A 288,358-nucleotide genomic window follows, 5' to 3' on the forward strand; every position below is an offset into this window, starting at 1 on the left:
CATAGCCTCCCAAAACATTATTGATGTTGTTTGCATTGGTGTTGGCATTTGCAACCGATTGGGTTTTTGTATGAGGGGGTTGAAAAACCTTCCCAAACAACAACCTGCAATTCTTGTCTGGGTGAATCACAAAAAGTCAATAGATTAACCTGTGCTTAACCTTCTGGTAACTTGGCACAAAAGCAGTCAGACTTAACTTAGAGGCAATCTGTAAAGTATTTATGCAGCACACAAACAGAAATAAAGTGAAAACACAACACATCTCTCCGTAGTCTCTCTCTGACGTACATTTCATTTTTATATAGTGCTACTCAAAGTTCAGTCACACTCGGTTCTGTGATCTGCATGGTACATATTGTTCGCAGAAGGCCCATTAACCATCCGTCCTACTTTACGATGAGCTAAAACTGCCACTAGACAAAATTTGGAACTCTCGCTAGTAGGAACAATAATCATCAGATTTATCTTGACATTTGTATTGCTTGCTGAAAACTGTCTGATGCACAAGGAAGTTCATGGGCTTTTAAACCCAAATTTTTTTTTAAACACAGCGCCCCCAATAGTCAACACCCGGTGCGACTGCACCGGTCGTACCACCATAAAGCCAGTCCTGCTTCCAGTTATGGGAAGGACAAGAATTTCCAGAGATGGGGTCAGAGCTAACCTCATAGCCATTATATGAGGAAAAGATCTATGTAAGTGGTGGGGTGTGATACTTCCCCCAAATTCCACAAGCAAAACAATTTAACAGATTTCTTGTAGATGATTTAAGGGAAAGTCAACTTCTTCGTTGAGAATTTTTGGGGATCACATTTCTAAAACTCTGCAGACCCTTATAGGGCATTCATGAAATATTCCAGTACTTTCATGGTGCATCAGAAAAGCCTGGCATTTACAAAGAAGTAGATCTCATTTGTTTCAAATGTCTTAAGTCAGAAATTACTTCCACTTTACCAAGATCATCATTTTTTCATGTTTGAGTCCCTTATGTCAAGGAGAACATTCAATATGACAGTGCCAGAAATTTACCATGTCATGGGTACCTCTAAAAATTCCCCCGCAGTATACAAAGGTCAGCATTTTGCCATTGTCACCTCTTAAAAAATGAGTACAGGAAATCTTCTGACAAGTGTTACCTCAAATATCAATTCCTTCATTTTGCTATGGATCTACCCCATATGCTAAGAATTATGTACATCATGTCAGGGCCTTCGGCCAAGTCTAGTGGCACATGTTCTGTGTCCTTGACACTGGGTATGACTGGGTAAGCAGCTTTATTAGTTAGACAGTTTGAGTCTCCACAGCCAATGATGGTGTCTTCATAGAAATATGTCAGGGCCTGCAGTTTGAGATAGGTAGCACCTCCCATCCATATGCTATTACTGCCCCTGTCAATAAGGCAAGAATAACCTCCAATATGCCAGAGCAGTAGCACACTTGCATGCATAACACACATATACTCACACACATTCTCACTATATTTCTTGCACTCTTTAGTACCTTTGTTCTCTGTCACACTCACTCACACTGTCACTTACACTTCCATTAGTCAATCTGCTTTTATTGTGTTAGAAAAGCTTGCCATGCTGCTTCTGCTATACCTGCCTTGCCTTTTAGTGACGCTTAGTGAAAACATATTCTCTATACACTATTTAAAAATAATAATATATTGCCTTGTCAATGTTTGTTGTGTGAATGAAAAGTGCACTTCCTTAAAATAGCTCTATGGGGCTTATATTTGGTTTCACATGTGGATCAAGCCGTTACAGTATTGGAAACAAACTAATCCATGGTCTAACATGTAATATCACTGCATCCAACTGATTTTATTAAATGCCTGACTTCTTCGGCAACCATAGATTTCATCCAGTAACACTTGGCATTTTAGGGTGTTTGAGGCCCAACTTACAATGTAAAAAAAGACAATGTGTTCCGGAATAAAGCATTGTGGTGAATGGAAAGTCAGGAATGGCTGAAGGTGTCAAACAATCCTCGATGCAGAACTACAACCCTCAGCCTCAGTCCTAGTCTCCCTCCTTGTGCCATCCCATATTCTCAGTCCCCTCTCCCCTCTTGCACCAGCCCCATTGTTGAAGATGGAATTAAGTAGGCATCTAGTACCACGGAAAGAGCAGGTTTTCTGTGGGTGCTTTTGTAGAAATATGTGTATATTTGTGAGATTTGCATCTGTGCAGTGCAAGAGGTGTGCTTATGTAAGTGCCGAGTGATGGTGAATAGTGTGAGTGAGTGCAGCGTGAGTGGTGTGAGTGTGGGTGAAAAATGTGCTGAGGTGTCAGGTGAGCTGCATGAATGCAATGTGAGAGGAGGGCCCATGTGAGTGTCTGACCAACACACAAGGTAGTGGTGGATATTGTGTCGCACAATCACATAAACAATTAAATCAGATGATAAGGCATTTCGATATAGTACATACACTTAGTTATGGAACAAATATTTTATAGGTGCCAACTCGAGGTCAGATATCCCACTACCAAGGATATCAGTCAAACAGGTCATACATGGCCCGTAGCACAAACACACAAAGAAACCCCGGCACTCTAATCAAGTATAACCAAACACAATTGTGGAAATTAATCTCATGAACTGCAAGCACCAAGTAATGTAGAGAGATACCTCTTGATATAGAAAATGTTACGAAACGTACAAGTGTATGCGGTATACACAGATTTAATAATTGTTAGACACAAAGCGATTTAACTAACATGTTACATCCCATGTCAAAAGATGTTAATATACACATTTCATTTTGTGCAATTCTTGTAGACACAGATCTTGACACGTAGAATATCGTATCAGAAACAGCCAACGCGCGTTTCGTCACCACCGTGACTTCCTCAAGGCTTTAATTCTGGTGCTCAGAAGATGTTAGGGAAGGCTAAGATATGCCTGGTCCCCTGAGTCCTCCGAAGTCCTAAGAATTCTTTTAGGGAATCCGGATATCCAATTTCACATGAATTGTTAGGGAAGTATATCAAAGCTTATTCAGCGGTATTCGGATGGTAGAAAGGGCTATGGTATGCTGGATCACCTAAATCCTCCAAAATCCTGGAGAGTTATAGAGTCCAGTAATTAAATTCATACATGGTTGAACGAGTAGCGAAAAAGAAATCCTGCTTGCGAGAAATGCTGATTCTCTGCAGTCTCAAATCCAAAGGTAATGGATATCCATACATGTATACCCCAAAGAATAAAAGTATATATGACAATTTCTGCACGCTCATAGGCTCCGCTATCGTCAAATATCCAATCTGTTCGGAATTTCAAGGAACCATGATAAGATCCTCCGATCCGCAATACGTAACGTCCCGAGATTCCTGCCGTCCGTGGGCTTCCTACATGGAGTGTCGGTGAGAGGAGTGCATGCAGTGTGAGAGGAGGGAGTGCAGGGTGGTGTGAGCAATGAAAATGTAGGGTGAGTGGTGTGCCTGTGTCTGGCACTGGATAAGTGGCAAGAGTGACTGGTGAATGCATGATGAGAGGCGTTAGTGCAGAATGAGTGGTGAGTCCCGATGAGTTCTAGCAGACTATTGTCCCTGTGTGCAGCCAGGATGAACAGAGTGCCTGTATGAATTCAGGCTGAGAGGTTGTCTGTATGAGTCCAGGGTGAGAGGAAGAAGTGCAGGGTGAGTGATGTGACTACAGGGTGAATGTTGTGCTTGTTTGCGTAGTGTGAGTACAGAGTGAATGCTGTGCCCATAAGTGTGATCACTGTGAGTGCAGGGTGAGCGGTGTGCTCATGTGACCGCATGGTAAGTGGAGGGAGAACGGCAAGACTTCATGGTGAGGGGCATGAGTGCAGTGTGATCACTGTGAGTGCAAGGTGAGCTGTATGCTCGTTTGAGTGCAGGGTAAGAGGAGGATACACAGTGGTAATGTAGGGTAACAGCATGAGTGCAGTGTGATCACTATGAGTGTAGGACGAGTAGTGAAAGTGAAATGTGAGTGGGGTATTCTGTGTGCGGGGTGAGCGGTATGCTCATGTGAGTGCAGGGTAGGAGGAGGGTGAATGGCATGAGGGCATAGGGAGTGCAGTGTGATCACTGTGATTGCAGGGTGAGCATGAAAGTGAAGGGTGAGTAATGAGATTGAGGCGTGAGTTGTCTGACGTCAGGATGTATACCAAGACACCTGGAATAACTCAGCATTGTATTGATAGCCTAGGGTTTCAAATATGTTAAACTATTGCTATTAGGGCAACAATCAGGGATGGAAGGTGGAGGAAATAGATAATGTGGTGATCTTGCAACATACTTTCAGTCTCCTGATTACGGTTGCCAGGTGATCGGATTCCTAACAGCATCACTTGTATTTTGATGTCCCTGCCAGTACCCTAATAAGCAAAATCACCTACAGCTGACATTTTTAGCACTTACTGTGCATACTTCAAACAGCAAATACAAATAGAAAGCACTTTTAAATGTGTTCTCGGGCTGCATTAATGATCCAGGACTAATAATAACAGTTTAAGTTTAATTAAACAGAAGGAAACAAAGACAGAAAAGTCATGTTACAAATTAATACATACTATTTTATATAGAGTCCTATTTAGTTTCAAGAGAAGCCTTTGCAAATTCTTTAAACAACAACATATGGGCGGTGTTTTTATTTTGGAAAGGTGGCAACCCTACTAGTGAAATGCATTTTTTTTACAACATGCATTCTCCCACTGTGGCAGTAAAATAAAATACAGAGGTAAGGAATGGTCAATAGGCATAGCGGGAACCCAGGGGGTGCTGGAACCAGTAAAAAAAACGAACAAACCCTTGTTAACCAGTTCTAAAGTGGTGTGGCAGAGATAAAACTCCAGTCCAGACACTGCCCAGCCGAGCCCATAGCAGCTGAGATACACGACGTGCGATTGGGGGGGAAGGTCCTAATGGCGTTGCGCGCCTGCTATGTGCATAAGAAATTGCGAATTTCCCTACTTCTAAACCACCGGCATGGCTTCTGTGGTTACCCACAGCACTGAGCCACTTCTATGGTCATCCGGAGATTTCGTTGTTAGCACTCTAGTTGTACAACAGTACAATGCGTAACCAAGTTATTGGAAGCTGGAAACCCGTTTGCTCGCCTGTAGCCCCTTTTCAGTTTTTATTGCTATCCAATCTGCTTCCGTGTCTACGTGAGCGCGGCCCACCTCCCCATCCATTATGCGTCGCTTGACCAGCAGTCCTGGAGTTCTGCTGTCAGTTGTGGCAGGCAGCAGTAGCCGATTGCAGAGCTTGTGTCTCAGCGGTAGGCATTGCAGGACGAAGAGGCAGCTCTGACCGAAGCTTCAAAAGTCTCCGCCCGCCCGTAGCTCCCAACTCGCCGCTGCTATGTCAGGGCCTCAGTGCCCGGCGGGGCCCGCCTGCGCTGCAGGGGGCGCCGCCGCCTCGGGACCCGGGGTGTCAATGTTCCGCTGGCTGGAGGTTTTGGAGAAGGAGTTCGATAAGGCCTTCGTGGACGTGGACCTGCTATTGGGCGAGATTGACCCTGACCAGGCGGACATCACGTACGAGGGTCGACAAAAAATGACCAGCCTTAGCTCCTGCTTCGCGCAGCTTTGCCACAAGGCGCAGACCGTCTTCCAGATCAACCACAAGCTAGAGGTGAGGGGCAGCCTGACAGATCAAGAAAAGGGTGCCAGGTCACCAGCACAGGCTTCACGGCCAGAAGCTGGGACGAGGGGCGCGATAGTGAAGACGAACTCTTAACTATAAGTTGGAGGTGTTTAGGTTGAGGAGTGTTGTCTGGGAGGGGGGGGGGGGTTAACTCTGGCGGTGGGTAACAATGACTGCTGTAGATCCAGTGGGTGTGTACTGTGTGAGTCACAATGGTATTATAGGTAAAGAGTTTAGATATTTGTGGGTGTCGCTCAGTGTAATAGTGTGGATGGACCACGGGTAGATGAAACGGCTTTTGACACAATTGTCGGAGAAGGTGGTGGTGAAGAAAATATCCGACTTCAGAAAAGACGGGTTCAACAAGAGAGCATTAAGTAGTGTAGGGCTCAGTTTGGAGTGGCTAGTTAGTTCGTGTGTAGGCAGAAAGGGATTGGCCCGAAGAAAGAAAATGGTTGACTGTGAGTAGATAGGGGAGTGAAAAGGGAAGAATGTGGATGGAGGAGATTGTTTCTCACCATGAAGAGAATTGTAGGGTGTGTGTGTGAGAAGCCAGAGGTGGGTGGTATGGTACATTAAATCATTGTGTTAATAAAAATGGAGTTTATTCATTAATGCTTTTATAAAGTCGGTAATGCCCACGGTGCTAAAAATGCGGCTTTTCCCACGTCTTATCTGCTTGAAAATCATATGAATTGCTCCTGTATTGATGTTCGGTGTCAGTTGCAAGTCTTTAACACAGTACTGTTGCGGTTTTGTATTTGCGGTCGTGTTGTGCCAAAACCTACATGCCTAGGGGGCAGTATCATCAAGTTTCGTAGACCATTTTTTTATTTACTGTGCTTATGTGTTTTAAATTAGGTTTTGTTTTATGCTTTGGGTTTTTAGAAATCAATATTGATTTTCTAGGCAAATTGCCAATCTGAATTAGGGTGTTTGTTTTGCATTGCATTAATTAAAGCCAAAATAGAAGTTTAGAATCTTCCGTTTGGAGATGGTTAACGTGCGGCTGTTATACATGCCATAACGGCCAGACGATTTTATTAGCAACACTTATTAGACAAATATTGCCTAAACAAAATCCACTGATTGATAAAATTATCTGCAAATGACATCTTGCATCTCAGGCTGTTTAATCCAACGAGTGATATGCATCCTTCTCGGCATATGAAAAATAATCCTATACAGAAGAGGTCAGAGCTGTGTCACTGACAGCTAGCTATCAAAGGGTCTAGGCCTGCCAAAATTAAAAAAGATCAAAGAGACCATATCCATGACAAATTAATTTATTCACCACTTGAAGCGACTAAAGCGACCAAACCAAGTTGACATTTAATGAATTTTCTCAACGTTGCATGAAGTCACTGCCTAATTTTGAGGTCTGAAGGCCTACGGTACACTGGATCGGGTATCATGAGAGAGATGGCGAGACAGAAACTCTTGCTCAGACCTCCTAGCATGAAGGTGGTCCCAACCACGTGGTGTTGTACTTGTTTGTGATAACTCTTAGATTCAATAGTTGCCTTTAAGTGAGTATGATTTGGTTAGTATTTGAGAGTGACATTGCAGTTTTAGATTTCAAGAACACAGCATCTATATTTAAAGACAAAAGCCTAATGGTGGCAAATAAAGCAAGTTGGGTGTGTACAGCTTCAAAAGTTATGGGTCTGCACCCAAAACAAGCATTCTGAACACGTCACTGAATATTTATTATACTATGACCAGTTCCATATATAAGGATCCTTCAGCCATTGTGTGCAGGGGAAGCTCTTCAGAGCAGAATATATTAATCTTTGGTATCCATCTCTTTCTATGAAAAAACAAGGGTAATCTAAACAGTTCTGTTTTTAAGACGTGTTTGAGATTTACCAGAGTTGGGTTGTTATTGTGTGACACTGTGTTCATACCAAGGAATGAGGTGTGGGTACACCGCACAGCCGAAAAGGAAGCCTGAAAGCAGACCAAATAAGCATTGGCAATAGGGCTTGCCTTTAAGACCTTCTAAGCCTTTAGCCATGCAGCACATTATCCTGGGTGCTGTACCACCAGGGATTGAAGAGCTATACAAATACTACACACTGGGTCATGCAGTGGGATTCAGGAATACATGCTTGGTTCAGGAGACATTTTATGGACACATGAAGCAGCCAGGGCTAATGCACTTTTTATTTAAGTGCATTAGCGCTGTATGCATCAGAATCCTTTTTCTGATTATTATTAGTTTTAGCCATGTTGCTATCAGTATGGCTATAAATCATTGCCAAAGTTGCCAATGCAATATTGTACAGCATGAACAAAAGGCAATGTCAGAGCCAATAATCTCTAAGACGAGACCTATTGGCTTTGCCCATACTTGTTAATTCACAGCAGCCCTGTGAGTATGAGCAAATCAGTTAATCTCGCCATGCGTGAAAAGTACAAAAATGATATTTTGCAAAAAATGCTATCACATATAGAAAGCAATTATACCTGTCTTAGTGGAAAGACATTTGGAAATAGATAACATCTGTTTTCACAGTAAACATATGTTTCAAAGGAGAAAATGACTTCTTTGAAAAGTGTGTCATAGTTAAACATAGCAACAAATGGCAAGAGATTCAACAAGGACAACAAGAAAAAAATAAAAGTAATGTCTCCAAGATAGTGCATTAAGCGAAAGAACTGCAATCAAGTTGAAGCAATCAGTACTTGGTCTCTGCTACAGCCGAAAGAAGAGGAAATGAAGCTAGCACGTGCTGGCCTATTTGAAGGCAGCAAATAAGAGCCACAGTGAAACCAGCAAATGTTAAGCAGTGGGTAGGCTGCAAGCCCTATGTTGTAACAATATCTTTTACAAGCAATAGCACATGCAGCGTATTCACTGTCACAGGCAAGACCTAAAAAAGTAATGTAAAAGCTGCCATGATGCAATGTCACGTGGGGCATCTTCCCTCGGGCATTGCTTTTTCAAGAGCACTTTGCGTGCACAGATTGTTAAATTTATAACTAAAATGATAAAAGCGAAACTACAATTGTCAGAAATCAAAGTGCTGTTGGTTTAAGAAACACAGAGCTGACTGAAGGTGTCACTTGACTGTTTTGGATGTTCATCCCTCTGTCAAGACAAACCTCATGAGCACAGGTCAAATTCAGAGGACCTGCTCATTTATATTTACAGGATTAGATAAATACAACCAAGTTCTAGCATAATTGTGCTAACAGCACTAAACACCCAAACATGCTTATGTTTGCCTTGTAAACTGCTCGATTGTAAAAGCCGTTTTAGAAATATCTACTGCAAATGAACAAGCATATCCGCTTCAGGCCATCGGACAGTCTTGGTGTAGGAACCAAACCATATCAGCCTCACAATAGAAAGCATTACCTATGAAATACAATTATTTTTCCCATTCCTCTACTATATCTGTCTCGGTTTGTTTGTTTCTAGTACACCAAATGCATGATGTCTAATTTCAACTCATTAGGTAGATTTATTTCCGAAGAAAAAGTCACAGCAGAGATTAAGTACATCAGGCGCAATGACCAGTAAGAAGTAATTTATATAAAAATGAATAAATAAATAAGTGCAGGGTCCCACATTTTTTCATGGGAACTGACACAGAGTCTGGTGCATGGCAGGGTTACCAGTAGAGGCGGCCGAAATTCCAGTGTGGTAAGTGAAACATGATAATTTTGCCCACAGAGTGGAAATTAGTCTGAGTCGCTGCTCTGTGGGCGGGAAAAAAACCCTCCAAAAAGCACGGTTGCTTTTTTAAGCATTATGAAGGAAAGGGCTATATGTTTACCTTAATGCAAACCGCATTAAAATAAATACATTGCTGGGTCCCTCACAGTTCCCTCAGAGCAACTTCCCTTGCAAGGAAGTCTAAGGTGTCACGCCTGCATGCCGGGTCCCCATGGCAGGCGGGAACCATTTACAAGCCCCCCCGCTGAGAAAATTTCTTTGAAGATCACCTTCAGGGCCGGCCATTGTAATTAATTTACTATTATTACAAGTAAGTTAATTACAGTAACCAGACCCTGACAGTGCTGGGCAGTACAACTATTCCTCATTCTGTGCATTTCCAATGCAGGGAACGAGGAATTCTTGTTTTGCAAGGCATTTCGCCCATTTTTCTCTAATCCAAAGCAGGCGAATGCTGAAGCAAATCTGTTCACCACGGACTGAAAAAAATTGAGTTTGACCATTGCTTGTTGCTGATGCCAGGGCCACCTCGTTTCAGATGCCACCTCATGCAACTTTCTTCCAACACAACTGATAAAGAAAAGAATTCTGTATTTTCCTGCAAGAGGGCAAGACCAATGGCAAAAGTGTAGTGCCTTCAGCTGCTGCCTGGATCCCAGCCACCCTCTTCCCCCTGCAGTGGACGAAGAGTGCTGTGCAAAGGCAGGCAAGTTATCGTTTGAGGCCTGTGCTGACCCAGACTAGAACTGGTAGGTGTGCGGGGTTACGGCATTGCTGACGGGAGCCCCTGTGTATGCCCTTTGCCTGGCACAGAGCTCTGCAGTGCAGGGTTTCCTACCCCAGCAAATAGCACGAGAATAAACAACCGGCAGTGTTCACCGGTGAAGATTTCCTTCCTCCTCCTCTCTGCTTAGCAGCAGCAGCAGCAGCGAGGCAGTCCCCGCTGCTTTAAGTCCAACTTGTACTTCACCACTTACCTCAGAAAGAAATACATTGTACTTAACAAATATATTATTTGCTTTACCTTTTTGGTTGCCTATATAATTATATTTAGGAAGTTGTTTGCCAAAGAGACAAATATATTGAGAAGTCAGAACATCCCCCCTTTGCTGCTAGGCCTCCCCCCCCCCCGTGCCCCCCCCCCCCCCCCCCCCCCCCTGCTAAGCCTGTTTTTTTGCTAATTGGGGTAGTTCGCACTTAGGCCCCTGTAACCTTTTGACCACATGGGGTATCCTCGCCAAATTTGCATAATTTTTTCCAACATCATGGGGTTTCTAAAGGTACCCATGGTTTGTGGATTCCCCTGGAGGGGACCCAGAAATTAGCCAAAATACAGGTACATTTTGTGTTCTTTTTGAAAAATGGGAAAAAAGGGCTACAGATGAAAACATCTGTTTTTTCCCCTGCAAATGGTATCAAAAAAGGGGTTGCGGTGCTGAAATCACCATCTTCCCAGCTTTCAGGGACAAGCAGACGTTTGTCAGAAAACCAAAATCTTTTACACAGTTTTGGCATTTTTCTGGGACATAGCCTATTTTTGCTATTTTTGTGCTTTCAACCTCTTTCCAGTTAATGGTAGAAATGGGTATGAAAGCAATAATGGATCCTGGAAAGCTATACATTTTAGAAAAGTAGACACAATTCTGAATTCAGCAAGGGGTAATTTGTGTAGATCCTTCAAGGTTTCTTTATAGAAACTACCCGTTGAATATAGGAAACATTGAAAATCAGTTGAAAAAAACAGCCATTTGTGTCAACGTTTTCACCTGTAACTTCTTCTAATTATGACAGCTATTTGAAAGCAATATACCGTTGCATCCGCTGGACCTTTCTGGTTGTGGGAAAATATAAGACTTGTAGGTTCACCGACGAACCCAGAGCCTATAACTGAGCAGCATCTTGCAATGGTCTTTTATTATGTACCGGGTATATAGCAATTAATTTGGGAAAAATATATACATAGAAAAATTGGTATGAAAGACACCTATGTATTTCTGAAATTGGAACAAAATATAGTGTTTGGAAACAGTAGATATTTGCACATTTTCGAAATTGTGAGTACCTATACCAGCATGAGAATTATAGGTCATTTTTCAAAATGACTTCTTTTTTATTCATTGTCTTTCATTTAGAAGGCAGAAATGCATCGAAATTCAATAGGTAATAACAGTTGCTCTACAATTCTGTGTTACCCGAAGTCTCCCGATAAAAATAGTACCTCACTTGTGTGGGTAGGCCTAGTGGCCGCAACAGGAAACGGCTCAAAACGCAACACGGACACACTTTATTTTTACAGTCGAAAACCGACCCTTTTTAGCTGTAGATTTTGGACCCTAGCTCTGCCGGCACCTAGGGAAACCTATAAAACCTGTACAGATCAAATAGACCACCTCATCTAGTGTATGACTGGATGTTTCTTTTAATTTTTTCGGGACTCTTGCTTAAGTTAAGCATTTCTTCTGATTCAATTACGTTTTTCCACGCTTGGGGGGCACACGATTGCTTTTCTTACCGAACTCATTATTTGCCCTTGACTGCTAAAATAATGAACCCGTTGTTTTTTGAAGTTGGTGATTTAAGGTGTTTTCCCAATTTCAAGGTTCTGATTCCTGTTTTTTATTGGTCAATTTTTTTATCCCTTCTTTTAATTTTAGTTCTGTCAATCTCAGAAATGTTTCAATGATACCCACGAGGTAGGAAACAATTTATACATTCTAGGTCAGTGTTTGGAGTGATATAGTGCACCATATATTTTTCGGTAACATTCAGTATTTTTTATCCGCAAATGTTGTCAAGTGTTGTTGGTAACCAGCCTCGTCCATCTCTCTTGTTTGGACATAAAGTAATTGGCCATAATTCTGCCAATTTTGTTTAGTCCGACAAATCAGTGGGCCCTTTCTTTCCTAGTAACTTAGACACTCTTTCTGTTCTGTTCAAGACAATTTTGTAATTTTAAATGGACTTTTCTAAAACAAAATCATTATGGGGCGATATACACAGACATACTAACTTTATGATTTGTTTCTAAACAGGTCACTTTCATAATTGGCAGCATCACTGGAATGTGTCGATTTTAAAAAAAGGGTGATCACAAGTATTTGTGTGGGAAATTGTGGAATGATCATTTTCCTTATACAACCACTTAATGATATATTCGATTATGGAATTATTTGAACAGGAGAAAAGAATTTCAGTCAACATCTGGCTTGTGTCCGAGTTGGCACTTTTTGGGCGATCTCCTCCACCACTTGTAACACCCTTCTCCTGCCCCCGGTATGACATCAAAATCAGTGGTTACCATACCTTACCTGTGTTCCACTTCTGTCCATGGAGAGAGTGGTGTGGTAATGGTGTAGACATGGGGCAAGTTTGGAAGTGCAGGAGGTGGGTTTGCTCAAGTCCTTTTCCCTGAGGTTGTATAACTACCCATTACATCTTTTTCCAAATTAGTGAGGTAAGTATTGTGTGGTTGTCAAGTTTCCATGATAAATTTAGTAGGCTCACAATCTCCTCATTACCAGGGACACGCAAGTCAAAAGTGGTTACTTTACTGGTGTAATATAGAAGGGTGATTTGATGGGTGTTGATGCTAAGGGGCAATTGCTCAGATGTATTTACAACATATTTCTGATAGTCATTATAAGCGGTGCTTTGAGTGCAGGAAGTTAATCACCCCACTTCCCCAAAACCCTATTTGAGAAAACTGGATAATAAGCATACAAATCTATACAACACGCTAACTCAGGTATATAAATTAAGATAATCAAATCATGCACATTGGACAAAGGTGGTGCCCTTTATTCTGGTGTGATCTCTTTCTTTATTCTTTTCGTCACAAACGGATTCTCCGTAACCTAACAAAACACAGATCATATGTGTGCTCCAATAAACAGACCAGAGACGCCAAATTAACTCCCTGCTTTCGGGCTTATTGTTATCGTTCCTATCCAAGGCGTGTGCTCGCGCTGCCGACTAATACAAGTGTAGGGATTTCCCAGATTTAAACGGTTTGGGCACACGCCTTGGATGACTATAGGAGGCGCCCACCCTGTACAGTCCATGCAGCAAGTAGCCCTTGAACACTAGGTAAAGAACACTCAATGGGATTGCGCATCTTCTACTTGTGCATGCGTGCAGTGAATGAATGGTTTTTATGTCATTGTGTCACGTTTATTAATGTTTATACAAAGTTGTTCTAAATGTGAAAGATTGTCATGCAATTCCATATAATGTAACAATGGTGAAAATTATTCCATTGTGGTTTTAGGTCTCGCCTAGGCAGCGCTTGCGCTGTCTCTTCGAGACATGCTTTATCTAGGATATCTTTTTCATTGGTTCCTGTTGCTGTCCTTTAAAAATGCTGGTTTTTCATTGGTAAATACACTTAGTAGGCCCTTCTATGGAATTTTGATTCCTCCCATGAGGACTGCCTCTCTTACATGTGTTCTTACTGTTCAGGTTATTTGTACTTGGAGAGAACTCTTTTTTAGGTCTCGGCTAGCGAAGGCTGCGCTTGCGCAGTCTCGCTCGCGAGAATTAATGACTTCGGGTGTTTTGGAGAAGAGGGGCTTGAACCCGCCCCTCTTCTCTCCTCTTCTCCATTGGCTGGCCTCTTAAATGCTGGCCACCCATTGGAGAAGAGGCTTGTCGCGCAAAACAGGCCCGTCCTTTTCGGATTGGGGGGCGTGTTTTTTCGTTGCTTTTCGCAGGGCGTGTTTTATTCTCCTCCAGCCAATGGCAAGAGGAGAGAAAAAGAAACACGCCCCCGACTCCGAAACCGAGGCTGCGTTTCTCCGAGGCAGTTCTTCTCTGCCTCGGAGAAAGGCGGTGGTGTCCCGGCGTTGCTCCCTCACCTGATCTCCTTAACAGCAAGCCAGCATATTTTCTGATAACACTTATTGGAGTGCCCGCCTCTAACACAGCATTGCAGCCACACACCTTTCATTTTTTCGGCATGTCAACCATAGCTCCGTACACTTATGTCATTTAAGGTCTCTGCAAAGGCTTTAAAGTCATCGCCCCAACCCATCCCCAGCAAACAGAGCGGGCTTCCGAAAATACCAATTAGCTCAAGCAAGCAGAGCCGAGGAAGTTCGAGCAGACCATAGAGACGGAATCTACCTCAGCTCACCAGCTGCTGCAGACAAAATGATTTGGTGGCCATGCTCAAATTTATTTTTTCCAGTTCCAGAAGCTACCAAATATAATGCAAAATGAAACGTTTAAAATTTTTTTTTTAAAAATAAAAATGTATAAAGGGCTACGTTTGTAAATATATAACAAATTAAAATAAGTGAACCGTACAAAATTAGTTAAATAGATTTAGAATAAGGATTAAAAGATCCTCTGTGTTAGTAAATACTTGTATATTAAATTAATGGTTAACCTCATTTCTCTGTCAGCAAGCTCCCGTGTAACATGGCCTCGTAAGTTCCACTGCTTGTCTCTCTTCTATGTCTACAGCTCTGCCTAGGCTGAAAACAGGAGTTTTCTCCTCTCTTCTCGGACACAGCTTCTTCCGGAGCTTTAATGGTAAGAGTTGGGAAGTATATGTTACCTTGGGGAGCAATATTGCCCGAGTGATGGACTGATAGGCCGGCGTGTGGGGGGTGAAAGCCTTGACAAGAGGTGCCCTCACACACTGTAAACAAACTTCCTTCAGCCCTGTGGTGGGATCGGATCCTGGAGTGTACCTTGGGCAAGGAGCATTACCAACTTGATCTAGCTTGGACACTGGTTCAGTGGCTCCACACTGAGGCCACTGGAAGTTTCACTTCCCCTTTTGGTTCTAATTACTTTTAGCATCGACCTCGTCTCCACTTGGCTTCGGGGAGCAGGGGAGAGAAGAAGGAAAGAAAACCCTGGAAGAATAAACAAAATATATTGCGCTCCCACGAAAACCGAATCGCTGGCACACTGCTATCAACGCGTGCCCTTTTCCCCCTGTTCTTACATCCCACGTCCCAGAGACGCGAAGGATTTCTATTTATCACATTTTTTCCTTCTATAACATATTGCATTTTATGGGGCAGTTTGGGGTTTTCGGCGTTGTTTCAAAGAAAGGTTTTCAGGGAAAAAAAGGATTTCGCCGCCGGACGGAGGAAATAATAAAATAATACCAAACAAAAGGACTAGACGGAGGAAGGGAAGTTGACACTGAAACGCCCAAAGTCGCTCCGACGGGTTTCAAGGCGCTACAAATATGCAGACGGCGTTGCGTATTCTGCTCTGCATGGCCTTTTTGGCGCTGTCTTTGAGCGAGACCAACACCGCCAACTTCAGCCCGCAGGTAAGATAATTAAACAAATCAGAGTTTTTCCTTGGATGCTTTTGTGTATTTGAGTTTGACATCGCAGTCCTGCCGTGACCCCTCTCACTTGGGACAACTTTAGGTCACCTTATGTAGATTGCAGCCCTCGCACTTCTGTATGGATGGGGGTTATAATATAGTTTTGTTAATTCTGCTTAATTTAGGTTTTGCCCAGCACTCTCGGCCTTTGGCGCAAGTTATCCATCCTCATTAAAAGATGCATAAATCTTCTAATTTCTTGCTGATTTGGATTTGCTGACAATGTGTTATTGTCATTTAATCCTAAAAACGGTTTCTTTCCTTATTGAAGCAGAGTAATGGCTCTCTTCCAGCCTCCCCCGGGGGACACGAGTTCACTCGCACACGAGATCTGCTGACAGGGTTTAGGAGAGTAGCCTGGGATGGGCCAAGCCTGGACCTTCCCTCCACTTCCCCTCCCTCCCTGTCAGACTTCTCTCTGTGTTTTTTTCCCTTTATTTTCTTTGTTGTCTGTTTTTGTTGGAAGGACTTCTGCACAAAGTAACGAAACCAAATAATACCAGATACGTAGAAACTGGACCTCTCCCCCTCACATTTAGGCAGCACGCACATATTTTGTATTTCATGTATAGATTTAGTACGTGTGCGTTTTTAGGCACCCCGAACGGAAATGTTGTTCAAAGGTCACATGTAGCGGTGCAGAGGCCGTGGATTGGATGGGAAGCAAGAATGAGTGTGCGCGCTTTGGGGGAATCGTGATCTAACGTGACTTGACGATCTGTTGGAGTACAACGGGGTCTCCTGGCGAGGGCACAGGGAAGGGGCGGTGGAAGACTGGCTCTGTGGTGTCACGGAGGTGAAGTGCTGCTTGTGGGGGCTGGTACCGGATGCGTAAACTGGGCCTCTCAGTCTCCCATCGGCACGCAGCCCAGCAGTTCGTTCTTCTGATGTCTAAAATGGGTGCTATTGATTTGGGTAATCACTCGATTCATCGATCGAACGTGTACATGCATAGGAGTGTGGGAGGGGCGGGTGTATGTGCGAATACGAAAGGCAGGAAGCGGTGCTCTGAATGTTTGGCTCGGGTGCATTGGGGGAAGCCATTTGTTTGCAATTGTGCATTTTCGCCCTGCTCAGCAGAACCGTGGCCTTTAACGGAATACACTAAAGTGCAGCTCCGGCGGCATTCACCCCACCCCCACTTGCGCATTCTGCTGAGCTTGTATTTTTTTTTACACACTTATCTAATGAAGTCTTATGTCTTCGTGGGCGAATGCATCCACCGGGAATTGAAATCCTGACGGGGCCTCTCAGCCGCCCATCCTTCCGGGCTCTGGGTAGCAATGAAGTTCTATAGCGCCGTGAGGTCCCAGCGCTCTTTATATGGTTTACACATACACCAATTGGGTAGTAAGTAGCGGCGTGGAAAAATTTTATTACGTGTATGTGAAGTTGCATTTCGGAAGAGTTGACTGTGGCCCTTTTTAGGTCTCGGCTAGCGTAGGTGGCTTTGTGTGGGTGGCTCTGTGTGTGTGGGTGGCTTTGTGTGTGGCTCTGTGTGTGAGTGCAAATGCAATAGGTCTTGCCTTTGAGAGAGATTAAGTTATTGACATTGTAAATAACAATGCCGTTTCTTTAAATGTTTTAAAAACAAAAACATAAACAAAAATAATGTCATAAGCAATGCCAATAGCTCTAACTTTAACAATGCCGAGACCATTGCATTGTAAATGCTTGTTTTAGTAGGCTGCCTGTTTGCTTGTTAACTGTTCTATTTACTTGTGCAGTGAAACTTCGGTTGCATCATTTGCTTGCTATCGCTTTATCTCCCAGCGCCTCCCCTCACCCCTCCCACAACACTGCTCGCAGGCCCCCACACCTCTCCGAGGCCACTGATGTTTTGCTAGTTTTTTAGTTTTATGTTTACTTTATGCATAATTTGCAATGCAAACGCCTCGTTTAATATCTCTTTGCTGTGTACCCCCTCCCCCTGCATGACATTGCTTGCCCGCCCCGAGATCGCTACATTGAATTCTTATGTTATTTTACAATAAACGCTTTTATTTATATAGCGCACCTAGCCATGGGCCCGGGAAAATGAAACAATCCGCCCATTTCACAGAATGTTGAGCCGACGGCAAACTTGAACACAGTTCCCTAACTCACCAGTCGGCAGCTCTCACCGCTGTACCATATCCTTTGCCTAGCAATGTTGCAGGGTGCGGTAGCATGTGTGGCGAAAAAAGATCCCAAGGGACACCTAGTGACAGCCTGTAGTACTACACCCTCTCAAACTGCTTGTTTTAATGTGAAGTCGGAACTGCCATTTTCACTCCCAGCGCTGTGGCACTATTGCAGGTGTATTACATTAATAAAAAAACCAAAGAAGCAGCTAGCAGAGCTGCCTAGAGGACTAAGAATGAGGGATTGCCACTGGTAACAGAGATAGAGCTGCAGCACTGCCTAGAGGACTTAGAATGTGGAATTACCAACAGAACCAGAGTAGCAGCTAGCAGCACTGCCTAGAGGACTTAGAATGAGGATTTACCAGTGGGGTGAGAGAAACAGCTAGCAGCACTGAATGAGGAATTACCACTGTGACCAGAGACACAGCTGCAGCACTGCCTAGATGACTTAGAATGAGGAATTACTGACCGGAACAGAGTAGCAGCTATCTATCAGGACTGCCTAGAGGACTTAGAATGAGGAATTACCAACGGAATCAGAGAAGCAGCTTGCAGCAATGCCTAGATGACCAGGATAGATGAATTACGACTGGAACCAGAGAAGCAGCTATCAGCACTGGCTAGAGGACCAAGAAGGAGGAATTACCACTAATAACGGACGCTGCTGCAGCACTTACTAGAGGACTAAGAATGTGGAATTACGAATGGGAACAGAGACAGTCGCAGCACTGCCTAGAGGACTAACAATGAGGAATTACCAACGGGACCAGAGTAGCAGCTTACAAAACTGCCTAGAGGGCTTAGAATGAGAAATTACCTACAGGACCAGAGAAGCAGCTAGCAGCACGGTCTAAAGGGCTTAGAATGAGAAATTACCGACGGGACCTGAGAAGCAGTTAGCAGCTTGCCTAGAGGACTAAGAGTGAAGAATTACCACTGCGATCAAAAACACAGCTGCAGCACTGCCTAGATGACTTAGATTGAGGAATTACTGATGGGCCATAGTAGAAGCTAGTAGCATTGCCTAGAGGACTTATAAATGAGGAATTACCATTGGGACCAAGTAAGCAGCTGCGGGCTTTGCTAGAGGACTTAGAATGAGTAATTACCACTGGGACCAGAGGAGCAGCTAGCAGCATTGATTAGATGACTAAGAATAAGTAATTATCACTGGGAACAGAGACACAGCTGCAAAACTGCCTAGATGGTTTAGAATGGGGAATTACCACTTGGAACAGAGACACAGCTGCAGCACTGTCTAGAGGACTTAGAATGGAGTAATTTCTGACAGGACCAAGGAAGCAACTGCAGAACTGTGTAGAAGACTTAGAAGGAGGAATTACCACCGGAAACGGAGACACAGCTGCAACACTGCCTAGATGACAACTTTATAATCATGTCCTACAGTAGTTTTATTGTCACACGAATAGATTTCTACAAAAATGTATACTGATGTTTCTAAATATTTACTTTTGTACTTTAATTTGACTTTTTTACTGCTTGATGCAAAAATGATTGCCAATAATGCAGAACTTGTGTTAAAAGGAGCTTTTAGCTCTGAAAAGGCTCAAGATACTTATCTGTACAATATATGTTTGTTCTTTCTTTCGTAGCACATTGACTTGTGTTTTTCAGTTTAAAAAATAAAAAATGAATTCATGAATGGTTCTCACTCGTGTGAACTGCTCTTCTCTTGTTACAAGAGGAAACAAAATACTGTGAACGCTCTGGCATTTTTAAGCGCCCACGCATGCCATTAATATAGAAGTGCTGATGGCATTTTTTTTATTTATTATGTTTATACATCACTGTCATACAAAGCCTGAAGCAACTAGTTGGAGGAAAACACCTGCAAAAGCAGAGTGAGCTGGCAGTTATTGCAAAAGGTATTTTGGAAAGAGGAACACAAAGTAGAAAAACCAAGAATCAATGAGCAGTGTGAAATGAGAGAACGAAGCACAACAGGGTTGTGGAGCTTTCTTGTTACTAGTGTGTAACAGAGGAGGGAGCAGTTTCTCCCAGCCTGAAAAACTAATCTGAATGGTGCTGCTTCCGTGTTTACTAATCCAGACGAGACCGCTCCCAGGCTTCTGTGGCAGCCTCCCTTTGGAAGCTTAGCTGGGGAGACATAGTCCTATTTTATTGCTCCTTTGCAATTGTGAGAACTCTGAAAAAGACGTTGCGTAAAAAAACACTAGTATTGTACTTGCAGGCTGCCACTCCGAGTTTCAAGCATGGCTGGAGATGAGAAACTCTGGCTCTCACTGGTGAGCTCCGATACTTTGGGACGATATTGTAAATGTTTTAATGTCTAAAAAACACATAAATTAAAAATGTGTTAACATGGATTAGAGGGCGCAGCATCTCCGGTTGTGTGGACGCATTGTGGGGAGAAGTAAAAGCAGGTGTCCTGGAGGGCTTTAAGTGGGGTGAAAAAAAACTGGAAGGGTCTCTCTAAAGGGCGTGGCCAATGTAATTAAAATGTTGGCTTAAAACATGTAAACTGAAAATCTGTGCGTAGCATAGTGTGCCGCCAGACTGGTATTTTGTTGCTCCTGTCACTGCATCCAGATATTTAATACAACATGTAACAGTACACCTACAACAAGCTAGGGCTATTGGCTTTGTCAAAGGTTCTCTGATGTTCTAAGGGACAGTTTTGCTGATCGGGCTGCACACAGGCTGGCAGACCGGACCTGGCAACTACTATGTGCTCCTAATAACCAGCGGTGATGAGGTGGCCAGCTGTGGGGAATCTCGCGCTGGTCTGGCAAGTTTGCTGATGTCCAGGGTAGCGTGGATCCAGTATAGTGACACAAGCTAGTGGTGCCGAGGCTTGTAGCGGTGATGCCTCCTGCTGACGTGCAGACTGGGTTTGCAGGTCATAAGGTGACCTGAGGCGGCACCGGTATGTAGACAGTGATGGTGTCACGCATGGGATTGTCATGACTATGAAGGGCACTCAGGCAGAAGGGCTGTGGCACCCTAAACCATTGAGGACTGCAGGGGGTGCTGCAGTCTTATCACTGCTCCATGCAGTGGTAGAATGCGGCCGGTCAGGGTTCCATACCCGCGTCGATGCTGCTTGTTGAGGCTGTATGATTGGTGTAACCGGTCAAGGTTCTGTGAGGGTGGTGGAGCCGGCAGGAGAAAGATGCTGGCTACGCTCCAAATCGGCGTCTATCTAACTCCATTTGTAAGTAATTGGCAATCATTGCATTCCAATCATGTCAATTAAGCTGGGGTTGTGAGCAGAGGGAGAGGGAAGCGGCCAAGCGCAGAGGGTGCGAGACGGCAGCGGGACACGTCTAGGGAGGCAGCGCAAAGAAGGGAGACAAGAGATGCTCAATTGACATCCAAATAATATCGCTGGCATAGTACGTGGAAGACACGGGTAGATTAAGTGATTTGCCCAGAATCACAGAAAGTTGAGCAAACGCCGAGACACGAGACGGAGAGGGCAGAGCGAGTGAGTGGCCGGGACGTGTGGGCGAGGAGAGAGGCACGCGCTTGGGAGAGCAGTCTGCTCTTTTTGGAAGCACATACTCGTGCTTGTGGCGCGCCCCTGCAAGGTGGATGCCGCCACAAGCAATAGTATGTGCTTCCAAAAAGAGCAGAGCGACGGCTAAATGTCCTCCTATACAGCGCATGCGCGAGACCTAAAAAATATCTAGGGTGGATTAAGGAGTCCCTACCAGGCTGTCAACAGGGTAATGGCTGCTCTTTGAAGCAAGCAACAATTGGTCTCTAATGTTGGACCGTAATCCCTTTTGTTCGACAGTGCAAGTCGCTGCCTCAAAAGGAATAGAAGAGTTGGATGAAGAGTACAGAGCTGCATCCCATCAGCATGGCCCTTCTCGTCAAGATCTTGCTTTTTTACATTCTTTGTGATGCCTTGATGGTGCCCCTGCTATGAAACTTTGGATGGCCATCAGCCTTATCATACATACCAATAGGAGTCTTGTGCAGGGCACAGCAAGTGTAATTCCCCTATTTCACCAAGCCTTTCTAAAAAGGATTCAGGGTTTAAGTGTGCTACGAGGGAAGACAAACTGCCTGTATCGAATCACATTTTTCCAATTGGTCATTCACCTTGTAGATGACTCTCACAGTGAGCTATACTTTGAAGCTTGGTTAGCTATTCCTTGCAAGTAGGGATGGTAGTTATCCATAAATAGCTGAAAATGTCAATTTTGGCTGCCATAGGAGAGATTGCAGGCAGTCTAAGAGTATTCACATTCAGTTGTGGTATAGCCAAAATCTCCTGTATGACAGCAAAATGTGCAGTTGGAGGCAGTGTAGTAGTAATAATTGTTGAGTATAGTTTAGCCCAACAGCAGTCAAAATATCTGCAAGACATGATAGTTACTTAGAATATGAAATATTTTACATGGATCTTCAGGGCATCTATAGCACTTGGCATGATGTAGTAATTAGGCTTCAGTGGTATTTTCAATTTGAAATGGTTCAAGAGTGGCGGACAGAAACATGTGACTGTTACATTATTTTGAATTTAGTGAGTGATAAGAGTTTGGGACTGAGTTGCAGTTAGTTTGGGTTTGTATCCTCCGCAGGCCATCATAGGTTTTCAGTGTGAATACCTTTAAAGGATTTCACTCTCAGCATTTAAAGAATGCACTTTTTATTTGGACTATGTGCAACACCGCATCTTTCTGAACAGATCCGCTGATTCCAACTCAAAAACAAGGTGCTTTTGGATCCACCCCCTTCAACCGCTGTTTTCTCTCTATTTAACAGCCTCTTTTAGCCATTGGTTTGAGACTTAGTCAATCACATATTGCAACAACCAATAGGAATATTTCTCTTTCACCTAATGCTATTTGGGTCTGTCCTTACACCACAAATGGATTGCATGCAAGGCAATCCTCTCCCTCTGTTGGCTACTTTTTGCTAAAGAGTACTCATATGTGCATACCTTCATTTATGTCTTAGAACACTAAAACCTAAACCTAACTTCTTTTCCTGTGTTTGCTTTTTTGACCAGTAAAAGAGGAAGAATCCCTGGAGAAATATCATTCATTTATCACTCTACAAACAATCACTCAATCGGTTCTATATAAAAAGCTTTTCAAAATTTTGGCACACAAATTGAAGCCCAAACAGAGATGTAATCCTATTAATATTTTTTTTTAAATAGTTTTACTTTCTCCTTTGTCTATGTTAAAAGAAACCACTAAAGTCCATGTTATGGACACAAGCAATAAATATACAGATACAATTTCACAATTCATACAATACAGTATCATGTATCAACATACTAAATCATTAAAAAACATTAAAAAGCATGGACCCAAAAAATAACAGGAACAATCAGAAATGTCTGTTTACAAATGATCCAAATACAATACGCAGTGTATGAGGGGTCTTTAGTGAAAGGATGTCATTCTTATCTAAAGTATTCCCTGTTTGTTTGGATTCTTGATTAACACGGGCGTCAACGCGTTTCGGTGGTATGTATGGCTTTATACGCAGAAACCACCTTCAGAACAGAAAACTGATAACTGGTCACTTTTTTCCACAGTTTAAAAGTTATATTATCTATATATAAGAAAAAACAAATGTCAACCACTGCTGTCTTTGCGCAGCCTTACAAAATCTAAAACATACAATTCTTTATCTTTTTATTAACATTTTTTTTTTAAACTGCTTTAGAGTCCAACATACAATGTGGTACTATAGCTATCTAAAAATCCTTCATTCTAAGTACATTTAATTGTTATTTATTTCAAGTTACGTTTGTGTGCAAATACCTTGAGGTACCAATAACCCTTACAAACCCTTCATTGGATAAAACCAAATTTTTTAAGGAAAAATCAATCAATCTCACACACCACATGTATTCATATATCATTTCATAGTATAGTGTTAAAACTGACCATAAAGTATGTAAGGTCATGTATTTCGACTGGAATTCTGATTATATGATCACAGATTCCTCCCCCCCCCCCCCCCCTGATTGTTGGATCTAATTCAGGAAATAAGGAAAATCTATTAGTCACATCATTATTGCATTTTTAAATAGCTTCTTGTTTGTAAAAACTTATTTCTAATTATTACCTCCGAACTTATTATTAGTTTAATTAATCCTCCTTTATTTTATTCCATGTGTTAGGCCATATACACTTCTTTATTCGGACGATTCTCTAGATCAATGGTATATGTTTAGCCACATCTAGCAACTGTAACGAAAAATTGTCACATAACCAATTAGACACTATAGTATCTATTAGGATTCAAATGATAATCTCCCCTATCGTTTTTCTTCTAGGGGCTTACCTTTAATACGATGATTATTTGTTGAGCAGTGGGAGTTTTATTCTACCCATATCTTATTTCAAATCCCAGTAGGCTTTGATGTATCTTATCTGGGTAATCCACAGATTCAGCAATCTAAGAACAACATAGATAATAATGTATATGTTTCTATCCCTAATTGTTCATATATTGTCTTTCTACTATTTCACAACTGTTTTTTAAATCTTCTGTTGTATCGTCTTGCTCGCAGGTATTCCTCTAAATCTAAGAGAGTCTGTTATGCTATTTCCCCGTGTGCGGCTAGATCCATTTCTATTATATTTCATCTCGCCCATACATCCTCATCGCTTTATCCCTTTTTAGCTACCTTAACTTTAGTCTATATTTTACGGCAGGCACCATCCTTATTGTTGTTACGTTCTGTTTAACATTATATTGTCCCCCATTTCATATTGTCCGCTTTACTTCCATATCTTTTTTTATCTGATGTCCCGACTACATCCTGACTGTGGGGGTTTCATTAGAGTCCATTGTGGTACGTTAAGGGATACAGATTTTAATTAAATGACCTTACACATGCGGGCAAAGGTTTACTTATTCCCCCTAAAGAATGGGTATATTATTTAGATAACTTTGCTACGGTTTTTCTACCTATTCGCAGGGACCTTACCTCAGCGTGGATGCGTTGCGGTGTCCGATCTTCCCCTGTTTGGCATCCGATGTTTTATCCTGTTACCTTCTATTTATCCGGTCAACAGATTTCAGAAACACGTTTCTTTTCTTACGAGACGTCCGTGTTAACGCGATATGTTAGTTCAATCGGAGATATTTCCTAGCTCTATTGCGCATGTACGGCGGATATCTTTGAGTGGTAAAGAGATGTTTTCTTTCAAAACATCGTATTCTCCATAAATGTTGATCTAATATTGTGGTCCGCCAGACATAAAATTACACCGCAGCGGTTGTATGAGGGTTTTGTTATATTATACGTATAGACTACAGATCTTCTGTTTATGATTTACCCAGATCTCTATCGCCATATGTTACAGGTCTACCCCGGGGCATATAGTGTACTTCAAATCATTAATTGTGTCCGTATTACTCGCCAACACATATCTTCACACTATCTCGTTTAGGTTCCATCATTATGCTCGGCTTCTGTTTTGTGTGTAAACTCGTTTCTTGAGGACATTGGGAACAGTGTTTATACATCGATCCAAACCAGTGACAGATGCATTCGTATGTAATTAGCAGACGGAAAAGGGCTATGCCTTCCCTCATTTCTCAATGATAATTAGGCTGGATGCTCAAATTCGGCGGCAGCAAGCGGAGGTGGTGGTAATCACTCCCCTGTGGGTGTCTCAAGCATGGTTTTCAGTTCTGATTAAACTTTCTTGAGCTGTTCCAATCCGTCTCTCCTCCAAGATCCTTCTGGCAACCCCCACATCTAGTCCTGGAGGGTTCTCTGCGGTCGTGGCATGGGGGATTACTGGGGTAGATGGCATTTCCAGGACCTTTCGCTCCAAGCTGCAGACCTCTTCTCCAAATCCTGGGAAAACATACCACTAAAAGATATAGATAATCTTGGTCCAGATGGTTGTGTTGGTGCCGTGAACTGCACTTGGATCCCGTGGGAAACCTCCATTGTGCATGTCCTAAACGTTTTGGCTTCTCTTCCTTCGGAAAGCTTGGCCTACAGAACAGTCAACACCTTCCATTCCACAATTTCGACAGGCCACACTCCCATGAACCCCTGTGACACAAAAACTCCTTAGTGGAATACGCCTTTCTAATTCCCCCAGTACCAAAATATTCAGGCCTTTGGGATGTAAATGTGCTTCTCAATCTATTCCTCTCTTGGCCTAGGAACAAATACTTGTTTAGGAAGCAACTGTCTGCCAAACCCAGTCCCTCCTTTGTACAGTGAGGGTTGGAGGGTATACTCCTCCTTGATTGATACATTATTTAAATCTCTCGGGTAATTTCCTTTTAGGTTCTGAAGTTTTTTTTTGAAAAAGGCAATTGTCTTATGTTATCTTGAAAAAGATTATTTATTGGTTACATCCTTGTTTTTCCAAAGTTATATTATTTTGTATTGTGAGGGTGCAACAGCCGACGCGTGTTTCGCCCTAGGTGGTCAATAAGACCAGGGCTTTCTCAAGGCTTATAAATTAATCAGAGAATCAAAGAACTATTTCCTTTTGATACGTACGATACATCGGTTTTCAAGCAAAATATAATAAAAGCTGACATTTTTTATTTGGAGCAGAGCAGCTATCCTGGGTCAATCCCTCGCTGCTCTGCTCCAAATAAAAAAAAATCCTAGCTTTCATAAAGGAAGGTTTAAATTCTGTCAAGGACATGGAGGCGAGGATTATTCCTCCCCTCCCCCAATTCTATATGTTTGCAAATGCCCCAATGACGTTGTTTATCAATTCTTTGTACCGCTTTTAGATAATTCATGCAATGAGAAATTACGATCAATGCTTTTGTCACTATTATAGGAAATGATTTAGGCAAGCAGGAGTAAAGTTTAATTCTGGCTTTTCGTTGCTGAAAGAAAGAGGAAGAAATTACACTGTTGTTGGACCAACAAAAAAACATCAAGGCCCACACTGCTGACGCTTATTTTTCGACTGTTGTGGGACAGTGGTGTCCTAGTGATGCTCTGATTGGTTGACCCCTATTGAACTCCAATGAACGTGATCTCTAATGCTCATGGGATTTGTGTTTTTTTTTCCTAAGGATTTACATGGCTGCTTTTTATTAAAGCGGAGAGAAAAAAGCATAATCCTCGCTTCAGTGTCCTTCATAGAATTGAAACTTTCCTTTACAAAAGCTGGGAAATGTTATATTTGTTGGAGCTTGGAGGAACTGCATTAAAGTGGAAGAAATTATCAATGCAAACAAAGATATGGATAAGAGATTACAACAAAACGGTTATAAGAACTGCAACTGGGATTGATCAAGCAATAGGGGTATATAGGTTCCGCCATTAGACCGCTGAAAATTAAAAAGGCAGGAGCACTTGGGAGCCTTACAAAAGCAGACAAAATCTACCCGATGTCTGTACATTTTGATCAGAACAAAACCATATTAATAGAATGAGACACAGGTGAGGTAGCAACAGAGATTCTAAACTTTGGAAATATGAATATTTTGAATAAGTAAACCCCAAACAGTTGTAAAGGGTCTTTATAAGGAAAATAAAGTTCACATTTTTCTTAAAGATGTATAAAGGTAGCATTAATATGACTACTGAATAGAATCTATTAAGTCAACTGTAGTTGATATGACAGTTGTATTAGTATTGGACTTCCTGTGAATTAAAACTTAATATATGAAAGAATAACTCAATTAATATACCTGTTGAAGATAAACATGCACCCTGAAGTAGACTTCCATGTGCTAAAATTGAATGTATGAGAGAATAATTCATCCAACATTTAACATTTTTTGTAGATCAAAAGAAGCAGGAATTAATCTTTAGAAGCAGATATATCAAATTATACTGTAGGCAAATAATATTTTCTGAAGGTCAAAATGAATCTGGAAATGGACACATGAATGAATCTCTTGAAGCAGGCAAAACATTCACACAAGAATTGTGTTATACAGTACAAATGTATCTTCCAGATATAATACCATGAAAGAAAACTTGAAAGTTGATTGGTAGTATGTCTCACAGGAGTGTAGATTTAAGATAGATGGCTGACTTCACTATGGGACTGAATTCACAGTGTGAAATTAAAGACTGCTACAAAAATTATTCAAGAGATTTTAGTCTTCACATCATCCTTGCCAGATCAAGATTGACAGCACTAGTATGAAGCACTTTGAGATGCGGTTAACATGGTTCACAGGTTCATGTTTGAAAGAGAGAGATGGTTTCTGAACATTGCAAAGAATTAAAAACACAATTTTTTTAGAGATGTTGTTCAATAATTCTTTAGTGGGGATCGTTATTGGGAAAGGATCACATGTAAAATGTCAAAAAATAAATGTTGGCTATAAATATTAAATAAAATACAGCACCTAGAATTGAATAGAATAGCAGATACAAATGAGTCTTAGCGTACGGACTAGTAGATTTGAGGTTACAATGCAAGATTTCCCAAATATGGGTTGATGACCATGTTGGTTGACAGTAGAGTAGTGCAAAGGGAAATACTTGTAAACAACCATAGAGTAGAGCCCATTGAGGTGTAGAATTTAGCATGAATATCTTATAAATGGATGTGAAATAATTAATTTGGAATTAAGTGTACTGTTGTGACATTTAAAAAGAAAGAATGAACACTGGTTGTTATTGATTATTGAATAAATGCATTTGATATTTAGGAGAAATACATGTAAACTAGAACTTTTATAGGAAAAGGAACTATGAGTTTGCACCATTGGTTTATATATCGGATCGGTGATATCAAGTTGTGTATGAGAATTTTATTTGTGTTCACTTTAAAGAAACATTGATTTGGTTAGATGTAAATATTAATACTACTCTCCTGTGGATAAAAGTTATTCTAGTTCTATGAGAATTTGGGCATAATGATGGAACTAAAAAAGATATGTTTTGACGAGACACAATGATATGAACTATCCACGAGAAATTTCAAAATGCTTTGGAAACTATGTAAAGCAGGTTGAATAACATGTAAATATGAAGTGCTGTGAATCAGATGAAATTTGAAAATAAACTTTGTTTATTCTAAAAATCCTAATGAAACCCTGCTCCTGATTATTATGATGTTTGTTGGATGCCCAAATCAAGTGTTGACAATAACCTGAAAGTGGTGTGGAATATGGCACCACTCAACAACAGATAATGATTATGTAGCAGATCTAAAGAAGGCTTCTGTAGTTGGAATTACCAGCAGGCCACATGAATTATAAAGCTCCACACAAATTCAGGTTCCTATATCTGTAGTGGTTGGATAAACTCATACATGTTTTTACAGACATTGCAGGTTTATCAGAGCTTTTGGGAATGTTAATATTGTGCTGCACATTAAAGTTCCAGCAGGCTTTGACTCCCTATGTTCTGTGAGCCATTGTATCGCCATTTTCTGAGTTCACCAAGGATGTGGAAAATTCAACAAAAACCTTGCATACTGGGTAATCTTCGTCTTCGCTGTGTATGAAGGATATACCCACATATTTGTAGAAACCTTTGTTTATTTACAAAACATCTCACTTTGCAATTTCGAAAACTGTGCTTTGAAGGAATGTTTCAAATAAAATCAATGTCACTCCACCAACATGCCAAGTTTTGAATGCCTTGTGTGGCACATTGAGTGCCACAAATGGATGCCATATATTTATTAAATGGCAGTGTAATGACTGTGATAACTGATGCATACAATACAAGCCTCGTGGTGCTTCCGAATTTGTTTAGCTAGCTGAGTGAAATGGAGAGCTCAATTCAAACCCCTGCCATGGATCAAGTTAGTTGCATAATTTAAAGTCTTTTTGAAAGTCAGACTACCGTTATTGGACTCCTGTTCAAATGGATGGCTGCAAGCTCAACATTCAAGGACCCCAATGTGTGCTTGCTTGAAGCACAATATGCTGAAAAACCTTGAAACTGATAGTGAGGAACTGGATGAGATGGGGAATTAGATGTTAAGTAAGGCAGGATAAGTCCAACAGAAAAGGTTTAGCGTGCTGTTTAGATGGCTTAAAACTGTAGAGCTTGGACACGAGAATCCAGTGAAGATTCTCAGCGAAGGTGTAGTTTATTTCGGCAGCAAACGTGGAGTAGCAGTCTAGCACTATTCTGTAGTCTTCGAAATTCGAACAGAGCACAGTCTGCCAACCCAGATAAAGGGACTCAGTGTTTTCTAACCTAGTTGAGGAAAATGGTTCTAATGACACCTCTAATAAAGTTAGAGGAATCTGTTTTAGACTCCTCATATGGAACAAAACATTTGGAGCAGTTTACTCCTCTGTGGAAGCAATGGCAACTTGGTCTATGATCCCTGATTCTTTACTTGTTAGAAATCATGTGATCAACATAATGATGGGAGTGAATGCCACCAACTTTCTTTCAAAGAGAAATTAATCAATCCTGGCCAGAGTCAGACCACTAATGTCATTTTCAAAGATATTCTTTAAGAGCGTTTTGTCATTATTGATGTTGAGTGTTGCCAAATAAGTGTAGTTTAACACTCTGCACCACTGCTCTCCATGTTTACATACCATAACCATGATATGATGTAAAACCTGCTTGCTATCTATCTAGGATTTTGAGTTTGTTGCCATCTCTATAATTGTGTGGTTACAACTCTTCCAATAACATTGCTGAATGGTGGAGATTAATGCTGTTTGGGGAATTTTGCAGACCTCTAGGACTAACAGAATCCTTCTGTGGTAGTGTTGTTTATAGCTGGATGTGATCCCAGTGAGAACCTAGTATCTTAGAGATGGACATTGTTCAAGAGAAGGATTAAAAAACAAATTGCAAAAGTTAGTCTGTGAACCCTGGCAGAGGTAATTTTTTATATCAAGAGGATGTGTTTGATGGTTCCTGGTTAGTTTTCCAATCAGTCACTGGGGGAATAGTAGGACAAAGATCATAGAAAAGGCTGCAATAAGAGTTTGTGCGGTAAAGGGAAAATTGAAGAAGAACCATGTGGTGCATTGGATGATGATTTTTGTGTTGGAGGTTTAGATAACAGTAGAAGAGATGATTTTAAGAAGGGTATTAGTTTTTGACCAAAAAACCAACTGGTCTGCTCATCTAGTTAAAGATTATGAATCGTGATTAAGATTATTGCACAGTTCACCTTGTTTTTGTGTACCTTTTCAGTTCTGGGCAGTTATAAGCCAACTTTTGGTATTATAGAACTTATGATATCAGACCCTTATTACAAGTGAATCTGATGTTTGGTAACTTCTGTTACCGCTCACATTACAATTAAGGCTTTTGTGATTTAATACCGGCAGGTCAAACCTGACTATATTTATCGGGGATAAAATGCCCGGTTTTTACCAGGACAGGCAGGTTTTGGTACAGTAACCACTAAAACAGGCATGCTATTCCTCAGAAAGTTGTAGTTTGGTGGTATTTATCACACCCAATAAATTCTGACTAGACTCAATCAGATTTTATTGGGTGCAATAAATATCACACTGTTTATTGGGCCACTCGTAATGAGGGCTAGAGTGTTATTTTCTTGAGTCATTCTTTTGTTGTGAATGTTTTATAAGGAAAGGGAATGTGTATAGTAGGCGAGGCATATTTATTCCACTTTCTATTTCTTTCCACCTTATGTGACATTCAGTGTTGTGAAGTATCCGAACACCACCAAAGCTCCAACAAGGGTTGTAAGGGGGTTAAAGGTTATTGATTGGGATTGTTGAAACAATCATTGGTGGGTACTGGATGTGCAGGGTATAAAGAGCTTTCAACACTTTATTTGTGGTGTTGTTACTACAGCTATACCTTTGCTTGTGAAATCTCTAGGTCAGTAGAATTGCCAATTGTGATTGAAAGTATGCCTCATGACTGCTTTTGTCATTCTCTCTTGAGTCATTAACCCTCATGGTATGGCTGCTGCAATGCCAGGCCCATGGCCTGATCTTTGTCGGTATTAATCTTGTCATGACCTGCTTGCTTGAACAACTTTTTCTCTTCAGCTAGTGTCTCAGAATTAGGTTAAGTAATCGCATTGCTGTGCCCTTCATTAGGGCAAGTGAGGATACTTTTCAGCCCTGCAACTAACAATCAGAAGTCTAGCTTTTTGTGACCTTCAGTCATGCACACGTCCTGTTCTTTTATATATGGTTTTTAATTAGCTAGTCGATAGTGCTCTGCCTACGGAAGGCTTCCTCTTTTTGTGGTCTTAGATTTATTGGCTGTGTTTTTAATCCCGTTTCATGCCAACTCTGCATGATAAATGTTTATTAAGCATTTTCTGATTGCAAGGCACATAATCTGGAACCAAGTGCAACATTTGTTTTACATGTATTATTTAGGATACAGCTGTTGGTCATAGTGCACGGAGTGGCATGATTCTTGTGGTTGATAAATGGAAACCATAGGTACCATCATTTATGACCAGTGCTAACCAGGAGCCTTCTGTTATTTGGCATCCTTGTATTAATTCAGCCTGTTTTACCTTGTATTGTTTAAACTCCCTTTCACACAGTACAGCGCCTACTTGAATAAATCCCACTGGTTTATACTTTTGTAGGCAGGCATGTTTTTTGATGTTCTTTCACACATCCCATTAGTGAACCATTTGTAAGGACTCAAATGAGACAGCCCATGCGCTGTAGCTTGCTAGACACTTTGTTTACTTACTACTTTTCAGGGGGCTTAGAGCCCACCCGCTGCTTACTATTGGTTGGCTCACTGTCACGCTACTTTGCTGGCTTCTCCTTAGTCAGCATGTACGGGCTTCTCTTCTTCTTTGTGTGTTTGACCCTCCCTTGGAGCATGGCCAGAGTACTGCTTCCAATGTCCAGTGTATATCCCCCCACTAATCGCGCTTATGGAGAGACAGTTTTTATTCGTTTAATTTTACAGCATTCCCTAAGAGTGCATGTGTCTGCTTGCCTTGACCTTGTTGCTTGCCTCTCCGTCTTCATTGCTTGCCACCCCATGTTGCTTGCACGTCCTTGTTGCTTGCTGCCCGATCCTTGTTTCTTGCCACCCGCCCCTCCTGCTTTATTGCTTGCCCGGCCTCTCCCGTCAGCAACAAATTCTTAAATTTTAGCTATGCTATTCAGCAGCCATGCTGCTGTGCAATATGGCTTAACACATTGACAAAGTCAGTAACTCTATCATACGTGAGACCTATTGGCTTTCCCAAAGTTTCTTTAAAGTGTGCTTGCCATTTTTTGAAATTCAGTTAGGGAAAATTTCTGTATTCAGTACTTGTTAGTTTTCAGCCATTTGACATTCAGTACAAAATTAAAACGTGGTATTTTTTACACCACTGTCCTAATAATAGACCTGCAAAGTAACTCGGGAAGTAACATTTCGAATGCAACAAACTAGCTCTTAAGTCTTGGCCTTGTAAATGTGGCAGTGAGCCAAGTGTGAAGCTGACCCACTGACGTTTATTTATTTATATAAGTTTAACACCAACCTTAAGTTCCAGCTGTTTCCAGCTTAACATGTGTTATTTGCCAAAAATGCAGAGTTCAAGGTTAATAACCTTACTGTTCCACCCTGTGGTCTCATGATGGTGCCTTGTTTTCGCATATGTACTGCTATTTGTAGCTGTATCACTGTGGTGGTCAGAAATCCATGTATTTTTCTACCTAGACGACTAGCTTGTAAAAGTGGGATCTTTGGCATTGGTCAAGGAGCATCTTTCGCCCACTCTGGCCTCCCTTCACAACTTTGAATGTATGGTCTCTAATCATAATTTAAATTTTTCCCACAGACAAGTTGACCTTCATGGGGCAATCCTGTATGCTATGTCAATGAGATGCATTTCTTTGAGTCAGTTCATTTGAATCTGAAGTGGGGATGTATCCCTGCAACCTTTTTCTAGATAATTCTTTCACCTTCTTTATGCACAGAGTACTGTAGTCGGGACGCCTTTTTGCTGGGACCATCTGGGTGACCTGAGTCTTTGGTCAGCATCAAAGCAGTGCCTGCAAATAAACATGCTGGAGCTTCAGGCCTTTCTCCCTTCATTCTCAAGGAGTGCCATTCAGATCCTGATCGACAACACCATCACATGCACTAGTACGATACGGTAGAGGACCATGGTAGAGGGCCAAGTAGACTAGTCACTTGTGGCTGTCGGCGCACCAGTGGGTGCTTGTTTCAGGGTCTGCACACTTTTCAGGGTTCCTCGCCATGAGAGTGAATTCACTGAGCCATCTCTTCTTGAAGGACCATGGTTGGGAACATTAACCCAAAGTAAATGGCATGGGGGTGTCCATATGTGGATTTATTAGCTAGAGCCAGAGCAGTAATTTTGTGAATTACAGTTCCCTTTGAATGGTACTTTAAGGCATGCCTTCTGGTTCATATAGTCACAGGCTTGCTAGATGCATTACTACAGATTCCCCTTCTGCCTTTTGAAGGTCCTGAACAAAATGTATGATGTAAAAGCACAGTTGATTCTGATCACCGCTGATTAAGTGAAGAGGATGCGGTACTTTGATCTGTTGGTGCTCCGTATTACACCTACCCTCCCTCAGTGTGGACCTGCTCTCACCGCTAGATGGTCAGGTCCTCCACCCCACCCCCTGACATGTTCGCTGCATGTGTGGAAATTGAGCATTGTCAGCTTTATTCTTTTTACCTTCCACCTCAAGTTGTGTGTCTTATCTTAGCATCCAGAGAGCCTGCTACAAAATCTATCTATAGGTGATGTTAGTTTGGTGGTGTGAGTTGGAAGGCTTGAAAACATTTTCGTTAAATCTTCCTGATATTCTACGATTTGCACTGCCTCGTGCCCCAGCATGGCCTTGCTGTAGATTCTGTCAAAAGGTATTTGGCTGCTATATCCACTTTCGTTTACCTTCTCATTAAAAGCACAGCTAGTGGCATGTTTTCTTGATGGTTTGCTTTATTTATGTCCTCCCAATCCATTTATTGTTCCTCAGTGGGATCTGAATCTTGTTTTGACTTTTCTAATAGGGTTCCTATTCAAACAATGCATAGTTACCCGGTTCGACTTGTTAGTGCCAATAACATTCCCTAGATCCACGCATTAAACAATCACTATCCCACTTGTCAACATGGTGGTCTCCTTCTGGCCATCAAAACACATTCATTATTCAGAGGTAATTCTTTATTGGCATTTTCCCTGAAATATACATCTGCATTTGCCAACATTATACCATTAGTACAAAGACTGGGACAGTTCCATCAAACCAAAACTAACAGTGCGCCATCCGGACAGCACAATGAAACTGAAAAAAGAACCAGAAAAGAGCCAGGCTTAGAGTAGAAATGCAGTGGTCCATCCGGAAACCCACATTGCCTTGTGACTGTGGTAGGGACTAGATACAGGTGAGGAATGTGCGTTGTCAGGGGGAGAGGGGTTTGCAGAGAACTAGCACTGGCCCAGGAGCCCAAGCGGCCTATGATACACACCACTGTGTTATTGATATAGTGAAGTCCTGAGGCCAGTAAAAACCCACTGCCCCAAATAGCAATCACCCCATTGGACCCTCTGTTACGTCGACTGGTCCGATCTGGGGAATAGAATAAGCAACTCTGTCTCACTAGGAACAGTGGGGATCTGGGAGTTGGGCTTGACTACAGAGGTTTAGGGTAAAGAGGCCTGTACATACCACTCTGGGATTCACGGATAGTGGGCTACAATGGATCAGTTTGGGGTGGAACTTCATGTAGTGATATGATCAGGGGCATAGCAGATTGTCCCAAACTGCCTCAAATGTGTCCAGTTGATCATCAAGTCTGTAAATTACCCATTCACATTCCACAAACCTAGCCTGTTACTACTGCCATTAAGATGGGATGTGGGCTGAGGGTTGCCACCCATGTCTCAAAATGTAAACTCTAGCGGCTGCTAAAGCTGTCACCACCCATTGTTGGGTATGTTTAGTGGGCATTATGCAATCAGTCAGGTCATTTAAAGGCCAAATGCACTGAGGCGCGTAGTTGTGAACCTCGAGCACTGAAAGTCCCCCACACAGCCATCTAGTATAGCTGGAGCACCTGACAATGCCAGAGAACATATGGATGGTGGCAGCCACCAAGGCTCTTCTCCAGCATGGATTGTGACCGTGAGGTAGTAGCCCCTCCCTGTACAGTCTCTGAGGTGTCCAATGCCAGTTATGCAGTACCTTTTAAGTAGTGACATTTCAGTGTGACCTCCCGCAGAAAGGTATCGTGTGGAAAGGACAGCGAACCAGTCCTCAGCCTTATAGTTGCGGTTTAAGATAGGCTGCCAATGCAGCCAAAGAGCTTCTTCAAGCGGAGCCTAAAAAGAAGTTTCAATGAGGTGCTTATACAGGCCCAACACAGCTCCCAAGTCTCCAGATATTTTCGGACAGGGGACAGGCAGAGCAAAATGGCACCACCCAAGTACCCCTTAATACAGTGTATCAATTGAATATGGGACCAGTTCTGGGATAGAGAGAAGCCAAACTCTGAACGGAGGTCAGAAGGATTTAAAAGAGGCGCCATCAAGCAATTGGTCAATGCATGCGAGTCCTGTGGCTTTCCAGGAGAGCCAGGAAATAGGATGACCCCCAATGCAAATGCCACAGTTGCCTCAAAGAGGGGTAGTGGCATGGAGTCATGAATTTTGCTTTAGTGAACCATGCACCTTTTTCCAAAGCACCAGTGTGGCAGTGATTGCCGGGTTAGAAATCAGTGGAGAATGTGCCTTATATTTGTAGAGACTTCTGTACTCTGACCCTATTGTAATGATGACAATAATGCACGCATGGGCACTACTGAATTGTGACTAAACCTATACCGTTTGTTTAACGTACAAATGCCTGAGTCTTTAAGTCCGTATTGTCTGACTTTTCATTTGTTTTCTTCTCCCACCCAATTGATTAATGTCATTGCAAATAATTGATTTACACTTGTCCACCGGACAAAATATATATAGATATAATTTTATCCTTATGTTTACGAGGAGGGATCCTTGTTCCTTATGAATACTACATCCTCCTGGTCACTCCTTATCCATGGGTTGCCCTTGTTCTTTTTAAACACACACATATGTTTAGAGGACATTAAGGGACTTGTTGCTCTTAAGTATGGCTGCTTCACTGGCTATCTAGGTAGGCAGGTCAGAGGTACGGGCCATCCAGTGAACCAGTTGAAAAAGATAGTGGACCATGTTGTATGAGGCCATGTGTAGGAGGTGCAAGCCACCTGCTTTGGTGTGGGCATAGAGCTTGTTTAATTTGAGGCACAGATCCACACCACCCCAGATTAGACTTATCATTGCGTCAATTTGGGATAGCAGTGCCTTGGGGATCAATATCAGGAGCATGCCCAAGAGGTAATTAAAGTGCAGGGTGACCATATTTTTACAGCTTGCGCCTTGCCCCAGAGCAAGAAATTGAGTACAGACCACCTGGTAAAGTGACCTTGGATCTTGGGGAGAAAGAGAGGTTAGGTTGTCTTCTTCCATGTGGGGGGATATACCTTTGTTAAGAAGGACTTCTAGCTATCTCATACCTTTTGGCACCAGCCGGACGTTTTAGCCCTCTATGCAGGCTCTAGTAGCGATTCTGGACATTACTTCACACTAATCCCAATTCACCTTGTACCTGGAGAACTTCGAGAAAGCATCCCAAAGATTAGTAAGGGTGAGGAGGGTGTCAGTTCGCTGTGTCTCAGTCATGAGGATGTCGTCCACATAGAGAAGGGCCTTTAACGAGGCGTTATTCACTGTGATACCATGCATCCTTATGCAAGGTTCTTATTGCCAAGGCCATGTGTACTGGTTTCAGTCAGAACAAAAGCAGGGAGAGTGGACAGCCCTGCCATGTTTCACGATTAATCAAAAAGCTGTGTGATAGGAAAACACCACAGCTCAGCTGAGCCATTGGTGCCTTAAAAATCCACACAACCTTCTTGATGAATCAAACCCACAGGTCAAACTTGCGGAGGACTTGAACAAGTATGACTATTCTACCCAATCAAATACCTTCTCTGTGTCGAGAGAGATGGCAAGAGTATCTTTGTCTGAGGTGGTGGAGACCCATGATAGATGCACCAGCGTCCATAGTTGATATCTAGAAGAGTGCCCCGCATAAACCTGACCTGAGAAGTATGGGTAAAGTGATACCATCCCTTATCTAATCTGTTCACCAGGATTTGGGCTATGATTTTGATATCCACATTTATAAGGGATATAGGCTGGTAGCGCCCACAATCTAAACGGCCGTTGCCATCTTTCAGTAAAAGGGTGACCATGGCTTATTTGGGAATGGTACAGAGGGAGATGGATGTCCCAGCCACCATAAAGGCCTCATGAGGCATCAGGATCAATAGTGGCTTACAGGTTTTTTTTTTTTTCCTCTGTGAGACAATCCTCCATGGCGATTTTGAACAGGGAGGGCAAGTAAAGAGCATCCAATAAGCGGTCTTCCTCGACATGATCAATCGAGGTAGAGGCAGAGTAAAGGGATTCATTAAACTGTGCCAATGTTTCTGAAATGTCCTCCGGGTTGGTAAGATGTGAACTGCCCGAGTCACAGGTGGCAAGGATTGCCAGCTGGGCTTTCCTATGCTGTAGTTGTAGGGCGAGCAGCTTACCAGCTCCCCCGCCTCGTAATGCCTTTGCCTGAGTTTCATCAGGGCCTTCTCCGCATCCGATGTGTAGTATTGATTATGGGTTAGTGTTTCCGCTTCGAGGTTTTGCGATTCCGTAACGAGGGGTCTCTGTTACAAGTTGCAGTGGAATTCGCAACAGCCTTTTCCAGGGCATGTTGTATTTTAAGTGCAGCAAACCCCTTGCAGAGGCCCCACCAGGTGGCCTTCCCTGTAGTCCAAAGTGTCTGTGGGGAGGACTTTGGGTAGACATTCTCAGAATGATCAAACCGGACATGAGAAATCAAAAGGGCCTTATTGTCTTTGGTTTTGTAATGGGCGGTACTCATCCTCCACACCATGACCGGGGGACGTCCTATGTCCCAGGTAGATGTCCAGCAGACAGGGCAGTTATCAGGGAGCCCTCCAGGGATCATGTAGGCATGGAATGGGAGATAAAGAAGATGGCCGCGAACGAGTGAGTAGTCAATCCTCGAAGAAGAGTTGTGAATACTCCACAAGTAGGAGTAGTCCCTCCCTGTAGAAAGTGAGAAGCACCAGGCTTCTATGAGGCCTGAATATTAAATCACATCCAATAGTATGGCCCTGCCTGAAGCATTTTACGGGTTTGAGGGTTCAGTCCTGTCTAGGAGGGGGTCAACTGTGAGTTTCCAGTCCCCCCCATGACTACCCTCGTGGAGCCGAATTCCGTGAGTAGGCGAGATATGCGGGAGAAAAAGTGTGCTTTGCCCAAGTTAGGAGCAGAGACTTATCCCAGTATGAGGGTGTGCCCCATGTTTTTATTTTGGCAAAAACGTATCTGCCTTCTAGATCATCCCAGGTGTATAGCAGAGTATGAGGAAAGGACTTACTGAGAAGTATTGCAAACTTGCACTTTTTGGAAGTGGCAGCAAAAGAGAAAGCTCTGAAGGTTCCGGGTCAGTACAGCAACTGTGCACCATCTTACCCACCCAGTCTCTCTATAGTTTGTCCGCTTCAGTCTGGGATAAATGTGTCTCCTGTACCAAGGCGAAATATGTGTGTTTGTTGAAATAATTCAGAGTCTTTTCTCACTTCACATAACTATTAAGGCTATTGATGCTAGGGGGGGAAGATGTGTACCGGGATGTGGAGTCAAGAGGGTGTGGTCATCGGCACTCTAATTGAACTCTGGGTGGACTAGACATAGCAAGAAGCATGGTAGGGGAGTGGATTAGAGTACAATCAGACCGAGGTGCAGCACTAGTTGCTATTGTTGCAGGGCATGTCTGCAAGCTCCTCGGGAGAGGAAGGGCGGGGGAAATCGCAGGGGAGTGTAGGAGAACAAAACGAGAACAAGTCAATGCAGGCCCACTTCAAAAACTCTGCAAAAAGTACTAGTTTCTCACTAAAACGCCTTATGAAATTGAAACCTTTTCTTCCCCATGATGACCTTTAAGACAGTAGTTCAATCCCTAGTTCTCTCTAAAATAGGCTACGGGAACGCCATCCTAACAGGGACTCCAAAAGCTCACCTAGCCCCACCAAGGGCAGTGCTGAACTTAGCCACTCGACTCATAAATGGTGTAAAAAGATTTGAACACATCACTCCAGCTCTCAACTCCCTCAACTGGTTTCCCATGGAAGGGAGGTGTATATACAAGCTGGCATACACGACACACAAAACCCTTCACTCTCCGGCCCCCAATTACCTGAACAACAAACTGGTAAGAGCAGGTCAATCCAGAACGCTGAGAAGCTCCAACTCACTCTTTCTTATCCCCCGAAACTAAAAATGAAAACCACCCAATACCGGTCGTTTTCTGGCACCGCTGCCAGGATGTGGAACGCTCTCCCTAGAGTCCTCAGACGCAACCCCTCCTTCTCCTGTTTCCAAAGGGACCTGAAACTCCATCTTCCTGACCAACGTCAACTAACCTAGACTTCAGTATCCGAGTTGACTCCTCTCTCCCGTGACATTCAAAGATAGTTGGTGATCGGACTGTGTTAACCACCTAAGTTTGTTTTCTCTCCCTCCGCTGCACTGTTTACCTATTTTTCATGTTGTATTTCTTTGTCTCTGTTTTGCTTCCTTACTGCCTTCCTACTATGTAATGCAATTTCCTTCTGTTTTTTACAGTGTGTATGTAAATCGCTCTGATACCTACGGGTCGAGCTAGCGCTATATAAAACTTTTTAAATAAAAAAAATTTCAAAAGTGGTGGCGGAAGGAGAGGGAAAAAATGGGGAGGAGCTGAAGTAAACCTTTTGCCTGCGAGCCCTACTCCACTGTCTGATCCCCACGAGGACCTTAGGTGGGGAAGTAACTGCCATAGGCCGGGTAAGGAAGAAGCGGTGGGGCACAGCATAAAATCAGATGTTTGCACGGGGCTTGCTATGAGCAGGCCCCAGGGCTCCAGCCGCAGGAGATCCATATAGTGGTACCAAAGCAGATGCTGTGAAGGCTGCAGTAGGTGTGGCCTCTAGCAGGGACTGCTTACATAGAAAGTACAAATAGGCAACCAATAAGCAACAATCCGAGGGGGGGCTACAGGGTTTGACACCCCCGCCCAGTGCTGTCTTACAGCACTTGCGCACTGTCTAGTGTCCCAGTCAACAATTCAATTGGGTTCGGGAACTTTAATGCCAAAGTCAGAGTCCGACCCACCCCAGGAGCCATGGAATGTGGGTCTCTGGGGGTGGTGGGTTGTTTTGCTTGCACCCTTGCCTCTTAGGGGCGAGCGTGACTTGTCTCTGTCATGCGCAACGGTTTCAATCACTCTGTTAAGACCCACTCTATCGGACTTTCTTTGGAAGGAGGTGTGGGATCGGGATCGAGAGCCCGACCAGTCAGGCTATTGTTCACTCTTGTTAATTTGCTGATTCGTCTCCACCGGCATCAATCCATGCTGCTCTGTGTCTATCTTTGTAATGCTCTCTCCTCCGGGAAGTCTGCTAATGTGCCTGGGTCATGAAATTCAAGCGACCAGCCTGTGTGTGTGATGAGCATCACCACGGGGTTGAGGAGTCTGTAGGTAATATTATGGTGACTAAGTTGGGGCCGTAACGCTAAAAACTTCCTATGTTTAATCTCTGTTTTTTTTAGCAAAGTCCGCAGTAATATTTATACGTTGTTCCTCTTATTATCAAGGGGCTCTCAATTTTCGTCCCTTACAAAAGCACTTGTGATGTGAGAATGAATATATCAGGAAGTCTGCTAAATTCGGGGCGGGCTGCGGATTATATTTTATGTTTTTTTCCACAGACGCAAGCATTAGCAACGACAGTGCTTTTGTAAGGGACAAAAATTGTATATTATACACGTCCCTCCGATTTGGTGGGAGCTGGTATGTGGGCCCATAGCTCCCATTAGGTAAATATTGTATGATGAAATCATAGGATTAATGATGAGTTCTTTTCTAAGGAATTGAATTCTAATTATACTGAAGAGAGCCTGTGTGTGGACATTTCCTTTCTGAACTAAACTTCCTTGTTTTCTTTGTGTCTGTCAGTCTCTTCTTGATGTTGTTTGTCCAGGGAGGTGATTGTTGACCTCGTTAGCCCTGATGAATTTGCCACAAATAAATTGGCAATGAAACATGTTGGCCGTCATTAAAATGGTATACAACATGCTGTGTTTTTAAACGTGGGATAGACTCCCAATCTGGAATGAAGGAGGATAGTACCTGCGAGTCTATACCTTTTTACTTTGTATTTTTTGATTTTGAGACCTCTTGGGTCTTTGTTTTTCACGGGGGACACAAGTTTTCTTTTTTTAACTTTACTTTCTTCTTCACTAGACACATCACTCTGTTGTGAGAAAGTTATCAATGATGAAACAAACGTGGGCAAGCTGGTGAGAACCTGCCAGTAGCTCCTCTGGTGGTGCGCATGTGAGATACTTTCTCTTTTTCTACACATTTTTTACACATATACATTGAAAGTTGGTGGTATGTGTACAGTAAATTAGGCAAACGTTCTTGAAGTACTGACTGTTCACTCTTTGATTCTATCTGTTTTCTTGATTTTTTTTTTTAGAGTATGAGGCACGCTGGAGTGGGTTACACCAAGATATTACATAGGTGATGGAGGTTCTTTGATAAAATTATCTTTCCTCTTCCCAATCCTGACCAAAGTGAAGGGTGCCTATGTGTGCCAGTTCTTTGTTGTTAAAATAACGCCTTTGTATCAGACAAAGAATCAGCAGGGACAGCTATCTAGGATGGACCTGTGGCTGCCACCCCGGCCTACTGGCAGCATAGTGCTGCGGCTGCCAAGCAGCAGCCATAGGAGCATATCTATTTGAGAATTTTATATAGAGCTAGCTACTAGGCTGCACTGCTGTGCTGGGCCCTCGGTCCCACTCACGACTTGTCCAGCGGCTGGCATGTGTTGGGCTGCTCATTGCACCCCTGCAGCCTCACTGCTTGTGAGAAGTTGGCCTGGTATATGCTGTTCACTAGTTAAAGTGACCACCTTGTACCATGCCAAGCAACCCTTATGGTGTGGTTGTAAGTCAACCTTTTCGGACTAGCTGCCCTAGTGGTAGCGTAGGCTAAGCAGTCTTTGAGGCTAAACTCGTTAAAGCGTGTTAAGCAAGCTGTTTTACCATATGTAACCCCCCTTTATACCAATGAAAGGACACCACACAGATATATATTCAAAATATATATGTATTTATTACTCAAAGTATCCCCTAGACTCTTTATGAGCACAGGAGCACAAATCGTTAAACAAGACAATTTTATAATATACAGAAGTTGCACTTTATATGGATGGGCCCTGGTGGCCACTCAAACCATATACTAAAATAGTGGTATAAGTACCACGAACAGGAAAGGGAAAAGGCCTAGGGCCTCTAGAATCGCTGGGCCTACAAGGAGCTAACTTCAGTTAGTGACCAGGAGGTCCACGGGTCGCGTGTGCAGTGAGGAAAGTTACACGCGGGCTCCCATAGGTTTTCAATGGGTGCGTAAAAGTTACAAAGTTACTGCAAAAAGGGTCTTCTGGATGGACTACGATCTCAAGATTCAAAACACAGACACTAGAGATGTTTCTCTACACTTGGGCACCGGAGTGCCAGCTTTACCTCACCCACAGGAAGCGGGTGCATAGGTCTCGAAGTGCGTCGGGTTTCTTCTATCGATTCAATGGAGCCTGATGACAAAGATGCTGCAGGCGGTCGGTCCAGAAGAGCTGCGTTGGATCCAAGGGTGGATCGGAGTTGTAGAAGACCTGAAAGCTGAGGGGACAGTGTTCACAGTCACTAGCCAGTGACCGGCGTGGCACCAGGTAGGTACCAGGCGATGTCAGGTGCAAACAGGTGGTTAGGTGTAGCTTGTCTCCGCAGCCACGTGGTCCCTGAAGGTCGACGACGTCCAGGAGTCGAGTCACGAGCTGTCCCACGCAGGCTCTCGCTGTCGGCGGTGTCGGTGACTCGAAAGAAGCAAACAAGCCTCGGCAAAGGCAGGAGTCGTGGAAGTTCAAGAAAGCTGATTGTTCTGACCAGCAAGGTCAGAGGGGCTGCTCTTTTGGAGAGCAGCTAGGGCCAGTCTGGAGCAACCAGGCCAGCGTCGTTGATTTCAATTTAGGTCGCCAAAATGGCCACTAGCCAACGGGCCAGGGACCGGGCAGGCGCGTCGAGATGCAAAGTGCAGAGGGGCCCCACGCAGATCGTGGAGAGGCTGGAGGGCTCCCCTTTGGTGCAGATGCTGCTCGGTGGTTGGGCTTCTCAGGACCCAAAGCACAACTTGGAGGGAGCCTCTGTCGTTGCGCTTGCAGCTTGTCGTCGGTCTTCCAGGATGGCTGGCTCCACGTGTCTCTGTGCCTCCACGGGTTCCTTCTTTTCAGGGACTGTGGATCGGGCGGTGAGAGGTCTGGAGGTCCAGGTCTTGTCGGGCTCTGGGCTCGGGCTCCGGCTGGAGGCGGCAGCAAAGCAGATGTTCAATAGCTGGTTGGTGCTTGCGTTAGCAAGATGGTCACTCCCTGACCATAGGGGAGATTTCCTTCAGTCCTCTGTGCAGCAGAGCGTCGAAGTTCCCGTCTTCTTCTTGTGGTTAAGTTGATTCCAGGATGTCTGAAGTCTTAGGACACAGCTCCTACCTTTAAGCCGATTCTTGGGGCCGGACTACCTGCTAGGTCCCTCCCTAAGGGTGGGACCAGGAAGGGGGGTGGTTACACCCCCAATCCTTTGTCCAGCTCGCCCCAGGTCCGGGGCTGGTGTGCCCCAGGACCGGTTTGAACTGGCATATGCACCGAGGCTCCTTGTGAGCCTCAGGCATGTCTGGTTTCTTTCAAGCCCTACCTGACCAATACACAAAATCCTGTCTGGGGTGGTGCTCGCACCTCCCCTGGCAGGAAAGCCTTTGTCCACACCTCCCAAGCTGGAAGGACTCCCAGCAGCAGGAGGGCAGACTTGTGTCTGTGGTGGCAGCATCCATTTTGTGGAGCTGAGGCTATGTCTGATTTTACCCGGGTTTCAGGTACTGTACATGTCGTGTCCCTCTAGAAGGGTGGAATGCTAACCCCGTCGCCAGAATTGGCGAGGGGTTAGTATTCCAATTCGTATGACACCTTACTCGACATGTTTTGATAAAGCCAAACCAAAGATAGCATTTAACCGCGAGGTTCATAATGCACTTAAGAGTATATGGTATGACGATATCTGGAAACGTTAGAAGGAAGTTGTTCCGACCACTGCAGACAGGCTCAGCTCATGCCAGAGCACCATCTCACATGGAACCAAGCACTCTGCCTTCAGGATTGTTAAGGACTGCCATAGGAGTGACTTATAGGTTAACATGTGTCCCATTTAGGTATAGGTATACTACACCTAAGTAAGAGGTGGTTACACCAACTTACTTCAGCTGAGTGATCAGCCAGTTGTGTCAAATGTGTTAGGCCAGGCCAGGGGTGGCACAATACATGCTTCAGCCCCTGGTAGGCCTTAGATACACCAATGCCCTGGGTACCTAGTGTACACTGGTACAGGGGCTCACAGGGTGATCCACTTCCAATTGGTTATGCACCTAGGGTGCATAGTGTCAATTTAGTTAGAGAGAACAGCAGGCTGGGGGTCTGATTAGCAGGCCCACAGCCTCAATATGTCAAAAACCAGTGAAGCAAAAAGCAAAAAATTTGGGGTGACCATGGGATAGCAGACCCTACTCTCCTACACTGCTCAACTGTAGAATTTCGCCGACAGGCAGCAGCCCCTCTGGTGGTGCCCCAGGAGCTTGTTTACTGAGGTACCATCTTTTCACGGCTGGCTCTGCCCTCTCAGAACACATTTCTTAACGATCAATCCCTTAATGCCAGGTTTGCCTCCATATATATTGTGGGTATTATCTGATCGAGACATCTAGCCACAGATTTCTTACCTTATAATATCCCAGGTGTCTGGCTGGATCTGGAAACTTTAGCTTGAGCAATATTGTTGCGCACCAGTAGGTGGCATTGGTTGTCTCAGCCTGCCTTTGTTGGCGTCAGAAGTGACATCCACTTTACCTATATAGAAGCCACCTTGGCCTGCTGACTTCAGTTCTTTTCTTCCCACGCCAGCTAGCACAGATCCATGAAGAGAGCTACTCTGCCACTTTTTGACAGGCGTTTTTTTCTAGTTTTGTCGCCGATTTTTTTGCTGTGTAGGTTTTCCTTCAATGTCAAAGAAGCATTCTGGATTCAATCCATGCGCCGCTTGCCACCATGCCATGTCGGTGACGGAATTACATTTAATTTGTCTCTTGCGCCTGGAGAAAGACCATGACTCGACGCTGTGCTCTGACAGCCGGTTAATGGCTTTGAAGGCTTTGACAGAGCGGTGACTAGATCTGCTTGTGGCCCAGCGTTCGTCTCCATGTCGCTCGCTCCAAAGGTCTTGTTCGCAGTGCCTTTCGAGAGAAAAAGTTCCAGGCGCTGCTCCTGGAGTCATAAAGCCTCGTCCCCCCTCTCTAAGTCGTCTAGTCGATCAGGTAAGAGGCATAAGAAACACAAGAAGTCTAAGCGTGCTTCCTCTCCTCCCCATTCGTTGACCGATGTGACCAAAGAGCCTGAACATTCTAGGCCTCATTCTGCTGAACCTGCGCCAGGGTTGGCTCTGTGCATTTCCAGAAGCCGGAGTGACCTCCGCTCAACTTATAGAATTCCATGATGCCATATGCCTCATATTTGGGTTACCTGACCCTCCTGGCGCGCCTTCTGGCCCTTGTGACTCAGGAGGGGCTCCATTGGGTTCCACCCCAGCGCTCATGATCCCACCCAATGGATTCATGGTGGATCTGGACTGGCGCTGGTCGTACCCCTGTGACCTTCCCCAGCCCCCACACTGAGACTACTGACGCAACCGGCGCCCGTCCCGTCCTTCTCCCCGACAACCCAGAGCGGATCTGTGCCTTTTTCGCGCCGATGACACCCTCGGCTCCTAGGTCGATTCCTCAGCCTTATTTTGAGACGTTGGAAATAGAGGAAAATTGGGATGAGTTGCTGGACCCTTTACAAGACCAACCTGAGCACAACATGGACTGGTATGAGGAACTGGGCAAGGCGAATGGCCTGGATACCTCCCCGGATTCCAGCCTGCTCTCTTCGACTACCGTGGCTACATAGGAGGGAGCTTTATCACTAAGGTGGTAAGGGCAGCAGAGGTCTTAGACCTTCAGTTCCCTTTGGTGGACATCAAGACTAACATCTTGACGGAGGTTCTGCAGCCGGGTGTTTCCTCCTCTGAACCCCTGCTGACTTTCAACAAGGCCTTAACTGATGTCCTTCTGGGAACCTGGTCCAAGCCCAGCACAGGGGCTCCTGTGAAAAGGATTGTCGCCTGCCAATATCTCCCTGTACCGAGCGACCCAAAATTTCTCACTACTCGCCCTACCCAGAGAGCTTGGTGGTCCAGGCCTCCACCTCACAAGGCACGTTCCCTTCCCACCCCTGAACAGGGAATCTAGGAGGCTGGATAGTTGGGCCAAAAAGATTTTTTCCCTCCCGCCAGCCTTGCATTGTGGTCCGTTAACACACTAGTGCCTTTTGGGCTGTTACATCCACTCTTTAAGGGAAACTGTTGCACAGGTGCTGCCACTGGTTCTGGAGGAGACCCAGGCTTTTGTCTCCCAAGCAGAATCGGACGGGCAAGATGCTGCCAAGGTCACCATTCTTTGTGTGCTTGACCCTACTGACTCGCTAGGCAGAGCAGTGTCATCGAAGGTAGCTATTCTAGGCCATGCCTGGCTGTGGACTTTTCTGGGGATATCAAGACTTCCCTTAAGGACATGCCCTTTGATGGCGCCCATCGGAGACCAGGCAGACATGGCCCTGGAACGCTTTAAGGACTCACGGGCTATGACCGAGTCCTTGGGTCACTCGATACCACCTGTCCCAGTCTGCTTTTCGTCCCTTTTGTGGCCACAGAAGAGGCTTTCTGCTGTGCCAGCCATATCCCAGCCACAAGACCCCGCAAGTTCAGCAACCTGTGTGCGACCAGAGGTCCAATCAGTCCACCCCCAGCCTCTAAACTTTCATAGTCTGGCCCTTCTGTATCATGGGTGGCCGGTTGGTGGCAGGATCAGCCCTGACCTCCACACCTGGCACATCATCACATCTGACAAGTGGGTTCTTCAGATACACCGGAAGGACTTCTCCCTATCTTTCGAGACTGCCCCTCACTCCATGCCTCCAACTTATGACCTGCTGATGGAGGACCACCTGATTTTGCTTCAAGAGGAAGTCAGGGCTCTCTTGGCCAAGGGAGCCATAGAGAGGGTCCTCGCACCAGATGTAGACTGTGGCTGCTATTCCCGCTACTTCCTGGTCCTGAAAAAGGACATGGTCCTTCGCCCTATCCTAGATCGACGGGCCTTCAATTACTTGCTCAAAAAGGAAAAATTCAAGATGATCACTCTGGCTCAGGTATTTTCTGCCCTAGACTAGATGGTAGCGTTGGACTTTCAGGGCGTCTTTTTTCACATTCCTGTACTGCCTGCTCATCGTCTTTACCTCCTGTTGGCGGTAGGCCATGAGCACTTTCAGTTCACAATGCTCCCCTTTGGCCGTACCAGCACCCCTCGGGTGTTCACCAAGGTGATGGTGGTGGTCGCGGCTCATCTATGAAGATCTTAGGTGCCAGTCTTCCCCCTTCTTGATGACTGACTGTTAAAGGCAAGCTTGCCCCAGGCTTTTTCGTTTCCCACCTCCAGACTACAGCGATCCTCCTACTTTCCCTTGGGTTAACTATCAACATGCCGAAGTCACATATGACTCTGTCTCAGACGCTCCCTTTCATCTGCGCTGTTCTGGACTCATTGCAGTTTCGGGCCTATCCTCCCGAACGACGAGTCTAGGATATTCAGAGTATGATACCGATGTTTCCGCCGCTACCCTGGATTTCAGTGAGACTGACTCTGAGACTGCTGGACCTCATGGCCTCCTGCTAGTGACGCATGCCAGATGGCATATGTGGGCTGTGCAGAGGGACCTGAAGTTCCAGTGGGTGCAGCATCAAGGGAATCTCTCTTACGTGGTCCAGATCTCGGAGAGAACTAACTGCACAGGACCTGCAGTAGTGGCTGACCAACCGCGATTGAGTCTCAGAGGTCTCTGGTCTCTGGCAGAATATGGCTCCACATCAACTTGCTCGAACTCAGAGCGTCTCACTTGGCATTGAAAGCTTTCTTCCTTCCATCAAGTAAAAGCTGGTTCAGGTGTTCATGGACAACACTACCACCATGCGACACTGCAACTAACAGGGTGGTGTGGGGCCATGGACCCTTTGTCACGAGGCCCTGCGTCTTTGGACATGGCTGGAATAGCAAGGCATATCCCTGGTGGTTCAACACCTGGCAGGTTCCCTGAATGCAAGGGCAGACAAACTCAGCCATCAATGCCTAGCGGATCACGAATGGTGTCTCCATCCAGAGGTGGTGCAAAGTCTCATTCAGAAGTGGGGAGAGCCTTGGTTAGATCGGTTTGCCTCTACTGAAAACGTGCAATGTCAGCAGTTTTGCGCACTGACGTTTCCAAGGCAGCACACGCTCTGCAATGCTTTTTGTCTTGAGTGGGGCTCGAGCCTCTGTGTGCCTTTCCGCCAACTTCATTCCTGTCCAGAGTGCTCAAGAAGGTCAGGCGCAACCGGGCCCAAGTCATTGTTGTGTCTCCGGACTAGGTACAAAGAGTCTGGTATCCCGAGCTTCTCCAATTGAGCATTGGTCCTCCGATCAGGCTGCCCCTTCGGAAGGATTTTCTGTTGCAGCAACAGGGAGGATCCTCCACCCAAACCTGTCAACTCTACGCCTTCTTGTGTTGAGATTGTGCAGGTGCAGTTGATAGCATTCAACCTTCCTCCTGCAGTTTGCAATTTTTATTTTGGCTCCTCCACCAAGACAGTGTATGCCTGCCGGTGGAACAAATTTGGAAAATATTGTTCAGAAAGATCTATTGATCCTCTTTCTGCTTCCTTCTCTCAGGTTTTACTCTTTATCCTGACACTTGTCTAGCAGGGTTCTGCTCTTGGCACTCTCAAAGGGTACCGTTCGGCCCTGTCTGCCTTTTTAAGGTTGCCGGGCCAACCCTTTTAATTTAAATCCCCTATTGTAAATAGATTTCTCAAGGGGCTTGTACATTTGTTTCCACCTTCCCCTTTCATCATGCCTCAGTGGGACCTTAATTTGGGTCCCACCTTTCTGATGTGTGCTCCGTTCGAAACCTCTCACAACTGCCCTCTCCGGCTACTTCACGTCTCTCAGGAGGGTAAGCAAATTGCAGGCTCTGTCATCAAAGCTGACCATCTTTCCTGACAAGTTGATGCTTCGCAGTAGGGCCTCTTTCTTACCTAAAATGGTTACACCATTCCACGTTGGACAATCTGTCACCCTGCCCACTTTGTATGCTCCTCCACTTTCCTGTAAAGAAGAGGAGTGACTCCACCATCAGGACCCAAAAAGAGCGTTGCCGTTGACCGCACTAAAGAGTTCCGCGTGGACAAACAAATGCTTTTTTTTGGTGAAAGCGGCCCATACTGCACTTTCACTTTAATAGCGATCGCGGATCTTTCTTTAGACACGGCTCATCTAAAGAAAGAGGCGTGGCCTCTATTAACATGAAAGTGCGGCATGGGGCGCTTGTAAACAAAATAGTTGCAATGTAATAGGACTCGCATTTGTGAGAATTTAAGCTATGCCAATAGCTCAAACTCTCGTAAATGCGAGACTTATTGCATTGCAAATGCTTGTTGTAATCTTAATACCAGACAGCTTTTGGAGGATTTTGGTTTCACCTTCTTTAGGGCACTCTCTCTCTCTCGCTCTCGGCTCCCTTTCAGTTGTTCACGAGACAGATCAGCAGAGCTGCCACAACTTTTCTTTCTGTACGGAGAATGACTGGGCCGAACACAGCTAATGTACAGTGTTGCTAAACCACAGTGTTAAAGGCAATAACTCTTTTGAACAACTTTTATTGTTTTTGTTTTATTACCTACAAAAGTCCATTTGGTGCACTTTTACTATTGTTTAACACCAAAACAATCCACTTCCTGTGCGCATATTTAAACCGGCCTGGCTGCTCCAGGGCTCACCTTCTATTTTTGTAGACCAAACGTTACTTTGCATTCTCGTGTGATCAGATGTTCCTGCCTAACTTCAGATGCGGTATTATCCTTTTGAGCACTGAGGCATAAGACTGCCTCTGGAGTTTGCCCCTCATTGTAGGAAATCGTACCACCTCTTCCACTTGGAACTTTCTCTCCATCCTGCTCATTCCTTGAGTAAAAGGTTTTTTATCTGTCACGAAGACATCAAACTGATGATCATGTTTTACCCCCATATTATGCTTTGCTTCATTCGTGAGGCCTCTGATTTAGAAGGGGGGTCGCTTGTCTGCACCTCCTGTTGCATGGATGCTTTCTATTATCTCCACAAGTTTGGAGAAGGGGGGACTTGATGTACAAGTTGTTCACCATTGTCACCTCTTGCATTGATTACCTTTAGTTCCTTTCACTCTAGTCGACTAGCCTAGATGCTACACTTAAGGTAGGGTGAACTCCGGGCCTTCCTCTGAGAGGGAATCGGGAATGAGGATCTAAGTCAGTAGCATACTTGACTGGAGAAAAATTGAATAAAAGCTACCTGTGCAAGACTCTTCCTGTTGTGAAACTTGCGTTTATTTTGTCACTGGATTAATTTTAATTACAAAGTTTTTTTTATAAATGTCCCATTAAAGTCCACTAAGGAGGTAAATTTAAAGACAAGGCTCACAAAAATTGCAGCACATTATTGGTTTTTCAGTGCAGACCATACATTGCCTACCCTGCGTGAAAAACATTAGAAAAGAAATGAAATGTTAAGTGGCTTCTTCTTATTCTAAAACACCAGTCATGCAAAACTAACAGTATTAAGCCAGCCCCATGTTAATACGTCCGCATAGATACAGTTGTATGGAACTGCATAATGACCAGTGAAAGGCCATATTTTCAGTTTGTGTGTATTGGCATGCATGGGAAGTTTGGATGACGGCAAAGGCCCTTATCTGAACCAAACCGGTTATAACAGCTTAACACTGCACCCTCAACATTTTCTTTCTTTGTTCCACATTCTTATCTGATGACAGACTTGTACACCAATTGTATAGTAGCTACTCAAACCACAGTTGTGCTTTTTACGCTTAAGCATGAGGATATATTCATCATATAGGAGCTGCTAGTTTTTGTATGGTGTGCTATTCAAGTGTGGTCACTTAGTCGCCCAGCCATGTTGCTGTGAAGAGAAGTGCACTTACGTTTTGCTTTTTGTACGATTAATGTGTTTGTATATGCTTACTTGAGGAACAGACTTGTGAGATATTCACACAGTTCTCTCTCCCCCACTACGATGTTACTTGTCTGTTGTAATATTTTTGTTAATTGTAACAGTTGTTTTTTCTGGGTGGAGTATATTTGGGGCCTGCTATTTGCCTTACCTTTTATTTGTTTTGTAGAATATTACCACATCTTTAATACACTCTCTAAAACCTGGCATGTTCTTCATATCTTTCAGTTGACTCCGAATACCTTAAATGTATATGTTGATAGTATATTACCTCAAAATCCAATTAAGAGTTTATTATGTTATAACGTTCTGTTCTATTCTTTTCTATTCTGTGCATTTATAGAGTGTACTTTCACCCAGAAGGGTATCTTGGTGCTTGAGGACCAGCAGGGAGTGAAAAAAATATCTTGAAAGACCAGCAATAACGCTAAAACAGAAAGGTTTTGAGTGATTTACAGAAAGCTAAATGGTCATCTAGTGACCTGATCTATTGAGGCACGGCCATTGATTCAATGTGGGCCGATTTTAGACCGAGAAAGTAGCCGCTGAGAAGAATACCATACAGTGTGGAGGGCAATAGACTGAGAATTTATATGGAAGATGGGTGGGACTGGCCAATGGATGGTACAGTCCACCAGAGTGACTTGAAGATTATCTGTTCAGGCATAGGACGTAAGCGGAAAGATGATTTTAGGGATTAGTATGGAAATGATAAAGTATCTGGAAGATGAAACTAACTGCAGAGTTCTGGATCCTAGTCGGATGATATGTGAAGGGCTACAATAGAAAAAGTTATGGTAATCCAGATGTGAGAGAACTGTGGTCTGGCTAACTGTTTAACCTACTTTTTGTAACAAGAAAGGAGTGATCGTTTAGAGAAGATGAAGTTGTAAAAAGCAGGAACAATCAATGCTACAGGTCTGGCGAGGACAGTAACAAAGCTTAGTCAAAGTTGTAGGTGGCAGCAGCGGGGAGGGAAGTGGGCCCAAATCTGTAGCATTCCAAATGTAGGAACTAAAGTCATCAACATAGTAGCAAGAACAGAGAGGGGGAAAAGTCCCAAACCTTGTGTGCAGTTGTACCATCTTTACCGTTTTTCCTTGTGCCCAGTGGCATCCTGTATTTTTCCCATTTGAGAACATCTTATGTGGCCTCTTGATCCTCTGAGACTGGTCAAACTCAAGATCTTCTCGAGACACCTAGTTTTGGAGAGGCCATCTATTAGTCACCTGCCCTCCTGGACAAGCATTCTTTGGATCCATTTGCATGTGTACATGCCCTTGCTGATAGCATTATAGTAGAGTGGGTGATGCCTTCTTGCCTACCGTTTTAAATTGGTCCAGCAGCCTAGGACAAATAGGGTCATGAATTTTTACTTTTTTATTTATTTTGCAAATTTATGAGAGGATATTAATGGGCATTACGTGCATGGTGTGCATGGTTCCTGTAATAATGATGGACATTATTGAATGCATGCACATGGAACATACTTTGTAATCACCTTTGGTGCAACTGTCAATGGGATTACCCATGGCCGGTTATGGACATTTGTTTGTATGAAGCATTGTACTTTGGAGGATGGCTGATGCTCAGGGGACTCCAAGAGGTATAGCCAATCCACCACTTATTTTGTCTCCTATAATCTGTCTGAAGAGACCACCACACAGGGTATCCTGCCACAGCAGGACTCCGAAGGCAGTGCTTGGTCAACTACACATAGGATCTGGCCACCAAAGTGCAGTTTGGGAACATGTCAAGGGTTGTCCTTCCCAGAAACTGGTAGAATACAGGTGGATACTTTGGCTGCTTCCCAACTGCTAATATCCTGAAGTAAGTGGTCGCTCCAAACCACTCTGAGCTATAGTACTATATTTGTGCAGATTCATTGGCGGTTATATCGGCAGCTTTTCTTTTTTAGGTCGAGCCAAGGCAGCGAACGCTCTGCTCTGCGAGAAATGCTTTATTCGAGTATGGACTTGAAGCTCCTCCCACTCTCCACCCATATTTTGCATTGGCTTGTGTCATCCTTTGTAAATGCTGGCTTCTGATTCGTTAATGGGCTTATTAGTCCCTCCTTAGTACTGCCTTGTCTTTATTTGTAATCTTCCATGAGGACTGGCCCTTATACTTCAGTTGTTACACTGTATGTCTTATTTAGTCTGTAAGCACTATTTTCTTTAACGAGTTTCTCCTACTGCAGGCACAAAATGCTTTCTTGCAACATTCAGAGCGCAAGACAACCGGGGGCAATGGCGGCTGCGTCTTTGAAATGCGATAGGTCTCGCATTTACAAGAGTTTGAGCTATTGGCATTGTAAATGACAATGCCTTTTATTTATGTGTTACTTATCAAAACAGATAAATAAAAGGCATTGTGATTTACAATGCCAATAGCTTAAACTCTCGCAAATGCGAGACCTATTGCATTCCAAATGCATGTCTTTATTTGATTCAGAGGCTTTAGAAAAGCAGGAAACAAAGTGCGATTCTTTCCGTTGTCTAAGGCTCTGCTGTTTATGCGTTTTAATTTCACAGTGTCCTTTGATAAGTTAGTTGCAGATGATGACACCCCCCCCCCCCCTCTACTCCCGCTTTTTCACCGCTAGGTGCAAACCGAACACTTACCAGTTGGTTCCAGTTTTGATATTAGAATTGTTGCTTCATTCGATGTCTGGTTTTTTTTTTTGTTTTTTTTTTCCCCCCCATTCGAGCTTCCTCTGCACATTTTTTTTATATTATTTCCTTATTGCATGGATAAGATTAAAGACCCTTGCGTGGCTAAAAACCTTAACTTAACAAAATATTCACTTGGATAACTCAAATAAGGTATTTGTCATCGTTGTTTTAGTGCACCAGTTCTTGACCTAAAATAGTTATAATAAAGTATTATTCCTGTTATGGAGTCGTTTTGTGTCCTAATACTCGAGGAAGAGTTAACAAAAGTTGCTCCTTGAACATTACACGTTTTTGAATTGTTATAAATGTGCCGAAATTCAGCTCCTAAGCATAAATATCATGATTGGAAGTCGCTAAATATGTTGTCGTTGCCGCAGGATGGTTCCAACCAGTGTCTCTTCACAAGGCAGGCATATCAACATTCTTTTTCCGTTGCTCAGGAATCTGGGTTAGCCTGTTGTGAAAGCTTGGAACCTAGAGAAAGGGCTATAATGTAATAAGATAGTATTTCCGGGTCCACTTGAAAAGCCGTTTGGAGAGGTGGGGCAAATAAAGTTGCCTTTGAAACGCCCACTCCAAACCTGCCTGTGCAATGACTCCTAATGCATCTCATGGTTACAGTGGCTTTTCATCAGGGATGAGTGATCTAAACAAAAGAAAATTGCATCAACCTCATAACATGGTTGTTACTTTATAGCAGCAGTTAACCTGTGCGTTTAAAGTGAGTATGGTGTGCAAAGGGCAGCCATTTTGTACTTGTTGGGGGACGGGGAAGGTAGCTCATGCCTGGCTGACGGAGACTGTGGGTACAGCCTTATGTATTGTTTTCTTACGGTTTGACTTCGCTTGTGCTGTGTGTTTTTGCTCACTGTTCCTTGTATTGCCGTAAAAAGTAGCAGTAAAGTTATTTACAAGAAATGCCAATATCGTCTTACGGGGGGGCTTAGGTACCCCATCTCAAAATGCTTTACAAATCGCTGAATATTCTCTGACCTTTGTGGCCGAATGTGAGGAAAGGGGGTGCCACTATACTTGATCTGTTTCATGAGCAAACTTCTATGGGGTCTTGGATTCAGCTGTCAGAGGAGTCACCAGTCCACATATCCTAGACCCTGAAAATTATTGCAAATCCTGCATCAGATCACTAATGCTTCCCTACAGCGCTGTCTCACTGTAACTTCTTTTTTTTTTTTTACACCCAATGGACTTGTTAGCTGTCAGATTAACTTTGTATGTACCAGGTTGCCCATACTGGTCCAGTAAATCACTTTTTACCTTCTTCTATGATGATGTGACACTTTGAAAGTATCACCTTTAAACCTTGATTGTGTTCTCTCAGAACCTCAGTTGGCTTAAGTGTCTAGTATTTTTGAGAAATGGTCCGCATTTATTTTAGCCTGGCTTATTCTTCCTCCAGAGTTAAACAAATCCGGTCTCCTTTGGTCTGATTTTTAGGTCTCGCCTGACCCAGCGCATGCGCTGGTCTGGCGAGACTTATTGAGAGGGCTCCAAAAAGTGCTACCAGGCCAGCCTAGAGCTTCAGTGCAATGTGCGCGGGCGCGCGCGCCGCACTTTACCGCGATTACTTACACTTTCACGGCCGCTTTGATGTTTGATGTGATCGCGATCACCTTCACTTTCGCGGCCGCACGGCAGCTTTGATGTTTGATGTGATCGCGATCACTTTCACTTTCGCGGCCGCATGGCAGCTTTGCATAGCCAATAGGTCTCGCTTTTGGGACCTTATAAGTATTTAGTTATGCAACTGTTGCATGGCTAAACACTTATAAGGTCCCAAAGGCGAGACCTATTGGCTATGCCAATGCTTGTTAAATTATGTACTGTTCATTCAAAATAATGTGTGGAGGTGGAGCTAACATCGAATTTTGGCAAGACTCCTTTCTATTGGGGTGCGGGACAATAATTTGGCTTCCTGCACTGCCCAAGGATCGTGCTCCGGTCCCACTGTCACATGGCTTTGCAGCAGAGCTGGATAGGTCACCGAGTTTCATCTTGGGAGTGCTCACAAATGTATAGACTGAGGAGACCTAATCCTCTAAATGGAAAAACTGAACTCTTGTGATGGCGGATGCAACTGACCTTCTGGCGCTGAGGCTCAGTTTTGTCAAAGGGCTGGTCCTCTTGGCCACACTGGAGGATACCTTTTATTTAGAAGATCAGGGCTTCAGCTTCTGGGGTCAATCCATTCAGAAAGATTGAACAGTAGGAACGATTAACCCAAATGGATTTTAAACCAAAAAGGGAAAAAACTTTGCAGTACACTTTCCGGATGGATTCCTCTTAAGCAGTCAACAAGCTTGCATTTAATAGAAAAAAACCTTAACCTTGATGTATAAGAAAAGAGATAGTAAGTCGAACAATCTACCATTTTGAATTGGTTATTTTGTTCAGTTCCCAAGTAAATAACCAAGTGATCCCAACTGAAAAATCCTTGCATGGCATAGGTGTTGCAAATGGAGCTGGAAGGAATCTGGAACGTGGCCATGCAGCATGTGTAACAAGCATTGGCATAGCCAATAGGTCTCGCCTTTGGGACCTTATAAGTGTTTAGCCGTGCAACAGTTGCATAACTAAATACTTATAAGGTCCCAAAAGCGGGACCTATTGGCTATGCAAAGCGGCCGTGCGGCCGCGAAAGTGAAAGTAATTGCGGTAAAGCGCGGCGCGCACGCTCGCACACATGCACTGTAGCTCCAGGCTGGCCTGGTAGCACTTTTTGTAGCTCTCTCAATAAGTCTCGCCACCCAGCGCATGCGCTGGGTCAGGCGAGTCCTAAAAATAGCATGCTCCACAAGATGATGCAGGAGGCTCAAGATGGCTGCCAACATCGAGAAGCCCAAAGATTTTGAAGAAAGAACAGCGATTTAGGGAAGAATCAGCCAGCTCCCGCAACAAGAGCAATGCTTAACATGAACGCCACATCTAAGCATGCCAGTAGGAAAAAAAAACAGCTTTTCTGGTTGCCAGTAGTATTGATTAATGAAAGCTTTCTCATTTAAGGTAGTTAGGCTGTTCCTCTTTCACAGAGCGAGATTTAAAAGTGAAGGGTGGTGTATAGAGAGTACATACAAAGTGCCACAGGTAACTTCATCTGGATTTGCAACATCCTGGTCCAGAGGTGATGTGACAAAGAAGGTGTATGGGGACCGATCAATAAGGGCATCCCGTTAACCAATAATGAGTAGCTTTAGAAATCACTAAAAGGCTTTTTTAAGCAACAGCATTAATGTCCTCCCACCCCATTTTCCCACACCAACTGACAAACTTGGAATGCGTTGTTGAGTAGTAGAAGTAACATCACATAGAACATAAACAGCATTCCACATAGCTTGTACTGGGGAACGAGTAAAAGTAAAAAATAAGTAAAGCATAACAAAACACCAAAAAGGGCCGTCTGTCAGTGAGACCTTTCGTGGTGCATAGAAGGCATTATTGTCCTGCAGAATGACACTGTAAGATCAAGTTTAGAGGAAAGTGAATTTTGACTGAGAAATAGTGGTACGCTATTTTATTCCTACGATGAACTGTGAGACTATTATTGAAAAGAAGTTAGCCATTTTTTAGCAGTCAGCCACTGTTCCTCTGGTTAGAGGGGCTCTTTACTAGTGAGGTAGATCATTACTAAGTATAAACACTTCGATGCACCTCACTGACATCCAAATACAGAGCCTCTGAGCTTACCACAAAAGTGACATTTTATTCTGATCTTTGGTATATTATTAAAAACTGGAATATTTTCCATGAAACTACTGAGGCAGAGGTACCGGCAGACCCTTGAAGGGATAAACACCGAAGGGCAATTTAAATACCATGTGGGTTGCTTGTAGCACATCTGATTCCTCCTTGTAAAGAGGTAATTCTAATTGCTATGGAGAGTAAAGCAGATGAGTTACAAATAGCAAGACAATGAACACCTGATGTCTTTAAACAAGATGCTAAATACAAAGAAAGAGTTGCTGAAAAACATAAATGGGATGCAATGTGGAGCTGTGACGAACTCGGGAGGAATACTGGTAAAAAAAAAAGAGTTGAATTAATATAAATGTATGAAAGGCACTCAATACGATAAAAAAATTCCGTGTAATTTTTTAGGGGTGCTTCCGTGAAGGGGCTGACTGTCTCAACAGACCCTAAGATAAATGTGAGATAATGCAAGTAAAGGACTCCTGCTACGGAGCAACCTTCCCTGGGTGCAAATGCTAATTTTAAATCAGTTTACCCTGATATATTCAATCTTTTTTGTTGTAACTAATAATTTTCAAAAACAGTTTCATTTCACAAACAATGTTTTTACCAACAGGATAAGTTTTTCAAAAAAACATTTAATTATTGTTCATATCACAATAATACTTTGTTTGTTACAGTTTATACATGGGTCAAAACTTTGATTATATTCATGCTCGCCCAATGCATTTCGGGCCGTATGGTGGCCCTTCTTCAGGGGCAAATCTAAAAACAAGATAAAATTTAAACAATAAATCCAATCATTTCAACTTCATAAGTGCAGACAACAGCTACAACATATCAAAAAAAACATGCTAGATACAACAGTCCATGACATCTCTTCGTAATTTCGAATTAAAACTGATTTTGCAAATAAATGATTAAAGTCAGAACAAACTGATTCGGAAAGAATACCCTTATAGAACCCAGTCACCCAAAGTGATAGAATAATACACACGAACGTGTGTGTGTGTGAGAAAAACCTTAGACTAGGCGTACCTGATGACCATGTATTAAACGCACTCTGTGAGCAGGAGAGAAAAAAACATACCATTCCTTATATCAAAAAAACGACTCTATAGATTCTAAACAAACCGAACTTTAAATGAACAAAACTTCTTGTGCACTGACCTTGGTTCCTGACAACCTTTTGAAACAAATACCCCCACTTGGTCAATCGAGCTCAAACGGGATTTCTAAAAGAAAGATCCAGTAAACCCATTACCATCCACGGACTAAACCTATCTACTTCAGCTAAGACTCGTGAAGTAGATAGGTTTAGTCCCCTTTCGCTGTTAGTGATTGCAGTCCCATATATGGTAGACGCGGATGTTAAGAACTGTATCGGTAGATGAGCAGGGTTTCCGTTTGGTTATCGGTAACGTCTACGTTGGAGAAGTTTTGAAAAGGTGAGCGGACGCTCTTTTTGTCATTTGGAGAAAGCATAGCGGTATTGATGTGTAATCCGTGGATGGTAATGGGTTTACTGGATCTTTCTTTTAGAAATCCCGTTTGAGCTCGATTGACCAAGTGGGGGTATTTGTTTCAAAAGGTTGTCAGGAACCAAGGTCAGTGCACAAGAAGTTTTGTTCATTTAAAGTTCGGTTTGTTTAGAATCTATAGAGTCGTTTTTTTGATATAAGGATTGGTATGTTTTTTCTCTCCTGCTCACAGAGTGCGTTTAATACATGGTCATCAGGTACGCCTAGTCTAAGGTTTTTCTCACACACACACACACGTTCGTGTGTATTATTCTATCACTTTGGGTGACTGGGTTCTATAAGGGTATTCTTTCCGAATCAGTTCGTTCTGACTTTAATCATTTATTTGCAAAATCAGTTTTAATTCGAAATTACGAAGAGATGTCATGGACTGTTGTATCTAGCATGTTTTTTTTGATATGTTGTAGCTGTTGTCTGCACTTATGAAGTTGAAATGATTGGATTTATTGTTTAAATTTTATCTTGTTTTTAGATTTTCTCCTGAAGAAGGGCCACCATACGGCCCGAAATGCATTGGGCGAGCATGAATATAATCAAAGTTTTGACCCATGTATAAACTGTAACAAACAAAGTATTATTGTGATATGAACAATAATTAAATGTTTTTTTGAAAAACTTATCCTGTTGCTAAAAACATTGTTTGTGAAATGAAACTGTTTTTGAAAATTATTAGTTACAACAAAAAAGATTGAATATATCAGGGTAAACTGATTTAAAATTAGCATTTGCACCCAGGGAAGGTTGCTCCGTAGCAAGAGTCCTTTACTTGCATTATCTCACAAAAAAATAAGAGTAACACAAAGTCTGTGGTGTGCTGCAAACCCTTGATTATGGATCTAGAGCTTTTCCACTGCCTACTTGAAAGGTGTTTGGTGTGGATGGTTTGTGGTGATGGATAATACTGATAAAGTACATTGTATGTGCTACCCCTCGTCCAACCCCTTTTCGTTCCCATTGGGTTTTGGGTTTAGAGGAAAGATTGCCTTCGTGCATATCCATGGCAGGCCAAGTTGAAGTTTTATATAATAAAAAAGGGTTTATGTAGATGTTCTTCACTCACAGGTGACCCCCAAACACTCCTACATAGCCTCTAGTAGTTCTAACTTGGTAAGTTTAGAAACACAGAAAAAAATGAAATAATTTTGTGAGAGCAAAATTGAGATCTGACCAGATTTGTCCACTGTGGCTTGAAGATCAGCCATAGTTTGTGCTAGAGCTGCTCGCGTGCCCTCTCAAGTCCTAAATCCGGTAAAATGATTACTGTTAACTAGTGAAGGTAATATTGTATACTTGCCCCCATGTTTGATGGCAAAAGAGTAGAGCTACCATTTCATTAATTTGAAATGGTACTGTTAACAGTAAATCTAAAAGAAACAGTTAGTTATAGATTTCTTACCTTAGCATTACCCCCAGGCGTCAGACTGGATCCAGAAAGTTTTTCGACAGCAGTACCCCTGTGCGTCGAAAGGTGAGGTGGGTCAGCTCCGCGTTCGTCGTTGGCGTCGTGGTCGCCGGGATGGCGTTGCGGTAGCTACTTAGATGCCGCCCTCACGCACTGACAACAGTTCTTTCTTTCCACGCCAGCCAGCGCAGATCCGGAGAGAGCGGTACCTCCAGTCACTTTTTGACGACTTTTGTCAACATCGTTTTTGAGTCCTCGACTCCTGGTGCACGTCAGGGATGCCCGGTTTCAAGGCTTGCGGTTCCTGTAGCCGGCTGATATCGGTGACGGATCCGCACCGCGTGTACCTGTTTTGCCTGCAGCACGATCCCAAGTCGTGCTCCCACTGCTGGACCATGAATCTGAAGTCTTTGCGGGAGCGGTCCCGAAAGCTTCTCGAGGACCGGCAGTCGGCTCAGCGCTGTTCGAGGTCCCGGTTGTGTGGGGGTCGAGGGACCGGTCGCAGAGCCACCACCACCTGTCTCCTTCAAAGTATTTGCACTCCTCAGGTAAGTCGAAGCACCAAAGAAGTCTAAGAAGCATAGTCGCTCTTCGACTTCTCCTCGTCAGTCAGCCGACGTGACGAGGGATGCGGGTGGTGCCTCTCCCGCGGCCCCGCGTGCAGAGCCCGAAGGGTCGTCTCCGAGTTTCCCTCCCTTCCTGGGAACCGGAGCGACCTCTGCCCAGCTTCGCACCTTTTACGAAGCGATGCATGCCATCTTTGGGCAGCCCAACTCCTCCGGCGTGCCTTCGGGCCCCATAGATTTGGTTGGGGGCCCTGGGCCTTTGACGCCGGCGGCTCTGGCCCCAGCACCGCAGGGTCCCCTTGGATCCAGGCCTGGATCCGGATCGGTGCCGGTCGACTTGATTAAACCTCCCCTGGCGCCGATTCCACCGGCACCACGTCCACAGCGGACGCCGGTTGTGTCCCCAGCCGGTATCGACCCTGGCCTCCACCCTAGATTGGACACAGAGCCAGACCGGCGTTGACCGACGCCAGATACGGCGCCAACAGGTACCTTTTGTGCCCTTGTTCTACCCTGGTGCTCCAATCAGGCCAGATTGGCAACCAGAAAAGGGTGAGGAGGACTGGGAGGGGTCTGGTGACCCTTTACCAGACCAGTTAGAGTATGACCCAGACTGGAGAGAGAAACTGGGCGAAGCCAGTGGTCTGGATACTTCCCCAGACCTTGGCATGCTGCCTCCTCCTACTGTGGCTACGGAGGAGGGAGCTTCTTACGCAGTGGTGTTTGGTAGGGCGGGCGAGGCTCTCAACCTTGAGCTACCTACGGTGGCAGTCAGGACTAACCTCCTGACAGAGGGGCTTCAACCGGCAGTGAGCTCTTCGGTGCCCCTGCTGCCGTTTAGTGATCCCTTACCGACATCCTTTTGGGCAACTGGTCCAGGCCCAACACAGGGGCTCCTGTGGGTAGGATGATTACCCAACGCCACTGCCTGGCCCCGGGTGACCTCACTTTCCTCTCCCAACATCCCACCCTTGAGAGCTTGGTGGTCCAAGCCTCCACATCCAAAGGCGCATTCCCTAACACACCACCTGATAGGGAATCCAAAAAGCTGGACCATCTTGGGAAGATGTTTTCTTCCGCCAGATTGGGACTGCGGTCAGTAAACACTGCATGTCTGTTGGGCCGTTCTACCCACTCTGTGTGGGATACAGTGGCGCAGGTGCTGCCCCAGTACCCGGAGGAGGCCCGGGCCGTACTCTCCTGTGCAGTTGCCGAGGAAAGAGACGCAGCAAAGTTTACCATACGCTGTTAACTGGACACCGCCGAATCGCTAGGTAGGACTATTTCAACGTCGGTAGCCCTTAAACGCTACGCCTGGCTGAGATAGACTGGCTTTTCTGGGGATGTCCAAGCTACCCTTATGGACATGCCCTTTGATGGCCGTCGCCTGTTCGCCCCTTTCGTGGCTACGAAAGGGGTGCCCCACCACATCCAACCCAGAACAACAGGCCGGTGCAAGCTGTCCAGCCCCTGCGCGGCCGGGGACGTGGGAACCACCGTCGTGGTTCTGGGGACCAGCGAGCGGGCCATTCCACCACCTCCCCCTCTACAGCTGCCTCCAAACCCTCCTAGTCCGACCTTTCAGGGCCACCATTTGCCAGTGGGTGGCAGGATTCGCCATCACCTCCCCCACTGGCGCACCATCACGACGGACAGGTGGGTTTTGCAAATAGTCCAAAGGGGCTACTCCCTCCCCTTCAAGATTACCCCCCAGCCATGCCACCTCATTACCATCGCATGTCTGAGGATCATCTGGCCCTTCTCCAACAGGAAGTTATGTCTCTCTTGGCCAAATGAGCCATCGAGCGAGTTCCTGCCCCACAGGTAGGTCGTGGTTGCTACTCTTACTATTTTCTGGTGCCCAAGAAGGACAAAGGCCTGCGTCCTATCTTGGATCTCAGGAACGTTAACCGCTTCCTCTGGGGGGAGAAGTTCAAAATGTTGACACGAGCTCAGTTCCTGTCTGCTCAGGAGACTGGATGGTAGCGTTGGACTTGCAGGACGCCTATTTTCACATCCCCGTCCTGCCGGCCCACCGGCACTATTTGCGGTTCACTGTAGGCCACGAGCATTTTCAGTTTACCATGCTCCCCTTTGGCCTTTCCAGCGCCCCTCGGGGGTTCATGAAAGTGATTGCGGTGGTCGCAGCTCATCTGTGCAAATCAGGGGTTCCAATCTTCCCCTATCTCCACGACTGGCTGTTGAAGCTCGCCCCAGGCTGTCATCTCCCACCTCCAGACTACGGCCGACCTCCTGCATTCGCTGGGGTTCTCCATCAACGTGCTGAAGTCGCACCTGACTCCCTCTCAGAAGCTCCTATTTATCGGAGCGGTACTGGACACGGCGCAGTTTCGGGTCTATCCTCCCAAACAGCGAGTCTGGGATATTCGGGCTATGATTCCGATCTTTCAGCCTCTATCCCAGGTATCGGTCAGGATGACCCTCCGGCTACTGGGCCTGATGGCCTCCTGCATCCTGCTGGTGGACCATGCCAGATGGCATATGCGGGCTCTGCAGTGGGACCTAAAGCTCCAGTGGGCACAACATCAGGAGAACCTGTCTGATTGCGTCCAGATCTCGGAGGGCACTGCATACCAATTGCAGTGGTGGCTAACGAACCAGGATTGGGTCAACGGCAGATCCCTCTCCCTTCCCCAGCCAGAGTTCACAGTGGTGACCGATGCATCACTTCTCGGATGGGTTGGCCACATGGGGGAGGCGGAGATCAGGGACCTCTGGTCTCTGGCGGAGTCCGGGCTCCATATCAACCTTCTGGAGCTTCGAGCGATTCGTCTGGCACTCAAAGCATTCCTTCCCTCTGTTCCGGGAAGAGTAGTGCAGGTGTTCACGGACAACACCACCGCCATGTGGTAATGCAACAAACAGGGTGGGGTCGTGAACCCTATGTCAGAAGGCTCTCCGTCTCTGGAGATGGCTGGAACATCAGGGCATATCCCTGGTGGTTGAACACCTGGCAGGTTCTCTGAACACCATTGTGGACGAACTCAGCCGCAGGTGCATGATGGATCACAAATGGAGTCTTCACTCGGAGGTGGTGCAAGGTCTCTTTCAACAGTGGGGAGAGCCTTGTTTAGATCGATTTGCCACCGAATAGAACGTGCAATTTTGCGTGTTGGAATTTCCAAGGGGCACTCGCTCGGCAACGCTTTTCGTTGCGAGTGGAGTTGCGGCCTTTCCGCCTATACCACTTCTGCCCAGAGTGCTGAAGAAGATCAGGCGTGACCGGGCCCAAGTCCTTCTTGTGGCTCCAGATTGGGCACGAAGAGTCTGGTATCCCGAGCTATTACACATGGCCATCGATCCTCCAATCCAACTGCCTCTTCGGGAGGATCTTCTGTCGCAGCAGCAGGGGACGGTCCTCCACCCGAAACTTTCCAGCCTCCACCTCCTTGCGTGGAGATTGAGCGGCAACATTTGACAGCTTTCGACCTTCCTCCCGAAGTCTGTGATGTTATCTTGGCAGCCAGGCGTCCCTCCACTAAGAATGTATACGCCTGTAGATGGAACAAATTTGTGGCATGGTGCACAGCGAAGGCTGTGGATCCCCTTTCTGCCCCTATTTCTGAGGTTCTCTAGTTCCTCCCTTCTTCGGCCCAACAGGTCTCTGCTCTGGGCACTCTAAAGGGCTACCTCTCGGCCTGATCTGCCTTCTCTTTTCAAGTTCCCTGTTGTAAATCGCTTCCTTAAGGGCATTACTCAACTTTTTTCTCCTGTTCCCATCGTAATGCCTCAGTGAGACTTGAACTTGGTTCTTACATATCTTATGTGTGCTCCCTTTGAGCCGCTTCATAGCTGTCCTCTCAGGCTTCTGACCTTAAAAACTACATTTCTGGTTGCCATCACCTCTGCGCGCAGGGTGAGTGAGCTCCAAGCACTTTCTTGTAAGCCTCCTTTTCTGACAGTTCATCTGGACAAGGTTGTCCTTAGAACTCGTCCTTCCTTCCTTCTCAAAGTGGTTACTCCTTTCCATATTGGAAAGGCCATCACTTTGCCCACTTTCTTTCCGCCTCTGCATCCTTCCAAAGAAGAAGAGAGGCTCCACCGTCTGGATCCAAAGCGTGTGCTTTCCTTTTACTTGGATCGCACAAAACAATTCCGGGTGGATGACCAGCTCTTTGTTGGCTACGTGGGTGCCAAAAAAGGTTGGGCCGTGTACAAACGGACCATTTCTAGAAGGGTCGTTTTGTGCATCAAAGCTTGTTGTTCCTTGGCAAAGAAGGAGCCTCCAGTGGGGTTGTGCGCCCATTCCACCAGGGCGACGGCACCTACCACTGCTTTGGGACGTGTGGTCCCCCTTAATGACATCTGTTAGGATGCTATGTGAGCATCGCTGCACATGTTCACAAGACACAACTGCCTGGACAGCCAAGGCCAGATTGCTTCTTTGGCTGTACCGTTCTCCAGGACTTCCTGGTGTGAACTTAGTTTGCAGACCCACCTCTGGGGTTGGTATTGCTGGGTTATCTATTCTAAGGTAAGGAAGCTATAACTAACTGTTTCTTTCAGATGAACAAGTTACTTACCTTTAGGAACGATATATATCTGTAAGAAACATTGGTTAGTTATAGATTCCTTACCGCCCCACCCATCCTCCCCGTTCTGCCAATTGACTTCTTGGGTTAAGGACTTCCTTTCAGGGCCCTAGTCTTGTGCACCAGTGGTCAGTGTCTTGCATGGCTCTGCGCTTCTGGCGTGGAAAGTCGTGTACAGAACTGACGTCCGCACGCGTGGGCGGCTTCTTAGTAGCAACCGCGACATCATCCCGGCGACCACGACGCCAACGTCGAACGCGGAGCCGACCGACGCCACCTTTCGACGCGCAGGGGTACTGCTGACGAAAAACTTTCCGGATCAAGGTAAGGAATCTATAACTAATCTATGTCTCGTACAGATATATTGTTACCGAAGGTAAGTAACTTGTTCTGTACAGGTGAACTCGTAGAAAAAGATCACAATTTCAGCAGGCAATCGGATTGATCAGGACATTGATATCCTGATTTTTTTTATTTTTTTATTTTTTTATTTTTTTTAATTAAAACTTGTTGGAATCCTAAAATTCTAAACTTATTGCCGAATATTTCTTGTTAGATAATTTTGGAAGCTGCTTTTGCAGATGAATCAGTAAGATGTTTGTTTATCCAAAAATTGCCTCATCATACATTTCGACCAGTTTAAGCAATATTTTGTCTCCATTGTTCTAGTGTTCATAGCATCTGTCCTCGGGTCTCACAGTTGACTTTAAAATCTTTCATTATTGAGGGAAGTGAATGAATTGAGGCTTCCTTTGACTGTCATTAACCTTGCCATGCTCTAGTGCTGAGCTAGCCTTTCTACAGCGTCCTTGTCCTGCTCTTACCGGAAGATGTCAGCCACGTTAGCCAGAAAGAGCAGCCCGTCAAGATTAATTGATGCACAATGAACGCGCTGACAGGGATGAGCTGAGAAATAGCAACGCTGTTTTGGTATTTATGGTGGTCAATATTTAATGATGTTGATGCTGCGCTTGTAATTGTGGGGGGAATAGAAGCCCTCTGACTAAGCGGCTAATAAACCGGTTCCTGTGAGGAGTGTTTTCAGCACAGGTTCTTCCAGTTATTTATTTTAAGACACCGGTCTGCCCCTGCCACGTTGTACAGAAAGTTAAATAAAGGCACCAGGTATGCTAGGCTCTTGTGATTCAAGGTGTTTTATTGTTATGCTTCCGCCTCTTGTAAGGCTAACCTGTCAGTGACACAGAAAGGAAAGTTCCGGCTTCATGCGGGTGCCCTGACCCTCGAGGGCGTGGCGCAGCCTGAGTGAAAATTGTTGAGTTAAAGCAAACAGTATTTTACTACTGGTCTCTAGGAGCTTCGCTAGGTCAGCATGACGCGCTTTTTACTCCCCCATGAGACCTGTCGCAAGTGCTCTGAGCTCGCGATGGCCTGCCAGTGCTGAATCCTGGCAAAGAAAGCAAGCATTGGCAAAGCCAATGTACCTGGCTTCAATGTTCTTAAGTGTTGTTTTACATGTTAACGCCGAACCTATTGGCTTTGCCAGTTCTGGAGAAAAGTAGCTAGATAAAATATTTCTGTATAGAACGCATCCACAACATAAAATATTGAATGTGCTTTACAAATGTAAAATAGTCGCTCTCTCTCCCCAATGAAAGCACTTCCTGGAAGTCGGAATGATGCTCAAATGCACAGTAGCCTGAGGTGACAGAGGATACTTCTCTGGATGGAGCCAAAGGCCACTCTGTGTATATTTCAAATAATTGGTAACAAGACATCTGAAAGGTCAAGCCAGAACTAATAAATGGACATGGAAACAAGGTAGAATGTGTGGACCTCTATTTCTGTCCTTCCCTTCTGAAGCCTCATTCTGTCCTTCGCCCCCTGAAGGCAAAAAAACTGCACAGTCCTAGGAAATTGTCACTCTGTTGGCGGACCTGATTACATTTTATCATCAATATATTTTTGGTAAAGCCAGGTCTAGATTTCAAGTGTGCTGGCCCACAGCTATTGCTGGAGGTGGTGGTTTGCGTCGGCCAAACCAGTCCGTTCCTTACCTTGTTTACAAGCCATTCATGATTGTTCTTGGAACTCTTAGTACCTTAACGGAGCCTATTTCAATGGACTATTAGTGTTTACAGATAAGGCATTCAGGGCAGACTGACATTATGAGTCCTTTTCTCCTTGGTCATGTGGTAATAGGCGGTAACTAGACAGTGTTTTGATGAATACTTGTGTTTACCATTGGTGATTGAGGTGTTTGTTCACAATTGAATTACCAAGGTATTTCTTTGTACACTTGACTTTCCAATGGTACTACTAGATCACATGCCAACTTTAAAATCTGCCCTGTCAAATGTTTATTGCATATGGCTTAGGATAATGGATCTATAAACACATAAATGTCTTGTTGCCTTTTGATTTCAGGTATTCTTTATTAGTAAAACTGTTAATGAAAAGCTCAGGGTTGTAGTTCACCTGTTTTACTCAGTATACTTAATACGCAGACTAGTGTATGGTGGTCTTCACTTTGACCGTCAGGGTGGCAGAGGACATTACGCCCGACACCCTGCCGAACAGAAGACTGCCAGACCACCAGCTGTGACCTCTGTGCACTCCTAGGAGCAGCTGCCATTGCAGCTCTTGTGTAGGCAATAAACGCTGGTGTGCGGCCTTTAGGTGTGTCACACACTAAACTTTTTTGTTTTTCAGAAGCAAACAAAAAAACTTACTGGCCCCCACACGCTGGGAGTCTTCTCCCAGTGGGTGTGGGTCATTAATTTTTCCCCGTTCAGGATGGAGAGAAAAACAGGCCATCACACCATCCACTCCAAATAGGGTGGGTGGACTGATTCAGTTAGTCCTTTGAGCCCCTATTCCTTCGGGCCATCAGAGTTAGTTTTCCCACGGCAGTCAGCAGGGGCACTGACATCAGAAAACTAGCAGTCTGCCCCATCTCAAAACAGAGTGGGCGGGCTGAGGGTTTTTGTCAGGAGGGGTAATCCTTCACTTTTGTGACAGAGTATCCTTTCCACCAAACTCTAAATGATGCCTAAGTGCCTTAATACCTTTATACCACACCCCTTTTAGAGCCTCCCTCCCCCACCTTTTACATTACACTTAAAGCACAGCATAGAATGCTGGAAAATACTGCTTTCTAAATGAAAATTGCATTCCCACTGGCTTTTAAAAAAGGTAAAAAGATTTGGATCCTCAGTAGGCAACTCTCTTATTAGCTAATGGGACTCTTACTGGCCAGTTCATTACTTATGTTGATTGATTATGATCCTCCTAGAGTAGCTGTGCCTTAAATTTTCACTTGTCGATGTCCCATCATCTCAGCCATGAGAATTTGAATGCATATGGACTTTCCAGCCCCCACTGATACAAGTAAGCTCTATGGGAATCAGCAGAACTCTAAATGCTTTCCTCTTTGAGAAAAATGTCTGTGTTCTTTTGAGGGCCTTTTTCTGAATTAAACGGGAAGGCTATATATATTGTTTGACCCTTTTCAGAAAAAACAAATTCAAAAAATTTATCACCAGTGGTCACTATATTTTGTGGGGAAAACATTTTGTTTTTGGACTGTGGGATGGGCATAGGGCAGATCCTGCATCTTCTACAGTGAAAATTCATTCCAAAAATAAGAATGAAATCTCATTCTAGCTTTTGCTTGATGATCTCGGGCTCCTATACCCTGTAAGTCTGGCATATCGCTTCCCAAACTCGTCGCAGAATAATTGATCAGACAGGAAAAAAGCATCGCGCAGGTCAAGAAACAAGTAGTTTGCTTGTTGTGGTTTGGTTTTAGCCTAACAAAAATGCACTTGCCATTTACCATATTAAAGGAGGTTCGTTTTTTAAACCACCATCAGGTTCAAATTGATATCCATGTTAATTCTTAATAAGGTTATTTGGCTGTAATTAGATCCCAATAAAACTCCACACATGAGCCTTTTTAGGTCTCGCTGAGACAGCGAAAGCTGTCTCTTTGAGACCTTTTGTAAGTGGGCTTTCAAAAGTGCTACCCACATGGTTTTGCTGGCCTAGGGCTTGAGTGCACGATGGCGTGCACGTGCACAGCTGCTCCTCTGCTCCTTGCATTCCCCCCTCCCTTCTCACCCAGCCCTTTGATGCTCTGCTCGATTACTTTCACTTTCGCCGCTTTGATGTTTGATATCAAACGCGATCACTTCCGCTTGGCATAGCCTGTACTTGTTCTCTTTGTCCTCACATATGCTCTTCCCTCTATGTTTTTCTCTCTGGTCTCACATGTGCTATTCCCTCTGTATTTTCACTCTGCCCTCACATGTGCTTTTCCCTCTCCATTTTTCTCTCTTTCCTCACACATGCTATTCCCTCTGTGATTTGTCTCTTTCCCCTCACATGTACTCTTCCCTCTGCATTTTTTCTCTATGCTCTCACATGTGCTCTTCGCTCTGTATTTTTTTTCTCTGCCCTCGCATGTGTTCTTCTCTCTATATTTTTCTCTCTGCTCTCACATGCTCTCTTCCCTCTATGTTTTTATCTCTGGTCTAACATGCGCCCTACCCTCTGTATTTTTCGCTTTGCTCGCACATGAGCTCTTCCCTTTCTATTTTTCTCTCCTCCCTCACATGGACTCTTCCCCCTGTATTTTTCTCTCTGCCCTCACGTGCTTTTCCCTCTATTTTTCTCTCTGCCCTCACATACTCTTCCCTGTATGTTTTCCTCTTTGTCCTCAAGTGCACTCTTCCCTCTGATCACATGCATACACAACTATGCACACATACAAACACACACATGCATTTACACACACATATGAACATATACAAACACACTCAGACATGCATAAACATATGCATATACATGCACACCAACACACCAACCCCACATACACATATAAACAAGCACGCACACCAACATACTCAAACACATATACATACACACAAACATGCATACACAGACATAGGTATACACACAAACCTATGTGTACACATCCATGAAGACAAATGAACACTATGACACACCCATACTTGCACACCAACACACACATGCATACACAAACATATACACATACAAACACACACACATGCATACACACACAGATATATACATATAGACACACACACTATGCACACACACGCATCTCCCGTACTGTCTCAGGGGAAGAGTCGGTGTCAGCTGTCTCCTAGAGGGAGATCTCGCATGAGACAGTAAGACTCAGAGACATGTGGCGGTGGGGAGAGACAGACATGCCTCCCTTTAATTGTGTTGTTGCAAGATGGTGACTATCTTCTGCCACTGGTGCATTCAGATAAGCGGCAGGAAGTTCGTCGGACACATGCACTGGTTTCAATTTCGAGAAAGTGGGGTGAACGTTTCACAGATCGGGAGTGTGTGTCTACACGTGTTTCTCCTTCACGGCAAGGCCAATCAGTACGTTTTGTTTAACCGTGTGGTCATGAATCCTTTAATTGCATAAGTGAGCGGGTATGGATGTAAACAAAAATGTAACACTAATACCACATTTTCTGTCACTCTTGTGAACAGGTTTGCTGTGAATGTATGAATGAGAATGGCGTTTTAGAATACGTTGCATGGAAAAGGGTCAACATGGTGTATACGTGTTTTTGGGTGTTTTTTTATAAAAAAAAAATTTATTGCATGGTTAACGTCATGATATACCGGATTCGGATGCTTCATTGCAGATCAGTTGGTTGGCCCGTGGTTATTTACGAGTTTGGAAAATACGTTTGTATTGTTTTGATTCTTTTTGTCTCTGCCCTATCTCTTGGCTGCGTCCTTACTCTCTCCCATCTTCTCTCTCCACCTCTTTGCTACATGTTCTCTCGTAATGTTTTCATTTTCCCCAACTCTCCTCTTTACTCTCTCTAATTCTTTTTTTGCTCCTTTTCTGTCTCTGTCCCTTCTCTCCTCTTTCTCTCCCCACCTGTCCCTTCTCTAACCCCACTCCTCTTCCTGCCCCCCCCCATCCCTCTCTCTCGCAGTACTGCAGCATAGGCAGCACCAGGTCTCTGATGCTTTCTCAGTGTTGGCCCTGGGGGTGGAGGAGGTAAGTCAGCCCCCAAGTGAATCCCATTATCAACAGATAGTGAACCTCTATTTACCAACAAGTACGGAGCGGTCTCGGGTGACGGCTGATGCGAACAGTGATCTGCTCTCGGCCCCGGCAGGGCCTGTGGGGTGGGGGCGTTACCTTACACTAGGAGAGGAAGTAAAAGTGATATCCTCCCCTCCCCCCCCCCCACTCCACCACTGTCTCTCCTCACCCTCCACCTCTCTCGCTCCTCCACTTCTGATTCCCTTTCACCTCGGTCTCTCCTTACCCTCCACCTCGGTCTCTCCTTACCCTCCACCTCGGTCTCTCCTTACCCTCCACCTCGGTCTCTCCTCACCCTCCACCTCCGTCTCTCCTCCCCCTCCACCTCCGTCTCTCCTCACCCTCCACCTCCGTCTCTCCTCACTCTCCACCTCGGTCTCTCCTCACCCTCCACCTCGGTCTCTCCTCACCCTCCACCTCGGTCTCTCCTCACCCTCCACCTCGGTCTCTCCTCACCCTCCACCTCGGTCTCTCCTCACCCTCCACCTCGGTCTCTCCTCACCCTCCACCTCGGTCTCTCCTCACCCTCCACCTCGGTCTCTCCTCACCCTCCACCTCGGTCTCTCCTCACCCTCCACCTCGGTCTCTCCTCACCCTCCACCTCGGTCTCTCCTCACCCTCCACCTCGGTCTCTCCTCACCCTCCACCTCACCCTCCACGTGTCTCTCCTCACCCTCCACACGTGTCTCTCCTCACCCTCCACACGTGTCTCTGCTCACCCTCCACACGTGTCTCTGCTCACCCTCCACACGTGTCTCTGCTGCACGCCTCACACTGCTGCACGCCGCACACTGCTGCACGCCGCACACTGCTGCACGCCGCACACTGCTGCACGTCGCACACTGCTGCACGCCACACACTGCTACACGAAACATTGCTGCACGAAACATTGCTGCACGCCACACACTGCTGCATGGCACACACTGATGCAACCGGCACACTGCTGCACGCCACACGATTTAATTGCTTTATTCGAGATAAAAAACTCATAAAAGCATGAAACATTTATAACCTATTTACAATCTCTTATAAAATCTTTAAAATGATAAAACATCATGGCATCAATAATATAATTCATCAATGAAAACTATTATTTAGCCAGTATAAACACAAAGAGACTAGGTTCTCATTGACTGGTGGAACGGGCAATGGGCTAATGTTCATTTCACCTAGCCTACTATTAGGCAAGAGATTTCCTTCTAATGGTCCAAGCCCAACCCAGAAATTTAGCAACTGCCACAGCAATGAATGTTGAAGGACTAGTGCGAATGATCCTAAGAGCGATGCCGCTCTCTCTCGTGCCTAGCTGTTTGCACATAGCCCTCAGCCAGACACGTCGGGGGACTGAATAAGCCCCACACACAGAGTAAGTGGGCAGTGGTATCGGTACTTGTTTTACAGACTGGGCAGGCTTGGGAACTACCCTCTGCCCATCTTCCAGTTAGTGATCTAATTGGGAGAGACCCCACTCTAAGCTGGAAATATAGCTTCCTATCCAGGGGTTTGGTTATAGTATCCCAATAGGGCTCAAGGAAAGGGGAAGCTTTTACTTCAAGAAATAGTCCCTCCATGGTAGAAGAATCGGCTTCATTCCAATCCCGATGTTCTACCATTTCCCAATACTTTGTTTTTATAACTGCTTTGGTCGGGAACAAGGCCTCCGCTGGATTCTTCCATAGCTCATTCATGCCTAGAATCCCCAGCATTCTGCGCAAATACCCCAACCAACCGATTTTGTGGAACTTATCACAATTAATTAAATCCAGGAAGCCCCTTGCGTAGTGAGCAAGTTCAGGAGTGACCCAAATGCGCCGCCAGTATAAAATGGGTCTTAGTCTAGCCATATCTGAAATGGCTTTCCTGCCTAACTCGCAACGCAGAGGCCTCATGGGTGTACTTTTGGGAAGGCCGATGAGGTTTCGAAGAAATTTGTTCTCGGCCAGCGTTAATGGTGCTAGATTGCCATTGCCCCAAAGCTCTGAGCCATAGAGCGCCGAGCTAATGGCTTTGGCCTCATATACTTGAAGTGCTGGCGCAATAGGTTTGGTCAAAGACCTTTTGTGTTCAGCACTTATAACACCAGTGTTTTGGCGAAATTTAAGAGCCGCCACTTCTGTGTGTTTCCCCCACTTTGCGCCCTTGGCTATGTGGATGCCCAGATAAACAAAATCCGAAACCATTTCTACCTTTTGGCCATCCATGAAGAAGTTCCTTCTAAAGCTGGAATGGGGATTGAATGTCATGAGCTTTGTTTTGGCTACATTTACTTCTAGGCCTCGATCAATACAAAAGCCCTCGAAGATATTGAGGGCACGCTGCAGGCCGCTGGGAGTTTTGGATAGAATGAGCGTGTCGTCTGCAAATAATAGGATTGGCGTTTTCGCTCCATCCAATGTTGGAGCATCTACAGAAGCAGACAACATACGCTCCACTACTCCGTTAATAAAGGGAGAAGAGCATCGGGGCCATGGCACAGCCTTGGCGTACCCCCCGTTCTGCCGGGAACTCATCAGATATTTGCCCATGTCTCCCCCACTGGATCCTTGCAGAGTTTGACTCGTGCAATCGCATCACTAGCGATAGAATTTCAAGTGGCATACCCATCTCAGCTAAGACTTTCCATAACAGGGAGCGAGGGACTAGGTCGAAAGCTGCACGTAAGTCTATAAAGGCAGCATAAAGACTGCCCTTCACCAGCTCTACTGTCTTCCAGTGCAGTAGCATGAACCGGAAGATCTGGTCTATCGTGCACGCCACACACTGCTGCACACTGCTGCATGCTGCACGACACTGCTGCACGCCGCACACTGCTGCACGCCGCACACTGCTGCACGCCGCTGCACGTCACAGTGCTGCACGCCGCACACTGCTGCACGCCGCACACTGCTGCACGCCGCACACTGCTTTTATACAAGATTATGCTACTGACATTGTAAATGACAATGCCTTTTATTTGTTTTAAAACCAAAACATAAATAAAAGGCATTGTAATTTTACAATGCCAATAGCTCAAACTCTTATAAATGCGAGACCTATTGCATTGCAAATGCTTGTTATTTGCATTGTTGAGCAGCCAACTATGCATGCTTCTCCCACGATAGAGCTTTTGTTCCAATGTCATTTAAATCTAAATAATATAATTGAAATATCTTAGCTGTGTTGGTCAGCCCTGCTTAAAACTAGGGTGCCTTGCTGTATTAAGCTGGAAACTGCCTTTTGTCGAGTAATCTTAGACCAGGTCCTGGCAGTAAGGTGCACTGCACAGACTCATGGCATCTTGGAAGGACACACTGAATGATGACAAGGTGCTACGTTGGATCCACTCCTCCGTGATTACCAACATCATTTAAAGAATATTCAGCCTAAGGTCCTGGATTTCCGGTTGGCTCCACATCTCTGTGTCACATGATGCATGTTAATATGAATATAAGAAGTGCTTGAAAATGTTAAGTCGATGGCACAAAGGCCTGATGTTTTTATCTGAGGCTCAGGGCTATGTACACAGGGAATACTCCTGCAAGACACACTCAGTCGTTGATTGTCTACTGCATAAGGCTTCGTATTCATTCAGTGCTCCTTTCTGCTGGAAGAAATTATTGCAAAACCTTTCTTAAAGCTAAGACCGCTTTTGTTGCTTTCCAGTGGCATGCACTCTGTAACGTCATCGGCAAGACAGCCTCTTTGGCCAGCTACATGTGCTTAATGCAGGCACTACTCCCAGGATGTGCAGCTCTACAGCATCTTTGCTTGAGATATACTTTCCATCACTGTTATAATTTTGTTTAATGTCCTGCCTTTTAACATCGCCATATTGAGACTAACGTGTAAAGGATATGATTGTAGCAAAATGATATTTACTGGTAGTATGGACTTCTTTGCTGTAAGTAGTTAAATTCTTCTATTTGCCACAGACCTCTGTCCAGCTCAGATACATTCTAATTCTCAGTTGTTATTAAAGAATTGAGGGACCATACCTCTATCATTTCGGGCCATTTCTGTTTTGGTGGTAGCTGGATGGCCATGGGGTTTGTGTTGATAAGTTAACCGTGAGTTTCTACAATCCCACTTGCATTTGCCAGTGCTCTTTGGTGCTTACAAGCCTGTATTGTTATAAACGTGTTTTACTAGCAGCTCTTTCCTGCCAACAACTATGCTGTTTCCTTCAAGTTTCTTTCTCTGTGCCCCATATGTTTTTGACTCAGTCAGCAGCATCTCCGGTTGCTGTTTCTAGGTCATCCTGTCAGGGACCAACAGGAATAAGTTGTCACTTTTTATTGTGAAGTGGTCAGGGAGATGCTCTGCTGATTGTAATAACTTTGGCCTGAGAATCAAAGTTTTTTCATGAACATTGAGAATACTCGGTCCACTTTTGGTCCGGATTCACCTGCAACTTTTTGTATAGCCATATGCAGTATCTTAGGCTTGCAATGTTAAATATCCTACACCGAGTACCACAGCCAGCTTCTTCAGATTACCCTAGAAAAGCTTTTCTGGGATAGAAGAACCTTACAGTTTGAATTTTGGGTGCTCTTCTATCCACATTTATGGTGAGCACATTGCCTTTTTAAATCGAGCGAAAAATATGAATGGCTTGAGAGCAGCTCCAATGTCATGCCTATTGATTGGCTCAATTCAAATGCAGTAATCGCAGAATAAATCCTTTTAAAATATTAAAAGAGCTGAGGGTTTATTTACAGGATTCTCAATATGCCATTCTGAATGCCTATCCCTATATTGATTCGATAGGGTACCAATTCATAAAGTCTACGGAAAATACTGATGAAGCTGTGAGGAAGAGTTGTTGATCCCAACAGATTTTACCTTCACTTACGTGCAGGGCCATTAAGATAGTTGGTGTTGCTGATAAAGTTGTTATGCCATTTTATTAAGTAGGATGGTTTAGTATGGTACTTTTTGTTAGTCCTCGGAGGACTGGGGAAAAAAAGCCTTTGTCTGATCTATCTTTCTTAAGAGTACTTTCTGTGAATGTAAACAAAACCACAAAAAAAACATAGATGAACCAACCATAGTTTCAAGGAATCTTATCATCGGTCTTCACTTTTTCCCTTCAGCCTAGGTAAAGACAACGTTTTTGCACTCCTCGATCCCTTATCCTTGATAAGGAATACAAGGCATTGAAGGAACAAGACAAGAAAATGTCATATTTTGCACATTATCGAAGACAATTCTCCTACATTTGAGAAACTTTTTTAGGTCTCGCGCCTAGCGATGCAGTGCATAGCACTGCTCGCGCAGCGAGAGTCCTTTAGTGGAGGGTTCCAAAACGGAGCCTGGAATTGCACACGCTTGTGCGATTCCTTTTGGTCTATGGTATTGGCGTTTGTGGTCGTCTTTTTTAGAAAGACAGCACGCAATAGGCCAAAGGCGGTCGCATTGCTCTGCCCATGGCCTATTGGTGTCTGTTACCCGCACGCCGACATCTGTTTCAATTATGTCCAGACACGGGCGCGATAATTGAAAACAAATCGCTCGTTGTGGCGCGCGTGCGCGCACCACTCACGGGCTTGTTTTTGTATAGCAACAGGCAGCCAGAGAGGTCGCTTGTGACTTGGCGGAGGGGGTCACAGAACTTGGGAAAGGGGATCATTCACTGGGCTGAAGGTAGACATGGCCATGCGTCATTCCGGGTAATATGAATGCAGTCAGTGCTAAAGATCTGTTCTGTTTTTGATCCCATTATCTGCCCTAAAAAAGAACTGAATTCTAACAGTGATTGGTTCTTGTTTGAAGTACATAGTTGTGCGCTCGTCTAATAGGAAGGAAGCGCTCGTATAATGTCCATTTTCTTCGTCACAAGAAGAACACGTTTTCGATTATGATTGTTGCCTGCCCTCCTCTTTTGTGTAGTTTTGTTTTTGTTGCAGAAATACCTTTGTTCTTTAAAAGATGTTGGCGCTTACTCCATTTGTCGGGGTCACGCAGGTAGATAGGTTATTTTTCCGTATTTTTCAGGTTACCTAATGGGGTCTACAGCTCCCTTGTCCCAGCCTGGCTTACGCCCCCCCGGCTCCTGGCATTCATCCCAGTGTTTCTGTGGTCCAGTTTCCCGCATGAAGGAACCGCGGGGTTTCCCGGCCACCGCAAGTATTTTGTGTGTAGAAATGGAATGAACCGGAAACCAATGCATCCAGCGCCTAGAGTCTGGAACCAAGCTCTCCATTTGAAAGTCTTCACTTTGCGATCGTTTTTATAGCTTCATAATTACAATTCTAATGCGGTATTTTGAATAATTATATCTTTTTCATCATCTCTTGAATGTTCTAGAAGGTGATTTCGATTAAAAATTCTTGAGTACGTCTGCACACAAAGCTGCCGTGACCCCCTCTCCGCTCCCTCCCCCACCCCCCAACTTTCCTTTTACGCTACAAGCCAGGCTTGGCATGCGGCGCCTTTTAAACAAATTCGTATAACAATGAACGCAAAACAATGACTCTCAGAATTAAAAGTGATAGTACATATTTCCTAAAACAAAAACTAAAAGTTGACTGACCTATGGGGGATCACCAGTGACACTGGTTCAGTTGGCAGTAACGCGTACATTGCATCACGGACACATTTCAACCCATATTCCCCCCGCAGCGCACCTCAGCTGAGCTAAATCGCTGATTCAAAACTTTCCTTTGGTGGTTGAGTAGAAGGCTGGACAGCAAGATAGGGGCAGATTGGACATGGACACTGAAAAGGGAGTTTGTCTAGACAATTATGGCACGTGTTGGGCTGGGCGGAGCCCCCTCCCAATTTTAGACATCGCATGAGATTTGCAAACCCTCAGTATTTTTAACATGACCTCAGTGTGCTTTTAAAATGGTGTTAGCATTCTCTTTATTTGTGAGACGGGCCGGGGGGGGGGGATCTCCTCTGCTGCTTAACGAGCTGCAAGTACAAAGCGTTTGTTCTGTGAAACTGGAGAAAGAACCGTGCGAGCGTTAACAGCAAGTAACACTGTCCAAAACAATCACCAAGCACATTTTGTTTACTCTCTAAAAGCAGTTTAAAATGTAATACAAAATTCTATAATTCTGTTTCAGAATATTGTCAATTTCAGCTATTTCTGAACACAGTTAAACTTTAATGCGTGCAAAAAACATAAATATATATATATCCAAAACAAAGAGTGTCCTCTTGAAGGAAGCCACACACAGGGGGGTGATTTTCACGCTTTTAATGGAGAGAGCTGCAGCAAGGAAAACAAGACACTTCCCCAAAAATCTTGTCGCCCGACGTGTTTCGTGCTCTCACACTTAATCATGGGCTAAAATGTCAATTTCAGTCGCTTCACTCCCAGCACCTGAAATACATCCTGGGACCCGCCCCAGTGGGCGTCGGCAGTCGCACTGCCTGCTGGTTCCTGTAGTGCTGGTTATCTTCCTCATGTGAGTAGTGTAAGCGCTGCTACATACTGACTGTTCATATCCCCAGTGGGTTGGTAAATGTAACGTTTCTCCCAGCAACACCAGTCGGTGTGCAGCTATGCAAAGGACAGGAGGGACGCGGCGAGAGTCAGATGGTGTTGCTGGGAGAAACGTTACATTTACCAACCCACTGGGGATATGAACAGTCAGTATGTAGCAGCGCCCGCAATCCACTGCTCATGACGTCACATATTACATCACTCATGACATGGTCAGTGGCATCACTCATGACATCACTGATGACATCATCCTTGTGATAGAGTGGCGGTCGTGCGAGTTATAGTTATCTGAACGAACTATAACGGGGGAATTTCATTGGTTTTTTACGAGTGAAATATCCACCTAACTATAACATGTGTGAAACCTATGGTTTTTTCAGTGAATTTGTACGGTTTTTTAAATGCTAATTTATTTATGTATTATTATTTTTTTTATATATTAATTTTACAATAAACTACGTATTAAAAATGGTTTTTTTTTTGTTTTTGACCATGCGCGCACCCCCGCGATTTTTAAAAAAAAAATATATATATTTTTTTCTGCCTTCGGGGTCCTTCAGGGACCCCCTGACAAAGGCTAGGGGGTCAGGAACTCTCTACCCTGCCCCCTTTTCACGTTCGCCACCTTCCTTTTTCACTCTCGCACTGAAAACAAACAAAATAGCGGCCGACACTTCCTGATTTCGACCGATTCGAACGTTGACTAACATGTAACCACCAATCAGAATTACGCTCGCGCACGTTAGGGTGCGCGCACGGTGCGCGCACGGTGCGTGCTTATAGATATTTATATGCTTTTAAATGCTATTTTCTCAGGAACTACTGAACAGATTGACACCAGACCTGCAAAAGGCACTTCCCTGACCTGAGGATTACCTCTCTGCCAAATTTCAAGTAATTCTGTTCAGCCGTTCGGGGTGTACCTTCGACTAAAGGTCCTATGGAAAAATGCATGGGGAAAACGCGTTTTGGGACCCCCTTTTTTTTCTCGGCCCCCGCTTGACGAATCACCCCGAGACTTTCAGGGTAGGAGCTGAACGGAGCGCCCCATTAGTGTTGAAAATTTCGCGAGGATTTGTCAACCGGCGCCAAAGATATTCCAAATAGAATTTTCAGATTTCCTATGGAAACTCGGTCCTAACTATAACTATCTACTGGCGACCGCCAGTAGATAAAATATATATATATATATATATATTTAAAAAATTCACATTTCTTGGTGGCTATTCATTTTATTTATTTCTTCGGTATAGCCAGTAGGTTCACCTATGAGAGACCAATTGGCGTTGTCAGTGTGTTTCTTTTCGATTATTTTTAGAGCAGCGCTAGCTGATTTGTAACCTACCTTGACGTAAACAAAAAGTGCTGCTTTTTTTGTTTACTTTGAGGCATGTGGCAGAGCATCGCACGCGTGCAACATGTCAAAAAAAATATTTCAACGCCAGTTGGTCTCACATAGTCGAAACCTATTGGCAGTGTAATGCTTGTGTTATTTCAATGCGGCCACACTTAACATTGGTGAAGGAGTCCATTTAGAAACCCGACTAAGGTGCTACAGTTCATTGTTGTGGTTTTGATTTTATACTTGAACACTTGTCTTTTTTCAGTTGTGCATTTCTAGATGTCTCTTGTTTCTCAAGTGGTTGGTAATTCCGATTAATCTCATCTCAACTGACCTCAGACAACTGACATCTGTTTGTCAAATTTGTAAAGAATGCCCCGAACTAAAGATTTTATTTAATGCATTTGATGCTTATTTCTGTTGCGATAACGGTTACATAATCATGCTAATTGTATTTTTCATAGGTCAGTGTACATTAATAATCATGTTACAGTTTCCTCACTGTTAAGTTAATATATTTCCTCAGGATGGGAAGATCTTATTTAAAGAGGCACTTCAGCTATATTGTGATTGACAGTGTCACAAGCTTTTTCTGGGTAAAACGGGAAACAAAACACTGGGAAAGGTTGTACATGAAAAAGTTAAAGTGCGTATAGGGTAGGTGCTTTCCCTGCTTTTTCATTATAGTTGTGCATCTTACACTACTGCGCTTCACTTCTGAAATCTACATTCCAGGGCTTGGCCTTGCCTGCTGTGAGCGCGGGAAACGGCACACATCCGAAATCAATTAACTGAATTAGCGCCGACACCTGATGGCAGTCTACCACCTTAGAACGATTCACGTGTTGTGCAAAGGGCTGTGGTGGAAGTTGACGGTTAAAAGAATACTCACAATGTGACGAGCTACGTAGTTTTATGGGACACCCTTCTTGCATCCTCTCTCCTGCGTTCTCCTCCTTCCCACTGTCTCCCTCTCCCACTGCCTTTATTGTACTTGTAGTGACCAGGGTGATCTGTTTTCTTCTCGTTCCTCTGCCTCTCTCCTCTCTTTTCAGTCCCCCCGTTTCTTGCCCTTTGTTTCCCTGCTACTCTCTCTCATACCCACATTTAGTCTGTTTTCTCTGTCTTTTGCTCCCCTCTTCTCTCTAACACCCACTGCATCACCTTCACTCTTTTTCCTTCTCTTCTTCCTCTCACCACTATATTGACTCCTTTCCCTCCTCTCCTTCTCCCACACCCACACTCACACACCGATTTGCTGTCTCGCGCTTTCTTTCTCGTCTTCTTTCTCCCCTCACTCCCAGTCTTCCTTTCTTCTTCCCCTCTTCACACCCATTCTTCCCTGTCCCTACTTAGGCGCTATTGTGCACGATCTCTCATGGTAAGGGGCTTCCCACCCCAGTTGCCAGGGGTTTTCACTCGGGATCTGAGGATGCTGCACATGGTCGTTATACGGGAGCCAGGTTGATTGACTACAAGTGCAGTCATGTGTTCTCACATCTAAAGTTTATATTTATTCCGTCGCTCAATGTAGTGTCGGTATGCACATATGTATGTAACGTGTGTGTAGTGCACACATGCCAACAAAGACGTCCTCAGGGCACTTGATCAGTTTGCAGTTTTATATTGCTCTTATTTATTATGAACGCCACCCAAAGATGTACACGAGCACCAGTTAGTGTTATCTTCGCTCCTTCCTTCCACCTAGGCTTCCCAAGAAGTGTCAGACCTCATGGAGAACAAGCATTTACAATGCAATGGTCTCGGCATTGTTAAAGTCAGAGCTATTGGCATTGCTCATGACATTATTTTTGTTTTTGTTTTTCAAACATTTAAAGAAACGGCATTGTTATTTACAATGTCAATAGCTTAATCCCTCTCAAATGCGAGACCTATTGCATTTGCACCCACACACAGAGCCACACACACAAAGCCACCCACACACACACAGAGCCACCCACACAGAGTCACTCACATAGAGCAACCCACACACAAATAGAGCCAGCCACAGAGCCACCTACACACACACACAGTTACCCACACACAGACAGAGCCACCACGCATATAGCCACCTACAAAAAAAGCCACCCACAGAGCCACAGACACACAGAGCCAGACACACACACAGAGCCTCCCACACACACACACAGAGCCTCCCACACACACACACAGAGCCAGCCACACACACACACACACACACACACAGCCAGCCACACACACACAGAGCCACCCGCACACAGCCACCCACACACACACACTTCAATGAAAGACAGCTACGATTTCTAATACAGCATTATTTAAATAATTATTATTGGCTCCGTTACGGAGCTCTCAACACAAACTAAATTGTTGCTGATAAAGATCAGAAATTTAGTTGCTGACTCACCTGGGCATCCTCCAAAATAAATTGACGCCGGGACCCCGAGGGTCTCACTTAACCCAGACAGCAGCGTAGGGTGCGGGGGGGGGGGGGGAGGAAGAGTCCAGGAGAAGGGAGGGGCTGAGAGTTGATCTTTTAGCACAGCCCACCGGACACAGCCTGATTACCCCATAGTAATCAGAAACGGGGCAGTAAAGTATGTATATACACGCGTTTGCCTGGGAATCATTCGAAGAGTTTTTAGGACGATGGGTCAACATAAGTGAAAAACAACAAATACCAACATGAATGGGGATTGGAAGTTTGATAAGATAATAAACTTGTAATCGAAAGTAATCAAATGCAGGAGCTCCAAGTTACGGCATACAAACGTACACACATATTCCGGCATGCACACGCGCCCCTCGATCTAACCCTTCCGGTGTGAGCATTTCACAGAGTCCCGGCTCGCGCTGTGGAGTTCAGTCTACCCGCCGTCATGGGGTTCAGGTGCGAAAGGTGATACGTCACAATGAGAAGTGGGTTTGGGTGAGGCGATGGCTCGTGGCCCGGCCCGCTCTGGGAATGTCTGCAGCTGCACGAGCGCTGTAAGAGCCAGGGCCGGAGCGGGGCATGTGAGGGGTGGGCACTGCGGGCCGAGCTCGTCCCTTGGCAGCAGCCTCACCCCCTGCCCAGCGCTTGGCCTTTAGTGCCGCCACATTTCGTGTATCGAGGATGCCAGTGTTCTAGTAAACTTCCCCAGTCAATTAAATTCAGCATTAAGCGCGGGGGGTGGGGCTGGTTAAATGCGTCCCGGTCAGTGCTTTAAATGGTACTGAGCACCGGCCGCTTTTTATTTTGATTGTGAGAGTACTGGCAGTTGTCAAGAGTTTGGACAAACAAACACCTCACCAGGGTTGGACCGTAACTCGGAAGAGCTGTGCAGTGCGGGAAGGAGGTGTGAAATCCACTCATGCAGGCAAGGGCTGGCCTTTCGCACAGGCGGGGGGGGGATCATGCCCATGGCGCCCGATCTGCGAAGCTTCCCCTCATCTTGTTGGTGCCGGAATACAGGGTGTAGTCGAGTGACGCGGAGATGTTATTTGTGGCACCAGCGTCTATCTATTGAACTCTTCCTCCTAAAGCACGTCCTCACCTTGAAGCCATGTGTGCTGTGCAGTTTTTTTACGAACATTTCTCTCCAAGATTAAGTGGCGTAATGTACAATGAGTTAGATGGCTGCAAGTCCCGTCAATCAATTTAAGGTGAGGGAGCAACGCCGGGACACCACCGCCTTTCTCCGAGGCAGAGAAGAACTGCCTCGGAGAAACGCAGCCTCGGTTTCGGATTCGGGGGCGTGTTTCTTTTTCTCTCCTCTTGCCATTGGCTGGAGGAGAGAAAAACACGCCCTGCGAAAAGCAACGAAAAAACACGCCCCCCGATCCGAAAAGGACGGGCCTTCAACGGAGTGACTGGACCTCTTCTCCAGTGGCTGGCCAGCATTTAAGAGGCCAGCCAATGGAAAACAGGAGAGAAGAGGGGCGGGTGCAAGCCCCTCTTCTCAAAGTCACTCAAAGTCATTAAATCTCGGAGCGAGACTGCGCAAGCGCAGCCTTCGCAGCCGAGACCTAAAAATTGCCTTAGAACAGGCTGAATATGTTATAATTAAAATTTAAATCAATTTATAAGCGCAAAGCCTCAAGCACACGTGGTTGAACAATTGTCCAGCGCAACTACCACTGTTAAACGAAATATAACTGGTTGCTCTGTCTTCTTTCTGATGTTTGTAAACTCGCAGCTTGTGTGCTGCATGGCTAACCACTCATATGGTCCCAGAGGCGAGACCTATTGGCTATGCCAATGCTTGTTTCTTTCAGCTAATGAATTTGTAGAATTTAACATTTAGCAGCTTCTTGGGCTGAAGACTAAATGCCCTACAGACAGGTGAGAGCTGAAGAGATTTCACCTGTGGATATTTACCTGCCGAGATACTACAATACTTGAATGTATTGAACTCAGGACCTTTACAATGTAATTTAATTCCTTTCACGCTTTCTCAAATCTTGTTGGCAATGTATGTTGGGGATTCAATATGTTCAGGTGATATCCAGGAAGCATATTTCCATTCTGCGGTTCCAAAAAATACCTCACATTTGTGATACCACTTTTCATTCTGAAGTCCTATTGAATTAACAAAGTTTAATTTGAAAAAACTGAACCCACCTGTTGTTTTATTGTTAGCGTGTGGGTGACTGGATACTTAAAGCTTCAGTTGTCTCCAGACAGTGTTCTTATCCTTGCCAGTCTGGATTTCTCAATAAACCAACCCAGGTCTGACCTCTTTTCCATCCATCTACCACGCTCTGGAATCATATTCCAGAGATTTTGCAAGGCCAATCTTAATTTACAGCTCATCAGGAAGCAGCTGAAAACCTGGCTCTTTTTCCTCTTCCGTTTTAGTTCTCACTGTTGTAAATGACCTAACAGTAGACGTCTAGCGCCAAGACTCCTTTGGGCATACGCGCGCTTTACTAAAATCAAATCAAGTCTGACCTCTTTTCCATCTTAGAAATTACTTTTTTGCAGTGGTTTGGAAGCCACATTGTCTAAAGACTATTTTCTTTCTGAAAGGAATTGCTAACAAAAGTCTGCCGTGTTTAAGCTTCATGCAGGGATGGTAGGTGTGAGTGAGGAATTTGTGAATTAATGTGCACTTTCCTTTTTAATAGATGACATCATAAGGAAGAATTTGAATATGCTAATGAAAAATCCTATTCACTCAATTGCTGTGGGCCTTTTCTTCTGGGTGCAGGACTCGGATTGTTCATTTCAGATTTTAATATCTTGTTCCACCTGAAACTATTCTGATCTTTTGAAGAATAAAATGGCCCGCTTTTATAGTAAGAATAAATACTTTTCTTTTGTTACATTATTTCTCCACCCAAAGGGACTATACAGTAGACTCAATTTGAATGGAGATCACTACAAATGCTCAGTAGTTAACAGTCCTGTTGTGTTCAACTCAGTAGAACAGTCCTCTCTAGGGTTGGCTTATACAAGGTGTCCCTCCACAGAACACTTAACTCCTCAAAATAAATTTGAGGTGCTCATTAAAACAAAATTTGAAATCTGGTCAGACCTAGAAAGCATGTTTGCTATCAAGATAGTATAGCTGAGCATAATTTATGGTAGTTCAATCCTTTCTCCCACCTTTTCAAGTGTAAATCGTGTAAATATATGCACTATAGTTATGTTCTTCCTCAAACTGGCACAAAGACACGTGCAATTAATTTGTTAGCTTTCAACTTGGCTGTAGGAAACGGCCATCGTCTACATTCTCCTCTTCAGTTATTCTTCAGGGAGTAGCCCATTGTGGAAAGTGAGAAGCACACCATATGAATTTGAACTTCTTTCACCTGTCTCCCAATCGATAATCAACATTTGAGGAATTCTTAGATCGACCTCTGTGCCTTCAGAGTCAATTCAGGATGTAATCTAGTATTGATAGTGGCTGGGAATCTTTCTATAGACTTTCGTTATGGAATTTGTGAAACTATTCACTCTGTTGGCGGATGAAAGAAAAGACAAAACAACTTCTGCTGGCAATATATTACAAAGTTTAATATAAGCACATGCGGAAGGTCAGTCAGCTCTGGGGAGCTAGAATCTGAGCGCCAACTTACAATAGGCGGCTAGTTTATTGTATATAGTTAGCTCAAAGTGTAAATACGTCACACATTTTGCATATTTGATAACGCATCTGCTCGTGCACAACACTATATAGTAAAAGTATTTTCTATAAAAACAGCAGTTCACGTGTTTAAGGAATGTGATTAATGTATACGTGTTAGCTAGCTGCGCATCTACCCTATTGTTTGTTCTACCGGTTGTCCTTGACTTGTCTCTTTGAAATCTAGCAGTGCTCTACTCCCTATATGACTACCGCTCTGCAAGGCCTAATCTGCCACCTATTCTATGCCTCTCCGCAGCCTTATCTACATATTTTGGTAAAGGCGTGTTCTCACAAAGCGAGCTTGTAACTTTCTATCCCTCCTGTGTCTAATTATATATCTCTATTCTACTGAAGCTCGCATCTACTTCCCTGGCCCCGGGACCGGACTCCATTTTGTGTTGCTCTTCTATTCCACTATGGCAGACAGCTTAGGCCTGAATTGCTCCTTTAATACATGGCTTTCAGCTGATGCCTGCACTGGCATGTATGGGCCTTCTTCGTTTTCTACATTTATTATTACAACTCCTCCATTCTTCCCTCATCCTAGTAAACTCTCAATTGTAGTATATGACGTGTAACGTATTGCAAATGGGCCAGATAGGGAAAATAAAATTAAGACGAAGGTAGAAGTGAAGGGATATGCTATATTCCTTTTTTGAAAAATGACAGGGAGTATATTGAATTGGATAAATCAATTATTTGATCTGCTTATAAAACCTACATCTTTTTTTAGTTAATTTCCTTGAGATGTTTTGCTGCCTTAAGCACGCCTTTGCTGTGTTTCCCCAGAAAAACTTAACTGTAGGGGGTCAAGTGGCTCTGAAGCCCATGCAGTACTGGACTATTTAATGACTGCCCTGTCAGAGCACATTAAAGACCTATGGGCTTCAGCCATTTTCTTTTAAAACGTCTCCTCTGAAAAGGCTTCACGTGGACCCATTTCCCTTTTAAAACTGGGCAGAGTGCCCCTCCCCCACTTGCAGGGAGGGTCATGCTCTGTGCAGTTCAGACAAGGTTTTCATACCCAATGTATTTGAGAGCTCACAAGCTATAAATAGCTCAATTGTCTCCCTGCCTTAAAGCATGCAGTGCATACAGTATTGTATAGTTTACCTTAATATTGGTGAACAGCTTTACAAGCTGTACATATACAGAATATCATGTAAACTAATGTACTCTGAACAGAGCCTGCTAAGGACAGTGCATACATGCCAAACAACCCTACCGATGTAGTCGTTGGGCTTCTGCTTGTAGGCAGGCTCGCAGATTTTTACACTCCCATCTAGTTTCCTGTGAACCATTGCACCCGACAGTCATTTAAAATATAAGGTTTCACCGAGGATGAAACTCTCATGTTGCCCCTAGACCTTAAAGCGGGTCTATCAGCGGAACTGTCTGCCTCAGCCTGGGAACAGTGGGGTGAAGAATCAAGGCAGCATTTTACCTCGCTCAACAGCTGGCATTGCCAGGTGGACAGGGGACAGGTACTGCCAACTTTTATTATTTTCCCAGCTGCTGGAATTTTTATTGTCCTGACGAGGATTTGCTGATTTGTCTATGCAAGTTGAAAGCTCGACATTAAAGAAGTGGCTTATTGTATCATAATTGGATTCATGTGTAATTACACGTTAAATCCTCTGTCCAATACACTATTTTGCCAACTGTGTATATTTAAATTTATTCTGGGCTATAATATAATTTCAATACGTATCACATAGGGTGTTCTGCTATTGTTTTTCATGTGCACTCTGCCATCCACACTCCTTTTCATCACATTATTTGTAGGCTATATAATACTTAATGTATAAATTGTTTGTCTCCGTTATATGGTTTTGATGGAGCATAAATCTTGATCATATTTTTCATTGAATATATGAAATAAAAACACGAATTTGGAAATTACACGTTGCAAACATTAGATAGAAAACAACATAAAATGTAGTTTAGAGTATCAGAAGCACCTTAAAGAGTATTTTTCTTAAGGGATAAGTATACATGCAAATTTATACCTTTATTTATAATACGTGAAAATAGAAAACTATGGCCTGGTGTCATAATGGAGTGCTATGGGAAAATAACCTAGAAAAGAAAATATGGTGAACTCAGTACTAAATTACATGCTAGAATCTTGGAATTTTAGAGAATGATATTAGAAGTGGTATAGATTTTATGAAACAGTTGAAAAGAATTTTAGATTGTAAAATTAGAAAAACGTGAGATTTCATAGAAATAGTTAAATTTGCAGTAATTAAGCTTACCTAGGCATAAATAATGTTATGATATTACATTTATACTAATATTGATTTATGAGAGTTATTCTGAATTGATATCATTTTCAGAAATACTTTTGGAAATGCAAGCATGTCCTCTCTCAAACTAATCGAATATTTCCTTCTAAGGCGGATCCACTTGTTAACTCTTTTCCTCCCTTGTGCTGGTACTCTGCAGTACTTTTCCCAGCCCATCCCAGGTCATCACTGCTTGAGCAGTGACTGAGGAGAAACTAGAGAGGGGGAGATGCAGAGTAGCAGCAGTGGAAGGAGCTCTTGCATTAATGGAGCTCCTTTATTTATTCTGGCGCCCTTCTCCCATAGATCTTCTGCAGCCATTCGCTCCTGCCGTGGGGGTCCTTCTAGCATCACAGGTGAGGGCCCTCAGCTGACAAGATGGGGCGCATTCGGAGCCTCCACAGGTCCCTGCATCCCACACCAGGACCCACAGCGGAGCGGGACAGATTGAGCTGCTTAGTTTAGTGGGGTCTAAAGACTTGAGGACAATGACTAAAGTGTTAACCATTGATAACTAACTGCACAGTGATGTCTTTAGTGTACACAGACATTACTGCAGACCAGCACTTGAGTGCATTCCCGCAGGAGCGTGACACACTCCGACTTGCTACGCTATGCCTCTAAAAAGGCATGAGTAAAGTCATGGACTGGTGGTCCACAGTATTTAAGGGGTCGAATCCCCACATAAATGGTAGCACCGATTGGGTTGGCCACAGTGCAGTTTGGCTCATCAGGCGGACAGGGCAGCTTTGGTCCCTCTCTGCTGCCTGCCCTGGGATCACCCGCAAGTTAACCCACCACGTTGGCATCCTCCTTGTATGAAATAATCTGCAGCAAACTGTTCTCCAGCAAACCTGTTTTTGTGTGATCATTTATTACAGTGCATACTATGTTCATATTGCGTGGGGGGGGTGCCTATATCGACACTATGAGAGCAGCACTGCGTACTGCCACTTGCCCTAGCATGCAAAGTGATGGTGCGCAATGGCGACTGGCAGTAGCGCTGCACACTGTCACTGTAAACGGCAATAACTGTACTCCATCACATGACAGTCAAACCTACGCTGCCCAACTTGCTGCATGAGGGACTCAGAGCTGCCGATTCGCCTTGGCACCACAAGGATACTTACACCACCACCAGTGGCTCCCGCCTCTAAACATTGTACCCTACATTATCACAGCAAGCAATTCACAACTTTACGGGCATTCCGTCCCATTAACAGACCACTGTCTTTACACCAACAGCGGTACTGCAGTGCGATTCACTGTCGCCACTAAACAATTCTACCACTGCGCTGACGGCGATTGCGCTGCCACGAGAGCCACGCCATTGCCCTTTTAATGACTGTCTGAGTAGTGCTTGTCGTCCATTACATTGCATTTTGTTGTACTGTGATGCACCCTCGCTAGCCCTGCACCAAGTGCACTTGCTATCTTGCTCTCACTGCTGTTTCGTTCGTTTTCATTTTGTCAATGTATTCTTGTCTTCTCCCCCCTCCTAACTTCTCCCCGTCTTAATTTCCTCGCTCCCCGAACCTCCTGCCTTTATTTCTTATACTCTTTGCCCTGTTTCTTTGAGGCGCAGTTACATAACTGGATACATTTACGAGGGCACCTCCTTGGTCTCAGGACGTCCTCCATACCTGAGAGTAAAATAGTAATTTCTAGTAATTTCCAGTGTTGTCAGTGAAAGGTGGCATCACCGGAAGTGACATCACCGTTAAACTAATGAGCATTTTTTAAACCTGAAAAACCGACCTCTTTTTCGGATATTGAATGTTGTAAAGCATGACTGGATAATCGTTTCTCACGTTCCTTCTGTTTAATGCAGAAAACGTTTTTTGCTGTTTTCAGGAAGTCTTTGAAAATGCTCTTAAGCCACGGCGCATGTTTTTGCTGCATTTAATTAACGCTTGTCTATTTTATGAGATGCACCTTAACAGTGGGTTTCGTAAGTGAAAGCCTGCAGCAATTTCTGCATGATTTAAACTGCTGCAGCGTTTTCATCCTCTTGAATTAAGTGTGAAAGCTGCTATTTACTGACACCCCCCCCCCCCCCCCCCTCCGCCCCGCAGCAGTTCGTATAATATCTCTAAAAAGGCATTGCAAGCGCATGTGTCCATAAATCTCTGCACTTTGGCCTTTCTGAATGATGACCTGGCTCTGTTTGCTCTTAAAAATTATGTATTGTGCCTTAAAAATGGACAGTATTCTTTCTAGTCGTCGTTGTGGTCTGGTCCTTGGATGGGCATTTTATTTGAAAAATGTTCCACCGGCTAACCGCAGCGCTGTTGTGCATATCTTTTTAGAAGTAATTGGCCCACGATGAACTCTGCAGAATAAGTGTGTAATTTGTGAATGTTGTTGGGAACGTTGTTTTTTTTAATTGAAATAAAATTAAATTGAATGAAAATTCATATGTGTAATTATAATTCGGACAGTTTTTGTCTCCTTTTAAACTTCTGCCATACTACTTTAACCTCTTCTATGCCCATGACGAGATAGTCTCGTCATGGAGCACGGTTGCGCTGTGCCCATGACGAGACTATCTCGTCATGGACCCCGCCCGCTAATGAAAGGCCCGGCACAGGAGGGGGAAAGGGCGGGGCACTGAAGGGGTTAATAACACTGCAGGGATGTTTTTGTTGCTGTCATTGCCAGGTGCCAAATGAAGTATCAGGCTTCTGTTAACATTATTTAGGGTCTACCTCGCTTCCTAACAGGCCTCCATGGTTCCAAACTAATTAATATTCAGTGAATCTAACAGCAATCGTATACTGGCAGTGGCATAGCAAGGTCCGGTGGTAACCGATGCGGAACATTTCTTGTCAACCCCCCCCCCCGCCATATTGAAATTATTAAAATAAGGACAGAAAATGATAGTTACACATATTTGCCAATTTGTCACCCCCATCAGTGACATTTTGTCACCCCCCTCAGTGATGACACCCGGGGCAGCCCGCACCTACCTTCCTACGCCACTGTATACTGGTAATGCCCAGCTTGTATCTGAGTTTTTGTAATGCATGTCAATGTTTTCCTTTTTTGCTCCCAAAACAACCACATCCAATCTAGGTTAAGTTTTCTGTGTCTAAATATGTTCTCAAACCAAGGGGAATCAAAGCAGATCTCATGCTGCTAGAATAGAAAAATGTAAAAAAAAAAACACCCGTTCTCTCTCTTAACTATTCTCCTAACCTTGTTCGATCATCACTCCAGGAAGGAATCTAGTATTAACTTTTGACCTGAGCCTTCTACATCGAAAACAGATATTCAAATGGGTTATGGTCCTCCGTCACAAAATCAGAAGATAATCCAGCCATTCATTCCTAGTCTGACAGACAGGTGGTTGTGTGCTCCCTCTTCATACATCAGATCAACATCGTCAATGTCCAATACTACAATCCACTCAAAATGTTTTTCTCTGGGGTTGACAGACTCTAGATCTCAGTGGCTCATTGGGCTAGAAAAAGAAAACCCGTGGAAATACCTCATACACCAAGAGATCCTTCAATTCTGTGGTTTAGTGGTTGAAGGCCCTGTCCAATTCTAATTTCCGTGGTTATGCATGTCTACTTCTGCATTTTATTGTGTTTCAGGAAAGACCCCCAACGCGATGGGTTTTGACCAGCTTGTTGTAGAAGAAATGTATTTGCACTCTGAGTTTTGATCAAATTAATCTGCTTTGTAGTGCCTAAAACACATGTTCCCTCCAATGGTGCCAGCTGATTCCTTATCCACAAATCTGAACCTCTATTGTTTTCTGATAAACACTCAAAAATAAGCCTTCCTCATTCATTTAAACAATAAAAAGTCAAAGTCTTTCGGTTGCTTTGGGATCGTAAGGTAAGATTCAGATCATTATTGGGCATGGAATAAGTTCAAAACTTCGTTTGTTAATAATTGCCCTGTCTCCTAGCTCAGTATTTGTAGTTCTATGTTTTTTGTTGCATGAACCGCAAAAGGCGGATGCTCTTTTCACCAAGGCTTATGGCATATGCGCTTGTTTGCTTTAAATCTGAAAAGTTTATGCCCCTGCAGAAGCTGATCATACCTAAATGTTAAAGCAAACTCTGATGGAGAAATGACAGGACTGAAAAGGACATTGCATACTTTTCTGTGTACAAAGCCAGTGTTTGACTTGTATTGGTTAACTATCTGGTTGGCGATGCCCTACATCATGCAATTGGCACTTGTGCATTGTTTGCAGAGCTGGGTGTATGCCTTGATTACATAAGGCACAGGTGGAGCCTCCATTGGGATAAACATTGCTTAAAAGAAGTACTAATAAGGAATCTGGCATCTTAGATGAATTGCAAATCTAAGCCTTCAGCCATTTATGTAGACAAGCTTTTAGTTGTGTGTACACTTTGAATGTCACCTAATGGTTTTTGCCACCTCATTGTGTTTTCTAGGCACAGTTGGTTGATCTGAAGTCCGAGTTGACAGAGACCCAGGCTGAGAAAGTAGTGCTGGATAAGGAAGTACACGATCAGCTTCTGCAACTCCATGCCATTCAGCTCCAACTTCATGCCAAAACCGGCCAGAGTGTGGACTCTGGAGCAATCAAAGCTAAGCTGGTGCGTATTGGACTCTAAAACGTTTGTCTTTTTATTTATTTTCTACAATTAGTAACATTTTATATTGCACACGCAGTTAAGAAACATTTCTGCTTTAAATGCTGTTCTCTGAACCAATCTTTTGAATACTCCCTTACTGCGTTTCAGCGCTGGAGCGCTATATAAAAGTTACACATTAACCATCCACATCCCAGTTTGCTCTCCTCTTACATGTTTGTTGACTTGTTTTTGACGGTGTACAGCAATCTGCTGCCTTTTGGCTAGGTTTGCACTAAAGAAATGCCATACATATGTCCACAGATCAAATGAGTAATAGCAATACTGGTGTCTTCCTGGGTGCTATACAGTACCCCTACAATGTAAATCTTTGCTTCCTCAGCTGAAGAGGGACCACTGAGCGCTGCGTCTGTTGTGGTTTTCTCTCACAGTTGAGGGTAGAGGTTGTGTGATCTGGTACTTGTTCTTGGTGTTTCCTCCCTTTTCTATTGGCCCAATCTTTACCCTATCCATTGGGTCTTAAGAGTGCTTTCCAACCATCATATCGAGTACACTCTCCATTTTCGGCAGTCTTTTATGATTTGATCTCTTAATCAGTTCGAAATTGTTTTTTAACCCCTTCTGTGCCACGCCCTTTCCCCCTCCTGTGCCGGGCGTTTTAGTAGTGGGTGGGGTTCATGACGTGATAGTCTCGTCATGGGCACAGCGCGACCGTGCTCCATGACGAGACTATCTCGTCATGGGCACTGAAGAGGTTAATCTTTTTTGCCTAATGACTTTGTTTGACTTCGTTCTTGGCTAACAGAATCCCTATTTCGCTAATTTTGCTCAGTGACTCTGTACTGCTGTGCGGTTACCTCCCTGGGTCCACCATATTTAAGAAAAGTTGTTATGTTTATACTTAGGCTGGGGGTAAATATCATGAAAGCCCTTCCTGGGTGGAGCACAGCAGTCTTTTATGATCACAGTTAAGAGAAGAATGCCTGGAGACAGATGACTTGGCAGTATGAGCCTTGTTACTGCGAAGAACACTTTCATTGGCTTCCACACCAGGAAGGACCGAAAAGCTGCGCCCTGTATCTTTGAAGGAGCCGTAATCTTCTTTTCTTTACTCTAACATATTTCTCTGGGTTTATCTTTTGAACTTGGAGAAAATATTGTCTGTGCATTTTTTTTCGGACCCCAATGCCATCTTTGCAAATTTAGCTTTGTAACTGTAGCCAGGAGAGATTTGTGTTTTAATTGTAAAGGTCTCTATTGCTTCTCAAGGACTTAACATTTGCTTTTGACTTATGGTCGGTTGCCAGCCTCAAAATATTTTCTCTGCTGTAGGTCATTAATTAATTGGTGGCTTTGTTCTTTGGCCTCATATATTCTAGTTAATGAGAACTTGGAACGACCGCTCATTCTGTAAGTGCACAACTGATATAGCGGCTGTTACAGAGCGATGACGTTGCAGGAAGTTTTCTTTTCCCACTTTGTGTAAACACTAATGTCCTATTACTGACTCCAGGGCTCGATCCCAGTTTGGTCAGAAAGTGTTACATAACTATCCCTCTCGATACGGCAATAGAGTATTGAAGTGAATATACCATCAACCCCTTCTTCTACCTAGTTCTTATATTGGATTGCTCCACATATATCTGAGATGAAGAATACGAATCTCGGGTACCTCGATAATGTGCAAAGTGAAATAGGAACACATAAGTTTTGAAATTTGTACTGTACAGTTCCAGTTTTTATGTTAACCAAAGTTTTAGAAGGGCCTGAAACTCGGTGCTGAAAAGCAGTAGATTGGAGTGTGTAGATCCATGGCGAATTACCATCATTTGGAAAACTATCCTTACTTGCTAAGTAACTTTCCTTTTACCTATAAGTGGGAAGCCAATATCATAGCCGATTGTGCTTTTTAGGTTATCTTGGTGGTGTGCCGAGAATTGTTCTCCAAGTAGGAGTTCCTACGTCAGTGTATCACTGGCATACCTGTCTAAGTCAATTATGTTCTACACTGTTGTGGTGGGTTACCTAGAAAAACATTGTTTGTGTCGTCCAATAGTAGTATAAAAGCACAAGCTGCATATTGGCAGTTTTGTAGCTTTTATAGACCAATTGTTACCTTACGGAAACTAACAAAATAAACAAGCAATGGGGTTAGTGGAACTCCAAGATCTGGCAATGCAGTAAACCAGAAGTGGGGACACTACATGCTATTCTGACATCATGGTATGAGAAGGTGATAAATGAATTCTTCAAGGAGATTCGTAAGACTTGATCCAGTCGAAGACCATACGTTGGTGGGCATCCTATTGGTAGATTCACAGCAGAACCTAACCCACAAGGTGCCCTAATTTCTATGCACATCAAAGAATATAAGCTCTAAGCAGCAAAAGTTCTCAGAACTCTAAGCAAATAAAATGTAAGATCCAAACTTTCAATCACTAAATGCAAAAGAGTAAGACCTTTTCATTTCAGTTTAATAATTTACACAATTAGAAGCAAAATTTCACTCGAGCAGTTCAATTCCACCAAATTCTGGTGCAAGTTTCATCCTATGTTACTCTTCATGCATCTTCATACACTAATGCACAAAATGAAGTCTGTCCTCTTCCACAGTCCCCTACTGTTTACGGAAAATATCAGTCTATCAACCATGCTGAGGCGTGGGTCTCATGACCGTTCTTCTGGGCACACTGAGAAGGCCACAAATAAACCCTGTGGTCTGGGTTGCATAGATACTCGGCCCTCTGACTCTTCAAACCTGTCTAACAAAATCTTTCACACACCCTTCTGCTCCTAGCAGACTTATTCCTGCATGTCCGATCTTTAATGAGTTTGTTTCTCTACATCTTTATTTTGACTATATTCGTGTGTATATCAATGCACCACTCTATACGCCAAAGCCTCGGTTTGCGAATACGGTAATAGTCTTAAATATAAACCAATAGTCATCAATTCGTATCCATTATTTTCAAAGGCTTGCTCTTCACTAATAAATTCAATATCAAATGTCAAATCACCCAAACATCAAGGAATGATAGTGTGAGCTGTAAGGGCAGTAGAGTCAGCTTTGTAAGATTTAAAAAGCTATGTACTTTTTTTGGTCGGACCCAAAAGAAGGAAGCGCAGTAACTCGAAAGAAAACCGCAAACGTCCTCATGAATATTAATGAGGCCGTAATTGGCTCGCTACTTGTAGTGAAAAGTTGTCTGCTGAAGTGGTGGCCTTCTTTGGACAGCAAATCTCCATCTCAGCATTCATAATCAGAATGTACTGCTGTTGTGATCCACGCACTTTAAAGGGGAAAGGGTTGACAGTACCAGACCAAGTGGCATAATGTGATTCATTCTGCAGAGGCAGAGTGGAATCTATCAAATTTAGACAAATTGCACTTTGCTTTGCAAATGTTTAGTGTTTGCCTTTAGCAGGCACTAATGTTTTGCAATTGCAAAACACTCCACAAAGCATTTGTGCATGCTTTTGTGAATCATAAGGAAGGGGGAAAGTCCATTCGCTCCTTCCTTTCCCTTGCAATTCGCAAGGGGTCAGGATGTGCGCTTTTCGATTCGTAATACATTTGTGAATCACAAATCACTTTGTTTATTGTGATTTCCGACGTATTTGCAAATTCAGCTGTAATGACTGTGAGCATGTAAATTATTTTGAACATCAGACACAGTATGTCAAATTTTTTGTGAAGCTCCCCATTAATTTGCTCCTACCCTATACAGTATCTGTAAGAAAACATTAGTATTGTGTCCTCCTTTCCAGAGCATAATCTATCAAATTCAGATAGATTGCACATTGCTTTGCAAATGTTTAGTGCTTGCCTTAAGCAGGCACTAACCCTCCCATGTTTTACGTTTGCCAAACACGTCAACATCAGACAATTTATGTCTAATCATTTGTGAAGCTCCCCATTAAATTGCTCGTACTTCCCTACACAGTTTCTGTAACATTACATTAACATTATACCTCCCTTTCACATTTTTGCAACCAGTAACTTCTCATCTGGCAACATTAAAACTTAAGCTATGGAGTGTGCGATTTAGAATTTTTTTTAATGTCATGAAAAAAGAACGTTTTGTCTTTGTAAAATCTCGGTCACGTTGGGAAAGATAGCTGATCCTTTATCCGCAGGTGTGAATATTGAAGTTTGATTTTGTCTTGTTTTCCCTTGAGTTTTCTGTCGTCTCCTTTTCCTGCACACTTTAACTTTCTAATAATTCCTCTTTTCTTTTCTGTCTTAAGTCTGTCCCCTCAGTGGAGAAAATGGTAAGTATGGCCCATGCTTGTTTTCTGCTTGACCTAGTGAGTTTTTAAATATGTATATGTGCTCTGTAGCCTGGCTCGTGTTTATCCTCATAGACCCCAGGTTGAAAAACAAACAACATGTTCTTTCTCTGGGTTTACTTATGTCTTAAACTGTTTATTTTTCTGACCCTTCTAAACATGTTAACATTTTATTTTACTTCACCTTCTATCTTAATGCAGTATAGCAATATGTGTTCCGCATTTGTGCCCCATTTGTGGAATATTGTTTTCTTTGTAGTTTTACACAATAGTCTACTTGGGATTTTAAATATTATTTCAAATGTTGCACGATCTGTATTAAACAATTGATAGAAGCAGACATTCATGGAGCTTTCAGAAACGGCTGTCTTGTCATTAAATTTCTGCTATGGAATCATACTGTGTTCTCACATCAATCAAATTCAACATGGAACAATTAAACAATGATAAATGCCAAATTGGGTTTTGTTAACTTTGTCATCAGCAGCCCAAATGATGTACCCAATCATGGGACTTTTTTGAGCAAGTTATTTTGTCACTGAAAAGGGGGTCACACATGCCCAAAATCCTAGTCCTCCTCTTCCACCACATATTCAGGAATAACTCCACTATGAAAATAATCTCTTGAGGCGGAAAGTGTACATGGTCAGAAAAACAGATCTTTTGCACTTGACGTTTTTTAGCATTAGACATTTAGTACACCGCAGATCAGGCACATATATCTTCAAAATCCCAGATCAATCTAATTCCTATCGAAGATGATCAGGATTCTGGTAAAATCCTTCACTTCCATGCCAGTACCAGCAGATACTATGCATCTCCCTCTGCCTAGAGGAAATGTATGAAAAATGGGAGATAAAACAGAAACACAGCTCTGTAGCCCTTAAGGCTTGGTTGCCGTCTGCGCAGCTTGTTTTTAGACCTGTGTTCACCACAGTAGTTTGTAGCTGGCTACAACTCAGCTGACTATGCATTCTTGATGGTAATTGAATCCTGCCCAAGATTCACAGGCTCCTATGATCCAGAGGACAATTGTGCTAACCTTTGCTAATTCAACTCCTTGGGGTTTACTTGCACACTCCTGTTAGAAATGGAGGTCTCTAGTTGACAGAGGTAGGTACCTTTGTACAAGTAGGGACCCTTCTTCCTAGTCAGGGTAAGGGGGATACACTTCTAAAATAACCCCTGCTCACCCCCTTGGTAGCTTGGCACGAGCATTCAGGCATATCTCTGAGGCAGTATGTAAAGCATTTGTGCATGCATACAGTAACACAGTGAAAACACTACAAATGGACATCACACCAGTTTAGAAAAATAAGCAAAACCTGTATCTAAACCAACAAGACCAAATACGACAAAAATCCAACGTACTATGCTTGTAAGAATAGTTACTGTGCAAAATAATCTTTAAATTGCAGGAATAACGTGAAAACGCAGTTCCTCCAACTCGGTAGCTCCTTTCGGGGCTACCGCAATACTGAACACGACAGTCTAACAATTCCAGCCAACCGCGTCGGTACGGGTCAGCTAAAGTGTCAACCGACTTGGAGACAGAACCTTGCTTGTTGGGGCCAACGCTCCTATGCTAGTCGGTCGGGGCAACCGTCGCGGTTGCGATGTGAGATGGAAGCGTTGCAGCATGCAGTGTCCTCATGGCTCGGTGCAGGCAGTGGCTCGTTTACAGAGTCAATGAGACCAAGGTTTGCGTTGCAGGGTGAGACAGGGCTCGATGCGGTGCTGGCAGGTCACGGTGCGGCGACTGAGCCGGTTGATGTTTGAGTTGGGCAGCAACGGAGTCGGTGACGTCTGTGCAGCTTGCAGCGGTGTAAAGTGTGGTGCCCACAGGACGCGGTGCAAGCAGCTGCTCGTTGATGGAGTCAGGTAGACCAGGATTGCGTTGCGAAGCGAGACGGTGCTCTCTACGGTGCCTTCAGGACACGGAGTCTGCGATGGACCCAGAGACGGCTGCACTTTTCTTCTGTGGCGACTGGGACCAGCAGAACCAGAGACAATGCCCAGAAGGAGGTGAGGTCTTTGCTGTTCCTCAGACCTCTTGAACAGGGGCATGCTCCACTTCAAGCCCTTGGAGATACTTTCTCAAGCAGGATGCACACACAGTTCCTCTCCTTGGCAGAAACAGCCTCTGCAGGCCAACCCCAGACAGCACACAGCAAAGGGGCAGTACTCCTCCTCCAGTTTCTCCAGCTCTTCTCCTTAGCAGAGGTTCCTCTTGAAGTCCCAAAAGTGATCTTAAGTTCTGGGGTCCAGCCCAATATTTATACAGCAAAATCCCTTGTTCTCTGGTGGCAAAGAAGCTGTGTGCTCAGTCTAAACCAGTTCTGTCCTCTCTAGTGCAGCTTCCTTGCAGGAGGTTGAGACCGCACTGTGGAAGGCAGACCAGGCCCATTCAAGTGAAAAATCTCCTCCCCCTACTCTAAATGCAGCCCAGACGTGACTCATCCAGACTCTCTGGAGCCACTGCACATCCCCAGCCCCTGTCACTCCAAAGCCAGACAGTCAATACAGATCCTAGCAGAGGCACGCTGGATGGCTAAGCAAGAAAATACCTACGTTCTAAAAGTGGTATTTTCAAACACAGAATGTAAAAATCAACCTCACTAAAAGATGCATTTTAACATTCTGAGTTCAGGCATACTAAACTTCATTATCCTATCTTGTTCCCAGGGGGAGTTATGCATTTTGATTATGCTAGACCACAACAAATCATGCCTCCTGATTCTCCTTGACCTGTCTTCAGAATTCGACACTGTTAACCACGACAATCTCTTATCCAGCCTTGAACATAGGATGGGCTTTTCAGGGCTTGTATTGTGATGGTTTACGTCCTTCCTCCATAATAGATCACAAAAAGTCATGTAAAGCAATCCCTATCCTATCCTTCCTTAGTCTCAATGAGGGTTCCACAGGGGTCGGCGCTATCACAGATACTCTTCGATTTATTCCTAGAACCGTTGGCAAATGCTTTGAATGCCGCAAACATCCTTTTCATATGTATGCGGATGAGACGCAACTCCACTCTATCTGAAAATCACCTCCCCTGAAGACTTAGTCTCACTCAACTCTACCCTTTTTGACACTCAAAACTGGCTAACGACCAACCACCTCCCAAACGGAATTCCTTCTTATTGCACCGCCTAATAACACCCCAAAGATCGACCACTGGCTGAAACAGCTTACAGCCTTCAACTGCACTCCCCGCATTATCAACTCTGCGAAATCCCTCGAAATCACACTTGATAAGCACCTGAGCATGCAGAATCATATTAGCAATTTAAGCAAGGGGGCTAAACACAAGATGAACACCCTAAGGAATCTAAAACCTTTCCTTCCACAAGAGGACTTCAAGATGGCGGTGCAAGCTCTGGTGCTGCCTAGGCTAGACTATGTTAGTTCCACGCTCTGTGGACTCTCCAAATATAGCTTGGCCCCACTAAAAGCGTCCATTAATGCAGCAGCTAGACTGCTCACTGGTTCAAAAAGAAACGGGCACATCTCCCCAGCCCTAAACTGGCTGCCATACGAGGCCAGAATACAGCTAAAGATAGCCTGCATGATTCACAAAGCCCTACATCTTAAGACTCCCACATATTTGGCTCAGCATCTAGAACTGTCTGTCAGATCTTGCCCAAAATGAGAATGAGTCAGAGAGCCTTCTCCGGTGCTACCCCAAAGATCTGGAACTCTCCTCGACAAATTTCCTCCACGACTACCTTAAAAAAAGAAGTAAAAAAATCCTAATGGCTAAGTTCCTGCCTTAAACAACTCTGGACCACTGCTCATTCATTACCACCTGATTGACAGTGAGATTCCTGGACACCTTTGAATGCCAGTACTCGCCTGCCATGCACATTTATGTAGCAAAGATTATCGAATTTTCTCTCCATTGTCTGTATCCCACATACCTTACCTATGTTGCACGACTATTTTGTTGTATTATATATACTCTTGTAATACCCACCCAAATGGTAAAACGCTCTGATACCCACCTGGGTCAAGTTCGCCTTTTTATAAAACTTTCAAAATAAATAAATAAGAAAACTCCCCATTCTAACAGGTAGCCTTGCAGTAGTGAAAAACAAAATTGGCAGTATTTAACTTCCAGGACATGCCCCACACACACACACCAGGGCATGTCATACCTTTCACATACAATACACCCTGCCCAAAGGGGTAACTTTGGCATACCTTAGGGGTGACTAACATGTAAGAAAAGGGAAGGGTAGGGCCTGACAAGTGGGTGCACTTGCCAAGTCGACATGGCAGTACTAGACTGCCCACAGATATTGCAGTTGCAGATCTGAGTCACATTTATAGGCTGCTTATGTGGGTGGCACAATCAGTGCTACAGGCCCACTAGCAGCATTTGATTTACAGGCCCTGGGCACACAGTGCACTGTGGTAGGGACTGACTAGTAAATAAAATATGCCAATCATGGACTCACTAATCCATAGCAATAATTTACACAGGGAGCACTTGCTCTTTGGCACTGAACAACAGTGGCTAAGTGCCCAAAGCATCTAGACCAGCAAAAACGAAGTCCAACACACAGCAAAAACACAGGAGGCAAAGGCAAAAATATAGGGGAAACCCACGCTAATGGTCCCATGTCTAACAACTCTCAAGCACAGTGTGAGAATGGTCCACAAATTCTTAGAGTTGCATGCGTAGTTTAGGAGTTCTAAACTGAAAAACCTTTAACCTGTAAGTAATTTCTCAGTGTTTTTTTGTTGCACTTACATGTTAGAAACATTTAGCTAAAATTCCACAATAGTACAACGAGCATTGTTGGTGTCGCCACTAATTTATTTTATATGACAGCATTCCGTAGTGCACAAAAATCCACAATTAAATGTAAATTCTACAGCAATTTTTTATTATTTGTGCTTTCACTATTTTGGCAAGTGTGACCACGACAAGAAGTTTTGTATGAGCTGAGTGCTGGTACGGGAACCTTGTAGGAAAGTAAGCAAGGTGTACAGACTGAATTGTTAAATGTTTAACCTATCAGATTGAAATAGGTCTAATAAAAAGTAACAACACATGCATAATGTACATCTTAAGGTTTGTCAGCCTTCTTTTAAAGCGTGACCAGCTTCACTACTTTACTTATTTACAGTGCATTACCAGCTGTTGGTTCAAAATATGCAAGTCCTTCCACCAAGGAGCCAGCTTTTAACTCCGACCATCTGCTGTTATTTCCAAGGAGTTCCCCTCTTAAGATCAATGTAGCTCCACAGTACTTTGAAGCCATATTTCAGCAGTTGATGACTCTCAATAAGTTTTATAACCTGGATAGAATCTCCTTTCTAAAAACGTACAGCTACATTAGTGATAGCAGCCTTTTACTCCTTCAAATGTTTCTAGTGGTCCAAGTATCTCTAGCAGATTTTCTTCCCACTGCCACCTGCAGCTCACTAACGCACGTTAACAGCCTTTTGTGTTGAGTCGTTTCTGGCCTAGTTGCTTGCTTTATTTTAATTATTTGATTTGATGGTGCTTTATGTATGGAGGCTATCCTTGTGGAAAATTAAGTGTCAGTCAGTCTGTGGGTTTGCCTGTCTCCCTATCCTAGCTGTCTTGAACATGATTGCTGATTCTTAAGTCACTCTGCTCTTACTTCTTAGGGCAGTGGGCAGATATATGGCTGAGGTAAATGTTCTCTCTCTGTGTACATCTATGTTGCAGTGTTTGAAGAGATTAGGGAGACTGTTTGCCAGGAAACTGGTTGCTGAGCAGTTTAATTTCAATAGGTGTACATTGAAGGAGTGGTTTATCTCTGCATTTAGTGGAGGTAGCACTAGATGCATTTCTATTGTCTGTATTGGGTTTTTGCTAGGATACCTTAATGGTTATGGTAATTGGTATCCTAGATTTTCAGAAATGTTTGTTTTCTTGGATTATGCAAGGGCTTTTCATTCACAGCCTGTACAGAAGTTGTTGGCATGTTTCCCTTTGTTCCTTGCCTTCTCTGAAGATATTATTTTTCAAATTCTATTAGATTTGTAATGGCTAACTCAGGTGGTTCAAGGGACATCTGTATCTTCTGATGGGAGACAAATTATATACCAGAAAAAACGTAATGGCATAAATTGGGAGTAAGAATTGGCTGCAATTAATTAAAGTCATGGGCAGTTTTTTGCAGCTCTTGCTGTCCAAGATCGTTGTTACGATTCCTTCCCATGCTTGAAATCGTCCCTACAGAAGCCAGCAGCAATGATGACCACATTCATATTAACCAGTGGCGCTGCTGACACATTGAGGTGTAGAGGTGCAAGCATCATCCATGCATCACTTCTACCCAAGAATCAGACCCCAGGCTGTGCACTGTGACTTCTGCAGACTTGTTGTAGAAAGTTTCACACCAACAGCCCGTGAGACTTGAAATAACACAGAAATACATATCACACTAAATAGCTAGTCCTTGGAAAACTCTAGGCACCTAAACTCGAGCCATTTCAGTGTTTCCTGCCGATTTCTGATTGTTGGAAAACGAGGCACCATCTGTGAGGCCTGCACAAATAACATGACTACATTTGTCCTTCAATGGGAACCAAACACCCAATTGTCGCGCCTGACTCTCAGAGGGTAGCGTTGCAGAGCAGTCTGAGGCTTACTCAAGGGAGGTGGTGTGGGCTAGTAAACGCCATTTGCTGGTGCACAAAAATAACACTCAATAATTGATTGTACTTTGCTTTATAAAAGTAAGAGTACATTTATTAAACACACACACTACTCAATACTATGCACCAATTTACAAATATATACATAAGCTGGTGTAATTACTTTGTGACATTGCATAAAATCTCCACCCCTCCCGCAAAGGGGGGGTGGGGTCTACTACCTCTATATCTCAAGGGCTAGCAGTCTGGGGACTTCACCTAAGCGCAGCAGCAAGAATCCATGTTTACGCACACTTTAGAATGACAGTACTCATCACCTTGGTTGATCATTTGAATGCATTGCAATTACAGCCCCTAAGGGTATCACAGATGAAATCACAGGATTGCGCATATACAGCCAGACACCCTAGCAGGACTGTCTGGCAACATAGTCCCACTTGGCTTACGACATCTCCTTACACATGGACTTACAGTCCCTTCAAAAGAAGTACTCCTGGCAACTACACTTTTCCTGCAGTGCGCCTCTTCACTTTAAAAGGAATCACAGGTGAAAGCATGGGATTACGTAAATACAGCCAGACCCCCTAGCAGGAAGGTCCAGCAACATAACTCCATTTAGCTTAACATCACCTTACACAGGTACTTCACTTTACACATGTGACTTTCAGTCCACCTAAAAAGAAATAACCAATAGTAAATGCATTTCGGTGCAATTACACCACTTCACCTCCAGGGGATGCCTTTCTCCAGACATCCCCAACTCAGCCCTTCACTCCATGATGCACTTCATAGTACACCCTCAGCTGTAGAACATAAGTTCCAGCCTAGAAGGTGTTAAAGGCTGGCTGAGCCCGTGAGGGGTTATTCTTTCAGATGCCCTGTGAAACTTATGGGTGGACTGTTCTTCTTTATGCTGGGGGAGGCTGCGGTGCTCCTGCAGCCCCCCTGCACCCCTTTTCACACATGAGGGTGACCCCCCCCTCCTCTGGGGGCCACCAGGCACCAAAACAGCAGATTTCTTCGTTCTGTGGGGGGGAAGACTGCGCTTCTCCAGCAGCTCCCCTAGCACCTTTTCACAAGTGAGGGTGACCCCCCACCTCTGGGGGCCACAAAGCACCAAAACGGCAGATTTCCAAATGCCTGGCGACGCATTATGGGGCGCTTCATGCTCCTCTTTACCAGCCCCAGCCACTGGGAACCCTCTCCTCCGCCCTCGGGGTCTCTGATTCAGCAGGGTGCTGTCTTCACCGGCTCACTGTGCCAGCCTTTCGCCTGGCTCTCCTCCGTGGCCATTCTTCTCCCCGCGCAGAGGCCACTGCTCCTGCGCACTGGTCCTGGGCTCTTCTTCTGGTGCTGTTAGGGTCCTGGGAGCAGTCAGGGGGTCTCTCCTTCCAACTGCCCATTGCGCCAGGCTCCAGCACCTTCAGCCTCAGCAGACCACACCCCAGAGAGAGCTTCTCTTCCTGTGCAAGCACTTTTTAAAGTTCAGTAGGGGGCTGGCAGGAAGTCTCTGTTGGTCCTATCAAACAGCGACACAATCACGTCCCTGCCCCTGCTCCCTCCTTCTTGTCCAGCCACTGGGCTTGTTCAAAATGGCGTCGTCCAGGGTTTCTGGCCACATGCCTCTGAAGCCTCTTCCCCCACGCTGCCTTCCCTCCTTGGTGCAGCCTGGTGCCTGGCACCCAGCGACAGCGGTTGATGGATTGGCCTGTAGCCCCACCCATCTTCTCTTCGTGGAGAGGAGGCCCTAGCTTGTGGAAGAAAGGTTATCAATCCATCCAGCTGAGGTCAGCCCTCAGCCTGGGTCTGGTCCTGGCTGGCTCCGAGAAATAGGACAGATCTGGATGACCCAAAAGCAGTACAAATATGACTTTGGACTCTGCAGAATGCTTATTTTCACATTCGCTACATTGGACTTAAGTGCGTGTCTGTAATCTGTAGGCCTAACGGAAGGAGTCACGATGCACCCAGAGTTCCAGTGTCCATCAGCGACCTTGCAGCAGGTCGGATCCTTGTTGAGAGGCCATGTTGCACATCTTTTCCACTCTTAAGGCACCCTCTGCCATGCATTCTGGCCCCAAGGATCCGCAGGGTAATCCAGTCTGGTTTCTGCCAGCAGATCTGTCCTCGCTACAATGTGTGCCACTTCAGCCTGCTTTGGGTTCACCACCGCCTTCTGGCCCGACTTCGGATATAGTGCTGAAATCTGCGCCAATCTGCTAAATATCCACGCCAGCTCCAGAGGAGAAGTAGGAACCTGTTCTGTTATTAGACTTCAAGCCAAGTTTGTTTCGACTGACGCTGCATCCAGATATTGATGTGACATAGCCAGTACTTAATCCCTCAGATTCAGATACTGTTCCAGTGGAGGGGATGGGAAATAGTTTGCCTCACCTTACGTTAAAGACAGTTGGTATATTGACCTACAAAATGCCAATGGGTCGGGTACCTCACCCAATACTGGGTAGGATTCCTTTCCTGGACCAGCTACGGACGAAAGTACATATTTCACTACTGTTATTAGAACGGCTGCTGAAGTCCTCCCTCTTCCCACTATGTAGGCAAAAATAAAAGTTCTCACTGCGATCCTTCAGCTTGGCCAGGCAGTGACCGAACCGCTCCTATCCTTCAAAGAGGACCTTGATGACACTGTATTGGGCACTTGCACTAAACCACGTTTTGGTCCTCCGCTTAATAGCAAGGTTGCATACTGGCAAAGACCAGTACCAGACGACCAGGACAATTCCTGAGAGTTTGGTGTTGCAGGTGTCGACCAGCAGAGTGAACGTTAACACCTTTCAGACTCCTCCGTACAGAGAGTCCAAACGTATGGAAACATTTGCTAAAAGAATGTCAATGCCAGCTGGCTCCTTGGTCGTGACATCCATGCACTCTGAGCAATAGTCGGTGAGATCTTACTGGCAATCCCAGAAGACTTACTGGCCTTGTTTGCCCAAACTATTCAGGCTGACTTAGATGTGGCAAATTCGCCATCTCCTCGGGCTTAGACACCACTGACTGATAAGGAAGGACTATTGTGGCGAGCGTGGTGCTCTTGCCCCACACATGGATGAGATCCACAGGCTTCCCCAGGAACCTCCTGATGCTCCTGTTGGAATGCCCTTCGACAATTCCTGTCTGTTTCTCGAAAAGGAGCATTTTTAAAGAGAGCCTACCAAAAGCACTTTCTATGGGCTTTTCGACATTAGTTTGGATCTCCCCAACAGTTTTGCTCTTTATAGGTATATGCCAAGGGCTTAGCGCATAAACCGTATTAGACGCCGCATTCCACACAACAGGCCCCACCACCCTTTCGAGGTTGGGACAGTGGGACCAACAAACCACGATCAACCATCAGGGGCAGCGCCTGCCTCGATTCCCGCCCTTCGGCAACAACCTCAAACTCATCCTGGGGGATTCCAGGTTAGCCACTTTCTTCAGGGGTGGCTAAACATTACATCTGACAGGTGGGCTCTTCAAATTGTTTAACAGGGCTACGCCCTTCCATTTCTCTTTCAACCTGCCACCTATGTTAGAGCAGCTTTCGAAGCCCATCTGTCCGTTTTGCACCAGGAATTGCAGGCTGTTTTGGCCCATCAGGCCATAGAGAAGTTACGTTCTCTGGAGTGGAGACCGGAAGTTAATCCTGCTACTTCCTTGTGCTCGAGAAGACTGGAGGCCTTTGTCCGATTTTTGGATCTTCGCCCTCTCAAAGCCTTTCTGTTCAAGGACAAATTCAAGATTCACAAGCTGGCCCAGTTTCTTTCTGCCATGGATCCTGGAGACTGGATGGTGGTGTTGGGCATTCGGCCTGCTCACATTCCCAACCTACAGGTCTACAGGTATTGCTTGCAGTTAATGGTGGGCCACAAGCATTTTCGGGTTGCTGTGCTCCCTTTCGGGCTCACCAGTGCTCCCTGGGTGTTCACAAAAGTGATGGTGGTCACTTCCCATCTTCGGAGGATGGGACACCAGTTTCCTTGTACCACGACAACTGGCTGTTAAAAGTGGGCTCCCTTTAGTCCGTCTTGGACCACCTCCAGACAATGGCGAACCTCTTGACAGCATTGCTGCTGAAGTCACACCTGGCTTCTTCTCAAAGGCTCCCTTTTCTGGAATGTATCCTGGGTGTGGTGCACTTTCAGGCGTTTCCTCTGAACCAACGAGTTCAGGCAATGATCCAGATGTTTAAGCCTCTTTTTGGGGTCTTGGGGAGGATTTCTCTGAGGCTTCTTGGCCTGCTAACCTCCTGCATCCTGCTGACCTACCATGCAAGATGCCATATGTGAGCTCTGAACTGGGATCTGAAGTCAAAGTGGGCCCAGCATCAGGGGAACCTGTCAGATTTCTTTGAGGTGTTTGAGGGAACTGCAAAAAAATCTGCAGTAGTGGCTCCTCATCTGCAATTGGACCATAGCCAAACCCCTCTCCCTACTTTAACCAGGGTTGTTTTTTGTGATGGACATGTCACTATAGGGAGGACATCTGGGAGAGGTGGAGATCAGAGGACTCTAGTCTCCAGCAGAGACGCGCCTCCACAGCAATTTGTGTTGCGGACGAATTTCTTGGCATTGAAGGTCTTCCTGCCCACCATCAAAGGACGTTTTCTAAAGGATTTCACGGACAGGCCCTCCACTATCTGGTACTGCAACAAGCAGAGAAGGGTGGGATTCTGTCTTCTTTGCCAGCAGGCACTGCGACTCTGGAAATAGCATCAAATCATTTCCCTGGTTGTACATCACGTGGCAAGAACTTTACACCCCAGGGCTGACAACCTCGGGTGACAACGCCTAACTAATCACGAATGCCAGTTAAACCTGGAGGTGGAGCACTGCATCTTCTAGCAGTGGAGATAACCTTATCTTGATCTTTTCACCACCAACAAGAACACAGTGTGAACACTTTAGCGCCAGAGTTTCCAAGAAGGTCTTCTGCATAGGGTGGAGCACAGGAATTGTATACGCCTTTTCGCTTATATCGCTCCTACCCCGAGGTCTGAAGAAGATGAATGACTGGGCCCAAGTTATCCTAGTGCTTCTGATCGGGCAAGGAGAGTGTGCTACCTGGAACTTCTGGACCTGAGCATCTGCCTTCCAATCAGGTTGCTGCTTCGGGAGGACTTTCTGTCACAGCAGCAGGGCAGGGTCTTGCACTCGGGCCTGCACATTCTGCATCTCCATGTCTGGAGATGAAGCAGCAACAGGTAATCTCCTCAGACCTCCATCCTGAAGTCGTTGATGTCATCCTGACAGCCATGCAGCCTTCACAAAATCATTGTGTGCCTGGTGCTGCGATATATTTATGTCTGGGTGCGGCACCCGGCAGACTGGCCCGTTGCTGGCTAAACTGTCAAATATGTTGTTGTTTCTTTTGTCTATGGTCAACCAAGAACTTTTAAAGGTTACTTGTTGGCCATCTCAGCCTGTTCACATTCACCAGACCCTACATACTTGTTCAAATAATCTGTTATGCTTTTTCTTAAAGGTGTGCAACATATGTGTCCGCCAAAGCCCTTTGTGATGCCACAATGGGACTCAAATTTGGTTCTTAATATCCTCATCAAGATTGAGAGGTAAATGAAAAACCAAGCAGTCTTCCACATGAGAATCAAATGCTAGGGTTTCATTCACCTCTCAAGTGTCTGTTCTGATTTTGCTTTGGAAATTGGTTGCTATTGATGGTACTCTACTGTTGTATTTAAATAAGTATACCTTTGATATGACTACTCAGTTAGCAGAATCTGTCTTTTGCATTTTTGGATCCAACGAGGGTCTGCCATTTTTTGTCTTTCGACCCACAGTCCTCGACAGCACCTCCCCCAACGTCTTTTATTACCGAAACCTGACCAAGCACCACTTTGGGACCAGACATTGCGATCGCCATCCCCAAAGGATACAAAATCACCCGGAAGGACCGCCAAACCGCCTCGGAGGCGGCATCGCCATCGCCCAAAAGGCCAACCTCCACTTGAAAACCTACACCGACGAGCCTATGGACCTCATGGAACACATCCACTTCAAGTTAAAGGTCAACCCGACCACCACCCTACGTAGCACCCTCCTCTACCGACCTCCCGAACCCTGCGCTCCTTTCTCTGACTCTACCTCCGACACAATCACCCCACATGCCATCACCTCCACCGATTATATTTTGCTAGGTGACCTCAACTTCCACCTCGACAGCTGCAAAGACCCCAACTCCATCTCCCTCCTGGAAAACCTCCACGTCATCGGACTCAATCCGATCGCCCCAGTAGCTACGCACTCAGTAGGACACTTCCTCAACCCTATCTTCACAGCAGGAAACTCCATCTCCTTCAGTCACAGCTCCGAACTCCCATGGATGGACCACCGCTGCGTCCACTTAGCCTGCAGAGCGAATACCCCCCGCAGACGCCTACCAGAGCTCCAAAGTAGGAACTGGAACAAGATCTCCAACGAGCAACTCCCCGCCACCCTCAGTGGCTCCGCTCCCACCGCCTCCAACAACGACCCCACCACCGCTGCCTGTACCCTACACAAATGGATCACCGACTGCAAACACTGTCACCCCTCCTCAAGGAATCTTCCAACCCACATGCCAAGAAGGCCAGCTGGGTCTCCACTGAACTCCGGGAATCCAGACGAACCTGCAGACGTCTCGAAAAACTATGGAGCAACTCCAAAACCCCAGTGAACCTTGACAGCTACAAAACAGCCACCTCTACCCACCACAAATTCATCAGACACTCAAGGAAGAAAGCACTACAGGACAGAATCTCCACCCACACACACACACAACAGCAAGGAAATCTTCTGGATCATCAAAGAGTTCGCCAAACCCAACAGCGAGTCCACCGACATCTCACCCAGCCTGGACCTTTGTGACAAACTCAGCACCTTCTTCCATCACAAAATCAAGACCATCTATGACATCTTCGACAACAACATTCTCTACGAGGCACCCACACCCTCCGCCTCCTGCACCACACAGCCGACACTGGACAGCTGGACCGCTCTCCGCATCGCAGACACCCTAAAGACCTTGAAGACCACCCTCTCTGAGGGGCCCCCATGGACCCCTGCCCCCAAAACATTTACCACAGAGCCGCAGACATCATCGCCTCCAAACTACAAAGAATCATCAACCGATCCTTAGAAACCGCCTCCTTCCCCGATGACTGGAAACACGCGGATATCAACCCTCTCCTAGAGAAACCCTCGGCGGACCCCACTGACCTCAAGAACTTCGGTCCGATCTCCCTACTTCCCTACCCGGTGAAAATCATTGAAAAAGCTTTCAACAGCCAACTCGCCTCCTTCATCGTCGAGAACAACATCCTCGACTCCTCCCAATCAGGCTTCAGGAAGAACCACAGCACAGAGACCGCCCTCATCACTGCGAAAAATGACATCCGCTCCCTCCTCGACAGAGGAGAGACTGTGGCCCTCATCCTCCTTGAGCTCTCCGTAGCCTTAGACACTGTTTCACACCGCACTCTAGCCAGTAGACTCCACAATGCAGGAATCCGGAACAAAGCCCTTGACTGGATCCGCTCATTCCTCTCTGGCAGAACGCAGCAATTCAGACTCCCTCCCTTCATCTCGGACCCCATGCCAACAACCTGCGGAGTCACCCAAGGATCCTCCATCAGCCCCACCCTGTTCAATGTTTACATGGCCCATCTTGCGTCCATCATCCGAGCACATGGACTCAACATCGTATCGTACGCAGACGACACATAACTCATCCTTTCACTATCCAACGAACCCAACATCTCGAAACACAGCTTCCAAGAAGGAATGGAAGCAGTCGCCAGGTGGAAGAAGAACAGCTGCCTACAGCTGAACACACCTGAATGACACCTGGTGGTGGCCCCCCACCCTCGGGGACCCACCACCACGCACGCAACCTTGGAATTATCCGAGACTCTGAACTCAAAATGGACCTCCAGATCAACGCTGTCACCTCTTCCTGTTTTCACACCCTCTGTGTCCTACGTAAAACATTCAACTGGATCCCCCTCGAACACAGGAAAATCGTCACCCACACCCTCATCAGCAGCATACTAGACTATGGCCATGCACTCTACGCAGGGATCAACAAGAACCTCACCGCAAACTCCAGAACATCCAAAACGCCGCCGCCAGACTGGTCCTTAACCTACTGCGCCTTTGCCACATCACCTGCGGGCACTACACTGCCTCCCCATCAAGAAGAGAATCACCTTCAACCTTCTCACCCACGCAGCCCTCCACAACACTGGCCCCGCCTACATGAACCACCGCCTCTCGTTCCACACACCCCAAAGATCCCCCCGCTCAGCCTAGCTGTCCATCCCCATGGTACCACGCATCAAGAAAACCAGAACAGGAGGCCACTCCTTCTCCTTCCTCGCGGCCAAAGCATGGAACACCCTCCCGCTTCACCTCCGCTAGACACCAACTCTCTTCAAGTTCCTGAAGGACCTCAAGACCTGGCTCTTTGACGAATAACCCTGAGCGTCTGGCACCACACGCACTGTGATGGGCTATGGTAGCCTTCTGATGTTTCTCTGCAAGGGCTTAGGAGCCGCGCAACCCCTCCCCTCCTCCTCCCAGAGCCTTGGGACCCTAACGGGTAACTAGCTGCGCTTCACAAACGATTGATTGATTGATTGATTGATTGAGTCCTGAAGATGGTCTCATGTACTTTCTTGGTGTAAAGAGATGAAACGTCAATGAAATATCCAGTTCAACCTTTGTACATTTTACAACAACTCATCAATTTAAAAGAAGAATACAGGGACTGTTTTTTGGACTACAAATTGTTGAGTGGATTCTGCACTGACTAAGGCCACATCCATATGAACTGTGATACATATCTCCGTGGCTTTGTTAGTGTGTGTGCTGTTCCAGTGACACCTTGATGTTAAATAGTTGATTTACTATTAAAAAATCCTTTCAGTATTGTAAACAACTATGGGCCAGATGTACGACCCGCCAATTAGCGAGTCGCGAATTGCGACTTGCTACTTGGGATGCACAACAGTGTCTGAGACACTGTTTGCGATTCCCAATGGGGTCGCAAATTGCATGCCTCATGCATATTAATGAGGCTGTCGAAATTTGCGACCCCATTGGGAATGGCTGACACTCCCAGGGACAGCAGACCTCTGTCTAGGACTGCTTTTAAATAAAGCAGTTTAAAAAAACATAATGCAGCCCGTTTTCTTTAAAGGAAAACGGATGTTTAAAAAAAAAAATGAAAATGAAACTTTTCAGTTTCATATTTTAAGGGCAGGCAGTGGTCCCTGGGACCACTGCCTGCCCTTAAAAAATATTTGCGCATGCATTCACAAATGGGAAGGGGTCCAGGGGACCCCTTCCCCTTTGCGAGTGCTTCACTACCCTTCTGAAAAGGTCGCAAAACATTCTTACAAAGCTTAAGGAGTCGCTATTAGGAAGGGACGCCCTTGGAACGCCCCTTCCTAATAGTGAGTCGCTAACCCTATTGATTTGCGACTCGCAAAATAGGATTAGTACATGGGCCACAGATTTTTTGTGGTCGCAAACACGTGTAAAACCCATTTTCACCCGCAAAAACCTTTGTACATCTGGCCCTATCTAGAAAAAATACTCTTAATTTCCAAAGTGAATTTCAAATTGAGTGTGCCTCTATACCTTATACATGTATTAAGATACTATCTGTTTTACACTTTCATTAAAATTAGTGGTTGGATTCTCCTGATATCAATCACCATACTGTTTGCAGCAATCATGCAATTACTTCAGGATTTCCTTTTTTGCGTTGGAAAGACTTTATTCCCAGTCTCCTGAGGGATTATTGGGTTGTCCTATTGGGCATTACACGATCTTCTTACAAGTCCTATGCTTTTAAAATATTAAGCCAAGTGCCATTCAAATTCATGTAGCAGGTGACTTGACTAAGCATGTGTCTTTTGTTACATTTCTATTCTATCTGAAAAATTGGATATTGTGGACTGTAAAGCCGACATTTTAGTTCACCTTTGTATTTCCTTCGTTAGTTTAGCTCAAGTGCTTGCTACCTACAATCTTCTTTATTTTTTCTGCTGCTTCTGTGGAGACAACAGTTGTGATTGCACTTATGGAACAACTGATTATTTCATTTGTTTTTGAGCTATTGTGTTTTTTTCTCATAGTTTGTGTTCAACAAAAAAGAAAATGCAAGATTAAGACAAGTGGTTGTATATTTTGAAACATGGTTATTAGGCTTAAGCATAATCCATAAAAAAGTCTATTACCTTGATATGGTTGAAAGTTCTATGCCTTGACAGTCTTAATAGAGTATATTTTCCTTATTCCAGGGTATATTTACTGTAACATAACCTTACACTGTTTGTATGCACATTGGTGTAGGAAAAAGAACTTGAAGCGAATAAAAAAGAAAAGGTGAAAGAAGCTCAACTAGAAGCAGAGGTGAAGTTACTAAGGAAGGAGAATCAAGCCCTTCGTCGGCATATTGCAGTTTTGCAGGCTGAGGTATATGGAGCGAGGCTGGCCGCTAAGTACCTGGACAAAGAGCTAGCAGGAAGGTAACAATCAGTGTGAATTTTGAGCTAAATCTAAATTGTAGGTCTTGCATGTTGGCGTCTTTTTTTTTTTTTTTTGTGCAAGATTTTTAGCCATACATTTTTGCAAGTTTTAATATTGATCTAAAGACATTTCATGTCAGAGATCAGATTTAAATAACTGCTCCATGGGGAGAGCCAAATGTAAGTGTAGAAAATATGATTGTTAATTAATTAGATAACTTTCTTATGGGACCTTTGCCTCTTGAGACCAAGGTAGTTCTCGTTCAGCTAAAAATATATGGGTTTCATGAGTCTTCGATTCGTGTCCCAGGCAGATGTAGATCTGGGTGTCATCAATGTGTCTGGCAAAAGAGCTGGTTTTGTAGGACTTCCTGAGCCAAACAATACATGTAAATACTAAACATGAGCGTAGTGAGGGAAGAGCTGCTCACTACAGCACATTGATAATCATGAACCCCTGTGTATAGTTCATTCCAGTTTGAGAGTTTTTCCTAAAATATTTAATCGAGCATCGCAGCCACTTTTCAGTAACACATATTGATTTGTGCCTCTGCCCACCAATTCACATCTTAATGAGCTTTCTAATTTAAGAAGCAATTACAACTGGAAGGTCGAATTAATAAATGTGGGTGTCTTTGGGTCCAAGCTCGTGAATATGAGCCTATCCGTGTGATATTATTGAAAACTGCTTCATACTTGTTCATATTGAAAGCTGTGAACCGCCTTAACCAACCATGGTATTCTCTTCACTGTGTAACCATTCTCTCCAATCACCTCCATTTCAACATGTGTTAACTGCACACATCCACCACCGTTTTCTTTCCACTGAACTGAGAATGGGTGCACTAGACAATTTATGCCATCACAAGGGAATGTTCAACCCCTCACCAAGTGCACAGCAGTACTTTAATCTTCTGGCTAACCACAGATAATGGAATCTGTTTGCCATGGCAAGAGGAGGTTGTTTAATGCTAAATGCACACTGAACAGAAGAAACATAGCAATCTCTGCTAAATGTCTCTGGTGACATAGAAGATTTGAAACATTTCTTACTGGATTGCCCTGTGTACACTGCTATAAGAGAAAACACTATTTAGTAAGTTTCTCCAAAGAGAACAGTTAGACGAGCCGGATGAACAAATCTTTTTCCTCCTAAGTGACGTGTCCGGGCTAGCAAAGCTGGGACGTGAGGGCAACACTAGTACAGACTGGAAATTATGCTGGCCTAGCCAAGAAGGAGCTTTTTAAAATCCTTTTTTATCCGTTTTTTATTTTGTGAATTCCCAAAAATTTAAGATGCCAAGTATATTTGAACGGCTTTTTTTTATCTGTAAATAACATGTATTCTTGAGTGAAAGGCAGCCTTACTTTGCATGTGGGCCAATAACTGTATCAGTAAATTCCAATTCACATTCTCTTTTCACTGTCTTACCGTCTGACCATGTGGACTAGAACCAGCACAGAGCTTAAATGCCTCAGGTGTATTAAGTTTTTTCCAATTCGCTAAGTGTGCTCGGTGCCTCATTATTATTTTATGTTTTCTGTGTCATGTAAGTTTATCCTGCAGTAGCCTAACATCAGGTAATTTATTCTCCCCAGCAACAGGTTTACGAGACCTACATTTTTCCTGTTTAGGCAGGCGGCTGCCGAACAAGTTTTCCCTTATGTATACCTGGACTGATATGATGTCTCTTTCAATGATGAGGCCATTAATAAACTATCACAGGATCCAATTAGCTTTTTTTTTAAGCTTCTGTGAGCTGAAGAAAGTAATCAGGATGCAGCCTTTTCTCTGTGGCTGAGAAGAAGCTGTGTCCTGAGTCCCTCATTTTCGGGGAGGAAATCCTTGGGGGCAGCTCATTACGCATGGTGCAAAAATATCCAGTTGTATAACCATTCATCAGATCACCACTCACCAGGCAATAATGCCACCAGCTGAGCCATCCAGATCGTGGAGAAAAATAAGTTGTATTTAAAAACAACATTTATATTTAAATCGTTTAAATCACTTTTAATTAGAAGACTGCATCAAAATCCAATTTTACAGAACCTGCTCTGTCTGAATAATTGTGTCCACAAAGTGAAATAACCACAACAATAACACAAGTATTTTCTCCCCCACCTTCAGAATTACTATATAAATTCTCATGACTGCATAATTTTCATTTACAGCAATTCTCTGAATATAATATAGTATACTCAATCGGGATGAACATAGGAGAAAAGGAAATGTATTGAAGGTAATGAAATAAGGAGAGGGACCTAGGAATAGTAATCGGCTGAGTGGACACACTGGAAGCGGAAGAGGAGAAGCAGTATTTTGTGCCATTGTCGTCTCAATCTCTTCTTGGCCAAGCATGCCATTCGAGAGGATCAGGCAGTTACAGCAAGAATATGGACTCACCACTGTCGCGTCTGTTGCTTCACTGCTTGCTTTATATCTCTCCAAGTAGGAAATGGTACCTTGATCTGAGTGAAGTTATAGGCTTTTGCCCTCCCACATCCCCCACTGATCATATGGAACCAAAGAAACGGTGCAGTGCCCTAGTCCAGCAGGTATTTTGGCAACTCTTGAAGTTATCTTATCCTTCCTGGATTTGCCTGTATTAAAACATGGAAAGAGGAGCTAACACTAATCCCTGACCTTCAGATCCTGTTTCAGACTAGCCGCTTTCTTCGGAATTTGATCCAGTATGTCTCGATTGCTGAGGGTTGTGATGATGGCCCTGCCATTTACAACATTAGGGGTACCAGAAAGGGGAATTGGACAGCTGAGTACTTGCTCTCCTCAGCTACTCCATTGAGTCAAAAGCCCTTTTGACGTCAGGTCACACTCTAAGAAGGACTTCATTCCTTCGACCCATGTGTTGTCGGGGGATGGCAGGGAACCGTAGAGCCATAATATAAGCCATTTTCTGTGCACATTGGCAGCAGTGCCCCTGTCACTTTGCTCTGGAAGCCTGCTTGTTTAGGGACCTCAGTGTTCGTGCAGTCCATCCACCTCTAGTGCCTGCACTATGGCTTCCTCTGTAACCTTTATCCCAGCAATCCTGGTTCCATAGTTTGAAGTCATGCTTCAGCTGCCACTGTTGCTTCTTCGACTTTCTCCGATTTTTGCAGGATTATTTTAAGAGTTGTCACCATCTCACTTTTAACCTCTCCAAGTGCTGGCAGCTACATTACTAAATCATCATCCAACACACCCTAGTTCTTGCGTTCCATTTGCTGGAAAAACATACTTCTCCCTGTTGCTGTGTTTGTCTCACACTATGTACTGCAAAGCTTGTGCTTCCAAAGTCACTCTGCAACAGGGTCTCAGTCAGTCCCCTTGACACTTGTCACTCCTCTCAGGCAGTGCTTCCTCGCTGCATCCCTCCGCCTCTACCAATGCAGACCCGACCATCCGGCTCAGAATCAGCCCCAGCTATGCTGACGCCCTTCAACTTTGCCAGAAGGTCCTTTGCCCACCAAGGGATTGGAGCTGCTCTGGTGCATTTCTTCCTGCAGAGGAAACCGCTATCACTGGCAGTGCAGGCCCTCCAGGTACGAATACAGCCGAGTACCATTTTGGAAATTCGCCAGTGGCATGCACGTTATCTCCATCCATTTGTGTATGCTCATCTCAGGCTGTCTCAATCTAGTGGGGCCAGTTTTCGTTGCTGCCACACTTCACCCCACCACCACATCAACCTGTGGCTCATGGAGCCCCATAGGGCTCTTTGGGCAGCCAAAAGGAAGAGCAACGTTCAGAGCTCAAAGAAAGGCAACCATTTTGCGCCACTGAGCTCTGCCTCAAAAATATTTTGTATGTGTGCTAATTGTTTTTTGCATAATAAACAAAAAATTGTTTAAACAATCTTCAAAAATATTTTATGCTACTTCCAATCCTCGTCAACTTGCAGAGTCTAAAACAAATTGTCACTAAGTGTCTTTTAATACAACTTTATCAGTATTCTGTTTCGTTAAGGTGCTTGTATGAAGTAAAACATTGAGGAAATGTACTAGGATGGTTTAGGGCTTATCACTGCCTCTTGCTCAAGGGGTTAATCATAATATTTATACTGTCTTTCTCCCCTCTCACTTCACCAACACTTAGGGTGCAGCAGATTCAGTTGCTTGGGCGTGATATGAAGGGACCTGCTCATGACAAACTATGGAACCAGTTAGAAGCAGAAATACACCTACATCGTCACAAAACGGTCATTAGAGCCTGTCGAGGTCGCAATGACCAGAAAAGACCTCTGCCAGTACCCTCTGGACATGTAAGTTGTTGATTTTTATCCAAGTGTGCATGCCATATTCATTACAACATCATACTTTCTGAAGTTATATGTTCTCTGCTGAAATTTGATGTAAGATTTCTGCTCTGAACCAGTCTTCATTTTCTAATGATTAGTAATATGATGTTTTTTAAGATGGTAAACAACGTGCCCATGCATAGACTGGTAAGTTTAGTTGAATGTATTTATGTTGGTTTTGTGCAAATGTTTTTATTTATTTCTTCATTTTCCACTGCTAAGTACTGGAAAGTACCTAATATAGGTATATCGTTTATATAGAGCACAGTACCTCAAAATGTTGTCTCTAGGGACATTGTTCAGTGAAGGGATTTCCCTATTAACAGACCAGACAGGAGCCATCGAGAGATGCAGTTTATTTATTCATTTAAGTTGTATGTTGTGTTTCTGCATCACAATTGTGTATTAGAGCTCTGTGCACATAATTCAAACAAATACATCAATGAAGTATAGCAAAATTAGTCAGGCCAATTTGAGCAGTATTGAAGCATCGAAGTAGTACCACGGGCCCTAATGAAAGCAAGGGCAGTGGGCTCCTTGACTCATTTTTGGGTATTCATCACACCCATTATTTGTGATCTACACGGACTACCACTAATGGCCAGAATCAAGATAACAAAATATAGGTGTGATGAGGTCATACCTTTTTGTTGCAGCGATAGATATTGAGAATGTAACACAGCCTTGATCCAGGAAGGTGACTTCATCTGCTCATCCATTGTACCCGTTCATAAATTAGTAACATTGATCCTTCCAGCTCTCTTACCTGCAGATTGTTCATTCATCTAGTGAGCCATTGTAGAAAATAGATTAACAAAATTGGTAAATGCATGGGTAATCAAGATAAATCTCAGGAGTATTCATTATATCATGTATAGTTTTAGTACTGTTACTTTTTAACTTTGTATTTTTCATGGCAAAATGTTTTTGTTTGCCTTTTACTAGGATCCTGACTGCTTAAAGAAGAGTCAAGGCGTGGGCCCAATCAGAAAAGTCCTACTGGTCAAAGAAGATCACGAAGGATTAGGGATATCAATTACAGTAAGGACACTCTTTATAATACTCTTGATTGTCCAAAAGTGTCATCTAGTTATGAGCAGAAAGCAATCCTCGACCCAGCAAAAGATAGAGATTCATATTGTTTTTTATTTTTTTCAACAGTCATGTACAGCGTCCCTGGAGTGTAGGATATTAAGGCACTTTACATGAAACTCAGTATGAACATAGCATTACATTAAACCGTCTTGGTTTATGTTTTCACCAGAATGCCTCGTTGGCAATATAAGACGGAGCACACTGGTTATTAGTGTATATCTATCTTACCTTTCACCTTTTCCCATTCTCCCTAGTAAGCAGTTCTAGTTAGGACAAACGTTTCCATAGTTTGTTTTGCCAATAACTTTGGCGCCGCTTGATTAATCTTAACAATTTTTTATTTTTAAACTTTTGCTTTTTCGTTCAGCTGCTGTGTTTCGGGGTGATCTGTCAAGCGGGGGCCGAGAAAAAAGTGGGGGTCCCAAAACACAATTTCCCAATGATGTCTATGGGGATTTTTAATTTTTTGAACAAAACTACAGCCCATACCGCTGAACGGAATTACAGCAAATTTGGCAGAATTTTAAATGTTGGTGCATAAAGCATGCCTTTTGTGATTTAGTGTAAATCCGTTCAGTAGTTTTAGAGATATTTAAGTTGAAAAAATATAGCTGTATGGGAGGCCAAAATCCTACTGAAACCCTATTGAAATTTGATTGACTGCCAACACTTCAACCAGGAAGTGTTAGCAGCCATCTTGGGACTTGGTTGAACCGAGTCCCACAATTTTTTATTTTTTTTAAAAGGAAAAGGGGGCAGTGTAGAAACACCCTGCTGACCCCCTAGGCCTCCTGAGAGAGGGCCAAAAAATGTGTTTTTGTTTTAGATTTTCGGTGGGATCTGGCAGAAATATTTTTAAAAACAAAGCGCGGGCTTCAGCACTTTGTTATTATCGGCCTCCGGGCGGGGCAGGTCCTGGGGGCATTATGGAAAAAAGTTGGGAGGAGCGCATGGACCCCCCCCCTTTTTCCTGGGGCTTATGCCATGGGGACCACCACCTCCCCTGCGATTTAATACAAATAAGTGCCGGGGCAGCGTGGACCCGCCCCCGAGACTGCCACCTCACTGGGCTTTATTGTAAATTAATGTGGGGGTCCTGCACGGGTCCACACAGAGCCCCGGGGGCCGTCAGCTCCCCAGGGCTTTAATTTAAAAAAAGGAGGGGGGTGCGACTCCCCCCCCCCGCAGCCCCGGGGATCACCCCTTCCCGGGGAAAATACAAACAAAGGAGGGGGGCCACATGCCCCCCCTCTTGGAGCCATAGACCGGATGCCCACCTCCGGCAATTTACAGTTTGCTATGGCTTGGTGGGAGCACCATTCTCGCCAAGCCATAGCAAACCCTGCTTCGCTTCGTACAAGTGAGCGCATGTAAAATGTTTTCAGATTTTCCACATTTTTTAAAGAAATCTTCTTCACAGATGCAGTTTCTAAATGTTGTTTTTTTTTTTTAATATAAAATGTGTCTCATGACCAGGCCCTTGACCTTTTGAAACCAGGAAATTATTTTCGTAGTTGTGGTAACTAAATGACATGAATTTCTCAGGTGTTTATTCAGCCATTCACGGAAGTCTTGCAGTTCCTCATCTGTACCATGGCAAATTAGGAATATATTGTTAGTATATCTGATCCAGAATATTATCTCTTGTATATAGCGATTGTTATTATAAATCCATTTATCCTCTTATTCCGCTATGAAGAGAGTATCCATATTTGGAGCAAATGCGTGCAACCAATTGCCGTTCCTGCAATTTGGATGAAAAAGTTCTTGTCAAACTTAAAATAATTCCAGTTCAGGCATGCCTTGGCTATCTTTAAAATGAAGCCTCTGGCACTGTGTGTGGTCTCTCCCTTTCATCTAGATGTAGTTCAATAATTTCTGATGTTATATTCTGCAAAATATTTGTATAAAGTGCATTTACATCAGTTGTAACATATACATTCTTTTCGGGATTGAATAGCCATCCCTCTGTCTTCACAATCGTGTCAATGCTGTCACCGGTGAATGGGGTCACTTTTTGGATTCATTTTTTTAAGAAGTAATCCATAGATTTTGAGGGTGGTTGCAAAACTGATTTGCTTCCGGAAACAGTAGGATTTCCTGGAGGGTAATAGGGATCCTTATCATTTAAGGTATAGGGTGTATAGCACTGGAATCAGTGATACCCGTCCCAACGAACGCCCCCTTTTTTTTTTAACTCGCCATCAGTCTTGCAGACTGTCTATATGAATTAGCCCCGCTCTGTGTTAGCCTTGTGCAGGAACCTCTGAGTGCTGGCCTACCTTTCCCGCCCCTCCTATTTGCTTCTGCCTTTCCTGTAGCACTTTTGTGCGGCGTCGCAACTGCTGCATCCTTTGTTTGTCCTCCTCCCCCCTTTACATAGCCTCTGTTTACCAATTGTATACGTTGAGAGGGAATAAAAATAGTATAAATAAGACCATGTGGTTTGGATTAATAGAACTCTGTTCCCCAAGTAGCGTGGGTTGACAGTAGACTCATCACCTCCCCAGCCTTGGCCTAAGTTGGTGTAGATGTTACTTTTTAATTCCTAACACTGCCTTGCCGAAGGGCAGGGGAAGTGTGTGCCCTATTCCCTGCCGCCTTGCCCAAGAGTGGGGAAAAGGGTTAAGAACGTAATTTCCCCTGTTTTGCCGAAGGGCAAGAATAGTCTGTGCCCCCACTCGCCATGCCTAAAAAAAAAAGCAAAGCCCCACAGAAAAGCAGGCCATGCGCCATCTGAATATCAGTTGCTACTTTGCTAACTTTTACATTGGGAGCTATTACATCTCAGTAAGTACATATTTATTTTATTTAATATAAATTCATTTTACATTACCCATCCCTGTAACCTTAAACTCCCTTACTACCCCTAAACTCTACTCCTCCCTAAATCTTAAAAACCCCTTACTTCCCTTATATACTACCCATCCCAGACGTAGGCAGTGTGTTAAGTTAATCATCGGAGTCTATGTTACATTGCTGCAATGCCGGCACACATGCTTGACATGGGTTGTTGTGTCTTGGTGTGCTGGAAGTACTCCTCACTCAGCAAGGTTGGCAGCCATTTTACAAATTGCTGACTGTTCGTTTTATAGGAGCAGAGCATCTTCCTCACAGTGACAGGCTAGGCCACGGATCATGCTTGTTTGAAAACTGTGAGGATGCCTCTTGTAGATTATTAATTTGGAGTCAATAAAAGGTAAGCACCACACTGATAACCAAGAAAGGACCTCCCATCAAAGATGCTATAAACAGAAAACAGGACTACACCACGGAGGTCCACTTAACAGATAGCGAAAGTGGACTACTTATCAGAGACAGGTCTAGGAAGAAAACAATAAATGGAATGCAAAAAAGGACAACATTGCAGGAACAGGTCAGAGCGGCCATCTTGAACTGATATTTAATACTGAATACTAATACTGCACACTGAAGGGACTGACAACAAAAAAAAAAACGACAAGGTAGGAACTATAGAAACTAAGAAGGAGAAAGAAAATAATAAAATGGATAAAACCCTTGAACCTTCAGGCCATCATGCCGTCACCATTCTCTACCCGCCCAATCTCTCCCAAAATGGAGCAAAGAAATTCAAGCACAGGCTAATGATAACCCACCCTTAGACTCTTATTTCAGACCCATACTTCTGCATTAGCAAAGGCATATTATCCAACGACCTTATCTTCCACACAAAGAAACGTGCCCAGTGGAGAAATATATATACTCTTTCCTCCAAATCTCCAATGTTAAAAAGAACCAGCATGCCTTCAAATTGTCGGTAACAGCTTCAGTCTTATGCCCTGCGAATGCCACCATCTACAACAACAGTAATATCCTTATACAGGCCTCCGATGCTAATCTAGATACCATAGACAGGATCTTCCCTACTCTCAAAAAAACTGTAAACAGCAAGAATAGCACACTCCCTGCATCTTATCTTCAATATCTAGATGCCACCCCAACTTCACAACAAAATCCCATAACAAATTCCTCCGAACCGACATCTCCTCACACCCCCAATGAGCCCTACCTCCCAGCCACTGCGGTCACAACCACACTCGGGTCCCCTGGCCCAGGAGGGACTAGGTTGCACGCAGCTACCAATCACATCATTGCAGACACACCCATTGGTTCCTACCCCCAGTCACATCGGTCGCTTCCACACCCGGATCCCCCGGCCCAGAAGGGACAGGGTTATTCTTAGCTACCGATCGCTGCATTTCTGATTCATCACTGTTATCTCCGTCGACCATGAATGAAGCCACAAACCCGGACTCCACCCACGTCTTGATTCTATCCCCATTCTCATCTAATTTAGATTACAAAGATCCCCCGGACCAACTGTCTAACACAACATATGACCGGACACTAACACCCTCAATACTCATTCCACCCATCCGAACACAACACACAACGACCAGTCCACACACCGACTTGGACCCCACAACAATCCTCCTTCAACTTACCACTCTGTTCCCTAATGAGGATATCCCCATGCAACCAGAGAACGGGTTCACGCATACAGACCCTACCTGCAGATCTCCCTCCATAAAAGAACATACACCTACTCATACTACTAACCTTCCCATCTCTGTTTGGTTTGCACGATTCAATGAGATAGCTTCAGGCCTAGACGATCTCAAGGCCGAGTTGCATAACCTATCAACCATCACCAATGAACTTCTAAATGTGCACAGAGCCACCAACGCCACCGTGAACCAAATCAGTCTCCAAGCTAGTAGATACTTCCCCAAGAATTCACACCACGAGAAAACTAGTCAGAGTAACCAAATCAGTCCACAAATTAGTAGATACATCCCCAAGATCTTACACCCTGACAATAATATTCAGTCTAACTCACTTTTCCCCTCTTGGCCTAGGAGGGCAAACGTTGAACTATACGACAGCGACATAGACGACCTCCTCATATCTTATGCCTTAGCAACAGATAACAGTATGTCACAATGTGGCACTATCCAATCCATTCAAACCAACCCCTTCAGAAAACCTACCCACAACAACAGATCCGTAAATGGAGATAATCTCACAAATATCAACATAGAGCAGACTACCCTAACCCATTCTATTAACAAGATGAAGTGTGCACTCATTAATTGCAGATCAGCTAGCAAACATGCACCTGACATATTCGACCTCATCCTAGAGAATGATTTATACATTATCGTCCCCACCGAAACATGGTTAAATAGTGCCTGGAGGTGGGTTAGCCTGCATATATCATAACACAATCTCAGTCAAGCAAGCAGACTCCATCGCTTTATCCTCCTGCGAATATCTCTGTATCAATTTCATTAGAATCCATCACTCCTTGCGACTGGACTGACCATCACAGCATCTTCTTCTCCATCAATATCGAGGTAATTCCAAAAAGAAGTTAACCATCAAAAACAAAACAATGGAAAAGGAACTTACAGAATATCAACCCCATCACCCTAGTAAACCGATGCAACTTCGCCCTGACCCCCACAACTGACATGGAGGATGTCCATGACCTCACAGCCTTTTACAATTCCACAATGCTTGAAATCTTGGACTCTACAGCACCCCTCCAAGAAAAAAATGTTTCCTCCAAAATTTCCAAACCTTGGTTCAATGACTCCCTGAACTCGGAGCGACACAAGCTAAGAGCTGCTGAACAATTATGGAAATCAGCACCCACCGACGCTCACCTACATCACCTTAGAACGTTAAGGAACTCCTACAACAGGAAGATTCTAAAGGCGAAGGCAGACTTTTCAGAACCCAGCTGAACCAAGCAATCAACCGTCCCAAAAAACTTTCGAAATCGTCAAGCAACAAGCTTGCAACATGGCTAACTTTACGGATCTAAACGACCTGGCTGCACTTTCCTGAGATGAGCTTGCCAACTTCTTCCTTGAAAAGACAAAGGCCATCGAGCTCGACATCCAATCTAAGAAGGCCCTCCCACAACCTTTGGCCCAGGATGCTAACCGTTACTCACAACTCAAGGTCCTTTTCAGCTCTCCAGGGGAAGTCACAAAAAACAATGCCTCCTGGAACACTTTCGCGCCAATCTCTGAACAATAAATCTATAACACTCTTCTAGCAATCAATCCCTCCAATAACTTCTCTGAACCCCTTCCTCCTGCGCTATGCAAAAAGATAAAATCATCCATCCTACCATTATGGGCAAAAATTGTAAACGCCTCTCTGAGACGAGGCTCTATACCAGACTGTCTTAAAATAGGGCAGGTTACACCTATACTAAAGAAATCCGACGCCATCCCACCAGATCTCAACAATTACTGCCCTATATCCAACATCCCCACTTTGGCGAAACTGCTTTAGAAATGTGTACAAATACAATTATGCATTCATATTGAGAATTACAACCTCCTAGACATTCACCAATCTGGTTTCCGTCAAGGTCACAGCACAGAATCTACACTCACCCACATATTGGATGACATACTAAAAATGCTTGACCGCAACGAATCATGCCTAATGATACTTCTTGACTTCGACACGGTTAAACATGACAACTACTGTCCCTATTGGAAGGAAGGCTGGGCCTCTCAGGCACAGTGTTACAATGGTTCTCCTCCTTCCTTATTAACAGAATACAAAGAATCAAGATGAAGAATTCACTCTCTCAGCCCTCCGTGGTCAACATAGGCGTTCCCCAGGGCTCAGCCCTATCACCTATTTTTTTCAACCTACTGATGGAACCCCTCTTTCTATGACTCGGATTTAATTCCTCCTTGTGCCAACACACTGGAATCCTGGCCTGCTCTCTCACTAGATAAACTGAAAGTGATTCTTAAGACCATCAAATCCGGCACCCCCAGGGACCCTATTCCAATCAAAATCATTAAACAACTTTGTGATAGTTCTTTGGAAATCATTACAAACCTTCTGAACTCCTCTCTTGACCTTGCCATTGTCCCAGCCCTATGGAAACATGCCATGGTTACGCCTCTTCTAAAAAAACCTACTGCAAACCCGGAAATCCTTGCCAATTACAGACCCATATCCTTGCTCCCTGCGTTCTCCAAATGTTTGGAGAGGCACGTGCATTCTGTTCTATCTATTTTTGCTGAAGAAAATTCTCTTCTGCACCCCTCACAGTCAGGTTTCAGGGCCGCTTTTTCTACAGAAACCGCCATGCTTGGAGTCACGGAGCACATTCGTAAGCTCCTTGATCAAGGTCAGACGGTCGCGCTCGTGCTATTAGATCTGAGCGCGGCCTTCGACACCATTTCCCATGAAACTCTCGTTAAGGTATTATATAAAAATGGTGTACGCGGAAAGGCCTTGGATTGGATCCGGTCCTTCTTGGCAAATCGAACCTTCCAAATCACCTCTTCATGAGCCTCTTCGGATACTCTGTTGGCACCCCATGGAGTGCCTCAGGGGTCTATTCTTTGTCCTTTGTTTTTTAATTTATACCTTAGACCCCTGGCCGACCTTGTCGAACAATCTGGTCTCACTCTTATGAGCTATGCTGACGATTCACAAATCATTTTTTCCCTATCCGAATCCTGTCCCAACTCCCCTTCTCTACTCAAAGCAGGACTCCTAAACATCCTGAATTGGATGACGAGAAATCAACTTAAACTCAACGGTGACAAGACCGAGATTCTGGTTCTGGGAAAACATCAAGGTTTGTGGAATTCCGTACATTGGCCTGATCAGATGGGCGCTCTTCCCACCCCGGTGACCCATGTTCGAAATCTGGGATTTATCTTAGACAACTCCCTCTCCATGAATCAACAGGCGAGCAAAGTTACTGGTCTATGTCTTACCATAGTCAAATGGTTGAGGAAAATCCTCTGGATGCTGCCTCTTTCCACGCAGAAGACCGTAGTCAATGCCCTCATAACATCGAGGCTTGACTACGGCAACATTCTGTATCTGGGCGCCAACAAATCAGTAGTCGGCCGACTACAACTTGTGCAAAACGCAGCAGTGCGTCTATTGTACAATATTCCTAAAAACTCTGGAGTCTCGAGTCACCGCCGGGAACTCCATTGGCTTAGGGTTGAAAACAGAATCCGCTTTAAAGCCCTGAACTTTATGTTCAGAATTAAAGCGGGCACGGCACCGAAATATCTTCTAGCCCTAGCCCACCCCTACACTCCCAAACGTAACCTTCGGTCGCAGTCGGCAGCCTTTTTCTGCGTGCCGAGATTCAAACGGGCGAGAGTAGGTGGCAGATCCTTCGCCCATCTGGGACCATCCCTCTGGAACACGCTCCCTCCCTTCATCCGAAAGGAGGAAAATTATACCAGGTTTAGAAAGCATGTTAAGACCTGGCTATTTGAACAATAAATCTCAATAGCCATTACACCTGTCTTCTAACTAGCTGTGTTTAGGCGCCGGGAAACCCTTTTTGGGTAGCTGTTGCGCCCTACAAATTGAAAAAATAAATAAAATAAAATAAATTAACCCCTGGCGAACTCATTGAAATCAGCGAATATCCTATATAACTTGTATGCAGGCGACACCCAACTGTATTTGAAAATCTCCACTCCAGAAGACTTCATTTCCCTCAACGCTATTCTACAGAACACACGAAGTTGGCTCACTAACAACCACCTCATGCTTAATACAAAAAAACACAGAATTCATTCTCATCTCCCCACCCAATCACACACCAAAGATAGATCAATGGTTGAAACGCCTAACCTCCTTTGACTGTGCTCCCCTCATCATTGACTCTGCAAAATCCCTGAGAGTAACCATGGACAAACACCTGAATATGCAGTCGCACATCACTAATGCCACCAAGGGAGCCAATCACCGGATGAGTTTACTAAGGAAACTTAAACCCATCCTCCCTCAGACCGACCTAAAAATGGCAGTGCAAGCCTTCGTGCTACCAAGATTAGACTGTGGAAGCACCACTCTTTGCAGTCTCCCCAAATACAAGCTGGCTCTGCTGAGGGCTTCACTTAACGCTGCGGCAAGGTTGGTATCAGGATCTAAAAGAAATAGCCACATTTCTCCGTCCTTGAAAGCTCTGAACTGGCTGCCCTATGAGGCAAGAATACAACTAAAGGTTGCCTGCATGACCCATAAAGCACTACATAACAACACACCCAGTTACCTAGCTCTAAAGCTAGAACGATCCCGAGGATGAGAACAACTACGAAGCGCGAGTTCTTTACTTCTGAAACACAATCCTTTCATAAAAAGAGAACTAGTTGCAGAGCTTATTCAGGGATCGCTACAAAGATTTTGAACTTCTCACCTCCAGTGGTACAGGGAATCTCTTCCTTTACCGCCTTCAAAAAAGAGGTAAATATACTCCTAATGAACAAATTCATGTCCTAAGACTTGATTCTGTGCTGACATCAAGTCACCGATACAATCCTCATATCACTGGCTACCTCTTGTGGATGGAAAGAGAACATTATATGTTTGTTTATTTCCACAATATTGACCTAAGGCTCAATAACTGTATGTAATGTTCTGTTGCCCTCTGGAATCATCATGTGTTGTCCACTGGTCACCTATGTTATCCTATACTATTGACCTCTTTTGTAAGTAATGACGAATATCAAATGCCTGTATACTACTTCATTTCTTATGTCTTTATAACTATATACTGTAAAGCGCTCTGATACCCTCGTGGGTCACGGTCGCACTATATAAAACCTTATAAATAAATAAATCCCTGAACACTTTCCTACCCTAAAACTTTACCCATCCCTGCACCCTGCAGTTACCTTGCTCTTCTTTAACTTTACCCATACCTGACCCCTAAAACTTATTACCGCTAACCTCTACCTATTTCTGAATTATAAAAACCCATTAACTTGTGAATTTCTTCATTATTTTTTTTTTTCTCCAAAAAACTTTAACTCCTTGATCAACCTTAACTAACTTTAAACTTTAATATATATATCATACCTGCCAACTTACAAAATCACTTCACTGTATGAGGAGTGGGCGGGGCCTTGGAGTTGGCAGGTCTTTGTGCCGAGAGCTGTCTGAGAAGCACTCTGCCCCTCACCAAGCCCCCTACCTGTCCAAAAATGAGCTGGAAATCGACTGTTTACAGTGGTTTTCAGCTTGTTTTTCCTGCCATTGTGTGATTTAGGCCCCCTCACTGGGTGACAGTGTCAAGGGAACCGAAATCATGTGACACACGGTAACGCCAAGTGAGTTGGCAGGTATGATTTGTATATATATTTTGAAAAAACTAACGTTAAATTGATGTTATAGTTAGGTTCTTTATCACAAAAGCTGATGTTTTAAAACCAAAACAAAAAAGCTACTGAAATTCACCAGTTATTATTTATTGAGCTACCTATAACTTGTACTCCTGTCATGCAGTGCTTATGAGCCACATATTTCAGAACTCATGACCATGTTAAATGACATCATTGATGTCACTGGCGACATCTCAAATTGATTTGTGTGGTTTTTTTAAACATTGCTCTTTTGTATAATTTCAGCAATTAAATATAAAGTCGTAAACTAAAATCTTATTATTAATCATTCTCAGTTGTCAGGCAAGGAATCCCTGGTAACCTTAATCGGCAGTAAACAATGTTAAAATGCCATAGACCTCAGCAATAGTGTTTGTTTAGTAGCCCATCCACCTAATTTGAAGCAACCTGAACCTCAGCCAATGAGGTGAAAGGGCCAGCGCTCTTAATCTTCCAAGATGCCACCATAGCTCGGATTCCTACTGCACGTCGTGTTTTTGAGGGCAGTAGGAAGAGTATGAAGAGCTCTGCTTTAACCTCTGAGTGACCTCATCCTTGCATTTTATTTGTGGTGTGCCTTAGCACTGAGCCAGCTGTACTTTCAGCTTTCATAGTATTGTAAATTGTTTTTATGAAAATTTCTCTTTCCAGTCCAGGGGAACCCTGCCTTTACCAACTAGCATCAGGGCTGACAGAGAGAAAAAAAATCTGTATTCAAATCCTGTTCTATCTGTGGTCAGAGGAAAATCTACACTGGTGACCCTCATGGGCAATGTATTTTATTGTCTTTATCCAGCACATAAGCTTTCACGCTCTGAAACTGTAAAGGACAGAGTGAGAAGGTTGGCCCTCTATGTATTGTAAAATAAAGAAAATACCCCCCTTCTAAGGGGGGATGCACCTCCTCTGGGGATGAATCCATGAAAAGTGCTCCTCCAAGCTTTTCCACTAAGCTGACGTAAAAGGAAACCTATAGAAATGCTGAGCTGGACTTGCATTCAAAAGCACCTGCACCCACCTCCACACAGAAAAAGGCTTGAGCTTCCTTAGAAAAAAGCTCCAGACTTGATGGACACCAGACACATGGCACAGGACTCGTCCGCATCCAAGAACATACCATCGTTGATGACCAGACCTTTGTCAGCATTGATACGGTCGATGACCAGACCCTGTAGTTGACAGCATCATCTTTGACGTAGAGTCTGTCGTCATCAACCAGACCTGTGTCGATGACGACAGCACCTTCAATGTCAAGATCATCATAGATGACACCAAGAATGTCGTTGATACCCACGACACAGTTGATAATGACCCCGATGACCGTTTTTTAGGTCTCGGCCTGACGTAAGCAGCGCATGCATTGCTCTCGTCATACGAGGCTTCTTGGAATCGATACGATTCCAGAAGCCTCGTCCCAGCTCCGCCTTCAGTTTTGATTTGGGCGCGTCGTTTGGCTTCACGAATTATGCCAAAGGCAGTGCAATGATTGCACTGAAGGCATGTCACTTGCTGATTGTTGTCACCCTGTCTCCTTTGATCCACGCCCAGCGGGATTCGATCTCTTACTGAAGGCTGTGACAAAGGATTTGTCTTCCAAGCAATCAGTCATGGTTAGGCACTAGAAATCTCTGCTATTCTGCATAGGCCTTACACCTCTTTGCAGGCTCAGAATAAGACCCGTCCAACAAGAAGCGGACGCACAATGAAACATATAGATAGTTCATGTGACGGCACAGTCAGTCATGAGAAAGCTAAAGTATACACTGTTGTGGCGATTCCCTGCTAATCTCAAGACCGGTCTTTCGTTCTGACTTTTGTCAGATATAATAGTGCTGACAGTGAATATGTCCATTGGCGGCTGGGGAGCTCACTTGCAAGAACTGTCAACCAGAGGCCTTGGATCAGATACAGGAATGATGCTCTATATCAACCTTGTAGATCTTAAAGGCATAAGACTGAGCATAGAAGCATTCCTTCCAAGACTGCTAGATCAAGCAGTCTTCATCAGTACAGACAATTACAACTTCAATGTTTTACATAGCCAAGCAGGGAGGAACGCTGTCCCTACCTCTCTCGAAAGAGACAATACAACTATAGGATTAAGCCATTTCTCACTCAGTTGCAGTGGAACATCTAGCAGGATGACACAACAGTCAAGTGGACACACTCGGTCTGCAACTGTTAGACTGCCACAAGTGGAAACTCCACTAGGAACAAGTCAACTACATCTTTCAAAAGTGCAGTCAGCCCACGCTGAATTGGTTTGCAATATGGAATAACAGAAAATGCTGGTGCTATGCTACCAGAGTTTGGCAACTAGGGCAGTGCCTTGTTTGATCAGAAGGTCTAACATCTTTGCATACGTTTTTCCTCCATTTCCCCTGATCCCCAGGGTACCGAGGAAGGCGAAGCCGAATCACTGTAGACTTATTAGGTCTCGGCCTGACGTAGCGTAGGCAGCACATGCGCTGCCTCGTCATACGAGGCTTTTTGGAATCGATACGATTCCAGAAGCCTCGTCCCAGCTCCCTCTTCAACTTTGGTTCGTGCGCGTCGTTTGGTGTCACGAATTATGCCAAAGGCAGTGCAATGATTGCACTGAAGGCATGCCACTCGCTGATTGTTGCCACCCTGTCTCCTTTTAACCATGCCCTGCGGGACTGGATCTTTTACCTGCAGCGTTAGACAGTAGGTTTATTTAACTGTAACTGTATGCTTAATGCTGTCTTTTGTTTCTTTTATTTCTAGGTTCATTGTGCAAAAAAAGCATTTTAAATGTGTTGCCGATTTTCTTCTTCTTGTGTCCAACCCGCACATCTGTTTTTGCTCCGTGTTCTTTTCTCCTCTGTTCAGTGTCCCCTTTTGTTAACATGCAACAGTGCTGGAATTGGGGGGGGGAAATACTTCATCATCCCATAAATTGGGTGTCAGTGTGTGCAGAACACGCTCCTCTCGCCTTTGACTTCGACCGAGCTACTCTATTCCCCTTTACACACGGAAAACTCTGATTTGGGTGTCACGACTTCATCGGATACTATGCAGATATTTGGCAATAGTGTTGAGTGGCGTTTTTTTTTGTTGTTTTTTTTTTAAATGTTTTTTATTTGTCTCCCATTTTTACAATGCACTAGAGAGTGGGCAAGTATAGTTGTTTTGTAATAGACATTACAATAATTTGTTCTTGTATTTCCTCAGCGGCATGGATGCTATCTGACTCTAGTGTTAGCCGGAGAGAAAAAGCAAAAAAAGAAATAAAAGCAAGGACTCGAAGCACCTGTGTCACTCTTTAACCAATGGGAATGGGGGTCTCCCTCCCACCTTAGGGCTCCTCCAAGTGCCCTCCTGACACTCACCCTGGGGCCCCCGGGTCTCCGCTCCCCGCAGGAGCCCAAGGCAACAGAGCAGCGGGAGCAGGCGGCGCAGGAGGCTCATGTCAGCGGGGCTGGGGCAGTGTCAGTGCTGAAGGTCTCCATCCCTCCCAGGGTCCCTGACGCTCACCCTGGGACCCCCTTCACCTTACCCTTCACCTTTCTTCCTGTGGAGGCGAGCTGGAATAAAAATGTATTGGGAAATCAGGTTGGTGCTTTCACCGTTCAGCTGTCATGGTCTCCGCTATCTGAACCGGGAGGTATCGACTTTGTGGCAGAACTGCATATTGACCCCTCCCCCCAACCCCGCACATCCTGAACTTGATTCCCGTGTCCTCCCAGCATTGTGAATGCATTTCGCCAATATGTTAAGTGAATTCAATGTCCGGACCGGAGGCGAGGATTATGCTATTCTTTCTTCACTTTATTGAATAGCAGCCATTTGCAGTCAAACAAAACAAACTACTATTCCCATGAACCATAGGGAATAAACAAAGAAACAGTAGAGTGTCCCAGTCTAGAGTGTCTATGTTTGCACCAATCACAGGCTCCCAATGTGTAGGTAGTCCCTTGTCTCTGCCTATTCCTCCTCTTTCTTCACTACTTGCAGCCAAGATAAGTCCAACATTTTTTTCTCTTGCTGTTGTTTAAATTTTACTTGTTTTTTCCTGTGTGGTAATATTTACTGTGGTGTAATTTGCAGCGCTTTGTAATTTGATTGCCACGCTGGTTATTGATCTGTACCGTTTTAGCCTCACGGCGGTGTTTGGGCAGCGCGCGCGCTAGCCGAGTGTTTTAATTTCGTTGTACTGTTAATCCTTTTCCTTGGTTGTGAGTCCGCCGCTACTCGGCGGCTCATGTGCGGCGTCAGAGCGTCTGAGCTCCCTAGCGGCCATGTATTGTGGTGCCTGTGACCCGCGGTGACGGTGCTGCCTCATTAGAGGGCGTTTGGGTCGGGCGCTAGACGCGACGTGCGTGCTCCGGATACTGCGCATTCCAGACAGCACGTCTGAATCCGGAGCACCATTGCCGCCTCAGCCTGATCGGTACTTGCCTGCAGAGACACCCCTGACCTGGGTCGGCCTAATTAGAGGGAATTATCCCTGTCTTGTCCGCGGGAGCTCTTTTTCCTGTGCGGTTGTTGTGTTTATTTACGCCCCCTGCACGCCTGTGTATACAGGTCTGTACCTGCAGTTAGGCAGTGTTAGCATTATTTCTGCTTGATTGGGGGTCCGTATTGTTTAAGCCAAAAACGCTTCTCTTTGAGGAGTCTGTACTGCAGATAAAGTCTGCTAGGGACCAGTTTTTGCTGCAGGCTGCCCTTTTTAACTCATTGGCACCAGGGCTGTTTGGGTCCAAGGGCTGCGCCTTTGTTTTTGTGCATTGCCCGTCTGAGTAGGCTGTCACCCAGCCCCCCTAATTGGTTGAGGTATACTCCCTCACCCGATCCCTGCTTCGCTTCCCCTGGTAGTTTGTGGCAACATGGCAGAATACCATGAGGATGTTTATGAGGATGACCAGTGGGAACAAGACCCTTTGGCAGCCCTTCAATGGGATGATGATTTTTATGACTCTGTAGATGCGTCCATCCTCAAAGCAGTGGAACAGGCTATGACTCCTCTTGAGCAGAGGTTGGTGCGTAAAATAGATCAAGCCTGCGATCGCGTGGCTAAAGCTTCACAAGGCCTTTCTACCACCCCTCTTTCTGTCCCTCCTATGGACTCTCAGCCTCCGGCTGGTGTGGACAGTGATGCTTTTGACCGCATCAAACAGGCAGTCCTTGCCAGTACTCTCCCGCAGTTGGACACCCCTACCATCGACCCGAGAATGGCCACCTTCCTTCAGAAGTTTATCAAAGACCCTAAAAAAGGCATTAATAGGTCATGGCGGGCATGCCAGGACAAACTTCTTATATCTTGGGCCCGGCTACTAAGATCTTAGACATGGCAGAGGAAGCCAAGGCTTCCGGGTCCCTCATCTCTCCAGAAAATCTGTCCTCGTGGGCTCAGCTTGTGGTGGTGTTCCTGGGTAATGCGAACTGTGCTATATCCACGGAACGGCGCAGGTCCCTTCTGATCAAAGTAGACCCGAAGTTGGGGGGCCTGGCCGATTCGGAGGCAGGCGCCGTGGCACTGGGAGGCCTCTTTGGCGAACCATTTATTAAGGAATTGGGGAGGTTTGTTTATACCTTTACCTCCCTGGACCGGGCGCAGTCCTCTATCAGAAAGGTATTTCGCCCCCAGGTTTAACGAGGGGCCGGACGAGGAAGGGGCCGCTCGTCCGGCCGGCCCAACCAGCACAGGGGACAAGGCTCCGCTAACGGGCAGTACCAAGACCAGGCCCGCTTCGGCAACTTTTATCCCACCCAAGGCCGAAGAGGCAGGAACAGAGGAGGTGGCGTCTCCAGTTCTTCCGGTGAGTGTTCTCCCTTCTTCCCTTCTAAAAGTGGGGGGCCGGCTGGCGCGTTTTTTCCCGGCCTGGAGTTCCATCACCGGGGACGCATGGATCCTGCAGACTGTGCAGGGTTTCCACATACAGTTTCTCGGGACCCCTTCGCAACCCGTGCCTCCCCGTCCGCTCTGTTTTTCTGCCGCAGACTCTGCGTTGGTCGACCAAAAGGTACATTCTCTCCTGGAAAAAGAGGCTATTGCTCTAGCATCACACTTCACCCTCACGGGGTTATCAGCAACCTTTTCTTAGTGGACAAACCGGATGGGGGAAAGCGGCCAGTAATAAATGTGCGCGAGTTCGAGTGGTTAGTCTATCGCCACTTCAAGATGGAAGGCATCCATCTGTTGCGCTATGTTCTTCGGCCCAACGATTGGATGGCGCGTCTTCGGCCTGTCCTCCGCTCCTTGGTGCTTGCCCAAGGTTCTTCGTCTGGTCGTCGAACAGTTGCGGACGTTGGGCATAAGACAAATTGTCTAGCTGGACGACATTCTTTTGATGGCGCAAGACCCTCGAACGCTCTCACGACACTTGCAGACGGCAGTCGATCTGTAGAGCCTCGGGTTTGTCATCCGAGGCCAAGTCAACCCTGGTCCCGTCGCAGACTGTCCTTTTCCTCGGCTTTACGATACTCTGTGGCGTCCACCCTGAGCCTTCCTTCGCGCAAGATGACGAAGATTCGTCACGAGATTCGGAGGTCTCTATCCCAGTCTCAGATCTCTCTCAGACAACTTGCTCACATTATCGGTCTTCTGTCTGCCTCCATTCAGGCGATTTTTTCCGGGCCTGCTCCATTACCAGGGCTCTTCAGCATCTCAAGGCGGCGCACCTGCGCAAAGGCCTTTATATTCTCACAAGCTGGCTCTTTCAGTGGATGCCAGGGAGGAGCTTGAATGGGGGCTCTCGCACATGGAAGCGTGGAATGGACAGGCCATATTCGGATCCCCTCCAAATATGGTTATAGATACCGACGCAAGCAGATCCGGCTGGGGCGCGCGGTGTGTTGAGTTTGCCACAGGAGGTGTGTGGTCTCCGTCGGAGCAGAAATTGCACATCAACTGTTTGGAGTTTTTTGGCGGGATCGTTCGCGATCCAGTGCTGGACCAAAGACTGGATACGGTCCTGCGTCGTCCTCAGAATGGACAATGTGTCGGCGGTCCGGTACATCAACCATCTAGGGGGCGTGCGCTCAAAGGCTCTCTGATCTAGCAACAAATTTTTGGCAGCACTGCCTGAATCACCGGGTCTCGGTCACAGCAGAGTACCTTCCGGGCCAGGACAGTCGAGTGGTGGACTTCCAGTTGCGGCATTTCCACGACGGGAGTCTCTAGAAGCTTCACCTGGGAGTGTTTTCAGATCTCCAGAATCTCTGGGGGCCCTTGTCAGTGGATCTTTTTGCCTCGCGCCTGGATCACCAGCATCCCCGTTTCTTCAGCTGGTGCCCGGATCCCCTGGCGGAGAAGTCGGATGCGTTCCTGCAGAATTGGGGGGAGGAAGCGGGTAATGCCTTTCCCCCGTTTTGCCATGATCACGCGAGTGACTGCACAGGTGAGACGTCAGAAAGCGGACGTGGTGCTCATCTCGCCGATTTTGGAGGTCGCAAGTCGGGTTTCCAGTTCTGCTGGAACTTTCTTGGGATTCTCCAATCCCACTCCCCCGGTTTCCAACTCTCCTCCTCGATCCGACAGGGAATCCTCACCCTCTTATCGATCAGGGATCTCTGACCCTCATGGCCTGGCGGATTACAGGGGACGATGGACGGTCGAGGGCTTTTCAGAACCGGCTGCGGCATTCATGGCTAGAGCCTGGGCTGACAGCACCGTCAAAAGACACCGGTCATCCTGGGGTCGATGGTGTCGTTGGTGTATGCGACAGAGTGTCAATCCCGTGGCAGCGGATGTGACCTCCATTTTAAATTTTTTGGCCTCTCTGGCGGAAGAGGGTTTGGCCTATCGGACCGTAAATACCTTTCGCTCCGCTATTTCTTCTGGGCATACCATGGTTGATGGCTCTCCTGTGGGGGAGCATCCCTTGGTCTGTCATTTGCTCCGTGGCATCCGTCTGTCAGTGCCCCCCGAGCCTCGTTACTCCCAACTATGGGATGACAATAGGTTGCTGAATTTGCTGCTGTCTTGGCAGCCGAATAGGTTCCTTTTTAGGAAAGAGCTTTCCGCGAAATTGGCTATGTTGCTTTGTCTGATCTCTTGCAGACGGGTCTCGTATGTTAGTGCCATGGATGTCTCGGGTATGATCTTTTCCTCTACAGGGGTTACCTTTACTATCCGTAGGCGCACTAAATGTGGTACCAAGTCCATTTAGTATCCTGCGTTTCCGGATTCCCCAAAATTGTGCTTGGTTGCTTGCCTCAAGGCATACGAGGAAATGTCGGAGGACTTCCGGCCTCCGGGAGAACGTAAATTGCTCATTTCTTTCAAGAAGCCTCATAGGGCTGTGTCGTCTCCCACGATTGCTCGGTGGGTGAGATGGGTGATGCATGAAGCCGGGATCGACTTGCGTGTGCTTGGAGCACATTCTGCGAGAGGGGCAATTGTCTCCAAAGCATTTACCCTGGGAGCTCATCTAGAAGACATTCTGAATGCAGCAGATTGGTCTTCAGACTCTACTTTTAAGCGGTTCTATTTCAAACCGGTTATCGACATGGCTCACTTGGTGGTGAGTAAGCTTTAAACTAGCATAATCATCGCCTCCGGTCCTGACATAGAATGAAAAATTTCCTAGCTATCGTAACGGAAAGTTTCAATTCTATTAAGGACTCGGAGGCGAGGATTATCCCACCCAGGGTACAAGTTCCTTGCTGTTTTCCCTCCCTCGTATTGGAGTAAAGAAAGTTGTTTCTTATCTGCTTGACTGGACAGTTTGGTTACATGTTGAAATGCTTCCTTCCGCAGACGTAATCCTTAACCATTACTGTCACTGATCCAATGCTTTTACTCCTTGCAGGCGATTCCAACAAACAAGATCCTTGAAGTGTCCGGTGGCTGACCGAGCAACGAAAGAGGAGGAATTGGCAGAGACAACGGACTACCTACACATTGGGAGCCTGTGATTGGTGCAAACATAGACACTCTAGACTGGGACACTCTATTGTTAATTTGTTATTCCCTATGGTTCATGGGAATAGTAGTTTGTTTTGGTTGTCTACAAATGGTTGCTATTCAATAAAGTGAAGAAAGAATAGCATAATCCTCGCCTCCGGGTCCTTAATAGAATTGAAACTTTCCGTTACAATAGCTAGGACATTTTTCATTATCATGCAAATACTGTTTGGATTTTTTTTTCACTAGTGGTTAATTCCTGGATTATACTTGCCTTTCGCTATTCGTGAACGATGCTCTTTAATTATCCGAATTAATTAAACTGTTTTAAAGTAAGTTCATTTTTAGTTTAGGGTCATGTCGGTGGGGTGGAGTAGCATCTGTGCAGCTTCACCCCGGGCCCCACCGAGGCCCCTCACACTCCCCCGGGGGTCTCCTTCCCACCTTAGGGCTCCTCCAGTGCCCTCCTGACACTCACCCTGGGGCCCCGGAGCCCCCCACAGGAGCCCAAGGCAGCAGAGCAGCAGGAGGAGGCGGCGCAGGAGGCTCATGTCAGCGGGGCTGGGGCAGTGTCAGTGCTCCCCCAGTGCTGGAGGTCTCCATCCCTCCCAGGGTCCCCGACACTCACCCTGGGGCCCCCGGGGCTCTCCCCGCAGGAGTCCGAAGCAGGAGAGCAGCACTACTCACTATATACTACACAATCTCTACTACTCACTCTCTACTACTCACTCTCTACTACTCACTCTCTACTACTCTCTACTACTACTCTCTACTACTCGCTCTCTACTACTCTCTAGTACACACTCTCTACTACTCTACTACTCTACTAATCACTTTCTATTACTCACTCTACTACTCTCTACTACACTCTCTACTACACACTCACTACTCTCTACTGCACACTACTACTCTCTACTATTCTCTTCTACTCACTCTCTACTACACGCTCACTACTCTCTACTACACGCTCACTACTCTCTACTACACGCTCACTACTCTCTACTACACACTCACTACTCTCTACTACACACTCACCACTCTCTACTACACACTCTCTACTACACACTCTCTACTACACACTCTATTACTCACTCTCTACTACTCTACTACACACTCTCTACTACTCTACTACACACTACTACTCTCCTCCACACCCTTGACTACTCGCTCTCGACTACACACTCTATTACACACTACTACACTAGTACTCTCTACTACACACTCTCTACTACACACTCTACTGCACACTCTACCACACTACTACTCTCTACTACACACTCTCTACTACACACACTCTACTGCACACTCTCTATTACTCACTCTCTATTACTCACTCTCTACTACACACTCTCTACTACACTCTACTACACACTCTCTACTACACTCTCTACTACTCACTCTCCACTACTCACTCTCTACTACTCTACTATTCACTCTCTACTACACACACACTATCTACTACACACTCTCTACTATTCTCTACTACACACTCTCTACTACACACTCTATTACACACTACTACACACTCGATTACATTACTACACACTCTCTACTACTCACTTTCTACTATTCCCTCTCTACTACACACTCTCTACTCCCTCTACACACTCTCTACACCACACTCTCTACTACACACTCTCTACTACACTACTTACACGCTACTGCACACGCTACTGCACACGCTACTACACTCTACTACACACTCACTACTACGCACTCACTACTCTCTACTACACTCTACTATTCTCTATATTACACACTCTCTACTACACACTACTACACACTCTACTACACACTCACTACTCTCTACTACACACTCTCTACTACACACTCACTACTCTCTACTACACACTCACTACTCTCTACTACACACTCTACTATTCTCTACTACTCACTCTATATTACACACTCTACTACACACTCTCTACTACTCACTCTCTACTACACTACTGCTCTATTACACACTACTACTCTACTACAAACTACTACTCACTCTCTACTACACACTCTACTACACACTCTACTACACACTCTACTACACACTCTCTACTACACACTCTCTACTACACACTCTCTACTACTCACTTTCTACTATTCCCTCTCTACTATTCCCTCTCTACTACTCACTCTCTACTACTCACTCTACTACTCTACTATTCACGCTACTACACACGCTACTACTCATGCTACTACTCTACTACACACTCACTACTACACGCTCACTACTCTCTACTACACTCTCTACTATTCTCTACTACTCACTATATTACACACTCTCTACTACACTCTACTACACACTCTCTACTACACACTCACTACCCTCTACTACACACTCACTACTCTCTACTGCACTCTCTACTACACACTACTACTCTCTACTACATTCTCTCTACTACTCACTCTACTACACACTCGACTACTCCCTCTCGACTAAACGCTCTCTACTACACACTACTACACTAGTACTCTCTACTACACACTCTACTACTCTCTACTACTCACTCTACTATTCACACTCTACTACACTCTCTACTATTCTCTACTACTCACTCTACTACACACCACACACACTCTACTACACACTACTCACTCTCTACTACACTCTACTACACACTACTACACCCTCTACTACACTAGTACTCTCTACTACACACACTCTACTACTCTCTACTACTCACTCTCTACTACACACTACTACACCCTCTACTACACTAGTACTCTCTACTACATACACTCTACTACACACTACTACTCACTCTCTACTACACACTACACACTCTCTACTACACACTCACTACCCTCTACTCCACACTCTCTACTAAATGTAAATGTAAATTGATACTTGTATAGCGCACTACTCACCCGCAAGGGTCTCAAGGCGCTTGTACGAATACCGCTGTGGAACCCATCCTGGCTTTCCCTGTGAGGCGTCCACTCCTGGGCACCCCCAAGGTGGAGGCCAGGCATCCTTAGCGTTGTGGGGGCCGTTGTGGAGATTAAGCAAGCTATTGCCCAGAGTTGCAGAGTGGGACTCCATGATTGGAATGGCACCGAGGCGAGAATTATCAGGTCCGTGGAATTTTTGAGCCCAAGACCCGCCGAGGCGGGGAATTGAACCCTGGTCCCGGGCTAGATCTCTGCATCAGGGTCTGCCGCTCTAATCATTGAGCCACACTTCTCCACGCTACTGCACACTCACTACTCTCTACTACACTCTCTACTACACACTCACTACTCTCTACTACACTCTACTACACACTACTACTCTCTACTGCTCACTCTCTACTGCTCACTCTCTACTGCTCACTCTCTACTACTCACTCTCTACTACACACTCGACTACTCCCTCTCGACTAAACGCTCTCTACTACACACTACTACACTAGTGGCCGAGGAGTAAGATGGCGGGCTGACACGCCACGGAGCAGCAGCAGTACGAGATCCCTGCTATCATTTTCTCTGGCTTAAAAAAAAAGATTCTAGGAGCAATGGACTTTAAACATTGAACATCTAAAAAAAAACGCCTCTAAATGACGAGCAAAACCTTGGTTTTCCAAATTGGATTAACACCGAAAGGCTTGAGAGTTGAAGATTGATGTACCGGCTTTTCAAACGTCTCCGGCGGCTGCTGTGGGCGGCGCGCTCTTCTTTTCCGGCGTTCAGGAGGCCGGAGCTCTGCCTGTCTGGCAGTCTCGGATTTGCGATCTCTGCTAACCCGGCGCATCCCGCTCTTGACTGTGAGCGAACGGGTGCTGACAGACACCCGCATTTTGCCATTATGGCCCCCAAAATAAGTGCCCGGGGGGGGGTCGTGCAGGACGGTGCACCCAGGCGCAGGCTCAGGCTCTGGCTCAAGCAACTATTTTAACGGCTTGCTCTCGGACGGCCTCTGCCTCGCTAACAAACAAGACCGAGGACAAAGCTGGAGGCAGCCAGAGAGTGCATCTATCTAGTGCGGGTAAGCCTCTGATTCGACCCCCCCTTTTGGTCCCCGTAAATGTCACTCAAGGGGAAAATGAAGAGGGGCCCTCTATGCATAGTGGTGATCTTGTTGATTCAGGGGGGTTATTGATATCTGGATCTGGCCCCGACGAACACACTCTGTCTGCTGGAACTATATCGTCTGGTACACTGAATAATCTATATCCTCCGGCTGTCGTTACTTGTGGAAATACTGGAAGTACAGGAGGGGAAGCTGCTGTGGTGGGATGCTCAAGCGCCCTGGGGGGGTCCTTGCCTAATAGTGGAAATTTGTATGCAGTTGGTCTTGAACATGTATCTAATGAGATAACTGGCACCCTCTGTTCGGAGACTCCGGGCTCTGGTCTGATTAATGTATCTAATGGAGACGACGTGATGGATTCTGTTGTTCTTGTCCCCACTCCACTAAACGGCCTTAGTCAGGCTTCTCGGACTTTCTTGTTACGGGCCAGTGAGCCCCCCGACGGTAGGGTAGCTGATGCGGATGCCGATGCCGATACTGCCTCTGGTTTGGATAGCACTGGCCTAAACTGTAATAACGAGGAGTGGGAGTCTAACGATGAGATGCCAGATCCCCTGAACCTGCCAGTAGACTCTGCTAAGGAAAATATATCCAAAATAAAAGGGAAATCCAAGGCCAAGAACAGGCCAAAGAAGGGTAAACCTCCAGCTCTATCCAAATCCGGTATAATTACTTCAGATCTACACGGGCGCTCTGTCCTAGATAAAAGCCCTCTCCATAAATGGATCCAGGCTAGTGGGAGAGTCAAGAAAATGGCTCTACGTCTCTCTGGTAATATAACATTGGGTGATCAGACAAAAGAAACGTCCCCAATTCAACCCCTAGCACAAGTGGATACAGTGGATACAATGGATACAATGACACCGCTCATATCTTCTTCCATTGATGCTCCTACTAATCCTTTGTCTGTAGTTCTCAATCCACTGACTGGGTCTGATTCTACGATGGAGGTCTCCACCGAGGGGCAAATATTTTCACGTAATGACCACACTCTCAAGTTAACTCCAGCTGTTACAGTTGACTTTGCTCCTACATCAGATTCTCCAATTATCCACCCCGTTTCTAATTTTAATAGCTCCGAAAAACAACATCTACCTTTTATCATCATTCTACAGACTCTCTCTGGCCAGCATAAGGAAACTTAACAACATTTCCTTCAGCTGAGGGAAGATAATACCAAGATCCAGAATTCTATGCAGGAATTAAATAACAAACTTGGAGGGGTTGTTCAGGACCTGGAGACTCTACAGCAAAGGGTCTCATCGGTTGAGGAAACATGCGCCTCCAATCAAGGTGTCGCCGATAGACAACAGGAGCAAATTGGGCAACTACAAAATAAGCTGGAAGATATGGAAAACAGGCAAAGGCGACTCAACCTTCGACTCTTTGGTATACCCGAGGGGTCTGAAGGGGGTGACCCGAGGGCTTATATGGTGTCATTATTTCAGAAGGCCTTTCCAGATCTCTCCGTTTGGGATTGGGACTCCCAGCTCCAATGAGTTCATAGACTGCCACTCTATGCACTGAATAAGGGTAGTACATTTCCTCGCCCTTTTTTGATTTATTTTGGTAATTTTCTGCTCAGACAGGCGGTCTCACTCAAAGCTAGGCCAAATTCCCCGGTCTTGATAGATTCTTTGGCTTTTTTCGTACGATCTGATCTAAGTAAAAGCACCATGGACAGGCGTTGGCGGCTGCGCCAGCTCATAGATCCCTTTAAGGCTTTGGGAGGTCAGGCTTTCCTACAGGAACCGGCTCGCCTAAAGGTTATCAAGGGGGGGCGTACATATATATTTACTGACGAGAAGGAGGCTGAACAGGTGCTCTCTAAATTAACATCTTCGAAGGGGCAGAGGAAAAGGTAAGCTATGATGATGAAAATAGAATAGGAATAGAATAGGAAAGGGGAAAGGGAAAAGAATGTATAGTCCTAGTGACCATTGATGTGGATACCTACTTACTTATTAAATTGATGATTTGAGTATTATATTACTTCATGGAGTTCATGGATGTCTTTAAACATGTGGAGGTTTTTTGTTTGTTGGAGCTTATGAATAAATAAATCTACTGTTTATTGCAGGCTGATCTCTCATGCTGCTAATCCTTTGAGCTGCCCTTCCAGCGGCGGCAGGGTATAAGAGGTTCTCCTCCTCTTGGGGAATGGGAGTGGGGGTTCAGTTTGAACCTCCTTGGGATGGGTTCTAGGGTTGGTGGGGGTTTGTTGGGAGGGAGGAAAACATTTTTAAATGATCAGGACGAGAGGGATTATCTCCTTTTTTTTTTTTTTAGGTTTTTTTTGGAACGATATATGGATTTGCAAAAGAATGAGCAGGGAGACGAAATATGTACATATAATGGATATAATTAGATGTTTGGCATGGAATGTCGCAGGTCTCAACAGCAGGAATAAAAGACGACTTGTCACTGAAGAGTTAAATATGTATAAACCACAGCTGGCTTTACTTTCTGAGACACACATTACCTATACTGACCGCAAGCTTCTCCAGCAATTAGGATACGAAGTGGTGCACTAGAGGTGTGGCAATCTTAAAACAGAAGGGTTTAAATCTAGTAATAATTAATACTAAGGTGGATAAAGCTGGTCGTTGGGCCAGTGCCCAAATAGTGTGCTGTGGCAATACCTATACTTTTTGTGTATTATACGGTTCAAATACAGACGATCCTTCTATCATAGATAGGCTAAATATTGAATTGCTTGAAAGTAGAGGAGAACTTATTTAAATGGGCGACTTTAATCTCATTATGGATTACAACATTGATACTACCCGCCATCAATCATTTCGGAGGATGCGCCGATCTAGAGCGGCTATTATTGAACTTGGACGCATCCATAACATCAAAGATGCGTGGCGAACACTATACCCTTCCGCCGCTGGTTTTACTTACTACTCAGCACCACATCAACTTTGCTCAAGAATTGACATGGCCTGGGCTTCAGACAATATACTAATAAACAGCTCCATGGAAATTTGTCCGAGAGTCGTCTACTTCACACTCTACTACACTACTACTCTCCTACTCACTCTACTACTCTACTGCACACTCACTACTACACACTCACTACTCTCTACTACACACTCTACTATTCTCTACTACTCACTCTATACTACACACTCTCTACTACACACTCTCTACTACACACTCTTTACTACTCTACTACTCACTCTCTACTACACACTACTACTCTCTACTACTGCACTACTCACTCTACTACTCTACTACTCTACTGCACTCTCACTACTACACACTCACTACTCTCTACTACACTCTACTATTCTCTACTACTCACTCTATATTACACACTCTACTACTCACTCTCTACTAATCTCTACTACTCACTCTACTACTCTACTACACACACTCTACTACACACTCTACTACTCACTCTATATTACACACTCTACCACACTCTCTACTACACACTCTCTACTACACACTCTACTACTAACTTTCTACTACTCACTCTCTACTACCCACTCACTACTGCACACTCACTACTGCACACTCACTACTCTCTACTACACACTCTCTACTATTCTCTACTACTCACTCTATATTACACACTCTCTACTACTCACTCTCTACTAATCTCTTCTACTCTCTACTACACACACTCTACTACACACTCTCTGCTATTCTCTACTACTCTCTATATTACACACTCTACCACACACACTACTACACACTCTACTACACACTCTCTACTACTCACTCTACTACTCACTCTCTACTACTCACTCTACTACTCTCTACTACCCACTCACTACTGCACACTCACTACTCTCTACCCACGTTCTTGACTACTCGCTCTTGACTGCACGCTCTCTCCTACACACTCTACTACACTAGTACTCTCTACTACACTAGTACTCTCTACTACACACTACTATACACTCTCTACTACTCCCTCTCTAATACAGATTCTCTTCTACACACTCTACCACACTACTACTCTCTACCACACTACTACTCTCTACCACACTACTACTCTCCTCCACACTCTCCTCCACACTCTCCTCCACACTCTCCTCCACACTCTCCTCCACACTCTCCTATTCGCTCTCCTCCACACTCTCCTATTCGCTCTCGACTACACGCTCTATACTACACACTCTACTACACTAGTACTCTCTACTACACTAGTACTCTACCACACACTCACTACTACACACTCTCTACTACACACTCTCTACTACACACTCTCTACTACACACTCTCTACTACACACTCTCTACTACACACTCTCTACTACACACTCTCTACTACACACTCTCTACTACACACTCTACTGCTCACTCTCTACTGCTCACTCTCTACTGCTCACTTTCTACTGCTCACTTTCTACTGCTCACTTTCTACTACACTCTCTACTACACACTCTCTACTACACACTCTCTACTACACACTCTCTACTACACACTCTCTACTACACACTCTCTACTACACACTCTCTACTACACACTCTCTACTACACACTCTCTACCACTCACTCTCTACCACTCACTCTCTACCACTCACTCTCTACCACTCACTCTCTACCACTCACTCTCTACCACTCACTCTCTACCACTCACTCTCTACCACTCACTCTCTACCACTCACTCTCTACCACTCACTCTCTACCACTCACTCTCTACTACTCACTCTCTACTACTCACTCTCTACTACTCACTCTCTACTACTCACTCTCTACTACTCACTCTCTACTACTCACTCTCCACTACTCTACTATTCACTCTCTACTACTCACTCTACTACTCTATACTACACACTCACTACTACACACACACCACTCTCTACTACACACTCTCTACTATTCTCTACTACTCACTTTCTATTACACTCTATTACACACTCTCTACTACTCACTTTCTACTATTCCCTCTCTACTACACACTCTACTCCCTCTCTACACACTCTACTACTCACTCTCCACTACACTACTCAGTCTCTACTACTCACTCTCTACTACTCTACTATTCACACTCTACTACACACTCTACTACACGCACTACACTACATGCTCTCTACTACATGCTCTCTACTACATGCTCTCTACTACACGCTCTCTACTACACGTTCTCTACTACACACTCACTACTACACACTACTCTGTACTACACACTCTATTATTCTCTACTACTCACTATATTACACACTCTATTATTCTCTACTACTCACTATATTACACACTCTCTACTACACACTCGCTACTCTCTACTACACACTCTCTACTACACACTCTCTACTACACACTCTACTACACACTGCTCACTCTCTACCGCTCACTCTCTACCGCTCACTCTCTACCGCTCACTCTCTACCACTCACTCTCTACCACTCACTCTCTACCACTCACTCTCTACCACTCACTCTCTACCACTCACTCTCTACCACTCACTCTCTACCACTCACTCTCCACTACTCTACTATTCACTCTCTACTACTCACTCTACTACTCTATACTACACACTCACTACTACACACACACCACTCTCTACTACACACTCTACTATTCTCTACTACTCACTCTCTATTACACTCTATTACACACTCTCTACTACTCACTTTCTACTATTCCCTCTCTACTACACACTCTACTCCCTCTCTACACACACTACTACACACTCTCCACTACACTACTCAGTCTCTACTACTCACTCTCTACTACTCTACTATTCACACTCTACTACACACTCTACTACACGCACTACACTACATGCTCTCTACTACATGCTCTCTACTACATGCTCTCTACTACACGCTCTCTACTACACGCTCTCTACTACACGTTCTCTACTACACACTCACTACTACACACTACTCTGTACTACACACTCTATTATTCTCTACTACTCACTATATTACACACTCTCTACTACACACTCGCTACTCTCTACTACACACTCTACTACACACTGCTCACTCTCTACTACTCACTCTCTACTACTCGCTCTCGACTACACGCTCTCTACTACACACTCTACTACACTAGTACTCTATACTACACACTCTACTACACACTACTACTCTCTACTACTCACTCTCTACTACTCTCTACTACTCACTCACTCTACTACTCTCTACTACACACTCTACTACACACTCTACTACACACTCTACTACACACTCTACTACACACTCTACTACACACTCTACTACACACTCTACTACACACACTCTACTACACACTCTCTACTACTCTACTACACACTCTACTACACTACTACACTCTACTACTCTCTACTACTCTACTGCACACTCACTACTACACACTCACTACTCTCTACTACACACTCTCTACTACACACTCTCTACTACCCACTCACTACTCTCTACTACACACTCTCTACTACTCATTCTCTACTACTCACTACTACTCTCTCTATATTACACACTACTACACACTCTACTACACACTCTCTACTACACCTCACTGCTCTCTACTACTCACTCTCTACTACTCACTCTCTACTACTCACTCTCTACTACTCACTCTCTACTACTCACTCTCTACTACACGCTCTCGACTACACGCTCTCGACTACACGCTCTCGACTACACGCTCTCTACTATACACTCTACTACACTAGTACTCTCTACTACACTAGTACTCTCTACTACACTAGTACTCTCTGCTACACACACTCTGCTACACACACTCTGCTACACACTCTCTGCTACACACTCTCTGCTACACTCTCTACTACACACTCTACTCTCTACTACTCACTCTCTACTACTCACTCTCTACTACTCACTCTCTACTACTCACTTTCTACTACTCACTCTACTACTCACTCTACTACTCACTCTCTACTACACACACTCTACTACACACACTCTACTACACACACTCTACTACACACACTCTACTACACACTCTCTACTACACACTCTCTACTACTCACTCTCTACTACTCACTCTCTAATACTCTACTACTCACTCTCTACTACTCACTCTCTACTACTCACTCTCTACTACTCACTCTCTACTACTCACTCTCTACTACTCACTCTCTACTACTCACTCTCTACTACTCACTCTCTACTACTCACTCTCCACTTCTCACTCTCTAATACTCTACTATTCACTCTCTACTACTCACTCTCTACTACACACACATGCTACTCTCTACTACACACTCTCTACTACACACTCTCTACTACACACTCTCTACTACACACTCTATTACACTACTACACACTCTCTACTATTCCCTCTCTACTATTCCCTCTCTACTATTCCCTCTCTACTATTCCCTCTCTACTATTCCCTCTCTACTATTCCCTCTCTACTATTCCCTCTCTACTATTCCCTCTCTACTATTCCCTCTCTACTATTCCCTCTCTACTATTCCCTCTCTACTATTCCCTCTCTACTATTCCCTCTCTACTATTCCCTCTCTACTACACACTCTCTACTACACACTCTCTACTACACACTCTATTACACTACTACACACTCTACTATTCCCTCTTGTGGGAGCCGGCCTCGTGGCGTGGTCCTGTTTCCCCGCGCTAAGCCGCACGAGGTCCCATGCACCTCGGGGCTCCTCCATTTTGGATTACACGTCACTCCACGTGACCACCTGCGTGACCCCGCTTCACCCGGCCTCTGTCCCAGCGAGGCCCGACATCGAGGCGCCAACCCCTGGCCCGGGGGATACCACGTGAACCCTTCCCACTCCCGGCGGAGGGCAGTATCGATGGGACCCCCAACCGTCCTTCCACACCTAGGTGCGATCGCCCCACAGCTCTCTGGGGCCTGGCGCCTCTCCTGCTGGGCGTCTGGCCGCTCCCTACCCGGCCTCTCCGCCCCCTCCGGGCGCAGGGTCCGGACATCAAAGGGCTCCAGTCCTATATCTGGGGCGACCCGACAACAGGACAGTAGTTGTATCCCGGAGTCCAGAGCCCTGCTGATCGGATCGCGGCTAACCCTACGGAGAAAGACTCTTCCTGAACCGACACTCTGAGCCCTGCTGACGACGTCGCGGCTCCATCGTGCTTACAAGACCTTCACGAACCTTTGGGGCCCTGCTGACGCTGTCGCGGCCCGACCTTGTTGAAACGTACCATCAGAGCCCAGCTGACCTCGTCGCGGCTCGACCGAAGCGGACCTACCACCGGAGCCCTGCTGACTGTGTCGCGGCTCGACCCAAGCGGAACTACCACCCGAGCCCTGCAGACGCCGTCGCGGCTCTCCACGTCCGAGCCGCTCTGAGACCAGCACCCAAGGTCTGGCGCAGAGCCTTCCCGTACCTGCCTGGTACTAAGACTGTCCCGCTACCCTATCCCCCCAAGAACATTGAGACTCTTACCGGATCACTCGATCCTATTGTAAATATTGAACCGTACTCCTTTTTATATAAAGAACCAAGATAAGCAACTGATCCGGAGTCCTGTGTGGTGGTGTTACTGGGCCTAGTACGATCATAGGAGAAGGACCTCCCCAAGGAGGCTTCTCAGCGGCGCTCGGCTATAACTTTGCGGTAGGAAGGTGCCCCGAGGTAGTCCCCCCGACTCCCCGGCGGTCCTCCCTCCAACATTTGGTGGCCAGTGACGGGATCCGAGCCAGACGCGATCGTACAGGCAAGTAACGCACCCACTACCTAACCAGAGGGAAAAAGAAAAAAGGGAACCATGGACGGCCAAGAAGCAACCGTGGCCGCAACCTTCCAGCTGGAAAAACTGGAAGAATACACCCACAAAGAACTCAAACAATTCTGCAAGGACAAAGGGATCGCAACCACAGGATTGGGCACCAAGGAGGAAATGCAGAAAGCCCTGAAAGCCTGGACAGGACCCGAGACCACACCACCCTGAGCCGAAGGGACCTCGGCCCGGGAGGGAAACCTGCCGACCCCAACCCCGACAGATGGGGAGCGAACCGTCCCAGAAACCAGCCTTTCCCACGAAGAAATGCGAGAACGGGAGAGGGTCCGGACACACGAAATGGACCTCGCCCGACTCCGGCTGGACGGTGAGCTCCTACTGGCGGAGAAGAAGATAGCCTTGGAGCAACTACGGCTGCAAGAGGAAATCGAGGAAAAGAAACGGCATCGGGAACTAGAGGAGGGACGGCTAACGCTCGAGCACGAGAGGAGCCTTAAGGAACTTGAACTAAAAGCTAAAACGGGGGAGACCAGCAACCCCGGAGCCCGGGACGCTCTGCCCCTGACCGAGCCAAAGGTTCACATCCCCAAGGATGTCGTCAAGGAGTACTATAAAAATGACGACATCCAGCAATGGTTCCGAGCGTACGAAGTAGCCATGACCTCCCATCGGGTACCCCGGAAGGATTGGGGTGCCGGCCTATGGGGGAGGTTCCTCAGCGAGGGCCGGGATACCCTGCTGCAACTCCCCGACGCGGTGATGACCTCATATGACCACATGAAAGAAGCCCTACTCACACGCTACGGACTATCAGCCGAGATGTACCAGCAGCGCTTCCGGGACTGCAAGAAGCTCCCCGGTACCACATGGGTCGAATACGTGGACTTCTTCAGCCGAGCGTTGGAAGGATGGATAAAAGGAAGCAAGGTCACCTCATACAATTAACTGTTCGACCTCATTGTCTGGGAGCACCTCGCCAACAACTGCTTTGTTGAACTAAGGCAACACCTCCTGGACAGTAAACTGACCGAGCCCCGGAAGCTCGACGCCGAAGCAGACCGATGGGTCAACACCCGGGTCCCCCGGAACCCCGTGGGGGACTACCCACGGAGTACCACGGGACCTCCCCGCCAGCGAGGCGGAGGAGGGGGGTCCCACCGCAGTCGAGAATTCCCGGCCGGGCCGCCCAGAAGCCCGCCACGAGGTCAAGCCACCAACCACCCTTCCCAGGGCCGAAGGGGGACCCCTATCGCACGGCCTGGACCACGACCGACAGTGACCTGCTTCGGCTGTCAGCAGACCGGCCACTATGCGAGCGACCCGGCCTGCCCCGTGAACCGACGGAACGGGACCGCTGGGCCCCCTTCCCGACAAATAGCCACCGCAGCCCTGGGGGAGGGAGAAGACGAGGAGGAAAACCACGACGACGGGTCCCCCGAGTGGGAACCAGCTGCCATGTCGCTTGTATGCCTGGGCTCCCGAGAAATGGTGCCCCGAGCCGCCATCCCAAGCAACACCCAGAAGTACCAACAGTGGGTCACCATCAATGGGCGACAGGCCGAGGCCCTCCGGGACACTGGGGCCAGTGTGACCGCTGTCCGCTGCCACCTGGTGACCCCCGAACAAATCCTGCCGCATGTCCTATGCCCTGTCCGGACCGCGGACAACACAGAGAGCATGTGCCGGATGGCCAGGATCCCCTTCGAGTGGGGAGGAGTGTCCAGCACCCTAAAAGTAACTGTCCGCGACGACGCCCCAGTGGACTGCCTCCTGGGGAACGACCTAGAGAGCTCACCCTGGGCACAGGTGGAACGCCGAGAGCATCTGGGGATGCTAGGACTGCCCGAGTGGGCCTGCGCCACCACTCGGTCCATGACCGCCCAACCAGCCGCTGCCACGGCCCCCGACAAGCAGACGGGGCCCGAACTATCACCCTCCTCCGGCACGGAGGAACCTGACGAGGAGGCCGGGCCATCCGAACTTTCTCCCGACGAGGCCGCCTCCCTCAGCGAGATCCCCGAGCTGGCCCAGTGGCGCCACGACGGGGGCTCCACCCGCGAACAATTCCAGCAAGAGCAGAAGGCCTGCCCGTCCCTCGAGGGGGCCCGACAGCAAGCGGCCGCCCAGGCTGCGGGGGACCCCACGGGAACCCACTGGGTCTATTGGGACAATGACTTATTGTATAGCGAGCAGAAAGTCGCCGAACTAGGGGCCGGCCGGGTGCTGGTGGTCCCCCTCCGATTTCGAGAGTTCCTCCTGAACCTGGCACATGACGTGCCCCTCGCCGGACACCTCGGGCGGGACAAGACTTACAGCCGCCTAGTGACCCATTTCTATTGGCCCCGAATGAGAAGAGACGTGGACCAGCACTGCCGGTCCTGCCCGACCTGCCAAGCTAGCGGGAAGACTGGGGGGCGAGTGAAAGCCCCCCTCCAACCATTTCCAGCCGTCCACACCCCGTTCGAACGAGTGGGAATCGACATCGTGGGGCCCCTCGACCCCCGAACCGCCCTGGGGCACCGCTTCAACCTGGTACTGGTCGACCACGCCACCCGATACCCCGAGGCCATCCCACTCTGCACCGTGACAGCTCCAGTGGTGGGCCGGGCCCTGATGGGCATCTTCTCCAGGGTGGGGTTCCCCCGAGAAGTGGTGAGCGACAGGGGTACAAACTTTATTTCGAAGTACATGAGATCCCTCTGGCAACAATGTGGGGTCACCTATAAATTCACCACCCCTTACCACCCCCAGGGGAACGGACTGGTCGAGCGGTTCAACAGAACCCTGAAGGGGATGATCAAGGGCCTGGAAGAGCCCCTGAGGAGGAGATGGGATGTCCTGCTGCCCTGCCTCCTGTTCGCCTATCGGGAGGTACCACAGATATCCCTGGGCTTCAGCCCCTTCGAACTGTTGTATGGGCACCCCGTCCGAGGGCCCCTCAGCCTGGTCAAGGAGGGCTGGGAGGCGCAAGTCCAAGATGCCCCTCCTGACGTCTACCGGTACCTCATGACCCTGCGGAACCAGACTCGTAAGTTCCGGGCCCTGGCAGAAGCCAACCTCGAAGCCAGCCAAGAAGACATGAAACGCTGGTATGACGAAAATGCCTCAGCCATCGAGTTCGAGCCGGGCCAGCAAGTCTGGGTCATGTCACCCGTGGACCCCTGCGCCCTGCAGGACAAGTGGACCGGGCCCTTCAAGGTGGTTGAGAGGAAGAGCCCCGTCACCTACCTGGTCGACATGGAGTCCCCGAGGAACCCCCTCCGGGTCCTGCACGCCAACCGGCTCAAGCCCCACTTTGCCCGAACTGAACTAAGCCTACTGCTGGCTACCGACGATGGGGGCGAAAGTGACTCCGAGCCCCTACCAGACCTCCTGGGGTCCTCGGGCCAAGACGGCTCCTTGGAGGGCGTCCGCCACCCTGACACCAGAACAGCGCCATGACTGCCAGAAGCTGCTGCAACCCTTCGCTGCCCTCTTCTCTCTCACGCCCGGGGTGACCCCCTGGTGCGTCCACGACGTGGACACGGGGGACAGCCCCCCTGTACGACACCGCGCTTACAGAGTACCTGACCGAGTCCGAGCCTGCATACAGACTGAGGTCGCCAAGATGCTCGCCCTCGGAGTCATCGAGCCTTCCGACAGCCCGTGGGCCAGCCCGGTAGTCTTGGTGCCGAAGGCCGCCGCCCCCGGCACTGCCCCCGAACTCAGATTTTGTGTCGACTACCGGGGCCTGAACGCAGTCACCAAGACCGATGCCCACCCCTTGCCACGAGCAGACGAGCTGATCGATCGCTTAGGGGCCGCCCGCTACCTAAGCACCTTTGATCTCACCGCTGGGTACTGGCAGATCAAGCTCACTCCCGGCGCCCAAGAACGATCCGCCTTTTCTACTCCCGATGGGCACTACCACTTTCGGGTAATGCCCTTCGGTATGAAGAACGCCCCAGCGACCTTTCAGAGGCTAGTAAACAAGGTCCTGGCCGGACTAGAAGCCTTCAGCGCGGCCTACCTCGACGACATTGCAGTCTTCAGCGACCACTGGGCCGCGCACCTAGGACACCTTGGGGAAGTCCTGGCCGCTCTCAAAGAGCCGGGCTCACCATTAAGGCCAGTAAATGCCAGATCGGTCAAGGATCTGTGACCTATCTGGGCCACCAGGTGGGGAATGGCCAGGTGGCGCCCCTCCAGTTAAAAGTCGACGCCATCCAGGCGTGGGAGCCCCCCGCAACCCAAACCGCTGTCCGGGCCTTCCTAGGCCTCACAGGCTACTACCGACGATTCATCAAGGATTATGGCAGCATTGTGGGCCCCCTTACGGAGCTCACTTCAAAGAAACAGCCCAAGGCGGTGCACTGGACGCCCCGCTGTCAGACCGCTTGTGATGCTCTCAAGGCGGCCATGTGCGCTGCCCCTGTGCTACAGGCCCCTGACTACAGCAAGGAATTTGTAGTCCAGACCGATGCCTCGGAGTACGGGATCGGGGCGGTCCTCTCCCAGGTGGACGCCCAGGGCCTCGACCGACCTGTGGTCTTTATCAGCCGTCGACTGCTGCCGCGAGAACGGAGGTGGAGCACCATCGAGCGGGAGGCCTTCGCCGTGGTATGGGCTCTCAAGAAGCTCCGGCCCTACCTTTTCGGCACCCACTTCAAGGTCCAAACTGACCACCGGCCCTTGCGGTGGCTCATGCAAATGCGGGGCGAGAACCCCAAGCTGTTGCGCTGGTCCATCTCGCTGCAAGGGATGGACTTCACGGTGGAACACCGGCCCGGCAATGACCACGCCAATGCTGACGGCCTGTCCCGATTCTTCCGCCTCGGCGAGGAGAACCCCCAAGGAGATGGGTGACTCTCCCTGCCTTCAGCTGGGGGGGACGCATGTGGGAGCCGGCCTCGTGGCGTGGTCCTGTTTCCCCGCGCTAAGCCGCACGAGGTCCCATGCACCTCGGGGCTCCTCCATTTTGGATTACACGTCACTCCACGTGACCACCTGCGTGACCCCGCTTCACCCGGCCTCTGTCCCAGCGAGGCCCGACATCGAGGCGCCAACCCCTGGCCCGGGGGATACCACGTGAACCCTTCCCACTCCCGGCGGAGGGCAGTATCGATGGGACCCCCAACCGTCCTTCCACACCTAGGTGCGATCGCCCCACAGCTCTCTGGGGCCTGGCGCCTCTCCTGCTGGGCGTCTGGCCGCTCCCTACCCGGCCTCTCCGCCCCCTCCGGGCGCAAGGGTCCGGACATCAAAGGGCTCCAGTCCTATATCTGGGGCGACCCGACAACAGGACAGTAGTTGTATCCCGGAGTCCAGAGCCCTGCTGATTGGATCGCGGCTGACCCTACGGAGAAAGACTCTTCCTGAACCGACACTCTGAGCCCTGCTGACGACGTCGCGGCTCCATCGTGCTTACAAGACCTTCACGAACCTTTGGGGCCCTGCTGACGCTGTCGCGGCCCGACCTTGTTGAAACGTACCATCAGAGCCCAGCTGACCTCGTCGCGGCTCGACCGAAGCGGACCTACCACCGGAGCCCTGCTGACTGTGTCGCGGCTCGACCGAAGCGGACCTACCACCGGAGCCCTGCTGACTGTGTCGCGGCTCGACCCAAGCGCAACTACCACCCGAGCCCTGCAGACGCCGTCGCGGCTCTCCACGTCCGAGCCGCTCTGAGACCAGCACCCAAGGTCTGGCGCAGAGCCTTCCCGTACCTGGCTGGTACTAAGACTGTCCCGCTACCCTATCCCCCCAAGAACATTGAGACTCTTACCGGATCACTCGATCCTATTGTAAATATTGAACCGTGCTCCTTTTTATATAAAGAACCAAGATAAGCAACTGATACTAATCCCTCTCTACTACACACTCTACTCCCTCTCTACACACTCTACTACACTCTCTCTACTACACTCTCTCCACTACTCACTCTCTACTACTCACTCTCTACTGCTCACTCTCTACTACTCTACTACACGCGCTACTACACGCGCTACTACACGCGCTACTACACGCGCTACTACACGCGCTACTACACACTCTCTACTACACACTCTCTACTACACACTCTATTACACTACTACACACTCTCTACTATTCCCCCTCTACTACACACGCTACTCCCTCTCTACACACTCTACTACACACTCTCTACTACACACTCTCTACTACACACTCTCTACTACACACTCTCTACTACACACTCTCTACTACACACTCTCTACTACACACTCTCTACTACACTCTCTCTACTACACACTCTCTACTACACACTCTCTACTACACACTCTCTACTACTCACTCTCTACTACTCACTCTCTACTACTCACTCTCTACTACTCACTCGCTACTACTCACTCGCTACTACACACGCTACTACACACGCTACTACACATGCTACTACACACGCTACTACTCGCGCTACTACTCACGCTACTACACACGCTACTACACACTCTCTACTACACACGCTACTACACACTCTCTACTACACACTCTACTACACACTCTCTACTACACACTCTACTACACACTCTCCACTACACTCTCTCCACTACTCACTCTCTACTGCTCACACTCTACTACTCACTCTCTGCTACTCACTGCTACACACACACTACTCTACTACACACTCTCTACTACACACTCTCTACTACACACTCTCTACTACACACTCTCTACTACTCACTCTCTACTACTCACTCGCTACTACTCACTCGCTACTACACACGCTACTACACACGCTACTACACACGCTACTACACACGCTACTACTCACGCTACTACTCACGCTACTACTCACGCTACTACACACGCTACTACACACTCTCTACTACACACGCTACTACACACTCTCTACTACACACTCTACTACACACTCTCTACTACACACTCTACTACACACTCTACTACACACTCTCCACTACACTCTCTCCACTACTCACTCTCTACTGCTCACACTCTACTACTCACTCTCTGCTACTCACTGCTACACACACACTACTCTACTACACACTCTCTACTACACACTCTCTACTACACACTCTCTACTACACACTCTATTACACTACTACACACTCTCTACTATTCCCTCTCTACTACACACTCTACTCCCTCTCTACAAACTCTCTACTACACACTCTCCACTACACACTCTCCACTACACACTCTCCACTACACTCTCTCTACTACACTCTCTCTACTACACTCTCTCTACTACACTCTCTCTACTACACTCTCTCTACTACACTCTCTCCACTACTCACTCTCTACTACTCACTCTCCACTTCTCACTCTCTAATACTCTACTACACACTCTCTACTACACACTCTCTACTACACACTCTCTACTACACACTCTCTACTACTCACTCTCTACTACTCACTCTCTACTACTCATTCTCTACTACACACTCACTACTACACACACGCTTATCTCTACTACACACTCTCTACTACACACTCTACTACACACTCTATTACACTACTACACACTCTCTGCTATTCCCTCTACTATTCCCTCTCTACTACACACTCTCTACTACACACTCTCTACTACACACTCTCTACTACACACTCTCTACTACACACTCTCTTACTCACTCTCTTACTCACTCTCTACTACTCTACTATTCACTCTCTACTGCTCACTCTACTACTCTCTACTACACACACCACTCTACTACACACTCTACTACACACTCTACTACACACTCTACTACACACTCTACTACACACTCTATTACACTACTACACACTATATTACACTACTACACACTCTCTACTGTTCCCTCTCTACTACACACTCTCTAATCCCTCTCTACACACTCTCTACTACTCACTCTCTACTACTCACTCTCTACTACTCACTCTCTACTACTCACTCTCTACTACTCACTCTCTACTACTCTACTACTCTGCTACACACACTACTCTCTACTACACACTCTACTATTCTCTACTACTCCCTCTCTACTACACACTCTACTACACACTCTACTACACACTCTACTACACACTCTACTACACACTCTACTACACACTCTACTACACACTCTACTACACACTCTACTACTCACTCTACTACTCACTCTACTACTCACTCTCTACTACTCACTCTCTACTACACACTCTATTACACTACTACACACTCTCTACTATTCCCTCTCTACTACACACTCTACTCCCTCTCTACTACACTCTCTACACACTCTACTACACTCTCTCTACTACACTCTCTCTACTACACTCTCTCTACTACACTCTCTCTACTACACTCTCTCCACTATACTCTCTCCACTACTCACTCTCTACTACTCACTCTCTACTGCTCACTCTCTACTACTCTACTACTCACTCTCTACTACACACGCTACTACATGCGCTACTACACGTGCTACTACACGTGCTACTACACGCGCTACTACACGCGCTACTACACACTCTCTACTGCTCACTCTCTACTACACACTCTATTACACTACTACACACTCTCTACTATTCCCCCTCTACTACACACGCTACTCCCTCTCTACACTCTCTACTACACACTCTCTACTACACACTCTCTACTACACACTCTCCACTACTCTCTCTCTACTACTCACTCTCTACTACTCACTCTCTACTACTCACTCTCTACTGCTCACTCTCTACTGCTCACTCTCTACTGCTCACTCTCTACTGCTCACTCTCTACTGCTCACTCTCTACTGCTCACTCTCTACTGCTCACTCTCTACTGCTCACTCTCTACTGCTCACTCTCTACTGCTCACTCTCTACTGCTCACTCTCTACTGCTCACTCTCTACTGCTCACTCTCTACTGCTCACTCTCTACTGCTCACTCTCTACTGCTCACTCTCTACTGCTCACTCTCTACTGCTCACTCTCTACTACTCACTCGCTACTACACACGCTACTACACACGCTACTACACACGCTACTACACACGCTACTACACACGCTACTACACACTCTACTACACACTCTACTACACACACTCTACTACACACACTCTACTACACACTCTCTACTACACACTCTCTACTACACACACTCTACTACACACTCTCTACTACACACTCTCTACTACACACTCTCTACTACACACTCTCCACTACTCACTCTCTACTGCTCACGCTCTACTACTCTACTACTCACTCTCTGCTACTCACTGCTACACACACACTACTCTCTACTACACACTCTCTACTACACACTCTCTACTACACACTCTCTACTACACACTCTCTACTACACACTCTCTACTACACTCTCTCCAGCTCACTCTCTACTACTCTACTACTCACTCTCTGCTACTCACTGCTACACACACACTACTCTCTGCTACACACTCTCTACTCTCTACTACACACTCTCTACTACACACTCTCTACTACACACTCTCTACTACACACACTCTACTACACACACTCTACTACACACTCTCTACTACACACTCTACTCCCTCTCTACACACTCTCTACTGCACACTCTCTACTACACACTCTCCACTACACACTCTACACACTCTCCACTACACACTCTCTACTACACACTCTACTACACACTCTCTACTACACACTCTACTCCCTCTCTACACACTCTCTACTACACACTCTCCACTACACTCTCTCCACTACACTCTCTCCACTACACTCTCTCCACTACACTCTCCCCACTACACTCTCTCCACTACTCACTCTCCACTACTCACTCTCTACTACTCACTCTCTACTACTCACTCTCTACTACTCACTCTCCACTTCTCACTCTCTAATACTCTACTACACACTCTCTACTACACACTCTCTACTACACACTCTCTACTACACACTCTCTACTACTCATTCTCTACTACACACTCACTACTACACACACGCTTATCTCTACTACACACTCTCTACTACACACTCTATTACACTACTACACACTCTACTTCACACTCTATTACACTACTACACACTCTCTGCTATTCCCTCTACTATTCCCTCTCTACTACACACTCTCTACTACACACTCTCCACTACACACACTCTACTATACACTCTCTACTACACACTCTCTACTACACACTCTCTACTACACACTCTCTACTACACACTCTCTACTACACTCTCTTACTCACTCTCTTACTCACTCTCTTACTCACTCTCTTACTCACTCTCTACTACTCTACTATTCACTCTCTACTGCTCACTCTACTACTCTCTACTACACACACACCACTCTACTACACACTCTACTACACACTCTACTACACACTCTACTACACACTCTACTACACACTCTACTACACACTCTACTACACACTCTACTACACACTCTACTACACACTCTACTACACACTCTACTACACACTCTACTACACACTCTACTACACACTCTACTACACACTCTACACACTCTACTACACTACTACACACTATATTACACTACTACACACTCTCTACTGTTCCCTCTCTACTACACACTCTCTAATCCCTCTCTACACACTCTCTACTACTCACTCTCTACTACTCTACTACTCACTCTCTACTACTCACTCTCTACTACTCTACTATTCACTCTCTACTACTCACTCTACTACTCTGCTACACACACTACTCTCTACTACACACTCTACTACTCACGCTACTACTCACGCTACTACTCACGCTACTACTCACGCTACTACTCATGCTACTACTCATGCTACTACTCACGCTACTACTCACGCTACTACTCATGCTACTACACACGCTACTACACACGCTACTACACACGCTACTACACACGCTACTACACACGCTACTACACACGCTACTACACACTCTACTACACACTCTACTACACACTCTACTACACACTCTACTACACACTCTCTACTACACACTCTCTACTACACACTCTATTACACTACTACACACTCTCTACTATTCCCTCTCTATTACACACACTACTCCCTCTCTACACTCTCTACTATACACACTCTACTACACACACTCTCTACTACACTCTCTCCACTACTCACTCTCCTACTCACTCTCTACTGCTCACTCTCTACTACTCTACTACTCACTCTACTACTCACTCTACTACTCTCTGCTACACACACACTACTCTACTACACACTCTCTACTACACACTCTACTACACACTCTACTACACACTCTCTACTACACACTTTATTACACTACTACACACTCTCTACTATTCCCTCTCTACTACACACTCTACTCCCTCTCTACACACTCTACTACACTCTACTACACTCTCTCTACTACACTCTCTCTACTACACTCTCTCTACTACACTCTCTCTACTACACTCTCTCTACTACACTCTCTCCACTACTCACTCTCTACTGCTCACTCTCTACTACTCTACTACTCACTCTCTACTACACGCGCTACTACACGCGCTACTACACACTCTCTACTACACACTCTCTACTACACACTCTATTACACTACTACACACTCTCTACTATTCCCCCTCTACTACACACGCTACTCCCTCTACACACTCTACTACACACTCTCTACTACACACTCTCTACTACACACTCTCTACTACACACTCTCTACTACACACTCTCTACTACACACTCTCTACTACACACTCTCTACTACACACTCTCTACTACACACTCTCTACTACACACTCTCTACTACACACTCTCTACTACACTCTCTCTACTACACTCTCTCTACTACACTCTCTCCACTGCTCACTCTCTACTGCTCACTCTCTACTGCTCACTCTCTACTACTCACTCTCTACTACTCACTCTCTACTACACACTCTCTACTACACACGCTACTACACACTCTACTACACACTCTCTACTACACACTCTCCACTACACTCTCTCCACTACTCACTCTCTACTGCTCACTCTCTACTACTCTACTACTCACTCTACTACTCTCTGCTACACACAAACTACTCTACTACACACTCTCTACTACACACTCTCTACTACACACTCTACTACACACTCTCTACTACACACTCTATTACACTACTACACACTCTCTACTATTCCCTCTCTACTACACACTCTACTCCCTCTCTACACACTCTACTACACTCTACTACACTCTCTCTACTACACTCTCTCTACTACACTCTCTCTACTACACTCTCTCTACTACACTCTCTCTACTACACTCTCTCTACTACACTCTCTCTACTACACTCTCTCCACTTCTCACTCTCTACTGCTCACTCTCTACTACTCTACTACTCACTCTCTACTACACGCGCTACTACACGCGCTACTACACGCGCTACTACACGCGCTACTACACGCGCTACTACACGCGCTACTACACACTCTCTACTACACACTCTCTACTATTCCCCCTCTACTACACACGCTACTCCCTCTCTACACACTCTACTACACACTCTACTACACACTCTCTACTACACACTCTCTACTACACACTCTCTACTACACACTCTCTACTACACACTCTCTACTACACACTCTCTACTACACTCTCTCTACTACACTCTCTCCACTGCTCACTCTCCACTGCTCACTCTCTACTGCTCACTCTCTACTGCTCACTCTCTACTACTCACTCTCTACTACACACTCTCTACTACACACTCTATTACACTACTACACACTCTCTACTATTCCCCCTCTACTACACACGCTACTCCCTCTCTACACACTCTACTACACACTCTCTACTACACACTCTCTACTACACACGCTACTCCCTCTCTACACACTCTACTACACACTCTCTACTACACACTCTCTACTACACACTCTCTACTACACACTCTCTACTACACACTCTCTACTACACACTCTCTACTACACACTCTCTACTACACACTCTCTACTACACACTCTCTACTACACACGCTACTACTACACACTCTCTACTACACACTCTCCACTACACTCTCTCTACTACACACTCTCCACTACACTCTCTCCACTACTCACTCTCTACTGCTCACTCTCTACTACTCTACTACTCACTCTCTGCTACTCACTGCTACACACACACTACTCTACTACACACTCTCTACTACACACTCTCTACTACACACTCTCTACTACACACTCTCTACTACACACTCTATTACACTACTACACACTCTCTACTATTCCCTCTCTACTACACACTCTACTCCCTCTCTACACACTCTCTACTACACACTCTCCACTACACACTCTCCACTACACACTCTCTACTACACTCTCTCTACTACACTCTCTCCACTACTCACTCTCTACTACTCACTCTCCACTTCTCACTCTCTAATACTCTACTACACACTCTACTACTCAATCTCTACTACTCACTCTCTACTACTCATTCTCTACTACACACTCACTACTACACACACGCTTATCTCTACTACACACTCTCTACTACACACTCTACTACACACTCTATTACACTACTACACACTCTCTGCTATTCCCTCTGCTATTCCCTCTCTACTACACACTCTCTACTACACACTCTCTACTACACACTCTCTACTACACACTCTCTACTACACACTCTCTACTACACACTCTCTACTACACACTCTCTACTACACACTCTCTACTACACACTCTTACTCACTCTCTTACTCACTCTCTACTACTCTACTATTCACTCTCTACTGCTCACTCTACTACTCTCTACTACACACACCACTCTACTACACACTCTACTACACACTCTACTACACACTCTCTACTACACACTCTCTACTACACACTCTCTACTACACACTCTCTACTACACACTCTCTACTACACACTCTTACTCACTCTCTTACTCACTCTCTACTACTCTACTATTCACTCTCTACTGCTCACTCTACTACTCTCTACTACACACACCACTCTACTAAACACTCTACTAAACACTCTACTAAACACTCTACTACACACTCTACTACACACTCTACTACACACTCTACTACACACTCTACTACACACTCTACTACACACTCTACTACACACTACTACACACTCTACTATACACACTCTACTACTCTACTGCACACTCTACTACACACTCTACTACACACTCTACTACACACTCTACTACACACTCTACTACACACTCTACTACACACTCTACTACACACTCTACTACACACTCTACTACACACTCTACTACACACTACTACACACTCTACTATACACACTCTACTACTCTACTGCACACTCTACTACACACTCTACTACACACTCTACTACACACTCTACTACACACTCTACTACACACTCTATTACACTACTACACACTATATTACACTACTACACACTCTCTACTGTCCCCTCTCTACTACACACTCTCTAATCCCTCTCTACACACTCTCTACTACTCACTCTCTACTACTCACTCTCTACTACTCTACTACTCACTCTCTACTACTCACTCTCTACTACTCTACTATTCACTCTCTACTACTCACTCTACTACTCTGCTACACACACTACTCTCTACTACTCACTCTACTATTCTCTACTACTCACTCTCTACTACACACTCTACTACACACTCTACTACTCACTCTACTACTCACTGTATTACACTACTACACTATCTCTACTATTCCCTCTCTACTACACACTCTACTCCCTCTCTACACTCTCTACTATACACTCTCTACTACACACACTCTCTACTACACTCTCTCCACTACTCACTCTCCTACTCACTCTCTACTGCTCACTCTCTACTACTCTACTGCTCACTCTCTACTACTCACTCTCTACTACTCACTCTCTACTACTCTCTGCTACACACACACTACTCTCTACTACACACTCTCTACTACACACTCTCTACTACACACTCTCTACTACACACTCTCTACTACACACTCTCTACTACACACTCTCTACTACACACTCTCTACTACACACTCCCTACTACACACTCTATTACACTACTACACACTCTCTACTATTCCCTCTCTACTACACACTCTACTCCCTCTCTACTACACTCTCTACTACACTCTCTACACACTCTACTACACTCTCTCTACTACACTCTCTCTACTACACTCTCTACTACACTCTCTCCACTGCTCACTCTCTACTGCTCACTCGCTACTACACGCGCTACTACACGCGCTACTACACGCGCTACTACACGCGCTACTACACGCGCTACTACACACTCTATTACACTACTACACACTCTACTATTCCCCCTCTACTACACACGCTACTCCCTCTCTACACTCTCTACTACACACTCTCTACTACACTCTCTCCACTACTCACTCTCTACTACTCACTCTCTACTGCTCACTCTCTACTACTCACTCTCTACTGCTCACTCTCTACTACTCACTCTCTACTGCTCACTCTCTACTACTCACTCTCTACTGCTCACTCTCTACTACTCACTCTCTACTGCTCACTCTCTACTGCTCACTCTCTACTGCTCACTCTCTACTGCTCACTCTCTACTGCTCACTCTCTACTGCTCACTCTCTACTGCTCACTCTCTACTGCTCACTCTCTACTGCTCACTCTCTACTACTCACTCTCTACTACTCACTCTCTACTACTCACGCTACTACTCACGCTACTACACACGCTACTACACACGCTACTACACACGCTACTACACACTCTCTACTACTCACTCTCTACTACTCACTCTCTACTACTCACTCTCTACTACTCACTCTCTACTACTCACTCTCTACTACTCACTCTCTACTACTCACTCTCTACTACTCACGCTACTACTCACGCTACTACACACGCTACTACACACTCTCTACTACACACGCTACTACACACTCTCTACTACACACTCTCTACTACACACTCTCTACTACACACTCTCTACTACACACTCTCTACTACACACTCTCCACTACTCACTCTCTACTGCTCACGCTCGACTACTCTACTACTCACTCTCTGCTACTCACTGCTACACACACACTACTCTCTACTACACACTCTCTACTACACACTCTACTCCCTCTCTACACTCTCTACTATACACTCTCTACTACACACACTCTCTACTACACTCTCTCCACTACTCACTCTCCTACTCACTCTCTACTGCTCACTCTCTACTACTCTACTGCTCACTCTACTACTCACTCTCTACTACTCACTCTACTACTCTCTGCTACACACACACTACTCTCTACTACACACTCTCTACTACACACTCTCTACTACACACTCTCTACTACACACTCTCTACTACACACTCTCTACTAAACACTCTCTACTACACACTCCCTACTACACACTCTATTACACTACTACACACTCTCTACTATTCCCTCTCTACTACACACTCTACTCCCTCTCTACTACACTCTCTACACACTCTACTACACTCTCTCTACTACACTCTCTCTACTACACTCTCTCTACTACACTCTCTCTACTACACTCTCTACTACACTCTCTCCACTACTCACTCTCTACTGCTCACTCTCTACTACTCTACTACTCACTCGCTACTACACACGCTACTACACGCTCTACTACACGCGCTACTACACGCGCTACTACACACTCTCTACTGCTCACTCTCTACTACACACTCTATTACACTACTACACACTCTCTACTATTCCCCCTCTACTACACACGCTACTCCCTCTCTACACTCTCTACTACACACTCTCTACTACACTCTCTCCACTACTCACTCTCTACTACTCACTCTCTACTGCTCACTCTCTACTGCTCACTCTCTACTACTCACTCTCTACTGCTCACTCTCTACTGCTCACTCTCTACTGCTCACTCTCTACTACTCACTCTCTACTACTCACTCTCTACTGCTCACTCTACTACTCACTCTCTACTACTCACGCTACTACTCACGCTACTACACACGCTACTACACACTCGCTACTACACACGCTACTACACTCTCTACTACACACTCTCTACTACACACTCTCTACTACACACTCTCTACTACACACTCTCCACTACTCACTCTCTACTGCTCACGCTCGACTACTCTACTACTCACTCTCTGCTACTCACTGCTACACACACACTACTCTCTACTACACACTCTCTACTACACACTCTCTACTACACACTCTCTACTACACACTCTCTACTACACACTCTCCACTACACTCTCTCCAGCTCACTCTCTACTACTCTACTACTCACTCTCTGCTACTCACTGCTACACACACACTACTCTCTACTACACACTCTCTACTACACACTCTCTACTACACACTCTCTACTACACACTCTCTACTACACACTCTCTACTACACACTCTCTACTGCACACTCTCTACTACACACTCTCTACTACACACTCTCTACTACACACACTCTACTCCCTCTCTACACACTCTCTACTACACACTCTTCACTACACACTCTCTACTACACACTCTCTACTACACACTCTCCACTACACACTCTCTACTACACACTCTCTACTACACACTCTCTACTACACACTCTACTCTCTACTACACACTCTCTACTACACTCTCTCTACTACACTCTCTCTACTACACTCTCTCTACTACACTCTCTCTACTACACTCTCTCTACTACACTCTCTCTACTACACTCTCTCCACTACACACACTCTACTACTCATTCTCTACTACTCATTCTCTACTACACACTCACTACTACACACACACTTATCTCTACTACACACTCTCTACTACACACTCTCTACTACACACTCTACTACACACTCTATTACACTACTACACACTCTCTACTTCACACTCTATTACACTACTACACACTCTGCTATTCCCTCTACTATTCACTCTCTACTACACACTCTCTACTACACACTCTCTACTACACACTCTCTACTACACACTCTCTACTACACACTCTCTACTACACACTCTCTACTACACACTCTCTACTACACACTCTCTACTACACACTCTCTACTACACACTCTTACTCACTCTCTTACTCACTCTCTTACTCACTCTCTTACTCACTCTCTTACTCACTCTCTTACTCACTCTCTTACTCACTCTCTTACTCACTCTCTACTACTCTACTACACACTCTACTACACACTCTACTACACACTCTACTACACACTCTACTACACACTCTACTACACACTCTACTACACACTCTATTACACTACTACACACTATATTACACTACTACACACTCTCTACTGTTCCCTCTCTACTACACACTCTCTAATCCCTCTCTACACACTCTCTACTACTCACTCTCTACTACTCTACTACTCATTCTCTACTACTCACTCTCTACTACTCTACTATTCACTCTCTACTACTCACTCTACTACTCTGCTACACACACTACTCTCTACTACACACTCTTACTATTCTCTACTACACACTCTACTACACACTCTACTACACACTCTACTACACACTCTACTACACACTCTCTACTACACACTCTCTACTACACACTCTATTACACTACTACACACTCTCTACTATTCCCTCTCTACTACACACTCTACTCCCTCTCTACACACTCTACTACACTCTCTACACACTCTACTACACTCTCTCCACTACACTCTCTCCACTACACTCTCTCCACTACACTCTCTCCACTACACTCTCTCCACTACTCACTCTCTACTGCTCACTCTCTACTGCTCACTCTCTACTACTCTACTACTCACTCTACTACACACGCTACTACACGCGCTGCTACACGCGCTGCTACATGCGCTACTACACACTCTCTACTACACACTCTCTACTACACACTCTATTACACTACTACACACTCTCTACTATTCCCCCTCTACTACACACGCTACTCCCTCTCTACACACTCTACTACACACTCTCTACTACACACTCTCTACTACACTCTCTCCACTGCTCACTCTCTACTACACTCTCTCCACTGCTCACTCTCTACTGCTCACTCTCTACTGCTCACTCTCTACTGCTCACTCTCTACTGCTCACTCTCTACTGCTCACTCTCTACTGCTCACTCTCTACTGCTCACTCTCTACTGCTCACTCTCTACTGCTCACTCTCTACTGCTCACTCTCTACTGCTCACTCTCTACTGCTCACTCTCTACTGCTCACTCTCTACTACACACGCTACTACACACGCTACTACACACGCTACTACACACGCTACTACACACGCTACTACACACGCTACTACACACGCTACTACACACGCTACTACACACGCTACTACACACGCTACTACACTCTCTCTACTACACACGCTACTACACTCTCTCTACTACACACTCTCTACTACACTCTCTCTACTACACTCTCTCTACTACACTCTCTCTACTACACTCTCTCCACTACTCACTCTCTACTGCTCACGCTCTACTACTCTACTACTCACTCTCTGCTACTCACTGCTACACACTATATTACACTACTACACACTCTCTACTGTTCCCTCTCTACTACACACTCTCTAATCCCTCTCTACACACTCTCTACTACTCACTCTCTACTACTCACTCTCTACTACTCACTCTACTACTCTGCTACACACACTACTCTCTACTACACACTCTAATATTCTCTACTACTCACTCTCTACTACACACTCTACTACACACTCTACTACACACTCTACTACACACTCTACTACACACTCTACTACACACTCTACTACACACTCTACTACACACTCTACTACACACTCTACTACACACTCTCTACTACACACTCTATTACACTACTACACACTATATTACACTACTACACACTCTACTATTCCCTCTCTACTATTCCCTCTCTACTACACACTCTCTACTCCCTCTCTACACACTCTCCACTACACACACTCTACTACTCACTCTCTACTACTCACTCTCTACTACTCTACTATTCACTCTACTACTCTCTGCTACACACACACTACTCTCTACTACACACTACATACTACACACTCTCTACTACACACTCTCTTACACTACTACACACTCTACTATTCCCTCTCTACTACACACTCTACTCCCTCTCTACACACTCTACTACACACTCTCTACTACACACTCTCTACTACACACTCTCTACTACACACTCTCTACTGCTCACTCTCTACTACTCACTCTCTACTACTCACTCTCTACTACTCACTCTCTACTACTCACTCTACTACTCACTCTACTACACACTCTACTACACACTCTACTACACACTCTACTACACACTCTACTACACACTCTACTACACACTCTACTACACACTCTACTACACACTCTACTACACACTCTACTACACACTCTACTACACACTCTACTACACACTCTACTACACACTCTACTACACACTCTCTACTACACACTCTCTACTGCACACTCTCTACTGCACACTCTCTACTGCACACTCTCTACTGCACACTCTCTACTGCACACTCTCTACTGCACACTCTCTACTGCACACTCTCTACTGCACACTCTCTACTGCACACTCTCTACTGCTCTGCTTCTCACTCTCTACTTCTCACTCTCTACTACTCACTCTCTACTACACTCACTACTCTCTACTACTCACTACTACACACTCACTACACTCTACTACACACTACTACTCTACTGCTCACTCTCTACTGCTCACTCTCTACTGCTCACTCTCTACTGCTCACTCTCTACTATTCCCTCTCTACTGCTCACTCTCTACTATTCCCTCTCTACTGCTCACTCTCTACTGCTCACTCTCTACTGCTCACTCTCTACTGCTCACTCTCTACTGCTCACTCTCTACTGCTCACTCTCTACTGCTCACTCTCTACTACTCACTCTCTATTGCACACTCTCTATTGCACACTCTCTATTGCACACTCTCTATTACACACTCTATTACACTACTACACACTCTCTACTATTCCCTCTCTACTATTCCCTCTCTACTACACACACTCTACACACTCTCTACTACACACTCTCTACTACACACTCTCTGCTACACACTCTCTGCTACACACTCTCTGCTACACACTCTCTGCTACACACTCTCTGCTACACACTCTCTACTACTCACTCTACTAAAATCTCTACTACTCACTCTCTACTACTCACTCTCTACTACTCACTCTCTACTACTCACTCTCTACTACTCACTCTCTACTACTCACTCTACTACACACACGCTACTCTCTACTCTCTATTACACACTCTCTATTACACACTCTATTACACTACTACACACTCTCTTATACTACTACACACTCTCTACTATTCCCTCTCTACTACACACACTCTACTCCCTCTCTACTACACACTCTCTAGTACACACTCTCTAGTACACACTCTCTACTACACACTCTCTTACTCACTCTACTACTCTACTATTCACTCTCTACTACACACTCTACTACACACTCTACTACACACTCTACTACACTACTACACACTCTCTACTATTCCCTCTCTACTATTCCCTCTCTACTATTCCCTCTCTACTATTCCCTCTCTAGTATTCCGTCTCTAGTATTCCGTCTCTACTATTCCCTCTCTACTATTCCCTCTCTACTATTCCCTCTCTACTATTCCCTCTCTACTATTCCCTCTCTACTATTCCCTCTCTACTATTCCCTCTCTACTATTCCCTCTCTACTACACACTCTCTACTCCCTCTCTACACACTCTCTTCTATACTACTCACTCTCTACTACTCACTCTATACTACTCCATCTCTCTACTACTCACTCTCTACTACTCACTCTCTACTACTCACTCTCTACTACTCACTCTCTACTACTTACTCTACTACACACGCTACTACACACTCTACTACACGCTCTCTACTACACGCTCTCTACTATTCTTTACTACACACTCTATATTACACTCTACTACACACTCTCTACTACACACTCTACTAATCGCTCTTCTACACTCTCTTCTACACTCTCTTCTACACTCTTCTACACGCTCTTCTACACGCTCTTCTACACGCTCTTCTACACGCTCTTCTACACGCTCTTCTACACGCTCTTCTACACGCTCTTCTACACGCTCTTCTACACGCTCTCTTCTACACGCTCTTCTACACGCTCTCTTCTACACGCTCTCTTCTACACGCTCTCTTCTACACGCTCTCTTCTACACGCTCTCTTCTACACGCTCTCTTCTACACGCTCTCTTCTACACGCTCTCTTCTACACGCTCTCTTCTACACGCTCTCTTCTACACGCTCTCTTCTACACGCTCTCTTCTACACGCTCTCTTCTACACGCTCTCTTCTACACGCTCTCTTCTACACGCTCTCTACTACACGCTCTCTACTACACACTCACTACTACACACTCACTACTCTACTACACACTCTCTATTCTTTACTACTCACTATATTACACACACTCTACTACACACTCTACTACACTCTCTACTACTCGCTACTCTCTTCTACACACTCACTACTGCACACTCACTACTCTCTACTACACACTCTACTACACACTACTACTCTCTACTGCTCACTCTCTACTGCTCACTCTCTACTGCTCACTCTCTACTGCTCACTCTCTACTGCTCACTCTCTACTGCTCACTCTCTACTGCTCACTCTCTACTGCTCACTCTCTACTGCTCACTCTCTACTGCTCACTCTCTACTGCTCACTCTCTACTGCTCACTCTCTACTGCTCACTCTCTACTGCTCACTCTCTACTGCTCACTCTCCACTGCTCACTCTCCACTGCTCACTCTCCACTGCTCACTCTCCACTGCTCACTCTCCACTGCTCACTCTCCACTGCTCACTCTCCACTGCTCACTCTCCACTGCTCGCTCTACTGCTCGCTCTACTGCTCGCTCTCTACTACTCGCTCTCGACTACACGCTCTACTATTCTCTACATTACACTCTACTACACACTCTCTACTACACACTCTACTACTCACTCTCTACTACACACTACTACACACTACTACACACACTGCTACACACTCTACTACACACTCTACTACACTACTACTCTCTACTACTCACTCTACTATACTGCACACTCACTACTACACACTCACTACTATTCTCTACTACTCACTCTACTACTCACTCTACTACTCACTCTACTACTCACTCTACTACTCACTCTACTATACACTCTACTATACACTCTACTATACACTCTACTATACACTCTACTATACACTCTACTATACACTCTACTATACACTCTACTATACACTCTACTACACTCTCTACTACTCACTCTCTACTACTCTCTAATACACACTCTACTACTCACCCTCGACTACACGCTCTCTACTATTCTTTACTACTCACTCTATATTACACACTCTACTACACACTACACACTCTACTACACACTCTACTACACACTCTACTACACTACTACTCTCTACTACTCACTCTACTAATCTACTGCACACTCTTTACTACACACTCTCTGCTACTCACTCTGCTACTCACTCTCTGCTACTCACTCTCTGCTACTCACTCTACTACACACTCACTACTCTCTACTACACACTCTCTATTACACACTATATTCCACTACTACACACTCTCTATTACCTCTCTACTATTCCCTCTCTACTACACACACTCTACTCCCTCTCTACACACTCTCTACTACACACTCTACTACACTACTCACTCTCTCCTACTCGCTCTCTCCTACTCGCTCTCTCCTACTCACTCTCTCCTACTCACTCTCTCCTACTCACTCTCTCCTACTCACTCTCTCCTACTCACTCTCTACTACTCACTCTCTACTACTCACTCTCCACTACTCTAGTATTCACTCTCTACTACTCTCTACTACACACACACTACTCTCTACTACACACACACTACTCTCTACTACACACTCTACTATTCTCTACTACACACTCTAATACACTCTCTATTACACACTCTAATACACTCTCTATTACACACTCTCTGCTACAGACTCTATTACACTACTACACACACTATTACACTACTATTCCCTCTCTACTATTCCCTCTCTACTATTCCCTCTCTACTATTCCCTCTCTACTTCACACTCTCGACTCCCTCTCTACTAGACACTCTCTACTACACTACTCACTATCTACTACTCACTCTCTACTACTCACTCTCTACTACTCACTCTCTACTACTCACTCTACTTCTCACTCTCTACTACTCTGCTTCTCACGCTCTACTTCTCACTCTCTACTTCTCACTCTCTACTACTCTCTCTACTACACTCACTACTCTCTACTACTCACTACTACACACTCACTACACTCTACTACACACTACTACTCTACTGCTCACTCTCTACTGCTCACTCTCTACTGCTCACTCTCTACTGCTCACTCTCTACTGCTCACTCTCGACTACACGCTCTCGACTACACGCTCTCGACTATTCACTCTATATTACACACTCTACTACACACTACACACTCTACTACATACTACACACACTACTACACACTCTACTACACTACTACTCTCTACTACTCTGCACACTCACTACTACACACTCACTACTACGCACTCACTACTACACACTCACTACTCTACTACACACACTACTATTCTCAGCTACTCACTCTATATTACACACTCTACTATACACTCTACTATACACTCTACTATACACTCTACTATACACTCTACTATACACTCTACTATACACTCTACTATACACTCTACTATACACTCTACTATACACTCTACTATACACTCTACTATACACTCTACTATACACTCTACTATACACTCTACTATACACTCTACTATACACTCTACTTCTCACTCTCTACTACTCACTCTCTACTTCTCACTCTCTACTTCTCACTCTCTACTTCTCACTCTCTACTTCTCACTCTCTACTACTCACTCTCTACTACTCACTCTCTACTACTCACACTCTACTACTCACACTCTACTACTCACACTCTACTACTCTCTAATGCACACTCTCTGCTACCCACTCTCTACTACCCACTCTCTACTACCCACTCTCTACTACCCACTCTCTACTACCCACTCTCTACTACCCACTCTCTACTACCCACTCACTACTACACACTCTCTACTCTCTACTACACACTCTACTATTCTCTTCTCCTCACTCTATATTACACACTTTACTACACACTCTCTACTCTCTCACTACTCTCTACTACACACTCTACTACTCACTCTCTACTACTCACTCTCTACTACTCACTCTCTACCTCTCTCTACGCGCACACATGCACATATATATAGATGTGTAATTATATATGCATTTATATATATGTATATGTGTGTATATATATATACATACATGTATAAACATATATATACTACTGCGTATCTATATAAATACATATATGCATGTTATGTACATGAAAGTTTGAAAAACACTAATAAAAGCAAAGGTAAAAAACCACCTACAAACAGAATTGCTTTAACTTAAACGAGGGCGAGACCTATTGCATTTTCAATGCTTGTCCTCATTGCTCTGGTGTGTCAGTGCCAGTAGTGATATCAAACTTCTGCAACTACTTTCACGTCAATCTATATGACTGAACGGCACTCCAGACATCATGGAGAAATAAATCACCATGACCCGAGTTGCTGAACCTGATCGCGTGGTGCCTGACCCCCTAAAAGTTAGGTCACTTGGATTTGGTGACGGAATTTAGGATCATCCTGGTGCAGGCAAGAGCTTCTCCAACCACAGAGATATAAAATGCCGCAAAGTGGAAACGTTTTTGTGTCTGGAGCAAAACCAAAGCTTTTCATCCATTTAATATTTAAGGACTCCTCAGATATTCCTACACTTATTGGACCTAGCAAAGAGTGGATTGGAATACCCAACAGTTTAAGTCTATCTAGCAGCAATATCCAGATTTTGACAAACCGAAGACACCTCATCAACTCCATTCTTTCAAAGAATCATAAAGAAAGTAATGGAAGAATGTTTATAGCAATTTCCACCATTATGGCGCCCTCCAGTATCATGGCAGATTCTGCCTCCCTTCAAGGCACATCTAAAGTTCATCTCTAGGAAGACGGCGCTTCTCCTAGCGCTTCCAGCGGCAAGAAAGGGAAGGAAAAAATGCAGGCATTCACTTTCAAAGAACGCTTTTTCTGATTCTCAAGGAACAAAGTCCTCTTGCAAACCAACTATAAATTCATACCTAAAAAAAAAAAAAAGTTCATACGGACTTCCTGTGAATGAACCGGTTCTACTATGCTCATTCTTCCGAAATCAAACAATGGCCGCAGAACGAACAATGAATGCACTCTTCATAGGTATGCAGATGCATTAGGTTCTATTTAGACCAAACAAAAGAAATCCAATAATCAGACCAACTGTTTGTGTCTTTCGGCCAGCCAGGAAGGGGTTGACCCCAATCCAAACAGGGGATAACAGGTTGGCTCTCAACCTACATCACCCTCTTTCACAGCAGACCCAAGCGTCCACTCCAGGGAAGAGTTAGGGCACATTACAGCGGTATCATGGCTATGACTGCTGCACTGTATGCTGGTGCACTGTTGGAGCCGGCCTCGTGGCGTGGTCCTGTTCCCCCTCGCTAAGCCGCACGAGGTCCCATGCACCTCGGGGCTCCTCCATTTTGGATTGTACGTGACTCTACGTAACCACCTACGTGACCCCGCTCCACCCGGCCTCGGTCCCAGCGAGGCCCGACATTGGGGCGCCAACCCCTGGCCAGGGGAATACCACGTGAACACCTCCCCATTCCCGGCGGAGGGCAGTATCGATGGGACCCCCAACCGTCCTTCCACACCTAGGTGCGATCGCCCCACAGCTCTCTGGGGCCTGGTGCCTCTCCTGCTGGGCGTCTGGCCGCTCCCGACCCGGCCTCTCCGCCCCCCCCCGGGCGCAAGGGTCCGGACATCAAAGGGCTCTAGACCTATATCTGGGGCGACCCGGCAACAAGACGGCAGTTGTATCCCGGAGTCAAGAGCCCTGCTGATCGGATCGCGGCTGACCCTACGGAGAAAGACTCATCCTGAAACCACACTCTGAGCCCTGCTGACGACGTCGCGGCTCCATCGTGCTTAAAAGACCTTCACGACCCTTTGGGGCCCTGCTGACGCTGTCGCGGCCCAACCTTGTTGAACTTACTATCAGAGCCCAGCTGACCTCGTCGCGGCTCGACCGAAGCGGACCTACCACCAGAGCCCTGCTGACTGTGTCGCGGCTCGACCCAAGCGGTACTACCACCCGAGCCCTGCAGACACCGTCGCGGCTCCCCACGTCCGAGCTGCTTTGAGACCAGCACGCAAGGTCTGGCGCAGAACCTCCCCGTACCAGGCTGGTACTAAGACTGTCCCGCTACCCTACCCCCACAAAGACATTGAGACTCTTCTGGATCACTCGATCCCCCTGTAGATATATTGAATGTGCTACCATTGATAAAATACCAAGATAAGCAACTGATACGGAGTCCTGTGTAGTGGTGTTACTGGGCCTAGTACGATCAAGGGAGAAGGACCTCTCCTAGGAGGCTTCTCGGCGGCGCTCGGCTGTAACTTTGCGGTAGGAAGGTGCCCCGGAGTAGTCTCCCCGAGTCCCCGGTGGTCCTCCCTCCAACATGCACCCTTGCAAGACTTCTGCCATGCAGCTACCTGGCACACCTTCACGAAGCACTACTGCCTCGACGTGAACATAGAAGCAGACTCGGCAGTGGGACAGGTAGTCCTCTGTAACCTGTTTCAGTACGAGATAGCCTGCTTCCAGCTTTCTTAAAAACTATTATATTTTTTTGTATTGCTCACTATTCTGTTTCAAGCATGTGAATATATGAAAGATCCAGAGCCGGAGAATTAATTAGTTACTTACCTGTAACTCCAGTTCTCTAGCGTTGGTATCCTTCATGTATTCATGTGCATCCCTCCCTCCTTCCCAGTCAGATTCTGATTTAATATATAGTCTTCTCACACTTGTGCTATCAAATATGGTAGCCTCTAGGGGAAGAAGGAGAGCTGACACTTCGCCTTATTGGCTAAAGTTCGGGATGTTTTCAATGATGTGGATGTTCTACTAAATAAACACTGTTATTGAGGCATATGGCTGTTCTAACACAGTTTACTGGTATTTATGATTACCAGGGTTTTCCAGCCTGATGACAGAGAATGATTCAAGCATGTAACCATACGAAAGATACTAATGCTGGAGAACTGGATTTATAAGGGAAGGAACTAATTTCATATGTTCCTATGAAACAGTGTTTTGCGTGATCTACTCACCAGTGGAAAAGTGGCCTCAATTAATTATGCATAATTGAGAAACCCTGTCATTTTTTTGTGGTGTTGTTGAGATGTAACCTTAAACTAATGTATGCACACAAATGGCTTCTTTTAATTTAGTTTGATTCTTTCTTTCCCCATCAGGGAGGCAAAGAGCATGGTGTTCCAATTCTGATCTCAGAAATTCATCCTGGTCAACCTGCTGATCGATGTGGCGGGCTGCATGTTGGAGATGCTATATTAGCCGTGAATGGAATAAACTTACGTGATGCCAAACATAAAGAAGCAGTTACCATTCTTTCACAGCAGGTACTTTCTAGGTCATATATACAAAAGCACCCTATTTTGTTTAGTTTCAATTTATGTTATATTTTTGGTTAACAGCGAGAAAGTTTGCTGGTCTTCCTAAATAGATATGTTTTCATTTTTCTTTCAGCGTTAAACTCTGAAAAGCCTGTACCTAAGTACGAATATGCTTGTTTATTTTGTCATATTTTACTCGATTTAGTAGGCCTGGACAACGTTTTTGTCTTGTCAGCATAATCTTGTTTAATTTCTAGCATTTGATGTTACGTTTGTTAAGCCACATTTTCAAAATTATGCTTTTATTCCACAATGTGTAATTATGTTCTTTTGAGTAAAAAGACTGTTGTTGGAAAACGGGTACAGCATGGACAAATAGAACATGAGTGGCTGTTCACAGCATTTATGTGTTTTTGCAGTATCTTTTTAGAGTGAAAAGTAATTGGATGCGAGGACGCATTTCGCACTAATATATATAACTAAATGCCAGATTTGGATTTCATGTGATTTTTTTCCCAAAACATTTGCATAATTATCCAAAAGGAAATTGCACTAATTTCGCACACCATTAATTTTCATTTAGTCACTGGAGTATTTTTTGCTTCTTTTTTTAACCTAGATATCTTTTTCCTCTTTGCTGTCTGTCTCTCTTTCTCCCTTTCTTTTCTCCTGGAGGAGAACTAGGATTACAAGTAAGTAAGTAACTTTTCCTTCTATTTCTTTCAGTTATGCTTTAGAGGCCTTGGAAGCATTAAAATCGAGGAATCTGAGAATATTTGATTTCCAGGTTTAGTCTCTAAAGAAAGTCAAGTATACTGAGTCTTCGATGTCTGAGCCCTGAGACTGTTCGGATGAATTTTGCTTAGAATCTTGTGTTTTAGACATTGAAGACCTGCTGCTAAGCTCTTAAGGGTATCAAGTGATACTGAGCTCAGATGGACCATTCTCATGAAAGCATGTTCTTTATCTTCTGATGTGTGGAGTTTGGTCTGGGTGTTCATCCAGAGCATTTCCAATATTGCCTGGCACATACCTTTTAATAGTTGTTGGACAGGAAGCGTGGGGGGGGGGGTCAAATCTGATGTTAGGGTGCTACTACTTTTGCTAGATGCCATGACAAATACCTCGTAAATAAGCCTAATTCCAGTTCTTTCTTTATACCTCTTACAGCCCCCACCTTTCTCATCATTTAACTATGCCAATGTCTGTTCTACTATTTCATAGTTCCCAAATAGGTAGTATACTATGTTCTGATATGTGTCTGTCCATGTCAAGAATTTTCTATGGGTAGCCATTAAGGGTTTTCAGTTTTCGACTTCTATGTCCCAAGTGTACCAGGATGACAAATGCCAACATGTTTCATCTCTTGGTGTGCATCAGGCATCGGATGTGTGGTTTATCACACATTTTTCCTTGTGTTTCTTTCTGCACATTTCTCATCTTACACATATCCAGTCTGAATCTGGAAAATTCTGCAATTAATAGCTCCCCATTATTGCCAGATGGTGCTATGAACACAGTAATGGCTCTTATCATCCCGAATATGACGTCATTGTCCTTAATAAAGTCCTGCCTGGCATGCTGACATCAGTTCCTGTTTTTCTGTGCCTAGATGATGCAGATCCTGAGCTCATCTTTGGTCTTTTCTGGTGATTCCTTATGTTTGTTTTGTGATGTCAGGAGGCCTTGGATCCAGTGTCACTTATAAGGTGTCAGGCTTCAAATCTAGGTACAAGTCTCCGTTTCCACCCACCTTGACATCTACATATGGTGTGTGGAGCCAGAGCAGGATCGTTCCCTCAGTGAGTCTATGCATCCGCCGGCCATGGGAAAGCGGAGTGCCAATGTGTTCCTGGCTAGGGTCGTTAAGGTCAATTCCCAGTTCTTTCTATAAAAAACATTAAAAAAGGCATCAGGGGAACGCATCTAATTTCTCCTTGAGCAAAGAGTTCTGCTTTTGGGACTGGTTAGTAAGTCGGTGGCACTTTTCCCTCAACCCAGCTCAGTCTTCAGAGCGGATTCCTGTCCTAAACAAGCTTCTAACAGAGTTTTCAGATCTGCCAACACCTCTCAGGTGGAGGTCTTTCATCAGGTGATGTTGGACCACTTCATGGCTCTCACTTCCCCCTACAGGCCCCCCTCAGCCTCACAGGTGTGTAGCATGTCTCATTTAACAGCATTAGCCTCAACGCCTTCAGGCTGTGGTACTTCAGACTCCATCCTCGTTGCTGCTGCTTGGGGTCCTGGCCACCCTGCTGTTGAGTCAGACCTGCTAAACCTTGAAGCCGCTTTCATTACCATTTACAGCGATGGCAGCACCTTTCGCAGTGTTGCATCCTGTTTTGTACCACCAGTCCCCTTTAAATCAGAGGAGGTTCTCATTTCTGCTAAAAAGAAGGTCCAGGCATCCCTTGAAGATCAATTCTTGAATTATCCCCTCTTGGGGCCCAGTGAGATGTCAGTTTGATGAAGCTTTAAGGTCCAATGTGGATGCCATGGAAATTCCAGTCTTATAGTTACAGTGCACCAAAGGTGGTGACTCTGAGGTGGATAACATCTTCCATTAACAATATACAAATTCTGTGTCTGTTTTGGCATCTGGCATGCCAGCAGCCTTAGCACACCCCCTGAAGAGGACATGAAGACCACCCTCAGAGGCACCCTGATCTACCGACCCCCGGGACCACGCACCCAATTCAGCGAGGACATCGCCGACTTCGTCAGCCCGCATGCCCTCCCCTCCACTGACTACATCCTCCTGGGGGACCTCAACTTCCACCTGGAGAACAACAACGACCGCAACACCAGCACCCTGCTCGACAACCTCGCCAACCTTGGACTCCAGCAGCTGGTGTCCACCCCCACCCACCTCGCCGGACACACACTCGACGCCGTCTTCTCATCCAGCACAGACATCGCCTTCAGCCACGCCACAGAACTTCACTGGACGGACCACAGCTGTGTCCACTTCACCTTCAAAAGAACGACGATCCACCACCACCAGCAACAGGTTGCCCGTAGAAGCTGGAACAAGATCACAGCCGACCAGCTCGCCGCCTCCCTGAGCCAGCACCCTCCTGCCAGCTCAGCGAACCCCAGCCAGGCCGCCGAAAACCTCACGAAGTGGATCAGCAACTGCGCGGACGAACTCGCCCCTCTGAGGACCCCGCCCAGCAGACCCGGCAGCAAGAAGGCCCCATGGTTCACCGACGAACTCAAGAGCTCCAAGAAGAACTGCCGAGCCCTCGAGAAAGTCTGGAGAAGGGAACCAACACCGGACAACATGACCACCCTCAAGCTCGCCACCCGGAAGCACCACCAACTGATCCGCGCCGCCAAGAAAACTGCATTCAAGGACCGGCTGGACAACAACGCACACAACTGCAAAGGACTCTTCAACGTCGTGAAAGAGCTCTCCAACCCCAGCGCAGGAAACAACGACATCACCCCATCGCAAGACCTCTGCAACTCCCTCGCCTCCTACTTCCACAACAAGATCGCAGACATACACAACAGCTTCAGCATTCATCCGACGCACGCCACGACCACAGCAACGCCGCCCACCACCACCCTCCGCGCCTGGACTCCGATCAGCACCGAAGAGACCGTCCGCATGATGAATTCCGTCCACTCCGGATCTCCGACCGACCCCTGCCCTCACCACGTCTTCAACAAGGCAGACGGTGTCATCGCACCCCACCTGCGGGACATTATCAACACCTCCTTCGACACCGCCACCTTCCCTGAGAGCTGGAAGCACGCCGAACTCAGCGCTCTACTCAAGAAACCCACAGCAGACCCCACCGAACTCAAGAATTACCGCCCCATCTCGCTCCTCCCGTTTCCAGCCAAAGTCATAGAGAAGACCGTCAACAAGCAGCTGGCCGCCTTCCTCGAGACAAATGGATCCCTCGACCCCTCAGAGTCTGGCTTCCGAGCCAACCACAGCACCGAGACCGCCCTCATCGCTGCCACCGACGACATCAGAGCCCTGATGGACAACGGAGACACAGCGGCCCTCATCCTCCTAGACCTCTCCGCGGCATTCGACACGGTCTGCCACCGCACCCTAGTACAGCGCCTCAGCAACGTCGGAATCCAGGAGAAGGCACTGGAATGGATCATCTCCTTCCTCGACGGAAGGACACAGAGAGTCCGCCTACCACCGTACAAGTCAGAGGCCACCAAAGTCATCTGCGGCGTCCCTCAAGGATCCTCGCTGAGCCCCACCCTCTTCAACGTCTACATGAGCCCCCTCGCGGCCATCGCACGCCAACACAACCTCAACATAATCTCCTACGCCGACGACACCCAGCTGATCCTCTCCCTGACCAACGACCCCGCCGCCGCCAGAGCCAATCTGCACGAAGGGATGAAAGATGTAGCCGAGTGGATGACGACCAGCCGCCTGAAACTGAACTCGGACAAGACGGAGGTCCTCATCCTGGGCCCCTCGCCCTCCGCCTGGGACGACTCCTGGTGGCCCCCCGCCCTGGGCACCGCACCCAAACCGACAGACCACGCACGCAACCTGGGCTTCATCCTGGACTCCTCCCTCTCCATGACCAGGCAAGTCAACGCCGTCTCCTCGGCGTGCTTCAACATCCTACGCATGCTACGGAAGATCTTCTGGTGGATCCCCACCGAGACCAGGAAGACCGTCACCCAGGCCCTCGTCACCAGCCGACTGGACTACGGCAACGCCCTCTACGCCGGTACCACCGCCAAGCTCCAGAAGAGACTCCAGCGGATCCAGAACGCCTCAGCCAGACTCATCCTCGACATCCCACGAAACAGCCACATCTCCGGACACCTGAGAGACCTGCATTGGCTCCCCGTCAACAAAAGAATCACCTTCCGTCTCCTCACCCACGCACACAAAGCCCTTCACGACCAAGGCCCGAGCTACCTCAACAACCGAATCAACTTCTACGCTCCCAAACGCCACCTCCGATCAGCCAGCCACGCCCTCGCCGCCGTCCCCCGCATCCGAAGAGCGACAACAGGAGGAAGGTCCTTCTCCTACCTGGCCGCCAAGACCTGGAACTCCCTCCCTCCCGACCTGCGCCTGACCCAAGACCACCTCTCCTTCAGGAAGAAGCTGAAGACCTGGCTGTTCGAGCAGTAACGGCACCCCCCCCCCCCCAAGCTCCTTGAGACCCTACGGGTAAGTAGTGCGCTCTATAAATGCCTTGATTGATTGATTGATTGATGCTATACACTTTGAGTACTCCTTCAGAATAAGTTTGCTAATTCACCGCTATGGTGCAGAAAGCTCCAGAAACGCTTTAGTTGTCAATGCCCATTACTGGAGCTGACTGTACTCTTACGACTGTCTTCCATGACTCCCACGATTCCACTGCCTTTAAACAAGGTCCTGCATGAACCTATATTAGCTGCCTGAGAGAAGCCGTTTTTTAGGGCCTGGAGGGCCACCACCATATCACGCACTCCTCCAGGCTTGTGCCAGCCAGTGTTCAATTTTTCTATCCACATCTCGCCAGAAAGCCTGATAGTTTAGATGTCTTCAGTGAAAAGGAATACCAGAGCTTTCCCTACCACCCTGCTGGACTGTGATCCAAATGTCTGGATTTCATGGAACATAAGCTATTTGTATTGGGGAGTCTTGCCCTCCGTAAAGCAAATGCCACATGCCACTTGGGAAATATATCCTTGCTCTTTGAAAAATGACCAATTCGGCTGCCATTAGCCTTCCTGAACAGTTGTCCGGGATTAGCTTGTTGCCCGCAACAAAAATGAAAGCATGCCTGAATGTACTCTCTACTCTAGTCTTCTCAGTAGACATTCAGACAGCCCCTATGGATAAGTCCTTTGGCTGGAGAAAGATTATTTATGGAGAAAGCAGATTACTTCTTAGAGTGCTTTGAACAAAGCATGGACCTGGTGTACTTTTGGGACTAGACTCCCCAAGCCGATGGCTCCACCAGTAATATTAGTTTTTTTAGGGTTTTTCTGTGGCACAGCCTTCAAGACTGTTCTAGCTGGTTTAGCAATGCAGACACTGAAGCAGTTCTTTTTACTTCAATTGGAGAGGAGACTCCAGATGTAGACCACTAGTCCCCTTCCGCTGCTTCTGCTTCTGTAGCTGCAAAAACCATTTTAATGCACCCTTTTCTGCCCATCAGCTTTTGTTTCTTCGGCCAGTGGAAAATGTTACCACAGGTCAGTGGGTGCTCCAAGTGAACTTCAAGGTTTTTGCCCTTCCCTTCCTGACTGCTCCTCTGAAGGTCACCCTTCCAACCAAAATTCCTTTCCTGATCATGCCTAGATTTTGGATGTGGAGGTTCTTTCCCAGCTTCAGAATGGTGCCATAGAGGTAAGCAGCAGGAATCTACTCTTGATATTTCCTGGTCCACAGAAAAGACAGACTGTTTCTGGATTTGAGGATTCTAAACCTTTTCCTCAAGCAGGTAAAGTTCAAGATACTGCCCTTGTGCCAACTTGGCCAGTTACCTCAGCGAGATGTGCAGGCAAACTGAAGGCTTTGAGCAGTCGTCCACTGTTCACATGCTTCTTTCTTGCCAACCTTGTCCTAAAAAAACCCACTTTCCTCCCCAAGGTGGATACACCTTTATCTGGGTCAATCTACCACTTTTCCCAACATTATCTTCCACCTCAACCAACCAAAGAGGAGGATAGTTTGCAATGACTGTGCCACAGGTGTGTGATTAGTTGTTATCTAGTTGTCACCAATAAGATCAGGTCTTCATAAGATAAAATTTGGTATGCTCTCATTTAGGAACCACCTGAGGGAATCCATACCAATTCCACGATGGGCAAACTCTTTCACTGCAGCCTTAACAAGATGTGTACCAGTTAGTGAGATTTGCAGAGCGCAGAGATGGGCTTCCCTTCACAGTTTTGCCAAATACTACTGGTTGGACTTGCATATGAGAAGAGATGCCCATTTTGGTCGCTCGGTCCTCCAGAATTTCGTCATCTGACCTTTCCTTCAGGTCCTCCCCTGGATGTGGGTACTACTTTGAAATCTGCTCTGGAGGTGAGGAATGTGTAGAAATATCCATGGAAAGTAAAAGTTACTTGCACTCGGTAATTTTCTTTCTGATGGATACTTTGTCTGCAGATTTCTTACTGATCCTGCCCTTCTCCTAGGGAGGTCATAGGCCTGTTCATAAGGTACCAAGACTGCTGAGCTGCACTGCTGTAACGGCTGATGTTTTCGACCCGAATGGCATGGTTAAAAACAGGCTTTTTCTGATGTGTGGCCTCCAGTGACATCACAACTCCACTTCCGAGTTTGAGATGGAGCCAGCCACCCTTATTTAGCGCCTTGACTCCCTTGGGCAAAGTTAGCGCTTTATACATTTTATATTGATTCATTCATTATTCATGCAGGAGAGCTATGTCAGAAGTGTCTAGATCCAGTCTGGCTCCTGAGATATTCAAGCGGTAAGGAATCTGCAGGTGTATAGAGTATCCACCAGTAAGAACTTTACCAAAGTTCCCTCCATATTCATTAGCGGTTCAAGTGTTATTCACATTTTGCTTCAGACCATCACAGCATGCTGCATGCAGCAAAGGCTCAGCCTATTTCTTAATTGGCTTTCTTGCCCTGTGAGTGACGCCGTTTCATCTCATCACATGCAAAGCTACCTGAAACGATGTACACTTCTGTTCTTCACTGTTATGCCTGTGTTCCTGGGCCTCTCCTTTATATTTCTATGGTAGAGTTCTTGCACGTTACATGTGTTTTCAGAAAAGTATAAACATCTTTAAAAAAGCTCTTTCCAAGGCCAGACCTTTTGGCTTTGCCAATGCTTGTTATTGGTAGAAGAGTGAGAATACTGGGTTGTGTGGGAGTTTTGCTGTTCCCCACACATTCTGGAACTTTCTATCACAGAAATGTGAGAATTTTTTTTTTAAACAAACTTTACTGAGTGTTGTGCAATAACGGCCATGCGTCCTATCAAGGCCATTGTGCTATTTTCATTTTTGTTTTCCAATCGTGTACAAGTCTCCATTTGGTACAGACTAAATAGCAAGTTGCATATGTCAGTACATCATACTGTAGTCGGTACGAGTAGAGTACAACTGGTGTATACATTTCAAATATGCCGTATTATCTCTAGAAATAATTACATTTCACTATTTTTAAACAATTCCAATAACGTGAGCCCTCTCTCCCTCCCCCCACCCTCCCTCCTGGTCTGTCCTTTCTTGAATACCTCACAGCCTGTCACCTTTGTGAAATGGCAGATTCTATTCACTATTGCTGACGTGCCAATAGAGTACTGATATGGTCTATACGGCGCTGTCAGGGCTCGGGGACGGTGGAGCTAGTAGAGGCGCAGCGTAAGCATAGGACCGACAAGAAGACTAAGAACTACACCTCCCAGGTCACGGAGGCAAGAACTACAATTCCCAGACTCCTCGTGCAAGCCGCGCGTGGCCTACATAAGCTCCGCCTACCTGTAACACGGGGCTTGTCACTTTGTGTACTTCCGGGTCTCAGACGGAGATCCCTTGGACTTGCCTACCACTAACGAAGCGGGAAGTTCGGCACCGAGACGAACCTCTCCACTTCCAGGAGACTTCGCGGGCGTCCGGCCCGTGTTCACAGCTGCCGCTCTCCAAGCGCGCGGCAAGGAGCGGATAACCCCCGAGACCTTCCGTGGTGAGCGCTGCTCCCATTCCCTGTGTGAAGGGCTGGTGCGTGGTACGCACTCGCCTATCCGGTGGAGACGTGCGCTGCGCCTTGCGAGGTTTCTCGCGCTTCTCTCCCGGACTACAAACAGCTACCCCCGCTTGCATCGCGGTGACGACCGCAAGCCCCCCAACATACCGCGAGAGCGCTGCTCTCTGTTCCCTTCCTCCCAGACCTTTCTCTTGGACGCACTTACCTACCGAGCCGACTCCCCAAGGACACCCGGGATAAGCCGGTAGTTGCGCCTGCCGAGACACGCTATCCAGACTTCCTGGTGAAGTAACCAAGGAAGGATTCCGTCTTCTCTCACGGCATCAGCAACCCCCGCAGATAAGTGCTATTAACATTTCTACCGTATAGTACTGAACTCTTTAGTGTGTTTATCAACCTGTCGACCTATGAGGAAAGCAAAGACTGGTCAGAGTAAGTGTACAAGCGGGGGGGGGGAGCTCAGAGAAGGGGAGGTAGGTGCAGAGCGCGCGTCTGATGTGTTATGTGCTTCTGTCCCACCTGCAGGGCCTTTGGGGTGGACCTTACCAGAGATTGAGTATCTAGCAAGGACCTCCCGTGCCAGTGCCTCCCAGCAGTAGATTATTTTCGTTTTGGTTCTTTTATCCCCTTTTTCCCTTCCCCCTAGAGGTGTGACATACATGTGGTGTTTCATGAGCACGCAGGGGTGTCACCCCTGTGGGGAGAGGGTCTATTAGCAACGCATCGTTCCTGCTGTACCCGGCTGACCGGTGAGTCAAGACTCTTCCAACGTGATAGGCGCCCACCGCTCTTGACCCTTGTATGCAACTGGGTACGTCATGGAGTGGGGGTGATGTGTGTAGGTAGGAGGTCTTTCTGCCTAAAGACTTCCAACATGATGTCCCAGTTCATAGAAATGGGATGTTTCCGCAGTCCTCGTGCCTCCTCTCGTCTAATTGCCGCGCTTTCCGCACTGCCCCATCTAACCATATCACAGATAATGGGGGGCATCTGGGTGATTTCCATTTCATGGTGATCGCCCTTATAACCAATACACGGGCGAGGTCTAGGAAACGTAGCTGGACCCTCAAGGCTCTAGTACGCCTGCGTACACCCAGTAGGCACTCCAGAGTGTTGTCATGAATTGTGAGGTCTGTAATCTCCCCAAGTGTAGTTCGGACCATTCCCCAATAATCCCTGAGGTGAGAGGACATATGTTTTTTAACCAATGTTTGACCTATGCAGGGAATTCTGGGTAAGAAAAAGTGGTGTAAATTTTGCATGCCATACCACCCATGACTTCTCGGTGTCTTGTGTTCAGAAATATCTATGGTTGGTAGGTTTCCCAAGGTTTCGGACTTGAGAAAAAAAAACACAGCTGATGTGTGTTGTTCCTTTATTGACATGTGTATAGAGCCGTGAAAGAGTGAAATTACATTTTACCCACCCAAGTTGGTGTTACACTGGTGGCTGCTTTTCTTATGGGCTACTAGGTTATGTTACCATCTTTCTTTCCTCCCCACACCCTTCTAAGGAGGATGAAAGGCTACTAATGTTATACCCTCGGGCTTCTTATTCTACATTGACAGGAGGAGGACTGGCGGGATGGATGGCAAACTTGTATGTAGGCTTTGCTACTGTCAAGAAGGGTAAGGGTATGAACAAGTGCATAATTCCTCTGGGTCATTCTTTGAATTAATATCTGCTACATGTTGGCCAAGGAGGTACTGCCTGAAAGTACTCTGGCCTATTCCACTGGGGGCCAGGGAGTTTTCCACAGAGTTGTTCAGAGGTGTTCCACTGATTGAAATATGTCAGATGCAACCTCGTCTCGCTTCCCATGTTTGCTAAACAGTACTATTTTCTCCTGTTTGGAATCTTATTGGGCATCATTCGTAAGTGAAGAATCTGCATAGGAGGGATTCATCAGAAGAATAAGTTACTCATCTACAGTCGTGCCTTTTCTTAGTGGATAATTGATCTTCCTGCACATTCTTCACTGCCCTCCCGAATACCCTTCTATGGTAGCTTTCTTGACTAATAAGTTTAATATGGTTTCTATTTGTTTTTAGGCATTCTGTTATGATTTAGTTCCTCTTCCTCAGGCCTCAGTTGGGTGTGAAATAAAGTGAAGGGACTGGCTTCAGGCAGATCCATGAGTATAGGCCAGTATTGCCATCTGTAGGGTGGTCAGAGCTGTCACTGGAGTACTGAGATACTAACTACCTGGTGACACTGAATATCTATTGCTTGGAGTGGTTTCTGGATCCAATAGAGCCTGAGATTGTTAAGTGAGAAATCTGCAGGAAAACCCACCAGAAAGAGTTGCTGAAGAGAAGTAGCTTGTTGCTCTAGCTCATGCTCTCTGTGCAAAGTCTGACTACACCTTTTTCTAGCCATAGAAGGTAGACACCGCCTTCTACCTTCTGCAGCCAACAAGGATAGCGTTAAGTACCAGGAAGAAGGCTCACACGTCTTTGGATACATTGTAGTACTCTTCTTTATTAAGTTTCCAGTAGCGGACACCCCAGCCACATCCAACAGTCAACTGGGTCAGAATGCATCTGACCAGTAATTCCATCTTAGCAACCATCGCTACTTTCCAGAACATAGCATCATCCCATAATTATAGAACACCACATAACCTCCCTCACCCAATATTACACAAAAGAATAAAAGATTAAATATAACAATATTACATAATGATAATATTCACAGTAAGAATACAGGCCCAGTTACAAAACAAAGCGCATGATTTCAAATACAATCTTATAGCCGAAGCAGTACCCTCCTGATATGTTGTGGCCTTGCCACACGGTTTTCCACTGGTTTTGCACCACAAGGACATAGAGACTCCCCTCCACTGTATGATGTTAAGTCACCCTGTTAAGTGACTTAAGTGTGTTTGATCATGAACCTCCGCTCTTTTCTAATTCACCCACACCAGAACCCCCTCACTATTGGAAATCCTTCCGCTGGACAGTTAGAAAGGTGTTACACCCATTGAAACGGTGCAGTGAGAGTATATTCAAGCTCCTTTTTCCTAAGTCACACTCCCAATTCACACTACTCAATAAAGCTTGTTTCAAACTTTCATTCAATACTGCTATAAAACGTTCTCCAGCACCATTGCTTTCTGGGTGGATCAGCTCTGCTTTTTTGTGCTTTATGCATTTTGTCCTCCAGAAATCCTCCACCATACCAGAAGTAAGCTACCCTCCATTTTCCGTAAGAAGCAAAGAAGGAAGACACTCCCTCTCAAATATCTCCTCCAGATAATTTAGCACCACCTCATATTCCACTGAGTTCACAATCTTAATTTTTGGCCAACGTGAGAACATGTCAATGCACACCAGGACATACCTACCTCACCTTTTGATCTTGAAAGTACCAAGGATGTCCAACACAGTATCCACCCATGGGCCAGAGGCTTTTTCATTTAAAACCATGGGTTGGGTCCTACATTCCAACACATTATCAATGCACGGAGTCTATGCAATTCCTCACCTCTCTCAAGATCATAAAGTCCATTGCTGGCCACCAATAGCCCTATCTGACCATCTTTCTGGATTTGGATATACCCATGTGACTGTCATGCGCATTATCCTCCAATTTCTTCCTCAAATTGCTGGGGGGGTATCAGTTTGATCCCTTTCATCAACAATCCATTAACCACAACCAAATCGACTGTCAGCTGCCAAAATCCTCTGAGATCATCCTCGCACTCATTCTTACCACACCAGCTGCCAGAAATTATCCCAGTGGCCTTCTGCAACATCACGTCTTCAATTAATTATTTCCTCCACTCTCCGTCCATTGGAAATCAAACAAACATTCACTTCCTCTTCACCACCAAAGAAATCTCCCTCCTTAGTATCACACATCCTTGAAAAATAGACTGCAAGTAGATTTTGGCACCAGGTACATATCATCTATCAAATTCAAATTCCTGGAGGGCACCACTCTCTTACGAATCCTATAGACACCAAATCCACACCCTTCTTCACGAAAACTTTCCTGAGAGGCTTGTGATCGTTCTTAATCTCAAACTTGTTGCCCCCCCCCCCGAGGAATTTCTTTAACTTTCTCACCACTCAGAAGAGTCGCAACACCTCTTTCTCGATCACCAAGTAGTTCAACTCCGGTCCTCTAAACCCTCATAATACAAACAATATTGTCATGTCCTGCCCCTTTGATCTTTGCATAAGGATAGCTTCCCAACCCTTTGAGGTGGCGTCGGTCATCCTGCAGGTTTCATCCTTGGGCTCGAAGCTTCCTAAATTTGGAGCCTTATATAAACAAGATTTTACACTTTCACACTCCCTCTCAGACAACTGACACCAGACAAACTCTCGGCCTTTCGTCAGCAAGCTTCCCCTACACTCAGCTTTTTTTCAGCAAACTGTGGCATAAACTTATAATCAAACTCCACTATGTGCAGAAATTTTACCTGCTCCTCTTTATTCTGAGGCGAACGCATATTTTTAATGGCTTCCACCAATCCAGTTTCAGATGTAATCCCAGAAGCTGTAACCAAGTGACCTAAATATTACATTTCAGTCACTTGAACTAAATTTGTTCTGATTTCAATGTAAATCCACTATCTTGCCAGTACCTCCAGTAATCTACCATTGTGCTCATCAAGATGAGCCCCGATTACAACACATCATCCTGGTAGACCTTCACACCTTCAATCCCCTTAAGAAACTTCTCCATTGACCTCTGGAACACTGAGGCAGCAGATATTAACCCAAAGGGTATCCTCAAAAATGTGAAAGTGCCAAAGGGTGTAATAAAGTTAGTCAATTATTGAGATGAGGGATGCAACTGTATCTGGTGGTATGCTGAAGTGAGGTCAAGTGAGGAGAAGTGTTTGGCACCATTAAGAGAACACAACATTATGCTGATGTTTTGCAGTGGATAGTGATCAACTACCACACATTTGTTGAGTTCTCTAAGGTCCACACAATGCCTGGCATCCCCATTGGCCTTCCAGGCCATTACCACTGGGGCCAACCATCCGGTAGCCTCATCCTCTTGTATTATGCCATTATCAATTAACTTGTCCATTTGTTTTCTCATACCGTTCCTCACTAGTAAAGGAACGTTCCTCACTTTAGCCACCTTGGGCTGTACATTGGATTTGAGTCTTATCGGATGTACATAATCTTTAAGACACCCCAACTGGTGTGCGAATACTTCAGGGAATTCCTTTATCAACTCACTACATCCGCCCCCCCCCCCGCGAGATACTTAACAGTGGAAATCTCCTTCCGTCTCGTGGAAATCTCCTTCCGTCTCATGGAAGAATTGTCATTGGGATCTAGATTCACATACAGATCCCGAAGATAAAACCAGCTGATGAGTGAATCCCCGTTTATGGAGACATCTGTCTTTCCCGGAATAGTCCTGTCCTTAAACTAAATTGTGCCCCAAAAATGAAGCAACTCAGTGGGTTCCCCACCGTAACCTTTAGGCCTTATGTCAGGTCTCAATAATTTCACCTTCCCCTTTAAATGCTGTGCATAAAAGGCTTTTGGTATAAGCGTCACCTTGGCGCCAGATTCAAACAGCATTTTAACAGGTTCATCATTAACCCGAGCCACCTCCAAAGGGCCCTCTATGGAACTCTCTTGCTTGTAGGATGGTGACCTCCTCAACAAAATTATCATCAGCAGACTCAATTTCTCTTACTTTCTTAGAGTCTCCAATTGACTTACAACACATCACAAGTGGCCCTTTTGACCACAGTTTAAAAAAAAAAAAAAACTTCCACCCTGGACAATCTTTGTGATTTGGCATATGACCCAAGTTGCCACAGCGTAAACATTTGCCCTGAAAAGCTTTTGTAGCGGTAGCTGCCTTGAAATTTAAAGTGGACTTATCATGCACCGATTTAGCCCTGCATTTCTGTGACAGTTGTACTTTCCCCTTTATCATTGATCAGTCCATCTTTGCGAATTATGTCAACGCAGGCTTTAGAATGCTCATGCGTTTTCGCTGTTGTGAACATTTGTAAAGATGGATTATTCTTCTGCCACATGCTCTCCCTGGCCTTATTTAGTATACATCCCAATATAAATTGGTCTCTCAATCGTTCTTCAGTAGAGGCGCCAAAACTGCATTTGGAGGCCAATTGTTCTACAGATTCCCCTTGACGTTGCATTCTCTTCCCGAAGATGTAGCGCTCTAGTTCAGTGCTCAAATTAGGAAGATAATTTAAATCTAGTTTTTTTTTTTAGACAATGTATTTTTTTAATTAACTGTACAACTAATTAAAATCATTATAGTAAAAGCAGTCAACATATTACAGCTAAAAACAATAGTAAAAAAAAACTTTGGTTTGTGGTAGAAATGTAAAAAAAGGATTTGCTGCCCCTCCCCGGTTCCACCATGAAAAGCCTTCCCCAGGGTTTCTAATTATGGAGGTATGGCTTTAATCGCAATCCAGAATCCCACAATGTTCTGTGAATATGGATAGCGTTATAAAGCTGTGACTCAATCCCCTTGCCCTCTAGTCAGTTATGTGAGGCGATATCATAGCGAGGGGGCTGGAAGTGCAGGAAGGTATTAGTGTACAATCAAGACCACCTCAGCTCATGGGGCGGAGCCAGGCCGGCGGCCAAGATGGCCGCTCGGGCTCCCGGCTCCGTCGACTCTCTCCTCTTGCTGCTTGATCTAGCTGTCGGGGCAGCGCTGCTGACACTTTCCTGGATGTCGGAGAAGGACCTATCCCACCGAGAGTTACTCCGGAGGCTCTCCGAGCTTCAGGGACGGAGATATGCTTCCCGGTCGGTGTGGCCTACGCGGGTCCCGGAGCCGGGACCTCACGTGATACTGTAGCCGGCGGTGAGTGGAACAACAACGGCCGGGGAAAAACGGTCACCCGCGGGGGCGCTCGAACCCACCCTGAACAACAACCTAGCGTCCGTTGCTGAGTGCCGTCCCCTCATGCCGGACGGGCCCCCCCCACCCACCCGAATGCTGCCTTGCTAAATTTGGACGTGTGACGCAGCTCTTTGTCTCTCTGCTGGAGATTGGTACGACCCGCTTGCTGCTGTCTGTATCCCGCGATTCGGCTGATCGGGGCCGATTGCTGTATGGCGATTTGGAGTCGTTCGGACACACTGGGTGGCGCAGATGAGACCTTCCGGGGGGCAGTTGAGATGGCTATCACAACGTGTGCCACCAGGGAGACGTCTGGATGGCACAAATGATGGCGGCTCTGGTGTGAACTCCGGTGGCATTTATGCTGTGCGCCCCATATGGTAGTGATACCCTCATGGAACCCTGCCCACCCGAGGCGATGGCGATGCGCATTTCCAAGGAGTGCAGAGTTCGGAAGCCCCTTCCCGTGTTTTGGCAGCACAGCGAGTGGGTTAGGTTCGCGTGGCGATTAGACCCCGGCATAAGTGGAAGTATGAGAGAGCCTGATGCGGTATTTTCACTGTGTGCCTTGGTCCGGTGACTCCCTCTACGATCTGTGGTATGGCCCGGATGGGTGTCTTTACGGGACCCTACACGCTGCTGATGAGTGGACGTTGGTGACTGGGGTCTACTCGATCGTTACAAAGGGCATCTTCGGAATGGAACTTGGTCCATGGACACATGGAGTGTTCGGGGATTCCATCGGATGTGAGGCTTGTGGTGACTCCTTTATTGCCCTCTCCCTTGTGGCAGACATCGTCGCGCAACCCATATAAATTGAACTGCCTACTCTTCCTGAACCGGACTATGTCTTGCTGCGTGGGAGGCGGTCGTGGGCTGTGAGCGGCTGTGGAATGTGTCGTGTCCTGGTGTATTGGAAGAACTCCTACTCTTCTTTGGATATCCTTGTCTATTCTACTCATGGTGCTTTGTTGGCTACGCCTTGTGCGGACTGGGACACGTTTCTGATAATGGCCGGGTGGGGCTGGGTTACAAAATGGTGATTGTTTCCCTCAGATGCTGAAAGGGGGGTGACTGGGTGGGCTGGCGGGGCGACTACTGTTCTGATTCGATGGGTTCCTCGGATGTCCTGCAACAGCGCTGATATACCTGTAGGCTACGCGGGGGGGCCGGGGGCCTGTACTGGGGAACCCCCCAATATATCTTTTTCTTTTATATTTCCTTCTTTTATATTTCCCCTTTCTTCTATATTTCGGGTTCCGTATACCGGGCGACAGGCACGCTGTTAAGGGGGAGGCCGTAGCCATTGGCAGAGGTGCAGGGTGGGGGGTTAGGGGAGGGGTACTATTGCTCTTTTCTTTTATGTTCCTAGGGCCTCTTTTTTATTCTTTGTCTCTTTTGGCTTTCCTTTCATTTCTCCTCCTTTTTTTTTTTTTTTTTTTACTTCTTTTGGGAACTGTCTAACAGGTTCCTCTCTATACGTCCTGTTGGTACAGATTACAGGGGTGGATGTTTCTATCACGTTTTTATGTTGCAGCGGGCATAAATCTGTATGTGGGCGAATTGTATAGCTTATTGTTTATCCTGTTTAAGGTGTGTCAACGCCAACGTCCTGCCTGCAGTAGTCCTGCCTGTGAATATCCTGAGCTGTGGTAACCCCTTGCTTTTGTATTATTGGATTGTGTGGCATCAGATCCTGTTCCTTCCTAAAACTCTAAAAGAAACCTCTTTCATCCTGGTGCCGATATGGTACCGATAATATCCTGAGTTACGACGGGGCATTTGGGAGGCGGGTTGTTGTACTTTTATGGCTTGATTGATTTGCTCTGACCGACTCTGTACTACTGGCCGGCTGTGATGGTTTCAGGCCCGGGTTTGTAACTGCTTTATGTACCAATAAAGGTTTAAAAAAAAAGACCACCTCAGCTATCTTCCGCTGGATTTTTTGATGCTCTTCTCCAGATTATTATTTTGTGCGTTTGCCGTTTTTAAAGCGGTCCTGATGTGGTGGCTACATTTCCCCAGTCTTGCTAGGGTCGTTGTGCTGGAATTGGAAAAACACATGGCTGACACTTCACTGCAAGATTTTATTCCATTGATGGTACAAATCGGGCGCACTAGTCGCTGACGTTAGTCGATGAGATTGGGGCAAAAGCCCCGATTCTCTCTTGTAGGGGCAGAGTCTACAGTTTGTGGCATCCCCTCTTCGGGCCCAAGCGGGGTTGAAATCTGTAATTCCTAAAGTGATTAATCTCATGTACAGAATTTTGCTTCGGGCCGATTGGGTGAGAGCGTCACTTAGGTAAGCCTGGGCTTTGCCTGCAGTATAGGAACTATTCAGCGGATCCAAGTGTGAACTTGAATGGAGTGATTTGCAGTCGAGGTCAAATGAAACTTCGCACACTTGTTTATTTATGGCTCTTTTCCAAGCGTTCATCGAATTTCCGGCCTCGATATGCTCTCTTCCACTATATTCAATGTTTCAAACGCTTTATCAAGGGTGGTGTGCCAGGTCATGCATGGCTGTTTAAAGATGGATCTCAGTTGATGTTTTAGTGTGTTAGCTTGGGGCCCTTAAAATCCTGAGGTAGAGTTTTATAAAGTCCCCCTGGCAAATCAAGTCCGCCTCGCCACACCTTGTTCCAGCCTTAGCCTTGCTTTCCTTGCTGACCTCGGAACTTGAAGCACTGTTTTATATGCTTTAGATTGTGCTGAATTGAAACAAGTGTGCTGTGACCTGGGGAAGGCCAGGTGACCATAGCTAATTGCTGGTAAACGTTTTGCTTGTAACACTTTCAGTATTGGACCGGCGGACGGACTGATCAGGTGGTTGCTTAGTTGCTTAAGTAGATGTATGACCATATTTGCCTTGGTAGTCTGGTGTTTCAGGTGGGCGTTCGCCTTAGCCCATTCCGTCAGCCAAACACCTAGATAGTTGTACGACTCCACCGTCTTGGTTTGCAAGTTGCCCATTTGCCATTGTGCTTTCTTTTTCTGGTGATAGGTCCCGAAGATGACGACCTTGGTCTTTCCTTGGTTTACTGTCAAGTTATTTATGTTGTTGAAGCTATTTAGTGCAATTAGGGCTCTTAGTAGGCCCACCTTCGTGTGGTCCATTATGGCTGTGTCGTCGGCATATTGGAGCACCGGCAGCCTCCTGTTTCCTAGTCTTGGTGCTACTAGGCAAGCTCCTTTTAGGGCATCCCCAGATCCGCCGTGTATAGGTTAAAGAGAATGGGTGTCAGCACACAGCCTTGCTTCAGCCCGTTCTCAGTGGTTATTTTTGGGACACTGTGCTGGCGCTGGTTTTAACCCTTACCCAGGTGTCTTCATAAAGCGATCTTGTTGCCTTCAGTAGGTTTGGTGGAATGCCTCAGTTTTCTTGCGTCCACCGTAATCTTCTACGAACAACTTTATCGAAGGCTGTGCTATAATCCATGAAGCAGCTGAAAAGTGGAGGGTGGTTCTTCCGGGTTGCCTGGGCTGATAAGTATGCCAGTGCCAATACGTTGTCCATGGTCGATGCCTGTGACCTGAAGCCAGTCTGGTGGAGAGGTATGATGCTATTCTCTTCCACCCACATCTCCAAGTCCTTTAGTAGAAGGCGGGCATAGGCCTTGGCTTCGAGGTCAAGTAGGGTGAATCTGAATGGGTGTAAGATTTTAGACAAATCTTTCACCCATTCAGATTTGCCGAATCACTGTCAGATCAGGAAGATGTTCATATACCTCCTTACCTTCATGCCCTAGACAGTGCATTAATAAGGGCATTTTCCTTTCTGCACTAAGCGAGGTGCCACAGACTCTTGCATAGTGGCTGAACACCTTTCTCCATTGTTGCCATTGTATGATAGGATTGGCAGACATTGTTAGGAAAAGTGGTGGTGCAGTAACATTTTGCATGATGAACTACCAAATAAAGCAATATATCAACAACAAACGCCCAACAAAATTCACAGAAGATTAGCATTATTACAAAGAGTCACCGGTATTCGACCTCAATATGCGAAAGACAGTGGTATACGTAGTTATACCAGTAATACTATCGATTAAGCAGTAATTCAGTTGTCAGTCTTGCCCTTCACTCAGTGTGAATGTATCACTCAGTGTGCAAATATTTCAGTCTCTCCCCTCACTCCGCATGAAAGCATTTCAGCTCCTCCCACATAGTCCTAACCAATCCTCAAAAGAACATCCTAACTTAAACACTGCATCTGTGGCTCTACACTACCAGTAAATATCGCAAGACTGCTGTAGTTGTTCGGTGAAAGGCCGCATCACAGAATCTTCCACAGCCACACTTGCAAGTGGCGCTGTAGCCACACGACACGATACCGCTGCGCTTTGTGAAGAGAGGCTTGTCAACTACCTGGTGCACTCAAAACCCCCAATCAGAAACCCCAATCCCTTTGTGCGATGCTGACGTGACGTTGAATAAAGCTTGACCTCTCCCTGTTGCCGACATGGCATCACCTAGTAACACTGAAGCGTTCTCAACAGATTGCTTCTTGGACTTGACGGCGCTTAGCAACACTGAGACGTTCTCCACAGGGGCTCTTCTCTGCAGCGTTCGATCATTCCCGGCGCTGATGCGACTTTATCTAGCAATGCTGGGGAGTTCTCCACAGAGGCACGCTTCGTTTACTGCTGTTGAATGGTAATGCCACCACGCTTGCTCCTCTCCACAGTGTTACGTGGTGCGCTCTCAAGCTTTCCTGACACACAAGCCCCCACACAACCGTTGTGCTGCGCAAGAGGCTTCATTGACGAAATTGGCCAAAAGTTAAGTAAAGTGAATGCCAGAAAGGTTGTAATACCTTAAGTCCTGAAATCCAGGCGCTACTCGCCTAAGTGATTTCCAGAGTAGATCATAGTGTTGGAGTCTCAGTGCATATCCTCTTCACCATTTATCCATGCCGGCAGCAGCACATCTCTCGTTGCCAATTTTAAGTTCCAAGAAGAAGGCTCACACATCTTTGGGCACATTGTAGTAATCTTCTTCATTAAGTTTCAAGTAGCAGAGACCACAGCCACATCCAACAGTCAACGGAGTCAGAATGCAACTGACCAATATTTCCATTATAGCAACCATCACTACATTCCAGAACTTAGCATCATCCCAAAAATATAGAACACCACAGATAGTGAGATCTTTTTTAAGCTAGGGGAGGAGTAACAAGGGTTGTTTCTGTTTTAGAACAAGGTGTTCTTGTTTTGCATAGTCCTGCTGTGGACCATTTAAGTCTCCAGTCACTTTACTCACTAATAACACAGTGACACTACAATCCTTGGGTGGGGTGACCAAATTATTGGGCATACCAATGGTGTGCGTGATGAATTTTGTGTCTTATTGTCTGTGTGTGGAATACACTTCACTCTGAAAAGATAGTCTTCTCTAAGCCTGAGACTGAAGAAGTTATTCTTTCAAAGTTCTGTGAATATGTGACTGACGGGCAAAAATTCCCACGTTTTAAATTAACTATCCTGCTAATAGGGCGAATATTAATGTGAAAGTCAGCGGTTGGCTGATGGTGGCATTAATTACCACTCTATTTTGAAGTAGCTTTTTTCTTTATGGGATCTTCATTGATGGTCCTAAATCGGAATTAGTCCAACCGATGTGTGGGATCCCTAGGTATTTCTTAATCGATACTATTTTTTCGTAAAACGATCTGTAATTAGTAAGTACAATTTAGAAACCATTCTGCAGATTATATTTACCAAATCTCTTTGCTTTTTAATTGAAGAAAAAAACTACTAGTGTTTTAAGCGGATTGTACATGAACCTCCCAACTTACATTTTTAAACAATTAAAGGAAAAAACTAGGCAGCAAAATTGTACAGCTGCAAAAGTAACACTCCCACTGTTGGAGAGGCAACCCAACTTGTTTCCCACAATGTTTAGTACTGGCAGTTGAACGATCAGATTTTAAACTGAAAATATATAACGTGGTGGACGTGTCCTTGAATTACTTGAAGTCTTTGACTTTCAAGTTTTGTAAATGTTGAGATTTAACTGTTTTGCGTAATATTTTTCTTTTTTCTGCTTCAAGTTCTGCGGATGTCTTTACTTTTCATGCAGTGTTCTTTCTCCGTTAAGAAGCACCTACTGTCAACCGGACTCTCACTTAACTGTGGAATACCCATTTTATAAAGTAATGTCAAAGTGCACTCACAATGAATAAGAAAGAAGCAAGAACCGGAGAGGAGGAAGGCTTTGACAGATGCAAGAAAAAGTGGAAGGGGCTGCTATGGGGTGTTGTCCTCCACCTTATTGGGATATTCACCCAGACGGGTCTGGTGTCTTAGTGGACTAATGCACCCACTGCAGGGGCCTGTGTTCGACCTAATGGTCACAGGTTCAAATCCCGGCGTGTCCACTCAGCCTTTCATCCATCTGAGGTCGATAAAATGAGTACCATTGAGTTGGGTAACAATAAACATCTGTTTTTCAGCGCCTTGAGACCCATGGTGATAAGTGCGCTTTACAAATACACGTATTATGTTATGCACAAAATGTTGTCTGTATGTCATGATTAACGCCTGCTTACTAGAGGTCTGATCTATTCAACAGTTTCACTGTTAAAATGTATTCAAAGTTGGTAGATGGAAGCTCTATGGAGTTGTTTCTACTGGTTTTCATTTTGGCTATGGAGACAGATCCTGCCTTTCCTGCGTGTAGGTGCCTTTGCGCCCCTTAACGTTCTCATTATAAGACATGTGGTAGAGAGTGTCTGTCTTGAACAGGCTCAGGAATTTGTTCTTAAGTTCTTTTTATGTTCGACTACACCATGTCAATAACAGCGACATTTATTATCTGGAAGGATTCCAGTATTAATATTTAGTACTGCTTGCCGTACAGTTGTCCTGTCCCATTTTACCTTAACAGTGTTGAGTGAGTAGTCCTCTTTACTGGGTAAGTTTAAATATATCTGGTGTAATTTCAGTCTGATCTGACCATTGTTGATTCTTAAAATGTTACCATATCTGTGTATTGAGATTTTGGTACCACATTACAGTTATTTATACATCAGCAGGCTCTAAGCCAAATTCCTTTTCAAAGGAACTGGCTCTCCCTGTGGATTTGTTACCACTATTGATTGGGCTAATGCAAAAAGCCTTAACCGGGATTATATCAAATACCACAAAAACGTATTTTGCCAAAAATTAGTTATTCACTTTTTACGATGTCCCCGACCAATTTAATAAATCCAGTCTGTTTAAATTAGGATAGGTTCCAAAACCATCTCTGCTCAAACCCTGGCAGAAATGTCACAAGCAGCATACAGCTCACCTGAGAGTTAGGAGCATAACACCATAAGATTACCAAACCAATTAGGAAAATCGAGCAAAATTTCATAAGCAAAAAGATGGACCACACTGGAATAAGGTGAACTGGAAATATGGAATTTTATTTCATTTTAAGGCAAAATTGGTCAAAATGGTCATGGGGTGACTATGCAGAAATAGGTGAATTTATCAGTTGCTTTCAGCTCAGAAAAGTATTAGAAGATACAGAGGTAATAATCATCCGTGTAATTCCTAGTTTGACACTCTTCTGTCCATGTCACCAGTGTTCCCTTCCTTAACATAGACCACACAGTTGATGTGCCAGGGACCCTTGAGCTGAGTAGTTGAGTTTGGAGAATGAAGAAGTCCATTTATCTACACATTTTAAAAAAAAACTATTTCTATCTTACAGTTTATCGAAGACTCATAGTTCCTCAGGCAGTATAGTAGAGGTGAACAAGGGCCTCAAAGCCCAACTTCTTTTTGATTATCAGACTTTTGCCTTGCCTCTTAAAACCAAGATGCAAGCCTATTTTCCTAATTTAATTTACCTCGCTGCTCCGCTGTTGCACGTGCCAACCTTCAAAGTGTGACTAAGACAGCTGTCCCATTATTCTCCTACCTCTACCGCTCAAAAGATCTTTGCAGCAAGATCCCTTAGTCTAGGAAATCTGTTGAGATGGAGGTGGAAATTCCATCTCCAGTATGTTGTCCCCATTCCTATTGCTTGTGTTCTGAGGAAGTTGTATCAGGACTAGGCACAGATGATATTAGAAACTTAGAATTTGCCTCAGTGAATGAGATACTGTGATCTGCTTTTGTCTATCCATGTGCCTGCTCCTTCGTCTTACTCTGATAGCTGACCTTCTCTCACGACAGGAGGGTCAGGTCCTGTTCCCAAACCTCCAGAGGCTCTACCATCATGCCTGGAGATTGAGTCGAACAATTGGAGCTCCTTTGATCTGCTCTCATACATAGTTGTTGTTGTCCTGTGAGCTTGTTACCCATCCACTAAATGTGTCAACGCTGGATGCTGCTCCTGTTTTATCTGGTGTGCTAGGGTGGATATTGCACCCCCTTAAGTTGTGCTGCTCTGATAAGTTGCTTTTTGCATTTCTGTTGCCCGGCAAGGCTTTATGAGCACAGTGAAGGGTTATTTTTCTCCCTTTTGGTCCTGTTTTTTGTGTATCTGATCATCTGTTTAAATCACCTGTTGTGATGCGGTTTCTGGTTGGCCTGACCTATTTGTTCCCCCATTCTCCCTTTGTGATGCTTCAGTGGGACCTTAATTTTATACTCCTGCTCTTGATGTAATCATCATTGCCATAGCGTCATCTAGGCATGTTATCACGCTGGAAGCCTTGTCAGTTCAGCTTCAATTCCCTGTTTATTTTTTTCCTGATAAGTTGGTCCTGAGGACAAAAGAGTCTTTTCTTCCTTAGTTGTTTACTGCACTTCATGCAGACTATTCCATTACCTTGCCAACATTTTACCTGCCTCCCTATCCCACCAAGCAGGGAAAGCCACACTGTTTGGACCCTTGTAGAGCCATTCGCTTCTACATAGACAGAACCCAATAGTTTCTGGTAGAGCACCTACTTTTCTTGGGCTGCACTGTCTCCAAGAATGGCATGCTTTAGAAACAGACAATTTCTTATAAGATTTCCGGGAAGTACCAGTGCTGGATATTTGCTGAGCTATTCCGTGCACACCTTTACCAGTCACAATTGAGTGGACTCTGATGTCCAACACGATTAACTTTTTGCCAGATGGGTGCTGCAGGACTTACTGGTTTGACTGTTTCTTCAGAACTGCCACCTGGGGGCACTGTTTTGGCATGGATTCAAGATGTGGGGAATTCACAGGTAGAAGTAGCTATCAGAAGAACAAGTTACTTACCTTCAGTAACGTTCTCTCTGCTGGTCAAGCTTTCCATCTGCAGATTCCTCACCGAGCTGCCTTGCCTTCCCGTTCAGACGAATAGTCCTGCATTTTTAATGTCTGGAGCAGACCCTGAAGCTGTGGTGCCACCTAGAGGCACAGGAGAGGTGTTACAGTCTCCAGGTCTAGTCTAGTAATGGCTTGGAGTCCGGAATCTAGAGTATCTTCAGTTAGATGGAGTATTCGCCGTTAAGATAGTTACCCAAGGTAAGTAATATATTCTTCTGGGAGTTGTTGTCTTGGTTTGGTTCAAATGAACCAAAGAAATGTTACCAAATACAATGTGGCCACTGAGTAAAATGCTTTAAATTCCAGAATTTGTAGCAAATCCTGGATTACAAAGTTTCATTGATTGAAGTCCATGTTTACAGCGGCCAAAATGGGACTCATGTTGCTAGTACAGTAAATACGATTTGGAATAAAAATATACAATGCCTGATTTGCCCATGGTGGAGAGTATGAAAAGATGACAATATATATTTTTTATCCCTGCAAATAACATGGCTACGGCCAGAATTCCTTTAATTTCTTATTGATGCATAGGAGCTTTTCCCAAAGCATGATTTAAAATGAACAGAATCAATCTGCAATTGTGCTTTTGGTGTTTGTGTTGTTAGAACATTCATAAAGCATATATTCTGTTTTTGTGTTAAATATTCAAGTGATATTGCCGTGTATGTTAAATTCATATTATTGGAGTGTATGAGACCGGAATACACACCCACAGTGCACACCAAATCGTTTAAACCTATTTTTAAATTCAAGGCTGTGTGCGAACTACTACAATGTTTGATTCAAATATTCAAGTGTGACTGTTGCTTACTGTTTCTATGTTGACCTGTGATATTTCTTATTGGCTTTCAGAGAGGGGAGATTGAGTTTGAAGTAGTTTACGTTGCGCCGGAGGTAGACTCTGATGATGAAAACGTAGAATATGAAGATGAAAGTGGCCACCGTTATCGGCTGTACCTTGATGAGCTGGAAGAAGGTGGAAGCACAGGTGCGAGTAGGAATGACGGAAGTGGGGATGCAAAACCCTTACAGGGTAGGATTGAGTTATATTTATTAATGTCTGCTAATATTTTCAGTCGGTTAGAGATGCATCTCCAAATCAATTGCACCCCCCCCCCCTTTATTTCTCTCCTTCTGGAGGGATGGCAAGCATGTAAAGCACTCTTGATGGAGTACACTGATTGTGCTGGTTTCTTACTGTCGCACTCAGTCTTTAAATATCCTTGCCTGCTACTCATCTAACAGTTGCCACACATAATGTTCTCTTGTGGCCCCTAATCTTTTACTGGCACTCCTATATTACTCTTCCCTGCTTCCTCCTTGTCTACACCATTGACAGGTCTTAAATCTATTCACGTGCTCTGCTGTCCTACCCTTTCCTTTTATTCACATGCTGTGGAGTGGCTTTGGCTATGTGTTAGTGCAAGTAAGTAAATAAATGTTGCCTCTTCCCTACCCCCATCTGTTTGCTTTCTCAATTCATTCTGGAAAACATTTTACAGTAATTTACTTGGACCTTGCTTTGATAGTTTCAGTAAAACAATAAAAACTGTGCCTCGTCCCAACGAAATGGAAATACCCAAACTGTTTCCACACAATTCTGCTTTGTTCTGTCTAGCAACTGAGCCAAAAGGAATGTTCTTATGGTTTTGTAAAAATAGCTTTCAGACACAGCATAAAAAGATCCTGTCACAAGTCAGTAGTAAGAATTCTTACTATCGTGTTTGTTACGCCTTTTCTCAAAATAATCTGGCATCCCAGAGTTCTCTGAACTTTTAAGACTTAAATTAAAGTGAAATTTCAGCCTAAACTCATGTGATCTTTTTATATTTTCATTTTTCGAAAAAGTGACCAAGGTACCAATTGGTCACCCCAAATGGCTTTCGTTTGTACTCAGCATATTGATCAAATAATTCAGTAAAATAAATATATCTAATTTCCATGCCTCTTGTAGCATTACAAACTGTCCAGTGTTCCACTCAAAAGAAATCCGGTTTTTATTTGTCCTGAGATTCTCCATGAAGTAGCTTCCTGTTTTTTTCCCCTGAAGAGTTGCCACTAAAAAAATCAAAAGACGTTCCCAAAGAGGATTTTGGGAAACACAACCTTGTTTGATTTTTATGAACTCTAGCTAACATTGCATTGGACCAAGTGGTATGCTCCAAAGTGCATCACTGATCTGAAGATCTGGTTTTCCATCAGATCTGTGTGAAAATGTGATTGAATTAAATGGTCATGGAGGAGTTTCAACTCTTGGGGCTCGTGTCATTGGTGTTTCAGTTGGATGTCTTGGTGCGACCAAAGATCATTTGTTTGACTTCAGACTTTAAACTTGTTACTGCACCTTTTTTGATTCATTTGCAGTTGCCAGGCCCTTTTTCACTAACTGTGTCCACCCATACCTACTCCCTTTGCCAACAAGATATTTACATTGCATCTTCATGGGAGCTAAATAATATTGATAATGTATTGGAGAAGTTCACAAATTTAAGATGTGTGAAGAGTTCAACTTGTGTAATTCAGGAATACCACTGAGAGCAAGATGTCTGATCTATGTAGAGATGCTAATTGTTTCTTAGTATCAATTTTTATCTTCTGTCTTCCAAAATAGGGTTGTTTCCAATTGCTTTTTGTTTTTCGATTTAGCTAGAAGATGAAGACTACTAGCCATCTCCTGAAAACATATATTAATATGCTACTTGCTTTGAGTCTATATTTTTCTTTTTCTGTTCCCTACTAATTCTGGAAACTGGGATCAAAGAATACCATTTTCCTATTTCACTTCCACCTTGCTTGCATTTCACTATACTCTAGCTAAGAGAATTATCCCAGTTCTTGTGCCTCGGAGCCAGGAAAGATGCTGCAACTACACAACTCCCAGCATTATTGCCAAGTAATATCCTTGGCTTTTTCTGTTACATATTTCAATCAATTGTGTATGTACAGTATTCCTACAAAATAATGTAAACATCATCTGCTATTTGAAGAATGCAGTGATCTTTACAAACAATTAAGTTTTAGTGGATTTGCAAATAACTTACACTGTGATGTGTCCTTAAGTTGTGTGTCAAGCTAGGCCATTTCTCAACCCTTCTGACAGACATAACATTCTTATTGAACAGGGTTCGTCTTACTATTCATTTTCTCCAACATCGCCACTGCACCTAATGAAGATCTCCTTATAGCCTATTCATTCTGGAGAGCAGATAGAGAAATAAGAGACATTCATAAAATCTTAATAGCCAATTTAGTCTGGTAAAGTGATTTCTCTCACATAGATTTATTTGTACATAGAGTAGTCTGTACTAGCCCTTTCACATTCAGATGGGTTATATTTGCAGAGTACGTTTATTAGCCTGATTGTTTTATTTTTATTAATAAACATGGCCACCTTTGCTGCACATCATGCAAAGAACAAAAAGCCATTGTATTGTTAAGAAAGCCCAAAATCCCTAATGCTCTATCCTTAGCTTCACACCAAAAATAATCATGTGAAGCACAACATATATTAAATATAATTGTGGCACGGTATTCTGCCCTAGGCCGTCGTCCTCTAGCAAGATGGAGCTCACGTAACATGCTTGCATGCTATTTATTTAATTTTACAGAGTTTTATACAGCGCGAACGTGACCCAAAGGTATCCGAGCGCTTTACAGGAGCACCAGTTGCGTTACATGAGGACACATTCATTTGGTGTCGCCTGCATTGCAGCACGGAAGCGCTGCTTCGCCTTGGCGAGATGTATTGTTGCCGCTTTTGTGTCCGGCTCTACTGGAAGCGGGTTTGGTGTCCGCCCTGTCGGCATTAGGCCCCTGGAGATTTCGCTCGAGCACAGCGTCTCTTTCAGACAAGCATACCGGAGGCTGCCGGCTTCTGTGGAAGCGGCTGTGTATTTTTTTTATTAATTTGTGAACGTCTCTCCTACTTTCCAAGGGCCGAGCAGCCATATGGCTCTTAATAATGGAATCATGGTCTGATCGAAAGCAGATTACTAGCACTGCAAGGACAAGCGAAGGAGAATGTTGTCGTGAAAACTGGGACAGCAAGCAGTGAAGTGGCAGGTGAAGACTTGGCCGCAGACAGGCCTCTTTGGTTTGAAGCCTTCAATTTCTAGACTCTCATTACGAAGGCATTTTGTGGAAAATCCTTTTCTAGCAGCGCAAACTCACGCCTAGCACTATTTGTGATCCCGGAAGGCCGGCGAATATGGTTGTCCTACAAATGGCCTTTGCCAGTGTGACCACTGAACTGAACAGTGGTATTATAATGATGTTGAGGCATTTTATTGTATTTGCGTAAACAGACCAAAGGATTTTACTACCACAAGAAGATAGGTTCAAAATGTCAAGGTTTGAACGTGGAACAACTATAATGGCAAACCAAGAGCATTTTCTGTTCAGTCACAACATACATCTATGCCTGCACTCTTCAAACAAGAGTGCTGTTTATTGAGAGTTAATGAATTCGCTTATTTCACTGCAAATGAAACTGATTTGAGCCAGTCTCTTCGGACAGGTTTTCGCCCATTACTTAACAATGCCTACCAAACACTTCAGATTAGAGCTTTGGTAGAGCGCACCAAAAGACTCCCACCGGAGGCTAGATAAGCAATACTGCTAGGGCAGCATATCCCACATTGTCAAACTAACACAACAAAGTGCCTCACTTCTGGCTGGCTTTGAACCACTTGTATCAATCAGTCTGCGATTAGCACAAATGTGTCCACGAGATGGCAGGGTGCTGTGTGCAAAAGCTTCCGCGCTAAAAATAGGAAGCCGCCCTTGGAAAGAAGCCACCTGTCTGTAATCTTGTTCTTGCTGAAAGTTAACTCGGCATAGCGTTGACCTTTGTGAAATAGTTGTCGCTGACACTTGGCAAATAGACCATCGAGTCCTTAACAAAACAAAGACAGCTCAAACAAACGCATATTGTTTATCCCATATGAGGGCTTGCAGAAACATGTGCTGCCAGAGCATTAAATAAACAAGCATTTGCAATGCAATAGGTCTCGCATTTTAGAAACTTTAACCTATTGTACTGTAAATGGCAATGCCTTTTATTTTTAAAGGTTTTTTAGACACATAAATAAAAGATATTGTCATTTACAACGCCAATAGCTCAAAATTTCGCAATTGTGAGAACTATTGCATTGCAAATGCTTGTTTTTGTTAGGCACAGGGAGATTAAATGGTTTGCCCAGAATCGCAGGGTGTTGCGCGTCCTTGCTGAGACTCTAACACAGTTTCCCAGATTTTAGGTTGACCGCCCCAGCCGTTAGGCCAACTGCTCTCCCCATGAGAGGAGTTGCCTGATGACACACTACATTGCAAATGCTCCCCTCTCAACCCCAAGAAATGCAAATAAAACTGTCCTATAACTGAGCAAGTAGTGCTGCATCATGGAGGACGTAGGAATGTGGATTAAAATTGGAACTGTGCAATGTTATCAGGTTTTCTCAGGTTAAAAGTACAGATGCAGCGGGTAACAGCTCAAGGGCTCTTAAACACACGGCCCATGCTTAACAAGCATTGGCATAGCCAATAGGTCTCGCTTTTGGGACCTTATAAGTATTTAGTTATGCAGCACAATATCCTTGGTGCAACAACATTAACTGTTGCATGGTTAAACACTTCTAAGGCCCCAAAGGCGAGACCTGTTGGCTATGCCAATGCTTATTTTTACTTTAGATATTCTGAAAATCAGGGGCTCCTAACCTGCGTTTGACACCCCTGCCTAAAACTTTTGTCTACCTTAAAAATGGTTCTTTCACTTAACGTATTTGTAATAAAATGGATTCTGGTGAGGCAAAGCGCTCTTGGGCACCCTCAACCCTTGAGGAAAGTTTGTTTGCAGGCGCAAGGCCTCGCACTGGGAGGATAGTTAACCCTTGCATGCTGCAGCTTCCTAGGCAGGTGCTTAGATACTGTGGTAAAGCGGTAGGCCCGCCAGGACTGACATAAAAAGGACCGCGTCTCCTCTGGGACAGGTACAGAATGGTAACCTTGTAAACGTTCTAAGCAGCTCTTGAAAACCTCTTTACCATTCGTGTTACTGCTGATTATGTGAATTGCTGAACCGGCTGCACATGCAGTGCTCCAGTTATTGACGGAACCACAACAATATACTAGGAAGCAGGGGTGCTTCTGGCGCAGTGACGCAGCGGTGAACTTTCACCGTGCATATTCGTGCCAGCCACTCCGTGCCTGAGGATCGAGATGTGAGAATCCGAGGACCTGTAAGTTGACTTGGCCTGTGGACTCTCTGTGGTACCCAGCGGCTACCTGCCTAAGGCAAAGGTCGATTATTATAATCCGGCCCTTTTGAAGAAAAAGCTGTAATTTTAGAGTCCTATGTTTTCTGTTTGATGAGTTGACCCTCAGGAGTTTTAGTGTCTTAAGGGAAAAATATGCAAACTTCTTAATTGCTTGGCACAAACATCACTGCACAATATCTGTTAGGGGGGGAATATCTGTCCATCGCCTTATTTTATCTCAGCAGCGTTCTTCACATAACATTAAACGCTAACAGGAGTGCAACAGAAGTGGTTGGTTCAGTGTCATACGCCTGGGAATCTACTAAAGACCAAGGAGGAGATTTTAGGACCAGTTTAAAACGAGCATTTGCTAAGCCAATAGGTCTGACCCGATCAAACCGGTGCAACGTCTCAATTTGTATGTTCTTGCAAGCGTTTACCACAAAACTAAAAGAATGAAAAAAGGAGAGCGTGCCACCAGTATGGCGGCCATATGCTTGCAATAGAGACGTTTAAAAACAAGCAATGGCCGTGCAGCCGTGAAAGTGACCCGGCCGCACGGCACGAAAGTGAAAGGAAAATGAAGCTGACGAGGAGTGAGTGGGAGAAGGGAGGGGGTAGGGGAGGGGATTCAAGCGTGCGCTATAAGGCTTAATGAGCCATTACAGAAAGCCAGATGGCAGCTGTGCACGTTGGGCATGCTTGTGCGCGTAACAGCAAGTTGGTGGCCGGCAAAAGCCTGTGGGTAGCACTTTTAAAACCCAGCTACTAAATGTCTCGCCAGTGCAGCGCATGCGCTGGCTCAGGCGAGACCTAAAAATGTGGAATTCATTTTGCACCCAATGAAGGGGAGGATTGTCTGCCGGAGAACATTGTGTCCGATAGGTGTAGGAAGTGACATGTCCCTGCAAACGTATGAGGATCTAAGATTTACAAATGTCACCCTCTAGGATTTTGTTAATTGTAAAGTAAGACTAAATCTAGTGCTACAACATGCTCCACTTCTAGATTTACTCTTTCTTGTCTTTGTGAATCAAGTCTATTATGTTCAACCAATAGCTCAGTAAATATGATTAGCAGAACTAAGATCTGATGCACTCTTTACCTACTGTATGAGAAGAGTTATTGAGATAACTCTTCACTCACTTAGAGCCAATCCATGGTTTCTATCCCAGCAGCTCTGATTAGTTTGGATTTTTCTGCGTGTTTGCTACCATCACTTGCCAAGTCTCCTTCACCACTAAATATTTTCTTTGACTTACTTTCTTCCTGGTATTAAACTTGGGCCTCTGTGAAATTGATTTAACTGTATATATTGTTCATATGAAAGTACCTGAAGTCTCCCAAAGATGGACACTAATGTGCAGAAAGAGCGATGCTTTTTAGAGTGAAAAAAGCAACTTTGAAGTCCTATTGATTGTAGTTGTTGATTCCCACACTACTCTGGCTGTAGCTTCCTGTAGTGTTGTTGTTTTGGCAGTGGCTATCTGAAAGCAAAAACAACAGTTGATGGACAGAATGCAGAACAATGTCATATATTCACCCCAGTACAGAGATCTGGGCCTAAATCCATCGTTTTTTTGCTCACCATGCCTTTCCAGTTTGAACCCAGCCATATGCAAATCAGTCTTGACCCTGTGCCTCATGGGAACAGTCCAGCCCGAACTGCCAAGCCAGGTCCTCCCTGGACTGGAAACAAGCATCCTAGGACCGGTTTCGGGGTGTCACCACTCTGCATGTCTGGATAAGCAAGTGGTTTCTAGATTTCCTATTGCTGGGGGAGGCAACATCTCAGATTCCACTCCTTTCTTTATTGAGAGAGCTAAAGGCAACCTGACATTAGGTAAATCTGTTACTCTATTGGTAAGGGGTACCACAGCTGCCTGGCCTGGCTTGGCAGTTCGGGCTGGACTGTCACCATGAGGCACAGGGTCAAGACTGATTTGCATATGGCTGGGTTCAAACTGGAATGGCATGGTGAGCAAAAATACGATGGATTTAGGCCCAGATCTCTGTACTGGGGTGAATGTATGACATTGTTCTGCATTCTGTCCATCAACTGTTGTTTTTTGCAATTGCGGCTATCTGAATGCCTGCGTTTGTTCTGGCTGTTGCTGTCTCTGCCTGCCTAGTTCTTCTGACTTTTTTTGTCTTCTGGCTGTAGTAGCCTGGATTGGGCACTGCACCACTGGATGTATCTGTATGTCGCAATACTTTTCCTCTGGCCCCAATTGTCTGTACCAACGCCATTTTCCTAGCTGTTTCTACACCTCTTACTAGATGTAGCACTCTGTACCAATACTGTTCTTCCCGCTGTAGCTTCCTCTACCTACCTTGATGTTCTGACTAGTCCTCAGTCTCAAACAAGTTCTGGATCTAGGATAGTCAGTTTTGTAAATTTATTTTTCGGTAGCATTTACATGTAATTTGTCTAATATTACACAGTATTTATTTGCAGTTAATTAAACTATCTTGTCTTTGGCAGTGTTTGAGAGAAAGCCAGTTCAGGATGGCCACGAAAATGGGGACCTTGGTTCATCAAGTGAGACTGCTTCAGAAGACACTGTACCTAAACATGCAAATCCAGTATCGTAAAAATCTCACAGGAGGACTGAACTCATGAAACACAAGACATGGATAATCAGTATACCGTTCCAAAGTTTATATTCAAGGACTGGGCGCAGCGCACTATGGGAAGCCGAAGACCGGCTGGAATACTGTTGACTAAAAGGCGGTTACCTCAGGGTTTCTTTGTGAGCAAATCTAAATGAGTAAAACTATCCTTTTTCTCTTCCTCCCATTCACGATAGTTGTTAAAATGTTGCAAATGTGATTACCACTTTTTTAATTAAATGTACATCGAAAGATGTAGTCTGTGGAAGGATGCTTCAGGGTGTGTGGTCTTGACATAAATTTGATGTGTTCTTGATATTCCTCTCTTCTTTTGGTGAACACGACAGTGTCGGTAGTACGACCTGGAATTGTATATAGAAATAGCACATTGAATTCTGTTTAGTCTTACTATTTCATTATCAGTTTATGCAGAATATTTACCAGAAAAGAGCTGAAATGGGCAGTATTCCAACCCTATATATATATCTATAGCTTTTTAAATAACCTGAACGGCAGTTTCAAATTATGTGCACTTTTGGGCATGGTAATCGAGATCAACATGCGAATATCCTTCCTTCTAGGATAGAAAAGGGGATATAAGATGTTTTTTTAATAAATTCTGAGTTGTTCAAGGACATTTGATGTTACATTCCTGGTACTTGAGCAGATGTTAAAATAGTATTCAAGGACAAGGGCTGGCCTTCTGCTTATTTAAAGCTGAACTCATCTGCATCTTGAAGCCGGAGGCATGTGTGATGCATGAGAAATCGGTGGAGAGGGCCGTTTCTCCCCGTGTTGTGCACCTTTACATATTGTAGGCAAACCTGGGGCTCTTTGTACTGCAGTCCCATAAGAAAGCATGGAGTTAAGCCCGCTCTCATACTCGCTTCCCTGCGGGCACTTTTCCCAGAGTGCAGAGGAATTCTGCGTGCATTTTGACAGAAAAACTGAGTGGCATTTGTGCTTGGCTTGCATTGCAGTGCACAAAGACTAAATGCATACATTCACCTTTTGGAGGAATATCAATGGATCCCTTGTTTAATGTTTATAACTGGTGAAATAAGACACGATTTTTGTTTCTAAGTGCACTATATATGGTTTATGGTTCATAGGAAGATCTTTAAAATGTATATACCTTATTCAAGTCTATTTATAAATCTAAACCTATTGCTCATTGTGTGGTCTTTCGCTTCATGGCTCAGTTTACCAAAACACAGTATCTATACATGCATTAAGCATTGTTTGTTTCTATCATTTTACAGTGTGGTGTTTGTCCTATTATTTATTGCTACATCATATTGTAATGCTACAGCGTATTGGCTCCTGGATCTGGCAAAAGCGTAAAAGTGCTCGGTCAGCAGCGACATATCGTTCAAAATGGACTTTTTCCTCTGCATTTTACAGTGGGAAAGTGAATGCCAGTTATGGCAGGCACACTCTTCACCCAACATAATTGTATATTTACTATTTGATGTGATGGTTAGTCTGTCAATGCACTTTAGCCCAGCATGGATATTTACGTCTACTAATCAACTGTTCAGTTGATCTGAAAAACATGTGGCGGGAAAGACATTGCTACCCAAACTTCCACCCCAACCATTGGAAGCTTCATGTGAATTTTTTCATTTTGAACATAGTACCAGGGCACGTTTCACAAGTCTGGCACTATATTCCAAGCTAGATTTTGTCACGGAGCCATGCAGCATGGGAGTTGTAGTTTCTTTAAGTCAGAGCTATTGTTTGGCAAATACTCTAGTATAACAGGACTGCTCAGATGTGACACAAACCGTCATGCTCTGCCTATTTACACATCTATGCTGCTGAATTCTGTACCTTGTTATTGCAGCGAGGTTGCCCTGTTAGTTCTTTGAAAAGCTTTAATTGACCCACTAGTGGAAGAGTTAATGAACATAAAGGCAGGGTGTGTTCTTAAATTAATGAAGCTTTTTGTGGTCCTTTGGGGGCAATAAACCCACCACTATTTTTAAATTCAGTGCAGCTAATGGTAGCCAAAAACCTATATCTTGCCGCTACATTTTGGAGTATGTCATACAAATCTGAGATGCAGTCTTTGCAGTTAGTCTATGCAGATACTCTGAACTCCTTAATTTCTTGCAGAAGAGGAGTGAACAACGATGTAATACCAGAGCTGCCTCATTAACGCATGCTTAAGTGGTAAGCTGTGGTGCCCCTTACCAATAGAGTAACAGATTTACCTAATGTCAGGTTGCCTTTAGCTCTCTCAATAAAGAAAGGAGTGGAATCTGAGATGTTGCCTCCCCCAGCAATAGGAAATCTAGAAACCACTTGCTTATCCAGACGACAGTATTTCAGAAATGCACCTTCTGATCGGAACAGAACAAACCGGAAAGCAGAACGCCAATTAGCTATCATCAAATATTTTTGTGTATGCAAAGGACCTTTTCACATAGATCTCTGCTTTTTTGCTAACTATAACATATTATTTACAGTTATGCAGAAGGCGGGTCACATTGGGTGCAGTTGCAAAGGTTTTAAATACATTCAGGCTTGCTTAGCATAAAGCTTCAGTTTACGTCGCCTTCAGTGATTTACCTTATAACATATGAGCTGTGTCACTTGTGCCAGGAATTGGAATACAATATTAGTAAGCTTTGTGTTTTTTCCCCTTTTTAACGCCTCTTATGTTTAGTGTTTTACGTTTCTTTTCACTTTGAATGTGTTTTGTTATCATTTAACTGCACGTTTCCTGCTTGTTAACATCTACTTTCTGTTGTTCAAAAGATTGATATATGGAGACCTGGTGCAACCTATAAAAGCCTTATTGGATTCACCCATGTCTCCGGTGGTAATGTGGGTTTGCTGTCTGCTCAGCTACCCTTTTACTAGCGGCACATTAGAAATATACTCTGATGCTATAAAGTTGAAGATGCAGCCTATTTCTCGCCTTTAAACCTCGCTATTACCATTTATTCTTGAGCCAAGTGACTATCCATAACTTTCGCAACAGAAACGCCTTATTGCTACTTGTTTATTTTCATCGGGTTAAAGCTGATTCAGTCTGAAAAGGCTTTATTTGTAAGATGTGTTTCTTTGTATTCTTGATCACTGTGTGCTTTTTTGGTCCTCTCCGGTATCCTTACCTCTCTCCACACCATTACAATTGCTTACCTTTTGTCTGCTAATCACACCCCACTGTTCAGGGGCAGGTGTTAAATATGTTGGTTGTCGCAGGACTTGAAACAGAAGCTTTATTTCGGCAACCTCTCTTACGTTATATTTTCCCTCTGTATTCCATACCTCTTCTCGTCATAGTTGTATGTTGGTGAGAAATGTAACTGGGAAATGTAAAGTTCCCCATGCTGCGTTGGCATCGCTCATTAAATGGCCACGAGGTGTTTCTGTTTCACCACGTTTATTGTGCAGACTGCCTCAATAGATGGAGTTTTTCTCTCTGAATACTGGGTGAAGAGGCAATACACCTTTACAAAAAAAATGTTATACAATCTTTTCAGCTGTCTTTAAGGCATACCCTTGTAAGCATTTGGCACACTTGTACCTATGAATAATGAGTTACATCTACCCTTAATTAATAGATAATGGGACATGTAATATAGAAGTTAGTCCTTGCACAGATTGTGTTTGTTCTATGGCCCATGGTTATTATATGCAGAACACGGGAATATAACTAACGTTTCCCACAGAAGACCTGCAGAAAATCTCCTGCACAATATTGAAATGTTACCTTTAGAAATGGGCATATTTTAGTTGCAGTGTGTTCTTTACTACTAAATGGCCCCAAGTCGTGTACCACCCCATCAGACAGTCCAGGCTATTCACCTTGCAGCACTTATCACACTCCAACGAGTATAGGTATGCCTGTACTGAGATACTTCAAGGCCCATAATTCCAAGGGCTGTATACTAATCTGTTGGGACTGGGTGAGAGAGTCACACCTAACACAGCCCCTTTTTCAGCGATATGATGGGCTGCAAGATTGACATGTTGGTTTATTTTCATAAGCCCTTCATCACGTGTGTGGTTGACACTACGTTTTCGAGAATGCTGAAGAAGTGAAACGGGTTTGCAAGATATATGGCGACAGAGTATGTTGGTAATCAAAAGGCATTTCCATTGGTTGATGATTGTTGGGGAAAGTTTAAGAAATGCAAGAGTTTCCGGCAACTGCGCTGATTGTGTCTGATTCGATACAAAGGGATTCTAACTCTCCACATATTAAAAAGCTCACAGCTGATTCATGGATTTGAAAGATTTTCAGAAACTGAGTGCGGATTTTTTTCACCTCACCCTTGTACATTGGAATGGATGGAAGGAGCTGTAACATTCCCACCTAATATCATACATGAAAGTTATTTTAATGTTTTTTTTATTAGCCTGTAAATAAAGATACCTTCTAAAAGAAATGCGTAGTGTGCGGGTATGTTTTTTATGGTTACAACAACGGACAACATTCTGCTTGTTTTTGGTGAGTCACAACATTCTGCTTGTTTGTGGTGGGTCCTGTTTTCTTGTGGGTTAAAATGGGTTTTGATTGGAAATATTCCTGTGGCTATTAGGTGAACGGGGCTTCCATTCAAATATGGCAAGGTAAAGGGGATTGCGTGAAATATCACAAATATCTCTTAAAATAATTACTAAAGAACTTCAGTCAATTATGCTGTGGGGGTGTATCGACCAAATGTTTGCAACGCATCGTACTATAGCACCAACCTTTTAAACATTAATTTCCGCAGAGAATGTATGGCCTTTTTAGAAAACATGAACATGATTTATGATTGATACTTTCTTTGCCCTAACTCACTTTATTGGTTTTCAGCCATAGCAATTATAATCATAAACTGTGCAAATATAGTTAGAGATAAGACCTACGATAAAATCAGTAACAAATTAGGACACCAGATCACATTTCCATTTTAAAACAATAAGAAAGCAGTTCTAGAGGAGATAATAGTTCCATCAGCCCTGATGTTCTGGACCATTTCAGCGATACGAGTTAACATTTTCTTTTAAAACAGCTGTATTTAAAATTACTCCAGGCAAGACGAGGATCCCAGCAGTCCTGTTGCTATACACAATTGGGGTACACAGGGCTGTACTACACTGATATTTACTCTTAAGTTCCCAATAAGGGCCCCTATCCCATCAATTGGTAGTGGATTGGATTACCAATATGAACCCCATCCTTGAAATAAGTATCCAGAGCAAATCATCGCCTAGATCATAAATCAGTAACAAGTTGCAAGTGTGATGATGCAAAGTAAGTAGAGAAGTCTTTCATTGGGAATACCCCAAATCAGTGGCCCGAACTTGTCTTCTTATCATAATCCAAGTAGCCCAGAGACCGCTTGACACAGGCACTAAAATAAAGTTGAGGGGGATCTCTTCAGTTTTGTAACAGAGTACAAATGCATTCAGTGCTGGCTTTAAAGCAGTGTGAATGGTGCCATGGCACCTGGCACCAAGCTCAAGGGTATTTAAACAAATAATGGGGTGACCCAGTATCCCTCAGAACCTGGGCAGTCAGTTTATAAGGTAAACAGTGGTTCTGTTGGGTGAAAGTATTGCTTTTCGCATTAGGCTTAGTCAAGCGTTAATTGAATAATGTACAATAATTAAACTGTAAACAACACACAAGACAGTTCAACTGCAAGACAAATTCTTTATATATAAATAACGTCATTCATATATATATGCATCAATATTAATATTTCACGGAAGGCCGTCAGGCAATGGTGTGATGACACAAGTGACACAGTGAATAATAAGTGCTCGGTGACCGTGTGCGTGATATGTACAATGGTTTAAAATCGAGATTGTTCGAAAGTGGCCAGGGGGTGTACAATAGTAAAGCTGCACAATGGAAGATTTCTTTTTGGCGCAGTTTCTATGCGAAGGTCCACAAAATAGTCGACGTTTCAACCCTAGTACTGCACTCTTGATAGGTCAGTGCGGGTCTTCATCAGGACTTGAATTGAGCGTGACGGCCTTAATCAGGGAGAAATTCCAATAGTCTAAGTCTATGGAGTAGGGGGCAACCAAGTTGAGACACAACGGCGGAGCCCCGAAGGCTACGGGCCCCAGTGAATTGACATAGGCCCATCAACACGATAGACCACTGGAGTGAACCGCATCCTGAGACACATACTGGTTCCCCCCTACTCCATAGACTTAGACTATTGGAATTTCTCCCTGATTAAGGCCGTCACGCTCAATTCAAGTCCTGATGAAGACCCGCACTGACCTATCAAGAGTGCAGTACTAGGGTTGAAACGTCGACTATTTTGTGGACCTTCGCATAGAAACTGCGCCAAAAAGAAATCTTCCATTGTGCAGCTTTACTATTGTACACCCCCTGGCCACTTTCGAACAATCTCGATTTTAAACCATTGTACATATCACGCACACTGTCACCGAGCACTTATTATTCACTGTGTCACTTGTGTCATCACACCATTGCCTGACGGCCTTCCGTGAAATATTAATATTGATGCATATATATATGAATGACGTTATTTATATATAAAGAATTTGTCTTGCAGTTGAACTGTCTTGTGTGTTGTTTACAGTTTAATTATTGTACATTATTCAATTAACGCTTGACTAAGCCTAATGCGAAAAGCAATACTTTCACCCAACAGAACCAAGCTCAAGGGGGCACCAAGCTCAAGGGGGCACCCTCTGCATGAAAGGCTAAACAAAATAAGAGCAGCCTTGAGAGATCTTTGTGTATACAAACAACATTTTATCAGGGAATAATTACAACGGTGTGGCTAATGCACTTGAGGGAGAGAGAGATGCGATTTTTCGACTCAGTTTTGACTCATGATAGGATAGAGGGTTAATGTTCCAATTGCAAAGCACAACATGCGGCATACAGATCAGTGATTGTTTGTAGATAGCTTAGTGGGTGGAAACCTGGAGTACATAAGGAACAATCCTTTTTATCCTTGTATAGTAATATCCCATTAAGCTATGAACCGGCATCAAGGCACTGCATGCAAATTGAAAGACATAGGTTTGGAACCTTATTCCCTCAATGGTTGTTATTCTTAAAAAGGGGTTCTTTGGGTAGAAGTACTATTTTGTTAGTATGGCACCGTGTTGGACCTTTCCCTCTATTTGCAGGGCCACCCCAAACTTTTTGCCTTTTACTTTCCACTTTTTGCTGAATTCGTTTTTGTTGGTCTTATGACTGTCCACTTTACCACTTCTAAAGTGCTTGTGTGCTCTCTCTTAAACATGGTTTAATTGGCTTACACCGGATTGGCATATTTAATTACCTTATAAGTCCCTTGTAGAGTGGTATACCATATACCCAGGGCCTGTAAATTAAATGTTGCTAGTGGGCCTGCAGCACTTATTGTGCTACTTTTTTAAGTAGCACCTTAAAACAAGTCCCAGCCCTGACATTGCAGCCTGAATGTTGCTTGAAATTGCCAATTCGACTTTGCACTTTAACCCCCTTGTCAACCCTTAAATTCCCCTTTTATTGCATACAAGTCACTCCTAAGGTAGCCCATAGGGCAGGGTGCATTGTAATTAAAAGGCTGGACATATATTTTTTTAAAGTTTTACATGTCCTTGTACTGAAAATCTCCAAAAGTCATTTTTTACTACTGTGACGCCTACCTGTCCCATAAGGTAACATTGGGTTCCCTTATTATTATTAAGGTTATTTGTAACGCGCATGAATCATCCCTGAAGGGATATCTCGGAGCAGCAGAGAGAACGCCGGCAGTAGACTTTGATACTAAAACAGTTTGGTTTTCAATAGTTTACCAAAGTTATGATGAACAGTGTATTCTTGTATACGAATAAGAAGTTTGTTCCAATAATAGGGGGTTAAAAATGAGAAAGCTCGGCCTCCGGAGCGAGTTTCTTAATTCGTGGGACAGTGAGTAGAAACTTGGTCTTAGATCTTAGAGACCTTGCTGGTCAATAAGGAATGAGTTTCTCCATCAGATAACTAGGTCCCTTGACGTTAAGCGCTTTGTGCACCAAGCAGCAGATTTTGAAGATAATTCTATTTCTCACCGGCAACCAATGGAGAAAGCACAGTAAAGGAACTGAGGCAGATCTTGCCAGTAGATTATGAATTAGGCGATCTGCTGTATTCTGAACCACCTTGAGTGTATCCAATAGGGTTCATTGACCGCAGCCAGAGGAGCATTGCCATAGTCCAGGGGACTAATCGCCAGCGCCTTATTACATTTAATAAGTGCTAACTTTTGACTGGGGTCAAGACACTGCATCTTTGGTACCCATGAAAAATCCTCTTTAGTGGTAAAGTCTGATTTTGCATTACAATTGAATAAATGCCACTTTTAGAAAGTGGGAGTTTTTCCACCCTGAGACTTTGGTGCCTGCAGTCTGTTTTAGGTCTCATGTCTGGGTGTAACTGACATACTTCGCGAATTCCTCCTAGACAGTCACTCACAAGAGGGATTAGGAGTGCCGAAATGGGCCTTCTGCTGGCAGGATCGAGGGACAGAGCTGAGCACCTTCATCTTGCATCTGAATGGGCTTCACACAAACCGGTTATCACCCCCCATTGTCACTGCAGCCAGAGCTGGGGTGTTGAGGAAATTCCTTGCACTTCGAAGAAGAAACCTTTAGAAACGTCTCCCAAACTTCAAAGGAGAAACTAGGTATAAAAATAGGATTCTCAGACCCACTCTTCAGTTTACTACTGGAACTGTGGAAGGACTTACAGAGCATTGACTCTGTGCACTCTGCAAGACTGCTTTGCTATATTTAGAAGGACTGCTTTGCTGCCTGGAGCCTGCCTTGAACCCCAAGAGGCCAGCCCTGCTGTTTGAGCCCTACATCTTCACTTGGTCCTAGGACTACCAGAGTGACTCCAAGGGTTAGTTTGGTGGCCTCCTGTTTAGAGCCAAAGGGACATAAAAGACTCCCACCATCTTGAACTCACACCTAGACACAGCCTGAGTGAGTCCTGAACCCTTAGGTTGTGTCCCACCAGTCCTGGACCCTTGGTTGTGGTGCTAAAATATCCCAGATAGCCAAAATCTAAAACTGAGGTCTTTGAAACGTTTTGGTCAATAAGTGCTTTGAGAACAGTGTGTGGAGACCGGGATTAATCTACTCGTCTAGCTGCCCAAGGTGTATCGCCCGGGGACCTGACTTTACGGCTGCTCCTGCTACGCTCTTCTCTGCAGCAGCAAATCCTGTGTTGAGTGGCCCGTCTCCAAAGGGGTATCTGAGGCCCTGGAACTGGCTTCGGCAACAGCCTCATGCCTCTTCCCGCTGGATATTTCCAACTTCCAAAAAAGAGACTTCACCATGGCTTTACTCCTTTATGGTGGGGATTTCATAACACTTTGTGCCTGGTTTGCATCACAAAAATTATGGGAAACCTTATGCAAAGAGTGGTTTGGGGGGCTTACTTTTCAGCACAAATCCTGATTTATGTTGGACAGTAGCTCCAAAGTACCAGAAACTAGCAATGTGTGCTACTTTACATCAAGGAGGCATACCATGGGTGGTACATGGACATTCCCATGTACTCTGCCATGGATTTTGATGTTCGACATCACACAAACAACCTTGCACTACGGTACGTGTGTGTGTGCATTGGCACAAGGCAGCCTACGATACAACAGCAGAAGAGGAACATCATCTTATCTTTGTAGATATAGAGCTGTTATGCTCTCTCTCGCCTTTTCACACAACATTTCTTACTGTGCATCGTAGAAAAGTAGTTAATCCGCGCCTAAGTTTCTGCAGATCAAGCACTCTTAACATATAATGCCTACCAAAATGGTTGACATGAGACTTCTACTCCTACACCTTGTAGTCCTCATTGTCTTATGTAGCATTTCCTGTACATTGATGTATACACTTGTATAACTCATTGTCTCAGTATAATATGTTTGTGATCTAAAGCGCTCTTACAGTCTAAATTTGAATTAGCAGCGCTAATAATTAAATGTGAGCGAGGGGATGCTGAGAGGCAGCACTTGAGGGTGGTAGTTAGGGAACCCATGAAGAAGGAGGTAATGGTTGGTGCCGACAAAGAATGTTGCACCGGGCACCGCCACGCTTAAGCCGGCCCTTAGTGCACTGCTGCATGTTAATACTGAGAACAACGTAACTAACGGCACAAACCATTTACAGTGCTAGGTTTTGGTGCAAAGTAATAAAAATGTACTTATGACTCATGACCCGCAATCTCAGAATCGCATAGCTCGCTGAAAAAATTGATTACATGAAAACTATGCTATATACACTGTTAGGGAAGACACACAGTCTAAATTAAAAGTATTAAGTGTAACATGCCTTTGATAAGATGCAATTGAGATAACTCTGAAACCACCACAAGTGCTTAATAGAGAGGTCACTTACAGTCCGGTGCGAAGGTTCTGCAGATGCAATATGTGATTTATGTTGTATATGAATCCTTGACCATGGACATGCAATCCGGTAATTGTTGCGGGAGTCAGTTAAAGACCTTTTTACAAAATATGCCTATGCATTACTGGAGCGCTTGGTAGACTTCGATACAGCTCTAAAGTGGAACCCCCCCCACACACACACACACACACACACACACACACACATATATTTTTCTGTTCAATCAGAGCCAATACATCAATGGAGCAAGAGTAATGATATTCGCAATGGGACAAAAGCCAAGCACCGAAAACAGGGAGGTAAGCTGTGTCCCAGGGCCTAGTTTAGCAGCATTCTTAACAAGCATTGGCATAGCCAATAGGTTTCGCCTTTGGGACCTTGTAAGTGTTTAGCCAGAGATATTTGGAAAGAAATTGTACAAATAGCCATGCAGATCAAACACAGAAGAGCCTCTTTATTTATACTTAGCTCATGTATAAGGTTTATATCAAATCAATGAGCTCAACCGTAATATTTTCACGAATGTGAACTCAAAGGTATGGATCACTTAATTGTAACAGGCTGAATGTTATACAAATACCCACAATTTTTCGAATGTGATTGCTGGCTTAATAATGCCGTGTGCACCTGGGGTCTGATTAGTGGGGTAGGTGTTTTCGCTTTTGATGTGCAATTTGGGTATGTCTTTGGTTCTGCATAATCGCGTGTGTATCTATACTACGTGCTTGATGCACACTACGGGCACTGGGGAACTGCCCAAGTCAACTGAGGGGGGCGCAGTGGATGGCGGGCTGGAGTGCCGGTCCATAGAGTGGCTGTAAAGAAATAGGTGTGTGCGGGGGCGGACGTGTCCCTAAGGCTGGGGTGAGATATTCACACCCTGAGGTGACCGTAATCGGGGGAGTGAGGCTGTCGTAATGGCTCACAGATCTTGGATAAAGGGGGACACAGTAGATGGATTGCTGCAGTAACTATGTCCCCCTGAGATATACACGGAAGGCTGCAGCTGAAAAATCTCACACCCTGTGGTGGCAGTAATTGGGGTGGTGTGGTGGACAGTAGTGATGGCTACCTGGGGTCGCAATCGCTGACGGGGATGGGGGGTGGAAGGCGCGGGATGTCCTGCGGTGACAGCTAAGGTTGTGGTCGCTGGAGGGTGGTTTGTCTATAAGGGTGCACCCTGTGGATGATGGCTGAGGCTGGAATGTTAACTTTCTGGTGTGACAGTAAGGGTGAAATTGGCACCCATGGTGACACCAGTGGGTTGGTGGGGGTGGGGGGTGAAGGAGATGTATCGACACTGGCCCTAGAGGGAGACAGAACGTCTTTGGCCACGAATGATAGTGTGATGGGAGAGAGGGGCTGCTTGCTTGTGTCCTGGTCTCTTACACTAAAATAGCGCCCGCCCCCCTCCTTCTAGCGCCTTCTGCTTCCCCTTAAGGCGCCCGTCTGCCCCGCTTCCTTCTAGCACCTGCTTCTTCCTTCTCATAGCGTCCGGTCTTGCCCACGGACTTACCTGCCCGGAGCAGCAGTAGCAGCAGGAGGTGGCTCATGGTGCGCGGAGCCGGCAGCAGAGCCCAGTGCAGCCCGGTGTGTGCAGAGCCGGCGGTCTGCAAAGCCCGGAGAGGAGCTGGGCCGGGGAGAGCCGAGGAGAGGGTAACCCCGGGCCTGGAGTGAAGGAAGGGAGCCTGTGGTAAGGGAAGTCCCGGAACCGGAGTGGATAAGACCCGCCATAGTAGGAGCAGGCACCTCAGATTCTAACGGAATCCGGACACACAGTAGAGCGGAGCCTGGAGACAGAAGAAAACGTCCCAGGAAAAAGAAAAGTCCTGATTGTAGAGTCGGCCATTGCCTGTAGGAGAGCTCTGCTTCTGTGTTGAGCTCTAGCCACGTGGAATGGGGCTCAGTGGCCTCGGGTAATCTGTCTCTTCTGTGTCTGTCATTGCTTGGAAACTTCCTTCCCGTGCTTACAGAGGACCGTGCAGTATATGTCGGAATGTGCCTTCGAAACGTGGTGAAGTATCCTGGCGCACAACATTGTTTGTTTCCTAAAAAGTTGAATAAAATATGTATTCCTGAAGGGGTTGGTTATTTTTTTGGTTTTATTTGAATGCGTTTTATAAACGCTGGTTTAAGATAGGAGCAACTTCGAAAAACACAATGGGGGCTTGGGGGTGGCATTCGAAGAATGTCCACTCCCGGGCAGCTTCGGGCTTGTGGTATCGCCCAGGGCCGAGCACGTGTTCTAATTATTGGCAGTTGGGGGTCCAGGAGCAGGTAGGCAGGAGGCACGCTCGCTTTTTGTGCCTCCTGTGTGATTTATTGGGGCTCTGGTAGGCTGCTAATTAGCTTTTATGATGGCTGAAGCTGCGGAGAAGCCCTTAGAACATTGTGTCAGGCAGGGAGGGAGGATTTATTGGCCCCTGGTGTCCTGAATCAGGCCTGGACTGGGTTAACCCTTAAGAAGAGGGCTTCCTCTGAGGGGGTGTCTGCTGCAGTTATTGCCTGCACATTATCGGACAGCTCCCCTGAAGCTTTTTCTGTGGAAAATTTAAAGTCTTTGAAGAAATTATCTAGGGAGGCTCCCCTCCTTACCTCTTTTCAGCAGTCAGCTCCTACTGTTGTGGTAAAAGGCAGAGGGAGGGCTCGCACACGCTCAGTGAGGTGTAGAGGGGCAAGGAAACCTGCTTTTCTTAAAGGGATATCCAAGGTCTCTGAAGTTGTGGAAAATGTTAGTAATGAGGCATTGGCGCCATCTAGTGGCGAAGCACAGTTTTGCGATTCTGGCAGTGGGGAACACGTTTTTTGGTAAATCGCCTGTAAAACGCGATATTCCTATTTTTAATAAGAGAATGCTATATTCAACGGTTAGTAATTCTGTTTCTGGTGACCGGTTTCTTACTCCTGTTAAGTCTTTAGATACCATTAATTTGTCAGCGGAGTGTTCAAGTTTGCCAATTGTTCCCGTTGTAAGGGCTGAAGAAAATATGACTCTTGGAGTATCTTCGGATTTGCCTTCTTTGGATTTTCCGGTCAGGGAATTAAATAAGGATTTTTTGTCTGTTTCTGTTGTTGGCGGAGCAGACGTTAGCAGTTTTAGGTCAGCGAGTGAGCCTCCTGCCGCAAGGGGATGGGTTTGGGTGGGGGGGGAAATAAAGGCAGTCCTGCGTTGCCTGAACATCACCGGTCTGCGAGTAATAGCGACTCGCAGGCCAACTCTGCGTCCAGATTGCAGAAGGGCATCAGGTGTGGCGAGTTTCCAGCGTCTTGCTCACCTTTTCACGCGGTGCCTGAAAATTTTCAAGGACCCCCTCAGTCTGCAAGTACTAGCGGCTTGCAGGCTGACATTCCTACAAGCCTGCGCAAGGGCAGCGGGCGCAGCGAACAACCATTGAGCAAGTTTCATGCGTCTTGCTCGCCTTTTTCCACGCAAGAAACAGCTGTTAAAGAGATTTTTCCAAATTCCTTACCTGATTATAGGCTTCCACAGTTTAAAAAAGCAGTGAATTGGAGGGTTTTCGATGGTGGTGTTGGGGATGGGGCTAGGCCTTCAGGTAGTGGCGTCGAGCAGAATTATTATGACAATGGGGATAACGATTTATCTGACCTGGAGGAGGGTGAGATCCCCCATCAAGAGAACCTTTCTAATGACTGTTTTCCTTCCAAACAGGGGGGGCTTGTTAATCAGTTTTCTCGAGCTGATCTTTTACAGACACAAGAATCCGAGAGGAACTGGAAGTGGCTAGAGCGTTTTTCCAAGGCCTCGGAAGGAATCCAGAAGAGGAAGCGCGCAGCTTTGGACAAGCCCCTTCAAACAGGTGGGCAAGTTGGCGATGCTTGTTCTTTATTTAATGTTAAAAAACGTAGGGAAGTAGCAGTTCCGGAGTCAGTCACAGGTGATAAGGTCTGTTGTCATTGTAAATTTGCGAGTTCACAGGGACAGGTATCCCCTAAAACAGATGCGGTTGCAGCTAAGGTACCTGTTTAAGTTTCGCAAGAGGAAAAGAATACCAAAGACAAAGGTACTGGTTTAAAGAGGTTGCCTTATATGGGGTTGTCCATGCCCCTGGGGTCACATTTAACTAAACATACTAAAGAAAAGATTTGGAGCGGGGAGTTTGTAGACATTTTTAAACTACTACATCGGGAGCTTCAATCTAAAGAGGGTTCAAAGGAGGAGGCATGGGAGCTAGCGAGAAGACCCAGGGTTCCCACTAATATTGATTCCTGGACCTCTGCCTTTTTGATTTTCGCAAGTGTTTACTGTGAAAAGATTCCGGACCGTTCGGTCTCTCTTTTAAAATATTTGGATACTATTAGAAAGGCGCATGCAGAATTTGGGGGTTTCGCACGGTTACACTATAATGAGGAGTTTCGAGCTTGTTTAGTGTTAATTCCAGAAGAACCCTGGGGTGAGGTAGATAACGAGTTGTGGGTCCAGTGGATGTATCCCCAATGGCCTCCTCCTGCATTACATACAGCAAGCGGTTTGGCGATTACCCCACGGCCCTTTCTTAATAGACCTACTCTGGGAGGGGTGGGGTCATGGGCTAAAAACACAGCTTTCACCATGGGGGCGTGCTGGAATTTCAACAGGGGTTTCTGTCAAAAGTATCCATGCAAATATAGGCACGAATGTTCAAAGTGCGGTGGTAAGCATGCCGTGCTGCAATGTTTTAGTGAACAAAAACCCCAGCTTCTATACAGGTCAGGGCAGAGGGAGAGGCGTCCCTGTCCAGCCTCCTTTCAAAGGCGGTTTACGCCAATTGACATTCCCAACTTATGTAAGTGGCTAAAATTTTACCCTCTCAGGGAGAAAGCTTTAAAGTTAGAGTGGGGGTTTCAGGAAGGTTTCAAACTCTGTTATCAAGGTCCTAGGCAACGTAGGTTTGCGCAAAATTTAAAATCTGCAAAGCAGTTTCCTCAAGTTATTGCTAACAGATTAGACTCTGAAATTGCCGAAGGTAGAATAGCCGGCCCCTTCTTTTCCTGGCCCCTTCCCAATCTTATTGTTTCTCCTTTAGGAGTGGTTCCCAAGAAAACGGAGGGAGAATTCTGTATGATTCAACATTTGTGTTGGCCTCAAGGACTGTCAGTAAATGATTTTATAGCTAAAGAGGATACTGTAGTGCAGTTTTCTTCTGTGGACGTAGCTCTGGATTTAGTTGAAAAGGCCGGCTCAGGAGCGGAGTTGGCAAAGTGTGACATTAAGTCTGCTTTCAAACTGCTTCCAGTGCATCCTCAAGATTTCGAGTTGCTAGGGATTAATTTTCAAGGTCAATTCTTTGTTGACAAAGTGTTACCTATGGGATGTGCAGTTTCCTGCCAACTTTTTGAAGATTTCAGCTCTTTCCTACAATGGCTTTTTTCATTCAGGTCCGGCTACATGCAAGTGTCGCATTATTTGGATGATTTTCTTTTTGTGGGTAGAAAGGGCTCTCGTTCATGTGGCAAGGCCCTCCAATTTTTCCAATCTGTGACGCAGGAATTAGGTGTTCCCTTGGCGGCAGAAAAAACAGAGGGACCAGGGACTTGTCTAATATTTCTAGGCATAATACAGAAAAGATGGAAGCTAGTTTACCACAAGGCAAGGTGCAAGAAATTGTACAGTTGCTCAATTATGCTAAGGCGGCGAAAAAACAGACTCTATTTGAGATGCAACGGTTGTTGGGTCATTTGAATTTTGCCTGCAGAGTAGTGAAGGCCGGGAGATCATTCTGTAGGAGGTTGGGTTTTGCTATGGCGGGTGCGTCATTACCTCATCATAGGGTCAGGTATCTCTTCACATGAGAGCAGACTTTGAGGTCTGGTTGATTTTCCTGGACAGTTTTAATGGTGTTCCTATTAGGTCCATGGGCGACCAGTTTTTATGGTCTATACAGATATTTGCTGATGCTTCAGGATCTAATGGTTTTGGACTTTTCTGGGATGGCAAATGGTGTGCTGAACAGTGGCCTCCGCATTGGATTAGTGAGAAGCGCAGTATCGCGTTTTTTGAATTTTTTCCCTTGATAGTAGCACTGTCAGTCTGGGGTAAGTTTCTAGCTCACAAATCTGTTCTCTTTCATGTCGATAACAGGACCATGGTCGATCTGGTCAGTGGTCAGAAGGCAAGGGACAAACGCCTGCTCCAGTTATTGCAGAATTTCATGCTGAGTTGCTTGTTGTTGAATATAACTTTTAGAGTGAAGCATATTCCTGGAATAGACAATATTATAGCTGATGCGTTATCTCGTTCCCAGTGGCGGAGATTCCGTGGTTTGGCACCCACAGCGGATGGAGAAAAGACTCCCAATTCCTCAGGAGCTATGGCTGCTGGCGGACTGACGATTAGGAAGTTGGTGGAGCAATCTCTGGCTATCAGCACACGCTTAGCGTACAGGAGGGCATGGGTGGAATTTCTACAGTCAGGTGCTGCTTGTCATAGCAATGATCATACAGGCCTTTTACTACGCAATGATGACATTCTCCGTTTTGTGTTGAGCAACATTGATAAGGGCATTACAGCTGCTACCATTGCAGGAAAGCTATCAGGAATATCCTTTTACGGAAAATGTTTTTGGGGATATGACCCATCTTTGGGAGAGTTGGGTAGAAGGATTTTGTCAGGATGGTCCAAGGTTAAGAAACGTAGTACAGTACAGCGCAAGCCTATATCTCTAAATTTATTGGAAAGGATTATAACAACGTTGCCTACACTTTGCTTTTCCAAGTTTGAAGCGGCGCTCTTTACACTTTGCATGTTATGGCTATTTTTTGGCGCCTTTAGAGTATCTGAACTTTGGGGTAAACCTTTTATTCAGGGTCTCAGATATTCAAATGTCTCTATGTCTGCAGATTCACTAAAAATGTATTTAGAATCATCCAAAACAGACCAAAGAGGAAAGGGGGTTACTGTGGTGTTGTGGAAACTTAGCGGTCCGCTATGCCCATGGTTTGCCTGGTTAAAATTTCAAGAATTTCCTCATTATCCTAACAGCAGCTGCATTTTTCAACACCAGGATGGCTCTCAGCTGACTGCTTCTCAGCTTTTGGCAGTACTGAGGAAATCGTTGTTGTCATTAGGGTTAAACCCTTTTGATTTTGGAACACATTCATTTCGTATAGGAGCTGCTTCAGAGGCTGCCAGAAGGGGCTTCTCTTTTCAACAGCTGCGTAGGCTAGGCCGTTGGTCATCTAATTGTTGTTTGAAATATGTTAGAAATTTTAATGAATGTTAAACATCCATTTCGCTATTGCTAATATGTATCTATTTCCAGGTCACCACTTACCTTCATCAACCTCCATGGCTAATGTGTGGATTGTAGGACACTCTTTCGTCAGATGGGCAGCCAAACAAGCAGACAGGAGCCACTATGGTGTAAATTTAGGCTTTAGTTTTGAAGATACGGACATTTTGTGGTTTGGTAAGATGGGAATGAAATGGGGTCAACTGTTGCCCAGTTTAAATGAGTTGGCTTCTTCAAAGCCGCTACCTAAGGTGTTATTAATTCATTTGGGCGAAAATGATTTAGTATAGTTGTCTGGCCTGGGACTCCTTTTGGAGGTGAAAGCTGATTGAGCCAAGATAGTGCTTGCATGGCCTAATACAAAAATTGTTTGTCCTGCGCTGGTGCCAAGGAGGGTTTGGAGAGGCGCTGAGAAGTTTTCTGCCGTAAACAGGGCTCGGCGTAAATTTAACAGGGAACTACGCCAGTTTTCTCATCAATGACATTTCTTGGTTGGCACATGAGGACATCAGTAAAGATGACTTTCAATTTTTCAGAGAGGATGGTGTACATCTAACGTTCATTGCAAATGAATTGTACATTGTAAATATTAAAGATAAGTTATCTTATATTTTGGGGTTGCATCTGTGGGGTTGAAGGTTTGCAGTAGCGGCTTTCCTTGTTTGGGGAACATATTTCATATTAAACAATTCCTGGTTATTCTTGCAATGGTGATTTTCTATCATTTGGGGAATGCGTTTAGCACAATATCTGATACTCAAAAAAAAATAAAAAAGGGGAACGGGGGGGGGGGGGGGGAGAGACAGGAAAAACACCTTTGCAGGGTTTTTTCCTGGTGGCAGATTGGGACAGGATTGAGGCAGGTAGGAAGGGTTGGGTCAGGCAGAATAGCTTAGGACAGAAGGGAAACAGAGATAAGGGGCTGGGTAGAGGTTCCAGGTGGGGGAGAATTGGGGATCTATGTGGGGGAAAAATTCATGGGGAAAATCTCTTGGGGGATCGATATGGGGGAAATTTAATTGGGGGATCGATATGGGGAAAATTTTATTTGGGGGATCGATATGGGGGAAATTTCATTGGGGGATCGGTTTGGGGACTTTTCTTGGGGGATCATTGAGGGGTGGCGAGGGCGGGGTAATTTTGCATTGAAAGTCATTGTTTGGCATTGTGATTATTTTGCTATGTTGCTAAATAAAAGCGACCTTTTAACCCCCATCGGCCTGCGATGTGATTCATTGCCCGATGTCGTAATATGCCAGGCAGTTTGAGGCGATTAATTTTAAAACTTTGTATAATAAGTGCACATGTACCAATTTTTTACCGCGCCAAATCCCATGTTATAGCAACTTCAATGGGATTAGTTACAGTGCAGAGACCTACGTACAGTTTAAACTTTGACACATTTAGCGGGCAATAGCGACCCCCCCCCCAAAGGTAGTACAGGATCGGAGTCATGGGCGTACCTGGTCTGCTTGCTCGCTGCTCTCCGCTCATTGTGACTGGTAGCGCAGGCACAGGGCTTGGGGCTTGAGGGCACCACGAGCGCAGAGAACAAAGGAAACCAGGTCGGGGGGGGGGGGCACGGGTGAGCACTCGTGACGGTAGTGCAACCCCCCCTCAAGGTAGTGCGCACCTGGTCTGCCTGCTGCTGCTGGCTGCTCTTGCAGGGGCAGCACTTGGGGGTCCACAGCAGCTAGCGTGTGCAGAACACCAAAGAGTCCCGGGGAGGCTGCACACGCTGCATGGGCGGAACGTATATAACACCATCACGACAGCCACATTTGCGCTACTGCCCTCACGCGCATCGGGATTTAGAGCAGAACGTCTATGAAGGGGCACGCGGGAAGGGTCATGTGTGGCCCCCTCGTTTTCTGTGGCGATGGAGCGTACCAACGAAGTTCACGTGTGAGCTAGGTCCTCGTTGCTCCCAAGCCATTGACATGTTTTACTCTGCCAAGTGAGCCCATAACTCACACTCTGCAATGTAAGGTGCATGATTGCCGATTATGTGTTTTACTATTATGCCGGCTGCGGGTGTGGTACTTCGGGTGCCACAAGCCACACTGGAGTAGGGGCGATCCCGCCTAGGCATCCAGGGAATTATGAGGTGTAAATATTTATACTGTGCTCTGGGGAAAGGGTAAGAGGGGTGACAGTGAGACAAGACACTGGCACTGTTTGAGTGAAACATACACTGATAAGCAAGCATGCGAGGGGTGCACGCGCGTGCCACACCGAGACATGTTTCGAATTATCGCGCACGCATCTGTACACGATAATTCAAAACACATGGCGCCCGTCCGGGTAACCGCAACCAATAGGCCATGGGCGGAGCAAAGGCGGGAAATGCGCCCGCCTTTGCCCAATTGTGTGCTGTCTTTCTTAGAAAGCCGCACGCAAAGCCCAATAGCCTGCGACGAAAACAAAACCACACGCACAAGCGTGTGGTGAGATTTCAAATGCCCTTACATTAAGTCTCTGCCAGAACAGCGCATGCGCACTGTTACAGGCTCGACCTAAAAAGTGCTTTAATGTGATTTGGAGCTGTTTAGAATTGCTGTAGTCCCATAGTTAGGCAACATAAATTGACGATTCAATTGCTTTCTGTATGTATACTTATAGAATAGCACTTATTGAGTGACTGCCGATTTTGATTTTAAGGCGTAGGATGGAATTTGATGCACATTTTAATGTGACTGATGCCTTTTCAATATAATCACGCATGTCATTATATTTATAAGAATGCATTCGATTTTGAGTGGCTGTGTGCACTACCTACTGAATAGTACCTTGGTTCGATCGTGTTAGAGTTGAGTAAATAGCTGCACTCTTTATTACAAACTATCAAAAAAACTTTATTTGATTAGAAGTGTATTATCATAAAAGTTGCAGCAAACTTATAAGCATCATTTAAATTAGCATAAAATTGCCATGAAGCCCAACTGATTATAAAAACAATCCTATGGCAAGACAGACATCATAACCCGATAATGTTTGTAAATAATGCAGTGCCAGTCTACATCTGCAAATTGTATGTTTTTTTTAAGCACTGGAATTAAAAACTTGTTGATATGAGGTAAAAGCATGCCAACTAGCAACCCAACATCGCCTTTATGAAGCGGGAGAACGGGTGGGGAAACTGCTGGCGTGGCTGGGGCGGAAAGAAATCGAGTCACGGTGGGTAGGGTCGATAAGGGACCAAGAGACAATTTATACCGCTCTGGAGGATATCGCGGGCGCTTTTGAGCGCTACTACAAGGCTCTTTATGGAGCCCGCATCCGCGCGGAAGACTCCCAGATACACCATTACCTTCAGAGTATTGACATGCCCACCCTTACACCCGACGAATGAGATAGCCTAGAAGGTGACCTGACACTGGCGGAGGTTACTGAGGCCATAGGTCACCAGAAAGCAGGCAAGACTCCGGGTCCTAATGGCCTGCAGAGTGAATTCTTTAAACTGAACCCCGCACTGCTGGCGCCCCATCTCCTAAAGCTGTTCGTGGAATCAAAAGAACAAGGATGTCTCCCCCAAGACCTTCGTCTAGCCACAGTGGTGGTCATACATAAAACTGGGAAACCACCAGAGGACTGCGGATCCTATCGTCCCATATCACTACTTAATATTGAAACAAAAATCTTGTCCACGGTTCTTGCACATCGCCTGCTAAGCGTGATTCTTTCGTTGGTGCACCAAGACCAATCTGGCTTTATGCCCAAGCGTGCCACCCGTCTTAATTTACGCCGCCTAGCTAACTGGATGGATACAGTACGGGGTTGTGATACTCCCCATTTGATTCTCTCGCTTGATGCGGAGAAAGCGTTTGACACGATCCACTGGCATTTCATGTGGCGTACTCTGGAAGCAATGGGCTTTGGCCCGGTTTTTCTAGGGTGGCTGGCGTTATTATATAATGCACCTGAGGCGCGAGTGCGGGTCAATGGCACTCTCTCCGCCAGTTGGCCGATACAACGCGGCACCAGACAAGGCTGCCCCCTCTCTCCTTTATTGTTTGCCCTCATACTGGAACCCCTAGCATGTGTGCTTCGTTCCCGACCTGACCTAGGGGACTTCCTTGGTGCTCCCGGTTTGCTGGAGGAAGAATGCATATCGTTATATGCAGACGATATTCTGCTCTGTCACGCGGCCTGCTGACACCCTGCCCCGTCTTCTCCACATCTTTGAAGAATATGGCAGCTACGCTGGCTACAAGATTAACTGGACTAAGTCCACCCTCTATCCAGTAAGTGGAGGTCCCGCATCTTACACTTATCCCAGCTGCCTGCGGCTGGCCGAGGAGGGCTTTCTTTATTTGGGCCTATACCACTGACACCATCCTTCGCATGGAACGCAATATACAACGGGTTTTTTGCTGACTTTTCAGGCAGATGGGAAACGATGGAGGAAACTACCTCTCACTGTCATGGGCAGAGCCGCCATGTATAAAATGGTGACCTCCTGCAGCGAGGCTCCCTGGCCTCCTTCTCATTCCTTCAATCCAAATATCAAATGCATAATTCCCAAGTCTATGCGTACCTTAGGCTTCGTCATGCTTGGCGAGCGGAGGGGTTGGACAACGGGGCGCTGCCGGAATACACTCCCCTTGAGGGCAGACTCCTTCAGGAGGAGATCCAGACTCAGGCGATATCGCTGACATACAAAACACAGCTCAACAATATGCCAGATATTCTCGGCCCACTTCGTGCAAAGTGGGAACTTACCACAGGACCCCTTGAGGATATAGACTGGGAAGCGGCCCTCATGCATCCAAGTGAGGTGGCGATCAGATTAAGACTGCGGCTTATCCAATATAAGATCCTTCATAGGGTCTACTATGATAGGAAACGATTGCACAAGATGGGGAGGGTGGAGGACCCTGCATGCCTCAGATGCCACACGGAACATGGCACATACATTCACACCCTTTGGGAATGCGCCCACATCCAGTCCTACTGGCACAAAATATTGGGCGAACTAAATAAAATACTTGGGGCAACAATTGAGATGGATGTGAAATTCCTACTATTGGGCATTCCCACTGATGTCGATCTTCCACGATATGGGCTCTTACTTGTTAATCTGGGGTTGGTGGTGGCGAAACGGGACATAGCCAGTTACTGGGGTGCACAACACCTTCCTACACTCACAGAATGGAAATCCAATATGGATTTATACATGGCTGCGGAAAAAGTGGTTTATAAAGCGAGGGGCTGCCCACGTAAATTCAGGAAAATGTGGTCCCTGTGGCTAAAGTACTACAAGATCGATTTAGATGTGGAAAAGGGAGCCCTTACACTATCTAAGCGAAGGCTGGTTCTGGCTCATAAGAATTGCTTTCCCGTCCTGTGTTTGCGAATAGACCTTTTGGCAGAATGGTCCTCTATATTAGTCGGATTGTCACTGCTGATATATATGAACGATTTCTTTTGAGTAACCCTGCTGCGAGATTCACCAACCAGCGCCGTACCTCCATGCCTAAGGTTGATCATACACCTTGTACAGATGACTTCTTATCCCATCTGTCAGTAGTATTGTTATTGAATTGTATAAAAATAAAAAATAAAGTTTAAAAAAAAAACTTGTTGATATAATAATAATAAAACTTGCAACAGCATCAGATCTAAAAATTAATCGCAAGAACATGGGCATATTAGATCGTTACTGTATTAGCCCAAAAGAAAGGATAGTAAACTATGTATAGAGCCAAGTCTAAATCTAGTTAAAATAATTCTTTCCCACATGCCAAAATACATGAAAAGATCCGGTTCAATGCCCATAGTACTTTGAATAATAGCATAGCTCCTTACTGTGGGGTTTTTGAGTTCAATAGCCTCTCCTTAAATACTCCATAGCAGATTTAAAATACTGCAGCCATGGGATCCATTATCATCTTTTATGCAATTTACAGTGGTATCTTAGTTTAAGATTGTACTGAGTTTATTCCAAATGGAAATAAATAACGAGAAAAGCTTAATAAGGTATTCAACACAAGTCAGCCATGGCTCCTCATAAAAAAAAAACATTTTGGGAACTTGGAGGAATGGAAAGGAGACAGTAACAAAATGTATTCTCTACCTGCAGACAACTCATAGTAGTGTAGCCCGATATCCCAACATCGTAAAAAATGATTGGGACACAGAGCATCTTACAGATTTAAGATAATAAAGCAATAGGTTTACAGTCTACATTTGTAGAAAGATTAAACACAGTTACTGTCGCTTAAGAGAATTTTGACACCTAACAGTAAGACTTGATTCTAGGAACAGACGTAATCAAACATAACCCCAAGATAAAGGAACTGTTGAATTTTCTCTAAGACTTTGCCTTTGACAAAGAGGATATGTGATCTCGAACTTTTAGATAAGCAAATCTGAAAGAAACACGTTAGATTCCTTACCTTAGAATATCCCCAGGCGTTAGGCTGGATCCGGAAAAATTTTCGTCAGCAATAACCTTGCGCATCGCTAGGCGTCGTCTGCGGCTCCGCGTCCGTCGTCGGCGTCGTGATCGCCGGGATGACGTTGTCGGAGTACTTAGACGCCGCCCTCGCGCGCTGACATCAGTTCTTCTTTTTTTCTGCGCCAGTAAGCGCAGATCCGGGAAGAGCATACCCTTTTAGTCACTTTTTGACTAAACCTTTTGAACTTTTTTGGTTCCTATTTCAAGTCGACCTTGACTCCTGGTGCTGGTAGGGATGCCTGGGTTTAAGCCGTGCGACGCTTGTCACCGCCTGATGTCGGTCACAGATCATCACCGCCGGTGTCTCTACTGCCTTGGGGCCGACCACGATGCCGAGCCGTGCCTTGACTGCCAGACCTTGACCTTGAAGGCTAGGCGGGAGCGGTCCCGCAAGCTGCTCGAGATCCGGCAGTCGGCATCGGGGTCGAAGTCCTCGCATTCCGTTAAGTCGAGGTACAGCAAGAAGTCGAAGAGACGACATCGCTCTACTGGCTCCGCTCGCCGGTCGAGCGATTCAACTGAGGGTTCGGGTCCCTGGGCCCGACGCGACTCCGACGGAGATCCGAGACTTTCTTTTCGCCATGAGGAGTCTCGCTCTGCCGTCGAGGCCTGCCGGCGCCCCTTCGGACCCCGCAGGTCCGACTGGGGGGCCTAGCGGCGCCGTCGCCGACTTCGGTCCCGACGCCGCAGGCCCCCGGGGGACCCAGGCCTGGATCCCGGTCGATGCCGGTCGACCTTACGACCCCTGCGCCGGCACCGACCCCTTCGGTGGCGCCCCTGGCGCCGTCTTCGGACGACGTCGTCCCCAGGTTTAGTCCCGGTCCGGGCCCGGCGTCGGAGCGGCGTCACCCGGCGCCGATGGATGACAGATTCATCTACCGCCTGGCTCCGACCTTTCCACCTGTCTACCAGGAGTCGGATGACGGGGACGACTGGGAGGGGTCTGAGGACCCTCTGGCACAGCAGTGCCAGTTATCTCAGGACTGGGCAGAAGAGCTGGGGGATGCCAGTGGTCTTGACACCTCCCCTGACACTGGCTTCATCTCTCCTCCATCCGTGGCTACGGAGGAGGGTGCTACCTATTCTGTGGTGCTGCGCAGGGCTGCCGAGGCTCTTCAGCTAGAGCTTCCTGCAGTGGCCGTGAGGACTAACCTCCTCACTTAAGTGCTTCCACCGCCGGTAAGCTCCTCGGAGCCTCTGCTGCAGTTCAATGAAGCACTGATGGACGTTCTGATGGGCACATGGTCCAAGCCCTCCACAGTTCCACCTGTGGACCGGAACGTAGCCCGTAGCTTTCTGTCGGTGCACCCCACGCCTGAGAGCCTGGTTATCCAGGCCTCTACCTCCCAGACCGCCTTCCTGTCCGTTACCCCGGATCGGGAATCCAAAAGGTTGGAACAGTTTGGAAAGAAACTGTTCTCCTCCCTTAGTTTGGGGTTGCGGTCTATCAACACGGCTTGCCTTTTGGACCGTTACACCCACTCTTTTTGGGATACGTTGGCAGACGTGCTGCCCCAGTGTCCGGAGGAGACCCAGACACGGCTCGCACAGGCTCTTGCCGAGGGGCGGGATGCGGCACGTTACTCGATACGATGTGGGCTTGACACAACGGACTCGCTAGGTAGGGCAATTGTGACCACGGTTGCGATTAGTCGCCATGCCTGGCTGAGGTCCACAAATTTTTCCAGGGATGTCCAGAGCACCCTCATGGACATGCCCTTCGATGGCCGTCGCCTCTTTGGCAACAAAGCGGATAGTGCGCTGGAGCGCTTTAAGGCCAAGTCCTTGGGCCTCACGGCCCCGCACCCGCAAACTTCCGCTTTTCGCCCCTTTCGTGGCCAAGAAAGGAGCACACCCTCACGTCCGTCTAGCCACAGGCCGCAGAAGCAGCCTCAACGCGGTCGCGGACATGGATTCTGCTGAGGCGGAGCGGGGGACAGAGAGCCGGTCAGCCCACATCTACCCCAGCAGCATCTGCCTCAAAGCCTTCCTAGTCCGAGCTTTCAGGCCCATTCAACACCAGTGGGAGGCAGAGTTCGCCATCGCCTGCTCCACTGGCGTACCATCACATCGGACAGGTGGGTACTGCAAATCGTCCGGAGGGGCTACTCCCTCCCCTTCGAGGCGATCCCTCCAGCCATGCCACCGCAGTACCACCGCATGACAGGGGATCACTTGCAACTTCTGCAGGAGGAAGTTACGGCCCTCTTGGCCAAGGGGGCCATTGTGCGCGTTCCTGGCCCAGAGGTAGGTCGGGTTGTTATTCCCACTACTTTCTGGTTCCAAAGAAGGGCAAAGGGGGCCTACGCCCTATTTTGGACCTCAGGAGCGTCAACGCCTTCCTCCGGAAGGAGAAGTTAAAGATGTTCACCTTAGCTCAGGTTCTGGCTGCCCTAGACCCTGGAGACTGGATGGTAGCGTTGGACTTGCAGGACGCTTATTTCCACATCCCCGTCCTGCCGGCCCACCGGCGTTACCTGCGGTTCATGGTAGGCCACGAGCACTTTCAGTTTACCGTGCTCCCCTTCGGCCTCACCAGTGCCCCTCGGGTGTTCACGAAAGTGATGGCGGTGGTCGCAGCTCATCTGCGCAGATTAGGGGTTACAGTCTTCCCCTATCTCGACGACTGGTTGTTGAAGGCGGGCTCGCCCCAGGCAGTCGTCTCCCACCTCCAGACTACGGCCGACCTCCTGCATTTGCTGGGGTTTTCCATCAACGTGCCGAAGTCGCATCCGAGTCCCTCCCAGAAGCTCCTTTTCATCGGAGCGGTTCTGGACTCGGCGCAGTTCCAGGTCTATCCTCCGGAACAGCGGGTTCGGGATATTCAGGCTCTGATTCCGATCTTTCAGCCTTTATCCCGGGTTTCGGTCAGGTTGGTGCTGCGGCTACTGAGTCTGATGGCCTCCTACATCCTGCTGGTACATCACGCCAGGTGGCGGATGCGGGCTCTGCAGTGTGACCTGAAGTTTCAGTGGGCCCAGCATCGGGGCAACCTGTCCGACCATGTCTTGATCTCAGAGAGCACTGCAAGACAGTTGCAGTGGTGGCTCACGGACCGCGATTGGGTCAGTGGCAGATCCCTCTCCCTTCCCCAACCGGAGCACGTAGTGGTGACGGATGCGTCCCTCCTGGGATGGGGGGGCCACATGGGAGAGGCGGAGATCAGAGGCCTCTGGTCTCCGGCGGAGACCCGGCTCCATATCAACCTATTGGAGCTGCGGGCGATCCGACTTGCACTTAAGGCATTCCTTCCCTCTGTTCGGGGAAGTGTAGTGCAGGTGTTCACGGACAACACCACCGCCATGTGGTATTGCAACAAACAGGGCGGGGTGGGGTTGTGGACCCTTTGTCAGGAGGCTCTGCGCCTCTGGACATGGCTGGAACATCAGGGCATCATCCTGGTGGTTCAACACCTGGCGGGCTCTCTGAACGCCAGGGCGGATGAACTCAGCCGCCGGTGCATGATGGATCACGAATGGCGTCTGAATTCGGACGTGGTGCAAGGACTCTTTCGGCAGTGGGGAGAGCCTTGGTTAGATCTATTCGCCTCCGAAGAGAACGCGCAATGTCATCAGTTCTGCGCGTTGGAATTTCCAAGGTGGCACTAGCTCGGAGACGCTTTTCGTCGCGAGTGGTGTTGCGGTCTGTTGTAAGCCTTTCCTCCTATACCACTTCTGCCCAGAGTGCTAAAGAAGATCAGGCGCGACCGGGCCCAAGTCATCCTGGTGGCTCCGGACTGGGCACGAAGATACTGGTATCCCGAGCTACTCAGTCTGTCCATCGATCCCCCGATTCGACTGCCTCTTCAGGAGGACCTTCTGTCGCAGCAGCAGGGGACGGTCCTCCACCCGAACCTGTCCATTCTCCACCTCCATGCGTGGAGATTGAGCGGCAACAGTTGATGCCATTTGACTTGCCTCCTAAAGTCTGTGATGTCATTCTGGCAGCCAGGCGTCCCTCCACTAAAACGGTATACGCCTGCAGGTGGAACAAATTTGTGGCATGGTGCACAGCAAAGGCTGTGGATCCCCTTTCCGCCCCTCTTTCTGAGGTTCTCCTCTTTCTTCTTTCCCTGGCCCAGCAGGGCTCTGCTCTGGGCACCCCCAAGGGATATCTTTCAGCTATTTCTGCTTTCTTACGGCTTCCTGATCAGCCTTCTCTTTTCAAATCCACTGTTGTTGCTCGATTCTTTAAAGGCATTACTCATATGTTTCCTCCTGTCCCTTTCGTAATGCCTCAGTGGGATTTGAACCTAGTGTTAACCTATCTGATGCGCGCTCCGTTTGAGCCACTTCATAATTGTCCTCTTCGTCTTCTGACTATTAAGACTGCCTTCCTGGTTGCCATCACCTCTGCTAGACGGGTGAGTGAGCTCCAGACTCCATCTTCTAAGCCTCCTTTCCTTTCTGTCCATCCGGATAAGGTTGTGCTCAGGACTCGTCCTTCCTTTCTCCCTAAGGTGGTAACTGCTTTTCACATCGGCCAGTCTGTTACACTGCCCACCTTCTTTCCGCCTCCGCATCCCTCGAAAGAGGAAGAGAGGCTCCACCGTCTGGACCCAAAACGAGCGTTGTCCTTCTATCTGGACCGCACGAAACAGTTCCGGGTGGACGACCAACTCTTTGTTGGCTACGTGGGCGCTAAGAAGGGGCGGGCAGTACACAAGTGAACCATCTCTCGGTGGGTCGTTTTGTGCATTAAGGCCTGTTATTCCTTGGCTAAGAAGGATCCTCCTGTGGGGCTGAGAGCCCATTCCACTCGGGCCACAGCGGCTACTACTGCCCTGGGACGGGGAGTCCCTCTGCAGGACATTTGTCAGGCAGCTACGTGGGCCTCACTGCACACGTTTGCCAAGCATTACTGCCTGGACAGCCAAGTCCGGAGAGACGGCTTCTTTGGCCGTTCCGTTCTCCAGGACTTCCTGGTGTGATCTTGGTTCGCAGACCCACCACAGGAGTTGGTATTGCTGGGGTATCTATTCTAAGGTAAGGAATCTAACTAACGTGTTTCTTTCAGATGAACAAGTTACTTACCTTCGGTAACGATATATCTGTAAGAAACATTAGTTAGTTAGATTCCTTACCGCCCCACCCATCCTCCCCGTTCTGCGAACTGATATCTAGGTTTAAGGACATCCCTTTCAGGGCCCTAGATTTATGGCATCAGTGTCGGTCTCTTGCATGGCTCTGCGTTCCTGACGTGGAAAGCTATGTACAAGAACTGACGTCAGCGCGTGAGGGCGGCGTCTAAGTACTCCGACGTCATCCCGGCGATCACGACGACGGATGCGGAGCCGCAGACGACGCCTAGCGACGCGCAAGGGTATTGCTGACAAATGTTTCCGGATCCAGCCTGACGCCTGGGGATATTCTAAGGTAAGGAATCTAACTAACTAATGTTTCTTACAGATATATCGTTACCGAAAGTAAGTAACTTGTTCGACATTACAGGAGATTTTATAAAAGTAATCTTGAGACCGTGGTCATCCATGAAAGATACAAAGGCATCAACCGGAGCCTTCAAGCCATTGGGTGTATGAGCTAGCATTTCAGCATCATCCGCATATAAAAGTGAAGAAGTCAGACAGGAGGTGACAGTGGCTAAGCCCTGGCCTCATTCAATCAAAAAGAATTGCAATAAGGTGCAAGGGTTTTTGCTTTGGCGGTAAACAGCTTAATTTAGCGCCATCGCTAGGGAAAATGCAAGGGTGTGCCATATCTTTGTAAATGCAGCATATCCCTGCGTTTTCGGAATGGCGGAGCATGCCATTAGCATTTTGTGCCCAACGCCCGCTCTGCCATTACCTTGTAAATATGCCTCTTGGTCTCTTTCAGTTTACATGCAACCTTTGGTTACGCCTCGGTATTTATTCTTATTTAGGATTTTCTATATTTTTGTGTGGCCTGGTTATTAACTCTACAAAGAGCTACCTCCTCCTTATCCCTTGGCTTCTTGGGCAATGCGATTCAAAGGCCCCTGTTGGCAGTAGAGCTGGCTTTAGTGAGCAATCTAGGAGAACAGGAATCTAAGTGCTGTGATGGTTTCAATGATGTTTTTCGGATTCTACTGCCCAACCTAATAATAAAATAAAAAAATATCCATATGGCTGGCCTCAAATGGCAAGCATGTTGCAAAAAAAAAAAAGGCCTAGTGAGGTCTTAACGGTTGAGTATGAAAATTGCTTGGAGTCAGACGTTTCCAGACTATCCTAAGCCCGTTGTCCTCAACTAGAAATCAATGGTTTTAATTAGGAAGCTCTCACAAAAATCCTATGTAATACAAAAGAGACTGTTAAAGGAATGTGATTATCATCCACCTTCTCCATCAAGACAGTCATTGGCCTCAGTCATTCCAGGACTCAAAAATATAGCCTATAACCGAACTTGAACCTTGGCCAAAGAACGTGGGAGTAATCAAATTGAAGCAAGTATCAGTCTCATGAGCATGAACTGAATCACTCTGTTATATATCTTAGAAGTGCCTGCCTCTGGAAATCAGAAGGAACATTAAAGGTATCCAAACTAGAGTGGGGACTAAAATTATCAAATGACATACCACACCCTTGTCCCCATAAAAATGTTTTGCATTTTCTATGGTCCAATAAACCACGAGAACTTCATTTTCACTTGTTGAATACTTGGACTCTGACCACCCTCAGTGCTCTATAAGCAATAGTTATAATAACTTCATTTTAAATGTTGCTGTTTGCTTTTTTCCTAAACTTTATAAGGCTACTAGAGGGCTAACCCCTTATCCCCACACACCCCTTGTTTAGAATTAAAAAAGGCAAAAATGCACCCCTAAGCTGAGTGTTTAAAAGACTGTCTAACCTGTTTTGTGGTTTGAAATTGTGTTTATAAAGTGTATGTAACACTCATTTTTGACTAGAAAAGCAAGGGTTTTAAGGATGTGAAAAGCATTATTCAGTGGTGTTACGTTTGAGCTTCAACAGGACCTGCAAACTGTGTATTGGACCCGTCTGTATCCAAGGAGATTCTGAGCTCAGGAGCTCCCCCCCCAAGAAAAAACAGTTTCTGCCTTACTTATTGACTGCATCTGGCCAGGCCTTTGCCCTCCCCTAACACACTGCACAGCCCCTTAAGTTAAAGGTCACAAGATGTTTTTTTTTTTTTTTTAAACCAAGTTTATTGTTTTATTGAAAACACAAATGACAGTACATTCAAAACAACCGTGTCGCAGACAGTTCCACCTTGCACGCATATAAGTCGATCAGTCATGCAGACCTATTTCGTGATATTCCCATGTGCCACAAATGTTCATATGTTTTTATGGGTAATGACTCGCAGTGTAGGTAGGCTGACCTTGTTGAGCACACCAGTCCACACCTGCCCACCATGCTGCCACTGAAAGAGAGTTCTTGGAGTTCCACCATCTGGCAATGTCCCTCTTGGCGACCAATGTGGTAACCCCTATGAACGTATGCTCAAGTCTTGGTCCCCCCAAATCCTACAGCAAGCCCAGAAGGGTGACTATATGGGACAGGTCTAAGGGCCAGTCCACGACTGACAAGAGTTCCCATTCTGTCCCCGACCCGTACCGGGTCATCACCGGGCACGACTAGAACACGTGGAAAAAGTCTTTGTCCAGCGACAAACCGCTGAAGAATTGGTTTGGGCAATCTTGCCCGCCCACTGAAGCAGCTGAGAGGTTATGTAGGTTAGATGGAGATATTTGAGTTGGATCAACCTGAGGTGTGTGGAGATGGCTAGTTTCCAAGGAACCATCTTAGCTTACTTTCATTCTGTATCGTCCAGTTCCCCCACCCATGCCTCCCTCCTCTGTTTCAATCTTGTAAACCAGTCGGAGCATTGAAGACCAGGAAGGGATAAACTTGCAAGATTGCGCCATTAGTGAGCTTCCTACGTAGTACTTTAGCTCCAGAAAAGTCAGTATCTAAGGAGATGTGAGCTGCGGGTACATGGCATAATTGTAGATTCTTGTGAAATTGGGTACAGGAGAGTTGATATAGCTCCTGAAGTTCCTGAAATGTCTAAATGGCGTTCCCCAACCAGATTTCCCCGTGCTGAGTTATTCCTGAGTTGTCCCATTTCACTAACCCCTCCAGGCCCTTTGTGTGAGGCAGCCACGTTTTCTGCCAGAGAGGGGTCGCATGCGTCAGTCTACAGACCCAGCCTGTAAGTCGGAGCGCCGCCCTCCAGTTAAGGAAGACGACCTGTGTAATTCCTGGGAGGTGTTAAGGGATTGGAGCACTGTACAAGAGGCCCATACTTTGGTCGAGTCACAATGGGGCCAGCACTCCCCTGCAGGTCGAGTCATCCTAGCCCCTGTTAAGCCAGTCAATCAGTCACCTGGGAATCTATAAAGTAGCAATGTAAGTCTGCCATTCCCATTCCGCCGTCATAGGGGGTTTGCCGGTAACCTTCAAAGGCAATATGGTGGCGGCCCGGTCCATAGGAAGGCGACCAATGATGGAGTTAAGGGTCACATGCTGTAAAAATAGTTTTTTTTTTATTGGTTGCTGCATCGGTGTTCTGACTGGCTGTCAGGGCTACAGTTTCTATTGGATTTGGAGTCAGAGTTTGAGTTCCGATTGACTGATAGGGCCGGGGCTGTAATCCCTCAATAGGGCTAGGGCTCCAATTGGCTCTAGAGTTAGGTTCCCTTTGGCCAAAGGTCACCTGATCACTAACGTTATTTAACCTTGGGGCTCAGGGTGTCTCAACCCAGGTGGAGAAGACAAGGGCAGTTGCCTGTTCGGGCCTACAATCAGAAATGCTGCCCTTTTATGAAATTACCAGCCACCACTATAACCCATTTACATTATTAAACATACAAACACATTCTCAGCAAATGCACACTATTCATTCACAACACATTGAATTTACAATGCAATCTCTCAACAAACACTACAAAACGCATATATATACCTTTCTACACCTACTGGCACACAACACAAAACTACACATAACAGGAATCCGCTCAAAAACTCCCTTTTCATGAAAAAACAGCTCTACACTTATTCCTAATAGACCCCACTCAAGCACCAACTACCCTTTACTTAACCCTCTCTCATATCATCCTCCAACAATACCCCTCCTCTTTTTTTAACCAAAAACACACTAACACTTCTTACACTCCACCCCAAATACTACCTCGTAATCAATTACAAATTCTCATAATCGCAGATCATAACACACACCACATGCACTCTCCTCCAACACACATCACCACCCCCTTCCCTTTCAACATAAACCTCAACTAATAATTCAGAATCAAATCCTATACACACTCATTACACCATTTCACATATATCTACTCAAAAACAAGACATAACACACACACTTTCTTACTATATTCCATTACAAAATACAAACATCCACTCCCTCATACCAACACAAATAATACACATCATAAACAAACTTCGCACACAAATGTACTAACATTTACAATACCAGTCACAAACTCCTCCGATACTCAATGCTCATCCACTCGCCTTTCATCCATTGCATGATTTAGAGCCTTGAAAGTTGCTCCTCCAATACCCTTCACACATACACCTTCCACCCTCAAAATACATAGACGACATACACAACACACCCCTGTTCAAAAAATTGTATCGCCTTGTTTATTGCACAAGACTGAACCACAAAAACAACTGCACGGCCCACCAACCTCTTTCAACCATTATCTCCACTACCTGCAGACACAGACCCAACAAAATGCCTTCTAAGCCTGTTGGATGAGGATAACGATATGGACAAACACTATTGCTATTCCAATACAGTTAGCAACTTCTCCAGTTGTCCACCTAATACAGGCATAAAGGATGCTACTAGCTCTTCCAGAATACAAATTCACTCAACCACCAAAACACAATCTATAAACTGCATATTAATAAATGCACTATTTCTTTCTTAAAACAAACACCATATCAATGACCTACTCACCGGCAAACACAGCCATGTTTAGGGGGTGACATGGCTCCAGTAAGGCACAAAGCTATTCCTCCAGGTTATTAAACTCAGATATATATTCACATAGGCAAAAGAGGGGGCAGACTAGCTGTTATATTAAAGTAAACAATAAATCTCATTAAAGCTGGGGACATTTCCATACAAGGTTGTGAGGCCCTCATCACAGATGTTAACTTACCCCAACTTTATTTTGTAACTTCCTCCTTCGTTACACACCACCACCTAGCAATGGAGCATTCCCAGACACAGTTTTAAACCTTCTGACACTCCACTCCACCCTATGCATCATTGGTGACCTAAATATATGGTTTGATAAACATAATATGTGCCATCCCAGAACTATCATCACTAACCTATACGCACTGAACCTACATCAGATCATTCCTAAACCCACAGACCTCACTGGAGATATCCTAGATGTCATTTTTGCCAATCCAGAACTAGTCACTTTCCAAAGAATTACTCATAGCTTTGCAACACAAGACACCACAGCTCTCTACTCCTAAGACGAACTTACCAGCAAGTACATATCGACCTTGGAACAAACAATGTTGAGGACCTAGAAACACAAGTAACATCCAACACATATTTGGACACAGTAAATCCAGTTAATAAACTCTGAGTGGCTTCTGGAAGCCAGTGATATCCTGATTCCACTAAAAACAACAAAACATGGCAAAATAAAACAAGCACCATGGGAGAATAGAGAACAACAAAAAGATAAAACAACAAATTGCAAAGCTGCAATGCACCTCGCTCATAATATTTAACACTTGGGACAAACTTTGCCTAGGCAAACACAACAGAATATGCAAGTCATCTATTAAAAAGCTACTATTCAACAAAATGTACAACAAAAAAAAAAGAATTTTATGAAATGATCACTCCATTTCGTAAAACCTAAATGCACAGAAGGAAACCATCCTATTTCCCAATAATTTACTGATAAACTGGCAAATCATTACATAATCAAAGCAGACATGTGGGATTCCTATTTAATCCATAAAACAACAACCAACAGCAGTCCTTTTCCAACATTCCCCGCCTCCCCCCACCTAGGTAGTTAATCCAGCTTCAGTATTACTTCAAGCAACTATCAGAAACTAATTTTATGGATCTTGTCAAAACAAGCATGCCAGGGGTAGCCTCTCTGACCCTTGTCCACCACAATTCTTCAAGAACATTCTTTCAACAATCTGCTGCCACCATAGTCAGAAATATCATCAATCATTCTTTGACAGCAACAGGAGTTTTTACTGAAGATTTAAAAAATGGCATATATGCACCCATTATTTTGAAATAAAAACCCAGACCCTCAAGACTAAAACAACAACAGACCTATTACAAATAGACCATTCCTCTGCAAACTAATAGAAAGAGCCAAATTCACCCCGGTGTCTCGATTTATTGAAGATAAATCTATACTCTCTGTTAGAAATTGGGTTTCTGGATGGCATAGTTATGTACCCTGTCCAAGCAGAAACCACAATCTTATTCAGGGTAAGTCAATAACACACCGTAAATTAGCCTGTGCTCACCTTCTGGTAGCTTGGCACAGGGCAGTTGGGCTTAACTCAAGAGGCAATTCTTAAAGTATCTGTGTAACACATCAGGAAGTAACACAGTGAAAACACCACAAAAAGACTCCACACCAGGTTAGAAAAATCATTATGTTTTTATGAATAAAACAAGACCAAAACTTCAAAAGTCCAATAAGTAAAACCAGGGTAATGCATTTTTAAAGAATAAACAAAAATGTAGTGCTTAAAAGCATAAAGAGCCAACCAGGCTATCTGGTTGCGCTAGATGGGGTCAAATCCGAACGTTCCGGCCGACCGCAATGGAGCAGTACAGGGACCAGCTTTGGCCTGCTGCAAAGTACCTTGTTTTGCATTGACGAAGGGCAATGGGAGGGGGGATAGAGGAGGCAATGCATAGTAGTTGATCCTTAGGAAGGAGGCAATGCATCGTTGCTGAGTGTTATCAAGGGGACAATGTGTCAGTTCCGAGCTGTGTAAATTTGTAGATGTCTGGAAGAAGGCAAAGCGCTGAGCAGTTGGGGAAGCAATGCACTCTATCCTCACTGCTCCGGCGATGCACCTTCGTCGAGGGAGCTGCACCACTTCTGAGCGGCGCAACAGCGTTGATGCAGTGGTGTCTGCTGCAGCTCAATTTATACTCACTTCCAAGAGCCAAGGGTTGGGTTGGCACCACATGGCAGGGCAAGACTCGCAGCTGGCAGAGGCCAGGTGCTGTAGCAGGGTGAGTGGAAGTCTTTGATGTCCCTGAGACTTCAGAAGAGCTGGCATGCCACCAAGCCCTTGCAGTCATTCTGGGTTGAAGTGATGTGGGTCCAGTCCTTCTCAGTCAGGTCAGAGTAGCAGGCAGCAGGGCAGCACAGCAAAGCGGTTCTTCCAGAGCAGCAGTCCAGCAGAGTGTCAGTCCTTTAGCAGCACAGCAGTCCTTCCTCCTGGCAGAGCCTTCACAGGTCTAGTAGTGTACTGCAGTGGTAGGGTCAGAAGTTCAGTTCTTATACCCAGTGGTGCCTTTAAAGTGGGAGAGACTTCGAAGAAGGGCTTTGAAGTGCACATAGGTCCTCCCTCCCAGCCCTGGCTCCAAACTCACTACAGAAGATTATGCAGCCTTTTGTGTGGGGACCAGACAACCGTATTCAGGTGTAAGTGTGAAGATGTGCCAAGCTCCTCCCTCACAACCTGTTAGGATGCCCCATCAAGTCACACCTAAGCTCCCTTTATGCATTCCCCCTAGACAGCCACACACAAAGTTCAGCTGTCACACACCCTAAAGGTGTATTGGAGAGAGGCTGCAGGCACACAGGGCTAAGAGTAATGAGGATTTATTATTCCTATTCCAGTGATATTAAAGATGACAGATACACTCCCTCTCAATCAGGAATAACAGCGTATTAAGTGTAATAAGGAATCACAAATGTTATCCTATGAGAGGGGTAGGCCTCAGTAGTGAAAAACGAATGTGGGTGTTTAACTACCAGGATATGGAAAACGTAAAAGTACATTTCCTACCATTTGATTACACAGCACCAGATCCTATGGCCTACCTTAGGGTGACTTATATGTAATAAGGCAGTTTTGGCAAGGGGTTTTAAATGCCACGTCGACATGGCAGTGTAAACAGCACACACAGGCTCTGCAGTGGCAGGTGTGAGTCATGTTTAAAGGACTGTTTGAGTGGGTGGCACAATCAGTGCTGCAAGCCTACTAGCAGCATTTAATTTACAGGCCCTGTGCAAATGTAATGCAGTTTACTAGGTACTTTAAAGGTAAATTAATGTTGCCAATTGTTGGAAAGTCAATCAAACCATGTTTAGGGGAGTAAGCACAAGCAGTTTAGCACTGGTCAGCAGTGGTAAAATGCACAGACTCCTATGGCCAACAAAAAGAATTGAGCAAAATTGGAGGCAAGCAGACAAAAATATTGGGGGAAGACCACCCTAAAGCTGACCGGTCTAACACTTTCTGACTTCTAAACCTCCTAAACAAGATTCCATTCAGGAAGAGGCACAGAGTTTGCCCTAATCACCATGTGGGATGACCTTAAAAACACACTAGATCACAACAGGGTCACCACACTACTTCTCGTGAAACATTCAACTGCCTTCAACATATTTGATCATGACTCTTTAATCCAAAGACTCCAGAAAGCCGGCATATAGGGGACTGCTTTCGACTGAATCACATACTATCTTCAAAATAGAACAAATGTCATCCATACTCCTCCTTCCTCATCTAAACCCTATATCATAAAAGCATGGTTCCCTCAAAGCTCTATCATTTCACCTATGCTTTTCATCATCTACATGAAGTAATTACAGGCAATGATCAATGAATTTCAGCTCATTCGCAGATGACACGCAAATGCTTCTTAAATGGGAAAGTGCCAAAGACATTAGAAACTCAATTCTTCAGTTGCCTTCAAGCCATTGATCAGTGGACAGCTTGGAGCCATCTCAAATTGAATGGGTCCTAAACTGAAATATCTTTGGGAGTTGGAAAAATTATGACCCACTCTCCGCCTGGCCTGATGATCTTGGACAATCTCCTAAAGTATCAAAAAAGTAAGAAACCTCAGAATTATCATGAACTCCAAGCTATAAACGAATACCCACGTGGATACGTTAGCAAGATCAAGCTTCGTTACTATGAAAACCCTGCGACATATCTTCCCCAACCTAGGATTTCCACTCAAGGTCAAGGTTGATATCTGTCTTGTACTGTCTAAATTTGATTGCGCCAATGGCCTCTACCATGGATCACATCTATCCACTTTGAAAAGGCTACAACAGATTCAAACCTCTGTTGCCAGACTACTTTTACAAAGAAACTCAAAAGCCCACATCTCCCCTGGCTTAAAGGCCCAACAATGGTTACCGGCTGCCAGAATATCAATTTTCAAGCTGCCTTGTATCACTCACAAAGCAATACATGGAACATGACCTCTTAGAAAGAAAATCACAAAATACATACAGCAAAGAAACCTGTGCTCCAGATTGGCACACGCCTCAAAATCGCAGTATACAAGAAAAAAAACACAGGTGGAACATATTTCTCTGTTCAAGCAGCCAAACTATGGAATTCATTACCTCCAAACATCCACAGATAACCATCTTATCATCAGAAGATAATTCAAGAGCTGGCACTTCCCCCACATGACCACCATATTCAAAATAGAAATGTACAGCAATAGTATGCACAATGTCTGTCTGTAAAAAGGTTTACTTTGATTATATGCATGTATTTGAATATGTGCATTTCTTTGTGCAACTTGACATTACTTATGAATAACATATATATACTTTCTTATATTTATGCTTAACAAATATATATTACTTATTACAAACTATATACATTTCTGATATTTATGTTTAAAATGTACATAGGACATTACATAAATAACATAAGTATTTGACTAGATGCATATGGGTCTCTATTTAATATGATCACTCATATCACAACATATAAACATGATTATACAGAAAGTATTTGTAAATGTTAACCAGTCTTACTTATTTCTTTAAAAAAAAATCATAAATAATAGAAACAAATAATACTGGTATGCATTTCTCTCTATATATATTTATATAGCTACTAGAATAAAAACATTAATATTTAAAAAAAAAAAAATCTAATATACATTTATGTATAACTTTATCATTATATCCATATATAAGTATATCAATACATCTATAACATGAGGTGATGAGTATATGCTTATAGGTTTATTTTCCTATACTAAGATTATATCAATTGCATCCACTCTGACTCATCCTTTTCCTCTTCCAAACTACCCACTACCTCCTCTCTGATTCATCCCAAACCTCTTTTGCTACTATGAACTCCCAAATAACCCTTTCTAAACTCTACACTCCTCTATCCATCCTTTATCCTATACACCCAATGAATAGATTCACATGTCTTCGACTCCCAATAACATTTTATATTTCCTTCTACTAATTGACCTTTGAGGGTTCCAGAGTAGAGTGCTACTTGCAAAAAAGTGCTCCAACGCCTTGTCAGGGGTAGTAAGCGCTATATAAATACAATTCATTTGCACCTTTAATCTGTTTCACAACTGCCACAATCCCTTTGTCACTAGCATCAGTAGAGGCAGAGTAAGACAGACCAGGAATAAAACTTCCCTTACCCTGAGCCTTCCCTAAACCTTCTTTGATATGCATAAACTCCCTTTCACATTGCTCATTCCACATAAAATCAATAACCTTCTTCAAAAGATCATGCAAGGTGTAGTGATAATGTAGACTCGGGCAGTTCCTTCCTTATTCCTTGGTTAATAGGGCAAACACGCAGACGAGAGGCTCCCTTGCCTGTTTTCCCACCAACTGACTTCTCCCCGATTTCTGGAAGCCCCAAACAATTCCATAAAGCGCTATGGCAACTCCGTGCCTGAACATTCCCTATACAACATATACCCTTTCCTTATACAACGATAATACACTAAAATATAACACTCAAATACATTTCCTAAGTACACATAAGCTACACATTACATAGACTATATACAAAATTAGAATAAAAGGTAAAAGATCAATTTGTGACATAATCATTGAACTTGGCTGGCATACAATGTTGCCTAGGTCAACTTCGTATAACCCTTACACCGCTATCTTGGGTCATACTACTCTCCCCATTCTTGTCCATTCCCTCATTTGCTTTGTTAACATTGCAACGATCCATCAACATGAAACCACTTCTACTCTGCTCATCACCACTTTACTCTTCCCATTTCCTACAACAATGACGTCCTTTTTTCCAGTACAATGCCACTCTTCTGTTGTTCCATTTCTGACGGTCCCACACCACCACGTGACAATCGCATACCTCTCGCACTATCAAAGCTTTGGAAAACCTATTCATACCATCTCCTCTCCTTCCCAATTTGATTTTCACAAAATTTTCTGCTTCTACTCTCTCCTCACTCGCATGCTTGCTTTCTTTTCTTATGACTTTACTCGCCTTCAACCATTGCGGGGATAACTTCGTTTTAGGCTCCCTCTCTTGAAAGGTGTTTAGTCCGTAACCCCGTTCTCCGTGGTATTGTAAGCACACACCGTTTTTTCAACTGCACAGCTTACACTAGTTCCGTCACTCGCATCCTTTTGTATGGTTCCTTTTATTACACGATTCACTCGTTCAACCATTCCATTCCCTTGAGGATTATATAGGGATGTGCGTATATGTCTCACTCCTTGTTGCTCCAAAAATAACTTCATACTTGTAAGTTGTGTCCTGTTGTCTGTTATCAGTGTTCGAGGGCTGCCTCCTCTCATGAATGGCTGCTTTAATATACATTTAGTACTCCCTTTTGTAGTATTTCTCATAAATTCAACCGCCGCACATCTTGAAAAAAACATCCACCAATAACATACAGATAATCCATGGGACCCAAGAAATCCAAACACACCTTACTTCAGGGAGCATCCGCCTCACTCACATAACCTCTTCCGCCACCTTCCATTTTTAACCGTTTCTCACTCTCCCTACATTGTACGCATTCCTCAGCCCACATTTTCACATCACTATCAACTCCACACCACCAAACCTTTTCTCTCAATCATTTCTTCATTAATGTTTGTCCTAGATGGCCTTCGTGGGCTAAGTTGAATAACTTCTTTCTCACACCCTCCAGCGGCACAAAAGTCTCAGCTCTCATCACTAATGCTTAACTGTCCCCTTCACTCAATTCTTCCTGGATCATCACAAAACCTCTCAAAGATTGTCTGACATCACCTTCGCGCTTCCATCCTTCACAAATGCACCTCACCAAATCTTTGAAGGTGTCATCTTCCACAGCCACTGTCTCCCACTCCTTCCAGGTCAGTCGCAAACTCCCCTTCCACTGCATCCTCAATATTTACTAACACAAACTACTTCTTTCTGGAGTTCATTTAAATCTCCAGCTTTCAGGGGCAATCTCGATAAGCAGTCTGCCTGCACATTTTTCCATCCCGCTACATATTCCAACTCATACCTGTACTCTTGCAATCTGGTTGCCAAACGTGCTAACCTAGCTGAAACTTTATCTGTTCCCCCAGGTCTTAACACTCTCACTAAAGGCTTGTGGTCAGTCCTCAAAACAAAACTCACACCCCACAAGTAAGTGCAGAAATATTCCGCACCCCATGCTGCTGCCAAAGCCTCTTTCTCCATCACAGAGTATTTACGCTCTGTTTGGCTCAAGGTGTTGGATGCAAAAGCTATAGGTTTGTCCACACCATCCCTCTCTTGGGACAAACCTGCCCCTAAACCATGAGCAAAATGCTTTTGCTCTTTGGTTCAAACGGTGTTAAAATTCTTGCTTTGGCTGTTTCATCCTTCATTCTGACAAATGCACATTCATATTTATCTAACCATTAAAATTATTTTCCTTTCCGCAATAATTCTCTTAATACTTCCGTCTTTTCTGAAACATTTTCCACAAACTTCGCATAATATTCGATCAACCCCATGAAAGACTGGACCTTCCTCCCCAAGTGTGGGAGCCAATTGCATTGATTTCACCAAATCGTCTTTGGGCTTCACTCCATACTCAGAAATCGTATATCTCAAGTACTCAATTTCGCTCAACAAAACTTTAAATTTTTCTTTCCGCAGAGTTAAAGCAGCATCTCTCAAGACTTTCAAAACCCTTACTAATGCTCTGTTATGTTTCTCTTCTGAACTGCCAAAAATCATAGTGTTGTCCTGAAAAAAAACTAACATTATGAACATCGCTAAATAGTATGTGCATCATCCGTTGAAACAAGTTAGATGCCAATGCCAATACGAATGGCAGTCTTTGTACTGAAATACACCATCCATTGTTATAAATGCCGTGTATGACTTGGACTAAGGATGTAACTTGATCTGGTGATATGCTGAGTACAGTCTTGAAAAATGTTTTGCATTATTCAACATAATTACTATTTCTGAAATATTGGGTAAAGGGAAACTATCCATCACTATACACTGGTTTAAAGCTTGTAAATCCACACAAAATGTCAATCTACCATCCCCCCTCTTCGTGATCACCACCGGAGAAAGCCATTCTGATACTTCCTTTTGCATTTCTCCCAACATTTCCTTGACTCCACTCCGTACTGATATGAGAACATGTCTGACAGCACGTCTGATGGGTTTTGAGCCTTTCTTCAAATTCATCTCCTGGATGTATCCCTTTAACATGCCTATTTGAATATTTAATACATTTGAGAATGTGTCCAAGATGAGATCCACTCCATGTTACTGTATGGTCAACGCCTGTTCTCATGCCCTGGGGTCCAAAACAATATGTAGGTCATAATGTTGTACCCAACCCAAAATCGCTGGACCCCCTCTAAACACATAAACCTTTCGTATTGCCCTCCTGTATTTGAACTGCAAATCAGACTCCATATAGCCTACAATATGTATGTTTTCTCCACTATATCCTTTGTGCTGAATATCGCTCTACTGTAAAGTAACCTCTGGCCAATGTTCATCAAAACTTCTTTGGAAACTATTGTATACATTGAGCCTGGGTCACCCATTAACTCATTTGGTACCCCGCTCACCACAAATTCGGCCCATGGTCTATGCATTCTTACTGTTTCTTCATTCTCAGCACACAGCACTATATCCTCCAAACTCTCTTCTTCCCCAACACAAGCTACACGATTCCTAGGTATGTCCCTACACACCCTTGCTATTTGACCTTTCCTACCACACTTCCGACACTCTTTGTCCCTCACGAATCAACTTCTAAAGTCCACTCCATGCGCCATACTACCACACCTGTAACACCCTCTAAATCCGGTTCTGCTTGCGCTACTACTCAGCCTTTTCTTCACCTTCTCCCCTGTTTGTTGTCTTCCTTCCGCATCTAATTTTCCTTTAAACTGCCCTTTCGTTGGTACCTCTCTTTTGTTAACTATATTGACACCTTCCTCCCGCTTGGTTTGTAACATCTGCTTCTCCTTCATGCACGTATCCTACTCCTCTACTAATTTTGCGATGGCTTTAGCTTCCTGTAATGTTGGATTTTTTGCAGCCCACAACCTCTCTTGTATTATCTTATTTTTGCATTTTACTATTAATTGATCCCTCAACATTTGATCAGTCACAGCACCAAATTCACATTTCATGGCAAGCTCTCTCAACCTTGTAACCAATTGATCTACTGATTCTTGACCTTTCTGTGAATGGGTATAAAACTTATGACCCTGCATACCTATATTCACTTGTTTCCCATAATACTGCTCCAATCTCCTCTTTGCTTCTATGTACACATTCTCTAGGGGCTCACCATCAGCACCTCAGGTAAAAGTTTAAAAATGTGTTGTCCCTCCTTGCCCAGTGAATTTAATAAGAATTTTTTTGGGGGGCGCTGCAAATCTTAATCCATCTATAGCCTCTAAATAATTATCAAAAATCCCAACACCCCTTCCACTCTATTGAAGGTTTACCTGGTTGGGATAAGAACATAGGAGGTGCTGCCACCACCTGACTGACTGCCATATGGTCACTATTTAATGTATTCTGTACTGGCTATTTTCTTGTGTAATTGTTACCCTAATGTTCTACTCACAATTACACAAAGGAAATGAACAAAATTAAAATAAAACACCAAATAAAGTGGAGGAAAAGGAAAAGAAAACAAGCATTGGCATAGCCAATAGGTCTTGCCTTTGGGACCTTAAAGTGTTTAGTTATGTAGCACAAACGAATTCTCAATGTACATTTTAATACAATGGGGAGGGAGTATACAAGAATTTGCGCTTCCACGTCTCTCACTTAACTTTTGTTAACGTGACATGCAAAAAGTTACAGAAACATGCAATATCCAAAATAAATATCATCCTGAATGTTCTTTGAAGGATTAGTAGGTTTAGGATTAAATGCGGTATTTGTTTTATATGTTAATGTTTTGAAAGTAGCTGCATATTATAACAGCTGCAAAACATGTTGCATAATATCTCTAGTTAACGACTTAAACCCTGTTCTCCACTTTCAAAGTTTCAGGGTGCTCTCTCCATGCCTCTCTCTACATCCCCCCCCATCCCTCCCCCATCCCCCAGGGCTGGGTAGTCCTCTTGTGGCTGTGCGTCCAAGCAAGATGCGCTTTTCTCGTTAGCCAAAGAGGGCCGAACTGGAGGTACGCACCTCCGTCTTCAGAGGGAAACGCCTCTTTGCCTTGTTCCATCCCATAGACAGACAGACACACGTTCCCTATCATAAGTGGCCCTGGAGTACAGAGAGCGTCTGGGTGACTGCCTGGACTGCGACTACGCCTCCAGTCTCCACAGTAAATAAACACTTCACAGACTGGCATTAGACCGAAGCTTAGTAGCAACATTTCACAAGAAACATATAGACCTCAACTAATGTTAGCCTGCGCGTTGCAGCTTGTAAGAAAGGGGCTACTGTGTTGTCTTCGAAGTATAGAGAGAAGGACCCTCTTTTAAAAGCAAATATCACTTCAACCTTGCGTTTTGTTTTGTATGTTTTGTAATTGTATTGCAGATTTATGTAGCGCAAACTTGACCCGAAGGTATTGGGGCGCTTTACATGAGCCCCAGTTACGTTACACAATTTCAGTTGCGCACCGATGGCAGAAACACAAAAGAGCATGTTTGCCTTTCTTGCATGCAGCTCTCACACTTTTGTCACCGCACACACTAGTATGTGCTGTAGCATATGTTGTGCACCCTTCCATATTAATGAGGGCACAATATTTTCAATAGGTATAAAGAACAAATAAACATATTACATTCTTAAGAAACCGCTTGTTTTTTACAGTACAAAGTAAAGTGACCATACCTTGTTGGTATTTGGTAAAGGAAAATACGCGGCATCACCTTCGTTTACAACACCCCCTCAAGAAAGCCATTGTAGTCGTTGGATTCACGTAGTGGTCCGCCCAGCAGTGGTGCAAAGGTAACAACCGTTGGGGAGCAGAAACTCTCCCAATGGATGAAAATGAAAGTTTTGTTTAATGAAAACACCAGGTAAACACTTGCAAGCAGTATTTTTAGAGAGAAAGAGAAGGTTGTAAACAGCCCGGCCACAAAATGGAAGACGGATATGGCTTTGACCAAGAAAGCACGATTATATCAATTGAAGTAGAACACACTGGGTGCTGTAAGCAGGGCCACACACTAACAAAAGAAATAAAACGCCCTGATGTTTGCGAAAGTGAAAGCGAATTGTATATGGTAAGGGTGGGTATAAAATAAGATGCTGAGGTTGTGGAAACGACATTCGCTATGGAGAGCTATGATATAGAGCAGAACGCAGTGCCGCTGTTTTGCGAGAAAAAGATGCAAAACATGTTTGTGAGGAACGTTGCGCCGCTGATTGAGGAGCATTCCCTCATACAAAGGAGATTGCATTATTAAAGCCAAGAGTATAGAGCAGAACGCATGAGTGCCGTATTTTAAAACATTGCAGCACTGCTCTAAAACATAATTCTGCGAAAGTGAAACCGAATTGTACTCCTCGGAGTAGCTGCGCGCGTAGTAAATTCATATAACGTATGGTAACGGTGGGTATATAACAAAACGCTGAGGTTGTGGAAACGACAAGCGCTCTAAAGAGCTATAGTATAGAGCAGAATGCATGAGTGCCATATTTTAGGAAGACAATAACAAGCAGGAAGTGGGAGTGGGGTAGGGCACCTCGCGCGCACTAAGGCGAGAGAGGCACGCAGGCTGGCAAATGGTGTGCACTTTCGCGGCCGCTTTGATGTTCTCAGTGGCCGCGCGGCTCACTGAGAACATCAAAGCGGCCGCGAAAGTGATCACGCAGGTTGACAAATGGTGCGCGCGCCCGGCGCACATGCACTGTAGCTGGAGGTCTGAAAAGCCACTAGTCTGCACTTCCAAATCCCGCTTTCTAAAACTCTCGCCAGGGCAGCGCTAAAGCGCTGGTTCAGGCGAGACCTAAAAAGTGGTCTTTTTCTTTTTAGGTCTCGCCTGGCGTTAGCAGTGCGCAAGCATTGCTCTCGCCATGCGAGGGCTTCTTGGAATCAGTACGGATTCCGAGGCTTTCAGAGGCGGTCTTGAAGCACTGCCCATCTTTTTTAATTCGCTGGCATCATCCTCCATGCTAAACGCTGGCTCACGATTGGAAAGGAGGTTTCTTAGTCCCTCCTTGTTACCGCTCTGTCCACTTTCCGCCCCGCCCACCTAGACTGAATCGTGTACTCGTGGAGTTACACGCTCTCCTTTAAAAGGCTGGAAGCACTCTGGGGCATTTTTATCGCCGCTTTTGCATCCGTTTTCGACCGAAAAGCGCGATAATTTTATCGCCTAATCAGCAAGGGCACGCTATCGCGTGAATCCTTGCATTATCGCCCTTTCCCCCAATGCCTATCTTTGCATCTTTAATGAGATGCGAAGTGGGCGTTCCTACCCTGACATAACTGGAGAAATGTCGCTAAGTGACATTTCTCCAATTATCAATGGGCACGCTAACCTGCAGAGCGACAAGCAAAGTAGCGATAACCTCTGCTATCGCTACTTTCCTTATGCCTACTTCAAGACTGACTTAGCCATGATATCCTATGTAAGGTGGATATCATGGCTAAGTATGCCTTGCCCTATCAGCAAGCTATCGCCAAACTTTGTGAGATTATTGCTGGATTTCCAGCGATAATCTCACATTTGGCAGTTAGCGCTTGGAATCTTATCGCTTTTGAGATAAGCGTTGCTAATAGCATGCTATCTCAGCGATAAAATTCCACGTTACCCGGCGATAGTTATCCTAGCGCTCTTTGTCATTTTGACTGCGGGCCGCCTGGGACGTGCTTGCTTTGAAAAAAGCATCATTGTCGGATGCATCTTGAATCGGCCTCCATTCATTTTGTGTTTACTTAACGCTTCATGTTATTTTTGTATCGCCTGTTCTCTGCTCTTCCTGCATCCAATAGCTGTGATAGTCCCCTTCCCTTCTCGCGCCCATGAAGTGTCTGCTTTGTGTGGCCCGTGTCCATGGTAATGACTCGGGCGCCAACACTGACCTGACAATCCCGACCTCGCCTATGAAGTTTTTTTCATGTTTTGAAAAAGCCTAAAGGAAGTTGAAGAACAGGCCTGCAAAATCAAAGGTAAGAAACCGATTTGCTTCATTTATTGTTTTCTAAAGCAATTTTTCACTCTTGTAAACAAATCAAAATAAAAAAAAAACAACCATGTCATTCATACAGTGGTGATCACTTGCATAGAAATTTGAACCAAACCGCTACATTATTTATCGAATTGTGCGTGCATACTTGTAACATGTCAGCAGGTCAATAGCGTAATATGTAATTTATTATCTAACCTTAACCGTGGACACCGGTGCTCCTGTTTCGCTGAGCTGGTCTCGAGGTCTGACGAGTTCGATTTCTAAGTGATGGTGATCTTTTAAGCAAGTTAAACTTCTGCAGAAAGATCAGGATCATATTTGAATTGGTGGCGAGCTCTGTATTTATTCCACTCTGCCATTAGTATTCAGTGGAAAATTATTTCTATGGTTACAAAATTTAGAAAAAAGTTAAGGTGCCATGAAAACCTAACGTATTTGCGTTCTAAATTACACCTCTGATTACATCCTGAAATGCATTGGGCATAAGTTGCTAGAACGTCTGTGAGAGTTAATTAGAAGGAATTGACCGGGCAGACTAAGCGATTTGTGTAGAATTTGTACAGTGGGATTTTTCAGTGCCAAGTCTGTCAGGCTTGGATTGGGAGTTAGGATGATCTCCTAACATGAATATGTGGTTTGTATTACATAATGTCAGGCCTGTGCTAAGGCCGGCACCACACGAAGAAGCTGCTAGACGAGTTAGCGCTTGTTGCGTTCTCCGGTGAGCGGGGAGCACGTTGGGTGATAAGCGTGTGAGGGCAGCAGACATTCAATAATTACTCGCACACACGCTGTATGTGGTTATCGGCCAAAGATCCGGGCTTCCGGCTCCAAGACCCTTTCTTAATCCTTTCACTTCCGGGTCGGGTGTTACCACCAGGTCAGGGACCCACAGGGGTCTAGTGTATATCCACCCTCCTGTGTGGCTCCACAATGGTGTGGTCCACACAACATAACATTCTTCCTTTATCATAAATATGCAAAATAAACACCAGAACAAAACTGGTAACTGGTTGGGAAAAAATGAAGGCGACAAGGTAAAGAGGGAGAGAAGAAGAGAGAGAGAGAGAGAGAGAAAACATTTAGCCCATTTTTGAGAAACAACACATTTAGTCCGTAACAAAACCTCTCAGTCGAGACGACACCGCAGGATTGGCCCGGAGGTGATATCTTCGTCCTCCTCGACGTACATCCCCATCTCTGTGGTCTCCGGCTCCGACTGTCCCGGACGGGAAGTCAGCAGGTGCACCAGGTAGGGATACGTCCGGCCCATTTTGCTGCCAGTCGTCCTCGGCGTGTGTCTCACTGATGGACTCGCCATCACCTGCCTCCGGTGTCACTACACTTGGTGGCACAGGACATTGATACTTCTTGAAATGTGAAATGTTCCTGGTAATTGTCTCATCTCCCGTTTTGGCAGTGACCATGGTCCCCTTTACTGTCTGGGCAAACCATGGATCGAGTTCGAATGGGAGTGAAAACTTTCCTCGTGGATGTTGATTTTTCACCAACACCAGGTCGCCTGCTTTCAACGACCGACTCTTGGCATGTCGCCGTTATGACACATGATCATTCTTGGTACGCCGCTTCCGAAGTCATTCAGAAACATGATCATGTAGGGCAGACGATGGTGCCACCTGAGGAAAAACATCTTCCAGCAGACGTTGGTTACATAGGGACCCAGGGCCTGACCATGGTCGTCAAGTGGGGTGTTAGTCTGAATTCTTTCACAAACGTGTATAAAGCGCATTCCATGTTTTGCTCTCGGGCGACAGCTATTCTCAGGACTTTGTTTAGTGTGCGCATAAAACGCTCGGCTTCCCCATTGGCCTGAGGCCACCGGGGTGCAATCTTCTGGTGTCGAAATCCTCTTGACTGGAGGTATTCTGTGAATTCGTGGCTGGAGAATGGGGGGCCATTGTCTGTGCGTAGCTCCCTGATCAACCCATGGATGGCCATTATCTTTTCGAGATGAGGTATTGTGTTGCTTGCTGTGATCGAATCTAGCACTTCAACCTCGGGATATTTGGAAAAATCGTCAATGACAATTAGTATGTGTCTGCCATCCGGTAGGCTCCCAAAATCGGCACTCGACCTGTGCCAAGGGTGAGGAGGTATGACTTCCGTCACAATTGGGGCAGGTGGTTCAGCTGGACCAACAGCCTGACAGAGAGGGCATGATCGGACAGTCCTCTCCACGACAGTGTCCAGATCAGGAAACCACACCTTGCTACGCAGACGTGATTTGGTTTTTACCACTCCTTGGTGAGCAATGTGAGCCAAGTCCACCACTCGCTGTTGCAATGACCTGGGGATGACCAAACGAGTACCTCTCATTAGACACCTTTCCGGGGACACGGCCAGCTCGGAGCGGACATTGTGGAGAGCCTTGAGCGCCGTTTGGGCTTCTTCAGTTCTGCATGCCAGGTTTTCAAGAAGGAAATGCCACCTTCAAGCCCCTACCGCTGAAATTGCCAGCCCCCAGCAGTCGTCCTGCCTGGTTGCTTCTATGATGTCTTTCAGCCGTATTGGGAGGGGTCGAGAGCGCTCCACCACTAGCCTGACGTACTCTTCCGTTTGCTGCGCTTCACTTTCCTCTTCTTGGGTTACTGGCCTGGCATGTCTGGATAAAAAGTCTGTGGGATTTTGTGTCCCTGGGCGATAGACTACTTTGAACTGGTATTCTTGAAGCTGCAGGATCCATTTCTCGATCCTTGGTGGAGGTTTTGACGAGACGCCCATGAAGAGGGGAATCAACGGCTTGTGGTCTGTATGGACCGTGAAGCGTTGCCCATATAGGTATAGATGGAAATGGCGACACCCCCAATGGATTGCTATCTCCTCTTTTTCGATATGGGAGTATCTTTGCTCTGTGTTGGTCAAAGCTCTGCTAGCATAAGCTAACGGGGGCCACTCCCCGTCCGGTTGCTTCTGAGACAGCACAGCTCCCAGTCCTATGGGGCTTGCATCAACAGATAGTTCTGATTCACGGGCTGGGTCAAAATAGGCTAGTGTAGTCTCAGCTGAGAGTGCGTGTTTGGTGTCCAGAAACGCCTTTTCCTGCGCGGGACCCCATTCCCACGTGGCGGTGTTCTTTGTGAGTTCTCGCAGTGGTGCAGTTAGATCGATTAGATTTCGGATGAAACGGCCACAATACGTGACCATGCCCAGGAAGCTGCTTACACCAGTCACTGTGGTTGGGGCTGGTGCGGTCTGGATGTCACTAACCTTCGTTGGATCGGGCGAAACACCTTGTTGTGAGAAATGATATCCAAAGAAGGCTACTTCCGTTTAGAGAAACTCACATTTCTCGCGATGCAGAGTGAGACCGCTGTCTTGTAGCCTCTGGAAGACGCATCGAAGACTAACCATGTGCTCCTCCAATGTGGGTGCGTGTACCAAGATGTCATCGCTGACATTTATGACCCCTCTGAGACCAGACAGTACTCCTCTGATGGTGTCTTGAAAAACTTCTGCCGCGCTGGACGCCCCAAAACTAAGACGTTTGTAGCGGCGCAGGCCCACATGGGTGGAGAATGTCGTTATAGCTCTTGACTCAGGATCTAACAGGAGTTGATGATAACCCGCCCGTAGGTCCATCTTTGAAAACCAGCGTGACCCACTGACTTCCGTAACATTGTCGTCGACCGTGGGTGTAAGATGACATTCTCTTTTTATGGCATGATTGGGCAGGCGCATGTCCACGCAGATCCTGACCTCGCCTGGTTGTTTTGGATTCTGAGCTATCACAATGGGAGACACCCATGGAGTAGGACCTTCCACTCGCTCAATGATATCGGCGGCCTCCAGCTTCCTCAGCTCCTCCTCAACCTTTGGTCTCAGGTGGAATGCTACTCTCCGATGCTTAAGAGCAACCGGCTGTATGGACTGATCTACATGGAGCCGTACCATGTGGTCTTTAAGACACCCTATGCCGTCAAACAATGAGTGAAACTCCTCCACCAGAGACTCTACATCTTCCAGGTGCACAGCAAAAGCGAAAACCACCAGCTGTAGATGTTCTGCTGTACGACAACGAAGGAGCAGCCCAGACCCTTCCTGGGTGACGTAGACCTTGGTGCGAAGAGAACGTGATCTATGGGAGATGTCGGTGGTGAAGACACCTACCACTGTGAGGGGTATGGTGGAGCCATTAGCAAATACTTGTATGGACGTCGGCCTCAGGGTTGGCTGTATTGGGATTGTCTTTAGCGTGGACTGGGCCATTATATTTATTGACGCCCCCGTGTCGATGAGTGCCGGAGTTGGATGCCCTGCAATCTTGATGTTGCACTTTGGCACTCTCCGCCTTGGACATCCGTTGGGCTGCAGAGCATGGATGACCTGGACCGCCCCTTCTGCATCATCATCGTCCATGTCGCCCTCCTCCTCCACCTGTGGGGAGTCCACAGCGTTGATCTGTCGACCCTGTTGTCATTGACGTCCATCCGAGCGGCACACTTTCGCCAGGTGATTTAGCCGGCGGCATACCGTGCATCTTTTCCCTTGAGCAGGGCATGGCCCTTGATGAGGGTATGAGCCTCCACACATGTAGCAGGAACGAGTTGTAGGTGATGGTTTGCCGTGTTCCGGTTTCTTTGTAGTGTGTTTTCTTGACGGTTCGGCTACCACCGCATTTACCGGTTCCGTTTTCACTTGTCGTTGAAGGGCCGCCTCCATGTGCGCCGCGCGCACCTTAGACAGTTCCTTGGATCGGCCCATGGTGAGGATGTCAGCCATGGAGAGTCCTGGCGTTTCAAGTATGTTTTCTCTCAACTTTACGGATGAACACCCCTGGATGAATTGCGCCCTTATCTCGTCATCTGTATCAGGCAAAGTGCATGTGCTCGCCAATTCCTTCAAACGAGCTTAGAATGTATCCACCGACTCCTCCGGCAGTTGTCGCGCTTGTCGCAGAAGAAACCGTTCGTAATCTGAGTTAGCCAGAGGTTCGAAGTGCGTGGTTAAAGCAGCTTTGAGCGTGGCATAGGTGTGGAGAGGACCGGCTTCCACCACCGATTTTCCAAGCCTGTGGATCGCAGGACCGCCCAGATGTAGGAGCATGGGGCGCTGTCTTTCTGGCTTGAGGCCCACCGCGGCAAAATAGTTCTCCAAACGTTCCAGCCATTCCTTCCATTTGGCCACCTGCGCTGACGGCGGACCATCCACCACAAAAGCCTCAACTGGGGGCACTGTCGCCATCCTACACACTGGCAAATGAAGAACTGGAGGCCGCTTGTACTATAGAGGCCAGAACCCCCCCAGGCGTCCGCCAGAACACAACAGGCACGGGGAAGGCATGAGCCGTGACGAGCTGGTGCGACACAGCACCGTGGATATTGGGAAGAGAGTCAATCCAGAACACAAAAGAAACCACAAGCTGAAGATCCATGAAGACCTGCACCATAGGCTAACACTGCAAACAGCCCTGCAGACACCTTGTATCCAGAAGCCACTGTGCACACTCTGATAGTCTTTGCCAGACTGCACATGCCAGGGGAAGGTGAAGGTGAGGATAGAGCAACCAATAGCACCTGGCAGAAGAACTGATGAAAGCTCCCCAATTATAGTGCCACACGGAGATGCTGCAGGGAGGGCCAGGCTGCACGTGGAGTGGGAGAAATGACGATCCAATATCCAGCAGCAGCTGGGAGTGCTGCAATACTCAGAGCGCCACCAGAGACGCTGCCACCACGGTAGAAGTAGCTAGGCGGCAGGCACCGCAGGTCGGCAAACACCCAGCGGTGATCGTTTTAGCGCGCGCTGACAATTTCAGCGCGCGCGAGCACCTTTCCCCACATGCGTGAAGAAGGCCGGCGCAGGGGAACACCAACGGCCAGGAATATGGCCTCACTCACCAGTGGCAGGCGGAGATACGGAAGGTCACCGCAGACTCGCCGGGACTCCGGAGGGCACAGCCTTCGCCGCGTGGCAGCCGCCACCAAAGGACGCAGGGCAGCGCTCCGCCGTTGGAGTAGGCGAGACACCGGTAAGAACGAGTCGCGGCGGGTCCAATCGTCGACGGACACCCTCGTCGCCAATTGTTGCGTTCTCCGGTGAGCGGGGAGCACGTTGGGTGATAAGCGTGTGAGGGCAGCAGACATTCAATAATTACTCGCACGCACGCTGTATGTGGTTATCGGCCAAAGACCCGGGCTTCCGGCTCCAAGACCCTTTTATTAATCCTTTCACTTCCGGGTCGGGTGTTACCACCAGGTCAGGGACCCGCAGGGGTCTAGTGTATTTCCCACCTCCTGTGTGGCTCCACAATGGTGTGGTCCACACAACATAACAGCGCTGTCCGTCCTTTAGATTGTTTGTAGCTCAGTTATCGCACTCGCTCCCCCCCTTCCACGCCGGCCCCTTCTCTACAGAGTAGCGCATCTCATCGCCTCATTATCATGGCATAAGACAAAGGGCGGCAGAATCGTGTCCTCTGAAGAGTCTGCAGCGGCAATGCATGGAGCCGGGGAAGCCAGGAGTCATTGAAGCTAAAAGCAAAATGTTCTGCAATAAAATTTCGCCTACTAAAATTGTCTGGCCGAAGGTTGTCTTGTGGAGAAATCCCTCGAGAAAGTGCTTGAAAAGGAGTTGTGTGGTTTGCATGGTTCACGGAGAATAAAAATACCTAGAATGCTGGGTACCTGTTCTGATCAAATTTCGACCTTAAATTCAACATTTGGTGGAAGTCACAACACAGTCATATGCCGAGCCTTTTATTTGAATCTTGCATATTTAAGGTACGTTTTGATTTGTGTTTGTGTGCACCTTGAAGCTATGCTTGCTCTGGAGTTCTTGCAATAGGGACAGTTGAGCGCCTCTTGGCGCTTAACTCTGGGGTGGTAACATTTGACTACACAGTGAAAATTACCTACCTTGCAGAGGCGGGTTATAAATGCACAATACATTTATTTACAAACGATGCGTCCTCCAGAGCCTCTTATGAATAAAATGCGGAGTCGGAAATATCCGGATTCAGTCCGACCTGAAAGTTTTGCGATCTGCTGAGCTCACCGAGCTATTGCACCCAGCTGTGGAATGAAAACAGAACTTCATGGCTGACTACGAAATCTTGCTTCCAGACCCTCTTGCTGAATCTGGAATGACCTTTGACCTCAGATGGATTATACTTGCTTTGACTCTAGCAATAACACGTGATAATTCCATGCAAACAAGGTGCCTCTTATCTCTCCGGAGTAAGGAGAAGGTTTCACCTTTAAGAGCAGTATGGTGTGTGCACTGTGTTGCGGTGCAAAGTGGAGATGCAAGCATCAAAAAGTTTGAGCTGTAACTTTGTCCTCCCTTGGAAGAAAGTCAAAAGGCTCCACTAGTAGCCTGCACTGGTCCCATCCAGGACTTTGCCCACTCACCTTCTTCAGTGCAGTGCCCCCCGTCAGAGTTGGTGGGCATTTTTATGGTCAAATGCAAAAGTGGTGCAGATTAGCCTGACAATGCTTTAATCCATGGCGACGCAACGCCCACGATAATGTGCTGCATGACTAACCACTTATAAGGTCCCAAAGGCGAGGCCTATTGGCTATGCCAATGCTTGTTTTTTAAGGTTGTGTCCTTGCTTTGAATAGGTTTTTCTCTTACATCTGTTCTTCCATTTTACATTGCAAGCTCCGCCCCTTGCCAAATTGCCGAGCCTTCCCGTCTCTTGAGCACTCTCACCACAAGCGCTGCGGGCATGGAAAACACAACAAGTAAGACGCTGGCTCCTTCCTTAATCTTGCTTCGCTGCCGCGCTTACCCAGAAACCTGTGAGAATTTAGGGGCATATCAGCAACACCCGGCGATAATTATCGCTCAGCGCTCTTAGCGTGAGGATAATTATCGCCGGGTAACGTGGATTTTTATCACTGAGATAGTGTGCTATTAGCAACGCTTATCTCCTCAGCGATAAAAATCCTCACGCTAACTGCCTAACGTGAAATTATTGCTGGAAACCCAGCGATAATCTCACGCAATGTGGCGTTAGCTTGCTGATAGGGACTTACAAACTTAGCCATGATATCCACCTTCCATAGGATATCATGGCTAAGTCAGTCCTGAAGCAGGCGTAAGGAAAGTATCGATAACGGGTTATCGCTACTTTTCCTGCCGCTATGCTTCATAGCGTCGGGCTTGATGAGAGGAGAAATGTGGCTTAGCGACATTTCTCCTGTCATGTTAGGTCAGGAACGCCCACTTTGCATCTCATTAGAGATGCAAAGCCGGGCGTTCGGAATCCCCACGCTAATGCAAGGTTTCACGCGTTAGCGTGGCCTTGCTAATTAAGCGATAAAATTATCGCTGCTTTTTAATCGCCAGCTTGTAAATATGCCCCTTAGTACTGGTGTCTCTGGGTTAGGCTCGGTGTGTGTGGGTGTCCGCAAGTGCTGCCAGTGGATGCTGTAACTCAGTGTCTGCCTGGTGTTGCGCTCGAGCACTGTCTCGCAACCAAGGCACGTACTAAGAGCAGCTCACAGCGTGTCCTGTGGCTGCACTCGCGCGTTGCTCCTTAATGTCACACACTCCCATCTAAAAAGAATAATATCGCTTCCAGCAAAGGCTTTCTTTTACTTGTTGCTTTTACGTGGATGGCATATATTCACGCTGCTAAGCAGCATATCTCGAGCCGCACACTTTGGATGCTTTCTTGGCGAACGGAAGCGGTTTCAGCTTCCCGACTTCACACTAGGTTCAGCATTTATTTATTTATTTAGTGCATTTTTATAAAGCGCGGACATTACCCAAAGGTGTCAGAGCGCTGTACAATAGAGCTAGTTACGTTTAAAGAGAAAAGTAGTACAGAATATAACATTACACAGACTAAAAATGATGGGTACACAAACACAAAATCCAACACAGCCCACAGGGGAGAGGAATGTACAGGAAAAAATACAAATTTACAACGAAGAGCGAACATCCAAGAAGGGCCTGAGAATGAAGGGTACACAAACACAAAATCCAACACAGCACGCAGGGGTGAGGGATGCACAGGAAAAAATACACATTTACAATGAAGAGCGAACTTCCAAGAGGGGCCGGAGTATGAAAGTATTAGTTCTGAAAGTGTCTTTGGAAGAGAAGAGTTTTGAGTAGTTCAGCTTTGAAGATCCGGGTAGAGGAGGTGGCACGGAGCAATGGGGGAAGTAAGTTCCATATTCTCACCGCATTGCCTGAGAAGGATTGCGCCATCGATCATTCCCTTTTGAAGACGGGGGGGGGGCTCAAGCAGAAGCTTTTCCGCATTACGAGAGGGTCGAGAGCCACCGGACAATTTCTATTTATTTGCCAGGTAACAAGGCTTTGTGTGTGATGCAGGCAGTTTTGTAAATAGATCTTGCCTCAATCGGAAGCCATCGAAGAGAGGACAGGATAGTAGTGATGTGGTCGCTTCGTTTAGACCCTGAAATCAAGTGAGCTGCTGAATGGAGGATAGCTTTGAGAGGGGAGAGGTGGGATTTGGATAGGCCCGTCAAAAGAGAATTGCAATAATCCAGTCTTGAGAGAACCAGCGATTGTACCAAGGTTTTTAAGTCTTGTTGTGTTTGCCGGGTCCTGAATAGGAGGTCCTCGCCAAAATGTAGTGACAATGTAGACTCGGGCAGTTCCTTCCTTATTCTTTGTTTTATCGGGCAAACACGCAGGCAACAGGCTCCTTCGCCTGTTCTCCCACCGATTGACTTCTTCCCGGCTTCTGGAACCCCCTTATGATTCCACAAAGCTCTATGGCAACTCCGAGCCTGAACATTCCCCATACAACACAAGACACATGCTCTTCTGGCAAAATTTGCTACAAAACTAATGTGAAACTTAGCTGTTCCTAAAACAAAAAGAAAAAAGTTGGTACATTCTCTTTTATGGTCTTGACAATTTCTATATGGCATTAACAAGATCTTCCTCCAGTTTAACTCCCTCACTGGAGCAAATTTCTTTTTTTTTGGTTTTTAGCCTGACCCCATTCTCATACAAAATATTGAGTACTTTTCTTGACCCTTTTCAAATGTTGCTTTTCATCACTATCAAATATCATCCTGAAATATAGTACTCCATCCTTGTCTCCAAACATGCGCATCATAACTCTTTGAAATACTGAGGCAGTAGATCACAGAAAGAAGGGCATACAATTAAATCTGTACCTGCCAAAAGGAGTGATGAAAAAGGTCCATCATCATGTTGTGTTTGCTATGTTAGCCCTAGGTGTCTGAGGGTATGCCCAGTCATGGGTCCTTGCTCACTGTGCCACTGATTTCAAGCTAGCCTTGCTGATGCATGGGTAATACCCTGACACCAATCCCAGAATGCTTGTTTGCGGTTCAGGGCGGACCTGCCTTGGCAGTTCAAGCTGGACTGTCCAATGAGGAGCAGGGACAAGACTGATTTGCATGTGGCTGTGTCCAAACTGGAGTGGCATAGTGAGCAAAAGAACAATGGATACAACCCAGATCTCGACTGGATGAGTGGCTGAAAAGTTTCAGCACTCCATCCATCATCTTGTGTTGGAGAACACAATAACATTGTTTTATTTATTTATAGGTTTTGTATAGCGCCTGAATCTCTCCCGAAAGGGTATCTCTGTGCTTCGAACAGTGCTGCAAGAAGGCTGACGGGTCAGTTTCTAGTACAGAACGGTCTTGAGAAGCTTTCTGCATTGGAGATAGTCAGGACATTGTCTCAGATGGATGGGGAGCTGGTTCCAATAAAGGGGAGCGAGGTAGGAAAAAGCTTTCCCGCCCAACCTTGATTTCCTGACCCGGGGGACAAAGAGAAGAGATTTAGTTCCTGAGCGAAGAGGCCTGGAGGGGACATAGTGATTACATTTCTCCGCAAGATAGGAGGGGCCATTGTTATACAAGCCCTTGGGACAGTTTCAGCAGGTTTTAAACTTAATCAGCTTATGCACCGGGAGCCAGTAAAGCTGTTGGAGGAGAGGAAGGGAGGCGGTTTTCCGGGGGGCATTCAAGACCAGGTGTGCTGCAGTGTTCTGAACCACCTGCAATCTGTATGACGAGAACTCGTTGGCTGAGACCAGGAGAGCGTTGCAGTAGTCTAAGCGTCTTAATACCATTGTCTGAATAAGGGTTTTACGTGTAGAAGCTGGGAGAAAAGGAAACACTCGCTGTAACAAACCCAGCATGTGGAAGCAGGAGCCAGCAGTATAAGCTGCATGCTCCTTCAAGGTCAGTGCCTGATCTAGGCGGATGCCCAAGTTCTTAACAAGGGTCTTTGGGGCAGGAGGAGCACCAAGGTCTGCCGGCCACCACTGTGGTGTCCACAGCAAAGCTGCCTCTCTGAAAAGCACAATCTCAGTCTTCCCTACGTTGAATTGGAGAAAATTACTTCTCATCCAATTGGAGATGGCTATCATTCCAGAAGAGAAGGTAGACTGAACAGACGGACTGGATTTATCAAATGAGAAGAGAAGCTGAGTGTCGTCAGTGTATGAAATAGGAGTAAAGCCACAGGTCCTAAGGAGGTTAGCCAGGGGAGCAACATAAATGTTGAACAAGGTAGGGCTCAAACATGAGCCCTGGGGTACTCCCTTGGTCAATTCCATCGTCTTTGACTGAAAAGGACCTAAGTTAATGGTCTGAGAGCGGGAGGAAAGGAAGCTCATCATCCACTGAAGGGCTGGTCCTATGAGTCCAATTTCCTGAGCAGGATCTGGTGAGAGACCGTGTCGAATGCGGCAGAGCGGTCCAGCAGCACAAGAATCGTAGATTGGCCGCTATCTAAGGTCAGCCTGATAGTATCCGTGACAGTCACTAGAGCAGACTCTGTGCTATATTTGGGCCTAAAACCACATTGAGAGGAATCCAAACTACCAGTAGATTCGACATGGTCAGACAGATGTTTATTGATGTGCTTTTCCAGTAGCTTGCTCAGGAGAGGTAGTAAAGAGATGGGGCGGAGATTGGAAAGGTCTTAGGGACCTTGGTGTTCTTACGAATAGGGATGACCTGTGCTGCCTTCCATTCCAAAGGAAGATAACCCTCTCTCATAGAAAGATTGAGAAGCGTACCTATGGGCGAGGACAATTGGTTAGATAGAGAGGCAGAGATTTTGGCCGGTATAATGTCAAGGGGGGAGACAGATTTTACTGTTCGTACTAACGTTTCCACATCCTCGGAAGTCAGAAGGGCGAAGCTCTCCAGCAGCTGTGTTTTTGCAGATGCAGGCGGGTTATAAAACATAGCATCCGGCTGCTGGCTCCCTGCAGAAGTGATCTTGTCGTAAATGAGCTCAATTTTCTGTGTGAAGTACTGAGCAATGTCATCGCGGAGGGCTTGGGAGGGGGACTCAATATTGTCACAGGCCGTGGGATTGGTAAAGGACTTGAGGATCTGGAATAGGGCTTTAGGGGCATTCCCTGCCTGGGCTAACTGTGATGCGATCATGGCTTTCTGGGCAGCCTTTATATTTTTATGGTAGTGGGAGAGAGCGGTCTTAAATCTATCTTTCTCCATCTCATCATGGGTTCGGCGCCAACATCTCTTCAGATTTTTACACTGCCGTTTTTCGGCACGGAGCTCAGGAGAAAACCAAGCTGTCTGAGGGTGCCTAGCCGAACTGAGGAGTGATTTCAGAGGTGCAAGCTGATCAATGGCAAATTTAACAGCGGAGTTGTACCAGGCTAAACCGTCCTCTATGTTGTTTGGTTCTACATTCCAAGGTGCTGGAAAAGCAGCTTGGAAGAGATCTGGGGAGATTTTATGCCATTGTCTACGGACACAGTGTGAGACAGGATGGGGTGCATCGTACCCCCTAGGACACTGAATATGGAATTCAATTGATGCATGATCAGACCTAGTCAGCGGCCGGGGGGGATTCACACGAAATACTGGGTGAGTTGGTAAAAATAATATCTAGTGTGTTACCAGCTGTGTGTGTTGGGCCATCGTTGAGCTTAACTAAGCCTAAGAGAGCAAGGTCTGCTAGGAGCATTGACGCATCTGAGTTAGCAATACATTCTCTGTGTACATTGAAATCTCCCAGCAATAAAAAGTTTTTGGTTGAGATTACGTGGGGAGCTATCAGTTCTGTGAGCTGGAGAGAGAAGTCTGCCAGGGGGCCTGGGGTCTGATAGACTAAGGCACCCTTCCAGCTAAATTGTGAAAGAAAGTCTATGAGGAAGACTAGAATTTCAATATTAACGTCACACCGTTGCTCAAGTATGGAGACTTTAATACTGTCTTTATGGATTATAGCTATCCCGCCCCCCACCTTAGGCTATCTATCCATTCTTACGATCCTGTAGCCTTCCGGCAGAGCTATTGTAATGGCAGGGTGGAGTTAGGCTTGAGCCAAGTTTCCGTCAAGAAACCTAAATCTGGATTCTCGGAAGTGAGGAGATCCCTTACCTCAACTGCATGTTTTGGTAGGGATCTAACATTGCTTAGAACACCTTTCCAACCATGGTTGGAGTAGTTTGGCGGCTTCTCTAATTCTAAAATGTGTAAGATATCGTCCTTGGGGGTGTAGGGATGTTTGTTTTGAGAAAAGCGCCAAGGGTCACTGTGTGTTTGTTCAGTCTCTATTATATTACTTTGGTACCAGTAGGATATACAAGAGAATGGGCCCTCTAGTACTGGCAAGATCCAAGCTGCGTACCGAGCGTGATACAGGCAGGGGGATGGTGAGCCTTTCCTCAAGTCAAGTAAATCCTCGCTAGAGTAAGAAACTATGGGAATCTAGCCCTGTCCAGGAGCGAAACAAGCAGGGCGCAGACGGGCTTGCCTTTGGCTCGCCCACTACGCATCTTGCCTAGTATCCGGTTATGTAGAGGGGGTTGAGGCCACTAGAGTCGCCCTAGTCTCCCTCCACGCAACAAGGGAGGATCCCGTGGTGGACTGGGGAGAGGCAACAAAGAGGTGGGTAAGAGTGCAAACAGCAAGTTAAAAATAACGAAGATTTAAAATCAGGTATAGATGAGTGCAATACTAAAACAAAATTCAGAGTGGCAATACATCAATGAGAGAAGCGAGCATCAGCCTTGCTCGTGTGCGTCCGCTGCGTGTCTTGCCTAGCTTCCGGTTATGTAGAGGGGGTTGAGGCCACTAGAACGCCAACCTCCCTCTTGACAGGGAGTCACCCTAGTCTCCCTCCACGCAAAAAGGGAGGATCCCGCGGGGGACCGGGGAGAGGCAACAAAGAAGTGGGTAAGAGTGCAAACAGCAAGTTAAAAATAATGAAGATTTAAAATCAGGTATAAAATGAGTACAATACTAAAACAAAATTCAGAGCGGCAATACATCAATGAGAGAAGCGAGTGTCAGCCTTGCTCATGTGCGTCCGCTGCACGCCTTGCCTAGCATTCGGTTATGTAGAGGGGGTTGAGGCCACTAGAACGCCAACCTCCCTCTTGACAGGAAGTCGCCCTAGTCTCCCTCCATGCAAAAAGGGAGGATCCCACGGTAGACCGGGGAGAGGCAACAAAGAGGTGGGTAAGAGTGCAAACCGCAAGTTAAAAATAATGAAGATTTAAAATCGGGTATAAAATGAGTGCAATACTAAAACAAAATTCAGAGCGGCAATACATCAATGAGAGAAGCGAGCGTCAGCCTTGCTCATGTGCGTCCGCTGCACGCCTTGCCTAGCATTCGGTTATGTAGAGGGGGTTGAGGCCACTAGAACGCCAACCTCCCTCTTGACAGGAAGTCGCCCTAGTCTCCCTCCATGCAAAAAGGGAGGATCCCACGGTGGACCGGGGAGAGGCAACAAAGAGGTGGGTAAGAGTGCAAACTGCAAGTTAAAAATAACGAAGATTTAAAATCGGGTATAAATGAGTGCAATACTAAAATAAAATTCAGAGCGGCAATACATCAATGAGAGAAGCGAGCGTCAGCCTTGCTCACGCGCGTCTGCCAAAGGTAAGGCTAATGCCACAGTCTACTGTTTGCACCAAAGGGTAAAGATCAATTCTTTAGACTGGTCTACTGTACTCACTTTGTTCACAAAGTGCAGCAGGTTTTAAGGAGGAGTGAATCAGCACTACCTCTTCCTCATACCATTCTTTTATTGGTAAGGACCTCCTTCTTCCAGCAATCTTTCCAAAAGAAGCACTTGGATTTCTGCACAGTACTCTTTCTCCGTTTAATTTCTGTACTCTGCCACCCAGCTCCTGGGAGGAAGCCTCATAGCAAATCCTTGCCTGTTTTGTTGTCTGCAGATGTGTTCCAATTGTCTTCAAGTAACATGGTAAGAATACCAAGCAGGGCGTGCAGATGAAAACGTGTTCTTTGGTCTTCTGGTGTGCAGGAGGAAGAGGCTGGGACTCACTTCTCCAACACTGAGGACAGTAACCTGGAATCTAGAAGTCAGACAGGTGCTTGACCATGAGGTCATGGTTTCCAGTATAGAAGACAAATGTAAAGTATTTTAGGACTCTGCAGACTGCAAGAGTCCAGGAGGTACTCAAGACATTTTTTGTTCTTAGACTTTTGCTGTGTGAAAATGCCACATGAGAGAAAAGTTTGAAGAGCATAGGGGATGCCCTAATCGAGATCAAAGAAATAAATTCACTCTCATTTCCCTAGGAGGAGAAAATGTTACTCATCAATGTATAACACTCTACCTTGTAGTCAGAGAGAAAATTCCAGAACATGATCAGTATTGTTATAATGAAAGTTATAAGAGGAGTAAGGCAGTTGCCCGTCTTCTCCCCAATCTATGGAAGAAACTGACCTGAAGGAGACCGGGGTTACATATTTAGCCCAAAGCTCGAGAAAGTTGTGAACGCAGCATTCCAGAATTGTAAATATGCATATCTCTTTCAATCCAGAAAAAAGGAGAATGCATAAAAAGGATAAAAATAAAGATGGAGCAATGGGATCATTGTACATTTTTTCCTTTAAAACTTTGAACCATTTCCAAGCATGATTGACTTTCTCTCCATCTAAGAGTAAGTTTTTCTTCCAACCCATGCTAAACCAAAAACATACAACTTCCTATCCAACAGCCAAGCCCACTGGAGCTTCTGGTAGGATGACTTTGTGTTTGCTTTACATTTGGGTAAACACTATCGGATCTTTGGGTACAGAAAGTAGCATCCCAAGGATATTGCCTAGAATTCATTTTGATTCTACTAGACTTGGTAATTCAGGTTGCACACTAGGCAAAGGATTCTGCAGCAAAAATAGATTTGACAGAAGAAGTAGAACAGTCAACATAGGAATTTTGCTAGTTCCAGCAGAACAGATAAGCTATGGATTTTATTCAAAAGTATTTCTAGTTCCGATTGGCCATCAGCCTGAAACAGTTGAATCCTTGGATTTTACATTTTATGTTCAATAGGACTGCTCTTCAGCAAGTTGTACCAAAGATTCTTCTGGGAGACCGTCTGTTCTCTCTTGAACTTAAGAATGCCTTTCTCCATTTATTTTGTTTACATCCGAGTGCTTGGAAGCATAGTTGGTCCGTTGTATACAATCAGCATTTTCTATTCATTATAACGTCTTTCAGATTAAAACTTGCATCAAGGGTCTTTTCCAAGGTAATGGCTTCATTAGTGGGTTTGTAAATTAAGAGGGATTACATGTGTTTCCATACCGCGATGATAAACTGATACATTATCCTTTACATTATTTGGTTCAGGCAGCATCTCTCATGGTCTATTAATAAACTAAAAGAAATTTCATCTGACTCTATCACATACTTTAGAGTTTATGTAAGACAGGCTTTCAGAAGGTTTTACTTCCAGACTGAAGGATTCCCTGGCCTCAAAGTGTATGGTTCACATCACATGTCTAAAAGAAGCAGCAGTGAGGCCTCCATGGATACTTCATCTTACCATCCTCTTAATAGAGTACAGTCGTGTCTCGTCTCCAGCTGTGTTGTCTCTGCTTAATGGTTAGGCACCTGACAAATTAGGCCTACAGTGATTAGGATATCCTTGGAAGTAGCAGAGGCAGTAAGATAATTTTGACCTACTTGGAAATCATATAAAGACCACTGGTCTTGTTTTCAGTCTTGGTGTTCAGCACGTAGTTTACAACCTTACCTTGTCCTACTTCTATCGTCCTTGAATTTCTTAATTGGAATCTCCGAGCACTCAAAAAGTCAAGAAATTGTTATATTTGTAGTATCCACTCTCCTTTATTCGAACATCCAGGCATTTCACATTGCCGTTTATCAATAAAGTTCCTTGCCATCAATACAGATCCCTGCCAACACATGTTTCGTCTGTTTTTAATTTAAAACAAGACTTCATCAGGGCTGGAACATAAAATAACAGCATCGGAAGGAATGAGGACAGATCATGTCATTTTAAATAGGGAGGGATATATGATGCATCCAATCACCAGGGTACATCACCCAAATTGTGCCATGAACGTCCCTTTCAAAGTTTAGGGACCGATGTGAGTCTTGTAAAAAGAAGCTAATCAAAGAAAATGATATAGACAAAAGAAAAAGGAGATCAGGAAAACTATAGTGTCCAAACTGTGTGAATTCAGTCACCTTTCGTACCATTATTTCCCAATTGTGTCATGAATGACTCAAACTCTTGCTGCTAAGTATTATATGGCTGAATAAAAGGGAGAGCTTACCCTCAAAGTAATCACTATGTACTGTTACGCTGTAACAGGTACTACATCCTATAAGTCACCAAATGATCTGAAATTTAAAAGGTCATATTCATACACTATTACAAGGTATGTGTCTATTGATCCAATTTATCTACCACTGATGGCTCACTTACCAAATATCTCAATCGTCTGTTTGCAAAAGAATTTATAATATGTTGTCAGTGCATCTTCGTATCGAAAATAAAGACAGAGGCACTGTTTAAAATACGAACCAATCCAAACCCACGTGTCCCTGACTTTTCCCGTAAAGTTTGAATTAACCATAAGAGAACACAAATAAACTAATCCTTTCCCGAGATTAACTTGTTCCCAACTATATAATCCTAGGAGGACTTTTACTGTCATTATTCCCAGCTCTTACCGTGAGAATAGGTTGTTACCGCCGTGTAACCGATCCGTGGCGTTCAGCGCAAGCGCCATGTTGGATCTCCCTTTTATACTCGTGTGGTCTTCACCTATCATCTATGGCGGCCATCTTAGCATGTATATGTTACCGTCCAAGTCGATCTTAGAAGTTTACTAGTTTTTGATTCCTCACTATTCGATGTCCGAAATGCTACAATTCCCTATTTACAATACTATCCATGAGAAATAGTCAATCCCTTCATGTATTTGGTCCGTGGCGTTCCACGTAAGCGCCATATTGGTTCCCTTTAATTATATGCGTGGCACATTGTCCACGTTTGAACCAGCAAATGGTGCGGCCATCATGTTATATGAAGTCTGTAGATATAAAAGGACATATTATCGTAACATCTTAAATCCCCATGATTTGATGGCATCACACAAAATTCATCATCTTGTCTGATGCTCTTTATTGTACTATTTTAAATTACTGGTAGACACAATTATCCTAAGAAAACAATTTTCTATTGTATATCAAGATAATTAATGAGAGACTTGTGTATATATGCGTCACCGGACGCTACCCATAAATCCAAATAACGAGTCACGAAACTTATAACAATAGATACAGCTATCTTGCAATTGGCTGTTTAGTGAAAATAAAATGTATTCCATAGCATATATTAGTCTATACTACGGACAAACTAGATCTAATGTCCTTATTTTAAATACTTTAAGTTGCGGCCATTTTGCATGCTATAGGATCATAACACTAATGTTGTCAGTGGTCCACCCGAGTGATGAGATATGATCATAATTGGATCAAGAGATAAAGAGAGACAGAGATAAAACATAGTGATTAGATAGTAAAGATTCCACTCAATCCTAGATCAAGAAGGGCATACAGGTTACAGTACATTGGAAACAATAGTATGTACATAATATCTAGAGAATAACCTCTATTTGCCATATTTCACAGAGTTGTATGTCAAATCACAATAACAATATTGCATATGGAATGATAACAATATAACAATCGTCACATGTAATTCATGTTCATTATGTTTATGAAGTGGCCTCTAATGGCCAAAAATAGCCCAATTGTAACTGGGTATACATAGCAAATATACTAATAAAATCATCCAAATCCCTAAGCTAAACATTAAGATCCAGCTCACAATGTGTGATCATTTACACTGTTCAAAACGTACAAAATAAATTGTTCAATCTCCTAGAAAGTAATGCAGCTCACGGTCTATATTCAGTCCTTGTCCACTGCCTTAAGGCGCATAATCTGTATCGCCTCTTGGCGTCGTAACCGGAGTTCTCTATTGCCATCCTCTCTACAGGTGGAACTGTTTCCAGGTCATGGAAGTGAAAGAATCTGTGTTGGTCCTGTTTGTCACAAATAAGTGTGTGTACTGCAAAGGGATATCTGGAATCACCCTGTTTCACTGCTCTGAAGTGTTCTTTTTACGTACATTTTGTTGCACTTGCATATTAATACATAAACCACAAACCAAGCGTAACAGTTAATATTGGTCTTAATCACAAACGTTGGGCTTCAGTTGTATGCAAATTCCATCAGTTCCCTGGATAATCTGCACATTGAGCAATGTCCGCACATATGCGAACCTTTGTTCCGTGCTGTCAGCGAGTTGTCTTTCTTGGTCTGTGAGGGGTAGTTTGGACTAATAATTCCTTCACAAAATGTTATACTTGGAGTTGTTGTAATGTATGATTCAATATTCCTGTCACCATGTACCATGTACCCTGTTTACTTTATGCAGATGACCTGGTGATTATGAACCAGACGGAGATAGGCCTCCAGAGAAAATTAAACATGTTTAAAGACTACTGTTTGAATAAAAAATTAGTAGTAAATATGGAGAAGACAAAAATGTTATGCTTCGGGAGGAATAAAACAAAGTTTTTGTGGAACCTTGGTATAGAACGTCTCGAGAGAGTAATGGAGTATAGATATCTAGGAATGTGGTTCACGAGTAATTTAAAATGGAATACTCATCTGGAAGCACTAAAAATGAGGGCAGCGGCCTCTGTGAAGGGCCTAAAAAGATTTAACAGTGTATATGGAGAGATGTCAGATAGGCCAGTTATAAAGGCCTATCTAGCAATGGTCCCCCCACAATTCCTGTATGGGATAGAAGTACTTTACTTAAGTGGAAAATTCAGCTGGGATAAAGAAGAGGGAAATATTCTAAAAAGCTTGTTCTCGCTGCCAAAATCATCTATGGTACAGGCAGCAAGATTAGAGCTTTGAATTACCTCTTGGGCCATAACCGCCTGTATGGCACTAATACGCTTCTGGCAGCGCTTAGGGGCAGAGAGTCTCATAAAGTCTCCCAGTGGTGTAAAGCCGAAATTGCCACGAGTGAGCTGCCATGGGCAAAAGAGGCAAAAACCATAGTAAGGGAAGCGTACGGAGTATTAGGTTTAAGGCTTGACCCGCAGCTAGGATATCCCCGATTAGATAAAAAAAGAACTCGGGTCATTGGGTTTCGACACGTCTCGTATACATGACCGGGAGTATCTTTCGGGAAAAACTTCAGTATCCCATATGACCTTGGCTTGGAAAAAGGATAAACATTATCCTTATATAGATAGGTTACCAAGTCACTATTTACGACGTGAGGTGTTAAAAGTGCGAATGGGGATAAACCCCTGTTATATGAATAATGGGGTGAAAAATCTCATGATAGATCCTAACGGGAAATGCACTTGCACTTTGGGTACCCCCTGTGATACTGTAAATATTTTATTTAATTGTATGAAATTTTAAGATATACGAAAGGAGATTCTACGCCCAATATTTACAAAATACAGAATAATGAGTAGGACGCAAGCTGTTGAACTTTTAATGGGAATGAGGAATTTAGACATAGCTTGCGCCATGGGGAAATATATGTGTAAGGTCAAAGTGATTCTTAAGGGCACAGAGTAACTTTTGTATGCGTACTGTAACGTCGTTAAGAGATGGTGCAACTAAAAGATAACAGTACGGTATTTGATTTATCGGAAATATTGGATGCAAATGTATAAACGTATGAATTACCCGGTTTTATCAATTTTAGAATATTCTGTAATTTTTTTAAAAAAAGGATATGGATCAATTTATGTGTGTTGAGTATGTGTCATATTTTATATGTATATGTATTTTAATAGAGGGAATAGATGTAATGTATATACTTTTATGGTTGTAACAAACTAAATAAAGTTAAACTGACTGACTGTCACCAGTGAGTAGATACCAGTGTCTCTTCAATATTCTACTTAGATCTCATGTGTTACTCCCATAGGACATAATGGGTCTGATAAAGTCCTGATGTCCATTTTTCATTTTTTGGGTTGTCTAAAAGCGTGGTTGCCCTATCCAACTTGATTGCTCTATTGTGGTCTCTGTTGATTACGTTCTTATCATAACCTCTTTTCTGAAATCTATTTTTGATTTCCTCCAGATTCATTAAATATCCGTCATCGCAACTGCAGTTCCTTCTGGCCCTAACCATATCGCCATTGAGATATTTAGCAAAATTACTCTGTACCAGTATTGTGTGTGCGGTGATTTTCCCAGCCACCACCCTATTTTTGTCCTTGAATTTCTGTTGGACAGTTTTCAATTGGGATTAGTAGTAGCCAATGAAAGATCCAGTGGGCTGCAAATATGACCTTCAGAAAACCACGGCAAGCTTTTTCCATATTTATTCCTTGTTTGCCAAATTATTTGAATGTTTCATTTTACTCAATATACCTAGAAAAACCTTTATTTTCTATGTGCGATTTACCACTTTTTAAGGGCTCTGAAAAATCAACTTTTGGAACCTCTTATTATCTGCACTCCTGAACATGACATTAAAAGACATTTTTGGTGACTATCATGTCTCTGAACAGGTTACAATTGGGTTCCTTAGTCATTTTGTTCCAGATTCTTTTATTTTAAATGTAGTCCTACTTTTTTTTAATTTTTTTTTTTTTTTACCAAAAATTATCTCCAATCTCCGGATTGAGAAATTACTCATTCTGGGATTCCAGAGGATGAGAGGATATTTATTTGAAAGTGTTAGATATACCCCAGATACTTTTAATGTATGCAGAATGTACAGTTCAGGTTCACAAATGTGATTCACTATTTGTAACATTTGGAATAAATAAGAGGCAAGGGAAACCATCTACAGCTGTTCTTTGCACATAGTTTCCTGCTTTGATTATTCAAGCTTGTGACATTGTAGAAATTCTACTTCCACCTTTTGTATAAAGTAGATCTACGAAAGAAGCGTCAGATTCATGTGCCTCGACATCAAGTGTTCCCTTATTCAAAGTATGGAGGGAGGCATTGCTAAAGGAATGTTGCGATGAAAAAAGGTAATGCCAAGATTACTTGTAGTAGTCTCCATTACGCTTTCTAAATTTTTTCCTCTGCTTATTTGATGGAAAAGAGCAATGTGAAAGTAAATGCTTTCAGCCAAATTCAAGCCAATGTCACCTGAATGAACCTGCACTAAGATGTACTTCTCTGGAGTTTGAGCACTAATGTGAGATATGCGATCATGGATATGGCTCTCCAACCACTAGCGTAAAAGAAATATACAATCAACAGGAGAAAAAAAATTCCCACTGTATTGTTGATTGGTAAGGAATGTTAATAGCCGTTTTCCATCAGACGTGTCCTTGAAATACACTTTTCACTGCACAACCAGGGAAGCCAGATTAAAAATATCTTAGTGAGCATTGAAATATGGTCAATGATTAAAGCACTGTGAGGTTAACAATTTAAAGCTACCATGATCCATTAATTGTCTTGTTCCATCTACCTCAACCTGCACAGAACGAGCTGGAAGGGTGAAATGAGGACACATGGCTAGATCCAACCTAACAATATTTAGAGGGTAGTTCTTTAGGTTAGCAACTGTGATCTGCAATTGTCTCTCAGTTACATCCGAGACCTTTTTTTTTTTGTTTAGCTGCACAGGTTAAGCTTGTTCCATTAAGAAACAAGAAAATAATGTCAGTGGCTTCAAAGGGAGGAAGCAGTGGCATGATAAAGAGTGCAGACTGCCTCAATGGACCCTGTTGCCAATTGTCAAATTCCCTTACATACAGGAAACAAGAACCCCTCCGACAAGCTTATAATTCAATAACACCCAGAAAAAAGGACGTGAAATGGAAGATCTACAAAAAACTGTCCAGGAGGCTTAAGACATTTTACGATTTTGGAGATAAGTGGGTTCAGTTATTACGGTCCTGTTTTTGTTTCCACCAATGGTAGGGTGCGCCTTAGCGTGTGCACACCACCTAGGTGGTTGGGTCCTGATGAATGCCTGGTGAATACCCAAGAAAGGCAGAAACATGTTGACCACTATTTCACTTTCATTGTAGGATATAACTGATATAATTTACTCAGTTATATACCTTTTTTTATTCTTGCTGGATTTCATGGCAAGACCGGAGGCTAGCATTATGCATAAATACTTTTATTGCACTACTCCTTGCAGAACTTCAAAGTAATACATCACAAAACCCAAAAACTCTAGAACATAGAACGTCCAACATTATATAATCCAATCCACAGCAGCCATCTTCCTCTTTTATTCGCTGCTCCTTGCAGATAAGTATACTGTGTGTGAGCAGGGTGTCAGTTGGTGAATTATCTAAGTTATAAAGATCAGTTTTTTGGTAGTTAAAACGATGTATGGGTGAGTGTTGATGCCTGATTGACATTTGGTTAAGGAAGGAAAATATTTTAGAGTGTATTAGTGTTTTTTGGAAACCCAATTCATGGGTTAAAATGGTTGTATTTACGGAGGTAGGTATTGATAATGTTTTTTAGAATGCCTATTTAATTTTAGGCGAAGCGGATAAATTTTTTTTTAAAAAGGGAGAAAACGGTAAGCTTGAGAGTTTTACTGGTCTTTTTGAATGAGGCTTTCTTGAGCACGGTCTTCACAGCTCCCGACGTAGGAAGATCCGATCGGAAAGGTATCGAAAGGTTGCTTCATCACGCTTTGTGCGTGGGGACGCAAGGCGGCCATATTAAAGGAATACTAGAGCGCTGACTTGCGTGTTTGCCGAGCGCTCGCGCATCGACAGTTGTTTCTGACTGAATCGGCTTTTTCTGAGAGGATTTCGTAGGCGATTACAGGGGGACTAATTATTTGAGCGTTTTTATTCAGCGAGTTTGTGGAGTAAATAGGTTTTGCTGAGATAGAATGGATACAGCTGAAGTTGCACAAAACTCAGTATCGAGTGAAGTAGATTTAAGGAGGATGGGGCAAGAAGAGATTAAAAGCTCCATGAAGGGTGTTTTGAGAAGTGTAATGAAGAGAAAGAGTAGAGTTGAGGAAAACTCAGAGGATGAGTTTTGGAGTTTAGAAGAGGAAGAAGAAGGTGAGATTAGACAAAAAAAGAGCAAGGAAAGTGAAAAATGTAGAAGTGGGAATAAGGTTGTTAAAGAGAGGAAATGGTAGAAATGGGGGTCTCTAGTTGGCAATGGCTGGCCACTGTCCAAGTAGGGACCCTTCTTCCCAAGTCAGAGTAAGCAGCCTACACCCTTTGACAACCCCTGCTCAACCCTGTGGTAACGTAGCACGAGCAGCTAGGCTTATCTCAGAGGCAGTGTGTGAAGCATTTATGACCATACGCAGTAATATAATGAGGAACATTACAAATGGACACCACTCAAGTAGTTATAAAAAATAGGTATTTTTATATAGACTTAATCACAAGACCAATAACAGTAAAAATCCACAATACTATAAAAATATAATTACTTTAGAAATGCTGCAAGGAAAAATAGTTCAGGATGCACAAAATGATGTTTAGTTCAGGGCAGGGGTCTCTTCGACCCTTTTACTCACAAAGTATCTGGTTCCTGGAGCAAAGCAACAAAAATGTCGCTAAGGCGTTGTAGCGATAAATTTCCTCACGCTAACCAGCGATGCGTTGAATCCTTACCGCGAGGGAGGATGATGCGCTGGGTTGCGGGCAGGACAAAGCGACAAACTTCCTCACGCTAAGCCGGTGATGCGATGAAATCCTTGCCGCGAAGGGAGGATGATGCACCGAGCCTGTTGCGTGTGCGATCTTGCTGCGTTGACAAAGATGGCGCTCCGCGAGGGAGCGACGATCCGGATTCGATGCGGGGAAAATGGCGAACGCTCGGCGTCCACGCTGCGATGATCCTGTTGCGATGATTTCAGATAGCGGGCGTTTTCAGGCCCGCAGACAGGTGCTGCGACGATCTTCGGGGTTAGCGAGCGCTCGGCAACAGCGGAGCGGCGATTTTTCTCACGCTCACCAGCTGCAGCGGCTCGCTAACGGAGGTTAGTGACGATTTTCAGCGCTCTCTTCTCAACAGTAGAAATAGAGGTCCTGGAACACACAGGAGCCTCACCTGCAGATAGTAATCCTCGCTGGGAGGAAACAGGAGGCTGATGGTGGAGTCTGATGTGCCTGAGACTCCAGCAGGAGGCTAGCTCTCTCCTAGCCCTTGGGTAGTTGCTGTAGCAAAAGAAATAAAAGTCCAATCAAAAGTTCCTTTCCTCTTCTTGAAGTCCAGTAGTAAGAGCTGCAGGCCAGTCCCAGGAACAGCACACAAGCACAAGGACAGTCCTTCTCCTGCAGATTCTTGTAGCCACACGGACAGAGGTTCTTCTTGTTATCCAGGAGCAATACAAATTGTAGGGGTTTGTGCACAAATATTTATACCCCCAAAGTCTTTGTTCTTAGGGGTCCCAAGCCTCTGAACCCAGCCAGAACCAGTTTGCCCAGCCCTGGAGCACTTTGTTGATCAGGCTGCATCCTTCCTTTCAGAAAGAGGGGGTC

General features: G+C 45.3%; 1 protein-coding gene across 4 annotated transcripts; it reads left to right on the forward strand.

Annotated features, from left to right (window-relative positions):
• The first annotated feature begins 5,129 nt into the window (after positions 1-5,129).
• Positions 5,130-219,345, forward strand: GOPC (golgi associated PDZ and coiled-coil motif containing). 4 transcript variants are annotated; one of them, XM_085611293.1, is made up of 9 exons: positions 5,194-5,612; positions 94,114-94,278; positions 98,524-98,547; positions 115,566-115,741; positions 119,838-120,003; positions 120,985-121,080; positions 181,131-181,295; positions 206,928-207,063; positions 214,815-219,345. In XM_085611293.1, exons 1-9 carry the CDS (start codon positions 5,340-5,342, stop codon positions 214,922-214,924), a joined length of 1,311 nt encoding a protein of 436 aa, XP_085467419.1. In that variant the 5' UTR covers positions 5,194-5,339; the 3' UTR covers positions 214,925-219,345. The 4 variants fall into 4 exon arrangements, with proteins under 4 accessions (XP_085467420.1, XP_085467419.1, XP_085467418.1 ...); XM_085611292.1 differs by having other exon boundaries at positions 5,196-5,612; positions 206,928-207,108; XM_085611294.1 differs by lacking the exon at positions 98,524-98,547 and having other exon boundaries at positions 5,130-5,612; positions 206,928-207,108.
• Positions 219,346-288,358: the final 69,013 nt, after the last annotated feature.

The sequence above is a fragment of the Triturus cristatus genome, chromosome 6 (assembly GCF_964204655.1).
Source record: "Triturus cristatus chromosome 6, aTriCri1.1, whole genome shotgun sequence".
In the NCBI taxonomy this organism is placed as follows: Eukaryota; Metazoa; Chordata; class Amphibia; order Caudata; family Salamandridae; genus Triturus; species Triturus cristatus.

Bases quoted from the DNA above. Each gene is read 5' to 3' on its own strand.
- GOPC (XM_085611292.1), top strand. From the start codon at position 5,340: ATGTCAGGGCCTCAGTGCCCGGCGGGGCCCGCCTGCGCTGCAGGGGGC. The intron at 115,742-119,837 runs GTAACAATCAGT...ACCAACACTTAG, and splicing joins GACAAAGAGCTAGCAGGAAG to GGTGCAGCAGATTCAGTTGC. The intron at 121,081-181,130 runs GTAAGGACACTC...TTTCCCCATCAG, and splicing joins GATTAGGGATATCAATTACA to GGAGGCAAAGAGCATGGTGT.